Raw genomic sequence first — 288358 nt, 5'->3', positions numbered from 1 at the left:
GGCAGCTATTTAGAATGGTAAAATGATTTTCTTTCTTTCCCTAATGTATCATACTTGTCACCTGTGCACATTCTTTCTCCTACACTGGAAGCCTTTTTTTAACATATGCTTTTCAAGGTCTTCTATAGCCTTTCTTTTCTATACGTGTCTATCTTGTTCTCTAGGACACTGTAAATGCTCTGTAAAACCTTCTTTCTTCCTCATCAGTACTTTAAAGGAGTGAGGTGCTGGGGCAGAGCTGTTTGCAAGAGCTGTTTTGAACCTGAGTCAGTCTTGAGATCTGTTCGTGAAAGTCTTGGTGTGTGTCCTTGTTATGGAATGTAGGAGATAAAAGTTGCTGCATAATGGCTTGGCATACAAGTTCATGGTCCTTCCTTTTCCTGCCTGACAGGGGCACTATGCCACACTTTCATAGTTGGATATTTTTGGGGGTTTTTTTGCTTTTTTTTCCTTGTCCAAAACAAAAAGCATTTTAAACCAAAAAGCATTTCAAATCAATAATCAGGATTTAACTTGGAGAGACATGGATTTGATGGATGGACCACTCACTGGATAAGAAACTGGCTGGACAACCTCACACAAAGAGTTGTGGCCAATGGCCCATTGTCCGTGTAGAGACCAGTGATGAGTGGGGTCCCTCAGGGTCAGTACTGGGGCTGATTCGGTTCAACAGCTTTGTTGGTGCCATGGACAGCAGGGTCACTGATGACACCGAGCTCTGTGGTGCAGTCACATGTTGGAGGGAAGAGGTGGATCCAGAGGGACTGGGACATGCTGGAGAGGTGGGAACCTCATGAAATTCAATAAGGCCAAGTGCAAAATCCTCCGCCTGCCATGAGGCAATTCCAGACACATCAAAAGATTGTGTGGATGAGTGATTAGGAGCAGCACTGAGGAGAAGGACTTGGGGGTGTTGGTTGATGAAAATCCAACATGAGCCAGCAGTGAGCGCTCATAGCCCAGAAAGCCAAACAAATCCTGGGCTGCATCCAAAGCCCCATGGCCAGCAGGTCAAAGGAGGTGATTCTACCCCTCTATCCACTCTCGTGAGACCCCACCTGCAGTGCTGCATCCAGCTCTGGGATCCCAGAACAGGAAGGACAGGGGACTGTTGGAGCCAGTCCAAAGGAGGCCATGAAGTTGATAAGAGCACTGGAGTACCTACCCTAGTAAGACAGACTGAGAGAATTGAGTCTGTTCAGTCTGGAAAAGAGAAGGTTGTGTGGAAAGCTCATAGTAACATTCTCGTATCTGAAGGGGCCTTACAAGGAAGCGGGAGAGGGACTTTCATCAGGAACTCTAGTGACATTAGTATCCAACACTATACAAATGGAAAAAGAGGAAATCTAGATTAAATATTAGGAAGAAATTCTTTATTGTGAGGGTGGTGAGGCACTGGAACAGGTTGTCCAGGGAAGTTGTGGATGCCTGTCATGGGTTAGCAAGCATAGTCCCGGAAGTGATGTTCTTGCAAAGGGGTGCTTACAGCTTCCTCTATGACCTAACCAAACCTATCGGATAGCCGGTTTGAATATGGACAATTCTTTAAGCCACTTAAAATTGTGACTGCCTCTGTGATACACACTTAAGAGTAGACAACCCCCCCCCACAGGTCTGTCTCATTTCCGTGCTGGGCCAGGTGGCTGCGGGCCCCGTGTGGGGGCCAGCGGGCCTGGCCCAGGCCCTGCTCGGGCCGGGCTGGGCTGGGCCACGGCCATCCTGGAGCTGATGGGCCCTGTTCCACCTGTGTACTCCCCCCCCTCCCCCCCCACTATGTGCAGATGGGTGGCCCCCCCTCTCCAGTGCAGCCAAGATTCAGCCGAAAGCTGCCCACCTCTGTCCAGGAAAAGCTATGTGACCAACAGCGATAAGTGAAATTCCAGCTGCAAGGCCTAGGTGAGATTAACCCTTTTAGTGCTGTGAAGAGCTGAAAACCTGAGGGAAGAGAAAGAGGAGATGCTTAAAGCTGAAATTCTGTTGTAAAGCTATGATATATCAGAGTACCCATTGTAATTTCATGAAGGCATGGGGGGTGGAGCGTTCAGCTTATGAGCAAAAGCACCTGTGCTGAGATAGGCAGATGCTGACGCAGCTGTAATTTCATGAGAAGTTTGAACAGGGAGAGATGGAAGCGATGAGGACTTTTGCTCCAAATGGAACAGGAGAAAACCTCAGTTCCTAGAGATGCTCCCAGAGATAGTCCTAAAGATGAAGATGAGGAAGACCCTTTGCTCCCAGGGAAGGAGAAGGGCCTCTGTTCTTAGAGATGAAATGCTCCCAGAGATGGGTGAAGAGAACTTTTATTTCTGAACGGCTCAACCTTAAAATTGTACCCCAGTAATATCAAGAGTGGACCCTCAAAAGCAGTTGTGGGAAAAGCTGCAAGTTGGGGGAAGGGACTTACATGCGAGCAGAGAACCAACCCAGGCGGCTGTCTTGTTGTGATTATGTTTTCAAAGCACGGACAAGAGAGACTCCTCTTCCTAAATGGACTGAACAAGGTTGTTATGGAAGTGATAAACAGACTGAACATCTCAAGAGTTGTCTTTTTACATTGTCAGTGGGAGAAGGGAGAAAGGTGGTGGGGAGAGGAGAAGAGTTCTGAAGGTGTGGTATGATTTGTTTTTTCTTCTTTTAGGTCTGTTAATAAACTTCTTTATGTTCTTTCAAGTTTGGTGCCTGCTTTGCGTTTCTCCTAATTCTTATCTCACAGAAGGTAAAGAGTAATGAGTATTTTGGACCAAACCACTACAATGCCCCATCTGTGGAAGTGTTCAAAGACAGGTTGGATGGGGCCCTGAGCAACCTGGTCTAGTAGAAGGTGTCTCTGCCCATGTCAAGTGGGTTGGGCCTAGATTATATTTAAGGTCTATCCCCTTACCATTCTGTGATTCTATAATTCTATGATGCATATTTTCTTTCTGAATGTGGCCTTTTATTTTATTTTCTTTGTTAGCTCCCATGACTGGAAAAATATACTGCTTTTTAACTCAGGCTCTTAAATGTCTGCTTTTGCCTGACAGTAGTATCTTTCTTCTTTTATTTGCACTGGTTTTTGAATGTGAGGATTTTACTGTGCTGATCCAGTGCAGTTACCCCTGATTTGCATATGAGAAACAGACAAATGAGTTTATTTCTTCAAGCCTCTAAAAAGAAAAAAACTTTCCTGCTCCGTTCATGTTTCAGTTGCAAACTCAAACGAATTACCTTATAGATATGATAGATACGATATGTCTAAGCATGTGAGAAATACTGTTATGGCAAAAGATGTTCCCTTGAGCAGAATTTAGCTTTTGTTATTTCATATGCATATTAGACAGATTCTTTGTATTTTTAGTCAAAATGAAAACCTATATTATAAAGCCAAATAAACTGACTCCCTAAATCCTTTCAGAACTGCTGCTGATTTCCTGCTATTCAACTTCATATTGAAAATTGTGATCATATTTTGGAGGTAGCAGTGTGAGATTTTCTCATTTTCCTCTGGAGCAAGGATCATAGCTAAATTTGAGTAGGTATTTCTTAGGATATATACCCCTATCCCAGCATTAAACTACTGTAGGAATGATTTAAATCATCTTTCAAAAATGAATCAAGTTCCTTCCCCACCTAAACTTTTTTATCTCAGATGTTTTAAAAGCATAATTAAACCTTTTAGACGATAGCAGAGTCCTTTTATGTTCTTGTATCTTCTCTTCAGTATAGATGCTTACCAGCATCTTACAGCCCAGTCCAAGAAATCTGTTTTATACAGTTATTTGCACATATGAACCCAAACAGTAGTGTTCAAAAGAAGAAAACATCTCATAAATGTCTCTGCATTTACAAGATTAAGTCTTTTTTGCCCCATATTTATCAGAAATACCAGAAGGGGAGAGTATACTATCATTTGATCCTTTGTGTCGAAATACTATTATTGTCCTCTAGAGCACATGTTTTATGAGGAGCAGCTGAGGGAGCTGGTGGGGCTCACCCTGGAGAAAAGGAGGCTCAGGGAAAACTTATTGCTCTCTACAACTCCCTGACAGGGGGGTGTAGCCAGGTGGAGTTCTGGCTCTTTTTCCAGGTAACAAGCAATGGGGATAGAGGAAATGGCATCAAATTGTGCCAGGAGATGTTTAGATTGGAAATTAGGAAACATTTTTTTTCACTGAAATGGTGAAAGCAAATGGTCAAGCATTGGAATAGCCTGTCCAGTGAAACCGTAGAATCCCCATCCCTGGAAATGTGCAAAAGATATTTGGATGTGGCACTTGGGATTATGGTTTTGTGGTGAATATGGTGGTGCTGGCTTAATGGTTGGACGCAATGGTTGGACGCAAAAAGCTCTCTCAGAGAGCTTTTCCAACCTTCATGGAGTACTAATACAAGTTCTTATATCGAAAATAATGGCAAATTCAATCCTTTTCAAGAACTAGAGAAATTTCCGACTTCAGAATTCTCAGTGCTCATGTCTTGGCTTATTTCACTTGACATTTTAAGGTTTTAAAATTCAAAATGAAACTGAAGCTTCTCTCAGCTGTAGAAAATGAGCATTAAAATTTGTCCTTCTCAGATATGATGGCTTCACACTGGTCTAATTGAAAGTTCCATATATCACTAAAACCATGTTTAACAGTGCCATTATAAATATAAAGCTTTTCTTATGTCTGTGGAAAAATGCCTTGTGCATGAAAGGTTATTCAATGAAAATTCCTTTACTCTCTTCAGAGGTACTTAGAAATGTGGTGCCATAAATTATTCAGAATTTTATGAGGTCATTATCGAAGTCTGTAGTAATGAGAGAAATGAACAAGCACCTCAATTTTGATATTTTGTTCCATTGAAGAATGTTAGGAAATCTTCATATTTCATAAGAATCTATGAATGGAAATTACTATTTTAAGTAAGTGAATTTTTTTTCCCTCCCTAATATTTTTCCTCATTCCTCTTTGCAAATTTCTCAGAGCTTCATGTTTATAAGAGGGTTAAGAGTTGTTCATTAGCTATATACTTTACAAGAGTTTTTACTGTTTCAGCTGGGCAGATTTATGTGTAAGTATTTCGCATGTGTAAAAACCTGAAATGGAGCATGAAAAACTGGGATTTATAATGGCATATATAAAGGAAAAGCAATATATGTTGAAGTGAGAGAAGAAATAGTGTATGGTTTCTGATGTTTAAAGATCAAGTACCATTTTTATTCATGATCTGACTGATCATGAGCCAGCAGTGCCCATATGGCCAAGAAGACCAATGGCATCCTAGCCTGTGTCAGGAATAGTGTGGCCAGCAGGACCACGGAAGTCATTCTTCCCCTGTACTTGGCACTGGTTAGGCCACACCCTGAGTACTGTGTTCAGTTCTGGGCCCCTCAATTTAGGAAGGATGTTGAGATGCTGAAGCGTGTCCAGAGAAGGGCAACAAGCATGGTGAAGGATCTGGAACACAAGCCCTATGAAGAACGGCTGAGGGAGTTGGGGTTGTTTAGCCTGGAAAAAAGGATGCTCAGGAGAGACCTTATCACCCTCTACAACTCCCTGAAAGGTGATTGTAGCCAGGTGGGGGTCGGTCTCTTCTCCCAGGCAACCACTGACAGAACGAGAGGACACAGTCTTAAGCTGCACCAGGGGAAGTTTAGGTTAGAAATCAGGAAAAAATTCTTCACTGAAAGAGTGATAGGGCACTGGAATGGGCTGCCCAGGGAGGTGGTGGAGTCACCATCCCTGGAGGTGTTTAAAAAAAGGCTGGACGTGGCACTCACTGCCATGGTTTAGTTGATGAGGAGGTGTTAGGTCATAGGTTGGTCTTTTTCAACCTAGTTCATTCTGTGATTATGTGAAATAAGTGAGGTACTTGCACAGTAAGATAAGATATGCTTGTTTAAAAATGGCGCACCTGGAATAGGTGGTATTGTAAGAAGTAATGGTCAGGTTAAGTGACAAGATGTTCCAGAACAGCCACTTTGATTATCCAATTGCTACCACTGATCCACAAAAGGAAGAGGATAAGAAACCTCTTTTTAAAAAAAAAATTATGTCAAAACTTTGGCTAGTTTTTCTTAATATAATTGTTCACACTTGCCTAATCTTATTTCCAGTTGGAAAAGAACAAGTAAAATGTTAATTCTTTCACCCTCCTCTTGTCTATGACAATTTTGCCTGATTATTCTTACATTGTCAACTATTATTTAAAACCTAACCATAATACTTTATTTATTAATCATCTTACAAAAAGCCCTGATAAATCTAGGTTGCTTGAGTCATCTGCCTATATCTCCCCAGGTTCTCACAATTTTTTAAAAACTTGTGCTATTGAATATCTGTGTTATTTTACACAATATGTTGAAACTTACTAAATTAGTTAAGAAATATAAAGAAAATACATCCTCAGAGTTGAGCTATGGTCAATATTTAACTAAATGAAGAATGTAATGTCAGAACATCAGTAAGCTATTTATAAATGTTGACCAATCATTAAATCATCCAAGTCCTTCTAAATATAACTGAATTTCATAATGCCAAAAGAGGCTTCTAAAATGCTGTCTGTTTCATTATAAATTTTAGCTCAATAATGTTCCTGAATTTAATTAATTTAATAACTTGTGTCCTGTTGCATTTTAACAATGAAATGTATGAACTTCAGCCCTGAGGGGAATTATCGAATTTACTTTCAACATGTCTATTCTTGTGCAATGGTTAAAGACCTCCCTTCTTCATTCCTCCCATAGAATTAATAAAATGCATGTTTTAGTCTGCAGTCCAAACAGTCAGCTTTTAGTGACCTCTGTCTATCAAAAAATTACAAGCAATTAGTTTATGTCCCCTCTCAGGATTTTTAAACATGGAGCACAGCAATGATGCTTTAGTTAGCAGTAGTTTTCTGGAACAGTTGTTATAGTTTAGTCGCAGTGTGTTTTCCTTCTGGATATTCCTGAGGGTGATCTTGTCTCTCTATTACCCTATTCTTGTCTGTCAGTATTTCCAAGAATCCAAGAATGTGAGAAAGCTGCAACACCCACCAAGGCGGTAAGAGCAAAATGTGGATATTTAAAGAAAAGGGTAAGTGAAATTCAAAAGGTATCAATAGGACTGTTGCTGTAGGGTGGAGGTAATCAATTCTGCAAATTGGTTCTTGCCACGTGGTGACTGAACTTGCAGGCAAAATATTATTTAAAATGGGTGAGTTCAAATAAAGAACTGGGAATTGTGATATTTTGGAACTGAGAGTAGATAAAGGATCAAGGAAGTGCAAAAAATAATACAGTGTAGAAAACTTTTTTGCTGGTGTGTCAGTTTATATTCTATCTTGAAAGAAATTTGAAAAAAAATCAAGAGACCAAAGTATTTTGTCAGTGAGGAGAGGCTTGAAGTATCTGAGCAGTTGTTTACCAGTCTACACTTTAAAACTGAGATTATGACCAATCCTTGTAGAAGTTCTTTGCACTTTCAACATAGTTTCTAGTTCAGCATGGCTTCTTGTTTAGTATACAATTTATACAATGGAGAAGTGGTTTTTATGAAAAATGGTGATCCCCTACTTTACTGTTCAGTACAAATGGGCCCATAATAAGCAGTGTAGGATATCTTTATAATGATATACATCTGCATTTAGATGTGTGATTTCTGCCTGCTACAAAACATATATCCCAATAACAGCACTTGATTATTATGGTGTTTACACTACTCGGGTGGCTTTGGGGAAAAATATTACTAACTAAAAGCAGTAGCACATGTGTTCAAATTAAAAAATAGTCTAATAGTAATATAAAATACTACATAGTGATCAGCGCAGCAATAGACAGTCCTAGCTGAAAACAAAATATTGTACCTTGCTTTTCCATTGATATATTTTGCATATACACGAAGCAGTAAAAGTTTGGGGTCCATACCTGTAAGAACAAAGATTGTGCATTTTATTTTATTTTATTTTATTTTATTTTGTTTTATTTTATTTGCCAGAATCATATAAATGGATGTATTTTTAAATTTATGCAGCTGAGGAGATTGTCCCTCCCATTTGAATAGTTCAATCTCAGCATTTATTTTGAGTGTGCCTAATGACATGTATTGTACTGCATGACTCTGTATGCATTTAGCATGGATTCAGATATGACATATGATTTGCAATGAGGAAATCTAAAAAATACTCTTTTACATATTTATATATTTTTGCAAGGAAAAAAGATTTGCAAATAATTAATATATGGTCTTTTATTACTTCTGCATTCCCAGTCCCATCTTTCTGACAATTTCCTATTGAGAGTATTCCTGCTAATGTTGCTACCCTGAGCTTCCGTCCTTTCTGCTGCTCTTTCACATTATAGCAGTTTTTGGTAGCAGAGTGTCTTGGGGTGACCTGCCTTCTCTCAGAGGATATATTTATAAATTTGGCCAAACCAGCCCATAGAGTTTATTTCCATATGTACATTTGGATAACGGAGTCAAGTGTACAACTCGATGATACAATTGTTTAGTATACTCCATCACTGTGAGATACTCTACTGAAAAAATAAAAATCTGTATTTTCCTGTGTAATGGAAAAATATATTTCCACTCATTTTAAAATATCCATTTTTAGTCTATTAGCATTTTGTTATTATTTATGGCTTTCTATGCTTTCTCTCCTTCTGACACTGTACCTGATTCAGGAAACCTCATGGATACACTCGACTTCTCTGTATACTTGTGACTGAAGACAATGGGGTCAGTTACATTCTTAATCTAAATTTGTTTCTACTTACAGATAGAAAGCATTTGTGTAGGTTCACTTAATGCCTAACATCCTTGAGTAAATCCAATTATTACTCTACCTAAAACAGGGACAAATCCCAGAGTAACAGCTATTAAGAATTGAATTATGTTTGAAGTTTTCAAGAAAAAAATATTCTTTGCCTCTCCTTCTATGTCTTCCAGCCAACAACATACACACACGGTTACTTTTTGCCTAATTGCATACAAATAGAATTATAATAATGCAAAGCTGTGTGTTAGTGAAGGCTATGTACAAGTTATTCCCAGAGCTATGTGAAAAATATCATGAAACAGACAATGCGTTACTCTGGAGAAATTAGATAACTCCATGAAAAAGAAAGTTTTTTTTTTTTAAATCTATCATCTGATAACTGTTAGTCTCTTCACTTTATTAACTGCACTTTTTTCTTTAATTGAATTTGCTGAATAGCTCTCCAACAAAAACAAAAACCAGATATAAAATAAATTTCTGAGGGTTTTTTGTCTTTGAGAAAAAAAATTAGTCTAAATTTTGCCCTCACCAAATATGATTGAGATCATGCTTTTAGTTATGCCAAAGATTGAAAGAGACCTAATAAAGATATAACAGTGGTAGGTGTTGTAATTAAACACTATATAACAGACTTTTGCACCTACAGCTGTCAGTGCTGACATTCTTGCTTTTGACTTCTGTGACTTTTCACTGCTGGGCAACATTTTCCCTTTCATGTGCTTTCCCAGAGGTACCAACACCCAACAGAATCTCTTAAGGAAAAAAGACTGATCAGAACATCTTGCTCTACCTGACGACATGAAGTGAACATTTGCAGGGCCCTGTTGACAAGGAAAATCTGTAGGAGAATTAGTTTTAATTACAAAGACAGGTGAAGTTCCTGTGTTATGTTCACCAGTCTAGCTGATGGCATGCTCCCACTGGGATAGATGGATCCTGGCTAGTGTATGGGACTGCTGCTTGTTTCAAAACCTGCCAGGATGAAACAGAGAAGTACCAAGGAGGGAAATGAAAGAAGTCAAGCTTGAGTTTTCACACAGAAAAATTTTAAAAGTTTTTGTGAATGGATAAAATATTGGAAAGGGTGACTTTTAGATCAGGTGTTAATCATCTGACAGGAACAATGATTTACAGTTAAATTATGGATATGTGTGTGTCTGCAAGACTTTGAGGATCAGAAAAGAGCAAAAACATACCTGTCAAATTAAATTGATAATTCAGTGATTTGCAGTACAGGTCACATTTCCTTGTTAAAAGAAAAGTAAGATGAACAATCCTGATAATGCCAGCTGATGGTGCTGTTATTTCTCTAGAGCTTTCCCAAAGACTTCTTTGTACATAAACCTTGCAGCATCTCTCGTCTATGTGTTTTATTTTAGTTCCAAAATTTTGTCCATGCCCTGTCATTTTACATCAGTGACACCCCATCCATAAGCAGTTAGTATTTAATAACAGCAGATAAGTAGATAATTGACATCAACAAAAATCAGACACAAGCATATACTTATGTAATAAGTTAGTAGTGCCTTCCACATATCTGCCTTTTCCTTATACGGGGATCAAAGATTGTAGCACTGAATATAATTTTTGAGGTCCTACCTCTGTGATTTCGTGCCATATAGGAATAACCCATGTTGTTTTTCTCATTACATTTTCCTTAACTAGGAATTCTCATGAATAAAGGATGAATTCTGATATGAGGGAGAAATTTGTTCCTGAGCTATCAGTTGAGACCAGGGCCAATTTTCTTACATTATTGTTGTTCTCCTGTAAATTCAATTAATTACTTTTTTGGACCAGTTACATCAGGCTTGTGAATTGCATAAAGTTATATAAAAATCAGTCAAAATATTGATGGGCATAGAGGATCAGTTTTGGCCTGGAATGCTAAAATTTCTTTCCATAAAAAAATACTCAAATAAAATTGTGAGAAATAAGATACAGGTTAAACACCAAAATACTTTCAGTGAATAATCTCATCTTTTCTTATTTTAAAGCCAATAAAAGTAGTGACAAAGCCAAAGCAGTTGCTATGTATTTTATTCTCATAGTTTTTTTCCGTCAATCAGTTTGGAGGGAGAAAATGTTAATGCTTTTGTTGCCCTCACTCTGACCCCAGTCCAAGGTGGACTATGTAATTAACTAACTCACAAACTTGAGATTGAAGTCTTCAAAATTTTCACTGTATGATCAATACAATTTAAAAAAAAATCTGTTCTATGACTTTGGTCAAATGTTCTAATCAATAGAAAAAACATCGTCTTGTTCTTCATTTTTTCCTTCTAATTAGGTTTTTCCTTCTCTGAAATTACTATCTGGAGGAAATTGATACTCACCTCAACATTCTCGTGTTCTCACCTTCTCTCATATCATCTATCTCCTCACTTTCCTAATCAAGCAATCTTTAGCTGGGTCTCAGCTGCTATTGAAGCATGTGAAGATATATCATAATCAGGAGTTGAATTTTTAATGTTTATACAACTGGAAATGTGAAGTTATAAGGGTGATTTTGATTAATTTCTGTGCTCTGAGTGCCCTGGGTGCTTGTGAGAAAAATGGATTTCTGCATTTTTCCTGTTTGTATTTTCATTCTGGTGTATTTTTTATGTTCTTAATGATCTTATAGAAAGTGATTTTTTTTTCTCATGCATGTGTTAAAGCATGCAGAGGTATTTGGCTTCAATAAACACACAAAAAGCACATATTTAGAGAATGAGAACTCACGTCCAGAATGTTTTGAATTGTTTGTCAACACCTAAGGCTGAACTTGGATTATGATAAGGAGTAAATGTAAATGCAGTAGTTTTGTGATGACTCAGTGAATGAACACTCTCATTCTGGATAAAGAGTGATTTATGCCTCTTCCATGATAATCCATCTAAATGCATGGTAGGCAAGTTCTAATACAAATCATTCAATCACTGTGAACAAGTCAATAACATGATGACCAGTAATATAATCAACCCAGTAAAGAATTAATTGAGTACTGGTATTACTCTGAACAACAAAAAAGTGATACCAAGGGCAAAACTACTTTGACAAAATAAACACATATTCAAACCACATCTTTCTGACTAAATATGTTGAGCTGACTAGACAAATAATCTAGGTTATAAAAGATCTTAAATCTATTTTGACGTGATTAAAAGTACCTGTTTGCTTCTTAACTTGGGCAATTATTTTTTGTCTAGGCTTTTCCTCACAGAATAGAAATGATTATGTCTGAGTTTAGGAAAAAATTCCTTACTTTGCAATGGAAGATTTTTCCCAGAAAAGTTGTGGCTGCCCCATCCCTGGACGTTTAAACAATTAAAGATCATGTAAAAAAGAAATCAGTCTACTATACTCAGGAGAGCTTTCATTGACCATGGTAGCTACATAGGTCTGTTGCTTGGATAGATCATGCATCTGATATCTCCTAGGGATAAAACAAAGTTATACTGGAGAAGATGAAGTCCCATAATTGGGTCTGTGACTCCCTGCTAGAGCTCTTAATACAAAGTCTTTGAAGAATTACTCACTTGTAATTTGGTAGGCTAACACAAAGAATTGTGAGCCATTTTGCATCAAGAATACCTAGTTTTTCCAGACTAATTTTCTTACCTTTTAAAAAATTATTATTTTTTACACTTGAGAGTCAGTGCATCTGGTAACTCACTTAGGTAAAGGACAATTATTAATCACCTTTATTTCAGTTATGATGTATGAAGTATTTCACACTTGTGAGATTTCAAAAGTATTTGAAGCTTATAACTCCCTCCTGCTAATTTGAAGTCTATTACAAATAGCTTCCTTGTGGAAACAGCCACCTGTGTTCATTTAGCAGCTAATGGTCAGTCCAAGATTCATTAGTCTTCTGCTGAATTTTTGTTTGCTTTCTTCAAGAAAGGAGTCACTATTAGATGTTTTTCAATTACTGTGCCCTTCAACTCAATAAGGTTGGTTTGTTATGAATCTCCTTTTACAAGTTAATCATGTGCTTAATAGGAGAACATCAGCCATTTCTCATTGTGCCGAAATTGAGAGAAGACAAGAAATTAATGATAAATACAGAGTTCAAAAGTGCTCTATTTAGAGGAATATAAGATAAAGATACGAGGGTGAAGGGTTTCATAATGACACAGCATATGATCCTTTACCCTCCTTCTAATAGATATATGTTCTCCTGTCCTTCAGTTTTAGTCTCAGACTCTTTGAAGTCAATACGACTTTTTCGCAAAGCTACAGTGGTGTGAAAATTTCACCTATATGGTTTACATTTCTCTGCATTGTGGGAACAAGTGATACAGACATTCAGAGTTCCAGGAAAAACTGGTGTTTACCACAGAATAGATTGGAATAGCAAGGGCTCTGATATAGTTGTATATCATGGTTTGTGCAATAGCAGGATCTCCTCTATTATTGCTCTTCCCTTGTCCAGGCTTGGTTGTTTGGATTTTTTTTATGACAGTTGAAAGATTTTCCTTTAAAGTCATAGGCAAAGCAGCCCAGATGTAATCTGATGTAATGGATAAGTAAAAATTAGGATTCATGTCTTACAATATTAGAATTCCATACTTTGTTAAAAGACTTGAAGATCACGAGGCTTTAGATTTTCAGATTTCAATGTGAAGTAGTTATCCAACCAGGATTTTTAAGATTAGACCGTAAGGAAATATTTCTTTAAACAAAAGACTTTAATCATGGTCATAACAAGAAGACATTGTAGAGTGTACTTAATATCATCATCTTCTTTGTATATGGGTAATTTTATCATATTCTGTCCCCAGGAAAATTCCTTAGTGTCAAAAGTCTATAGTGTAGTATCTGAGTTTTTTCTGCAGTCTGGGAAATGCAAACTGGGTATTCTCATCAGCTGTTCTTGCTCTATTTTGCTCCTTTTTCACAATTATTCTATTTTAGGCAAGTGTTGAAAAAGTAGCAATCAGATTCTTCAAGCATTTTTCCTGTGCTATATTAAAAAAAAAAAAAGTTAAGAAAATAAAGTTGATGGAGAGTAAAAAACGTTTTTAATAATGGGAAAATGTGGTGTTTAAAAATGGAAATCTATCACTTTGAATCAACGGAGAGACTTTTTTTAATTATAGGAACTGTGGCTGATAGTTACTCTTTTTATAACCCCAGTAAAGGTATTCAAATTGTGATTATGTATTTATTTCTAGAAATAATTTCTCGTGCCAATTCATGTGATTTCCTGAACTGATCTTTGTTTACTCCATAAGTATAATGTGCAAAATGTAATATTTAAATAAATAAATAGGCTCTTTCTCAATTAAGTGCATCCTGAAGATCCACATGGAGGAGTTCCATAGAAATAGTAAGGAATGGTTAGCATTTCATTTGGCTGACTAATTTTGTAAGACAACTTTATCTGTCAGCAAACCTAATCTAGACCAAATACTAGTTGTGACAAATTTTCAAAGAAAAGGCTCTGAAATACAAGATGTTGTCCTACTGTAGTGAAATTCACAATGTGATTCTCGCCCATTTGCAAATCAAACTGAAGTTAACAAGATACAAATTTAGGATATCCAGACATTTCATTCCCATTCATATGAGAATAAATTCATGTTCTTCTCAGATGGTCAGAATATGGATTGACTTTTTCTGTAATCACCAAAGAATTTGAAGGAGAGACATTCACCTAGATAAACTTTTACACCCATCTTTTGGGAAGGTGAAAAAAATTTATGCATAGAAGGAATATGTAAGTGCAGAACCATATAATGCAAATTGTCCTTTGTATGAAGTTCCTTAGAAGCTTCATATAAAGCTGCAAGCTTTAAACAGCATAAGCTAAGGCAAACTCCAGCTTGTCTTTTACCATGCCTAGAAATAATACTTGAGTTTTCTTCAGAGAAAGCTAAAAATTCAGACCATGTATTTGACATAAAATTAGTTATGAATGCTCCCAAGCTTCCCAGAGATGAGATTATTCACATTAATTTCCAAGCAGTCATGCATCCAGCTGTCAAAAGGCAAGAAAAGGGGCTCTACCTCAAATCACTGTCCTCAGCTGACTGCCTAACAGAGCAGGAAACATACCAGGTATATGAGTGTAGTCCAAAGCAGGTTTTCTGCAGCTGGTGAAGGGTGGTGAATGGTGGGCAGAGGACTAGATATTGCCTACTCAGAAACAGAGGTTCCACTATGCCTTTTTTTTTTTTTCTTCACTATTTTGTGTTGTGTATATGGTATTTATGCTATAGCTTTGTATTTAGTTACTCCAGGTAATGAGTTTTTGTCTAGGTCAAACCTACAGTATGCCATTAAATCTATATTCATTGTGTTCCTTGCAACTTAAAAATCAATGGAATTTGAAAATATGTCTCTTTAATAATATGTATTTAATAAACATGGTCCACTAACCATAATAAAGTTCAGCTTAAATGTTCCATGCCTCCTTTTGTGGCTAATATTAAAATATTACAGGTTCAGCTGTAAGCAAAATGCTGAAGCATTAACCACAAAAATACTATGTTCTGTTTTAAAAAAAGAATTATTTTCTTAGCTGCTAAATATTATAAAATGATGTGGATTTTCTTGTGAATTTCTACTGAGAAAACACATGTTGTGATGAATGAAGATGAGCCTGAAAGGGAAATGAGTTACCTCAGGAAATGAGATTGGACCAAGTCTCTAAGTTTAAAAAAAAAGTAAAACTCACCCATACATCATAAGATGCGCATTTAAGTGGGTAAAAATGCAAGAGTCTGTATTTTTGCTATAACTAGGATGTATATGTTTTCTTAAAAAATTTTAATGCTCCTTTTAACTGAGTAAACTGTATACAGGTACTTCTTTTATGTGTCCTAGGAGCTTATAAATTTGCTGTTCATATTCTTGAAATTACGCATATATATCACTTCCTCCAGGATGACAAGCTAACCTGTTATAGTGAAGGTTAGTAGAAGGAAGAATTTATGATCAAAAATATTCTTTGAATATTTACACTATAATAATATGCAGTTTTAAATTAAAAATTAAACTGCGTTTGTAAAAGACACAGGAAGTGAAAGGCAATGGCTTTTCACCTATTTCTATCTACATTTGCTTGAAATCACATTCTTAATATTAGTTTAGGCACCAGTCTAACAAAATGTGGACTCTAATGAGTATAAAGTTGCTCCAGTAATGTTCAAAATTTCTGGGTATCATGTTCAAAAAAACTAGACTGTTCTTAAATTGATTTTTTTCTGAAAATCATGCTCTGTTATTATGAGAAGCTTTCTGTCCTTTGCAAAACAGGTAAAATATCATGGTACATATTTATCTTATCCTTGGGGGAAATAGTAGGATGAAAATCTAAGTGGCTGATCAGCACAACCAGACAGACTCCAGTCTCACAGTCCTTCTATGCTGCACAATTCTCTCAATGCAGCTTCCTTATCAACTGGTCTTTTTTTGAAAGGGAACCAAATTTTTTCATTAAACTATGTGCTTTCTGTCCCGATTGTCACTTCAGTAAGTTAATAAGGTCAGTTTGACAGGACAAGAAAGTGCAAGTAGATGTCAGGTATGTAAAAAAAATAGGATATGTGCTGGTTGTTTAAGAAAGTTGAGAGTTAGGCTTAACTTACCTTGGAGTCTTAGTACCTATTTACTTTAAGGCAAGTAGTTCTGTTTCTGTCAATTATTTACTGAAACTTGAAAGTTTTCAGACACTGCTCTACTTCTGACATTTTTTTCCTTTTTCCTCCTTCAATTGCATCTTGATGTTGGTGGCCACTCAATATTAACATCAGCTGAAGAGGGCACATACTAAGGTTAAAGCTACACACAGTCTAAACTCCTGCTGAGGTATTTTCAGAATTGTTCATTCACCCAGAGTTATGATCAGTACAATCAGCAAAAAACTGCGATTTTTGCTCCATTACACACTGGGACAACTTGAAGTCATGCAATTATTTTTTTGGTGTTTTTTTAGGAATTGCTTACTAACCAAGTCATACTAAAGCTGGGTGATTTATTTGAACTCCTTATCACTAATGCCATGTTGGTTAATGTAGTAGGTGCTGATATTTGATTGAAATACAGATTTTCAAGGACCTGGGAAATAACAATTACTGGCATGCAGGAGCAAATCTAAAATCCGTGAAAATTAGAGATTTTTGTTTATCAAGAGAACGTATAAGTACATAAAAAGAACAACCTGATTTAACAGCATAACTCTCACTTGGGTCATAAACTGTTAGTATAGTAACTGCTTTAAATTGCTTTAGTTTCCCTTGAACTTGAGTAAAATGTGTATGAACTGCTCCATTATTACTGAAGACTATGAAAATGAACAATTTCACTTCTAGTTTTCAGAAGTACCATTTTCTAAGGCATTGCTGTGTACAAAAGTACTCGCTAGACACTGAGAGCAGTCCTACTGTTAGAACCAGTGGAATACTTTTACATGATATGCATTGTTTACTAGTTAATGATTTAAGAGAGATGGCTGGAGATTTTTGGCATGTGAGAGAGTTGATAACAAGAAAAGGTAACAACATTTCAGGTAGATAATAACCCAGGGAGCCCACAGATCAAATGCTAATTAACTAATATTTTTGACATGGTAACTTAGGAGTAATGTCAAAGGTCATCTGGCCTATTTCTAACTAAAGAGATTATCTGTTGGGGAAGATGAAACAGGAAAGCCTTATAAATATGATTGCCTGACAAAAGATTTTGGGAATATGAAAACTACAGGCAACATCGAAATGAAAGCCATTTTTGAAATACCAAATCTTAGTTACTGAACAACTGGAAAACAATGGTATGGCCAACTGAAGGTAATCCCCTCTTGATTGAACAATACCCTCTGCTTGCAGGCAGGTCCAAGGGTCAGAGCAGACCCTACTAGCTCAGCAGAAGGGGTCCAAAGAGTAGTTTCTAGAAGTTAAGATGTAACACTCTATGGTAATAGAAGAACTCTTATAGGCTGTATGTAAATGCTATAGGATTTGTATCTTGTATTAGATTGGTTAGTGACAATTAGAATATTCAGTACAGAAGATGATTTATTGTATTGTAACCAGGACTTCAGACACTCTTACTACACTCTCTCTCACTTCTTCATTCTCATTCCTCTCTCGCTCTCTCTCTCTCTCTTTACTTACCTGCTTACTCTCTTGCTCTCCTGGGCCTGCTCCGAGCTGAGTCTGGCAGCTCTAAGCAGAGCCCTTGTACCCACACCCTTTGCAATAAACCGCGTGTTCCAAGATCTGACTTCAGAGATCTCCGTCTCCGTCCGTCCCGACCGTCCGAACCCACCCAAAGCTCCTACAATTATCAATATATTGAATGCTTGGAAAAGCTGCCCTCCACTAATTATTAGAGAGAAATGGTGCATTTTCACAGAATCCCAGAATGGGTCAGGTTGGAAGGGACCACAGTGGATCATCTGGTCCCCTCTCCTTGCTCAAGCAGGGTCATCCCAGAGCACAGGATTGTGTCCAGGTGGTTATAGAATATTTCTAGTGAGCGAGACTCCACATTCTCTGGGTGATCTGTTCCAATGCTCTGTCACTGCTCAGGAAGGAAATTCTTCATGTTCAGGTGGAACTTCCTGTGCATCAGTTACTGTCTGTTGCCTCTTGTCCTGTTGCTGGGCACCACTGAGCAGGGCCTGGTCCATTCTTTTACCATTTGCTTCTTATTTTTTCACAGTGAAGCTGCTTGTATCCCACTATCCATGGAAACAGGACTTGAATTGGTTTCACTGATCCATGATGGGTAGTCCTTAGAGTAATTGGAAATTACTGTTCATGGTTGCTGCTATTGCTAGTAGATTGTATTGGAGCTCAGAAGCTTGACTGGATGTTTTCCCACTATAACTCTCCCATATGGAAAAGCCATGTGGTTTTGCTAGACCTGTATCAAGTGGTCTTTCTGAAATCCTTGGGACTACAGGTCCTTCATTAGTTTAAGTAGATGGTGCTGCTTTGTTTTGCTGTTTTAATATGTTATGGACCATACAAACTGTACTGCATTGCTTGTATTATATGGTGGGCTTCAGACACAAGAACGAAGAATTATGTAATGTCACATTGCCAAAACCTCTGGAATACAAACATCTTTATCAAGGAAACATTATTCCTGTAAAGTATATCTAGGTCATTTCTTACACTGTGTTGCAGACAGCAATAGTTGATTTATAGGCCCAGTCAGAAAATTCTGTCATACCAGCCCCATGAGACACATGGCCAGCAACATTTGATTTCTGCTGAGATGTTCAAGTAAGAAAGATATGTGACACAGCTGTGAACTCTTTTATTTTTATCCAGTTGACTTATTTCTACATGTGTGATGTGTTGATGGGAGGTGAATGCTCAGTAAATTAAAGTAGGAAAGGATTATGAGTTGCTCATGGACTTCTATTCACCACCTGATCTAAGAGATGTCAAGAGATCCAGAAGCTTCAGCCCTAAGATACTTATTCTCTATAACTATTTATACAGGCCCTAAATTCTAACTGGTTGAAAATTACATTTTGTTCTCAGGTTTTCTAAGAATCCTAAATTATAAATGTTCTGTGATCTCTCTGGAAGATCTCTCTGGAATATTCTCAGACTGATGTATTGCAGGGAATTTAATGTCTGAACTTCAGACTGGCAGTTATCCAGAAAGGATTGTAATGATCTTCACACACTTATGAACTTTATCCAGAAACTTATGTTGCCAAAATATTTATGTCAGCATGAGCAAATACATGTTCATCATTGTTGTACATTTTCATCTAAAAATGTTCCTTTCACAGTGCAAAATCATGAAAAGATACTAAGGAAAGTCCAGTAAAAAACACATTCAGAGGCATTAATATACTACAAATAATAATGTTTCATCAATGGTGATTGCCCCATAGAAAAAACTATATTAAACTTAATGGTCTGAATCCTCAGAGCATAACATGTCTGAGCTCCAGTCAAGTTAATGCATACAGAGAGCTTTATATGAGATGAAGATCCATCCCTGACTTTTACGTAGTTCAACAAAATCACTCTATTTTGGTTCTTAAATTTCCCTTCAGTGAAGGAGCATAATGGGGCTCCATTTACCACAAAGCATTGCTTTTCAAGTCAAATGTTATGATTTCACTGAAAATCAAAATACTAAAATAATTGATTTTCTAGAATCAAGACTTTTCTTTTGTTTCCTTTTCCCTTTGTTTTAGAAACCTCCTTATAGGTGGCTCTTTTGTCTTAGGATAAACAGTCACAGGGCATTAAGAGTAGATGAAGGGAAGCCTCAAAAGACAAGGCTTCATTGCTCTGTTCTGAGATACGGGTTGTATGTCAAAGTAAGACTCTCATCAGTTTGTAAGGGAGTGGATTACAATCTCAGGAAAATAGATTCAGTTTCTCTCTGTCCAGACATATAAAAGTAAACTGAACTAAGCATTTGAAATTGTGCAACTGCTGTTTATTAGCAGAAAAACTGAATAAAAGATGCAGATTTATTTTACCTTACCTTTGATTCTCATACTATGTTTTATAGTAATTTTGTTGCAATAGTGCATATTATTTTAATACTGTTGGAAATTCTGGCCCACTGAATTAGCTCCTAATACATTTATAATAAATGAAGAAGTGGCAGGAGTCTTCTTTGCCTTCCTGAATATAAACTGCCAGTCTCTTTTGTTTTATTTTAAGTTTTTTAATGCCCAAATCATCAGTATGTTGAGTTGTAGCCACAAAGTTCTGCTCTTTATGGCTTGATTAAAATTGAATTTTGTTTAGCAGCTGTGTTCTGTAGTACCTTTTCTGCTTCATTGTTTTAAAGCACAGGGCATGCTTTCTTGTTTTACAGTACGAAGAAACATTTTTCTATTAAATTTCTTCACTTAATGGGTTTGGATTTTATTGTTTCTGGTTTGTTCATGTTGACCTTTCCTACATTTAACTGATTTTAGAACTGAACTTTTAAAGAGCTCAAGGCTTCCTGTGCTAGATAATTGTATTGAAAATTGATCACAGGCTTTGTGGTAGAAGAACTGCAACTTACTGGAGTAAGAAACCAGCAGTGATGGGTTGACTTCTGGATCCATCTGTTGCTCTGTCTTCCCTCTAAGAGTAATATATAGTTGTTTTTTGAGCAAACAGGAACTTGACCATTGCTCTGGGGTCCAGCCCTGGGTGAGGTGTTGCTGAGCTTCTCCCCTCTTCACTTCTGTCCTCACTTTGAGCTCAAAAGATTTTTGTTATTATGCAGAGTATGTCTTCTCTTTATCTTAACCAATTAAAACTAATTTCTTTGAAATTTGGGTTACTGCAGGTGTTTGGAAGAAATGTATGGCAAAGACATTTATTTCCTTTTCTTGGTACATTTTTTATTACTATTTTTAGGGGAAGAAGGGAATTGTATTTTGCAGGAAGTCATGACCTATTCCTGCAAGAACTTCCATTTGAATTTTGAGATAATGCAATAGTGGTAGTATCTAAAAATAGAACAGAAGAACAGAACAAAATAGAGGCAGAAGAAGTGAGGGTGAGAGGGATAGTAATTTATTAGTCCATTTCAGCCTATTTGCAACACATCTTAGGATACTGAAAATGAATTTTGAATGAGCCGAAAGAAGGGGTCGTTACTGTACCCTGCAACACTTGAAACTAGGTTAGGAATTTCCACAACCACTGGCTGTTGGATCGGTTAAAACACACAGAAAAAATTGTCATTGTATTAAAATATTGAAACAAAGTGATCTAGTGAATATAGTGAATTTGTAAAAACTGCATTAAAACATATACTTACCAGATAACTGCTTCCCACAAGAATCATAAAAAGCACAGGATAATTTTCACCCTCCTAAGATTTAGAGCACAATGTAAGGTATTTTGTTAAATATGTTAAGTGGTTTGTTTAACTAGAAAAGCTATTGTGGGAATTATGTAATTCAGATTCACAGGGAGTATTCCTTTGATAAGAGCTCTTGTTTGATTATCTGCATGATTTATAGATACATTTTGATGAACATAGATTGTGTCTCTCCATCTTCATACTGTTTCTGAGTATTCAGTAGTTGTAAATGCTTCTGAGATTTTTTTTTGTAGTACACACTTTACAGGAGACATAAAACCCGTGTGATAACATAAAAACCCATGTTTCTTTGCAAGTGCCTGATCCTTGTCCTTGGGACTGCTGAATGTTGTTAACCTGTTTTTGCTAAATCATACTTGATGAAATAGCAGAGAACAAAAAAGAGAACAAAAACAGGGAAGAAGGAACCAACAAACTGTTTTACCAAAATTATTTTGGGCATTCTCTGTTGAACTAAAGATTCTGTAGAAAATACTGTCTTGCTAGACAGGACAATCTGTATTATGTTAATTCTTTACACAGGTCTTATTTATGTGAAATTCACAGAAATATGAAGGAAAATACCTAAAAGCCTAAAATCAGAGTAAATGTTCTTTGAGACAAGTATGCAGGTATTCAGCTTGGTCTATAGTGGGCCTTTATCCCTCTCATAAAAAATTTCATTTTATTTAGACACTAAGAGCAGAGCAGATGCTTCGACTTCTTTTCTTCAGGAAAATAAGTGAAATTACTTGGACTTCATGAAAAAATGCAAGTACATGGAATAAGAAATACCCATTGAAATTATTAAGGTTGGTGAAATTACAAGAATCAGCATCTAATAGCAGAATAATTTAGATGAATTTAACAATTAGGAATCTCTCTGGTTCTCCGACTCTGAGACACACATTAACTCTATAAATACATGAAGGATTCATGCATTGCAGAGCCATAAGATAATGAAATATAAGTTTCTTTCAACAGTAGTTTGCCCTTAAAAATAATTTTAAAAATAAGGAACATTTTTGATGTATAGCTTTGTAGGTGGTACATAGAAAATAAATCCACATTAGAATAACACCAATATATTGTAAATTAAATAACTTATTACTCAGGAAATGCTGGAATCAAAGTAGAGGTTGTCTTCATTTTTCTCCATTTTGCTTTCTAATCCCATTCTAATTTTGTCATTTTCCCTGTTGTCTGTAGCACAAGGCTTATGCAGAATTCAAAATGCTGCCCTAATGAGCATGGCTTTGTAGCATTTGGCTCAACAACCTCTACCTCCACAGAGGCCAAACTGATTTTCCTCATGGATTTTTCTTTGGGACTTAGCATATTCACAGAAGAATGGTTCATAAACAGTAATGTCAGTGTTCTGACACCACTATGATAAAGGCTTTTTTTAATCTTTTCTGAACAGATGGGAACTGATAGGCAGAGACGTTATTGTCTAAAGAACTATTGCTTTTATGCGCTGTAACTTGAAACATTTGAGATTTTTCCTGTCTGTCTAGAACATTGGATAGGATTCACATATTTCCACTTGGTTCACACTGACTTAATGTGCAGCCATCAGTCTACAGCAACTCTGCAACTTAGGCTGCAGATGTCCTAAGACAAACACTCAGCAAATAAGGAACATATAATCAGATTGAGCTTCACCAGCAGTGCTCAGTATGTGTTTGCTGCTTCCTCCCATGAATGTACTTGGAGACCTTGTTTCATTCCATGTTTCATCCCTAGACCTGATCCATTCTGTATGATCAGGTTATTTTCATGGGACTCGGTGAAAAACTTTCCCCAAATATATTTTACTAAGATTTTACTAGGTTTCTGTTCCATCAGACTTTTATTGCAAACAAAACAGTTTTTTTGAACCTCACACGAGAGTGCTGTGAAGAGAGGAAAAGATTGTGATGCTTATCACAGCGTCTCCAAACCAATCTCTAACACATTAAAAGAAGTAGAAGACATTGTTAACACCTTAGAAAATATTACACAGTTACATTGTTCATTGAACACCCTATTTAGTGATCCTTTGAGAAATACACTGGGCATTCTTAGGTGATGGTGACTAAGCTCTGTGCTCTTCGCTGTGAAAAGCAAGTTGAGCTCCCAGGTGCCTCAGTTCCCAACCATTTCTTGTCTGGAAGCCAAGACGAAATTTCCAATGAAACAGTCATTGATCCTTGTCATCCACTAACATATCTCTGGGAAATCAAAACTGTCAACTCCAGCTGTTCATGGATGCACAATGCAGTCAAAGCCCCAAGAAGTTTCTCCCTGAGTGCACAGCATATGCCTACAAATTCTTGCTGTTTGTTTGAAACAAGGGACAATAGCACAGAACTGCAAATTTGTAGCAAAGATAACAGTGGATTCAAGAGAGATGAACATCCATTTGAAAACAAGAAGAAAAAGGTCTAGGAGTCTGGACATTTTAAGCCAGTTTCTCCTTTCAGGTTCATCAGTATGAAACCATACTGGAGTTAATACAAACTTCACTGGAGTTAATACAAAAGTACAGTTCTCTCCAATTATTATGAACATAGGAATCACAGATGATAGGTGTAGTAAATACCTCAAGATGTCATGATGAACATTACCCACACGAAATTGAGATCTGTTGCATCAAATCGGGGGCACCTTTTTGCTTTTATAGTTTTTTTTTTAAAGTTGCAAGGCTTGAAATTGAATATATTTCCTTGGCATTGATTTCCAGTTGTTCTGTGCCTTGTTGACCCCAATCTCAATTTCCCTGCCTCCATTTCAGCTGCCTATTCACCATTCTTCCCACAAATGACAAGACAAAGGGTTTATTCTCCTCTTCTTTTTAACTAAACATTGACATTTGCAGATCAGTGTCTCCTGCCTCAATGTTTTTGATGTGCTGTCATCAGTCAGATTTTCCAGACCTCTGCTATTTCTCAGTACTCATCTTTGGGCTCTCTACAGTTGATCCATATCTTCCTAAAAAGCAACATCTAAACCCAGACTTCTTCAAGAAACAGCAGATAAAAAGAGGTTTACCAAACCAGGGAAAGCTCAGGAGGAGCTGAGGGAGATGCCAGGACCCTGAGGCTCATGAGACAGTGTCTGACAAGACCTGGATGGTCACGGAAATGTGGTGGAATGACTTGCACAACTGGAGTGCTGCACTGGATGGTTATAAACCCTTCAGAAGGGATAAAGGTATTTGCCAACCTAAATCAATCTGTGGTTCTATAGTTCTACGATTCTATATATATTTCAAGTATTCTGAATTGCATTCCCCACTTTTCAGGCTGGAGCTCCAACTGAAACAATTTGAATTATTATCCTGAGCTCCTATGTAGATGCATTACTGTATCTTGGTGTAGTTTGTAAATTTAATAAACTTACTCTCTACTTTTCATTCAGAAATGAAAATCTGAATCTTACCAGAAACTGAATAGATGATTGTGAAATCCTATTCTTCTCCTTAACCCTCTATTTTCTAATAATTTTAAAATGAAAATAAGCGTATTTCTAAATAGTTCCAATAAGCAATTTACAATTAATTGATCAAAGTAGTATTTGACAGAAAATTTGCTTTTTCCGTATTATGTAGCTGCCTACAAATATTTTTGTATTGCGTCAAATTTCTATTGCAAATGTATCTCATCAGGTGTCTCTGCCCATAGGAGGGTGGTTGGAACCAGGTGATCTCAAAGGTCCCTTCCAACCCAAACCATTCTATGATTCTATAAATAGGCTTTCTGGATTTGAATCATAAAGCCCAACAAGGTCCCTATTGACAAATACATTTTCATATTTTACACATATTTTTGCATATTTAAAGTAACACTTTGCCTTCATGTATTACTTTCACTACTGCGTCAGCCACCACATAAAACAATATAATCATGTCTCTGCAGATGAGTGTACTAGTTTGAAAACAAACTAGTGGGAGACACCAAGTCAGAATAACAATTTAATAGGAAAACAAAAATAAAGGCAGAAAACACTGGTTCAAACTGACAGAGTCAAGATACAACCTGAGTCCCTGTTAATCAGGGTGGTGGTAGCAGTCTGATAGAATGGTGGCTGCAGTCCTCTGAAGTGGTGATCCTGTAGAAAAAGGGTCTGCTCTTCCTCAGGTCCAGTGGCAGCTGTGTAGCTCCTGTCCTCTGGAAATCCAGTGGAAAAGGGTTGTGTCTGGTGTTCAGAATCTCAGATTATATCCAGGATGGAATGCTTGGTTCCTCCCTCTGGGTGGGGCATCTCACAATGGGGTAATGAGTCATGAGGCCAAGTGTTGATTAGGCTCATTAACAGAAGATAGTCCGGAAGGAGTTATCTCTGAGTCATGTGGCAGGACAATGATGGGCCATTAACAGCAAGATAGTCTGGGGGGAGGAGGCAAGGAAACACTGCCCCACCTGATTTCAACAGCTCATGAGGATGGTAATAGAATACACTGCAACCCAGGACAATGAGAAAGCTGAGGAACCAAGAGATTTGTCTCAGTTCATAGGTGAAACAAGGATATTGCCTCTGTTTCCTGTAATGAAGTTTCAACCAGTATCTGTGCATAACTAACATAGTAAGAATTTCTGGGTATGCTTTTCCACAGTATTGTAATTTCTATTGACAAAAAAGATTTAAAGTTTAATTAACTTACCATTCAAAATTTTCTTATACTTTCTTTAGAATTAAAAAAAAAAAAAAAAGCAAAACAAAACACTTCCCAAAGACTCCTTCTACTTTTTTTTTCCCTTTATTTTGGCGATAAAATATTGTTAGCAAGCAGTTTTAAGTGTCTTCAGGAACCCCAAATATCTTGGCTAGTTTATGGTGCTTCTCTGATTTGTATAATATGGACATATAGTTTTTTATTTTACATGTTCATCTCTAACTATACCATATGGTCATTAAAGCAAGCCATACATGATTAGGACCCTGTTATCTCCATCTTCTCTTTTTGCTTTAGCTGTAGATATAGATTTATGCTCTACTTTTGTACATTCTGTATGAATATTTTGATGAGCCATGTAACTGTAGTTGTGTCAGTATTGCATTTTCCTTATGGGTTTATGCTCTGAAAAATTTGCATGCTAAGTATACCAGCGAGGCTATTGGGACTGAAAAAATAAAGTGAAGAAAATACTCAGTAGCATGATATGTTGCACTGGCTGGACTGAATATAGTTTCTTTGTCTGGCATATAGTAGCACTGGCTGAAACAAAGGAGTTCTCCTATTATCCTAAATAGAAAGCAAGTCAGAATGGAAAGAGTATTTTTTTCCTCTCTCAAAAGGGGAAGCACAGCTTGCTTCTTACTTCCTTGTGTAACATCTGTTTCCCTGGAGGCCTGTGTTTATTGAAACATGATGCTAACATAGTACTTCTGTCCTCTGGGACTATGCATGAAACCAAAACACTACTCTTCAACCCTGCCCTTGTGACCAGCACACTGACACTTTTGTCTTTGGTTTTGCTTATATCAGTCACAATTCTCTGGGTGCCATCACAGTCTTTTTTACCCTTGAAAACTAGACTGAAGAATGTTTCTTTCACATGTGTTCTGCAGTTGTAACTGCGAGGTGAGGAGAGAATACAGCTTTTGTTCAAAATGCAACTATCAAGCTGAAACAACAACTGAATGGATGATCGCAGTTTCTCAACTAACAGATTTCTCTTGGCTTTATCTGATATATTTGTACTGAAGATTTTCTAGTTACTGAGATAACACATCGTAGACACATCAATGGTTTGGCTGAAGGAGAAAGGAATTATATAATACGACTTACAAGCTGGGCATGTTTAATAGAACAAATGAACTGGTCTTTCTGTTGAAATTGCATGGATGACATATAAACTCTGTATCCTGCTCTACTTCTCAGATTAAAGACAAATTTGATGAATTGGTTTGTGCTGGAACTGAGGAAAATCTTACATCACCTAAATTAAAAAGCGTTTAGAAATAAATTTCTGATTATTACATAAATATTAACAAGATTTAATTTGTCTTTTCTTCCGCCAACCCAGGAGCAGGAGAAGGAAAAAAAAGCTTTTTGTAAAGTTGAATGTCCTTTTGAAGCCCTAGATAAAGAGATCTGACTCCAGAACTGCAAAAATCTTAAGGACTAAAATTTACTACTGTGTTACATATAATCCAGGAGCTTTAAAGTAGCAATTTTAATGCTGGAAATTACACCTCAGAAGCTTATGGTGTAGCCACCTAATCTCTACCTGCACTCCAAGGCATTTAATTTAGGTCAGTTTTTTCTCAATTAATTTATTTTTATAAGCAGAAAGAGAAGAGGAATACTCTGACTGAAAAGACAGAGGAGGACCTGTCTTGGGTTCTGGAAGATACTTTGAAAACTTAATTGATTTACTTTAAAATAATACCACTGGGGTTTTTACTCTGTCCCTTATATGCTCCTAAATTCTCTGCTCCCTATACAGAGCAAATGAATACAGAACAGGATTCATTTTCTTTGTTTAGCTACTGGAGTAAGTTCCAAGAGATTTTGACACCACCTACCGCTCCCTTTGAAGGCAGTTAAGAAAGCAGGTGCTGACCATTTCTCAAATCTTGGTGCTTTAGAATACAAAGTAAGCCCAAATTGACTAGCATTATTAGAGGACAAAAATAGGACATATTGTGGTTTTCTGTACTTCTTACATCCTTTGTTGCTGACAATACTTCTGGTGTCCTGTACATGGAGGGAGGATTTGAGTTTGTATATGAAAAGAATTTAAAGTACACTAACTGCTCTTTTTCCTGTGCAAACTGCATATTAGCTTTCTTTGGCATGTTTTTCCTTACTTCTTTTTGCTGGTCCCTGGAGCAGGAATGTTTGGATTGCTAGCCAGCCCTCTGGGCAAAGCTCACTGCTTTCCAAACAGGAATCTGCCTTAGCACACACCAACTTTTTCCAGTTCCTGCTTTCACATGAATAATAACTACTAGGCATTTGTGACTCTTTTCTGTTCCTCTGAAGCCTACTCAGTGCCAAGGTCCTTGATGTGCTGTTGCTGGAATAAGCCCAAGCTGCAGTGTATTGCAGTGCTCTCCAGCTGGTGTCTGATAAGCCTGGCCCAACATCACTGCAGCCTAAGCTGCCTGCTGCCTAAGCTGTTTTCTGCCACCATGGAATATTAAGCGTATCTGCTGTCCAGCATAAATGGCTATACAGGAGTCGAGATCTTGTCAAGAAGTTGGGCAGATGTGGTATTTTATGCTTTGTGTAATGTTTTAATGGAACCCATATGACTTCTCTCAGGGTTCTTTTTATCCGCTGTCCTGCTTGGTGGCTTACAGGTTTATATTATTCTGTAAACTGTAATTATCATGCTTTCATCTGCATGTCCCTGAAACTTTTTAAGACTCCTTCTGCTGTCCGTAAAGTGAAGAAAGAGAACATATTTATTCAACTGCCAACAGCATTTCATTTATTGGTGACGAGTCTTTATTAGAAGGCTGAAATATTTTGTGAATAAAGGCCTGATCTGAAACTCTGAAAAATATTTTGCATTACCTAGGTCAGCCACAGACTTGCTCTGTGACCCAGGGCTTCACATTTACTTTTTGGTGTCTCTGAAGAATTGAAACAGTGCTTCCTTTCCTCAAGTTGGTGTTAAGAGGATATACAACTATATTTATGTGGATTGAGAAAGCATGACAAAAGGGAAGAGATGGAAGAAGAGAAAGGAAGAAAGGACATCTATTCATGGCCCCACAGGATGCTGGTATGGTGTGTTTCCTTATATGCAGAAGTAATTTTTAAACAAATCTTTCTTGTTCTTCACAGGGTACAGTTGTATCCTTTCTACGAAGTAGAGGACAAAGATTTAATAAGACTCTTCCTTTCTTCCCAATAGTGGTTGAAATATTTTCAGAATTACCTGCATTTTTTGTGCCGATTAAATATTTAATCCCACACTCATTCAAGTAATTTAAAAAATGCTTGCAAGTGAGACTAACGGTTCTTTAAAAACATCAGCTATATATAGCAAAGTACATATCACTAGTCTTGATTAGGTTTTTTTTCCTATAAGTGAGGTAATCATGCCTTGGCTTTTTACTTATACCATACAAAAGTTGAGTTTGACTGTCAGAGTGTTTGTTCTTCTACAGCAAATTACCTTCAAGTGTATGTATATGTCTGAGGAGGAGCTCCAAATTAGAATGATTAATGACAAATCCCCATGTATGCTTCTAGCCTGCAGATTTCAGATTTGCTGTCTCAGGGATATGGGGTGCCTTCTTGTGTAACATGTGCCGGAACATTCACAGGATTTCTTCCAGGAACATGTCCTGGTACCAGCAGCTGGTGAAAAGACTGAACAAAAAGTCAAGATTTAGCTCTGCAAATGTCCTCCAAATTTTGTAAATCTTATTCCAATGAGAAATGTTGGTGAATAAAATAAATCTAGCCATAAATATTCTAAAAAATTTTTATCTATTCTGAGTGTGGCAGGACATCCCCTCTACCACAGAAGAGCTTATCTGCTCTGTCCATCAGCTGGTGGATAGCTCCAGACATTCTCCCCCCGACATGAATTGATGAGATAACCCAGGCCAGCTTATTTGACTAGTAAGTTGTCACTGGCTAGTTAGTTATTTTTCTCTCTCGTGCCAGGGGTAGAATTCCCAATAAACAACTGGGTGTGAGAACAGATGTGCGGAGATAAACTGGAATTCCTGACTGAGAGACACTACTTTACAAACTATAAGAGCTACACAAACTTTTGCAGAGGCAGAGACCTCCTAGACACACCCTGGAAATGTGTAGGACTTCTCCCAGGGAGTTTGGATACTTTCCCTGGGAATTGAGTGAACTCCATTATCAATTTGGTGGTAAGTTACATTGAATCCTAATCTACACTATTTCTTTGCTAGCTGTAATATAGGTACCTTTATCGTGCACTGTATTTTATCTACTAGTAGTTCTTTTTAGTTTATCCTGTGTAGTAAGTAGTCTGTTTAAAGTCTTATGTCTGTTAATTTTATGTCTATTCAATAAATAATTCACTTTGTAATCGACATAATTGGCCATTATTAAGAACTTGTGAGCAAGAGCTATCTCGGGTGCAAGCCACCTCAGAGCTACTGCCAGAAATCTGAGTCAAAGGCAGGACCTGTCCAAGGGGAGCCTCTCATTTGTAACACTGACAAAATGTATTTTTCATACATTCCCCTAAGTATCTACAGTCAGATCAGACTGGTTCATCTTTGTGTAAGTTCTGTACAGTCCTTCATGGAATAAGAATGCACATTTGTGCAAGAGCTGTAATATCGCATTTGCTCTCTGTATCTCTCCAGCTGCAAGAATTGCAAGCCTACACCTTCTGGCAAAGCTCCAACCCAGTACTGAGCTATATGCTATTCCCAGTGTATCCCCAAGCATTTGCGGTGCATACAATGCAGAAAAGGACATCTGGGGCACTCAAGGAAGTTCCAGAACATGAATACAGATAGGAATCTTCTCCTGTGTAATGGTGATGTACTTCCAAAATGTTAAAAGTCACAGCCTTTTCAATGTGATTGCTTCTAGAAAGCATTTTCTTTCACAAAGGAAATAGAATAAAAGTTATTGTATTGCCTGCCCTATTAACTGGAGGTTCCACAAATCAGAAGACTCATTAAGGAAAAAAGCAACTTCATCCTGCTGCTGTTTGTCTCTTGCACATTCAAGTGAATAGTTGCTCCTAAAATCAATATCAATTACCCATGTTAAACATTTTTGCTTCTACTGTAAGCATCTTAGCTGTGATTTTTGCAGTAAAAGTGAGGGTCTTCTATGGATAGGGTAATTTGCATCAGAGCAGAAGACTGTTTGGGGTTTATTATTTGAATAACTGTGTTTGGGCACTGGAACTTTGCACAGTGGTGGTAGTGATGGTTGAAAAGTGGATCTTGTCTTTCGCTTGAAGGATTTTAGACGCTTATTGGTATCCCTACTGTAAAAGCCTAACAATAAGAGAAAAGCTTCAAAAATGCTTCAACATTATGACTGCTCAACACCTGAAAGGCTTTGAAAGTGCTTCGCCATTATGTCTGCTTATCATAATCACTTTTGAACACCTGCAAACTATGTGTGGTATGGGCCATGAGTAGCCCGCCTTGAGGCCCATAAAAAGGAAGGCAAAACTGGTGCAAAATATGGAGGGGAAAGTGAAGGGCAGAATCCCTGACCTCTGCCTTCCACCCTGCCGCCACCACCACTGCCTACTGCGACACACTCTGAGACCTCTGGGAGCTGACACCGCCTGCCTGGGGAGAAGCCCCTGAACCTGCACCCCTGCACCAAAACTCCAAGTGAGTTGTGGAACCCTGTCACAAATGAAATAAATGGCTTTCGCATCAACAAAGAATAATTAATTAAGTTTATGTTAATTCTGTTTGTGAAGTTTGAGGCAAACCTCTTTCATTTTCTGTTCCCCTTTTCAAGTTTCATACCCCCACTCCAAGTTCTACTTCAAACTTTAAATTTCATTTAAATTTTATAATAATGTTCAGGATAAGAGTTACCTACTGGTTAAATGTGTTTGTTAATGTTAAGACTTTAAAATGGTGTTTTAAAACTGTATCTCTTTTAATAAATCCTTAAAAATCAAGTCAGGAGAAGCTCTGGAAGTGCTTGCCCTAGAGCTAAATTTAACCACCTACCGTTAGGACTGCAGGTAACTCCACGGCAACCATGAATTTCAAAGAGCAGCCTTCCTGCCAAAGACCCAGATGATGTCACCAAAGGAGGGGGAGCCCAGAAATCGAAACCCTGACAACTGGCAAGCTATTGGATGGAGAATACAACCAATGAAGTGTCCTAATACTTCACTCCTAGACCCGAGCCAACTCGAGAGACTTTTATTAGGACCCTACCCATCATTCCAGACCTTGAGGGCAGGGCAATGGGAGGAATTGGGAAGGGCCAAGGGAGTATAAAACTCCATGCACAAGAAGAGAAAGGGGTGCTCCTGCACAGGACAGCCTGGCAGCACCCTGCGCAGAAAGTTTTTATCTTGAGTAAATAGCCGGATTGGCTTTAAGGGTCTCCAGTCATTGCTACCCGGGGCAACTGAATTGGAATACAGAAATTTGGCCTATTGGTGAAATAAATAATATTATAAAAATTCTAAATTGAGTGTGGCCTCATTCCTGACAAACCCCTACCCTGCTCCTGCGTCCCGTGGCGAGAGCACCGTGAGTGGACCAAGGCTCAGCTGCAGGGACCGGGCACCGTGCCTGCATCATGGAGGAAGGGCCACTGCATTCCAACTAAACTACTCCAGACATTGGAGGAGGCAGATAAAACACTTCAAACAGCAGAAAAAACCCCTAAAAACTGCTCCATTCCCCCCACCCCGTCTCAGCAGCAACAAAGGTAGCACAGTGTGGTGGTGACCTATCCTATTCTTTTTAAAGTAACCGTGGCTTTTTCTAACTTATCTCTACTTTTCTCTTTCTTTCTCTTTGCCTCTCTTACCATTAAATAAAAATACATCAATTTTTTGGCATCAACATTTAATCTCGTTTGGTTTTAATCTTGTTTGGAACCTTCAAAGTTCTTTCCATTTTATACACAGAGACTTAGCTTTCTTTGCTCTTTTGAGTTTAAACTGGATCATAACACCTGTTAGGTTACATCTGCCCATTTATTTCTGTTTATTGACTTTAAATTACAAGATTTTAAATTTAAAATCTCATCAAACATATATATTTATACTGTATGCACTATCTTCATGGATTAAAAGCGCAGGATGCAGCCACCTGCTCATTTATACCTGGGAATGAGCAAGTGCTGCACTGGAGTTATGGTCACTAATGCTTTCTGTGTTCAGGGGACACTCTCAGGGTCAGAGAGTGACAGGATCCAGGATGCAGCTCAGGAAGGTACTCCACAAAAGTAACATGTCCATCCTACTAACTGATATGCCAAATTGCTACTGGTTTACAAGCTTTGGGGAATTGACTGTCCACTTTTTCTGGAATGCTTGTATAACAAATAAAAGCCCTTTGATGTTAGTTTTGCTTTACTGAACAACTCTATGTATCTCCTTAGAAATAACCTTGGACTTGAGGGCTGAGGTCTTGGACCTAAGTGCTAACTCACGATTATCCCTTCTGTGAAATGAATAGTGCTTCCCTTGGCACACTTGATGTGTGATTATAGGCAGACTCAAATTCTAGGGCCAGTTCTGTTCAGTGTATTTATCAATTGTTACAAATAAAGTATGTAATTCGTGCTATTATGTATAAAACTGGAATGTAATCAGACCCTACAGAGGCCAAGTTTCAAAATCCCTTCACCAGCCTGGCTGAGAGGAAAGATTTCACAACACTAAAAGAAGTTGTCTCACAATAAGTGAGGATTCCACCTAGGTGGGGTTGGATCTTATCACCAGGACATTTGTACCATGACGACTTGATCACCACACTCTGATATCTACATCACATCTGATAAGGAATCGGACATTCCGAGAACTAAAAATAACTGTTCCAAGAACCAGAGATGGCCCATCCATCAGCAGAAATAGCCCACTCATCACCCAGGATGGACAATTCATCAGACCCTGGAAAGGCTTTGTGCAGCCCAACTCCGGGACAAGAAAACTTCATGAATATGAGAAGAATAGAGTTAATTCGGACTCTACCCAAAAACTGTATAAGAAGGGACCAGCCGAAGCAGCAGATGTGAACTTGGGAGGTCTGGTGCGATAGAGATCAGATCTATACGTGTTCATCCAGCTCCGACCCCGGGCTTGGGGCTGCTTTTCTCGATCGTGGCTTTTGACACCTGTATTTTGGTCGCATAATAAATGTCATTTCTTTATAAATTTTGATTGGGCAATTTTGTTTATAATATCAATTATCTCAATGCTGGAGTTGAATTCACCATTAGCAGGTTTGCTGTTGATACCAACCTGGGAGGTGCTCTTGGGTCTCCTGGGAGACCAGAGGCCTTGCAGAGGGGTCTAGATAGATTTGAGCATTCAGCAAACATTAATGGGATGAGTTCAACAAGACAAAATGCCAAATTCTGGATCTGGGAAGTAGATGCAGATCATCATAGAGTACATCCTAGAGTACTGCCAGGTGCAATTACAAACTGTGGAGGAGTGGCTGGAGGGAAGCCCTGCAGAAAGGGATCTGGGAATGCTGGTTGGCAGCAGGCTCAGTCTGAGCCAGCCATGTGTGTCCAGGCAGCCCAGAGGGCAAACTTCATTCTGGGGGCATCAAACACCGCATCACCAGCTGTCAAAGGATGTAATTATCCTGCTGTATTCAGCCTTGGTGTAGCCTCACCTTGAGTTCATGTGCAGTTCTGGGCCCTGCAATATAAGAGGGATGTGAAATTCCTTAAATGCATCCAGAGGAGGGCAACAAACCTGGTGAAAGAGCTGGAAGGAGCTGCATCCCATGAAGAACATCTGAGGACTCTGGGCATGTCCAGTTTGGCGAGAAAGAGGTTGAGGGGTGACCTCATTGCTCTCTACAGGTTCCTGAGGAGGGAAGTGAAGAAGGAAAGTGCTGAGTTCTTTGCCCTGAGATCCAGTGATGGGATGTGATAATGATGGTGGTTCAAAGATGCTCCAGGGAAGGTTCAGACAGGACATCAGGAAGCATTTCTTTACTGAGAAAGTGGTCAAATACTGAAGCAGATTTCCTGGAGAGGTGGTCAATGCCCCAGGACTGTTAGTGTTTAAAAGAGGCATTTATACAATGCCTTTAATAACATGTTTTAACTTTAGGTCAGCCCTGAGGTGATCAGGCAGTTGGGCTGGGTGACTGCTGTAGGGTTCTTTCAAGTGAAATTATTCTATTCTATTCTATTCTATTCTATTCTAATTCTCTTTCTGGTCACAGAATGCATAGGTTAATGACCATCCCAACAGTCAGTTCTGACAGTTTGCCTTCAATAGGAAGAAAAGAGACTTCAATCATATGGATGTGAGCTGTGCTATGCCTTATGGAGCCTTATGACTTCAGATGCAGGGAAATGTCCCTTGGCCATTCTAACAAGGACTATAGATACAGCCTTGAGGTTGAAATGAAAGAAAGAAAATAAAAGAAAAATCATGGCTCTGCATGTCAACCAGGTTAGCAGCTAATAAATTGAAAGCAGGCAAAATTAAATTATAAGGATCCAGAGAGAAAATAATAGATATGAAGAGCACATAAAGATCTCCAACTAGAAAAAATAGTAAACATGAAGTATAGATTGAAATAATATTAAATTGACCTGCCATGTAACAAGTGTAAAAATGAATTGCAGCAGTTGTTGGTCCCATGTGTTTGGTACTTCAAATGAGTATTGGTTTACTGTCTAAGTATTAATCAATTAACTAGTGATAGCAGATAAGATTCAGTAATACACAAAGTAGGAAAACAAAGTTTTATCTCCTGAACATTTAATAAAGGGTACATTATATGCCCTCATAAAAATAGGGTGAAAAGTAAAAAATGGTAAAAAATTATAGAGACAGAATTTTTGGTGGGAAGCAGATAAAATTATTTTACTTAGATAATCACAAACCTACATTTTTTTATGTCAACATTGTCTTCCTTTATAAATTTTACTAAACTTCAAAATGAAGTGTTTGCCCATAAGAATTTGATTTACATGTTGAATTTCAGCTGAAACTTTCCTTCCAATAAATTCACACTCAATAAAACAAAATATCTCTCATAATTTTATAGACAAATATTCATTTTAATAATGTCATTTTTTAAAGAGAAATTGTTTGGCCTAAAACTTCCTGGCCAACTCAGATAAAACTCCTTGATTCAGTGGTACTGAACACTCAGTTTTAGCCAGTCAAGACCAAATTAAGTCTCTTAACAAGAGGCTTGACCAGAATACCACATATTCTTAGTGTTGGCTAGACTTAGACTTTCTAAAAGGTCACACTTTTCCCATGATATCTAAATGATATCTGCTTTAAATCTTGGTCAGTCTCAGAGGTAACTTGCAATCTTGCAGACATTTTGAAATTTATAAGGATTCATTCCTTTTTTTCTTTTTTGTTAGTCAAAACTATAGTAGAGTCTAATTATATTTAGGAAGAGCTGAGATTTTAGGTCATTGAAATGAAATGGACTTAGCCAGGTTGTTTCTTTGCATTGAGCTCTTGACAGAAACAAATTGACTTTGAACATAAGTATATCTTTTCCACTCTATTTTTAAGCCAACCCTATGGACCTTAAGTGAGAATCTTGCCTTTATTCTCTCTTGTTTTGGCAACAGAAAACATACAAGCAAAAGGAGTAAGCCCAGTTGAAACTGTTTGCTAGGGCACCTACAGCCAGACAGCTCATCACAAGACCTTTAAAATTCAAGTAGCCATATTTATGTGTACTTAATATTTATACAAGTAATCCTGTATTGCGTAACAGAGAAAATGGTCAGAAAACTTTTGCATGGTACATATTCTAAATTTACTGTAGCTTGAACCCACTCCGCTTCTAGTTTTGTTAGTGAATTGGAGGAAGAATTGTGTATATAACTGTCTAGAGCTATTTTAGAATTTGATATTTGAGATGGATTCAGTCTTTACAAATAAAATACCACAGAGAAATTGGAATGAAGCTCGGCACACCTATGCATATCTATTTACTTGGAGTAAACAGCACATTCTTGTGCCTCAAAACCCCTTGATAACCTTGTTTATTGCTCTGCTTGGTCATTTGATGAAAATAAACACTTCTGCAATTGCTCCTTGCTGAGATAGCTAGTAGCTGTTATAATTGAAGCTGTGGGCAGGAGGAATGGATGAAGCATTTGGTCCCTTATCTCTCATAAGCGTCTGGAAATCAAAGATTCTTACTATATTTAAAGGGCCTCACAGACTGTCCCTGGGCATTTGGATCAAAATAAATATATGCATTGAAGGAGAATTTTTTCTATTAAAAGTTATATCTCCATGATAGAAAACCTGTAACTGGGGTACGTTGATATAACCTCAAGTTTCCACATTTTTCTCTACTCTCAGTCTGTCTGTGAAGTATTTGCACTGCAGATGTAGATCTTCTGGATATATTGTGCTATATGTACAGTGCTTCTTTGTTGAGGACTTTCAGAAGTGTCTCTGTGCAATTTTGGAATTTACTAACAGCAAGCAATGATGGAGAGTAAAGCAACATCTACACTTATGACCTGTTCTCTATATTTCCTACATGGTGGTCTTGGGGAAATATAATTAAGGTCTGCTTTTAGTCTAGAAAAAGGGGTGGAACTTCTCTGGCTCTTCTGGAAGGACTCTGAAGAGTGGTGCCAGCAGGTGAAGGGAGATGAACCTGTCCCTCTGCCCAGCCCTGGTGAGGCACATCTGGAGTGCTGTGTCCAGTTTTGGGCTCCTCAGGACAAGAGACATGGAGCTCCTGGAGTGGCTCCAGTGGAGTTACAGAAATGATGAAGGGTGTGGAGCATGTCTCATGTAAGGAAAGGCTGAGGGAGCTGGGATTGTTCAAGCACTGAGAGGGGACCTCATCAAGAAGAAAAAGGAAACAACCAGCCAACCAAATAAATATCAGTAAGTAATATGCTAAAACATAGGTGTACTTTCCCACTGAATTTGGCTGGAAAAAGCGATATGCTTCCAATAATGGAAAAGATTAAAAGTCCCTTTCTTTTGTAGCTTTCTCTTGTTTTTCTTTGTTTCCTGACTAGAATCTAGTTGGACTTCCTCAAAGCATACTCAAATTGTGAATTTTATTTCAAATGTGTTTTCAGAAGCTATGAAATAGTGTATCTACAATAATTATTTTGTATTACAGGGAGAGGAAGGTAATTTCTGGAAGCAGCTCCTGTTCAATATTTAAACTACTGTGACTGTTGAACTACTCTGTCATTTGAACCTGTGGTATTTGAAATAGGAACCCAGAGCAGTGTTAACATACCTACCACCAAGAATTCCCTGTTCACTCCTAAGAAATTCAGTACAAGGTTTGAAATTAAGTTTCATTTGAAATGTTCTTTGTGCCTTTTTACCTCAGTAAAGGACGTACTGGTTCATAAACTATTTCTCTGTAAAATGTTGTTAGGTATCTGTAGTGAATTTAGCAATACCTATTATCCTCACTCAAGCATAAAACCTGAAAAATGTAAGAGTCTTGGGGTTTAGGATTTTTCCTTTTTTTCTTTCTCTTAGGGAATTTTCTCTCATTTTGTTGCTAAGAAACAGTAACGACTGGTACTTGAGAGAGACAAAAGAAGTAACCACAGAGAAGGGGGAGGAATGCAGCTGGCTTTACTATCATAGCTGAGGGATGGGCAAAGATATTGTGAATTTGGGCTGGAGGAAGGGGTTGGGCGCAGCTCCTCTCTCTCTCTTGCTCTCTTTGCATATGGAGGAGGAAAAGGTTGTGGGAAGAATTCACCACCACTGCGGGGTTCTGTCTCCTGCCGCTTTCTTCTACTGTGAGTGGAGCTCTGCTCGTAAGAGCGGCCATTGCACTGGGACCTTATTAACACCCTACCTCACCATCTGCTCAGGTGCCTCAGGGGAAACCCTGGGATTCCCAAGCCCCTTCCCCCTCCAAGGCAGCCTCTCCCTGCCGTGTTTGGGAGCTGGGCTGCCACTGCCCAACTCCTGCTGTTTCTTTGCCAGGTTTTTTGCTACACTGTAGCCCTGCATCCACTGCCTAGCAGGACGCCCTGTTGGTCCAGCTACAGCTGCTGAGTTTCTGATACATATCGTCTACCACTCTGGGATTTTTGCTCATCCCTGCTGTTCCAGCTTGCTGCTTCCAAGGTCCCTGCTACAGCTCCTTTTGCTGTCCAGAGGGGGCACTGGGATCAGCTGCCCTGCGGGTTTGTAAAGGAAGCCCCTTTTCCATCCCTTCCACCGGCTGTGCCGCCATTACCCACGTGCAGAGAAACGGCCGAGCTCGCGCCACAGCGCCCCCTGCAGGCGCGGGGAACCATCGCACCCGCCCTGCCTGGCCGGGAGCCACCAGCGCCCCTGCCGGCTGTGAGTGGAACTGCACCCAAGGGGAAAGGGCCCGACAGACGAGAGAGGCTGGCACTGGGTTCCTGGTTCCGTTTGTTGTTGCTGCCGTTGTTGTTGTTTGTTTGCCTTGTTATACATACACATACTAGTAAAGAACTGTTGTTCCTTTTCCCGTATCTTTGGCTGAAAGCCCCTTAATAGCAAAGTTATAATAATTTGGAGGGAAGGAGGTCATGTTCTCCATTCCAAGGGAGGTTCCTGCCTTCCTTGGCAGACACCTGCCTTTCAAACCAACACAGATTTAAGAGTAGTATTTTTAGCAAGGTTTTTAAAATTCATGTAGCTATTATTATCTGCTGTTCCAAAGGGTTGAAATGCCTGCAAAGAGTTGCAATATATAGATTTTTATTTTTCATTAATATTCGTTGTGTAGGTGTTGAAAATTTCATGTGTAAAGGTTTTCGAAGTGTTTGAGAACAAATTTTTTTTAGATCCTACTAGGAAATTTTCCCTACAGTGTAAGGGAGGAAAAAAAAAATCCTATTAAAAAAGTACAACTGAGGATATTGTAAACTATCACAAATAACCTTCAGAAGTGCTTACAACACTTTAGAATGAGGCAAAGCTTCACCAGGTAAAGATGAGAGCAGGAAAGTTTGAAATGAGATTTCAATTTGTTCTCTAAGTGGCTGCACTCTAAATTCCTGATAAAACTGTTAGTTATGTTTGCTGAGTTTTTCTTCTCCAGTCTCTTGTGCTGTTCAGTGAGGCAAATGTTCCCTACATATTTTATAAGAATAGCTCAAAACCTCCTCTACCCATTTTAATGTTGAAATTACAGCTAATCTACATATAGATTAAAAGATAACAGACAATGATACATCCAAAATGGTCAAATTTTGCTTTTGTCTTGATTCAGTCAAGTTTTGGGTTCCTGCTTGTACTGCATCCCAAGGGTGTCATTCTCCAACTTAATTTCTGCCTTTTTTTCATGCTCTAATTTTCAATACTAGAGTATAGAAAAATGTAAACATGGTATTAGTTTTTGGCAACAGAAAATAATTACTGGATGTATCATTAGTCGTGTAGAAAAGTAGTAGAAAATGATAGATGGTGGTACTACAAAAATAAGGCTTTTGGTTTGCTGTTTTTGTAGTCTGGGGTTGGCGTTGGGTTGCTGTTATTGTTGTTGTTTGGTTGGGTTTTTTGTTAATTTGTTTGTTTGTTTCCCCACAGAAATGACTGAAATATGGGATTGAGATAGTTAAGAAAACTTTCAAATGGCTGGTTTATCTTCTGGTTGCAGTCTAACTATGACTATGAAATATAGTTAAAAAAGACTGATTCATGAATCAGACAAGAGCATTTGTGCCACTCCCAGTCTTCCATAGAGATAAATAAACTAAACTAAAAATAAACTAAAATAAGCTATTCTCTACCTTTTCTGCAATGAGGAAGGCTTTGACTATGTGATCTCCTTAATCCCATAAGAAATGCACCACTCTCTTGGGACATGTCATGTTTTGCTCAGGTTCAACACAATTATTTCCATGGTCCTTCTGCAGCTGTTAAGATTTGATACTCAATCATCCAACACGTGTCAGGAGTCAAATTTGATATCTTGGAAGTGACTTAAAAAGCAAACTTACAGATAGTGCAAAATATCTAGGTCTAGTCACCAACAGGACAATTTAAAAGTCCTGAGAGAATAGATTTCTCATTTATGGATTTTGCTTTTTTAGAAAAAAATCCTTATGAACCGTATGCCTATATATTTTAAATATATATATTTAAGTGAGCTGAAAGACCATTTCATATCTCTGGTGCACAAAAGAAAAGCCTGGCATGGAAATAGCAGTCTGCATTCTTTATCCAGAGAAATAAAAAATATGGGAGGAAGGCACTGAAATATGCTTGTCTGAAGTACTGTGGTGCCTCATAGACATTGCAAAACACTTGCCACAGGGCTGTGCTCTCCTTTTGAAGCTGAATTTCTCTGTCATGAGGTAGGGACAACACACCCGCAACACACACGTGGTTATAGATGAAATGGTTTTTGTTATACGAAAGTCATGGAAAGGAGCTTAAATATCATCCAGTTCCAACTCCCCTGCCATGGGCAGGGACACCTTCCACTAGATCAGGTTGCTTTAATGCCCCATTCAGTTCAGTGTCTCCCCACCCTGAGAGTAAAGAATTTCTTTTTAATATCCAGTCTTAACTTACCCTCTTTCAGTTTAATATCATTACCTCCTGTCCTATCATTACATGCTGCTGGAAAAAGTTCCTCTCCAGTTCTCGTAGCCCCTGTGAGGCTTCTAGAAGGTCTCCCCAGAGCCTTCTCCACGCTGAACAGCCTCAATTCTCAGGCTGTCTTCCTAGGAGAGGTCTCCAGCCCTCTGGTTGTCTTTCTAGCCCTGCTCTAGTCTTTCTCCAGCAGATCCATGTCCTTATGTTGGGTTCCTCAGACCTGGACTCAGTACTCCAGATGGGTATCATGACAACAGACCAGAGGGGCAGAATCACATTCCTCAGCATGCTGGTCACACTGCTTTTGATGCAGCCCAGTATTATGGTTGACTTTCAGGGCTGTAAGCACACATTGCTGGGTCATGTTGAGTTTTTCTTTCACCAACACCCCCAAGTTCTTTCCCTTAGGGCTGCTTGGGTAGAACAAAAAAATACAAGGCCTCATGTGAGAGACAGACAATTAAAGAAGTCTATTCTAAAACCAATAATTCCTAAATAATAACATGATCTATTATCATGTCATATAATAGATAACATAATACAATAAATAGTAAACAATAAAATAAGATTCCTAAATGATACTTTATTTAATTTATCATAATGTGATCTATCTGTAACTTTGCAGCCAGATCTCACCTACTCCCAAACAGAGCCCAAACTCTTCCCGAGGTCCACACACATATTGTATAACTAATATTTTACTTCACTGCAGAAAAGCCAGGATCAGCTATTTGAAAGAACAGAACCTGTAAAATCAACTATGGGAGTATAGCTGAATATTTGCTAGGTGTTCATGTCTGACTTGGGCATTTTGGGTCTAGACCTGGACGGGAGCACAGCCTGGGCCATTAGCTGCAGACTGCAACAAGCAGAAAGTAGGGGGGGGCACCCAAGATGTGACTCCAGCCCCAGAGGAAACAGGGCTGATGCTCCTCTGTTTGTGTCTTACAAGTACAGATCATCTCAGTGTCACAGTGAGAGATCCTCTAAGGAGCATCAGTGTTGAGTTAAGACATGCAGCAACACCTGCAGTTTTCATAAGTGTTCCAGTCAGGGGCCTGGCATAGGTTTGTCTCAAACTCTGTAAAACAAAGCAAGATTATTTAGAATTACTTGCAATTATTAGAACATACAATTTATTTTCTACTATGTAAAACACAGGTTGTTAACATTTCATCTAAACACAATCTACGTTAATATTTCTTGCCCCGTCTCTAGTCTCAGGCACACATCAGCATTTTAGTAAAAAAGTCCAAGGGCCAGGTGTATTGCTTTGCCATAGAGTGTGGGTTTTCTTGCACCTCCAATAAAATTTCTATTTTTTTGTGGGTCATAGTGTGTCCTGAGTTGCAGTATATTCTATTACCATCCTCATGAGCTGTTGAAATCAGGTGGAGCAGTGTTTCCTTGCCTCTTTCCCCCAGACTATCTTGCTGTTAATGGCCCATCATTGTCCTGTTGCATGACTCAGAGATAACTCCCTCCAGACTATCTTCTGTTAATGAGCCTAATCAACACTCCGCCTCATGACTCATTATCCCATTGTGAGATGCTTCACCCAGAGGGAGGAACCAAGCATTCCATCCTGGATATAATCTGAGATTCTGAACACCAGACAACCTTTCCACTGGATTTCCAGAGGACAGGAGCTACACAGCCACCACTGGACCTTCTGAGGAAGAGCAGACCCTTTTTCTACCGGATCATGAGGAATGCAGCCACCATTCTATCAGACTGCTACCACCACCCTGCCTAACAGGGACTCAGGTTGTATCTTGACTCTGTCAGTTTGAACCAGTGTTTTCTTTTAGTTTTTCCTTTTCTTTAACTTCCCCGTTAAATTGTTATTCTGACTTGGTGCCTCCCACTGGTTTGTTTTCAAACTAGTACATAGTGCAACAAAATAATGCTAGTAAAAGGGAGGGCTCCCCCCTTTATTTATTTTTTTTTTAATTGTCTTGGCATGGATGCTGCACAGCAGCTCATGCAAAACTCTTTAGGAGGAGAAGGAGACTACCCGAGCCCTGGGAAGAGTTGTATCTCACCAATGATAAAATTACACTAAAATTTGAATGTTCCTTTTTTTAAGCTCTATTTTGCCCTTGATATTCTAATTTGGAATGCATAAGCAATCACATGTGTACTCTTTTTAGCTTGATTTTGTGGATTTCCTGCCAACGTCTTAGGTTAAGAGCAGTTCATGAAGCAGTGAATGAGAAATACAGGTCTAGTAGCAAACAGAATGCAATTAAGATTGATTGATTGACCCTTTTCAATGCTTCTTAAATGCTATGTGGCCATGCTCCAGTGTCTCCATCTCCCTGTACATCTATTTCCTAATAGAAGAAACAGACCCTAATTTTGTCCTCTTTCCTTCTTGTTTATACAGTTAGTAAGCTGCTTATGGCTCACACTGTGATTCTCTGATGCTGAACAGAATTCACTTCTGATCCCATTAGGACACCTGGCTACCACTCTAACACACACAGTAGCGTGTGTCACTTGCAAGATGAAGTGCGTCGTTTTCCAGTCTAGCCTGGTAGTAGGTGGCATAACAAAGAAAAATGGCCATACTCTCCAGGAAATGGTTTCTAGCACTAGCATAGAAGATGACAAGTAATCCAGACAGGCATTAGTATGGGCAGTCTGTAAGTGATGGACAGGAGTGAAGTTTCAGTAGTGCCGTAACAATTTTATGAAAGCCATTACGATGCATCATGGTGTTGATCTGCATTGAAAAACTCAGCAAGATTCTCTAAAAGAATGGCATTGCTATATTTTTATTCACATTGCTGACAAATAGTTCTACTATACTTCCTGAATTTATCCTTTGTCTTTTTACTAGTGATTATGGATAGGGAATGATGATTTTTGTGCATCTTCAACAATGATTTTGGGGGTTTAATGCCAATAGATATTGTGAAATCACAGTCCTTTGAAACTGCCCCTGTTCTCTTCAATGTTATAAGGATTTTGTCCTGTGCTAAGAATGCAAGTGGGAAATCTCTTGGTAATTCAGACTGGTTAGTCGTTCAGGTGTAGATCCACATAAAATATAAAGTAGAATGAATTGGATTTGATTACATCTGGTAGGTAGAAACTCAAAGCCTCTCTTTTGCTGTTGACTCTCATTCCAGCATTTTGAAAAATTACAGTTCACTTCATGTCCAATATATTTTTTGGTCATTATGTTTCTTGAGGGAGGACAGGGAGGAAGTTAATGGCTTCAGGCCAAATCCATGCAACTGAAAGCTGCACTCTCACAGGTATTCACACTTTGCCTGAACTGCTTAGACTGGAGCATAGTGAAGTTCAACAATGTCCAACAAAACCTCAAAGTTAAAGAAAAATTGTTGTTTCTTTGACCAATGTAACAGATCAAAGCTCAGCTATTTACAATGATACCTGAGAGATAAATATATGTTCAGGTGGTTAAATCTGGCTTGCAAATGAATAGGTATTTAACATGAAATTCAATGCAGCATCTTGAACCTAGCATTAGGAGAACAAAAAAAATATTTGGAGCTACTTAAAATTAAAATTGCATATCATCATTTAATTTCCTAATTTAAGGAAAAAAGTGAGAATTTGCTCATGCAGAGGATGAGGACAGCATTTGCTAAGGCTTATATCCTCATGGTTGTGGTATTCGAGAGAGAAAACACAGTAAATAAATTAGGTTTTTTATTATAGGATCTGTGTTCTATGGAGTTTAGGTGAGTTGAGTGAAAATTCTACCTTCTAATGTTTATAACAACATTTATGTACTTGTTTGATTGTTTTCCTCCCTTCAGCTTGCCCCACCCAAACTCAGGAAATATCCTTTGGCTGTTGAGACATGCACATTTAGACATAGTGAGAAAGATATTTCAGAATACCTCATTAGCCAGGGGTAGCATATTGCTGTACTGCCTTGGAAGAAAATCAGTAAAAGACACAGCAGTGTAAGTCACAGTACATTTACTTAGTGTCTATTAACTCCAGAGAGAGCATTACTTCTAGTAGCAAATAATTTCTTCCTCCATGTTTATTCATTTCTAGTATCTGACATGATACAAGGAAAGTAATTTTTTGCATATTTCTCAGTGTCATTTCTTTATTTCCCTCCAGTGCAAAGGGAAGAACAGGGGTGAATCCAAAGAGATTTCTCTACATATCTTCTGTCCTATATTATGCCTTGCAGATAACCAAACCAGCAAGGAATTAAAAGCCTTCTATATTTCTTTACTCCCCAGTGTCCCTGGAAGACAAGAGACAATCTTGCCTTTAAAAGATAATACTGTATGCATTTTCTAAGTCACCTAGAGGATTCCAAAGCAGGCATGTACTGGAGATTAATGCAGAATTAAAAGCTCTAGAATGTCTCAAGTTCTTTACGCTAAGAAGTCAAAGTTTAAATCAAGCCCTAAGGATCTTGTTTCTAGTTGTGGCTATAGAATTTTTAAAGGAAGAGTTATACTGAAAAACCAGTAGATGATTCCTTTCAGTACTTAAAGCTTGGTTTACTGCACTTTTAACACAGTACCTGTCATGTATTTTCATTTTACAGTACAAGAGCTGCAACATAACTGAATATCAGTAAATCCCAGGGGGTTTGTGAGCATACATTACTTTTACAATATTGTATTTTTAATCTATGATATTTTTCTTTTTCTCTAATTCTTTTCTCACAGAGGACTGTATACTGCTACTCATAATAAATAATTGTGCAGTGCTTAAAAATAAGAGTGTAGGCATTCAGCTAATTATTACATCTTGAATACTTTAGAACTCATTAGTTGTAAACAGTCCTGTGGAGCAAAGTTAAAAGAAGTATTTTATTGACTGATGTCCAGGTGACAGCACTGGAGAACTATTTCTATGCATAAAGAAAATATAAGATGATGTCTCAGTTTAAGAGTAATACATTATTCTTTTTATTGTCACAGGAAAAACAGTTCTTCCCTTCTCACCCATTGCATCAAATTTTTTATGCATTCAAATGATTTTGAAAGTCTTGAGCTAGCTTTTCTTCCTGCTGCTATTATACAGGTTACTGTCTCTAGCTAACACCTTTCTTTATTGGTAAACGGTGAAAAAGAATCATAAAATCTAGCAGGAGTATGGCACTATGTGATCTCCTCGCTGAGTTTAAGCACTTTGCAATGAGGCTGTTTAAAACTTTGAGTGGGAGCACAATATCTTTGTTGCACCAAATAATGATCTGGGCTTGAACAGACAGACCATGAACAGAACTGTTTGCTTCCCTTCCATAAATTTGGCAGGTTCTTTGTAGGGGATTAGCTGGAAGTCAGAAACACAATGTCTTGGGGTGACTTTACACACACTTTACATGATTTTGCAGATACAAGCACTACAACTCCCTGACAGTTACAAATAACAAATAAAAACTTTCTACCTCAGGATATTAACCTTAGTTTTTGCACATGAAATGAGAAGTGATCTATGACTCTGCATTCCTAAAATTTGATCTCAGCAGTACTCTGGGAGGGAAAGCATCACACAAATATATCTTCCATGGGAAACATTAAACTTTTTTCTCCCCTTTAAGGCCAAACTCCTTATTTCAAGAATGCTCCCTTGTTCTTCTAACACTCTTTCCGAAGGAGTAATCTTGGGCTAAAATCATGATTCATTATATAAGCCTCTTTCCTTTGGACAGTCAGAATAACCACATGCACAATGATCTTGATGGCATGTCTTTTCTTTAATAAAGTCATTATAATTTTATTGTAAGTTAACTTCAAATAACACAATCAAACAAAGTAAAGATTTGTTTAACTGGGACAGCAGATGCAAAGGTTGAAGTAATAACTCTGTTGTCAGGTCAAATGTTGTGGTGGTGATACCTGGAGTAGAAGACGGATGGACGTACTTGTGTGTCCTATCCACGCTGACCTGTGTTAAATTTGTTTCTGTTCTCATTTACAAGATTTGTTTCAGTTTGTCTAGGATGAATGCTAATAATGTGTTTAACTCTTTAGTCTGATGCTGGCTGCAGAGTGAATAGAGAAATAGATACATACCTCTCTGAGGAAAAAAAAGAAAGACCTGTGTAGACCACTATTTCATCATTCTGCTACATTATGGGAGCAACAGTTCAAACTACTGCATGTTTCTCACACTTTATACCAGTGACTTGTAATGTAAAGAGAAAGTACATTGTGTTTTTCTAGTGAGGAGAAAATATTCACCTAGAAAGGATATTCAGAATTAGCAATGCAAGAAAAAAAAGACCTCCAAGCAAAGATTTTTGGAGGATCTGCAAGTATTTCTCTCATTATGCCAACCTGGTTACTTGTCAAGGTTACAATGCCGCTTTCTAGTGTAGGTAGAAGCCTTGTCTTTCTCTGGTTTCATTTTCTGGCAATTCTATCGAGTAATCTAGTGATCCCAACACTGGAGACAGAGAACTAGATCACAAGAACTATTGACATAATCCAGTAGGGCATACATATCTGTACACTTCCTATGGATTCATGCCTTTGAAGCAATAAATTTCCATCATTTTTTATGCATCTAGATATGCATACTTGAAGTTTGTGTGATACAAATTCTTTGAAAATTTTAAGTAGAGTATCTTATGGGCACAGTATTTTGAGACATATAAGTGCATTCTTTAAGTCCTCACAATAACAAGGTCAAATGAAAGGATTCTCTCAGGTTTTTGTCCTGTCAAAACCAGTTTTTGCTACATTTTATCAAGAATTTCTACCAGAATCTCTGAACCCATTTTTTTTGTTATCTGCTGAGCCTTTATTTCATGTTTGGATGGTCTTTTCTTATATGATACTAGCATACCTTCTTCAGTAGATATCCAGCCTCACTGCTGTTAAGGTGATCTTGTACGCTTCTAATCATCATGCAACAACACTGCACTTCCTTTTCAAGTTCAGGTTGCTTTGATCCTTTTACAGGGACTGGTCTTTGGTACATTATGCTTGTGACTTAGAACTCTGTCCTGAAAATCAACCTGAGAACATGGGATACTAGAATGGGCTTCAACTCTTCAGCTAGTACTTCTTTCTCTATCTGATACAAAAATAGTAGCATTTACACTGAAAGTATCTCCTTCGCAAAGAAATTATCTTTGCAGGTAAATTTGTGCTCCAAATTTTAGTAGGGCTTACAGCCATTGGAAAGTGAGTTGGCTTTTGGATGTGGGGTTTTTTTTTGGTTTGTTGGGGGATTTTTTTATTTTTTTTCCTGTTTGTTTGTTTTTGTGGGTTTTATTTTCTGGGGGGCGGGGGGGATTGTTTAATGGAGTTTTTTTTTGGTTGGTTGGTTGGTTGGTTTTTTTCTTTCTATTTTTTAAAAATTTTATTTTGTTAATCACCTAACATCCTTAATATCTAAATCCTTGTATTGTACAAAACAATTTTTTGTTACCTTGTACCCTGTGGAAGAATTAATAGTCATTAAAACACTTAAACAAGGGCTTTTTTCAATGACTTTGACTTCCTTCAAAACACAGATTCTTTTTAGGCTCAGTAATTCATACACTCAGTATTCAAGACACTCTCTTTTTTTTCCCTAACCTTTTTTTCCCTTTGCTTCTCTCTTGAGTTAAACCTGTGGATGAAGGTCTCACAGGTTTCTTTGTCACCTCCTGAGTCTAATTAGGGGAGTGAATGTATTTCTTTTCATCTGCCAGTTTCAACAGCCGCTGTTTCCAAAATTTCTTCCAGAGGCCATGTATAACCCTTTCCTTTACTGAAGTGAAAATCAAAGAATGTTATGCAAATAGATGACCTGGTCTCTTATTATGTGAACAACCCATAATATCAATACTTATTGATATCTATTCAAAATTTTTGTATTGGACAATGTGACTATGGGATGTTACAATGCAGAGAGGTTCAACTTTTTACCTAAAAACCTTATAAAATGCTTACCCTGATGCCTTTGTGGGAAATGATAAATGCCATCAAATAGGATGACATAGAAAAAAATGCAACTGATTTTCTATTAAAAACACATACCTCATTTCTCTTTTGTATATCTCTAACCCTTTATATGGTTTTAATTATTTAATTATGCCAGGTGATGCAGTATTCTGTAGTCCACAGATGCTGTGACCTATATTTCTATATTTATGCTGGTTGACTGAGGGCAAGTGACCCATTTAAGATATAGAAAACAAATGGGGAAAAAAATCCTTTAAGAAAATCTTTCCATTGAAGTATTTTGTAGCACCTTTACTTCATGATTAATGTCAAGTTCAGAAGTGATTACATTAACATACCCTAAAAGAAACTCATATCTCTATATTATATGCATAAATGGCTTCTAGCACAGATCTTCAGGTAAAGCAATTTAGACATCATTTAGTTCACTTATTCAAACTGAAGGGAGAATTTGAAAATATTTTCCTGAAACTTTTCCTGTTACCACACCAGTTTCTAGATTTGTCTCTACCTTTGGTGGCCTGCCCATTGTAGGTTAATTAGTTTTGTGTAAAAATGATGAGAAAAGAGGTTTTTACTTTACATCTGTCCAGTAGCTTGGACTTAAAGTCTCACAGAAAGATATTTGTGCTGCTGTGTGACCCCATGAGGGCAAAACCTCTTATAGAAGCTCTGATTTCAGCTTTAGGGACAAACCCGGCAAAGGTTTTAAGTATTGTAACCTATTCCATCATCAAATTACATTTTAATAAACAGCATTTTCTGTGTTGGAATGCTTTTCAGCTAATTATCTGAAAGGGCTTTACAATATGAATTTGGGTCTCAGTTCTTGTGATCTCAAGAAACCTTTGGTGGTTGTGACAATGTTGGGTTTATGGTTGGATGAGATGATCTTAAGGGTCTTTTCCAACCTAAATGATTATAAGATTCTAAGAAATATTTTGTCTTGTTGGAAAATGGTTTCCTAAATTAACTGAAAAATAAAGAATTTCCTACTTTTTAAAATTTAAAAAAAATTTTAAACTGAAAAATGAAAATCTCCAAACTTCTAAAAAGGTGATTATGAAACATAAAAACAATAAAGAAAAAAAGTGTTGCTTTGAAGATTTGAAATACAGATAGTGCAGATTTCCCTCTTCTCCTTTTGGAGGCATTGAGGGCAAATAGCAACCTTCCCAAGTTTAATTTTCAAAGAGATTTCACAGCACTAAAATGCTTCTATAAGAAATGTATTATAGAGCATGAAAAGCTCATGATCAGCAGTAGCTGGGTTTCCCGAATAGACTAATTTTTTCCATAACATAATACCTCTTGCTGACCAAAGACTGCAAAGTGATTAAGTGACTTACATATATACGTGAAGCTGAACACTGTTTGATCAGTTAACAGAAGTTAACTTTTTCTGCTTCTGATTTTTTTTTTTGTGATCCATTACAATAAAAAAGTTTTCTGATATATGTGAAGTCGAGTTCAATGTGTGGCATTGCCATGTCTGTGAAAGGGTAGTCTTTTGCAGACACACACAGCAAGTGCACACACAGCTAAGTGAGAGACCATCATTTCTAAATACATGCTTGTATAAGAATCTAAAAGAAAACAGCATGATAGACAGGCCTAATCACTCAAAGCAAAAATCCTCTGTACTGCAATGAGTTGGGATTTCACAAGGTACCAGTGTAAGAGAATTTCCTGTAATAAATTGGGTGCCTGGTTACCATGTTGCAGTCATCTTTTCTTTCATGAAGCAAAGGAGCAACTCGCTGAGAGGCTGCACAGAAACAGATGTGCTCCTAGGAGAACCTACGCGCTTCTCTATTTCTTGCCATGAACTGTTGAAATGTCCAAGTGCCACAAGGAGTGTTCTTACAATGTTTGATGTAGGCAGCAGCTCAAGACCTGAAGTACTACAGCCACAGTCCTGCAAAACCTGAGTGCAGTAGTGCTAGCCTAGTTCTTCACTGTCCTCACAGCCTAGTTCTCCAGAGACGCTCACCCTGATCCAGCTCATTTTGCATTTCCACCAAAGCTACTGCCATGCAGGCTACCTCAGGAACAGCCCTGAACTGTCTCAGTGAGCTTTTCAAAAGGGGCTTAAGGTACTTTGATTCCCTGAGGAGGAACAAAGGAGAACTCTTCTCAGGAGGTTGAAAAACAAACCTTTACTTGCAAATTTTAGAGCATTAATGTTTAATAAGATACTTGGCAAATTTTAAAGCAACATTCGGTTAAAATAAGGCATTTCACAAAGCATTGACTGAAGAAACTCTAAGTCATCCAATTTTAAGACACCCAGATTTCAAGAAGAGGAACTTAGGAGGAGGGAGAGAAGGAGAGAAAGAAAAGGACAGCGGAACATTAGTATTCGCAACTTGAATTGTAGTGCAATACCAACTACTGTACAATCAAAAACATTGAGCTGTGACCCCGTGTCTGTTTGTGCAACTGCTTTTATCTGCTCTGGTCTCCTGGGGCTCTCCCACCCAGGTGGGGCTTTGGGTGTACCAGTGGCTTGACCTGTTCTGGGCTGAATTAGAGGCTCCAGGGATTGGAGGTTGGAGCAGTGACCATCCCACTTTCTCAGAAGTTACCTCTCTTCCCCCCTGCTTTAGTTGTTTAAAGCCAGCAATCATTTTCTCCAGTCTCTCACACCTTGCATATCTGTGCCACACTTCTAAGCCTTTCTGGTTTCATTTGAACAGAGATGGTGGTAACAGAGTTTTGTGTAAGAAATGAAATTGCTATTCACATGCTGAAAACATTTTACTTAAGCTTAAAATTATTTGTATCTATGGTGCTAATGGTAAATAATTCATATATAAGTTTAGGGCAAGACTCTGACTGTAGTTTTGGTCAGAGAGACCAGCTGAGTATCTCTGCACATGAAGAGTCAGCACATCCTTGGGTACATCATAACTATTTTCTTCTGCATTTTCTGCTGTTTTGTGGCTGAGGTGCAGATATTGCAGCAGTCTGGATGAAAAAAGTTGAAGAGATACTGCTATGCCCATCATGCAATTTAATTCTTTACACTTTTAGGAGGATAGATGTACTGTCTCCAGACCCTTCCACACACAGAACAGTGAAGGATGATGATAAACAGGAACTGTGCTTGAGAATGAAAGCATTATTCAGGAGGCAGAAATAGCTTCACATAGGCAGAAAAATAGTAAGTCTCCAAACACTAAAGGAAACATTTATCGTAAGTGGCTTCTATTGATCCCCTTTTGATGCCCAAAAGTCCACAAGCTCACAGAGCTGAAATAATTATGTACTTTACTGCAAGTGATTCCTTCTTCATGTGCCTTAAATGGCAGTTTGCATTCCGGCACTGTTTGAATGCTTCTAACAGCCATCCCTCTGCACAGTGCCTGGGCATTGCAGATGCCTCTGCCCTCTGCCTGGGTAGTTTCAGCCTTTTTTTAGCTTCCTTGATATTTAGGATCCTAGACACACTGAACTGCAGAGGAAAGCAAGGAACAATGCAGTGAGTTCACAGTTAAAATTAGCTGGAGTAGTCACAATTCATTTATATATTTTACATTTTTCTGGGTCTTCAGCTTCTTGGACCTACTGAAAGGTGATGCAACTAGATATATACTGGAGAATCCCACAACACCAAGGGAAGTAAGTATGCCAGAACTCCTCAGTCTGATCTTTGACAGAGAAGGACAGCTGATACATAATTTAAAGTCTGCGAAAGGGTAGAGATTAAAGATCTAGTTGAGAGAAAATGAATTTCTGTTTTTGGTGTGGAACTGGGCTCAGATGTTAGATCTACCTTTGCCTTGCAAGAAAGATACGAAGAAGAGATGAAGAGAGAGATGAAGAAGAGATATGGCTCTTCACCTATGGCTCTTCACCTACCTAACTAATATTCCTTCCTGCAGTTAGTATCCAAATCTCGGTAACTCTCTCAGCTGAGGTCACTGTGATAAAGATGTAAAAATGTGCAGAGTAAGAACAGGATTCCATTGTGAATTAGAATCCAGTATGCAAAGAAAGACCTTGCTTTACTCTTCTTGGCATAATGGAGTAGGAGCAATGTGTCTGTGCCACAGATCTTCCCTTATGACTTACTCCATTGGACACTAAAAGTGATAGAACACTGTTGTTTCAAAATAGAATCATACTTACCAGTGACTACCAATGTGACCCTGAGCAAGAACAAGCATTTCCATTACATGTTCAGCCCCCAAAAGATTTCCAGCCTCCCTCAATTATTAAAAATAAACCAAGACTCTGCTGTGTCTGAAAAGACTTTTCTAGAAACTGGAAAGTGTGGTTGGGTACAGAACCTTTGGTAAACTGAGGAGTGGCATTGTGTGATGAAAATGTTTATCCGAAGAACAGAACACCACACATAGATATGAACTAAAGCTAGATAGGCTTTCTTACTTTTTTTTCAAATGTGAAAAAAGCAGTGCTTTTGAAGACAGTAGAGTGAAATACAACTTTACCCCTGCTGACAATGTGCCCTTATGTGAACAGACTCTATTTAGCACACCATGGGTGTGTGTAAATTGAAGAACCCAGGAGCACTTTGCTGTTCTCAGAATGGATCTGCACACTTGCTGTTTCTGGCTTCAGGATCAAACTTGTATGTGTACACGCACTGTTTCCTTCAGGAGAAAGGCAGGGTGCATGGGCCAGGCGAAAAGATTAATTTCTTCCATGTTTATAGGGGTGTCTCATCTAGATAGTAAGAGTTCAGGATGCTGCATAGCAGGGACACCTTGTTATCACTGGTATGACCTCGACCTGCACTTTCTTTGGACCTTAGAAGTTACTGAAAAATTATTTTTCTACAAATAAATCTACAATCTAAAATGACAGTGAAGCACTCCTGACATGACCCTGCCAAAATTCCCCAATCCCAACTTTATTTTTTGCCAAGATTGGTTTATTAAGGGAATATGAAATGTTAACTGGTTGAGGTCCTGAGACAGCTTTCATAATAGGTATGTATCTTCAAGTTAAAACTCTGTATTCTTGATTAAAGATGTTCTAGCCAACATGTGGTTGAGTGGCTACACATCATCATCATCTAGAAAGTCAGCAAGGCAATTGTGCTTGAAGTGCTCTCACAGTAGGGGAAACAGCAAGGGTATTTTGGAATGACTGTCACAAGCACACCCTTCAGCAATAGAGAGAGCTCATGCTTTGCTGTTCCAGGTCACTCCTCCCCAGGAGTCACAACAGATGTTTTGTTACTCATTAGCTTAATAGAACTTTGACAGGACAATTGTTCTTTGCATTGCCTTCTCTAGCTTTGAAAGTAAACCAGTTTTAGAAAAGGGAGCCTGAAATCTTGCAACAAGGCAAAACAGCTGCCACATTGATGAACAAACAACAAACCAAGTCAAATGTGTTCTATATTCTTACTGATATCAATATGACTACTGAGAAAACACGTGTATGACAGCCATGGTACTAAATTTTGCTAATTCATTCAGCAGACATGCTTTATTCTTTGTTGGTGGGGGGAATCTAGGTCTTGCAGCAAGACAAAAAGGCTGATGGAAGACAGGTGTATTGACAAAAGGACTCTCTGTATTCAGCCATTTAAAAATGTTTTCACATTTTGGAGGACAGAATCTTCAAACAGCTTCAGTGTTTATGGATAATTTACAGAGAAATGAAGCTTAGATCATCAAACCAGAGAACAGAACTAATACTGAGAGTCTTCAAAGAAGTCATACAGTATAATAAGGAAAATAAAAGCTTCAGATCCCTTCAAATATGAAGCAGGCACTAACGGTCACAGAAACTCACTTCCCAACTGCGTACACAAAATAGGTTTAAATATGAGCCAACAGTCCACTAAGACATACGGGTAAATTAAAAATATTTATTAATAGTTAAAGCACAATTAGAAATACATTATAAAATCAATTATAAGTAATACAATTCAGTATTTGGGCCAAAAAAGAATTTCTAATGATTTTTACTTTTCTACTTATTCCAAATAATGCAGACATATCTCACTGCAGTGAGTACAGGAAATGTTTTAACTTTCTAGGCATTAGTTTAGCGTTCCAATCAGTGCAACTAATGACAGATTTTGCTATGACTCTAACTGGGAAAAATTTTTTTTGAGAAAAATTACTTTTGCTGTTGTCATATGTTCCAGTTAGTTTGTTTAAAAGCATTTCAGGGTCAAGCAGAAAAAGAAAGCTCTTTTCTGAAACTTAATAAGCTTCTACCATAACAGAGAATTGGATTTTTTCCCTTACGATCATCACTGACAATGCTCAATACATTTTAGTTGCAAGGGGACTAAATAGTATCTCTACAAAGCTTTTCCTCTATACATGTGCTCAAAAGCAAATAAAATGATGGACTGGTAAGCAGAAACAGTTGAAGCTGGTTTTACAGTCCTTGTTTTGCTGAAGCAGTGTGGAGGGGGCTGAGCAAACAATAACAGCATAGTTTATGCCTGGAATCCTCTTCAAAGTACAAAGAATTATTAGAGCATCTAATCTAAACACCTGCATGGGAAAAGCCCTAGAATTTCATAGAGTTATTTATTAAGCCCAGAATTTATTAAGGGGAATAGGATAGACCCTCATTAAGGGCTCATTCACATTAGTAGATATATGTATAATGAATCCAGTGTACCATGTATCAAATTATTTTGAGGAAGAAGTTTGGAAACTCTTTCCCCACCAGCATGCATGCTGCTGAGAGCTGCTTCGCATTCAGGGGGAGTTGCTGTTGATGCACTCTGTAGATTTGGTAATTCTATTTTGTCATCTGACTGCCTGCAATCCACAAGATATTGTGGTTTCTGAAGAAACTCTTATCAACATTATGGAAACTAATTCACATAATTTTACTTCATTGCTTACATATAGATGGTGTATTTTCTACTAGACCAATGAAGTTGTAAGAGTAGGAGTAAAATATTTAACCAATATTGGGCAATAAAATGAAAAAAGATAACTTTGTAGATGTTTTGTAGATGGTTTCAATGCATCTTTTCATTTTCATGTTTGTTGCCTAGAAACCATAAGGTCAAGTACATTATTACTGTTTATATAAATGAATCTGCTAGGACTAATTCTTGAACATCTTCATGCTTGTCATTCTAGAAGTATCCTGAAAGTCATTAAATGGTTCATATAATGTGATATGACATCTGTGTGACACAGACCAGCTATAATACCTATTGTCTCACAGACTGGTCAGGGGTGGTTACCCTGTGCTGGGCCTGACTGGGATGGAGTTAAATCTGTAGTAACTGTAAGGTATTTGATACCATACGACCTTGTGATTGACAATAAAAGCTGTAGTAGAGAACAGAGAGCATAGGTTTGAACATGGTTGGCTGATCTAACACTAACTAAGTAGAGATTTGCCTGTGGGGAGCAATTTGATTTAAATTAAACAAGCTTTACTTGTTTTTTGGCTTTTGCTGTTTGGTTTTGTATAGAAGCGTGGGGTGTTAGGGCCATTGGGAGATCGCTGCTGTGTTCCCCAAAACCGTCTCGGGCGCGAGACCGCTCGGGTGCATCAGTTCACGCTAGCAAACTTCTCCTTTCAGCCCCGCGCAGATGTTAAACGCTGGTGACACACACACTCAAGCCAGATAGCTCAATATTACCAGAGATAAGGAGCCGAGGAGGACCCTCTGCATGGCACGTTCCACAGATGAGGTTTATTTCATCCTCCACAGAGGTGACCAAAAGCGAGAGAGCAAGGCATGTTCGTGCTCACGTTTACATAGGGTCACAGAACCAGTGATCTGAGGGCATGGGGGCGGTACAAAGGCGGGACCAGGGAAGGGAACCATTGAGCAGAGGGAAGGGGCAGAGTCGGGGATCAGGTCAGGTAGGCAGCCCCACAGGCTGCTGGGAGAGGTAGTTTTCTTCAACCAGGGTCTGGGGGGTGTGTAAGGTTATATTTCATCCGCAGGGAATTGTGGGAGAGGCTTTTCCTTTACTCACACAAAGGTGAGAGTGGTATCTCAAATATCTGAGTTTTTCTACCAGCAGGCCTTTGCTATTTCAGGGCTCTCTGGCCCACCAGCTGGCTCAGCTTTTGGCTCAGTGACTCCAACAGTTTTGGTTTTTTATTCCACCCCTCTCTTTTCATGTAATGAAATTTTTTAATTTTAATTTTTTTAATGCCTTTTTCTCGATCCATGAGTTTTCTTGCGTTTACACTTCCTGTTTTCTCCACCCATCTTGCTGGGGATGGGAGTAGAAGAGCAGTTGTGTGCACAGCTGCTGCCTGGGATAAAATCGCCACATATGTATAACATGAAAAAGATTGCTGGCAGGGTGTGTGTGTGTGTGCAAGAGAAAGGAAGAAAATACGAAATCTTGTCTTTCTGATGTAAAACTCAGAAAGATTTCTAGTTCTGGAGGTAGTGAAATCTAAAAAACATGGCAAAAAAAGCACATTCCGTCCTTTTTTCTGCAAGAAAAATATATATTCAGTGCATTGCTGATCCCTTTGATCCCTAAGTCTCTTGAAGGTCTCTTCTTTACTATGGATTTTTTTCCATGGTATGGAAATGGTATTATTAGAATTCCCTTGAAATTTGGCAAAGTTATACAAGTGTATCCCTAAAATAGCCAAAATATGAATGTGTTCACCTTATGGTATCTTCCTTTCTTCTACTTCATTCAAATTCATATTATTAAAAGATGCTATATTTTCTTTTTTTTTTTTTTTTTGGCTCCTGATGAGATGCACAATCCCATATATATTCTGATAAAAACCATATTATATAGCCTTAATCTGAAATCTTTGCTATAAGATATTACACAAAATGCTGTGCATTTGTGCATAGTAGACACAATGCTTTCATTGTCAAAGAGAAATAATTCTTGGGACATTTAAAATACCCAAAAGTAAAACAGATCTAAATTCCTGGAAAACTGATTATTCCATGCTTACTTCCCTTGAGTTGTTTCCTAACCCTGGTGTTAAAATGCTGCTCAATATGGCAAAGGTATTGGAGCATCTGACCATATGATCATGATTTTGCAAAATTTTAATCATAGCACTTGTTCTATTTCAAAATACAGCAAACTCTGAATTGTAGGTTACGGGGGTTCTGGGGTCCAGTCGGGACGGCCGGACGTAGACGGTGACGGATGGAGACGAGAGATCTCTATAGGCAGGTCTTGGGACACAGTCGGTTTATTGTAAAGGGCGTGGGTATTGGGGCACTGCTCAGAGCTGGTAGACTCAGCTCTGAGCAGGCCCAAGAGAGCAAGAGAGTGAACGGGTGAGAGAGAGAGAGAGAGAGAGTAGGAGCATGAGTGGAAGTGGAAGAGAGAGAATGAGAATGTGAATGAGTAGAAGAGAGAGAGTGAGAATGTCTGAAGTCCTGGTTACAATACAATAAATCATCTTCTGCACTGAATATCCTAATTGTCACTAACCAATCTAATACAAGATACAAATCCTATAGCATTTACATACAGCCTATAAGAGTTCTTCTATTACCATAGAGTGTTACATCTTAACTTCTAAAAACTACTCTTTGGACCCCTTCTGCTGAGCTAGTAGGGTCTGCTCTGACCCTTGGACCTGTTTGCAAGCAGAGGGTATTGTTCCATCAAGAGGGGATTACTTCAGTCGGCCATACCATTGTTTTCTAGTTGTTCAGTAACTAAGATCTGGTATTTCAAAAGTGGCTTTCATTTCGATGTTGCCTGTAGTTTTCATATTCCCAAAATCTTTTGTCAGGCAATCATATTTCCAAGGCTTTCCTGTTTCATCTTCCCCAACATCTCCCCCTTTTCGACGGACAATTAAGATATTAGACATAGTCTTACTTGTTATTTTTTGCACACACTGAAGTATACAAGGTACTGCTACTAAAACTGTAATTATTACTACTAGAATAATCAAGCCTATTTTACAGAGTTCCCTTAGCCAGGGTGCAAAGCTCCAACCATCAAACAAACTGTCTAGCCAAGACGAGTTATCTGTTGTAATTTGGTTAGCTAGGTCCCTTAGGTTTTGTCTTTGGTTGATTTACAGGTAAAGCTTCATTATAAAAACAAAAACAAAAGGTTAAAAGCAACATGCATCTACACAAATAATGCTAAAACTCCATTCTTTTCTCGAGCTGTTTCTGGCAGACAATCTTCTCTCAGTGGTTCTGCCGAGTTCACATTTCAGTGCCGGCTTCTCGGCTTCTACTCGCGGGGTCACTGCCTGAAGTGGAACAGACAGTGGGCTTTGATGTGTGGTACAGCTTCACGTTCTTTGCTGGAATCCACTTGGTTCCTTCACCTGTGGAGAGACATGCAAATCCCTTTCCCCACATTATAAGATCATAAGGTCTTTCTATTTTTCCTGATGCTAAATTCTTAATTAAAACTGGAGGGTGCTTTTTCAGTTTTGCTTTTTTGTTGTTTAGGAAATGTCTATAGATGGGGGGATCAGGCTCTTCTGCAGAGCTATTCAAAAAATTATAAACATACAAAGCCTTATTCAACCTTCTTTGAGGTGTAGCCTGGGCTTTTCCCCTTTTCTGTTGATTTAAAATGCGTTTTAAAGTTTGATGTGTTCCTTTTAGGGTACTTTTTGGCAGTTGTTTAAGATACGGTGAGCAAATGCCACTGTATCTTACAGCACTTTTTAGTTCTTTAATTTGGAGAGTGGAGATGGGAGCCCACATTTTAGGACTGTCAGGCTGTTGGCTAGCTATCACAGGCTTAGTTAATAGACTAAGACTTTCATCTTTATAGATTTGGGGTCTTATTTCATGGCAATCTGTTAATTTAGAATAATCTGAGCACTTTGGAGGATTTTTTGATTCAGAAGGTAGTGCTGACAAACTTTCAGAACTCGTTTTCTCTTTCTGGGTTGCAAGATCCCCACCGCTTGCCGGCGGGACTCTGGGGCTTATTGCAAACAAATCTGGCTGCTTTTCAGAGTTTACTTGTGTTAGATTTAAAGCATCAGCTCCGGCAGAGGGGCTCTCCGTCTCCCCTGCCACTGGAGCTGCATTATTGCTCTCGGTACCCCCCCTGCTCGCGTCTTCTGAGGCAAGGCTGCGCTGCGCGGAGGGATACGGCTGTACGGTGTCGGGGGACCCCGGCAGGGGCGCCTGCGGCGCGGGGATGGGACCCGGCAGGGGCAGCGATGGAACGGCAGAGTTCGGGAGTGGTGCAGCCGATCTCGGTGGCGGCGGGCGAGGAGGCGGGGTGGAGCTGCGCGGCGGAGTCGCGGGAGGATGCGCGGCTGGTCCCGGGAGCGGTGCTGAGGTTGGAGAAGTCTGAGCGGACTGATACCACTGGTCCGGGAGTTGCAGCAATGGCGCATGCGCGTGTTGCGTCATCAGGTCCGCGCGGTAGGCTGTAAGGGCAGCAGTCCGTGTGGCGGGCGGTTCGGGCAAAGCGAAAGATGGCAGGACTGCAGAACCAGGGGCTGGGGCTGCGGTCGCGGGAGGCAGGAGGGCTGGTGGCTGGACCGCGGCGTGCTGCTGCTGGAAGCTTGTAGGCTGGGCTGGGGTGGGTGGTGGTGCCGCGGGAGATGGGGCTGCAGTGCCGGGAGACGTAGCTGGAGCAGGGGCAGGTACGGAGGAGACTGCAGACCTCCGTGCAGGCAGCGCGGCACCGGCATCAAGTGGCTCGCGGAGCTGGGGCGCTCCCAGCGCAAGCGATGGTGTGCGGGGATCGGGGAACAGCACAGAAACGGCAGGAGGAGCGGAAGTAGACACAGGCGGCTGCTGTGCCGCCACGGGGCCGGGGGACCGCTCGGGGCGTGCTGTGCGCGCTTGAACGGAAAGGTGGGGGGGTAGGGTTCCTGCGGTAACGTGCACAGGGGGTGCCGGAGACAGCAGGACAGCCGTGGCCGGCGCTCTGGGCACCAGTGTTTCGGGAGCGGCAGGGGACTGTGAAGACGCAGCAGCGGCGGACGCGGATGGAACAATGGCTATCATCGGCGCCGTGTGGGGGGGGGGGAACTGGGGGGCTGGAAGAAGGGTCGCCGCTTGGCTTTGGGGGGGGCCGGCTATAATGGCAGCCATGGCCATAACCGGCGCGGCTGGGGGAGGGGTAACACCCGTAGGTAGCAGGGGGGTAGGCGCTGGCCCCGCCGGGGTACCGCCGGGGGGCGGGGACATCATGATGTCAGCAGCGGGGGGTGGGGTAGCAATGACGGCAGCAGCGGGGGGTGGAGCCGCGGTGACGGAACCGGGGGGGGGCACGGAGGGGCAGGGGCAAGGGGCGGGGCCGCGGAGACGCTGGCACTGAGGGCGGGGGGCCGCGGGGGATGGGGCAGCGGGGAGGAACGGGATGGCGGGAGGGGCGGGAGGGGCCGTAGGGTCCGGTGGGGTGGCTGGAGCCGGGGTAACGGGCGCGGGGGCCGCGAGCGCGGGGGGGCGGGGCGGCGCGCGTCAGCCGGACCGCGGGTATCGGAGCCACGGGGTCCGGCGGAGAGGCGGGGGCCATGCTCCGCTGCGGGCTCGCGACGGCAAGGGGCGGACTCGCAGCCGGAACCGGGCTCGGCGGGGTGACTGCTGCAGGCGGCACCACCGCGGCAAACAGCTCTACCAGCGCTCTGCAAGCTGGGAGCAGCTGTGCAGCTGCCATATCCCGGTAGGAGATATTATTAAAGAGCTTAACTCCAACTGTGTCCCAAAAGTCTCTTGTAAAGACGGCTGAACGGTCAGCATTTGGGAAATTAAGTCGGGTCCATTCTAAAAGATTTTTTAGCTCGTGTTTAGGCAACTGACTTGGACCAGAGCTTATAAGTAAATGCTTAAGTTGCTTATAGAGATCTCTGTCATGGGCAGAGTAGGTTTGTCCCATTTTTTAGACCAGTATGATACTCACTTAGGTGATGTCGCAGGAGCAGCGTCCTTACTCAGATGTCTGTCGTGGGGGGCTGGCCAGGCACTCCACTCAGCACTCAGGACGCCGCTTTTCGGTCCTTTCCCAGAGCTCCGATTTCAGTCGTCGCTTGGCAACGGCTTTCCGTGCTCAGGACCTCACGGGTGGGTCCGCACTGAGCTCCAGTGCGGGCGGTGCTCAGCACTACTCGCCTGTGCTCGGGGCGTGCGGCAGATTTCCCTCCGCAGAGCTCCGGTCAGTACTGCTTAGCAGCGTGTCCGTGCTCGAGGGGTGATACGGCAGACCTCCTCAAAGAGCTCCAGGGGGCCGCTGCGCAGCAGTGGCGGCCCGTGCTCGAGGGCTGCCAGGCAATTGCCTCCAAGAGCTCCAGGTAAACCCCGTGCTCGAAGGCTGCCTCAGCAGAATTACAGAGCTCCAGCTATTACGATGCGCAGCATCGGTATGCCGTGCTCACGACAAGTTCTAGGTGGCTATAACTGGTCTTTTAGTTACCGTCCATGGAGAAAAGTCCTACAGATGGAGAAGGCTGAACCGGGCGTTCAATCACGTTGTGCGCCAGGCTGCAGGTGCTGGGTGTGGGTTCGGCAATCACGGTGGGCGCCAGACTGTAGGTTAAGGGGGTTCTGAGGTTCTGGTCGGGACGGCCGGACGTAGACGGTGACGGATGGAGACGAGAGATCTCTATAGGCAGGTCTTGGGACACAGTCGGTTTATTGTAAAGGGCGTGGGTATTGGGGCACTGCTCAGAGCTGGTAGACTCAGCTCTGAGCAGGCCCAAGAGAGCAAGAGAGTGAACGGGTGAGAGAGAGAGAGAGAGAGAGTGAGAATGTCTGAAGTCCTGGTTACAATACAATAAATCATCTTCTGCACTGAATATTCTAATTGTCACTAACCAATCTAATACAAGATACAAATCCTATAGCATTTACATACAGCCTATAAGAGTTCTTCTATTACCATAGAGTGTTACATCTTAACTTCTAAAAACTACTCTTTGGACCCCTTCTGCTGAGCTAGTAGGGTCTGCTCTGACCCTTGGACCTGTTTGCAAGCAGAGGGTATTGTTCCATCAAGAGGGGATTACTTCAGTCGGCCATACCATTGTTTTCTAGTTGTTCAGTAACTAAGATCTGGTATTTCAAAAGTGGCTTTCATTTCGATGTTGCCTGTAGTTTTCATATTCCCAAAATCTTTTGTCAGGCAATCATATTTCCAAGGCTTTCCTGTTTCATCTTCCCCAACACTGAATATAATGATTTCTCACTTGATCTAAATTTGAATTATATTGTGCCCTAGGATACTATTAATTTGAAATACAGCTTCCTTCCTCTCTCCTCAAATCCTCTTATTGTACAGCTTGTTGAAGACGATCCCAACAAGCAGCAAATCTCACTTTTTCCTGGATCCCCCAAGGCAAATTCGTGTCTGTGGAGTCCTTGAGGAGGGTCAGTGTTTGGCAGTCCATGGTGTTCTATGTTGTCCTGCTTTAGGGGGAATAGCTGCTCTCCAGATGCTGGCAGGATCTCAGCAAGGGATGCAGCCTTGTGCCAGGGCGAGGTACAGCCAGGCAGCTGTTCCTGCTGGGATCCTCCAAGCAGGGAAGAACAGGCTGCCTTCTGCAAATACAGACAGCCACTGACAGGCTCAAGGTCAAAAGACACTGGGAGGCCCTGCTTTTCCCAGCTGGAATATCACTCTTGACATAGCACCTCTTTCCTATTATCAGATGCGAAATCAGGCTTTTCACGTGCCTCTTTTCCCCATCCGTGGGATGTACTGCAGCTGTTGTAGCTCCACATGCACTTCTTTTCCTCATTCCCTCATCTCACCACACACCTTTCACTGCGCAATGAATAAATGAGATTAATAGCAAATTAATTAGTTGTAAATGTTAGTGCTCGATTCCAAAAAGGCATAATTTTCAGCTCAGTTACTAAATCTTCTTTCATAAACAACTATGTTACATAATGAGATTATTAAGTTTATGTTCTGCTAGGTATCATATTTTATGGCATATGCACACACAAAATATAGATTTGGCTGCCATAAACCATGGAAATGCTTTTATTTTTATTAATCTTATGTGCATCTACATATTTGTTTTCTGGGATATGTGATATACCTCTGAACTGAAATTCAATGATGGCTCTCCAAAACAGATTTTAAAATTTGACTGAATATTGTGATATTTTGCTTTCCTTAAGAACAGAAAAATCAAAATATATACCTGGCAATATGTTGGTGTATCAGTACTACTTATATCAATCTTTGCTTGAAGAATATGAAGATTCATGTGAGAAAAACGGTATAAGAAATAGTATGCAGTAGTCAAACTGTCTTGTTTAATTGCACATCTATTAGCATATTTTATAAACATCAAGACAAGGCTACAGATCTGCCAAAATGCAAGGTACAGCTTAAAGCTGTGGACTTATTGAAGTGTATTTTGAGACCCCCTCCAAGTCACGTAGATAAAAGCATTATGCTCTCCAATAGTACTTCACAATGCATCTCTTCTTTGAGTGTGGTTTGAAATCATTAAGGACAATTAAGCAACATAACCACTCACAGCAATGTGATGTCAAATACATCCTTGACAAGACAGAAAATGTAGTGATGCTCGATATGTCAGGAAGATGAAAGTAAAACACAACACAGATTTGCATAAATTAAAATAAAAAGGTCATCCACTACAATCACAATTTGTAATGCAAACATGCCTACCTCTAGAGAAAAACAATACCAATGCCCTAACCATTAGAACTTTACTGCTTTTTTCTTCCAGATTACTCGACTCATAGTCACAAAATTATCCTATTTATAGTATGGACATGTATTCCACTGATCCCAATGGGATACTCTCATGAGCATGACAAATCACACCATTGTACTTATTCATTACAATTCTTAATTAACCAGGTTTTCATAATTTATCATTAATTAATGAAATTAATGAGAGTAAAACATTAAATGGCAATTAAAAATTGTATGTTATGATGGCCAAAATTCATAAAACGAAGGATATGAAACTGAAGTAGCAACAAATTAAACTGATAAATCAGATTAATATTACCTCACAGTGAAACATTTTATCTATATTAATTTCTGTTTCTCTGGAAGGTGATTTTATTATTGGCACAGAATATTAACTCTTCATAAAGATGTTATCAATCGGCTGATCACAATTCATTCTGATCAAAATATGATGCATTATATGGCACAATCGCAGGTATTTCTAAACAAAGAAATTTTGACAGATTCATTACTGAAACAGAAAGTCAAAGTTTCCATCTGGGTCATAATAATTCATAGAAAAACATTTTTTTTCAAATAGGGAAGTAAAAATGAAACCTTGCCCTGCAAAAGACAATGACATTGTTTGAATTCAGGTTTCCATGTATGCTTTAAAAGCAACATGACAAGAATGCCAGAAAACAGCATTGTGTTTTTCTCTTATATTTAATATATTTTTAAATGTTTCCCACCCCTGATGTTTTTTCCTCAGTTTTAATGTGAATCCCACCTACTTCCTCACATATAAAGGAGGCAAGGATCTGCCAATTCTATTTTCTTTTCCTTAGTTTTTAGTAATCATCTCTCATCTGGATAAACAAAGCGCTCCTAAGTGTTTAGGAGCAAAATCAGACCAGTCATTTAGTATTAGGAAACTAAAGCAAGACATTAAATACAAAATGAGCCACAAGAATGTCTCTTTCCTGGCTTGTCCACAAAGCTGGCTATGCCTTCCCTTACAAACATTACATTATTAAGGTTTTGCATGGTACATATGTTGAAGAGAAAGATATTACTTGGCTTATGCTTATATGTCATGCAGGGCTCACCTGGATGTTCCACTTACTACTAAGGAGAACATCTGTGGGTGTCTTGGGGTGACTTTATGATGTGTATCCACTATCGCTGCTCTATGCCCAGAAGTTAATTTTGTGCCTTTCTGTGCCTTTAAACTGAGCCTGAGAGGGGGGAGAGGAAGAAAAACCGAGCGAACTTTTCAAAACAGTTGTTCAAGGACACAGATACACACTCCTCTGCATTCTGCTCCTGCTGCAGTAGCAAGAGCGGAGGAAGCGCCCTTCTTGCTTTTCAGCCAACTTTTGGCTCCTTTTCTCCGGAGAGTTGAACTTTGTTTTCCTGGGACTTCGGTTTTTCCCTTCTTCTCTTCTGGACTGTTTCAACATCAGAACACACCAGGAGAATTTCTCACTGAGGCCCCTGAGGTGGGCCTACATTGACCCAGCTCCGAGGAGGAGGAGAGAGACCACACCTACAGAAGGACTCTGAAATTTTCCCAGGTTTCTCTCCACAGCGAGAGGTTTTATTATTTAGCATTATTATCCTTTTCCTATGTGTTTGTTAAATAAATAGTTTTTTATCTCTTTCACTTTCCTCTGAGGAAAATTTCTTTTTTTCCTGAACCTGGTGGGGGAGGGGTGGTTGTAACCTGCGTTCTATCAGAGGATATTTTCCTCCAAATTTGTCCAAACCAGCACAGTTGGGGAAAAAATTTGGGAAACCCTGCCTCAGAAGAAATTGCTCAAGGTAAATACAATGCAATTCAGCAAAGGAAATATGCAAAATGTTATGCTTGACTTAGTGAAGTTGAAGGATGGAGTGACTGTTTTCAGCTGTTCTGCTGAAAAATGTCACTCAAACACTGTGGCTATAACCGTGGTAAATGCTCAAATGTGCTACTGTGTTGCTTTGAGTTAGTGTAGAATTGATGAGTTTAGCTGAGAAAAATAAGAGCCGGGCCCCTCACTTGTCTTGCGCCTGGCTCAAGCAAGTCCTCACAACTGAGTAATGTCTGGAGTGGAGACCTCATGGCCTGGCAGTGTTTCATTGAGGCACAGAACAGCACCTGTGCCTCTGTCCCAGACAATAGCCCACTCCCCTCACTGTGAGAAATACCTTGCTATACATCTGGTTCCTTAAGGAGATAAGGATGTGCACAGACCCTCTGATGAAGGTCAGAGGGTCTTTATGCTGCCTCAGTAAGTGAAGGAGTGTTTATTCTACCTCTTTTGTCAGCTACAAGTTCTGACCAAAGTTAACTGAGACTCTCATTAAGCCCTATTTACAGAGTAACTTTATCACCCTTTGAAATACAAATAAACATCAGATGTGATACAATTACAACCAAAGTCCCAAATCCTACCTACAACATATGATTGCTCTATCCCGCTGGGAAGGGACAAAATTTATAGTATAAAAGAGAGGGTTTGAGGGCAGAAACAGTCAGAGGAGAAAGAAAAAAATGAGAGGGAAAAAAAGAGAGGGGAAAACCACTTCTGCCTGCTCAGGATCAGTTGATGAACTGTGTCCTCTCCTGAAGGGTTGCCTTAAGGTGAGCTTTGTGCCTCCAACGGTGTTGGAGCACAGCTGGGAATATTAATTTTTATGTCTGTCTATCTATCTATTTATCTTTATCTATCTATCTTGCTAATAGATCTGTTTCTACACTTTCTGTCAAGACACATATTAACACTCTGTAGTTACATTTATCACCATCAATCCAGAACCTGGTTTCCTGCTGCTTCAATAAACCGTACTCTTTGTGTATCTGGTTTGTGTAAGTCCTTATGGAACATGACCAGACCTGTAGTACTGAACTGGTAAATTACACTATTTGTAAACTTGTGATGGTGAAAGTTCTTATTGGACTTGACCAGATTTCTAGTATTGAATTGGCAATAATCAGAAATTATGTCCAGCTGGACCTGCCCATCTGGTCTCTGAGGACCAGCTGGAATGCCAAGGGGTTTATTTTCTGCTAAATTTCCATACCTTTAACATAATGTTGAGCCACTGTGGGTGTCTATGAAAGCATTAGGATGCACAGTTTTCCTTGGTGATATCTTAGCAGCTGTACCATGTCCAGTTTTGTACACCTTCCTATCAGAAATACAAGGAACAGTGTGGGAGATGGAATTAGTAAACTACCTTTGAGAAAAAGTGGTAACTCTGTTTACTAAAGTGAAGATCACTAAAGACTTGGATATTGTACATAAAAGAACAGCAGAGTAATCTGTTAGCTGGGTTTCCTGGAATGGGAGAACTCAGGAATGCACTGCACAGCAGAAGATACTCACATTTCTACTAAAAAGTACTAAAATAGATTCTTACAAGGGTTATCAGCTTTACAGGATTACTTAAGAACAGTTACACAAACAGCTTTTAGACATGTATTAGGTATAATTTGCCTTGCCTGGGGGTAGGTGCAGGGAGGGATTAGATCAGGTCTTGCCATTGCTACTGGCTCTACTTTTAATGATCTCTGAGAAGAAAAGCCCAGAGCCAAATGAATTAATGAAGAACCTCAATGTATGCCAGATGCTTGAGTCTCTTTTCTTTCTGCACTCTGTAAGTTTAAGTACACCTGGATATTTTGGAAATGAAATCCTCAAAGACCTTTAGGGATGCCTGGAGAGAAATAGTAGAAGGACCCATTAATGTAGCTGTATTTAGGAGATACAGTAGCTGTGCAAGAAAGAAATAAAGAAAGACCACCCGTAGGAAGCTCAGTTATCAGTGAAATGGAAACTGCCAGTGCTTTAAGTGCTCCTCTGCAAGATGAGACTCAGGCTTTCCTGGAGATAAACAACTGAAAATATCAATGTAGCTCATGTACAGGAAAGTCTATTGGCCTCCAGTATGGACATGGTCATTCATTAGTAAAATGAAGCTAAACGAGGTTTAGTTAATTTTTGCAACAGAAGAGAAAAGCATATTAACTTCTAACCTCAGCTGTTTCGTCACAGCTTTCCTGAGCCTTTCGGCTTAAGCTTGTCTTGCAGACAAAACCAACTGAGAACAGAAAGATTGCTGGTGGTAGTGTGCCTGAGACAGCAAGGAAAGCTTGCTCTGAGGCATCTCCATTTGCTGGTTTCCATAGAGGATTATTTGTCAAGACAGGGGAAGAAGATTTTGGTCACATTTCTTTTATTGACATTAGTAGATTCAGGATTAATTACATTAACATATAAGCAAAACAGACTGTGCTAAACTCCCCAAAATCAGTTGAAAAAGAATTGCTTTTCTTTTTTGTTTTGGTTTTATTTTTTGTTTTGTTTTGTTTCCCCCATACATAATGTAGTAGTAATCCAGAAATGGAAAGAGAAAAATAAAAGTAAAGATTGAGGTAATCCATCTGTTAATATGATTCATGCTAAAAAAAAGAGAAAAGCCTAACAGAGAAAAGAGGAAAATGAGAATTCCATTCTCTCATTATTAAAGCCTAACAGAGAAAAGAAGAAAATGAGAATTCCATTCTCTCATTATTTGTTATATTTTTTTCCCTCCCATGAAGTCCATTAAATTTTACTGCATTAATTTTGTTCAGAATAGTCATCAATATCAGCTTTCCTCTTTCAGTAAGGCATAAAAGCTACCCCAAAATGTATTAAAGGCCACTGAATTTAGGATTCTGCTTTAAATTAACTTCTAATGAAGCCTAGTATTTTTCAGTGATAACAGAGAGAATATGGGGATCTTAACCCAAAAATTAACCTTTGTGAATAACCCATGTGAATCATTCCAGTAGTCACGTTTAACTAAATATTAATGATACTTCTCTCCTTTTAAAACACTAGTGGGAAATAAATAGCTAATGGTTCGGGCACCTATATTTTGAATTTCCAGTACCACATTTCAAGGTATTTATTATATTTCATAACACATATGGACTGGGTATGCAATCTCAGCTGGTTTTTGCTGCAGTTGATTATCACTGTGCTTTATAATTCAGTATGGATAAAGGTTTTTTATGTTGTCACTGCAGAATTTGTTTATTTTTTAATATTTTACACAAAAAGGTCTGATTTATTTAAAGCAAATTGCAATACAAACATTTATAGACAGAATAAATTATTTGTGCTGCAGGGCACATAGTGCTTGAGAAGCTGAGCTTGTTAGTGGTGACCAGAGATCCCTACGGCTGGGAATACGATCCTGCAGATTTCTTTCTCTATTTTGTACCTACGAGTGAGAGGTGGGAATTACCATTGTACACCAAACAGGTGCTCTGCCATGTCTCCATTTTATGAATAGATCTACTACAATAAAACTCAGTTACATTGAGTAATTCCTACAGCACAGACCTGAAAGAGAAATATGTTAACTGTAATTCTTGAGAATTTGAATGAATTTCAATGGTTTCAAAATACAAAAGGTTGCTGCTTTTTGTTTTTTATTTCTTTGAATTTTTTTTCTTCTTTTTTCCATTCTCAATGCTTTAGTGCACTAGGGTTGATGTTTGGGGTTTTCAAAATCTTCATTGTCTTTTCTTGGTTTTAAACCTCATGCAAAACATATAATTTGAAAGACCTCATTGTTAAATTCCTGCAGAATTCTGACACATCACATCTCTTTAGGGTCTTTCTCTCTTTCTCCTGGTATGTATTTAGTGACAAGAATTACAACACAGAAGGTGGAAATAAGAAAAGTAATCTTCAAATATTCACAGATGTTTCAGAATAGAGGTTCAAGAATTTAGAAAATTAAAATCCAAATGAAAATCAAAAGAAAAACCCTCTTTTTTTTTACATGATTTCTTTTTGGAAAATAAAATTTTTACTTCCTGGAAAAAAAAGAAGGTTTTTGTGAAAATTAATTTTTGCACAACACACCAAGACATTTTTAGCCACCCATAAAGCTCCAAAGGCTCAATAGCAATGTATCTGGCTGCAAACACAAGAAACATTCTACTCCAGATGCCATTTTCTACAACACATATTTATAGATTTCCAGAATGAGTAAATGTATTCATGCTGAGAGCTTAAGCAAACTGTGCTGAAAATTATCTAGCAAAATGCAAAGACACAGAACAGGGGTCTCTGATTCCTAGCTTTCTTTTTGCAAATCACTGAGGAAAAGGCCACACACAGTTCAAAGACCCCTTGTCCACCATGGTCTCCATTCAAGAGTCAGATTTGCCACCTTTTTCCTCGACCACTCTTGTCTCCATTATTTCAGGGAAAGGGAGTTGTGCCAGTCCTGCCTGCCCTGGGCTTGGTATCAGCTGAGATGTCCCAGCAGCCACAGGATGGGTCAGAACAATGTGAAATGCATCTTTGTCCATCGATCCCCTTGTGTACAAAGGATAGAATTTCCAATAGTCTCTCTGGCATATGAAAAGCTCCAGTAGACAGGGTCCCCTCCAAGCATTCCTGCATCAGGAAGTTCCTTATCAGGCTTTGAAGACACTCCTCCATGGCCATGGCTTCTGATGCCTGCTTTCCAGTGAGGTCTTGGTGTTTTGTTTGTTTTTCTGTCATTCTTGGTTGCTTCTGCATAGGATGACTGATTGTGTAGTTGCTTTCATTGCATTGATAGAGAACAAAATCTGTGTTTGTATTTCTGCGGAGATTCACATGCACAAATAAAAATTAAAAACCAGTGAAAAAACAATGAAATAACAAGAACTTGAATAAGGAAAAAGCAATCACTCTCTAGGGAAAACATCTACCTACACAATGAGATCAGCTTTTCAAAGAGAAAGAATGGATTTATTTTTCTGTTAATCATAAATTAAAGTTAATTATAATCTAAAATACAAATTTTAGATTAGGTGTTACACAAAAATTCTTTACTGTGAGGGTGGTGAGGCCCTAGCCCAGGTTTCCTAGAGAAGCAGTGGCTGCCCCATCCATGGAAGTGTTCAAGGCCAGGTTGGATGGATATATGAGCAACCTGGTCTGGTGGAAGGTGTCTCTGCCCATGGAAGGGGGTGGAATGAGGGGATCTTTAAGGTCCCTTCTAACCCAGGCCATTCTATGATTCTACAATAAACAATTGAGAACAAGTATTCTGCAGGTTCTTTGCTGATAAATTTATAGATAAAGAAAAAATGTGCATGCAATCAACTCCTATTTCTCCACATTGCTGTGATAAATATGGATGTGGGCAGATTTGATTCACATTTTTGCAATGCTGGAGAAATATTGGCATATATACTAATGCTTATTTCAATGGTAAGTATGGAAACATAAGGCAGAAATTATATTTTTTTATTATTTATTTTAATGACAAAAAGACAGAAAAAATGCAAAATTATTTTTAAAATCATTGCATCAAAATTGACATAGTTGCTTTTCATATAAATTGAAACATTATTTGCATCACTGTCTTTGTCAAAGCTTGTATCTCTCTGTGCAGTCATTGACTATTGGTAAGCATGTTATTATTTTGAGAATTAATGTTTTGTCCAGAATATTGTCAGAAACTGAAATGGTTCATGCCTTAAACACTGTTATGAAGGAGTTTTGCCCATTATAGCAAAAACTGTATAAAGAAGCTACAACCACAGAAGCCCCTAGATAAGATAAAGGTGACACTATTGTTCAATCATCTCAGGTCTAGGGAGAAACAAACAAGGCTGAGGGAAAGGAATGCATCCAAAAGAAAGCCAAACACAGCAAAGAATCTTCTCTGGCTGGGTTTGGGGTGGGGGAGACCACAGCCCAGACAGGCCAGGTTTGCACAGACTCCCCCTTAACTGAGGGGGGAGGAGGAGGTTTCAAATGTGTGGCTTAACCTCTGGTCAGAGGCAGTGAACACCCATCCTCCCCTTACACAAACTGGTCCAGGTGTGGAATCCCCAGCCCTGGGGAGGCCACATCCATGGGACATTCACATGGGAGGCAGCTGAGGGGGTGTCATAATCTATCAAAGACCCCCTGAAGTGCTCCCGAAACTTATTCCTGAAGCCTTGCACCACAGCATTGCATGTGATGCAAAGTGAAGCAACAGACTCAGGGTCTGCTGCAAGAGATTGTGTCAAACTGCCCCCCACACCCCCCACCCTAGGGGAGGTACCTGGGTATTCCCACCAGGCCTGAGCATATATTAATCCATTGGATTCCATGCTTTTTGGGGGGGGACCTTCACCACCAAGAAGACCAGCTGGAGAGGATCATCGGCCTGCCGGTGGGATCCATGGAGTGGTAATATTTTCTTTATTCTGTCTCTGTCACTCTCTTTCTGTCCCCCCACTTCTTTTCTATTTCTTTCTCTTCCTTTGTCTCTCCTTTTCTCTGTCTCACTCTCATATTTACTATCAAACCCATACCATTGACTTTGGCATATGGTCTCAGTTGCACCTTAATTCGGGCAGAGGCATTTCTAATAACTTTAAAAACCAGACCGTAACAAGTATTTTGACCAACAGCGCTAAAATTATTCATTTTCCATTAAAATATGTCATTAGAAAATATGGATACAACCAAGGTTCTGAACATTTTATAAGTGATTAAAATCAAATAAATTCTTAAAATATTGTCTGGGTAGTAGCTTAAAACATTCTTCCAAGGTAAGAAGAAATCTAAAATATGCTACCAAGAAAGAATAAATATGGATGTTTGATACAAAAGGGGCCTCACCTAAATTGCAAATATTGCATATTCTCTTCTGAGCAGAGACATTTATGGTAAGCTTACCTACAACTGACCATAATGGATCTTGGGTGAAAGTTGTTCTTGAGGGCTTTTGTGACATGAATGTTAAGGAAATGATAATGCTATAGCTTTACAGACTCAAAAAGTAGTTTTCCAAGTCAAAATAATGATTATAGGAGTCCTTATTAAGTATGGTGGTTCATTCAAAAAATGTATTAAAAAAGATAGAAAATTAGAATATTCCATTAAGTTATACTGATTTGTATTATGTGCATGTCAAGCCTCTTTCAGACATATGCAAAAGGAATTTTGCACAGAAAGCAAACTATTTTTACCTTGTGTTTTCATTTGCATTTCATTTAATCTTGAATGACTGTAGGTCAGCTTATTCAAATGTTCATGTTTTATTGAACCTGATTGTAGACCACCCAAGACAGCTGAGATGGATTCACATCCAGCCCTCCCTTACCTTGCCACTCCAGGAAACAACTACACAGCTGCATTGCTTCATCTTCCTCTTCTCTGTCCCAGGCTGATTCTCTTCTCCTTTTCTTGGGCACATTAATGATATTTGTTTTGAAGAAAAGTGGAGAGAGGGAAAAAAAGACCATTAAGAGTGCTAGTTAATTAGAAACTCCTCTGTTTGCTATAAGTAAATGAATTCAGATATAGCCATTCTTTTTTTTTCACACTGAAGAGAGCATTGCTATTTGGGGAATAGAGTATAAAAGACCACGTTTGGCTTAAACGTGTATGTAAGATATCAACATTGGCTTTTAACCAGGAATTTTTATAATCCACCTGGAAGGTTAAGCTGCAATACTAATTTAGCTGTGGTCACAGGATTAAAACTGTTGAGATAGATTTGATGTAAGTGTAATTTAGGTATTTTTCCATTCATGGAACATCCTTAAATGCTCACCGTATTGGCCCAAATGTTTGGAGAGTGAATATATGTAAGGTAGATAAAATAAAGGATAGAAGGCCATTTAAGGATTTTTGCGTGCATGCGTTTGACATTTTCTCAGGCTCTTATTTATTGTAAAGACTAAAATATTAAGTTAGAAACACAAAAGGTGCTCCACAACAAAGTAAAGCAAGTGTGACTCATCACTGTTTTCTGCATTGATAAAAGCACTTTTGAATTTAACAAATAATCATGATTTATAAATCATTATATTTTTCTGGATTAACTGTGACTATGTAAAAAAAGATTTTACAGTGACTAATCAGAGTAAAACCAACAAACAAACCAAAATAAACCCCAAATAATTAATGTTTGTAATTTATCCAAGCTAAATTAGTCTGACCAGAGCCCAATTTCTGGCTACATTTTTCATGGTGGGATTTTATTGACTGAATGCAGAGAGGAGGCATAATAGGAGCACAGGAAAGCTGGGATCTGCTGGGTGTGATATTTTTCTTAATAATCAGTAGGATCAAGTTGCAAGAAAAGTCCTGTTCTCTTTCTGCAGTTTCCTAATGGAAAGGACTGTTTGTTGTCACTGTAATGGCAAGGACCAGATCAGAGCCAGTTATACCAGTGAGTCCATTGCAAAATCCTTATCAACCCATCACAGCCACAGCCAACCTAAACTTTTGTAAACACAGAGACATTTTCTGATAATGGCAGAATTGCTTTGCTGTAACTGCCAAAATATAGACAAAAAAATAAACTGTAGGCAAAGATTAATTTCAGCAATAGAAATGCATCCACAGCAAAGTTATAAATTGACAAGTATTTTTGTAATGGAAGAATCTATAATAGATGTCACTTTTTTCACCAAGTTTAATGATAATTCCAAGTAACAAATAGAAACAGATTAACTACCTTAAAATTCTCTTGACAATATCAATAGAAACGTTTTTTACCCCTCAGTTTTTCCAAAATAAGTTTTGTGTTTGTCTTGCATATGCAATATATTTTATCATAGTGTCTACCACTATGTTGGGGCCCTCCTCCCCTGCCATGTGGTCCTGGGAGAGGGGCCCTGGGGGGGGAGACACGGGATTTCCCTAGCCCCTGGTCAGCCTCGTTCCCCATTGGTTGTTTTGTGTTCCCCTGCGTGGGCAAGGACCCTTGGGTCCTGCGATTGCTGCAGTTCCTCGGCAGAGCTCTGGCCATGCGGCTGGAGAAATAAACATCTCTCTGAAACATCTATCAAGAATCGGTCCAATATATTCTTTTCCATGGGCCTCATTGTTTTATAGGTGTGTTGCAGTTTCCCCACTGTAACACCACTATATTTCAGAAAATGGTCACATCTGTTCTTCTAATCACCTGCACGTGCTGCACACTCTCCTTGTCACGTTGCATTTCTTCTTGCTCTGGTATTATAAAGATCAAAACTTAGTCTAGCAACTTACATTTATTACAGTGGCGTAATTCATGAGATCTAAGTTATTCTCTTTTTTAAATATTTGAAAATCTTAAAACTGCAAGAGAAGAGTCTTCATGCAGAAAGTGCAACTGCACCACCTTTTTTTTCCAAAGCCCACCAAGACCAGAGTTGTACCAATGGTAGTTATGAAGGCTCTTGCACTAACCTTAACTTTTTCCTTGCATCTTCATGTCATCTTTCATCTCCTACACAGTTGTATAAATTTGAGAATTGTCCATTTTGTAATCAACACTGTGGGAGCCTGACCTGTACTTAGGGATTGTTGTGCTTTGTTTTACAGAGCACAAATAATGACTGAAATAAAACTGAATGCTAGACATTGCTTAACCAAAAACCTGGGAGGTTATGGAGGAAGAACTTTTTCAAGCAAAACATGGAAATTCTTCTTTCAGATGCTATTATTGACATGTGAGGGAGACACAAGAACTGATCCTTGCTATGTGCTTGTTTTACAGGTAAAAGTGGATTGACAACTTTAATCTTATTGTTATTTGTCCTTGTCATACAAATCCACTTTTGTGCCTTGCACACAATGTAGTGGCCATACACATGCTTAGCTTTATATACAGTCTATATGACAATATTTAATTCCATTTATAGCACAGTTGGATAAGTGGCATTATTTTTGATCACAAAAATACTGAGCCAATTCCTCAGGTATTGTAGGTAAACCCAGTGTTTTCAGCAGAAGAATATTGATATAGAACCTGACATATAGTTTACACTAAATGCTACATTCTTGTGTCATGTAAAAATGCCTAGTTTCACAGCTAAGCAGTGTTTCTTGCTACTATCTAATTTTCAAGGAAGGATATATCAAGCTCATGGCACTTTTGTGAAATACCTGCATTAAACCATATGCTAGAAAAAACCACTCAGATTAATAGTTTATACAAGAGCTGACAGGACTTCTTGCCCTGGCTGGTACTCTCTCAGTGTGAGCTCACTTTCTGGGGAAAACTCCCTGCCAAAATTCTCATAGAACTGGAAGGTGCAATTCAGCCACCCATAAAGTAGTTGTAGAGGGTGTAGCATGGGTCAAGCTTTCTGTGTCAGATCTGTCCCCTTGCTTAGCTAGATGCTCCCTTCAAATCAGATTTCAGGGGGATTAGTGATCTTCCCTTGCACCGAATATTCCTTAGGACAAAATCTGGTCCATGAAATGAATATTGCCAAGCTCAATTATTAGCAATGTTTCCCCCCTAAAGCTGTCCCCTGAATTGCTATTTGGAATTGGAGTTGGTTGCTTTCACATTTCATTTCAAGAAATCCAGATGATACATGTAATCTCTTATTAATGCCCTGGGAAAGTGTATTTCTTGGTTACGGTTTTCCTCATGTCTGTTTTACAGATGACTGAAACATAAATTAACTTCATTTTCTTTGCTGGCACATTTATATAATTCAGGAATAAACCTTCCATCCAAAGAATGGCACCCATAAGGTTTTGTTCTACAAAGAATGCATGAGTTTAAAAATTAACAAATACTGCAGATACGAAGAGTGTGCTCTGCCTCAGTACATTAGTCTGTTATCTTTTACAGAAAAGCCTGAAAACGGAATAAAAACATGCATTCCAAGAGCTCTGTTCCATGGATATTAGCTGTAGAAAGATATGAACTTGTTCACAATAACCTAGGAAGACTGCACAAGTGCAGCCTCAGAGACAACAGATGGCAGCCTTAATCCATGATGTTCCAAGTACTGCAGAAACATCAGCATCTCTTGCCCCTCACCCAACAAGTCACAGCTATCTTTCAGCACTTTGTAGGTCAATTTACAAACATGTCCAAAAGCTTCATTCTGAGGATCTTTTTCTTCTACAAGCCTGGCTTGGTTTACATCCACCCTGCTATCACTATAAATGGATATCAAGGTGAGGACTGACAGCATCAGGAAGTCGATGCTTTTCTTGCATTTAGCTCAGGAGGACACTGCAGGGCTGTGGCAGGGTGAATGTAGAGTATTTGGCACTGTGGACACAGCCTGGTGAGCAAACCCCACACAGACAAGCACACTGCAAACTTTACTGGATAGAATTGCCTTAATGGTTCACAGAAGGAGAGAAGCAATGCACCTTATCATTCTTGTCCTTTGCCTGGAAAGCATTCCTTTTGAGGAGGTCACATAGGAGGGCATGCCTGCCTGCCTTCCCTCAAGCTAAAGAACTTACGTAGACTGACCAAAATGAATTTTGTTATATGCTGTGATGACTTTCTATGTTTTCTCTCTGGAAATGCTGGCTAAGGATAGGTCCTCAAGGCACCCACTGCTGAACAGTGATTTTCTTTTCCTGTTCTTATGGAGAGAAAGGCTAGGGTTTTCTTCACTTCTGAGAAATAAATTCCTGAAGTAAATTTCTTTCTTCCCCTGCACTTTTACAGGGAATAACATGACTATAAATCTTTCACAGGATTGCTAAGGGGCTTAATTAGTTAATAAATCAACTAAATCACTGCTAGCAGAAGCAGCTGTAAGTTAAATCTCCCAGTGGTAGTTTGTTCTTCTTTCTTCTGTGAGTAGAGCTGTGGAGCCACTGGCAGAACTAACGTTCTTGTGCTTTCTGCGTTTGTCCTGCAATGTAGTGTCAGATCATTTTTGTCACATTGAAGCACAACATGCCTCATTATCATAACCAAACTCTGGAGCATGACATAGGTTCACATGATTCTTGTCAAAAATGTCTCACTGTCCTCATATATTGATGTATCTCAGACTAGAGTCTGTGTTGTCAAGAATTGTCATAGTTGCTGGATGGAGAAAATACTTCTAAATTGCTGAGAGGTAATACAGAATTACAACATTCTTGGTTATCATTTACAAGAGTTCCCTTTGAAATACAGCCAAAGGAATTCTGGTGACAGAATTGATGCAGAATAATACTGTATAAGTTACTGTTGGCAAATACAGATATTCTAGGAGGATTGTAAGAGGAAAAAACCAATTATACAAGATGGTTAATAGTAATTGCCCTTGCTAGCCAAACCTAATGAAAGCAGCTTAAAAAAAGGGGAAAGAATAAAAAGTCATTCACTATAATTCGGGATTTGATTTAGTTTTCTTGTGGCACTTCAAATCAGCTTCACTTCTCAGGCAAGATTTCTGGTTTCCTGCATTTTGTTATAACAATTAGTAAATTGCTTTCTGTAGACAAAACTTTAATAGGTCATTCATAAAATGAACAGAAACAAATGTCTGATGAACTGGATTCTTCTGTGGTTTTCCAAATATAGAGTTTGATCTTTGCTGTACAGTCATCTTGTAACCTGTTGTCTAAATATTTTTCTCAATGTTTTCTGCAGAACATGTTATTTTGCTGATTTCTGACTGTGAAAACTAACACTTTTTTCATTCCTTTGTCATGATTTCTGTTTTATAGATACAAGGCAGCTGCCACTTGCATTTATGTGCTTATACATGATGGTTTGCAAGTACCTTAGGTTTCATTAAACTGCACATGGGAAAAGTAACTTATTCCAGAAATACAACTGAGGAGTGAATATTTGATTTCAAGCCTAAGAAAAATCAGTAATTAGCATGTATGTCTCTTACATGCTGATATCCTCTGTGTCATACAGAAAATGCTCTTTGTCACCCTGTTGTCATTTTATTAGCAGTACATTTCTATACACGACAGTTTTTCAGGCAGAATATTAAACAAAAATCGTCTGCATCCATTCTACCGTTGGATGCTGTGACACAAAATGGGAGCAATTTATTTCCATTGAAATACACCTTTAACTTTTACTATACAAACTTTGGTTTCATAAATTATTCCACCTGTAACCAAGTCTTCTGGATAGCGTTACAAAACACATACAAAAAGACAAGAACCAAAAGACCAAACCTAAATAAAGCCCCAGTATAAAGAAAAAGGAAAGAAAGGCAACAAGAACAAACAGACAAGAGACAACAGAGGAAAAATGATCCCCAGACCATAAGAAATTTGTATGCTCAACTGTGTTGTTTCAAGAAGTGCAGAATCTCCCTGCTCCCCCAAAATAATCTGTTTTTATGCCCTTTTGCATATTTTTATTTCCTGGGAAAACAAAGAGAGAACAGGAAGTGGGTAAGGCATACCATTATTTCTGGCAATGACAGGCAATACCAGTATCTTGCAAGAAAACTATGCCGCAAACTGCTATTTCTAATGACTGAACCACTGCATAGTTTTCAATAATGAAAAAAACCAAGTCTAAACCCAACACTACTTTGTGAATAATTTCCTATCAATTAAGAGCTAAATTAATCAACTCTGTGTGCCCTGAATTGTTCACCCAGCTTTGTCAGTTCATCTGCACAATTGTTATTAAGTTCTGAATAATTTCATAAGCATAACTCTAAATTGGAGAGTTTGATTAACTGAAATCCAGTAACATAGCTGCTTGGGATTTTTCAGCAAAACATTTTTGTCATGGAAAATACCAGTTACTGAAATAAAATACCAGTTTTATGCAGAAATATGTCATCTTGATAAAGAATTCATATGAAATTCTTCTCAGGTTCAGGACAAAATTTTTATTCAACGAAAGTAATGAGAGAGAGAGAGAAAAAGAGGGAATAGGGAAAATGGGGCCTGAACATTGTAGAGCAGGGACTTTGCCTATGAATCTTCCACATGTCAAAGCCACCAGTTGATTTACTACTCTGAGTTGACTACTAAATTTTAAACAGAAATTACTATTTTGATTGACTCTGTTGCTTCCATCATTGGAATTTAATGATACACTGCCTGACTATAAACTTTAAATGACCAAAAATAAATACCACAGAATCACAGAATCAGAAAATATGCTGACTTGGAAGGCACCCACAAGGATCCTTGAGGCCAGCTCCTGGCCCTGTACAGAACCATTCCCAAGAATGTCGCCGTGTGCCTGAAAGCATGGTCCAAATGCTTTGGGCCAATTTGGTAGTTAAGAATGCTACCAGATGATAAATTGTCTACACCTGGTGAGCTCACACAATGCTTGTTCTACCAAAACCACTGGCCTATGGAACTGCACAATGCCCATTGTGTAACAAGGAGAACTGGAACTTCACCAGCCCCAGTACTCTGTCAACTTAGCCAGGCCACCGGCAACACTGGGTCCATGACCACCAGGAACCACCAGAGAGACCCCCAGGACAGAATAATGCCTGCATAAAGGGGAGGGGAAATATGCTAATGATTTCGTGGAAGTTATTATCATACGTATGTTTAGTCTGGGACAATCAGTGAATATGTATGCAAAAACCAGTATATAAACAGAAAATTTCCTTTACTCAGTATGCATAGCTTTGGGAGGAGCTATCCCTCCCATGCATCCAGCAGAATAAAGAGTGCCTGCTTCTTAATGCTACATTGGTGTTAATGAGTTTTTTTAATTTACGGAATTTTTGGTAACAGGAAGGCATGGTTAGTATTTATAACAACCAAAACACTTAAACTATCCCTGAATGTGTTGTAAAAATCCTCTTACCAATACCACACTGCTAATCAAAGTAAAAGGAAAAAAGTTCATTTTCACAAATTAAAGACTGAATTGCTCCACTCATAACTAATAAGACATAGATACATTTGTATATTTTTCAGGCATTTTAAAATATATAATATTCTGCTTGTTCAGCACTAACGAGTTGCTATAGCTAAAGAATATCTCCCAAAGTTGTGTGGGTTTTTTAACTACTGGACTTCTGTACACCCAAGTCTCACCAGAAAACACTCTGTATTATGAATTACACCTGCTGAGAAATCTGGAAAAATATATGAGGTGGATGATAGCATGGTCTACTGCACTTTGTTTATGAGAACGTCCTTCTAGCAAGCTCCTGTATGTCAGATTGAAAATGGAAATAACATTTTTGTTCTGTCCTTGAGACATAGATCAAATATTGTCAGAAGAGAGGTTTCTCTATCAAACATTGTTTGATCCCACTGGAGACTGTGCTGCTGAGCTTGTGTATCCTTTGGATCAGAGAAAGTGCCTCACTATGCTTTGTTAAACTGCTCTGTCTATAGGTTTTGGTGTTGCAACCATGGCATTTACTAATAGTAGTGTACAAGGATAAGAAGGAGTTGTTAGTGCACTGTTCCAACAGATTTCATATTCTTTTCCTTTGCTCTTTTTGGGGATTATTCTTTTATTTGTTTATTTTTCTCAAGGACCAAATCTAGTCATTGTATAATTTTCAGGACCTAGTTCTATTTGTAGTTAGTAAAGCACTTTTTTCCCATTGAATGAGGAGAAGACTTGTATTATTGAGAAATTAGCAACCAGAAGAGGGGAGATATTTCCATCCCTTTCAGGAACAGGAACTATATAAATATGACTTGCAGCAACTTAGACAGATACAATTCACAAATTCAAAATGCACATACTTTTATGCTGATTTGACCATAGTCACACAATTTCTATTTGCTTTTTGCCACATCACTAGCATAAACAAGTAAACTTTTAATACCAATTGGTGCTACTGATGTGACCATACAGCGAGTGCAAAACTGTTATTGTCTGTTAAGCAAACTAAACCAGCAGTTTTAGTGATAGACTAAGCTGCTTGAGCTTCAAGACCTCATTTAACATATGGCAGAAGTTTCCTGATGCACCAGCACGGGCTGGGGGCTGACCTGCTGTAGAGCAGCTCTACAGAGAAGGACCTGGAGGTCTTGGTGGACAACAAGCTGTCCCTGAGCCAGCAGTGTCCTTGTGGCCAAGGAGGCCAGTGGGATCCTGGGGTACATTAGGAAGAGCTTGGCCAGCAGGTGAAGGGAGGTGATCCTGCCCCTCTGCTCAGGCCTGGTGAGGCACATCTGGAGTGCTGTGTCTGTGTTCTGAGCTCCTCAAGACAAGAGAGACATGGAGCTCCTGAAGTGGGTCCAGTGGAGGTTACAGAGATGATGAAGGGATGGAGCATCTCTCTTATGAGGAAAGGCTGAGGGAGCTGGGGTTGTTCAGCCTCAAGAAGAGATGACTGAGAGAGGACCTCATCCATGTCTGTCAGTGTCTGCAGGGAGCGGGGCAAAGGATGGACCAGGCTCTGCTCAGTGGTGCCAAGAAATAGAACAAGGGCAAAAACAGATGCACGGGAAGTTCCACCTGAACACGAGGAAGAGCTTCTTTCTTATGCAGTGACCTCGCACTTGAACAGATCACCCAGAAAGCATGTGGAGTCTCCTTCACTAGAGATATTCCAGAACCACCTGTGCATCTTGGTCATCCCAGAACACATGGCAATCCTGTGCCATGTGCTCTGGGATGACCATGCTTGAGCAGGGAGAGTGGACCAGATGATCCACTGTGGTCCCTTCCAACCTGACCCATTCTGGGATCCTATGATTCTGTGCTAAGAAATGTTTTTAGTAAGCATATAATACTGCTGTGTGTATATTTATGGTTTCTTTTCTGATTATTGTAGATGGGTGGTGTTGGTGAGTGGTTGCATACGGACAGTACATAGGCTGTGCCATGTCCTGGGATCCTGATTATCCCAATTGGGGAGCTAGGCAGAGGGTGTGCAACTCTCTCCCAGAACTCTTGCTGAGGTTGCTGATACTTCTGCTGCCAGGTGGGAGCTGGGGAGGAGGTATGCAAAGAAAGAAGGACAGAATTAGAGATCATTGACTGTTTTGCCTCGATCTGAAAATAGGATGCAGCCATTCCATGGGTATGAACCACGACAGCTTGGTGACTTGCTGTCCAGGCACCACTTTTGGGCTGATGCCACTGCAGGATGCATACTACACAGTTATCCCCCTCAAGGATGCTGAATTTTTTCCAGTAGCCTTATGGCTTCCAAAGGTTCTGAATACATGTTACAAGTGGGAAGGAATATGACTGCATTCCACCACTGTAACATGCCTCTGAAATGACCTTTGAAATATTTGCCACTTTCAGGACTGTAGATTCCAAAGAAAGTTTTGAGTCTGGAATTACACCCGTGGTGTAATTACCTGAATCATAGCATAGTCCCTTCAATGACATCTGACCAATTCAAGCTGTCAGATGTTTTAATGAAATAACAAAGCAGTAAGGAAAAAGAATATTTCTTTGTCTTGCAACAGTGACCCAAAAAAAAAAAAAATCTACTTAATTTGTAACTCAGATTGTATTTTTGTCTTGGACCAGAGCTGACAATCAAAATTTGATTCAGCTGTAATGCAGATGTATCAGAAGAGCAGCCCTGAGGAAGGCTGTAGGTTTTCTCTGCCATGCAGGATTTTCTCCAGTGACCACATTTTCTGGCTCTGTAGTGCAGACTGGGAAGCCGGCTGGAGGCTGTTCCTCACTGATGGATGGTGCAACAACACTGGATGATAGCATTGTACTCTGGTAGTAGTGCTTTTCTGTATTAGCCCTTGCAATGTAATATTTCTTTATGTTTTTTCCAGATAAAAAATATATCTTGGGGATTATTTTTCTTCTCAAGGAAGGAGAAGGAATTCACCAGGGTCTCAGTCTACCTGCTTTTTAAAAATTTCTGTTTAGAAGGGACAGTCATGAGAAGAGGATGGTAGGATATTGTCTGCCTTGTTTCTCAGACATGGAACACTTCTCTTTCACTTAAGCAGTTCCTGTTCAGTTTGTTCCTATTTTTATTGCGTAATTGTGTTAATGTGATCTTGTAAATGACTTCTTTTTAAAGAAAAAATATAATTCGACTTGCCAAATTTAATTTTTGATTTAACCTTCTTGTCACATTTTTTGACTAATGGTTCTGGCATTGGACTCAGGAAATTAAATACAGGTTCAAACTGCTTTCAGAAACAAGATAATTTCATTTTTGTTCCTCAGTTATTGGAGTGAAACACTGCTTCCTGCAGCACGGCTCACCAGTGTATTATTTACTTTTTCACTTGTCCTACTTCAAATTTGAAGAAAACTGTGTTAACTAGTGATGATGCAAGGGCCTGCAGATCTGAACTAGTATATTACATACAGCTCTTCTCTGAAAATATTTGCAGTCTTTTTGAAAACAATTGCCTGCTAGAATGCTTGGATTATTTCCTTGAAACTGGGGATTTGCTCAGTCTTTCTAGATATGGCTCCTGAGAACCCTATATAAGCAACATCTTCCCTATATTGGGAAAAATGTTATTTTCTGTGTCTAAATTCAGTAAGAGGTTGTGGATAGAAATTCTTTTGGAGATCTACAGGGAAGCCCATTAGTCCTCTTCATGCTCTACCACCCCGGAAGGTATATCCTTAACCACTTGTGCCATCAGAATGAACTGCCAAGGCATCTGAACTCTTCAAGCCCACTCAAGCCACTACTGAAATAGATAATAGGCAGAAATCTGTCCTTTCCATGTGCCAGACAAGAATGAGTGGCGCAAACAGGCTTATGCACCAGAAGTGCAAGCAGGCACAGAGGGCATTGTGGATAGGCAATGATGAGAAAGGATTTCAGAGACTAGGATTGCCAGGAAAAAATATCAACTGACAGGTGGGAATTGTCAGGGAAGAAAGAAAAGGAGGTCTTCAAATTGACAAGTGGTCTGTAGGAGGAAAGAAAAGCAAATTTTCATCCTAGGCTTTTAGGAGATTCTTGTCTCTCTTGAAAATTTTCTCCCAGATTACCTGCTTTTCCAGCTGTAATAGCCCACACCCTGCTCCAGTGGAAACCTCAGCTTAGTCTTAACTGTCTTGGTCTCTTCCACCACCGAAACTGAGTTTTGCCTACACAGTTCACAAACCTTGAACTGACAGTGAATATGACTTTCAAGAAATTATATCAACAAACCTGGCCTGGTTTTGGTATTGCCATCAGTATACTCAGTTTGTTGAAAACTAATCTTTTAAAGTAATATTTAAGTTAGATCAGCTGATTGTTTAGACTATTACTGAAGTAATCATATCTATATTTGTGCATATTCATATTTGTACAACAGAGAGCTTTCTCTCCCATATTCCCTGTTGTAATGTTTTGTAGGTCATTGGAAAACTTCTCATTGAGTTTCAGCAAACACAGTATCTATGGAGCTTTCATATCAAGTAACAAACTGGATAACATATATTTTATAACTGTAAATATATTTTTTCATATGTATTTGTTGAAATATGGACACATGAATAAGCCAGTCTTCGAAAATAGAATTATTCACTGAAGGAGATGTGTTAGTCTTTCATCTCAAACTGAGTTTTGTGGCACCGGTTGCCCCCACTCTTATTAATAACCATACAACAAAATTGTTTTCAAATCCAACTGAGGCATCTGTTATCTGTTTATTTGAGTCTAAATATCAAAACTATTATTTGAAATTGCTAGTAAAAACTTTATTTTTGCAATATTTTAAACCACAGTAATTGTTGGTACAAATCTGTTCTCACATTATAAGAAAAATTCTATTTTTTTGTGTAGAAGTAGAAAAATAATTTAGAATCACATGAAACTGGATAATATGTCATACCTCCTCCATCAATTATTCAAATAACTTCAGATAATCTGTAGTTACTAAGACAGGATTTCTCATTTGCATGTAAAAAGAGCACATAATCCAGTTAGCAACCAGATTTCTTTCTTAAACACTGAGACACTTAAATCTATTTGATTCTGCACTAGCCCCCTCAGAAATAAATTTACCACCAAATGAAACCAATCATTTTAAAAGTTTAGCCATTGAGATTTTCATGTCCTTTGCCTTAATTTCTTATTTAGTTTATCTTAAGAGTGCTTATCATGCTCACATATAGACTTCTCAACCAGTAAATGTGACAGTAATCCAGCTGTCTTTGAGTAGTGGGTATTGGATGCTAAAATTTAAACACTAGAACATATTTAACCAGTTGTCGTATAACCTTAGTAAATATCGATCTTACTGTGACTTTTGTCTCGGTTTTGAAAGACAGGTGTCTGCTAAGGAAGGCAGAAGTCTCCCTTGGAATGGCAGATGTAACCCCTTTCCCTCCGAGTTATTATAATTTTGAAATCAAGGGCTTTTAGGCAAAGATGTGGGAAAATAGGAATAACAGTTCTTTACTATTATATATATAACCAACCAAACAAACAACAATAACTATGGCAGTAACAGCAAACAATCACAAACCCAGTCCCAGCCTTCTCGGCTGTCAGGCCCTTTCCCCTCGGGTGCAGTTCCGCTCGCAGCCGGCAGGGGCGCTGGCGGCTCCCGGTGAGCAGGGCAGGTGCGATGGTTCCCCCGCGGCTGCAGGGGGCGCTCCGGAGCGAGCTCGGGGAGCACGCGGCACCGGTGCCCTGGGGTCCCGGGGAAGGATGGAACAAAGGCTTCACAAACCACTGGGCAGCTGGCCCTGGTGTCCGGCCGGACTCTCGGGTAACAGCAGGCTGGAACGGCAGGCTGGAACGGCGGGCTGGAGCGGCAGGCTGGAGCGGCAGGGACGAGTACAGATCCCAGAGGACAGACGAGATGTATCCAAACGGGGAACCCCCCGGAGGTTTAGGCAGGCAGGCCGAGTATGGCTACAGCGTAGCGAAAGCTCGAAGCAGCAGCGGGGCAGGGCGGCCACAGCCCAGCCTCCAGCAGGGCACGGAAAACAGCTTTGGGATCCCGGCGTTGTTTCCAGCAGAAAAGAAAAACGCCGAAGAAAAAGAACCAGCAGCTCCTTTCTCTCCAGCTTCTCTCTCCGAACGCCGAGAGCGAACTGACCCCACACCCAGGTGAAACAAAGGAGTAGCCAGGCCCACCCCACCCCCAATGGGCAGCTCTTTTGTCTTTCTTAAGTACAGCCATTTGTCCCCTAGCAACATGCATATGGGAAAAAATTCCTTTAACAGGAAAAAAACTAGGACTAAACTAAAACCCCAACACTTCCTAAATCAAAAATGCATTAATGTCAGTACTATGAAAATAAAACATAATCAAAACATGCAACCTATTGAGATGACTTTCTGTTCTTAAATACGGGTGACTTATTTTTATAGGACTAAGTGGACAGAATTTGACTGAATCTAAATTTGGCACTTTGATTACCATGACCAGTTGTGCAGCAGTCAGCTGCTTTGTGCCACCTACTGGTCTCCGCACTATTCTGTACAGTAATATTACGTAATTGTTTTCTCACAGTGAAACTACTTCTGTGCCTCTAAGATGTTTACTAATTTGGGCAGCCTTTTTTACTTGTTGATCTAGGGTTATGTATATATTGATGCCATTAGATGCCATTCACAAGACTGAAAAGCAGGGAGAAGAAACACTGAGCAAAGAATGCAGCTTTTAGTCAACTGTGTATCTTCTCTGATTGTGAAGAAAGCTTTGTAGCCTTTGTGTCTTGATAAATGCCTCTTGGGGATGATTGCTTTATTGGATATGCTATAAGCTGGTTGGAGGAAAGACCTTTCATTGTAGTTAATTCCTGTGTGTTTGTGCAGTGACAAGAACATGGAAATGGTGGTCCTTATTATGGGTTCAGACATTACCGAAGTCATAGAAACATTTAGCAGCGATTTATTAATATATTTATGAAACTATTTGTTCACAGGTTTGAATATTGAAAACTGTAGGCCACCCATCCTCAGGCAAGCTGTAACATATACTTATTTGCTAAATATAAAGTGATACACTTGTCTACATTTTTGGGGGCTTGAACCTAGAAGCAAGTTTTGCAAAATTTTTTCTGAAAATAAGTAAAATCACCAGTATTTTCTGCTGTGCTGTACTGTCTAGAAGGATGTGGTCAATCTGTTGTTGGTGTTATTATTTTGAGTAATACTCAGTCAATTTTCTATTTTTTTCATAACTGGCTTCAACCTGTTAAAAATATTACTGAGATTGGGATACACTCTACTTAATGACTAATTCCTACCTATTGCAAGTTTTTGTCACTTAAAATTTTGGCTTATATCTGCAGATAGTTAAGGCTCTCCAAATAGAAAAGTTCTGAAATTCTTACATTATCTTGCCTCAAATCCTCTTATCGTAATTTCTGATGCTTTCTGACAGTTACTTTAAGCTGACAATGCACTTTAAGGCAGTTTTTCTGATTATATTTTTTCCACAACAACAGACAGGAAATTTATTTTTAAATGCTGTTCTGTATATAAGAATTTTAAGTAATCAGGAAACTCTGATTTAATTCTCTCCTAATTTCCTGACTGCAGGTAAATGCATCTTCTTGTTAAATGTGGCCTTCTCTCTCTGCCTTGTCCTGTTTGGTTTTCCTTCTTTTGAAATAGGGGAGTACTTCAAAGGAAGTTAGAAAACACAGGCTCTACTTGTTCTTCTTCGACTGTGGGAAGACATTTTCTCACACACCATTTGCTGTCACTCTTCAGAACAGAATCAAGATTAATTGTTGTGCTTTCCCTTTTTGAAGAAGACACTGTGTCCTGTACTGAAAAGACTAAGTGAATGATTTTACTATACATGGATTTATGACTCTTTTCTTTACCCTGCTGTGGATTTCCACAATTTCTGTTAGGACTTTGTAATTTTACTTCCTTCTTAGATGAGAAATTTTGGCTCTTCAGTGTTATTTAACAACATACTCCTCAAAAATTCCATATTAATGTCATAAAAATGAGAGTTTTCAACACCATCCCCTCCCCCAGACATATCAAACTACTCAAACTGCCAGTTTTCCCAAGCAGGCTTTATCCACAGATTTTCTTGGCAAAGCTAACTGGAATTTGTTGAACTGATCCAACCTCAATTCCACTTGTATTGCTAATCATTCTGTTTTATTATGTGCCTGACTCTTAGAGTAACCATCAGTAAATCGTAAACTAGGATTTTAATAACATCTTCAAGACTCCAAGACTCGGAAAACCAGTTTGGAATCTAACCAGTTCAGAAAGTATGTCTATTACAAGAGGAAAGGTTTTTATGTGTGTTTGTTGGGGTTTTTTTAAAAACTCTCTATGAAGGATAACTTCTCATTTCTATTTCTGTTTTCAATATGTTACCCATATAGTCTCAAATGAAATTTTGACACTACACTTAAACACAATAGATGGATTTATCTCTACTCCTAACAAGTTATTTCATTCTTCTCTGCTTTGTTTCCTGATCTGTAAAGTGACTCTTACTACCTCTGTCCTTAGAAGAGTATTGTGAATATAAATTTATGAGCACTAAGAAGTGCTCATGAACAAGAGGATGAAGAATTCACAAATGGAGAGTGTGAAGGATGTGGATGACAGGAAAAACTTCAGAAGTGATGAAATTAGTACTTGATGTACAATAGCATCTTTCTACAGAATGAACAGAACGTACTTTCCAATCTGAAAGATAAACAGAATAGGCAACTGTGCATATACAGTTATGATAATTTTGATCCTTTGTTTCATGTTGAGGGCATATCAGACATTTTTGTCCCACAGGTAAGACAATTTTAAAGTGTTAAGTGCCTGTAACATTAAAGCTTTAATGGGATTTGACTTGATGCGTAACAGGAAGGTTATACAAGCTCAGCCATCCTCTTCTATGATTATTGTTATTAAAAAGAGCACAAAATTTATATTAGAGTATTTTTTAGATTTTCCAGTTACCAGAGCAGAACAAACCATTTTCTGTGGGTTATAAATGAAAACTATTTATTTTCTTCCTTTTATCTAAACTATATTTCACAGCTCATGAGACACAAATAGGGAGATGCTTTTGATAAAATGTTCTTGGGATTTGCTCTGTGTAAAAATAAACAAAGTAAGAAAATAACTTAGGAAAAGAAAAGAAGAAGGGGAGGTTACAAAAATACTTAACCATGTAACAGAGATAAAAATTAACATTTTCTTTTACAATTAGCAAGAATTATATAAAGTGAAGGCTAACTGGCAAAACACCAGTATGTTACATTTAATTCAATGAAAATGAATTATAGATCAGAATCAATGTTTTTTAAAATGCAGTCCTTTTTTCGCTCCTATATTTTTTGGTATATATTTGCTGGTAAAATATTACTTCATTTAAAGATAAATCTGTAATAGATATGAAGCAAGTGGTGAGTATAGACTAGAAAGTGAGAAGATTAGGGTGAAATATATGAGTCTAGAACATTTAAGAAGCTGCCCAGCTCTGCAAGACAGGAGGAGATCAAATGTTCTTAATGAGTAAAACAAAGAAAAGGTGCAAGTAGTGTAAAAAAAGAGAGAATAGTATATGATAGGGAGGTAGAAGTCCTTGAAGGTCCTGACCCACTTCGGTAACCAGAAAAAAGGTAAAAATTCCCAGGCTATATCCCACTATCCAACAGAACCTAAATTATTAGCTAGTTTTTACCACCTTCAATACAACTGCAGCTGCTCTTCAGTGTGCCAAAGGCTTAATTTATATCTGGAGGTCTGTGAATGCCACAGTTTCACTTTCCCCAGTATTTCCTCATGTACTGTTTCTAATGCAGACATGAGGTTCTCATTTTCTAAATACAGATGCCCAACTGGTCCTCACAAAAGCTGATTAACATGATGATTGACCTACGAGGCAAAGTTCAGGTGCTCATTTTTTTACACCAAAGTCAAGACATCGAGTGGAAAAAGAACCTCCCAAGTTAATCGAGCAGAATTTGTAACCCCTCATAGTGCCTGGAGAAGGAATTACAGCAATAAAAGTGCTGGTAAGGGTTATTTTTAATTCATGTGCCAGAGGGCTACGTCTCTGAAACATATCATAGTGGATGTTTTCTTATTCTGTCTGCGTTCAGCTGTGTTTCAATGCAGACAGGATTTTTTTTCAGGTGGTTTGGTGCAAAGAATTTAAACAAATTCAGGGGACTAGGGAGAGGGAGAGCATAGTTGTTAAACACACAGTTTGGAGTCAGGAGAGCTGACTTGTATGCCTAACTCCTAATTTATTTTCTATACATGACTTCCCTTAGCCTCTGCTATCCTTCAATGCAGAAATTAAGAAATGCTTTGAACTCCTTGGCTTGACATATACCTGTGTCATCAACAATCTGTGTCTGAGTTTCTTCATTATTACATGTGCACTTCTAAGCATGAACAAAAATTTAATACTTGTAGAAATTCAGGTGTCCATGGCTGTATTTTGAAAAATGATGATAAACAAATTTTGGGCCCAATTTTTAAGTCTAAGAATAGCCATATAAAAATCTACAGATAATGTTTAGTAAGTGGAATTCTCTGATTTGCATTTTTACAACTGACTGTCATTTGGGTACATGTAGGTTAGTAACAATTATAATTATTCAGAAATGAGCCTTTAAATAAATTCCATTCACCAACAGTACTGGTATTTCAGATACAATTTCAGTGCTCTCCAACAGGAGAATGGTTCATATAGGCAGCTGATTGTTACAAACAAAAAGTACTTTTCCCCAGACTGTAAAAACAAACAGAAGCTAGATTTTTGAGATGGCAGGTTTTTGGGCACTCATGGGCATTAATAATGCTCAAAAGCAGGAGGAAAAAATTCAGTCATCTCAAAGCAAAACACAAAAGAAGCAGTAAAACAGTCGCCTAGAAGCTGTGTAAGACTAGTCCCCTGATTATCTAAATGGGGTAAAAGACAACTAACCCATACTTCTCCGTAGCTTCATTGCAGTTGTCTGTTTTCTAGTATCCAATTAAAGAGAAAACCAAGGTTGTTTCCCATTCTTATTTGCTCTTGATTTTTCTCTAAATCTGTTGCCTGCAAGGCTATGCTGCTAAACCTGCTAATCTTAATTCCTAACAGATTAAAAAAATCATATTTATATTACATGTTAGGTATAGTTACTGAAACAGAGCAGGTTGTACTGGCAATGATGGATGTTCCTTCAGATATATCGTTTACTTTTGGGTCTGCCTGGAGATGGTGAGAAGTCCCTAGGTCTGCATTCAGTTCTGGTTCATCTGTGAAACTCTAGCTCCTCTTTGCAGCTGGGCTGATGTATTGGAATAATTTGGACTCAACATTTCTTGCAAATTAATCCTTTATGGTGCAGTGTAAAGAGACCTACATCTGTGAACTTCATCCTGGGGCAGCTTATTGCATCTCTGTTTTCTTTGATCTTATATACGTGAAGAGAATTTGCCAGTTATGTTTACAAAGTGCTGGAAGTACAGCTTGGGAGACACTCCAATTTATCCATTAAAGTGGTTTTACTCAGTTTAGTTGAAACACCTTTTCCTGTAACATAAATGAACTGATAAATGCACTTTGGAAATAATCTGTACAAGTGATGCAGTGCCAGAGTGTTAGATGTGTCAGTTAAGTGTTTCAGTTCACAATCCCACTTTGGGATTCACTTAGCACCACCCTACTGTACACAAGGCTTGTGGTATCTTTATGACTACTAGTAATAGCACACAAACATAGATTTCTAATTTTGTATTACATTTTAATATTTCTATATTCTGTAATATAAAACATGTTTATAATATACAACTTAAAATAACAACTCTTTAGCTTAGGATTTAACCTGTCTAATATGGTATCAAAAAAATTTTTCCCCTTCATGTTCAATGCCAAATACAGGTAATATTTTTGAATAAAATATATATGTGGCTACAGCATATAGTAGCATCACAAGGGTTATTAAGTGTGAAAAACGAGGTTCACTCTTAGTAAAATTTTAAGGAAAGTTTAATAAAAGGGATAATTAGGAGACAACAGCAAAAAGGGTATTACAGCCAGGTGCTTTGGCAGAGGCACATCTCTACATCCAAAAGATCGCCTTTAAAAGTACATCTCTTATTGCATATTCATCACAATCATGCATGATTCATAAATTCTTTAGAGTTTCTGTGTATTGTCCCATCAGCCTTATCCTCCTCCTTGGCTCCATTCCATCTCTGCTCCCTCCATAAATTCTTCTCCCTGGTTTCAGGTCTTCTTCTTCTCTGATAAGATTCTCCAGGAATGTGAAGGCTTTCTCTGCCTATCTTTTCTAAATTGACTACATAAACAACAGACATTCTATATCATGTATTACATTACAGAACCTAGGTAAAGTTTTTCTAACATTAAGGAACATAAAAAAAAGCTAACATCACAATACATTCATAACAATTCTGTAACATGCGGAAAGCCAACATCACAATACAGTCATAACATTAAGAACCTTGTCTCTCCATTAATAATGATTTCAAATTTAGCAGGATGACTAAGACCTTGCTTAGTCCCTCAAGTCTTCATGGTTCCAGTAAGAGTTAGCCATAAATCTTTTTCCTTTGCAGTGCAGTGTTTTAGGCTTAATCTAGCGAAAAATTCTGTTGCTATCCAGTCTGACAAAAGCCAAAATCCACACTGTTCTCAAGAGGGCAGTTACTTGAGTGACCAAATAGTTTGAAAATGTGTATAACTTCCTAGAGCCAGGTGTATCAATGAATTCCACAAAGGGAAAGTATACGTGAGAAATTTAACAATCATATAACTGTGCTATATTTCTGGGTCAAAGTTACAAAAACATACAAAGGGTACTTGGACAATGCCATTACTTAAAATGAATGGTGAGGCACTGGAACAGGTTTCCAAGAGAAGTTATGCATGGTCCATCCCTGGAAGTGTTCAAAGCAAGGCTGGATGGGGCTCTGAGCAACCTGGTCTAGTGGAAGGTATCCCTGCCCTTGGCAGAGGGGTGGGAACTAGACCTTTAAAGTCCCTTTTAACCCAAACCATTCCATGATTCTATGACATAAAATAGTTAATTAAAAATTCCTCTGTAAGCCAGGGAAAACACCTTTTATAAAAAAAATTCATATTGAAATATTTCCTCTCTGTTGCTCTGATTGTTATAACAGAAATTCAGAAGTTCAGTACTGGATGCTCCAGCATATTGGTTTTCTGATATTTTTCTTGTGGGCAACCTTATGCATCTGGATAGACTTACTAACTCAAATAAATATGATAATTTTAGGTAAAGACTTAGGGAAGAGATGACCAGCTGATGCACATATGCTGGTTTCCTCTTAGTGTCTACTAGGAGATAGGAAGGCAATGCTATAAGAAAAGAAAGAGTTAAATTTCATTGTTTTTAGTAGCTGAGGGATGTAGTATATTGAAAACCAGATTTATTTTTTTTCCTAGTGATACCTGACCATTGACAAAACTTCAGTTGTCTTTTCTGTTTGTTACCTCTGCATGCTTGTACCTATTGCTGTTTTCAAAAATATTCCCATGCTGGTACTACATGGGTGTGAGGAGCCAATTTAATCTTGATTTCTCTCTCACAAGCTCTGGGGCTTTTTGGCTTTGGCTTTTTGAGTCTTGTCTTTTTCGGGCTTTTTTGGCTCTGGGGGCCTTTTGTTTAATGTGTTTTTGCTTTGGCTCCAGCCTGCTGAGGTCTGCTTCTTGCCCTGGCCCTAGCTTGTTTCTTGTCCTTTTTGCCCTGGCTCCAGCCTGCCTTTTGGCTCTTCTGCCGTCACCGGCCCTTGCTTGCCCTCGCTCACTCCTCACTCGCCGTCTCGCTGGGCGCTTGGTGGAACACTGGGTGACCTCTGAGCCTCGGGTGTAGCCTGTGTCCTGCCCTACCCCCTCCCCCATCCCAGCTGCCGCCTGCCCTGCCTCCCTGCGTTCCTGCCTGAGCCACCTGCCTCTCCGATCCAGCCCCTCGCTGTGATCCCCGCCACGACCGTGTCCAAGGATCTGGACCTCCTGCCTGAGCGCCCACTCACTCGCTGCGTGTCCGGCTGCCCATCACCACGGGAGCTGTGCCTGTGGAGCCGCGTCTCTCCGAGAGCTGCTCAGGCTCCCCAGCAGGCAGCGTGCACACCCCACCCACCACCTGGATGTCGACGGCACTCCCGGACTCTCTGGTGGTAACATCTGCTTTGTCTCTCGCTGTCTCCTCTCTCTTTGTCTCTCTCCCCCACCCATCCTTTCCCATTTTCCTTCCTCCTTTTCTGTCTTTTCCAGTCTTCTTTAGTAGGGCAACTCCTTTTTTTTCCTTTTCGTTACCGATAAACGGTTCTCAGATACAATGTTGTCTTGTTTGACTTGATTTCATCCTAGACCATCTTTAAAGAACTCCTCACAGTTCCCCACAGTGGAACACGACAGTGGGGTTTGTTTTCTTGTTATGGTCCTCCCTCCTTGGAGTTTATACAGACAGGAAGAAATTTATGTTGACTAATTATTCACAGGCATCACATTTAAATTGACTCTCATTTTGTGATAATTTATTTAATGTTGCTGATGAGTGTAGTGCCCCACACTCAAAAGACATAAGCAGTAATATGTTTTCTTGAGGTGCAATAATAATTTGGCAGAGTTCAGTAATTTTTATGGAATTTAACTAAGTTTAACAGTTAAATTTACAATGGTTCAATAAGTTTGATGTCAAGGTTCACCTTATTAACTACTGTATGGCAGAAACATACAAGGAAAAACTGAGTTTAGGGTGATTGACACAGAGATTGGAGATGAAAAAGGTAAGGAAAACATTCCCATTGAGTAACGAAGTTCAGAGTGGACCCCCTTTGTTTTCTAAACTTCTTATGGATCCTAGGTTCAGCCCGGTTCTGTCTTAGTTTCAGACAATAGTTTCTGTCTAAAGGAATGATCTATACAAAGTTTATAATTATTAATATTGAGCAGCTACATGAATTAGTAATGTTTCATTAATGTTAATTAGCATGTTATCAATTACGTACTGAAGATCTGTCATGAGTAAAGAATCTCTCCACCCCAGGCAAGGAAGGATTTCATTGTCTCAGGTAAGTGCTCTCAGACCTTGACAGGAGTCTCTGCTCCAGGGGAGAGTTGCTTGGCAAGCAGTCCAGCTTCAGTTCAGGGAGATTTTAAACTGGGACCATCCTGATCAGAACATTTATAGAATAAATTAGTTGGCTGCCAGTCAGTAGTATAGACAAGATAGATGTCTTTGTTTTAGCTCTGGTGTCTTGTTCTGTACTTTGTTTTACTTGGAACTAACTTTTCAAAATATTTTTCTGAGCCACTTCCAGCACCATGTGCATGTGTCAGGAGCTTTTCTGCTCACAGGGTCATGCTAATTTCCCCCCTCTCCCCCTCAAAAATGGAAGAAATAAAATTAATCTTGGAAAAAGCTTTTGTTAGAAAGTTTTAATGTTAAGCTAGAATTTCATATTATTACACAGGACAGAAAACAAAGGGGCATATAAATGAAAATATGCAATGATTAACTCAGAAATGAATGACAAAAATAATGAAATTTGCTAAGATGCTAAAAACTGCCTCAAAAAGAAAGCCCATTTATTTTTGTATGTTATATCAATTTTCTTTGCAGCTATCTGTCTTATCAAACTTAACCTCTCAGATAGTAAAAAGGAATTAATTTCTTCCTGGAATAAAAAGCCCTAATAATTGTCATGTTCTGATTATGTAAGCTGTATTTTGTTATTTGTGTATTTTACTGTTGCTAGCAAGGATATACAAATAAATTGTAAAGTTTCTGGAAATGTAAAGTTTCAGGTATAATCTGTAATGACTTACCATAGTTCCTTACCTCCTAGGTTCCTACCTTCATTAAAATCTGTATTCAATAATAAAAATTATTTTTTAGTCAATTCTTAAAAACCTCCCCAAATTATAGACTGAATCTTGTCAGAGATTTTTTTTTAATAGTAGAAAAAGAAAATACACTATAAAGACACTGCTTCACTTGTTATTTTGTGTCCCTAAGGAAAATAGGCAAAGTTGGGTGGTTCACGTATCTTTCAAATGATCAATTGGTTTCAGATTAACTACAGGATTATCAATAACTTTCTTTTTTTAACAGATATATAGGTTTTCATTTTGCTTCCATTTTGAGTAACAAAGGCAATCAAATCAACCTTTCTATTTTACCTTCAAGAAGGTAAGCAAATATATGTGGTTAGCAAAGAAGGGGTGTGAAATCCTTTACATTGTTGTAATTCTCTTTTCAGTATGCTTTAACACTAGCTATTATCCCCTGTATTGTCACTTACTTGCAGAAGCATAAAAATACTGCATAACGTAATAGCAAGGTTATCTTAAACACACTTAAACAGATGAAATGTGTAATGAAATTGAAGGCAATTTTTTTTTTATGTTATTGCCCTATAACTGAGAAGAAAAACCCCCTAAAATATTATTCAATTATACCTAGGTTTTCAGGATAGGTTTCTACTTTTAATACATTACTTAGTTTTTAAGTGGATAGTGCTGGGCAGAAAATTCATAGAATGTGAACCCTATCAAAGCCAAATCAGTACTATGGCTTTTGTGGAATTACTGATGGCAATGACAGCACCAGAAAAAGTAGAATAAGGAAGTGAAAAGAGTTGTTACCTGTGTTTTTTTCCTGCTTGGTTAATGAGTTACCAACTTTGAATAAAGAAGCATTAGAGCTTTGACCATGACTATTGCACAAAAAAGAAATGGAAAGGTCCACAGCTTTGCTTATGCTTTGTTTCCTTACTGTGAACTGAGAGGAATAAAGATTTCTTAACATTTCCAGGCACAGAAAACATGTAAATCAGCTTCTGTTGAAATGTTAACACTTGATCTCTTGAATTGCACATATAAGCCCATTAGCACTGCAAAACCCATGCTTAGTTCTATATTTTACAGGCATTATTTTAGACACATGTAGCTAACCGAAGGCCCTGCAGAACCTGAAGATCCACTGTTCTCTTTGTATTCCATTTTTTTATAGGTAAGTTGGATAATATATTCAGGTAACAAATAAATATAGGAAAATATATTTTCACTGAAGTCAGCCACCAGAATTAAGGCAAATACATCTTCATTTCATATAAAAATATTTTTTCCTTCACTTGTAGGTCAGATTTGTTATGAAAAAATGAATAGCTTTTAAGAATGGAATCATGCATTTGAGAATATGAGTGTAATTTGAGGTTAGTTATGTTCTATATCTTCCTAATGCAAAAGGCAGAAGACATGAGTTTATTGTTCTTAAGGAAAATGGATGATGAAGAAAGATTTGCTGTTTAGAGAAACTTCCAGTTTAGAGAACAAAATTGTTCCTTGTGAGGCTATACTGTTCAAAAGAAATGAAACCAAATATACAAATATATTCCATTTTTCCATCTTTGAGAACATCTGTGACAGATGTTATTAAATTGTAGCATACATGAAAGTGTATCATTTTATGTAATACATGCTATTTAATTCCAAGGAAGTTACCTCAAAATAATCTTCTATTCATTAATAGTTCATGTCTATCAAAGCTGAATTTGGTAGGTTCCATCCTATGTTGTTGCTTCTATTCTCTGAGTCTGCAAATTCTATTAGAGACACTACAATATGAGGAAAACTTTGTTTACCATCATAACTAATAAATGTTTCTTCCAATTTCTCTTCCTTCACACATTTTTGTCCACAAAGCCCAAGCAGTCCCATGTTTATGAAGAGTGATTTCAGGAAGAATGTGGTCAAAATTTCTGTAATCAGTGTTATAAAGATTTGTGAAGTATATATTTTTTCTGTATAATTTCATCATATGTGGTATTAGTGAAACATGGTGCCAGATTTTTAAAGATCTGATTACTTTACTGTATACATGACACTAAAAATATAAAGCATAAGGAAAAATCAAAAATATAAGAATTAGGCTCAGAGTCATTCTTATGGCATGAATAACTATTGCTTTAATATTTTCAGGTGAAAGACAATTGAATATGTAAATTTAATAATTTTCCATTATTTTGTATGTAACATTAAATTGTTTATATTTACTATTTCACCTATTGCTCATATGTATCATAAAATTGCCCAAAATTTTATATGTAAATTAATGGAAAATTATTAAAATTAATGGAAATAATACATGTATTTCAATACTGTTCTATAAAACAAGATGATTTGCAGAATTTTGAGTGGATTCAAACTTTTATTTTTCTGAGTAATTATTATGAAAGATCCATTACCGATCAGAATACATAGGTATTTACATATCTATGTATACACCTATAAACCCCAATATACTTGGGTTTTCAGGTCCTGTATAAAATTTTCCCCTTGATGGCTCCTCGGTGCCATTTTCCTCTTCTATAATATTTCTACAGGACATTTTGACTGGTTTGGGTGAGAGTCAGTGACCTCTGACAGGTACAGCTGCTCAGACTATTTCATGCTCCACAGGTTGCTGTAGGCAATAAAAGGCCATCATCTCCCATATACTTATATTTCATATATATAAGTATATAAAACACACGTGTATTTATGGTTATTGTATAAATACACACATCTATACATAGAAGTATAGTTTTTCATGCATCAAATACTAGATCCGGACAGCTTTCATCTTCCATATGAACAGAACGTAAACAAAGAAAGGAGACCCTGGTGTGAAATTGAGATGAAAAGTGAGTGTGGCCTTTGAGAAATCAGCCCAAAATATGTATCACCCCATTCTAGTTTTGAAGTTATGTGTACATGCGTTCAGGCATTTTAATCACAGTTGATGGTTTCTATGCCTTTTATGAATCTCTAAGACAAACACTTAGGAATGGAAATTAAGATAAAATATTTCCTTCTGAACAACTTTCCATCCCCAGTATGCCCTTCTCTCTCAGGCTTCTCAAGACTCAGGAAAGCAAGTTACTAAAGAAACAGGAACTGAACTTGCATAACTCCTGTTTTCAATGATAGAGTGTGGCACTACATGACCATTTACCCATGAGAGGAACAGTGTCACTGATTGGATTAGAGTGGGAGAGACTAATGCAGTTATGTCCTTAAGGGTTAGACAAAAAATGCATCTTTCGCCTCTGCAAGTGAGCACCACTAGTAATTCAACAGTATTATATGTGTGAGGCAGCTTGCAGGATCTGTTCTATTTGTCACTGGAATTGGCTGTACAGCATTTGGCAAAGTCTGAGTTTTTTCAGCCCTGGAACATTTTCCCAAAGTCCTCTTCTGTGCTCATATTTTAAAAGTAGTTTGGGGGCATCTAAAAACGAAGGGAAATCATAGCACATTTCTACTCTTTACAACAATACCATTACTTAATAGTTCTGAAAACAACTGCTTATAGTAGCATAGGTCTTCAGTACTCTGAGATTCACAGTTGCATCTTTGAAAAATGTCCCAAGATTAAGGAAAAGATTTTCCAAGACTCCTAAGTGAACAAGCTACCCAAGCTTCAGTTGTTGGCACCAGACCTCAGGGAGGCAACTAATTATTTTTTCTTTACTTGATAATTGATGTGTTTACTGCTCTAAGGATGGGCATTTTTTTCCCCCCAGAATGTTGCTACTTGTTGGGAGAAACCCTTGGTAAATTTAATTTTTGATATTTTTAAACACAGCGATAAAAAGAAAATTTGCCCCTAAGTCCATAATCCCCTGAGAGATTATTATTGTAGCCAATGGTAGCCAACATTACTTTCTGCTTGCAAGTTGCTAGCTAATAAAAGCTGATTTTTTAAATACTATTGGTTTTCGTTTTCAAGGATGTCCTGTTTGAATCTGTATCTCACTTGTTTTGCCAACAATGGTGTTCTGGTTTTCATCTATACAAAGTTCATTGGCTATCACTAGTCACATATGCTAAGCAAAAACCCTGACCAGTTCCATCAATTTTGAAGATCTATTTGTGTATATTCTCAATACATTATTTTCAATTGCAGAGTAATTAATGCATAACAGCAAAAAAAGAGGTTTTCTCAGCACAGTGTATGGGTTGTCTTTAGCAGAGGTACATAGAATTACAAAATAAACTGAGTTGGAAGGGACACATCAGCATCATCCACTTCAGCTCCTGGCCCTGCACTGGACATCCCCAACAGTCCCACCATGCACCTGAGAGCATTGTCCAAATGCTTCTTGAACTCTGTCAGGCTTGGTGTTGTGACCACTTCCTTGGGGAACCTGTTCCAGCATGCAACCACCCACTGGGTGAAGAACCTTTTCCTAATATTCCATCTAAACCTCCCCTGACTCAGCTTCAGGCCATTCCCACAGGTTCTGTCACTGGCCACGAGACTGAAGAGATCAGTGTCTGCCCCTCCTCTTCCCCCTGTGAGGAAGTTGTAACTGCAATGAGGTCTCCCCTCAGTCTCCTCCAGGCTGAACAGACCAAGTGACCTCAGCCGCTCCTCCTAAGTCTTGCCCTCCAGACCCTCCATGATCCTTGTGTTCCTCCGTTAGACGCTCTCTGATACCATAATTTTTGTTTATATTGTGATGCCCAAAACTGCACACAGGACTCAAGGTGAAGATGCATATTACTGTATCCTGCAGCCGTAGGGAGGAGAGGAGAGAAGATCCAACAGGCAGGAATTGTGTAGCAAGATTGATTTATTTAAATAATTTACAAACTCTTTTATAGACTTTTTTCTTCATAGTCTAATTGGACAAAGGATCAATCAACCCCTGGGTTGATTGGCTAAAATCCTAAAACATCCATTGTCAAAATATTTTTCTACTGTACCATAAACAAAGCTCTGCAAGGTCGCAGGTGTTCATAGTTTATAGAACTCTGCTAATATCTTCATGAGAGAGAAAAGTATCTCACGGGCTTAGAAAGAAGAAGGAAAATTTCTTGCTAGCAGCATTTTTGTATCCACAGATGCATTTTTACATTTTCACACAGTTAAGGTGACTCATGAAATTCAGGAGAAACATCACAATATTCTGTGTCGTGCTCTAGTCAGAATGTGCAAATATATGCAGTCTCATTAATTTTGTCTACTATGACATAAATAGCAATTATCTAGTACCAGATGGATCATTTACTCATCTTTGTCCTGACACTAGAGTTTTAGAAAGACAGTTATTACCATTTGCTTAGGCTGTGCCTGTACTGGTAAAACACTCTTTTGGGACTGTTCTCTGAGACTGCAGCCAAGTGGTATGGATTGGTCAGTGCCCATACTGCTAGATTCCTTAATCCTCAAAAACAGCCTGACCACAGAGCCTGTCGTGCTCAGCCCGTGCTACCTCCAGTGCTGGGAGTGTGTGGGTGAGCTCAGCACTACTTTTGTACTTACTATCTAGGAAACCTGCATTGTGCCATGTCTGTGATAGAAAGGACTAGATTTCAGCTATTTCAAAGCAATTATTTGACCTATTATTTTTGCAGGAGTTAAAGACACAGCCACAGAAAATGCACCATCCACCCAGAAAATTTTTTTATTTTAGCTTATATTTTCTACTGTTGAATTATTTTTTGAACTCTTTGGTAATATGCACAATTTTATAATAAAAGTGTGAAAACCAAAATCCTGTCCAAGGTCAGCCTGACTTTCCATAACATATATAAAAAATTGGTAAATATACCTTTCAACATTAGGTCCTAGATGTAAATCATGCATTGCTATTATGTGTTGTTTATTGCTTTCATGCATGTCCCAAAAAATTAACTAGCACTGTGCTCACTTAATATCGGGGATGTGTATTTGTATGTACTTCATTGACATAAACCCTTAAAATTACCAAGCAAAGGAGATGAAAAAGAAGCTTGAATGTAATTTCTAATAGATAGATTGTGGTCTAACTGTATAGCAAGTCTACTCCTGCCAAGAAGAGGTGTTAAGGCTGTGGCAGTAAAGCCCTTGAGCAGAGTGTTTGTTTCCCTTGAAAAGGACTCTTGGCAAAAATAGTGATGTTTTGGCAATGGTAAGGTGCTAATAGAAAATTTTCCTATATCTTTCCATTCCAAGGAAGAGTTGTTTTATTCTGTAAAACATGAGCACTTTTTGTTTGAAGGAGCAAACCCTCTAGATTTCAAGAAATCTAATCAGTCTTGATTGCAGTATCACCAAAGCAAAATATTGTATATTTTGTTTCTCATCTAAACAATTTTAAAATTATGTACTCAATGTGGAAAACCCACGTTTCTGACTAGATGCACTGAGGGGTAGGGGAAAGACAGGGCCGTGCTCTAGGTTCTGTGCCATGTGCTCTGGAATGACCTTACTTGAGCAGGGAGGTTGGACCAGATGTGGTCCCTTTCCCTTGACCCATTCTGTGATTCTGTGTGATTCTGTGAAATTGTGCCCCACAAACTTGTGCTCCTGGGAAGAAAACAGAATTAAGATTGCTGAATTTTTTTTCTCTTTTTTCTACAGAAAAAAAGTTATTTTGTAGTATAATTGTGCATGAAACAATAAAACAGATTATTTCTAGCTTTCTAGTACTAGCACCGTGTAGCAAGTTTTAGCTTCCTTTGGACATCATTACACAAATGATCTCTAACACTGTTTCAGGGAAGCAGACTGAAGTCATAGTCATGCCTTAGTCCCTTTTTTGTCAGTTCCTAGTTCTTTACAAATGAGCAACAAGATGACGGGAGCCTTTGAATGTCTCTTGGTGTCTAATTATAGCTTAATGGGCTTTTTCAGTCTTCTCAGATTTGCTTTAAATGTTGTTCTTCTTGGAAATGAAAGCTTTAACAGTTGAAATCTTGCCTCTGCGTCCTTTTTGGAGCAGTTCCCACTTTGCCCGGTCAGCTCTGGACGCAGCAGGCTGCGGGGGCCAGCCTCTGGAATCCGGGAGACCAGAGGTCTGGCTCGTGGGTCCTTCCACAGGACCGCGGCAATAGAGGCAGGTGCTGGAAGAAGGAGGCAGGCTCAATTGTGGATGAAGTCCAGAAGGTTTATTGTGTCTCCGAACAGGGGACCTCGCCCCCCGGGGGTGTCCAGCAATGAGCAACCCTGAACGCGCCTGCCAGGGGTTTTATGGGGGGGTGGCGACAGGGGAGGGATGACAAAGGCATCGAATCAGGGAAGGAGAAGGACGGGTCTGCGGGATGAGGGACACACAAGGGAACCTATCTTGGGAAAGGAAGGGAGGGATCTTCCCCCCAAGACCAATCACTCGACGCCCCTGCCAGAACTTTCTAGAAGCTTGGGAGGGGTGCCGGAGCGATTGGCAGGGGTTTGGGAGCAGACAAATAGAGAAAGCAGGGTTATGAACACGAAACCAGGAGGGTATAAACTGGGATGGTACGGTAACACGAAACCCAAAGGGGAGACCCGGACTGAACCAAACAAGACACACTCCCACAGAATCTGTTCTTCCTTTAAAAGAGATTGGGTAACATGCATGGTTCAAGTGATTAGGAGTAATATTTGTCATACTTCCACTATAAATCACACACTGATTTTTCCATCAAAGGAAAAAGGATGATGAAAAAGTAAAGCTGACTTTGTGTCATTACTTTGCCTAGAAATGACAATGCATCTCCAATAGGAAATTAACAAGAAGCAGAGAATTAATGATTTCAGTTTGGGGTTTTTTATGTATTTTGTATGTATCAGATCTTTCACATAATCAGTTTAAGATGTGCTAATCAGACTTTGTTATTGGAGACTACCCAGTATCTCAAGACTGCTTGTGCACAAGACTGAGAGCAAAACAACCACTTAACTCTTAAGTCTTTCCCTCTTCCATGCACATCTACCCTCCTGTTGCTTTTGGACTCTCTAAGATCTGGCTCAATGTCAAAACAACATTATGAGAGCTGATTATTTCAGCAATAAAATTTAACTTCCTATATAAATTGTACGATGTCTGCACAGAAATCCAATGCTACACTTTCTGCTATAGGGTACTAGCTCTCTTGAAAGGAGGGAGGTTCCTGTCTGCAACAGAAACCTGGGATACCTTCTGTGCCAACCCCACTCTGACATCTCCAAGTGCAGGAGATGCAATCCCTACCAAGTAACAATGTCCCCTGCGAATGTTTGCTTGGCAATGTGCTTTCTGATCACTCCCTTTATTCAGGTATACTTTTGAAATCTCATGGAAATAGCAGACCTGGAGAGAGGTCTCCATCCATCCCAATTTTATTCTGCTTACAGGTTTCTCCTGGTTTTGCCTTGTAGAATACCAGTTCTGTCACCTGCATCAAGAGATAGGACAACTGAGCTATAGAGCACCATCTGGTCCAGTGGGTCACTGAATACCAAATTAAAAGAATGCCTCCTGTTGCTTTGTGAATATGTTGGTTCAGCTCTAACATGACACATAATTAGCTGGTTTCTTCTCACTTGCCCAAATCATAATTAAATTTGTCTTGTTGCTGTAGTGGTTAGTGTGAATAAGGATGAATATATATTTTGAATGTAAAAGATTCCTATTAATTTACGAAAGAAATTATACCGAAACGTGAATATTCCTGAGCATGGAATTTTTTTTTCATTTACATGCAAATTTTTTATTAAAATGTCCTTGAAATTTTTATTGACTATGTGACAAGAAAAACTTCTGTTCCTAATATCCTGCTGATACTAGGCTTTAGTACCTCCAACAGCCTAGCTACTCTTATTCAAATGGAAATTTCTGTTCAGTATGTACTGGCATTTAGCTCCCTAGTTACACTTTATTAAAGAACCAAGAAAATGATCTGTTAAATATTCTGAAATTAAGATTGGATTCCCCTCCCTCCCCATTTCCTCCCCAGCCTTGCAATAGCTTCCTTTTTCCTGGACAGGCAATTTCACCAGAGAAAATAGCAAAGTGACCCACTTCTCCCTACTGTTTTTAGAAAGCAGGCGGGCAATGGAGCTGGAGAACTCCTGCAAGCTGAAATAACTCCCTTTGTCTTTCACAACGAATTTATTTTCTTGTTGTTTAATTTGGGTCTGTTTCCCAAGCAAGCCTGTCATGTACTCCAGTAGCCAATTGAGCTGGCACAACTGCCTGGCACTCTGAGACTGTTTGCTCTGAATTGCAGCCTGTATCCTGCTGAGAACAACCAGGAAGAAAAGCGGTAGTGAATCCCAGCTGATTCCCTGCCTTGATTCAGCAATGTTCATTACTCAAAATCAAAGAAAACCTAGTGGGGCATACACTTCACTGAACAGGCCCTCCTGCACTTATACAGAAAGAAGGAGCATTACATCCAAGAGCTTTGCTTATTTTTTAATAATGGTTACCTGGTGGTATATTTGCTACAGAGCCTGAAGGAAATGTTTTCATCTCTAACATGCTGCACTGATGAGTGTAGATGCTTAAATGCAAGCTACGAGATCAGTTGTGCTGTGCAAAGGCTCAGCAGTGGAGAGTGATTGAAAGGAGTGATTAAGAACAAAGCATGTCCAGAGAGTTGGTGTTTTAGCAGCTGTGAAAGAAATGGGAGTCAGGTCTGTCTCAGTCAGCTGAAGATACTAAAAGCAGGAATCACCCTGGTAACGTAAGGGCATGACAAACAACTCAGTATTTGGATTTTTTGGTGAGTCACCACCTTGTTTCAAGTCTCATTGTTATGAATGCAAGTTTAGAATTTTGTCCTTGCTTAGTTATGAACAGAATGGAAAATTTATTGCCAAAGATGGTCACCCTGTAGATACTTTTATTAACTCGTAATACAGATAGCTAAAAGTAGCTAAAGCAATTTCATTTACTTCTTTACCACAACACACTAAATTTCAACATGCCAGGTAACAGATAATCCATAAACATTATTTTTTAAATGCAATAATTATAAGAGACAGTAAAGCTGTTTAAATATCTGTAACAGCATCACTGATTCCTAGATGATTACTGATAACATTAGAATACCCAGTGTATTTTTCTGGGGACCATTCAATAGCTCTTAACTCATCTTAAAGCTTTGCTTGTTTAGTATATAAAATCTTTGTAAGAAACAAAGACCTTACTGGAGAAACGAAAATTGCAGGATTGCACCAACATAATGGTCCATTTCTACATCTTCTAAGGATAGTGTGTGGGCATGTGAAGGAAGAAAGAGGGAGAGAGAGGAGAGAGTTATGTTTATAATTTCCTTAAATGATTTAGAAATCGTATTTCAATTTTTGGTTACTGTACAGACTGCTCTGGCAAAGCTCTCTCAGATTTAATTTGAAGTTTTGTTGGTGTAAAGATTATCTTTACATCTCCTAAATCCCTCTGTTTTCATTTTTTGCATTTATGTCTTACAAAAAATTAATTACATTCAGGCAAACTCCTCTTATTTACCATCTTATATGGACTCATTATTCCTACTATATTAAAATGAATGGCACTAAACTAAACTATTTTATTTGGTTTGTGTGGCCAGGTTTTGGTAGCGGAGACCTCCTTGCAGCCTGTGGAGGAGCCCACACCGGAGAAGGTGGATACCCAAAAGAGGATGTGTCCCTGTGCGAAGCCCATGCTGGAGTAGGCTCCAGGCAGAACTTGTGATACCACAGGGGACCCATGCTGGAAGAGTTCATAAAGCCCATGGGAAGGACCCACTGTGGAGAAGTTTGTTGGGGCCTGTCTCTTGTGGGAGGGACATCGAAGAGTGTAAGACAACCTCCCCCTGAGGAGGAAGGAACAGCAGGGACAACTTGGGATGAATCAACTGCATCCTTCTGCAATGCAGGGCAGGAGGTAGAGAAAATGGGAAGTGAAGTTGAACTTGGAAACAAGGGAGGGGTGGGAGAAAGATATTTTTAAGATTTGGTTTTATTTCTCCTTACCTTACTCTGATTTGTTTTATAATAAATTAATTTCTCCAAGTTGAGTCTGTTTTGCCCATGACAGTTATTGCTGAGTGCTCTCCTTGCCCTTATCTTGACACATGAGCCTTTCATTACATTGTCTCTCTCCTGTCCAGCTGACCAGGGGCGGGATAGAGTGGCTCTGATGACACCTGGCTTGAACCCACCACAACTATATCCAGATATATTGATTTAATCCCTTACTGCATAAAGGCAAATTCTTTTTGCTGTCATCTAGGTAAAACAGTAGTGCTCATGACTGCTCAGTTAAATAAAATAATGAACTTGCTTCTACAGCTTTGAGGCAGAGAAAGCATTATGACGACTTTTCCTAGTGATATAGGAACAGCAGAAACTATTTCTTATTAAAGAGTGGGTTCCTCTTCTCCATTTATGACTTTCAAGATCTTCTCATTACAGATCTATCCTGTTTTGACTGCTGCTCCCTACCAGAGACTCTTTGTTTTCCAGAACAGGCATGTTTACAGATCCATGAGTTACTCTTGGGCCATCAAATTATCATGGCCTCGTGCCCAATTTCATCTTCTTGAACACTATTCTCTCTAAGCACACTGTCACTGCAGATAGGGTAGATAAAAGAAAGAAACTTAAAACAGACAAGACTTATACATGCAGTGTGTCCTGATAAACAATATCAGTCTATACTGTTTGACAGCTGTATTGAATGTGAAACTAATAAGGGAGAGTGATTGACAGATTTTGAGGAAGATGAAAGGAAATTAAACATCATGAAATAAAACAGCTGATGATCTGTTCTTGTCGTGACACTGTAGCATTGTCCTTCAGCAGGGTCCTAACTGTGATAACAGAAATATAAAGTTCTGAAAAAGAACTTGTATGAAAATACTCTTCTGGCTAACTAGAAGTACACAAGTCTGCAACAAATCTTATTAGAAACTGGTTCATTAAAGAAACTAGTAAAACCTACACTAAAGCAATCATGTCTCAATAATTCTACTGGGTCCCACATTTCAGTTATTTCAAATGGGTTTGGCAATGTTGACTTTTCACATGGTAGCAAGAAGACACACAACTTGGAGAGCTCTATAAACAGCTGTGTCTTTTATATCTGTGCATTTGGTCAAAGAAGCAGATTTTCTTTCTGTCCTGGTGGAGATAATGTCTTGCGTAGGTCTTCTAGAACTGTGACACATTACATTGGAGAAATAGCCTCTGTGGTTCTGAAGGGCTCAGTTTAATTGCCAGTATTCTGTTTCTATGAGTTGTGGTTTTATAAAATGTCCTCATATGATTTTGCTTTCTTACATTCAGAATGCAGATGCTAAAAGAGTTTGATGGCTACTTTTGTCTTACAAAATGATGAGAAGAACCATACTGCAATATATACAATGTGTTTATTCTCTGAAGTCCAACTTGCCAAATGTTGGGGTCCCTCCCCCTGCCATGGAGCCCTGGGAGATGGGCCCTGGGGGGGAGACACGGGGTTTCCCTGCCCCTGGTCACCTTTGTTTCCCATTGGTTGGTTTGTGTTCCCCGGGGTGGCCAAGGACCCTCGGGTCCCGTGACTGCGGGGTTCCTGAGCTGAGCCCCGGCCATGTGGCTGGAGAAATAAACATCTCTGAAACATCTACCATGAATCTGTCCATATATACTTCGTTTCCACAGGACTCCTGGTTTGAAATATGCTTGTTGCAGTAATCCCCGCTGCAACAGCCAAATATCAATTTTTTATTTGCCATATTTTTGTCACTAGTTTTCATATGAAATGTGCCGCAATGCCCGCCAGGTGGCTAGCTGAAGGGCCGGGCACCAGGCAATTGCCTTGCCTGCCACAGTAGCATAGGATGGGTGCTGAGGGAGAGTGGGACGCTAAGCGAGGTCCAGGCAAGGCTTGCTTTAGCCACCGATGGAAAAGGCACAAAAGAGACGAAGCAACAAGGGACTCTTCTCGGTGGGACAGGAACAGGTTTATTGGAGCCAGGGAGAGAGGGGCCGAGAAGAGCCAAGAAAACGTCTCTGGCAGGGGATTTTCTACCCCACTGCTCAGGGGAGAGCAATCACAGGACATATAATAACAGAACAGACAAGGCATGTTACATAGGCAGGGATACATACAACTTAACCCAGGGGAGTGAGGTAGGCGGAGAGGGTGAGCACGGGCCAATGACAGAGTGATGTGGAAACCAAGGGAGGGGAGAGCGGTGGCCATTGCAGACATGCAGGGTGTCACGTCTTTCCTGCCTTGGCCAATGAACTTTCTTGCCAGACAGCCTGAGGGTGTCTATGTTGTGGCGGGCAGCTATCTTAGGGTTTCTGGGCCTCATGAGAATTAAACCACGGGACCTTTTGTCCAACGGGGCCCAGGACACCCTGGCAAGAGCCATGGCTCACCGCAACAGAAATGAAACTTTATATAAGTGAGCCTTTTTCTGTTTAATTCAAACTCTGTAAACTCAATGACTTTCTGTAAACTCAAAATCTTTTACAGTCAGTCCTTCTTTTGCAGCTTTAATATCCTTGTGCATCAAATGGAAATACATTTGAGAACACTCATTTACAGTAACAAGGTATGTAAAGTAGCATCAATAGCTCACGACCTATCCATAATTACAATGAGAGATAAGAGATGGAAAAAAGAAATAATTATCCCTTGAAATCTTTAGAAAAGAGCTGTACACTGACTCAGCCTCCATCTGAAATGATTCTTGGATAACAGCTTCATATTTACTTTAGTCTTCTTTTTTGTTATTCTTAGGACACAATTCTATGATGTCCCACTGCTTTTATTACAAAATATAAACATAGACATCACAGTGTGTAATTTAAACATTACTGAAATAACCTTAAGTTTGCATTACTTTTTAGAATCTTTCACAGAAATGGAAAATAATTCAATCTTACTCTTCAGAGCTGTGACCTTAAAAATGAAAATAATTCACTGAAGATGTCTAAACAATTATTAATACTTTGATTGTTATAGTTGACATGATGTTCATGGAAAGACTTGCTAATAAAAACAGTGCTTCTAGTCACTTTACTATCATAGTGCTAATTGTTTAAATTACGATGTCACGATGCAGAACTGATGAATTGTTAGTAAAAAGTACATTAGCTTCTCTCTTTAAGGGAAAGATAAAATTGTGTTTACTACAGGGTAGAAAGGTATTGAAATGTTTTCATGAATTGTGTTCTCCAATGATGAGATAACCTTAAAATGTGTTTCTGTTTCCCATTCACTAATTTGTTTAGTAGATTTTCTGTTCATGGATTACATTCTGAGTGTAGTGTGTAAAGAACAAAGAGCTTTAAGTTTAAGAACTCTTGCCATGAAAATGACATTTACACCTGGTAGATAATTCAGATATTCACTAGTTACTGACTTCTGAACCTGATGTAACCACACAGAAGCCTGGTTTCAGTGATGATTTAGAGGATATTCTGAGTTAAAAACACACAGATCTGTTGGGGTCCCCTCCCCCTGCCATGGAGCTCTGGGAGAGGAGCCCTGGGGCGGGAGGCACGGGGTTTCCCTGCCCCTGGTCAGCCTCATTCCCCATTGGCTAGTTTGTGTTTCCCTGCGTGGGCAAAGGACCCTTGGCCCCGTGACTGCAACAGTTCCTTGGCAGAGCTCCGGCCATGCAGCTGTAGAAATAAACATCTCTGAAACATCTAGCAAGAGTCCGCACATATATATTTCTTTTCCACGGGCCTCCTGGTTTGAAATATAGGCGTGTTACAGTATCCTCGCTGTAGTAAATGGTGGAGAATTGTGAGCAGAACGATCCCCGATCCCTAAGCGACTGATTTGTGTGAGTAAACCCTAGAAACTTTGGATTCCTCTTCTTGGTTTTGTTTTGCTATTCCATATCTAAACTATGGAAGAACCGTGGGAAGACTCTTGGCTTTCAGAGCCGCATATGGACATTTATCTTAAACTTAAAATGATTCTTGAACAACGATTTGTAAATTTTAGCTTAATTCAAGCTCAAAAAGAACTGAAACACTTCCTGGCATGGTTGTTTAAGAACTTTTTCTATGTTTCTTGGAATTTAATTCTTACCAAGGAGTTTTGGAAGGCCGTTTGGACACAGTTAATATTTGAGTCAAAATACATACCGATGGAAGAATATTTTCGTGAATATTATTTAATTTCCGAGACTGTTGAGCAATGTCAGCTGTGTCCTGGTGAAGGGAAGCCAGCCTCAGGGACCGTGCAACCCAGGCCACGTGCACCGAGCGCTCTCTGAGCAGCAGCGAGGCAGTTCCCGTGTGCGGGCAGACCACGCAAGCTGCAGTGTCAGTGGTGGAGCGAGGCGCGGTGGGAGCAGCGGGAGCCGGTGGTGCCCGCCTGGCCCAGCGCAGCGCATGGTGGAGCGAGCCCCGTGAATGCCTGACCAAGAGGGGTGGCGTGCGGGCAGTGGCTGGCGGCAGTGGCGGTGGAGCGGAGCCGTGCCCAGCTGAAGCGCGCGCTGGAGCGGGGCGAGGGGGAGTCGTCGCTCGGGGGCCCGGCCGAGATGCAGCGCCTGGCAGCAGCAGCAAAGCTGCGACCAGAGGAGGTGACGCACGGAGAACTGAGCGGCGCGGCCTGGCCCGGCCCGTGCAGCCCCGAACGCGACCCTGGGAAGAGTGCGCAGGCACGAGCAGCTCCGACAATTCCAACACAGGAGTGACTGAAAGAGAGAGCAAAGATGCAGCGAGACAGAAAACAGCAGCCACTCGGAAAAAGGAAAATACCATTGTAGCTAAGATCTTAGGGATAGTAAAATGGTATAATGTTAAGCAAAATTATGGTTTTATAACAAGGTGTGACAACCAGCAAGACATATTCGTGCATAGAACTGCTATTAAAAAGAATAACCCTGAAAAATGCATCCCAAGCTTGGGAGATGGAGAGGTGGTGGAATTCAAAATTATACAAGGTAGAAAAGGGTTACAAGCATCGCAGGTCACTGGGCCTGATGGTGTTCCTGTAAAAGGCAGTATATATGCAAAAAATCGTAGTCATGTTAGACAATATCTCCATTGTAAACTCCCCCCACAGTCTCCCTTTCCTAATCCCACCTTTCCCTTTTACCCTATGTCCTATTACCCCCAGTGTATTCCCAATCTGTTTTTTCATCCATGGTTTCCCTCACAAAACCATGCTTTTGCCAATTGTTTCCCCAAAAATCCCTTTCCAATGCCGAGTGGGGGATATAGAGGGGAAGAAATTAAACCCTCTTCTGCCTCAGTTTCCCCACAAAGCGTGCTTGGAGAGTCCTGTCTCCCTTCTGTCAGCCCTAAGATGTTCCAGAGAATCTGTTTGGACATTTAAAGGCACAGGAGGGTGGCTTGTTTTGTCTTGAAACTGTTCTTGTTATGTTTATCCAGTTGTTTTCATTCTCCTTTTATTAAAATAAAACGGGTGAGATGTTGGGGTCCCCTCCCCCTGCCATGGAGCCCTGAGAGAGGAGCCCTGGGGGGGAGACACGGGGTTTCCCTGCCTCTGGTCAGCCTCATTCCCCATTGGTTGGTTTGTGTTTCCCTGCGTGGGCAAAGGACCCTTGGTCCAGTGACTGTAACAGTTCCTCGGCAGAGCCCCGGCCATGCGGCTGGAGAAATAAACACCTCTGAAACATCTACCAAGAATCTGTCCATATATATTCCCTTTCCATGGGACTCCTGGTTTGATATATGCATGTTACAGTATCCCTGCTGTAACACAGATCCTCCTGTCCCAATGACGTTTGTATGTGGGAAGAATTGGAATATAAAGGAAACTTGGGGGTTTGCATAGAGGGAGCTTAATATTTCCTTTTAAAGAGTTGAGCAAACTGCCAAGATGCAAAGAAATGATCATATTAGGTTTATATAAGTACTGGCTATTTTGGGAAAGTAAGTACTCAGGCACTGTTTTCCCTTTTACAAGAAAATTTCTCCATGTTTGTAATGTTTTAAATATTAAAGGTGTAATCAATTTAGTTCCAGTTTAAAATTTATTTTAATTTAATAATTTAGGAAAAATATAAGACCAGAAATGTGTTTTCCTAAAGCTTGTTCTATCTTTATAAATCTTCTATTTAATGATGTGATTTTAGTGCAAAGTAAATGTTAAGTAAGTTCATCTTTTCTGAAAGATTGAGATTTTCTTCTTTCTTCTCAGAGAAGAAGACAAAATGAGAAAAAACAAATTTGGTATTTATAAGAAAAAAGTCACAAAAAGACTGTGAGTCTTCCTTGGGCTGAGGGTTCCAAATGACTACAGATCAAATTTTCCTCTCATTGGTTTTAAAGCCTTTCTGAATGTCTCCAAGATAAATTATTTAGTCTGTCTGAGGAATGTAAAGAGAAAGGAACTGTTGGGCATATTTAATGAGGCATTTGCCCCTTTGCACATAGTTGTTTTCAGGTTGCCAGCGAAGTTAAAGGAAAAGCACAAATTTGAACATTTCCCACCCTATCAATTGGGCTTGTAGGTGAGTAATTCCATCTGTACCCAGAACATTTTGAAATATTTGACTGATGTCCATTATGAAAAGTTTATACAACCATTTAGTAGAAGATTTGGTATCTGTGTGGCATAACACCAGTTCAAATGCAGTCAAGTAATCTCAGAAGTATTGGAAAAGTCCTCCAGTATGTCAGTTTTATTGGAACTGAGGTTGGCACATGCTAATGTGTGTGGCAGCATACGCTGCGTGAGTCACTGAACTGGACTCAGTTGGAGGCTGCTGGTCTTTTATTGAGGATTTTGGTTTTTATGTGGGAAGTACTTGAGCTTGGCTCCCAGGATAGAATCATGCACATAAAAAAAAGTACTAAGTTATTTGTTTGGAAAAATGATGCAGACTTTGTAGCTAGGCTATACAAAGTACTAGAGTAAAACAAGAATGTATTTATGAATTCCAATTTAAATTCATACATGAAATTAACAGGGAAGGAAATAAATGCAATAAATGTTCATATGATTCAACTTTCTAGCAACAATTGATCACATAATATTTGTAATCCATAAAGCTTTAAAGTGCTGCACAATGAGAAAATTCACTCTTTTAGCTTTACAGTGGAGAAGAACAGGGAGATTGTCAGTAATTTGCTCTAAATTACACATGCAATTGAACACACAGAGATGAATAGAGCTAAGATGCTCAGAGGAGTAATCCACTGGCCAAGATAGCATTAACACACTTCATTATCTACCTGGAGGCATCAGCTGATAAATCTTTCCAATGACAGGGTAATAAGTGGGAACCCAGATGGTAGTAGTCTTTTTCATTCTTATCACTTCTATTGCTTTTATCCCTTTTATCACTTTAAAGGCTGCTTTCCTCTAGGGTGAGAGTCATCAGAATCCAAAGTCATAACAACCTAAGGAACAAGTTTGGGGGGGGGGGCTGGGGTTGGGCTGAGCAGGGAGATACTACCCTATTACTGCTGGACTGCATTGTGTCTGTGATGGACAAACTTGCCAGTATTTCATGGTTCCCAGCTGCTGGGGATTTTCGTTTGGTTTGGCTTGGTCTGGGTTTGTTTGGTTTTTTTTGGTTTTTTTTTCGGGGGGGGGGTATGTCCCCATGTTCATATCAAGGAACTTCTGTTACTTTTCATCTGTCTCCTTTAATTTGCAAGTCTTTGCACACTCTCCCTCAAAGAAAGGTAATAAACTAAACGTTTAACTCTTTGGAGCAGATAGAATATAGAGATAGAAAAAAATATGGGGAAATAGAGGGACAGTTAAAGAATACAAGTAATTCGCTTTAAGTATTATGCTTTCCTAAACATGTTAGCTACTAAGAATATTGCAAAAGGTTTTACAAAACCTGAAATAACACACCTAGCTCCTCAGGCAAAAAGCAATAAGGTATTTGGTACAAGCCAACAAATTACTAATTACTACACCAAGTTACTACTTTATGTTTTTAAACTTTCAAACTTTTTGGTTTTTAAGCTACTCAGCAAAATATAGTTTTAATGTACACTTCTGATTCCGTGATGCAAGATCCTGCCTCCTCATTTGGAACTGCGAATATTTTGAATTTAACTTCTTAGGTGATAGTACATACCACACACAGAAAATATTTTTCTGAAACAAATATGTTTGAAGGGCAATAAGTAATCATCAAGAAAGCATTGAGATTCTTCCATGAGGGTACTAAGGTGCCTAATGGTCTCATGCTATTTAACTTTTAATTTGTTAATTTTTACCTGTCTCAGTTTTGAAAGACAGGTGTCTGCTAAGGAAGGCAGAAGCCTCCCTTGAAGTGGCAGATATAACCCCTTTTTCCCTCTAAGTTATTATATTTTGAAATCAAGGGCCTTTAGGCGAAGATGTGGGAAATAGGAATAACAGTTCTTTACTATATATATATATATATATATGTATATAACCAGTCAAACAAAACAACAATAACTATGGCAGTAACAGCAAACACAAACCCAGTCCCAGCCTTCTCGGCTGTCAGGCCCTTTCCCCTTGGGTGCAGTTCCGCTCGCAGCCAGCAGGGGCGCTGGTGACTCCCGGTGAGCAGGGCAGGTGCGATGGTTCCCCCGCGGCTGCAGGGGGCGCTCCGGAGCGAGCTCGGGAAACCCGCGGCACCAGTGCCCTGGGATCCCGGGAAGGGATGGAACAAAGGCTTCACAAACCGCTGGGCAGCTGATCCCGGGCTCTCGGGAACAGCAGGCTGGAACGGCAGGCTAGAGCAGCAGGCTGGAGCGGCAGGCTGGAGTGGCAGGGAGGAACGCAAATCCCGGGTGGCAGGCGAGATGTATCCAGATGGGAAAACCCCCCGGAGGCCCAGGCAGGCAGGGCAAGCAGGGCTACAGCGTAGCGAAAGCTTGAAGCAGCAGCGGGGCAGGGCAGCCACAGCCCAGCCTCCAGCAGGGCAGGGAAAGCGGCTTTTTGGGGGTCCCGGCGTTGCTTCTAGCAGAAAGAAAGAACGGCCAAAAAGAAAGAAGCAGCAGCTCCTTTCTCTGCAGCTTCTCTCTCCGGACGCTCAGAGCAAACTGACCCCACACCCAGGTGTAGACAAAGGAGTAGCCAGGCCCGCCCCACTCCCCTTTTTGTCTTTCTTAAGTACAGCTATTTGTCCCCTAGCAACATGCATATGGGAGAAAATTCCTTTAACAGGAAAAAACTAAGACTAAACTAAAACCCCAACATTACCGAATTAAGATAACTTGTAACCTCTCCTGCTACTGTATATATATTTCTTCTGGTAAAAGACAGATAGTGATTATTGACAGAGTTTATTGAATAGAACAAAAGTAGGAACTTCTGCCTGTGTTAAAACAGAAATGGTTAGCACTTTAAAAAATGTAATGATCAAAAAAACCCCACATTGATGGTGCTATTTAGAATGCAGAGCACTAAATGTTCCTGCTCAGTTTATTCCTTTTCTAATAAAGGAAATCTACTTAACAAAGAGATTTCAACTACAAAAAGTGAAGATACCAAAAACCAAAAAATCTTCACTTGATTTTTCTAGCTTCCCTTAAAAGGATAAACCTGCACTTTAAATTATGCATCTTATAAGAAATGTTAACAGACTAAATTACTAGAAATAGCCATTCGATAAACAGCAATACAGTCATTTAAATCAAAAATGTAATGTTTTCTCTCTCAAAGCTGGTGGGAGTTAAAAAATGGCTACCTCTCTCAGTGCTTGCTAATAACATAAAAAATTGCAAAAATTAGGATTAGTTTGTGAACCACGTTTTTTCTTTTAATGGGTTAGCTCGTGAAGCATGAAGTAAAAGGAATGAGATCCACTCACCAAATGGTTAAGTTGCAGTAATAGGTCTGCGATCTGTGTCTAAACTCACAGGATCAGCAATGCTCACACCCTTGCCAGTGGTAACTAATGCATTACTTTTGAGAATGCATTACGAAGTCCAAGACCACACTGGTTTTGTGCAATTTGCTTACTAGGAAACATTGGGAATTACTTTTAGAGAAGCATTTTAATTAAGGAACAACACTGAATGCTTTCGGTTACGTTTTTTTGCTTTGTTTCTGCCCTTTCTCTCTGTTTCTCCTAATTTTCTTCTGCAAGTTGCAAGCCTAATGAGCGCAAAACCAAACCAACCTTGGGTCATGTTTTTCCATCTTATACCAAGCCTGCTAAAGTAATTTTGTAGCTTTGTAATAAACAAAATTTCAGTGCTTTGCAGTTATTGAAAGAGTAAGATTTAGACCATTAAAACAGAACCCTGAGGATTCATCATTTTCTATGGGGTGCATAAGATATCCCTTTGCTAATGCATTAATCATGTCCCTAGCTGCTGGGATGATTAAATTCTTCCCCATTGTCCCTTATTACTCAACTTTTCTGTGGGGAGGTATAGGTTTGTTGCAGCTGGGATTACTGCAACAAGCATATTTCAAACCAGGAGTCCCGTGGAAACGAAGTATATATGGACAGATTTGTGGTAGATGTTTCAGAGATGTTTATTTCTCCAGCCGCATGGCCAGGGCTCAGCTCAGGAACCCTGCAGTCACGGGACCCGAGGGTCCTTGGCCACCCCGGGGAACACAAACCAACCAATGGGAAACAAAGGTGACCAGGGGCAGGGAAACCCCGTGTCTCCCCCCCAGGGCCCCTCTCCCAGGGCTCCATGGCAGGGGGAAGGGACCCCAACATAGGTTCTAGAATTTACACCCTAAATGGAAAGATAAGGTATCTGCTTTTAAGCCACTCTATGTATACTCTGAGATATGTCAGAAATTAAATATGAATGATAAGACTGTGTCACTGAGACAGAAAGATAATTTAATTACCTTTTTAAAAGAGTGGACTCACAGAGTCCAAGGCTTATGGCAAGTACCTGTAGAGCAGAAAACTCAATTTACACACAAACAACAGATATATCTTCTGTATGATAATTGGTGTTTTCCTGAAAAAAACTGAGACCTGGAATTCCTTTTTTTTTTCCCTGACAGACTGAGCATATCCAAAGTTTATTCAAGAGAACTGCAGCAGCCTGGAAAAAAACAGAGACCACTCCATTTCCAGCAATCTAGTGGTAACAGATTATAAAATGATAGGGTCCACTGCTTCTTTAGAGGATTGCAGTCTAGAGTACACCTTTGGAGCCTAAAAACTAGAAGTCTTACAAAATAATGTTAAGCTTCATATTAACTCAGTAGATGATTTGCAAATTTTGTCAGAGCTTTGCCAAGTTACAAGGATCTAATCTAGCATGTGCAATTGCCTAAAATTCTGTTTCATTTTGGGTTTTTTAGTTCCAGAAAAGGAACAGAGATGTGGAGAGGAGACAAATAAAATAAAGAAGTAAAGTTGGACAATACAGATTAGAAGCTAAAAGGAGGCATATTTGAATATTTATAGATCCATCAGTGAAAAAGTATCATTGGGTTTCAGTCCTATCTTTTCTTCAGATTTTCTGAGACATTTTGCAGTGATTTTTGAAGGAGGCACCTAATTGAAAAATGCAGACAAGCTATGTTTGAGGAAAGCTGATAAAAAGGTACAAGGGGAAAGTAACCAGTCAGAGAATGGATGTTAAGGGACAGAAGGTATTGCAGAGAAGATATGACAGATGCTATATATCATGGGCCAAAAGTTGAGAAATGAGAAAACTGAAGAAGGGAAAGTAGATACCGAATTAGCTAATTATTTATGCAAAATAGCAGTGTAGTTAACTGTAAACCAGTGATTTAAAAAAGAATCAATAAAACAATGGATTAAATAAATACCATGTAATTCAAGACAAGGTAAACAAATAGACAATTCAGAGTATATAAATCACAGAATATATTAACTTATTAGTCAAGTAGTAGACACATCAGGTGAATGATCAATAAATTAATCTATTCATTAAACAAAAAGCCAGTTAGAGATCCATGTAATTAAATAAACAGAAAATTTTGAGTTCAAAGAAAAATTCAAGCAGTCAGACAGCTAAAAGCAGGTGAAAAAAAGGGAGAGCTGGAATGCCAAGAGCAGGCCAAACCATGAAGGAGGGGAAGGGCAATGCTGAAGAGGCATGGCAGTGGTGGGAGATATGGACAGGGTGGCTTCTCTGGCAAACACCCAGGTGAGCTCTTTCCTCTTGGAAAGCATTACTGCTGCTGTGGTTGCTGACATTACAGGCCATGTTTAGAAATAAAAAGACATATCCTTATTTTTAGGATAACTGTGGGTGCTTATAGCAATTTGATTCACAGTAATACTATTCACTTGGGGGGCAGTTTGTTTAATAATGCATGGTATTGCCAGAGAATTTGCCATGAAGTGATGAAAAATGACTTCACTACTGCGATATGATGTTCGGTAACATTTAGTCTTAAATGTGGAAGAGATTTCTAGGATTTTCTTCCAACCCTAGTATCTCTGCAAAGTTACATATTCTACTTTGTATTCCAATAAAGTAAGGAGACGTTGATCGGTCGTGTCCTTTTTTGAATACTTGACTTTCATGCACCACTGCTTTTCACATTGTGCATTTAAATTTCTTCAAATGTACACAGAAGTCTAATTCCAATCACTGAAGACATGTACTGATTGACTTTTAATTTAATCACTTTAAATTATGCTATTTGGAATAAACAATTTTTTTCTGAAGAGAAACAAAATTCAAATATATTTGCTTTTACAGTGCTTTGATCCTACTAAGCAACAAAAAGCCTGCTCAATAATCTCTGTAGGGATAGTAGCAGTTTTAAAAGACAAAGTATTCAGAATAGGTCTTTCTCTTTCAGGTTTTGGTTTTGGTTTTTTTTTTTTTTAATGAATTCTTAACATCAAATAAAGATGCAGCTTTAAAAAATCGTGACTATTTCATCTTATAAATTTGACTGTACTGGTAGGTCTTTTAAGAACACTGAAGGGCAAAGTTTGTAGCAGGAATTAAGGAGTTAATGGCAAAGTCCCTCAGTTTTAGACATTCTGCCATGGGGCCTCTGGTACCATATCTTTCTACTCTGTTCCTTCTAAAAAAGGAGCTCTCTAACTTCTGCACAGATAAGGGAGTTTGAGTAACCACTGTGCATTTTTTGGGAGTTTTGTATGTCTAGTCTGTACAAATCTCTTACTGACAGTTTATTTTGTGAAGCAGAACAGCTGAAGGAGGTGAATGCTTTTTTGAAAGAGAGTAACACATAAGGATGCTATGTAATATTCAAAATTAAAATGTACACTTTTACGGTATTATCTAGAAAAATCTATTATTTGGTTTAATGTCTTAAGAAGATTAAAGAGTTATTCAATGCATTCTCGGGAAATACAATGTTTTGGTCTACTGGACAGATGACCATAGGATAGGTAGATAGTTCAACTTTATAGTACAATAAAATGTAGCTGTAGAAGATACCAATAATGGCTTATTTACCTACTGTGACTCCATATGACCATGAGTAATTTCATAATCTGTTTTGTATGCAATAAATGAAATGTTTGTCATTCTCTGTGCGTGTTGGCTTTGACTGGGAAAAGATAATACATTCTTCTGAATAAGCTAAAAAGTACACTTTTTTCCATTTTGCTATTGCTTGTTATTTCTCTTTTTATGAGATTAAAAAATTTCTAACTTTGCTCTCAGAAACAGCTTACTAGGAGAAGACATGGGTTTATAATTGGGAAGTTTCATAGTTAGCACAGTAAACCCTCTAATTACAATAAAATTGAAGAGTAATTTGTTAAACGACTTTACAACTTTAGCTTTAGCAAAAGCACTAATAGTTTTATCTGTATAGCTTCTTTAACTATGGTAGCTGAGGTACTGTTCAGGGCAAGAAGTGGTGACAACTTTGGTCCCACTTCATAAAATACCCCCAAACAAACACTTTGGTGAATAGATTATTCAAAAGACATTTAATTTAAGAGTTAGGAATATCAAAACCTAATCACTAGTCAGTGAAATTGTGCTCTATTTTGGTGTCAGAAAGAGAAGGAAGTTATGAACAACTATGGTAGAAATGCACATTTTGTCCATTATACTCGAAAAGTTCTTAACTAATTTTTTTGACCGATAAGATGCCAGCAGTGCATAAACATATGGGTTTGGGTTTAGTTAAAAACAAACAAATAAAACAATATTGCTTTCTAAATACAATCTCTGCTTCTACCATTCACTCTGATCTTTCTTTCTGCAGCAAAACTTCTGTGAGATTTGCAAATAAGCAGCTGTAGAGTCCTTTCATTTTGCTTTAGATGTAAGAATGAAATGAAATTTAGTTTGCTCACGCTGATTGAAGATTTCCCATTTTATAGTAAGATGCCAGAGGACCATGCTGATTCTCCTACATCTGTCAACAGCTTTTTGAAGTTCATTAACCAGGAGCTTTTGTTGAGCTAACTTTCATCTCTGAAGGGGGGTGAACTGACGCTGGTTTGCACGTCACAGCTTTTTCTTCCATGGATGGCAAAGACATTCAGTCATGCTATCACACTCAAGGACTTCAGCTCCTTGTCTTCTGTGCCTTCTATGAGAGAGGAGAGGGTTTAGGCCGGCTAAAGGCCACTCATCAGCCCACAGGTTGTGAGTCAGTAATGTCTGGAGAGTGCACCAAGAGGACACGTATCTAGTGGATTCCTCAAAATGGAGAGTGTTTGCATTCTGCCTGTCTGTCACGAACATGTGAGAGAGACAGAGCACAGAAAGAGCATGAAAAGACTACTTTTTCAGGGCAGGATAAATGATGCCTTTGAGTTTGTTTGAGCTGTAGCCATCTTGCTTAGAACTGCTAAAGGAAATGTTGAAAGTGACAACTCCCTCCAAATGCTCCTTGATATAATCACCTTGTTCAGTCTTTGTACCATCATGCATTTCCAAGGGCAACATTTGTTTTTGTTCTTGTTTGTGATCTTTATCACCTCAGTTCATCTTATCTTTTATGGCTGTTGTAGAAGTGACTGCTGTCCAACCTTAGCATCTGCATGAGAAAGTGCATACCAAAGAATCATGACCAAGCCATAAATATTTACGTGAGAATGCTTTAACTGGCAATTTGAACATGAATTGCTGTCGGATGTGTGAGGGATGTGTGAGAGTGTTTGTGATAAGAGCAAGAAACATCCTGCTCTACCATTTGTTTGCATGTTGGTTAGTGGTTAGTGTCCTGCCTGGTTGCGTAGTTTTGACCCTAAATTGTAAACAGCAAAACATATAAAAGCTCACACGTGCTTAATAAAGTGATTCTGTTGCACCATAACAGGGTCTGTGTTTTCACTTGCTGCAACTGTTTGTAGATCTTCACTAGAGGTTTCCAGACTTGTCATTGGTTTTATAAAATTCATTTTGTCTCTAGGGACTTTTCAAAGCCAGTTTGAAACATGCTTTTTCTACAGGTGTGACCTTATGATGTGTATCCCATATCGCTGCCTATGCCCAGAAATTAACTTTGTGCCTTTCTAAACTGAGCCTGAGAGGGGTAAGGAAAAAACCGAGCAAAACTTTTTCAAAGCAGTTTGCAGCTTGTTCAAGGTCACACACAGATAGCAATTTGTTTCCCAGCTGCGGCAGGGGAGGGAGGAAGCACCCAGCTTGCTGCTCCCAGGACAGTTTTTTGGCCAGTGGTTCAGCTGCTTTTTCTCCGGAGAGAGACTGAGAGTTGAATTTTTCCTTCCCTGGAATTTCGGATTTTCTCCCTTTTCTACTGGACTGCTTGATTGCTTTAACATCAGAGCACATTGGGAGGACTTTCCACCGGGCACAGAGGACCTGGCCCTGGGCCAAGCCCCAGCTCCGAGGAGACCAAAGGGAGGACTCTAACATTTTCCCAGGTTTTTCCTCCACAGCGAAAGATTTTATTAATTAGCATTATTTTCCTTTCCTGTGTGTTTGTTAAATAAATAGTTTTATCGCCTTCACTTTCCTTCAAGGAAAATTTATTTTTCCCAAACCTGGTGGGGGAGGGGTGGTTCTGTGTTACAATCCGGTTTAGACCCAGGAAAGCAAAGCAAGCTAAGTCTCTGAGCATAAACCGGAAAGAACTTAGAAGGTTCAAAATATTCCCAGAAATGAGATTAAAACGAAACAAGGTTAGATGTTGTTGCCAAAAAATGGATGTATTTTATTTAATAGTAAAAGAGGCAAAGAGAAGGGAAGAGAAAAGAAAGAGAGAAAGAGAGAAAGAAAAAGAAGTGTGTGTGTGGGGTGGGGGAACAGGGAGAGGTGACAGGGGTTAGGTGGAAGCATATCACCCATCTGAGGGTCCCAACAATGTCTCGTTGCTCCCCTCCATCTGGTCTGCTGGTGGTGAGGGTCCCCGTTGCCGCCGTGGCCATGCTGCTACATGCTGCCACACCACATTCCGCCACACGCTGCCACACGTCAAAGAGTGCAGAATCCTGTGGATTAATATACACTTCGGGCCAGGTGGGAACGCCCATGTGCCTCTCTTGCAGGGGCCAGCTTGACACTGTCCCTTGCAACACTGAGGGTCTGTTGCATCATCTCTGGTTCAGGGTCTGGGGACCCTTTTGAGGGGGGCCCCTGTGATGGGCCATGTCACCCCCTCCTGCTGTGGATAAGCTTCCCCCCCGCCCGGTGAGGACCCCTCAGCTGGGCTCTGCACAGTTGGAGGATGGGCAGTCACTGCATCTCTGACCAGAGGCTTTTCCAAGATACCCAAAGCCTCTCCTCCCTCCACCCCTTGGTGTGAGGGTCTGTTCGAGCCTGGCAGCTGATAGCCCTGGGGCTGTGGTCCTCATCTTGGAGGTGTTAAGCCTATGCTCAGTGAATGTCCCCAGCCCTGAGTTGTTACTTTATCTCATCTTCATCAGCGAGCAGTGTCAGGCCTCAGTCAGGGCCCCATTCAGGGTGTGGTAGTCCTCTCTTCAGCTTTTGCAACACAGCTTTAAAAGTCCTTTAAGAAAATGTTTAAGTCATAAAATATAATATTTCAGTCTCTGACATTGTGCCTTCTCTCAGAGGATATATTTCTAAATTTGGCCAAACTGGAACAAGGTGTTTTCTTTTTCTTCAAATATTTTTATTAAAAAAAATTCACTGATTAATCTGGAAATAATTTTATGCTGGAACAAAGCACCTAACTAGACATAGATTCTGTCATGCATTGCTCCCAAATGAACTAGGATAACTAGCTAACCTTGCTGGAAATCTGTCTTTATTGTTTGATATTCACAGAGTTTATAAAATCCTCCCATACACATAGATTCTTTAGGAATTTGTTACATAATTATTTATTTGTAAAATATGGACACATTCCCATACAATTATTTCTTTGTCTCTAGTTTTAATCCTATGTTTAGTGAATGATGATGAATGCCATGAAACACATTTCAGAGAATTCAAAGCTAGAGTTACATTTTTTAAGCTGTAGGTCTGAAAAACATTGAGAAACAAAAACCACCACATAAAATGAATCATCCATGGTTTATATGAACAAGACCTGGCAGATGCAATATGTAAACTACCTTATGAAAATGTATGAGTGTGTTGCAGGTGCATCCTTGGGAATATTATTTGTTTTGGTTTTTTTATTTTAATAACATTCTGCTGAAAGATATAATGGACACTGAAACACTATCTCCTATTTCTTCCATTCCATCAGGTATTGAGGGAATGTAAAGACCAGAGGCAAACTGTTTCACATCCTTCTTTTCTTCCTGTCAAAACTGTTTTCCTCTAAACATCATAAATACAAATTAAATTAATGCAAAGGCTTCATGTGGAAGTCTGATGAAATCTTTGCACATTTGAAAAGTGAGAGAGAAATGCAGAGAGCCTGATTTAATTTATTTTTCATAGATTGTGAGATAAATGCACTGTCATGAAAAAAATTTAAATATTTCCATGGAGGAACAGTTTTCCAAAAATTATATTTACTAGGCAACTCTGTTTCAAATATTGTGCAGTCTGAAGGTGTTGTTCCATTTTGGTTTTGGTTAAGTGCAGGGCAGCTGGATTTTACATTTCTGAGGATCGTTTTGGTTGTTATTTTTTAGGCAGCAAGTATAAGGCAAGTTGATCTTTGTGAATGTAAAACCTCCCATCTTCCATGCACGTACTCATTGTAAACAGTCAGCAACACAAACCTACAAAAAACCTGTGTGATGTAAATTACTGCCATTCAGGAATCTCTTTCTGTTTAACATAAAATACTTAGCTTTGGTGTGTTTTCTATCTATATTATAGTAAAGAAGAAACTTTTCTTCCATGATGCCACAACCAATGAGCAATTGCCTTAAAATAAGGAAAAATCTACATGGTTACTATAATTGGTGTCATCTTACATACTGCAGAGAGAGCTTCGAAAGGTTGTAAGAAAATAATCAATACTCCTCCTGAAAGAACTGCGTTGCAATGTAATTTCAGTTTCTGTTAATTTTTTTGGTTTTTCTTTCTTGCATGCAAAATAAATACATTTTAGAAATAGGAAGAAAATCTGTATTTATGTGAGAAGGCACTCCTGCTTTTGTCATTCCCATTTAAAGGATATTAAAATCCAAGAGGGAGATTTTTGAAGATATAAATGCTTATTACCCTTAGCAGTACTGATATTTCTACTACAGGTAGGACTGTATTACTAGCAATATATAAAGTAGACATTAATTTCCATTCAAAATACAGAGTAATAGAATCACAGAATAATGGAATGGTTTGGGTTTGAGGTGACCTTAATAATCTAATTCCACCCGCTCTGCCATGGACATGGACACATTCTGAGTTTCTCAGAGCCCCATCCAACCTGGCCTTGAACATTTCCAGGACTGAGTTATCCACAACTTCCCTGGGCAACCTGTGCCTGTGCCTCACCACCCTCACAGGGAAGAATTTCTTCCTAATATCCAAACTAAACCTACTCTTTCAGTTTGAAGCCCATCCCCCTTGTTCTGTCACTCCAGGCCCTCATAAATAGCCTCTCTCCATCTTTGCTGTAGGCTCCCTTCAGGTACTGAAAGGCCACAATTAGGTCACCCCAAAGTCTTCTCTTCTCTAGACTAAACAATCCCAGTTCTTCCACCCTTTCCTCATGGCAGAGCTGCTCCATCCCTCTGATCATCTTGGTGGCCTCTTCTGGCCTGGCTCCAACAGGTCCATGTCCTTCCTATGCTGGGACCCCAGAGCTGGATGCAGCACTGCAGGTGGGGTCTCAGCAGAGCAGGGCAGAGGGGCAGAATCCCCTCCCTGCCCTGCTGCCCATGGGGCTTTGGATGCAGCCCAGAATATAGTTGGCTTTCATGAATGATTCGTTATCAAACACAAGAAAAATAAATTTAGGCTGAAATGCTACAGCCATTTGGTTTCAAGAATATCATAATAATGATTGGCATGAACGGAGAGGAGACAAACTAACTTGCCTTGTCTGACAAAAAAAAAGGCTGAATGGAATATCACTGATCTATATGGATGTATCTTTATGGCAAATGTTTGAAGAAAAGAAAACTTGGAGGCACAACAGCAAATGAGAGAAGTTTTCAGCAAATTCAGTTTGGAAAGTAAAGAAAATTTCTAGCAATCAGTGAAGTGAGGACCTGGAACAGCCTAGAGAAACTCAAACAAGGGTCAGCAGCCGAAAACCTACCTGATTTAAGATAGAGCTCCATATATTCTGTAGGTGGCTATGCAAGCCATTTATGTATAATAAGCAGGGTGCTTGATTCAGTGACCAAAACATATTGTCTCATATGGAGGTTATTAGTCATGTAACAGCTGACCTTTATTTTCAAAGACCCCCTAGGAATGCATTATCTAATTCCCCAATCCAGTGGAAAGCAGGGAGGATTTAAGACTGAAATGAAGCAGCAAAACTGGATAGAATTTTAGATGGTTTTTATACAAGGTACCATTTTTAATGTATGGGGTTTTTTGAAGAACAATTTTCCAGTCTGTAGAACATGTACTTTTTTAAGTCACAGAGGTCATTTTCAAAATCTTATTTTAGGATTGTTTGTTAATTTGCATTTCAAATCTGCTGCATATTTTATTGATGTATGACACTTCTACTTCCAAGGGTTTTAAAAAAAACCAAACTAGGTACTACATGATCTTAAAATAAAAAATGGCATTTAATTTTAGAAGGGAAAAGTACGCAGTTTTCAAACTTATTTCCTTTCTTGATATGTAATAATGTTGAGGTAATTTCATCTAAACTTTTTGCACTGTCAGAATTTTATCAAAATGTTATTTCCTAATGACCTTTCACTATCCTGAAGAAAGTTAATCTGACTCACAGAGACAAACTAATGGCAATGAAAATTGCAGATACATTTGATCTGATATGTAGTGTATTATTAATAATAATCCTTCCCCCCTCATTAAAGAACAAAAATGACCATATTACATGTAATTTAAGATTATTTTTCAGGACCAATATTATATTTTTCCTCTTTGATTTAAGCTTGCTTGTTTTATTTTTGACCCATTGAGCAAAAAACAGAAAGAAAAGAAAATTAAGACAAAAAGCAAAAAAGACAATTTTCTTTAAATTATTAGACAAGATATAACTGGTCTCAACTAAGTGTTCACAGCAGGGAGCTTTGTAACTCAAACTTTCAATAGTGAAGAAGCGTTTTAAATATTCGGACTAGTAAGGTAAGGGAATAAGCCAAGACTGCAGAGACTGTTTTAGAATGGTGGTTTATGGTCAATAACCTGAATCCCAGCAGTAATTTAGTGTCTTGAGATATAAGGGACACCCTTGCCTCTTTTTATTTTCCTGTAATCTGAGCACAAACAAAATATACTTAGCAAAAATGTCTTAATATTAAAACTTAAATTTTCTGTTTATCTGTATGTCTGTAAAAAAAAATCTAGATCTCAGTTATTCTTGTTTTGCTTTAAATGAGTTGACAACTAATTTTCTGGGGCAATTCAAATTTTTCTCCTTTCAAAACTGATGGCAGTGATCTGAAGTCTTCATAAATCTCAGAAAGAACAAAGATTTTAGTTTCTGGCAAGTTCCTGCTCAAATCCTGCAGATACTATTCGTGCAGATTTTATAACAGGCATTCTTTATTAGTATGCCTGTTATAAAATTAGTATTTCCACTGTGTGTATGAACCACCATGAACCCTGTGGTAACGTATCAGGCTTAGAGTGCTTGACATCAGTACTCTTTTGTTACCTTCAATAAGTGCCAGCATGACACAAGTCATTCAATTTCTGTTCTAAATTTGTCAACTGACTTTTATTCCTGTAACAACCTGCTCAAAGAAAAACTAGCAAAATTTTCCCCTCCTAAGTTTTCCCATTTGTGTCTTTCTCCACGCTTACTATCTTCAGTATTTTACAGCTCAGGCATTGTCAGTCATGTGAATAATTATGAACTTTTTCTCATGCTCCACAGAAGTAATAGATTCATTCTGAGGCTACTGTAGCTATGACAGTATGACTGTCCTGTGGCCACTTGCATGAGTTTGATCAGCTCTTAGAATTAGTCATAGAAAGGAGACCCTGCTGTATAGAGAGGATAGAAAGCTTTTGATCCTTGAAAATCAACTTGCAGGTCTCTTCTATGGCTTGGAGAGTTGTACTTCTTCAGAGGAATCAAAATGATAGTGCTAATATCCTTAAATTCTTGCTGTGCTCCTTCTACCTTATTTCTAGCTAATTTGTGCTAGGGTAAGGGTTTCTTTTGTTTAGTTTTATTTTCTTTATTAAAGACATAATGCAGGTTTTAAAAAGACTTACTCAAAGTGAATTTTAACAATATATTATGATGCTTTAAACACACAAAAAATGTAAAGTCAATATTTGAAATTTAAATCTTTGCCATCTTCATTGATATGCTCCTAATACTGTGTGCTACTCTTGAGAAACATAAAGCAACAACCTAAGTTATTTTAAAAGTAGCATGTACTTACAGAACACAAAGCATTTACAAATTTGAGTCCCTGATAACTGCAATTAATGACGTTTAAATTAAGTAAATTGGTGCAACAGATTATTTTTGAAAATCAGTTGTTGGTGCCCTAGGGTTGTTCTTCTCCTCTCTCTAATTTTCAAAATCATCTGTTGCTGGAGGTTGATGCAGCTTCATTTTAGGTTTGCTGCTCTTTCCAGCTGCACCTAATGGTTGCATTACACTAATCTGCAGATAAATACTGTGTTATTCCACTTCTTCTGCAGTTTAAGTTACGAAACTGCATCTAACAAACTGAGCCAAGAATATCATCAAAGTTATGGTCTCGGTGTCCTTGGTCTTCGTGTCACTTTAAGGTGTCCATTTTTCTGGAGTGAATCTGATAATTTTCTCACAGAATTTTATTGAAAAGAAAATTTAGCATTAGCTTCATTTCAAACCCTTCCAGACCCCCATGACTCTCCTTTAACAAAGAAACATCATCTCTGGAAATCCTTCATCTGCAAGGAATGTTGTCTCAGCATTTCCTGTGACAACTAAGCAATCTAGAGCTCATTACTTCCTTCTTTGCTCTGTACACTCGTGCAGTGACCATGCTCCATCAAGCACACACAGCTTCTTCATTTTCATTAATATAGCTCTTTATGCACAGTTTGAAGGAATTTCTAAAGCAAATTCTCTCTTCCACAGTAGTTTTTCATCATCCAGTCCTGTTTTCCTTAGCTTTAATTATTAAATATCCACCAGGATTTGTTCTTGGAGGGTAGGGGTTTTAACAGAGCTGTGTCCACTTAATTAAATACAATTAAGCATTACATTTTATGGAGAAATCAGGGATAGAGGACAGTAGGATAAAACATATTTCCTATAAAATGTGGGTTAAGCGTTTTGCCCACAAGTAAAAAGTCTCCACAGTCATGTCTGGTAAAAAAAAAAAAAGGAGAATTATATTGATTTCGACTCCAGTTTCAACTACAGTTACTATTTGAAAAGTACATGACAAGCATGTCCTGGATTCTCAGAAATGTAATTTCATTCTCTTGTATCTGACTATACCTCTCTGAGGCCCTGTCTGTTTAGGCTGTATCTTCTATGATGCAAAACAAAGATTCCTGAAAGTGAGATGTCTAATGGTAGTATTTAGACAAACTAGACTAGACTAGAATTGAATGGAATGGTTTCTGTTAGAATGTACCTTGATCATCTTGAAGAAACAGTGGTCATCTATTCTAGCTGCCAATCTAGCTTCCGTTTCACCTTATACTTATTTAGTAGCAAGTTTGGTGGGGTTTTTTTATGCATGCATCCGTCTATCTATCTATCGATCTATCTATCTATCTATCAGAAATTATTTATTATATGTATATGTGTATATTGTGGAATGGTGTCCGTGTTTGTTTAAACATCTAGGCTTGTACTCAAACATGGTTGACTTTGCATTAAGAATATGGGATGAAAATGTAAAAAGGATGTCAAATACTTGTTTTTCATGCATGGATGAATGAACTACATATGACCGTGGTGGATGGGTGGTGGATATGAACAAACAGCAGTGCTCATAAGTGCTATGAAATAACTCGAGTGAGCAAACCCATATCCAGACTCTTTCAGAAATTTATGAAGCCCTGAGACATCCCCTGCACCCATGCAAGGTTGTGGTTTCCTATACAGAATGAAGAAATCAGGTGGTACCTACCAGAACATCGATTTAGGCTCTGCATGTTTTATCTGCACAATGGTCATAGTATTAAATTCTATTTCATTATCTCAAAATTGGTTAAAGATGTACCTTATGAGTATATTTGTATTATTTGGTAAATTCCTTGCATAAAAATTGATTCTCAAAAAAAATTTGAAGAATTTTTTCCCCTCAACACCCAGATTCAGAAGAAAACACTGTAAACCTGTAAGTCATCAATCTTATTAATACAGACTTTTCTTTGGAGGAATACAAGTGTCTTAATAAATTGCAAATGCATGTAGTTAAGTTAAATAAAATATTTCCAGTGTGCAGTAATTTGGCTGTAAACAGTACCCCATTCTTATAAATCAGCCCTAATATTAATGGCGTTTTCATTAATGTGCTTATAATAAATATGGTAAGGGAGACATAAACACATTAATAATACACGTTGCACTTAATAGCTTTTGCCCTTGGAAATTCTTATCTAGCTCCTACAAAAGTCAATGGAAAAATTGCACTTGAATGCATTTAAAGAAAACTTGAGCCAATGTATGAAAAAGCACATTCAACATAAAAGAGTTAAACTCCTGAACTATTGCTCTTCCTTCTCTTCACTGCTTTTCGTTTCAACATCATGACAGATCTGTTCGTGTTTCAGGGGCTTAATAAAAATAACAGAGTAATACAGTCTGTAATTCACATGTGATACCTAATGAGGAATTCTTTTTAAAAATACATAAATACAAAGTTTTTTCTTTTAGGTATGATTCAGAGATATAGAGCAATAACTGATGGAAAATGCCTCTGTCAAATGATTTGACCAACTAAAAGCAGCTGAATTTGGTGTCTGTCCAGTTTTAAAAAGTTAATAAGATTTATTTTAGCACAAGCTCTGAATTAAATTTTTACTTTTTTATGTATATAAGCTTAAAAATTTCTTTTTGCAGGTATGGTCTCTACAAGAGCACACAACCTGCCCTTCCCCCCCGCCCACCACCTCCCCATAATTTAGCAGTTTTCCTAATGGTGTTACATAGGCTCCAGCATTTATTTCTATAACATTCTGTTTTTTGTAAGAGTGTTAAGAACATTTCTTAATAGGAATGTGTACAATTAGATAGGGTGGATTAAAAGTTCTAGTAGTTAAGAGCTACTTAGGTGTTCAGTAAGTGATGGGTATTTTACAGAAATTGCATGGAAATTGCTGCCATTACCATGTCTTCATCAAGCCCACTAAGGGACATTTTAATCATACCTGGTTTTCTCTTCATAAAGGGTTATTGCAACCAGCAGCAATGTGACAAGGAGAAATTTCAAAAAGAAAATGTGTTTCTTTTGAAAAGAAAATGAGAGTTGGAAACCTGAATAACAGTTAACCCAATTTTTTTCCCTGGAGGAAACCAGAGGAGCAAATAAGAACTCAAGCCCTAACTTTAAACCCTTGTCAACTCTAAAAGAATTTCTTTTTGAACCACACTTATGTTTATCTTGACCTCTGGATGCAGACAGAAAGATACCCTTATTCTCAGTGATAACTGCCTGAAGGAAACAGTATAATATGATTCATTTTGTACCTCAGTGACCTTGAATAAGACAGGACACTATATAAATAAAATGTAAATTTATTCCAGTGTTTGACACCTACTAACTCAAGCAGGAGAATAATATAGAAGAATATCCTTTGCTATCACAAGGCAAGAAATAGAAACAAGTTGAAGAAGTATATCTGAGGAGTTTGAGTGTCAACTATCAAACCATGTCATGGTTTGACACTGGCTAAATTCCAGGTACTCATGAAAGCCGTTTGCTGAGAAAAAAAAATTAATGAAGGGCTCATGAGTTGAGATAAGGACTGGGAGAAAAACACTTTAAGGGCAAAACAAGTTCAAATTTAAAGACATAAAGTGAATTTATTATTAACAGAGTCAGAGGAGGATAATGAGAAGTAAAATAAGCCTTCAAAACACTGCATGCTTCCCCCACCCCACTCCCCCCTAGCCCATGTCTATTTCCCACCAACAGTGCAGGGAGACAGGCCGTGGGGGGTTTTGATCAGTTTGTCACCTGAGATCTTTTTCAGTTCACTCAGGGAGAGGAGTTTTTCTTCTGCTATGCTGTGAATCCCTCCCATGGGCAAAACAGTCTTCCCAAAACTGTTGTGGCGTGGGTCACTTGTCCACAGGGTGCAGTCTTTTAAGGATAGGCTGCTCTAGTTTGGAAGCAAGGGCCCTCTATCTCTAGAAGCAGGGGCCGTCTCTCTCTATTTGGGTCTCCCACTGGATCACACCTTCCTCTGGCATCCACTCGCTCCGGCATAAGCACTTTTCCCACAGGCTGCGAGTGGATCTCTGCATCTCCCGCAGACTTCATGGATTGCAAGGGGACAACCTGCTTCACCATGGTCCTCACCATGGCTTGCAGAGGAATTTTGACTCTGACTCTTGGAGCACCTCCTCCCCCTCCTTCTCCGCTAACCTTGGTGCTGCCATGTTGTTCTCTCTTAGATGTCCTCACTTCCTCCTCTTCTCTATTTAGAAGAAAAACTGTTGCCTGTAGGTACCATTGCCAACAAGTTCCACTAAATCAAAGATTTTTTCAGCATCCTGCAGTGTCAACAGGTTGATTTTGTCTAGGTTCTGCATTGGGGAATTGCTTGCCATGTTACTGCTGCTAGCCATGTGGCCCTGCCACCACTGCGCAAGCACTGGCCGTCACTGCAGTACCAGCACTATTTAACGTCTCTCTTCATGTGGGGTGCCGGGAACAAGAAGCCGCTGCTGCCGCCCCTGCCCTTCTGTCCACAGTGCAGCTGTGTAGCAGTGACCAGGCAGGCAAGGTTCACTGTGGGCCGCAGTGGCTCATCGCCATGGGCCAAGCCAGGATGCCCCAGGAGCGATGGCTCACCACCTGTGGAAAAAAACCTGCGCCTGCGCTGTTTTGATTTTCTTCTTAAATATGTCATCACAGAGGCATTACCAGCTTCTTTAATTGGCTCTGCCGGACATGGTGGAAACTTCCAGCAGCTTCTCACAGAAGCCATCTCTGTGTTACCCTCCCGCTACCAAAAACCAGGCCATGTAAAACCAATACACAACACCAGCAATAGAGCTGGAAGCTGACACATAGATTTCATATAGAACAACAGAAATGTGAACAGCTTATACTGCATATGATTTCAAAGCATGCAAAAGAGATTTTCCCACAGAAAGGAATATATTTGCTTATTTTTTCTGTGTGTAATTGATTTAGTAAAAACAAGCTCTCTCAGAAATTAACTTTGCAGCAAAATTATGCTAAATTTATGTTAGACCATACTAATAAGTCTCTTGCCTAACTAGGAAAACAAAAAATAGAGGCATTTTTTAGAGAAATCATACTCATTTTTAGTAAGAGAGGACAAGGGGCTAAAGCTCCTATGAACATTGGCAAAAGAAACAACATATAAAGAAGCTGTGTGAAGATATGGACTCACTTGCAAAGAATATACATTTAAATTTCTTAACCCATGATCTGAACTGTAGGGAGCAGGATAGCAGGAGGATGAGCCTTGCAAGAAGCCAGGCAAGTGCAGCAGTGACCAAACCTGAGCTGACTTTGGCATCCAATAACTCAAAATAATACACCATCTCTCCTGTCCTGAGCACCTGTCATAAGAGATGGAACCCCAATCATGGGCCAAATGGGCTCTGGACATTCTATGGATATTTTTTGGGGGTGACCCACAGATTGAGGGATTGATATCTGTGTGTGTATCAAAGGGTGAGGAGGGAGAAGGTGTTTAATGAGGGTATATTGGGTAGTGTAAGATGCACTAGTGAGCACAACGTAAATGGTATAGAATAAAGGGTGGAGACAGTACCAAGTTCGTCTGTAATGGAGTTAATTTTCTTCATTGGGGCTGTGTTTTTGGTTTGTGACTAAAACATCAATGGCTGATAACACACTGGTGTTGATTGTTGAACAGTCCCCACGGCAAGTAGGGTGGTGGTGTGAAAGATTTTTAGAGGAGATACAGGCAGGACAACAGACCCAAACTGACCACAAGGATGGTGTGTTTATGGTGTATTTATTTTGAGGAAATATTCACAGTATTGTTGGGTGGAGGTTTTCTGGGGGGGAAGGAGAGGTGTTGGCTGTTCGAAAATGTGAAGTCTCTTTCAGATGTGCTACTTGTTGCAGAAAGAAAATGTTCTTCCATGCTGTTAATCATATTGTTTTAATAAACATTATTTTTCCCTTTGCTTTCTGCAGCTGTTAAACTATGCTGAGAGTAATTTTCCAATGTCTTTACAGGTGATCTAGGGTTATGATAGAAAATTATCAAAGTATCAATTATCACTTTTTATATGAACTGTACAAGGAGACAGGTAAATTTGAATGCTGACATGGAAAACAAACTTCTGCAGGAACAAGCAAGTTTGAACTTAAATTAAGTCAAGTGTCATACATGACATACTGACATTCTTTCAGAAAGAGCTGTTTGACCCTAATATTAACAGACAAGACAAACAATAGCAATCTGCATAATTAAAGGCAGAGGAGAAAATGGAAGGAAGCAGGCGGAGCTATGGTAGAGCTTAGAGAGAAAAATTAAATAATAAATGTGACATTAATATGAGATATTAATGTTAGATCTCTGTTGTTACTATGAATTTACCTACACATTTGTTGGGGTTTTAAGAGATCTAGGGTTTTTTCTGTTAAAGGAATTTTCCCCCATTCTGTTACTAAGACGATAAATCACTGGGTGCTTAAGAGAAGACAAAAAGAGCCTGGCCACATTTTTGTTTCACCTGGGTGTGGGTTCAGTTCGCTCTCAGCGTCCGGAGAGAGAAGCTGCAGAGAAAGGAGCTGCTGGTTCCTTTTTTTGTCTGTTTTTCTTTCTGCGGGAAACAACGCCGGGATCCCAAAGCCGCTTTCCCTGCCCTGCTGGAGGCCAGGCTGCCGCCCTGCCCCGCTGCTGCTTCAAGCTTTCCCTGCGTTGTAGCCATGCTTGCCCTGCTTGCCTGGACTTCCGGGGGGTTCCCCTTTTGGATACATCTCGTCTGCCACCCGGGATTTGCGTTCGTGCCTGCCGTTCCAGCCTGCTGTTCCTGAGAGCCCGGGATCGGCTGCCCAGCGGTTTGTGAAGCCTTTGTTCCATCCCTTCCCGGGATCCCAGGGCACCGGTGCCGCGTGCTCCCCGAGCTCGCTCCGGAGCGCCCCCTGCAGCCGCGGGGGAACCATCGCACCTGCCCTGCTCACCGGGAGCCGCCAGCACCCCTGCTGGCTGCGAGCGGAACTGCACCCGAGGGGAAATAGCCTGACAGCCAAGAAGGCTGGCACTGGGTTTGTGATTGCTGTTACTGCCATAGTTGTTGTTGTTTTGTTTGACTGGTTATATATATATATATATATATATATATAGTAAAGAACTGTTATTCCTATTTCCCACATCTTTGCCTAAAGGCCCTTGATTTCAAAATTATAATAACTCAGAGGGAAAGGGGTTATATCTGCCACTTCAAGGGAGGCTTCTGCCTTCCTTAGCAGACACCTGTCTTTCAAAACCGAGACAACATTTTACCATTCTACTGTTTTCTGTACGACATCATTTTCTATTGAACCGATTTTGGAGGTGAAAATATGAAGATCTTGAGTGATATTGAAATAGCGAGAAAGGACTAAAAGTATTACATTGCAATTTGTGAGTTAATTTTTTAATTTATGTATTCTTTAAGTAGAAATGGGGCAAAAGGCTTTGTTAGGAGAAATAAACATTATGTGAAAGTGTAGGTCAAAATACATCCAATGCAGGAAATATACATTCTCTTGAAAAATTCTTCTATTTGTAAAAATATCCAGCTGTGCAAATAGTCCGATGATCTGTTCAGACATATCATTTATTTTTACCTCCATACGAAGAATTGCTATGCTTATCATCTCTCTATAGAAAAGTTCAGTTAAAAAGGAAAACAATTCTGTTTTCTGAATTTGTGCAAAATGTGGTGATTTTGATTTTTTAATTTAATTTGTAAAGTAGCTTATTCATGTTGATCTATATTTAAATCCTACAAATAGGAAAAATCAAATACACAAAAATCAATCCTAAGGACTGAATTACTTTGCTAAACTGCAACTCCCTCTCTATCGACATATCCATAACAGAGTACATAATTTTAATACAATATAGTCATAATGTGCAAATGGTGTTTATGGAAAATGCAAATGTAAATGTATAACATTAGTGGTTTTGTTGAACAAATATCAGTTAGCTTGTTTTTAATGTTACTGCATAATATTAAAAAATTAAAAACGGGAAATATAACAAGTAAAAGGTGTTCCCAATTTAATTAAGTATTCTTAGGTTTCTAAATCTGCACACATTTCCTTCATGGTGAAAATATTAAAATGAAAATAGTGGTCTAATATAATATGTGCTGGGCAGCAATGAAAAATAAAGGAATAGAAGTGTTTACCAATACTTCCACAGAAGTGTCTGTATTTAATCCCAAATGAATTAATCTCTACAAATTTGTCCAGCCAAATACAAATTTATAATTTCTGAGCCAAATAAATTACTTCAGTTTTTATATCCCTTGAGGATAGGAGTTGCAAACTCTCTAGAAATTTTTGTTGGGAAATTTTTGTTGGGAAATTCCTGCCTGTTAGTTTCATTTGTTTCATTTGAGATTCTGCATATGGAAAAAAAAAATTCTTCATGACCTCCAAGATTTAGGAGAGCAAAACTCTGCTATGCTAATGTTTGCTTGTCTCTGGGAAAAAATATGGGTTTGCATTTTTTTCCTATTCTTTTTCCAACATTAGGATTCTCCTTCTTTTCTTCTGTCAATTTTCTTCTGGTGAGGGATGCTGCTGAGAGCTTACAGGGACCTGCTACAGCAGTGTCCTCCCAGACCCCCGTCTCATTTGCACCTTTGATGGTGAAAGCCTCCAAAGACCATGTCTCCCTGAATTTTGTGGCCTTCCTACCCTTTGCTAAGCCTGCTTTTACTTTCCCCCAGTCCTGTTTAGCCAAGTGATTGTTATTTCCATTCTTTATAATATCTGCCACCAATTTACTGGTATTGGCACCTGAGTTGTTCATAATTCCCTCAATGTATCCTTGGGCTCGTTTTAAATAATGATGTCATTATATGGAAATAAGAGTGGTGTTTTCCTCATTAAACCTGCCCTTTCAGTCCAGAGGGCATCTAAGTTATCTGTTGACATGATGGCTGTGTTATTGCAACATAAAATGGTATACTACAATAAAAATCAAAACATAAAGTATACATGGCCTATAACATGCATAAATGTATGATTGAATATGTATTTTCTCTAATAGCAAGATCTATTCTAATGTTCAGGCTGAATTTGTACTTTGCTACTTCTGTTTCACAGCCACTGTGAAATCTTGGTGGGGGAGTGTTCCTCCCCTTTACTTCTTAGACTTCCAGTTTGTGTGTAAAAGAATTTGACTAGAACTCTATTTTTTAAGCAAGTGTTACCATTTGTTTCCCTCTTGAACCAAAGAAATGCTCATCTGACTCAGGAAGGTGGAATGTGCTCCAACATTGTCTATGTGAGCAAATCCTTTCAGTGTAGCAACAGTCAAACAAAATTCTCCAGTGTATGTAGCCTTCAACAGGTGGGTAACACTAAATGCACTTATACGTGTTTTGAAGCAGAGTATGTATTTTGTTGTACAAGGACAGTAGTAATTTGTTCCCTACTTTAAAATGAAAGCAATAATATTTCCAATCTCACCAAGCTTTTATGTCACAGTAAATGAATGAATGTTTAATGCACTCAGATGCTATAGTAAAATATTCTCACCGTCTGGCCGCAAATAACCTGACTTGGAAAATATAATTTGCTAATTAAGTGAAATGATACTTCCCCTAGGAAATTTGTAGAGCGAATTTTCCTTGATGCCACTGTGTGGCAAAAAGTGCTGATCTCTTGCCCATGGTTTTCTACTTCATTAAAAGAAAGAATCATAAAGTACATGGTCAGACGGAGAACTTTGGGAGGGACTTCTGAATGTAAATATCTCCAGTACTGACAGTCTTAAATCTCTGTAGTGGTTTTAACTGCAATAGAGTTAATTTTCTTCAGAATAGCTTACATGGTGCTGTGTTTTGGATCTGTGACCAAAACTGTTGATAATACAAGGGGTTTTAGCTGTTGCTGAGCACAGCCAATACAGAGTCAAGGGCTTTTCTGCTTTTCACACCTCCCTGAAAGTGAGCAGGCTCAGTGGACACAGCCAGGGAGGGGACACAGCCAAGACAGCTGCCCCAAGTGATCAAAGGGATATTCCATAGCATATGACATCATGCTCAGTATATAAAGTGGGTGGAAGAAGGAGGAAGAGAGGGCGTTTGGAGTGATGGTATTTCTCTTCCCAGTTATGTGTGATGGGGCCCTGCTCTCCAGGGGATGGCTGAACACCTGCCTGCACATGGGAAGAGGTGAATTAATTCCTTATTTTGCTTTGCTTGTGTGCAGGGCTTTTCATTTCCCTATTACATTTTCTTTTTCTCAATCCACTAGTTTTCACACTCCTGCCCTTCTGATTCTCTCCTTGGTCCCACTTCTGCAGGGGTGGTGAGTGAACAAGCATAGGGCTGAGAAGTCTGCAAGGGTTAAACAAAGATGGTCTATTTAAAAGAAAGTGAGGAACTGAAAAACTAATTTGCACTACTTCTTTGACATTACAGTGCTCCTATTGAGTTTATAGGGGTTTTTTTTGCCAGCAGTTATTCTGTTGAAATACTGAGAAAATAATCTATGATATTTGTAAAGACTTATTTTATTTGTCATCCACAACCATGTCTTAGGGGATTCACACAAAATTGCTGTAGGTCAACTTTTTAAGGAAAGCCATTCTTACAATGTTGCTCATGGGAAAGGTAGCAAATATTGGTAGAATCAAATGTCAGAGGTTAGTCCTGAGCCAATTTTTTTTTTTAATCTGTCCTCAGAGATAACGAAAGCCCAGATCTGTTTCAGTGACACATAAACTGAAAGTAAAATTGTGAATAAGGAATTTGAAATGTAATTTAAACTTCTTTAAATCTTATAGTTTACAATAAGGCCTCTCCAGATACTCAGTGTTTTGGATTCTGAAGTCTTCTTTTTAATGCTAGAAGTTTAGATAAAAGATTCCCTTCCAAAGAATAGGCTTATTTCTCTTCATGAACTATATAGCATTGGACACTGTACAAAGTGTAGCTTCTCTATAAATAACAGCAATGAAAGCTAGAGTCCTTTTCTTGCTGAAAAAGAATAATTCACATCCATGATAAAAGCAAGCATGAGTTGTATCATTTGAGTTGTATTCAGCGGACAGAGGAAATTTTTAATTCTATTGTATTAAGCACTGATTGATCTAATTTTGAATTCTGCAGAGTTTTGATGGGCTGTTTTCAAGAATAGTTAACTCTTACTGTGACAAGAAATTGCTCCAAGGATTACCAAAATAAAGAAGAGTGTATACAATAAAAGGAAAATAGGTGGGCATTCTTTAATTAATCCAATATGTTGGAGAGAGTCTTGGTTATTTTTTATATGTCGAATGGAGCATGGTTCAATGGGGCAATGTGATGCACTCTCCAGGGAGGAAGATCAAAGTCATGTTGGCAGGAAAAAAGGTGGATAGAAATTGATAGCAACTAAGTTCTGTTTGGGAACTGGAAGGAAACATCTAGAAAGTAGAGCAGTATGTTTCTCCAGATTCAGTTAAATTAAAAGGTCATGGAGAAGTGGGGATACAAATATGCTACTAGCAAGAATTTCTCTTGCTTCTTTCCAGTCCCGTGAGATAATTTTCTCTCTCATGGAAGATATTTGTAGAGTTCTATAAACTATGAACACCTGCGACCTTGCAAAGCTTTTTTTATAGTATAGTAGAAAACTATTTTGACAATGAATGTTTAAGGATTTTAGCCAATAAATTTATTCTTCTACCTTTAACTTCAGGTAAATAAAAAAAAATTTTCTTGTGAGACAATAATTACTATGGTTTTTAATGTAGAAATATTTTTTAGAGTCTTACTGGCTTTACATGTTATGGTGTAGTGAAAACAATGCAGATATAAATACTATAGAACTTAACAGGTTCTCAGGCTTGGAAGAGCTTTTAACACTTCAGGTACTGTGGGAACGTAAGAATGTTTCACTTGTCAAAAAAAAAATTATTATTTTTGTTTTCAATGTTACTGTTACAGACAGATGTTGTGTCTCTTTTTTAGCGGTTTTCTCTATGCAATCAAGAAATCATTGTATCTAAATATTGGCTGCATGGGTTGAGTTCATGACAAAAATTATCCCACGACAGAGAGGTCACTTACCAATTGCCACCATGGGCAAACAGGACTCAACTTGGGAAAATGAGTTTAGTTTAGTTTATTGCCCCTTAAATGTAGAGTGGGATGATGAGAAACAAAGGCAAAAGCTAAAATTACTTTCCCCCACAACCCTCTTCTCAGGCTGAACTTCATTCCTTCCCACACAACTCCTCTACTTTCTTCCATCCAAATGGAGCAGCAGAATCGGGAATAGGGGGATCCGATCAGTCAACAACAGTTGCTCTTTGCTGCCCTTCCTGCCTACAGTTCTTCCCAGCTCAAATGTGGACCTTCTCCATGAGACAGAGTTTGGGAAAAGACTCCTGGCATAGGCCCTTCATGGGCCACAGTTCCTGCCAGAAAAGCTGTTCCTGCTTGAGATTCTCTCCATGGGCTGCAGTTGCTGTCAGGGGGCTGAAATTACAGTCAGGAGCACGTTCTGCACATGCCTCAGCTTCCTTCAGGAAGTATCCACCTGCTCCTGTGCAGGGTTCCTCAAGGGCTGGAGCACATACATCTGCTGCTCCCCAGGCAGCAGGGAAATTTCTGCTCCTATGCTGGAAGCACCTCTGCCATCTCTTTTTCTACCACGTTGGTGTCCACACAGCTGTTTTCCCACACTTCTTGTCCTCACTGCTGTAAAGTCTTTTGCCTTTTCTTGACTATGTCTTCCCAGATGTGCCACCATTCAAGGCTGACAGGCTCAGCTGTGTCCTGCAGTGGGTTTGCTTAGATGGCTGGCACGGACCAGCCCTTGGACTCTTTTCACAGAAGCTAGTTCTGCCACCTTTTGCTGCCAGCCAGCTCTTTCAAATCTACATCCAACACATAAGTGTATTTATGTTTTTTTTTCCCTAAATAATCTTGATAGTTTATTCTTAAAATAAAAGATGTATTTCTTACTGATGAATTAATATCAAAATAGAGATAAAGCTAAATTACTTCTGTGAGGCAGCTCATACTCGTAAACTATGGGTGCAGGTGTCTGTTAGATATGGCCCCACTACTGATGTTAAGAAAATAACAGTTTGATTTGAACAATGTGGAAATTCTGTTGAGAAAGTAAGTCTGAGCTGAAAATTGGACACAGAATTAAATCTAAATTCTGTCAAACTGTTTATGATTACTACCTGTCTAAGTTCCTCTTTGGATAAATCTATATCAAAAAAGACAACACTGACGGATTTCTTTTTGATGAATTTGCTAATGTGTCTGTGATTTTGAAAAGAATTATATGTTCATTTTAATAGTAAATCTCACCACTAAGAATGATTTGTTTTGAACAAAGTAAAATTTAAACAAACACAATTTATATGACACAATTTCAATAAGATTTAGTATAGATTTCTAAAAGTTAGTGGATTCCAGTTTGAGAAGGCAAACTTTACCTTTTAGAGTATGTGTTTCCTGTTGATAGCACACAGTCAGCTACTGCAGAAGTAGACCCTGCATTGCCACACAAAACCCAGTAATGATCAAAAGACATTGCCACTGTGAAGGTCCTGCCAATGTTGGGATGTATCTTGCAGGCTCACTCTGCCACCTTTCCTTTCATGAGCTCCCAATGTAACCAGATTTTTCAACAACCAAAGAAGTACGGAGAACTGCTTTACATCAGTAGCTCTTCCCCAAGGCCAGCAATGTCACTGAGCCACAGTGGCTGCTTATTTACATGATAACGAGCTCACCTTGGAAGGGCAAGAGTAGCTAATCACAAACATATAATTTGGGTCTTCTGACTCCCCTCCTTACCCCTAGCTATTGGATCCAAGTGTTTCCTTCACATGAACAGAAGAACAGCCTGTTTTTCGAGTCAGGTTCCTTTGTTGAAACAATGCAAAGTGAATTTCAGTCCTAGAAAATCAGTTCGTAGTTAGAGTTCAATAATTCCATGGCATTACTGTATTTGAAATGGCTAAAATTTTTCCACTGCATTCTGACGTTTAGTGGTATATGAGAGTAAAAAGCCCTATTATCTCCCACTGAAGAATAATCTGCTCTCAGAAAATGCGCAAACACTAATTATGGGAAAAAATTGTTAAACAATTCAAATACTTCTAGTTTGCACTGTTGAAAGAGATATATAGTTCATGTACAGAATGTACTTCTACAGTTTCGTTTCTTGAGTACATTCTAAAGCATTTTTGTCCTGTGAGTTCAGCAGAAGAGGTGAATGTTTCATAGATGCAATACGTAGTGTGGGATAGTTAATATTTTGAGACCTTTTTCTTTAAGACTAATGATAGTGCTGCTCATATGCTTCACATATTCTCTTTTTAAACATTAGTTTATGAAATTCAATATTCTAAAATGAATGGTAAAGTTTATAAAATATGATTTATACATTAGACCATGTATTCAGATAGTCTGTGTTGACAGAACTGCCCTGAGCTCTAGGTAGAACAGTGGTTTAAAAGAAGCTAGTTTCTAAAAGACAAAAGTATTCACTCACATGCCTTTTGCCTACAAATCAGCTTTTTTCTGCAATAAAGATATTAACCCATCCAGACCATTTGATTTTTTTAAGAGCTGGATCTCATCGAGATTTCATTTTATAGATAGCACCTTTGCTCCTGTAGTGTATAGATGATAATGTAATGGTTAAAAAATTACAGGCTTAAGAAAGTCCTTGGTAAAACTTGGCATAAAATATCAATGAAAATGACAGTTGTTCACTTTAGCTCCACACAGTCATGACCATATTAAGCTCCTTTGGGCCAGTGATAATTACCTTTGTTTGCGTTCACACATGTATCTAAATGATGTTAATCAGAGGTGTGAACTGAAGTCACCATGTGAATGCACTCCCAGTATTTATCTTTTACATATGTTTGTCTTCAGCTGTCAGGGCCTGGAGGGCACAAGCAGACCTGAACTGACCACTCAGCCCTGCTGCCCTCTCCCAGGCTTTGCCTCAGCTCAGCCTTCAGCACCTGGTCCTTTCAAACGCTTCCTTGTGAGGGTACTTATTCTCATCCCTAGCACTGGCCCTGCTTTCTCTGGGTTTATTCTCCAAATGTCTCTTTGTCCCTGTCCCCTGTGCAACATCTGAGCCCCAACTTCAACCCTCTGGACTTGCTTTTGCAAGTTTTTTACTCACTGATGTAAGTCAGAGGCAAACCACCTGCAGTCCACATTTACCTGGTGGATGTGGTGTGATCAGTGAATTTTGAGCTTGGTATTGATATTAAAAGCCACGCACGTTGACTATTTTAGAACGAAAGATTTTTTAATTGTTTTCCTTCCAGTGTTTCTTATGCATAATTGTCTTTGCATTTTAATGCACTTCTAAGTAGTGCTTTGCCCTTATGCAGAAGCTGTACTTGTGTAAGTTTTTTTTGACCTTGCTTGTTGGTGTAACCCAGCCCCCTGTGGGGCTGGGGCTGCGTAATGCCAATCAATCCCAGCCCCTCCCCTGGATCGAGTTCCCTGAAGAGGCAGAGTCAGAGGGTGGGTCGATGGGCGGCTCAGAAGCCTAAGCTGCACGCCCCCTGGGCGGTGCCTGGGTACAAGCCACCTCCCCCGGTTTGGGAAAATTCTCGGTTACTCGGTTGTTCATTGGTTCTGTTATAACTCCCGCCTCTCGGTTCCCCCCTGCCCAGTGGTTCTTGTTACATTGTATCCTCCCCCTGGCTTGTAACTCATTGGTTGTTTTCCCCTTTCACCGGGGTTTTCAAATTCCCTATAAAACTGAGGACAAGCCTCAGTATCCCATCCCATCACATCCCATCATTCCCATCACATCAGATTCCAGCCTTCCGAGCTTGTTCGGGTTGTGAAACTTCTAACAATAAACTTCTTAGAAGCCAGACCCGAACAGCCTCTCTCTTCCTTTGTCTCTGAGCTAACGTGAGCCGATCCCATCGGTTCCTGCCGTGTTTCCTCTGCCGAGAAGCCAGCTAGCTAGCCCAGCAAGCAGCTTTTTTCCTGATGCCGAAGTTGCTTCAGCGACCCGCAGAAGTAGTGCAGCTGGACTGTCTCTGACCTGGGGCATGCCAGAGCTCGTGCTTCGGGCACCAAACGCTGCGTTAGGTTGGTGCCCCATCTGGGGCTCACGCAAGTGGATGCCCGCGACGTCGTCGCTGTCGGTGGACAGTGAGAAGAAGCAACTTTGGAGCTTGCTGACGACTCTTGGAGCAGTCTGCTCTGTTTTAGGAGCAGTGCCCTGAGAGAAGACTGCTAACTCCCCCTGATTCTGCACTGAACTGACCTTGGAGAGCAGCCATGCCTAGGAGAACTCCACCTGTGCCTTTTACTTTGTGACTGGACGAATTTGTGCTGATTTCTGAAACTTGTGTGAGTATCCCTGGTCCCTTATACTTTGTTTCTTTTTTCGTTTTGTGGGTGGCGGGCGGAAGAAGTGCTGAGAGAGAGATGGGATCAAAACTCTCTCAGCTCCAAAGAGAGGTTTTCCTCCAAGTTGTGAAATCTCTTCAAGTTAGTGGCTTTAAATTTTCAAAAGGTCTGTTAAAACAGTTTGTTCTCTGGCTTTTCTTTTACCTTCCTCAAGTATCTCCCACAAATTTAAAATCTCCTGCCTTCTGGCAGGCTGTGGGGGATAAGATTGCTGATTTAAAGTGAAAGGGAGACTCCTCTGGAGAAAAATTTTTTCCCCTCGTTCTAGCCCTTCAGGACTTGCATAAAATGGATCAGAAAGTAAAAGAAAAGCACAAATCCCCTCACACTTCTTCCCATATCCCTCCTTCCTCCGCTCCTGCTCCTCATCCCACTTCCCTTTCATTGGAAAAACCGAATGGAGTGATATGCCAAGAGGCACAGAGTTGCTACCTTGTCTCTGACTCTTCTCGGTCTTTTCAGCCACCCTGTCGGGGTAGCTCTGGCCAGGCCACCTCAATCTCTTCCCAAACCCCGTATCCCTCACCCTCTTCCCCAGTTGTAAGCCCCAAAAACTGTTCTAAATGCTGTTTGCCATTGTTCCTCCCCCACTCCACATGTCTGAACAATGGCACTGACCGCATGGCACAGTTCACCCCTCCCCCCTCTTCTTCTTCCCACAATCCCTTTCACCCTCCTACCCCCAACCCTTTCCCATCCCTGCCCCCAGGCATGACATCATCGGGTTCCTCCCACACGTCAGGTACTGTCCCCTGCATCGGGAATCCCTGCCCCCTGGTCCTTCAACCCCGCCCCCTGTGGAGGACTTCCTGTCTCCCACGCTCCCTCTTCCGGTTCCCACGGGGCAGAAACTGGAACCAACGCCATCTTGAAATCGGGTCCGGGAGTCCCCTCAGCCCCCTCCTATCCCTTTGCTGCTCCTGTAACATATGATTGAACTGGCAATAATCCCACATGGAAACCCTTTGATTTTGCAGGGCTGAAAGAGCTTTGCAAAGCCCAGAAAGAATTTGGGAGGGAGAGTCAGTATTTTAAGAACCTTCTTAAGATAACTCTCACCAGTACAGTTCTTGTGCCACATGACCTCAAAGCATTTTCTCCTGCTTGCTTTCCCCATCCGAGTTTCAAATGTGGGAAGAAGGTGGGAGAAAGCAACTGGGAGAGGTCCTCCAGATTTTACAGCAGGATCCAAACAATGAGAGGGTTTCTATTGATCACCTTACTGGTGAGGGGTCATTAGCCAAGCCCCAGAACCAGGCTCAAAATACACCTGAGCCGGTCCTGAATGCTGTAAAGCAAGCAGCTGAGCAAGCATTCTTAATGATGCCTCCTAAATTAGCCCCTCAATTGAATTATACTGAGATTCGGCAACTGCAAAATGAGCCATTTATTGATTTTGTGGATAAACTGAGGCTTGTAGTGGAAAGACAAGTGGAAGATCCGAAAATGAGAGAGCATATTATAACGCAAATTGCAAAGACTAATGCCAATGATGCTTGTAAAAGAGTGATTTTGGGTCTTCCATTCGATCCTCCACCAACCTTAAGTCAAATGATTTGTGCTTACACGACATTGGTGCCAATTAACCAGCCAAATTTAAAAATAGGGGAAAACTTAATAGGAACGGCAGCCGCTGCAGATGCAACAGCATCTCAGGACAAAAGAAATGCTAATTGGGTCTGTCACAGGTGTGGCAAACCAGGGCACTTGGCCCGAAACTTCAGAGCTCTGGCTCCAATTAATCAAGGTTCCCGATCTGTCTCCCCAGGGCAAATGCCTGCCGCCGATGGGATGCAGCCAGAAAACTGACAAGACTGTGTGGAGTGGCAGGGCCACGCGGGGGAACAAATCAAGAAACTGCCACCAGGAAAATGGTCACCACGACCTCTGCAACTCAAATGGACTCGGTGACACCCCAGAGAATCGTCGTGAGTTGCAAGAATCTGAGAGACTGTATATTCTGTTAAAAGATGTACATTCACCAGCTGATATTTGTGTTACACCAGAAATTGTTCAAGTGGGGCCACAAGGGTTCGTTACTGTCAATATCCAGTGTGTTAACCCTCCCTATTCTCTTGCTGCTAATCAGGTTGTGGCCCAAGCTATTCTCATGCCCAGTAGTCCGCCACAGGACTACAACCCCTCTGTCTTCTGGGCTGAGGTAGTTGGGAACAACAAACCCATGCTTAGTTGCAAACTGTCTTGCCAAGGCTCGGACATCAGCCTGGCAGGAATGATGGACACGGGAGCAGACGTGACAGGCATTTCTTCCCACAAGTGGCCGTCACACTGGGAGCTGCAGCTGGCAGAAGGTATCGTGACAGGTGTGGCGGGATCTATATCTGCCCAGAGAAGCAAGGCAGTTGTCCCAATTGAGGGTCCAGAGGGACAGATAGCATCAGTCCGTCCTTTTGTAATTGACTCTGGATTTACATTGTGGGGCAGGGATCTCATGTCCCAGTGGGGGGCTTGAGTCGAAATTCCATCTCAACCCCAGAACTTTTAGTAAAGGCCACTGCGGAGCGCCCCTTCCAGAAATTAAATTGGATCTCTGACGAGCACATCTGGATTGATCAGTGGCCTTTGAAAAATGACAAATTAAAGGCACTCACCACACTTGTGGAGGAGCAATTGAAAAAAGGAAATATCGAACCCTCTAATAGCGCTTGGAATTCCCCGGTATTTGTAATCAAAAAGCTGGGGAAAGACCAGTGGTGCCTCCTACAGGACTTGCGGAAAATAAATTCAGTCATTGAGGACATGGGACCCCTGCAGCCCGGAATGCCTTCACCCTCCATGCTCCCCAGGCAGTGGAAGGTAGCAGTCATTGATATTAAAGACTGTTTCTTCCAGATCCCTCTGCACCCAGACGATGCTCCCAGGTTTGCCTTCTCAGTCCCTTCCATCAACCAAAAGGCTCCCATGCAACGCTACCAGTGGCGAGTTTTGCTGCAAGGCATGAAAAACTCACTCACCATCTGCCAGTGGTATGTAGCTCGTATTCTGTCCCCCATCAGAAAGTTAGCAGCAAAGGCAATAGTGCCTTTAGTCCTATATGGACGATCTTTTGCTGTGTGCTCCTAACCAATCCTATTTAGACTGGACATTGGGGAAGGTAATCAAGGCCTTAGAGGCAAATGGATTTGAAATCCAGGCTGAAAAGGTCCAGAAAACCTCTCCATTTAAATACCTTGGACTGAAAATCCATGAACAGACTGTGGTTCCCTAACAAGTCAAAATTAATGATAACCCTAAGACCTTGCAGGAACTCCACCAGCTCTGCGGGTCCATAAATTGGGTGAGGCCACTCCTAGGGCTGACGACAGAAGATCTCACTCCTCTGTTCAACCTCCTGCAAGGGAAAGATGACCTCACATCACCTAGGCATCTAACAGAGGAGGCGAGACAGTCCATCTGTAAGGTACAGGAAGGGCTGTCATCCTGGCAGGCACACCGCTGCACCCCAGGTCTGCCTTTTCAATTTATTGTGTTAGGGGAAATACCATACCTTCATGGGCTGAGACTTCAATGGGACGAGGTGCAGAGTGATCCCCTCTTAATCATCGAGTGGGTTTTCCTCTTGCACCAGCCGTCCAAAAGTATCACAACGCCACAGGAGCTCATGGCTCGGTGATGAAAGCTAGATCCCGCCTCCGCACCCTTGCAGGGTGTGACTTTACATGCATCTACCTACTATTGGCAACTGATTCACTTGATAACCTCCCTCAAAACAATGAGCACCTCCAATACGCCCTAGATAGCTACACAGGCCAAATTTCTATACACCATCCACAACACAAACTGTTTATTTCAGTCTTCAAACTGATTCCAAAACAAATTCAAAGCAGAAAACCGTTAAATGCCTTGACAATCTTTTCAGATGCCTCTGGTCGTTCTCGCAAATCTGTCATCACATGGAAGGATTCTCGCACTCAGAAGTGGGAGTCTGATGTGCAGGTAGTTGAAGGATCCCCACAAGTGGCAGAACTTGCAGCTGTAGTCAGAGCATTTAAGCGGTTCAGTGAACCATTTAATTTGACAACTGATTGTCCTGGGTTGCAGTGTATTCTATTACCATCCCCATCAGCTGTTGAAATCAGGTGGGGCAGTGTTTCCTTGCCTCCTCCCCCCAGACTATCTTGCTGTTAATGGCCCATCGTTGTCCTGCCATATGACTCAGAGATAACCCCCTCTGGACTATCTTCTGTTAATGAGCCTAATCAACACTTGGCCTCATGACTCATTACCCCATTGTGAGATGCTCCACCCAGAGGGAGGAACCAAGCATCCCATCGTGGATATAAGCTGAGGCTGAACACCAGAGACAAGGCCTTTCCACTGGATTTCCAGAGGACAGGAGCTACACAGCCACCACTGGACCTTCTGAGGAAGAGCAGACCCTTTTTTCTACAGGATCACCGCTTCAGAGGACTGCAGCCACCATTCTACCAGACTGCTACCACCACCCTGCCTAACAGGGACTCAGGTTGTATCTTGACTCTGTCAGTTTGAACCAGTGTTTTCTTTTAGTTTTTTTTTCTTTCCTTTTCTTTAACTTCCCCATTAAATTGTTATTCTGACTTGGTGCCTCCCACTGGTTTGTTTTCAAACTAGTACACTGATTCATCCTATGTAGCAGGTGTAGTTTCCAGGGCAGAGAGAGACATACTAAAGGAGGGTGCAAACCCAAAAATTCATAACTTAGTTTTGAAATTGATTCAACTGATCTCCCACTGAAAGCAACCATTCTATGTCATGCATGTGAGATCACACACTGACCTGCCAGGATTTATTGCAGAAGGGAACAGGAGAGCAGATGCCCTAGCTATGCCCATCAAGTTAGCAAATTTGCTTAACAGATTCCAGCAAGCCCAGCTGAGCCATGCAACATTCCATCAGAATGCTCCAGCTCTCATTCGAATGTTCCACCTCACTAGAGACCAGGCAAAAGCCATTGTGGCGACATGCCCCAACTGCCAGAAACATCAGCTTCCATCATTAGGTCAAGGGGTTAACCCCTGAGGCCTAGGCAGTTGTGAGGTATGGCAAACAGATGTCACCCACTTCCCCCAATTTGGCCGCCAGAAATATATTCATGTTTCTGTGGATACCTTTTCTGGTGCAACCTTTGCCTCAGCCCACCGTGGGGAGAGGGCCAAAGATGTCATCAACCACCTAGTACAGGCCTTCACTGTGTTGGGGACACCAAATAAAATAAAAACTGACAATGGCCCTGCGTGCACCTCTGCAGAGTTAAAAACATTCACGAGTGAGTGGGGTGTGGATCACATCACTGGCATCCCTCACTCGCCCACAGGCCAAACCATCATAGAGAGGAAACATTAAACACTAAAAAGACTGCTAGAACAACAAAAAGGCTGCAGTGAGATTGCTGCCCACATCATAAGACTTTCCAAAGCATTGTTCACTTTGAACTTTTTAAACTGTTCCTGTGAGGAACCTGATCCTCCCATCCTGAGATACTTCACAAACTCTGCCAAACATAAACTGACTGAGAGACCTGAAGTCCTAATAAAAGACCCTGATACTTTACAAATACATGGCCTGTACCCCCTAGTCACTCGGAGTAGAGGCTACGGGTGTGTTTCCACCCCAGAAGGTCCAAGATGGATCCCTGGAGGCTATGGGTGTGTTTCCACCCCAGAAGGTCCAAGATGGATCCCTGGGAAGTGGATCAAACCCTTTTTGAGACCACCTGCGGATGCCAAGCAAAGGAAAGAAGCTGCCACAGCCTGGAAAAGAAGAAAAACCAAGCCACCTGGAAAAAAGACTCCTCCTCCAGGCCTGAAAAACAAACCTTCCACCTCTCAGTCTCCTTAAAATGTGTCTCCCTTCCCAAAATGACCCCTCATTTTGTTTTGAAAGAGGGGGAGTCCAAGGGAGCCATTGTTATTTAAGTTGATTGTATTTGTATTAATTTTGCGTTACACTGTTCCTAAAGTTACCTCCCTTGACAGCGTGATGACATCCTACCTGCTGCTGTCCCACCTGCTGCTGCAGCTCCTCCTCTGCACCGGCAGCTCCAGCAGCTGGATTCCTTCCACTATCAAGGACATTGTATGGGGTTTCTTTACGGAGTTGTTAATTTTATTAGCCATTCCCATTGTTAAGTGTTTGGTTTTGAAATCCCTTAAGCCTTCCCCCTCATTTCAAAGTAATAAAGAAGGGGGAGATGTTGCGTAATGCCAATCAATCCCAGCCCCTCCCCTGGATCGAGTTTCCCGAAGAGGCAGAGTCAGAGGGTGGGTCGATGGGCAGCTCAGAAGCCTAAGCTGCACGCCCCCTGAGCAGTGCCCGGGTACAAGCCACCTCCCCCGGTTTGGGAAAATTCTCGGTTACTCGGTTGTTTCATTGGTTCTGTTATAACTCCCGCCTCTCGGTTTCTGCCCCCTCAGTGGTTCTTGTTACACTGTATCCTCCCCCTGGCTTGTAACTCATTGGTTGTTTTCCCCTTTCACCGGGGTTTTCAAATTCCCTATAAAACTGAGGACAAGCCTCAGTATCCCATCCCATCCCATCCCATCCCATCCCATCCCATCCCATCCCATCATTCCCATCACATCAGATTCCAGCCTTCCGAGCTTGTTCGGGTTGTGAAACTTCTAACAATAAACTTCTTAGAAGCCAGACCTGAACAGCCTCTCTCTTCCTTTGTCTCCGAGCTAACGTGAGCCGATCCCATCGGTTCCTGCCGTGTTTCCTCTGCCGAGAAGCCAGCTAGCTAGCCCAGCAAGCAGCTTTTTTCCTGATGCCGAAGTTGCTTCAGCGACCCGCAGAAGCAGCGCAGCTGGACTGTCTCTGACCTGGGACATGCCAGAGCTCGTGCTTCGGGCACCAAACGCTGCATTACTTGCTGGCTTGAGGGTCCTAATTTTGGGAGTACTTAGCTATTTTTCTTTTGTTATCTTTAAAAGCATATATTAAAAAGAAGGAGAAGGGTTGTATTTTTTTGTTACAATTATTGTCTGAAAATTAAATTTATCATGTACACACAAAAAACCACAGAAGACTTTTCCTCAATTTACTGTACTCTCATCTTCTGTGAGGTAAGACTATGATACCTACTTATATATTGATCTGAAGAAAATGGGGTAATACAGTTCTGTTTTGAAATACATATTGCTTTTCATTGTTACCATAGTGTTTTGGCACTATCTTAATTTCACTGAGTCACTCTAGCAGGTTGACTTCAACGACAGGAGAAAACAAGAAACATGAATGGAAGAATAAATTAAAGCTAAATTATGCAATACAGTATCCTCAAAATATTTTTTGAGGTGTCTTGTCTTGAAAGACAGGTGTCTGCCAAGGAAGGTGGGAACCTCCCTTGGAATGGAGAATATGAACCACTTCCCTCTGAATTATAGTTTTGAAATTAAGGGGCTTTTCAGGCAAAGATATGGGAAAAGGAATAACAGTTCTTTATATATAACAATGCAAACAAGCAACAACGGTAACAGCAACAAACAAGAACAGGAAACCCAATAAACAGTCTCTTTCTGCTCTTTTAGCACTTTCCCCTTCAGTGCAGTTCCACTCACAGCCGGCAGGGGCGCTGGTGGCTCCCAGCCAGGCAGGGCGGGTGCGATGCTTCCCCGCGCCTGCAGGGGGCACTGTGCCGCGAGCTTGGCCGTTTCTCTGCACGTGGGTAATGGCGGCACAGCCGGCAGAAGGGATGGAAAAGGGGCTTCCTTTACAAACCTGCAGGGCAGCCGATCCTGGTGCCCTCTCTTGACAGCAAAAGGAGCTGTAGCAGGGACCTTGGAGTAGCAACCTGGGAAGGCAGGGATGAGCGAAATCCCGGTAGACGAGATGTATCAGAAACTCAGCAGCTGTAGCTGGAACTGCGGGGCATCCTGGCAGGCAGGGAGTGTGGGGGCTGCAGTGCAGCAAAAGACCTGATGCAGTGACAGAGGAATGGCGGGGGCTGGGAAGTGACTGCCCGGCTCCTGAACATGGCAGGGAGAGGCTGCCTTGGAGGGGAAAGGGGCTTGGGGATCCTGGGGTTTCCCCTGAGGCACCTGAGCAGATGGTGAAAGTCCTTTTTTTAGTGAGGTTGGGTGTTAATGGGGTCCCAGTTCAGTGGCTGCTCTCATGAGCAAAGGCTCACCCACGGCAGAAGAAGCAGGACTGGGCTGGGCTCTGGTAGTGGCAGCAAATTCCTCCCCACCAGGCAGCAGCTCAACCGATCTCCTCTGAATGTTCAGAGAGCAAGAGCTAGCAGCTGCCCCAGCCCCCTTTTCCCCAGCCCAATTTTCCCCAATGTCTTTGCCCCTTCAAGAGAAACCTTCAGAGAGTAGCCGGCCGCACCCTTCCCAGGGCAACTTCTTTTGTCTCTCTTAAGTACCTGGTCGTTATTTTATCTTAGCAACAAAAATGGAAGAAAATTCTCTAAGAGAAAGAAAACAAAAGGAAAAACCATAACCTCCAACGACTGGAGAACCAGGGCGAAAAATATAAATATATTAATTTCAATTTTTATGAAGTTTAATTGTGCTTGGATAAGGTTCTTAAAATATGGATTTGTTGTTCAAAAGAGGTAGAATGATTTAATGAATGTTGTCTTAAAAATACTACTTTCTGGAAGTATCACTGAAGTTACTGGCTAAAGCAAAACCAGATTATTATATTTTCTATAGTAGAATGTAGTTTCAGAAGAGGTAAACAACTATTTATGGTAGCCATTTTTCAAGACAGAAAATCATGAGATGAGATTACTTTCTAGGTTAGACTTCCAAGTTTTTTCTGGATGTACTCAGGGAAAAAGCAAGAATCATGTATAAGAGTGGTTGCACGGACCTGCAGCTAATACGAATATGTAAATCCAGTGAGGATTTGTAATTCCTTATGAAGTCAAATATTGTTTCATAGTTGAACCCCCAGTACATTTTGAGAACCTATTTGTTTGGAAAAATTTTCAAGACAAATTTTAAATCCACAGTGGCCCTGAAGTGAATCATCCCACTTCTTGTGAAAAATAAGGATTTGAAAAGTCAGGTAAGGTAAGAAAATTACTGTATCAATCAAAAGTGCAAAAGAGTCTTTAAAAAAAAATAGCATCTTTCTTAAGTATTGGATGTGAAATAATGTGAGGAACATATTGTCAGAAGCCATGATACAGTTAAAAAGATCTAATGTTCTTACATATTCATCATATACTATATAAAATAAGTATTAGCATTTCAGATTGTAAAAACTTTTACTCTTATGTGTGTTTCTATTTGCATCAGAATAATATCCTTTTCTATTTCTTAAAGAAGAAATTCACAGTATTTTAGAAGGGCTTTATATGGATGCTTAGGAAAATTTTTAATGAAAATGGTTAAATTTAACCATGTAAATATGCTACTTGATTATAATGAACATAATTAAATGTGGAAATACCAAGTTCTGAAAATCTCTTAGACATCTTTTATCTGTTTTAACAAAACATCCCAAGCTAAACAGAGCCAGAGCTGATGGCTTCTTGTGCTAGATGTTGCACTGGGCTTCAACCAGGGCATCAATGTGCTCATTTCAAAGAAGGAATCTCCATCAGGTTTGCTTTGTTTCTCTTCCAGCCACTGAAGCACTATTTAGAGACAGATTTTTTTTACTATGTTTCCCTCATTACAGAAGGAGCTAACACAGTTGTTAAAAACCAAGACAAAATATTTAAGAAACTGTTTCATAAAGCAAGTGCAATTTGATACAATTGATGTGTTTGTAGGATAAGCTAACAACCCCAGAATACTAAGGAGATCTGAGAAACAAAAGAAACTAAGAATTTGCTGAAAAGCAGTCTGCCCACAAGATCTGTATAATTTATTTATTGATGTTTGGCTTGTGTGAACAGATATAGGCTATAAAAGATGCACAGAGCCGGGTGTTGAACTTGTCCTATTTCCTTTTTCCAGGACCAGGCCGTTTATCAGAACCAGAACTAACTTCTTGAAATTCACTTGTAGTTTGTCTGTATCACACATGAGCAAAGATAACCCTTTGTAAAGTGCGTCGCTATGCTCTGCAAGCATGAGCATATGAATGCATCACCAATAAAAATGTTTGGTCTTCTTTTTCTCACAGAAAAATTTTATTTATAAACTTCTAAGAGCAATTTTTTCATACTAATCTTTTAAAAATTATGATTGTGACTGGCTACTTTAATTGAAAGTTTGTGATTACCCTTGCTGGTGATTAGCTTTTAGAAGTGGTTATCATTACAGGTGAAAACACACACATTTATTTAAAATGAGAAGCATTTAAAAATAGTGTATAAACAAACTCACATACACTAAGTGTCTAAAATTTATAATATTACGATGTAAATGAGGGAAATTAAACCAGAATCATCCTGCTGATAGGGTAGTGGTCAAGAATTTCAATCATTCATATCCTTTTCATGTAAACTTTCTACTAAAACCTTTTGATAATGCACAATGCTGTAAAATACCAAAGGCTCATCTTGCAACTATTTAATGTTATTAAAAATGTTTCACTACAACAAAATCAAGGCATGAAACATGATAGAAAGGAGCAATCACACTGTAGCATATCAGTTTGCATATGCAAACTCAACCCATGCTGGGGTTATTTAAAAGGCTGGGGTACTGTGAATCCATTCATCCCTCAGAAATCACCCACAAAGTTGTAGCTCTTCTTTGGAACCACTTTCATTCTAGCCAGAAATATTTTCCGGTACTGTAGGATTTTTAGACATACCGTGGAAACAAAGAAATCTATGTCTTTTCTGTCTGCTGTCACATACAATACTGTTGTAAAATGACAAAGCATTCCACATTCATATCATAAGGCTTGCCGTATTTTTTTTTTGACATTCAGAGAAGAATTTTATGTCATGAAATATCACGTTGCATTCATCTTGTTATATCCAAGCATTGAAACTTCATCGAAGTCAACTAAATGTTAGATTTTTATGAAGTTAGTTTTGTCATTAGTGTAGCTCTGAACAGATAATCCATTTTAAAAGCCATTTAAACACTGGGGAAAATGGAAAGGTTTTTTGAAATTCGATCTAGCAAATCACATTTTGTATTTCTGCATGGTCCAGCAGAGACACAGACGTTATTTTTCTAAGGCAGTGCAGCTCTTGGCAGATACAAAAGGCCACTTAGTACAAGAGAATCCAACAAAAATTTCTTGTACATTCTAATCACAGTATCCTAAAAACACTGTCCAGCACTGTTACCACTGTACTCCATTGCCTTCAAATTATCTTCTGCAATAATAAGAAAATAGAAATTTTTGAGACTATTAAAAGGTCTTTAAACCTGTACATTCACAAACACTGATGAATTCTGCTCTGGTAGCATGCACTGGATAAAGGTCTACATAGGAAGACAACCATTTAATTTGCACTAATAAAATTTTTTGTGTGCCATTCACACCTTTTTCCACAGTGTTTCCATATATATATATTTTTTTTTTTTTAAGAATTGAATTGATAAACCTATGGTTAGATCAGTTTGTTTACGTGCATATTTTCAGATAGATCAATAAGCAAGAGTTCCTATATTGTGTATTGTTATTGTCTGTTAAATACACTATTATTAATGTGTGAGAGCAAGAGAAGGAGGGACAGGAATGAAGACACTCATGTTTCAGGCACATGGCAATTCTAGCACCTTTAGTGCATACTTCTATCACCAGCAAACATTTACATAAATCTTCCATGAATGTTAAACTGACAGAATGTATCTATAACAGGTAGGTGGAAAAGGAGAACGTCAATGACTGCTGGTGAATAAGAACACATTAATCTTTACCATCAGGCTTTCACTGGGAGACAATGATGACCACCTGCTGGGACATCCAAATCCTTTATAATAGCCTGTCTCCAGCAGACTGGGCGGCATCAGCAGATTCAGTCCCAAAATTTTAGTGAAAGATTTAAAATTTTTTTATAGCAAGTTGAAGAGATGTGTGAGTTCTAGACCCGGTGCAGGGAGCTGGGTGAAGGTTTGGTGACACTGAACTGTGCCATAAATCAAATCCCTCCTGATGGAAGAGAATTTTCTAAAGGTCCTTGCAAGGAGTTTCAAAGATAAACCAAGACTTTTCCTTGAGTTTCGATGCTGCCGGATAGTTGTTTATTAAGTCTTATCAGAGGAACAGAGCCACTAGTGTGACCCAGGTACAGCATAGAGCACAGAAAGTAGGAGTGAAGTCTCTAATTATCAAGATTTACACAGCCTTTTAAAGATAATTTAACCAAGTTATTAAAAATGTATATTATTTTTACTTTCCTACCAATTATTCAGTAACATGGCCAGGAACTGAAGAATTCCTTGTCCAATCATCCCAAATTACTTTTACTGCAGAATATGGAGTAGTAGAAGAAGGAGAAGAAGGTTTAGAGAACAACAACAATCCTCCATTTTGATATTTTTTACTCTTACCTATTTACTACAAAGAGAAGCCCAAAATCTCTAAAGTTTTCACCCTGTGGCAATCTTACATAGTAGTCTATCACCTAATTCACACCACTGTATTTTCTAGTTCTTGTCTGATTGTTGGTAATTTTTTCCAAGGTTGGAGGTTAAAACAGTGTTGTTCAGGGAGGTAAGAACCTTTAAAAACAGGCAGAGAAATATTCTCGGCACTCTGGGTTCCTACAGTTTGGAAATACTGATTTGATAGCATTGTACAAAAGGAAGCGAGGTTGTGCATCTGTGCTGTACACAGACTGGGTGATGGAGTAAGATTTTCATGATGTCATGAAGTCAGTGTCCTGCCTTTTCCAGAGGCAATGCAAGTGGAGGGCAGGGAAGCCAGGCTAGGTTTTGCACAGGAATCCTCTATACAGCATGAGAGCTCTATAGCACTGACATGCTTGTTTTCAGTTCCCTCCAGTATCAGAGATCATTAAAGGGCAGGTGAGCCAGTCAGGTCTCACTGAAGGAGTATAGCTTGCAGATGTCATTCAAGACTGAGGAAGCTGGATGAAGGTCAAAAGTAGAGGTACTTTTCTCTCCCCTTAATCCCACTGTTTTTTATGGCACACCTTTCCCCCATTACATGCATTCAGGCATGTGCTGTAAAACAGTAGAAAGGTGCCCTCCATATGTTGCATATTCTTGATTATTTTTCTGCCTTTCTTCAGAATATGCATAATGCCTTGTGGGTGGAAAAGCATGGATTTGCTCTTCAATTTCCAAGACAAAGGACTGTTGAGATTAGGGATGAGAAAGCAATCAAATATGTATATACTAATTTTGCTGGAGGGGACTGACTGTCATCCTCACTGGTTATTTATTGCCTGCCCTTTGTGCAAGTGGAACAATAGTGTATTCCTGTAGCGGGTTCAGTTTGTAACCGGGTGGAAACACCAATTTAGTGTAGTGATTTGGTCCAAAACACTCATTACTATTTACCTTCTGTGAGATAAGAATTAGGAGAAAGCAAAGCAGGCACAAAACTTGAAAGAATATAAAGAAGTTTATTAACAGACCTAAAAGAAAGGAAAAAAAAAAATCATACCACACCTTCAGAACACTTCTCCTCCCCCCACCTTTCCCACTTCTCTCACTGTAAAAAGACAACCCTTGAGATGTTCACTCTGTTTACCACTTCCATAATAACCTTGTTCAGTTCATTTAGGGAGAGGAGTCTCTCTTGCTCATGCTATGGAGACATCTCCACAAGAAATTCTCTCATGGCTTCATTATCACAAGACAGCCACCCGGGTTGGTTCTCTGCTCGCATGTGAGAGTCCCTTGCCACGACTTACAGCTTTTCCCACAACTGCTTTCAAGGGTCCAATCTTGAGCTACTGGGGTACCATTTTAAGGTTGAGCTGCTCAGAAACAAAGGTTCTCTTCACCTGTCTCTGGGAGCATCTTCATCTCTAAGAATAGAAGCCCTCCTCCTTTCCTGGGAGAAAAGGGTCTTCATCATCTTCATCTCTAAGACTATCTCTGGGAGTATCTCTAGGAACAGAGGTCTTCTCCTTCCGATTGGAGCAAGAGTCCTCATCGCTTCCATCTCTCCCTGTTCAAACTTCTCATCAAATTATAGCTGCCTCAGTATTTGCTTATTCCAGCACAGGTGCTTTTGCTCACAAGTGCAGTTTAAATGCTCCACCCCCCATGCTTTCATGAAATTACAACGGGTACTCTGATATATCATAGTCCATCACCACCATAGCTTTACAACAGAATTTCAGCTTTAAGCATCTCCTCTTTCTCCTCCCTCAGGATTTCAGCTCTTCTTTCTTTACTTAATGTAGCACTTACAGCACTAAAAGGGTTAATCACACCTGGGCCTTGCAGCTGGAATTTCGCTTATCGCTGTTGGTCACATGATCTTTGCTGGACAGCAGGGTGGCTTCAGCTGAATCTTCAGCTGCACTGGAGGGGCGGGGGGCCGGGCTGTGCCATCTGTATGTAGCAGGGCTGTGGGGGAGCTGCGGGTGGAACAGGGCCACACGGCTCCAGGATGGCTGTGTCCCGGCCCGGCCCCAGCTGAGCAGGTCCTGGCCTGGACCCGGCAGGGCTCGGCAGGACCTGCTGGGCCCTGTACGGGCCCAGCCCAGTTACCTGTCCCCCGGCTGGAAGCAAGAGAGAGAGCTTCCCAGGGTTTGTCCATTCTTAAATGTGGACCACAGAGGCGGTCAAAATTCTAAGTGGCTTAAAAATTTGTCAATATTCAAACTAGCCAGTTGATAGGTTCTGTCAGGTCATAGAGGAAGCTGTAACCACCTCTTTGCAAAAGACTCACTTCTGGGGTCATGCTTGCTAACCCATGACAATTCCTCTCTAAGAAAATTCAGAGATGGTTTTTTTTACTTCAGAGAATACAGAATATGAGATAATGTTAACAGTTTGGAGCCTCTCAGGAGTTTCCACAGATTCTCAGGACCACCTAAAACTCCAGTTTCAGTAGAACTGAGCTCAATTTCTAGGAGTTATTTGTATCAAAGAAATTTTTTTAAAAATGCAATGGTTTGAAGATTCATAGAAATCCAGAACATGTCACCAAAATAATGAGTAAGAAATAAAATACCTCTGTGTCTTCTCTTGGGATGTCAATTAATTTGGGAGTACTTGTAGATTAGTTTAATGTGGTAAATCAGCCTTGTTGTTGAATCCTTAATAGGACTGTGCATGCAGTACTTTAGCATAGCTGTTATTTGTATATGTTCATCCATAGATAGGATATACTCTCCTTAAGATATATGATCTACCTAAAATATTCGGTAATAACCATATTCAAAAGTTAAAGTTTCACAGATTATTAACACTAAAAATACTTTTGCTTTCTCTATTTTATTTTCCCTAATATCTAATTTCTGAGCAATAATACATTACATACTTTACATGACACATTTTAGTCATTCAATGCAAACAGTGTCACTAAAGAAAAATAGGAACAGAAAAATATTGAAGCAGAATACAAATTCAAAAAAATTGTGGCAGCTTTCTCATTATTACCTAGCTTCACACAGCTAATTATTTACACAAAAAATATTGTGTTGACCTATTATATAACTACTTTTTATTGGTCCATTAGTGTTCATTAGCAGTGAGCACACACTTACCTAATTTTCTTTTTTAATACTTTAAAGCCAGTAAAATACTAAGGCCTAGATTACTCTTTTATTTGTGTTAGTAACTTCCAAGTTCTCTCACATATAATATATTTGTATGTACTATACAAAAACTATAAAAAAATTATGTGAGTTTTCTTGGTAAAGCAACCCAGTGTAAAAGGGATCTGCTAATGAGATTTGTTGCTCATGGAGCATGAACAATCTGGAAGCATTTGAGAGAAATTCAATATTTTAACATTCATTATATTTCATGGACTGCTTTGTCACAAAAGACTTGTAATCATGTAGCTGCCCAGTTTACACAATATTGATATCCATTATGTCCAAGAAGTGCAGTTAAAAATTATGACAATAAATTATCCATTTATTTTAAGTTAAGCGGACGGTAGTACTTCTTAACATAGTACTTTTGCATAATTTCATTGTAAATATGGGACTTATTGGCATAATGCATTGTGGGTGATAGAAATACAAATTTTTAATTGCAGAAGTGAGAGAAATTCTGGGAGAAAAGTTTGGGAAAGACTGTTATACACAGTGGTATGGATATAACCCCTTGTACAGGAAATATCCATGTTTAAAATGCTATAAATGCAGAGGGATAATGAGAAGAATAATTATTTATATTCCCTGATATACTTCTAGTTCCTGACCCTGCCAGGGACAGGATACAGGGCAGGCCAGACCTTCAGCCTGACCCAGTGTAATTATTTGTGTGTCCTAATTCACCTAGAAAATGTGTTCGTATTTTCCAAAAGACATGTTTAGAACAGTGTAGTTTAAACATTTGTGTACTAGGAAAAGAAAATAAGATCTAGCAATTTGTTTGACCTGATGTTCTCAATGTATTGAAAATAAGAAACAACTCTTAAAATCAGTAATTCTGCAACAACATAGAAGTGACAAATAGGGCGTAATGACACTTCATAGTTCCTTTGCTTTGGCTGTTTTTCAGGTGTGGATATTTGTTTGGCGTTTTGGGGGGGGAGAAAGTATTTTGGGTCTATTTTTTGTTTTGTTTTGTTTGTTCCTATTGTGGGCCATATAAAAGAAGTGAGACTTCCTACAGATGTTTTCAATCTCTAACTTCTTCCTGATTTGCATACAAAGCCTGTTTTTTTTACCAGATCAAAAATGTACTTTCAGAGTGAGACCTGCTTCTTATTTCTCCATATTTCCCACCGAAATACGCATTTGGTTTGTTATACATAGTTTCAGACTGGTGTCTTGTAAGAAAAAATTTCTTTTTCAAAGTGGCAGTCCTGATACCTGGAGTATCATGTTTGCACTCTGAAGCCCTGATGCACTTGTTTTGATCCTCAGAGTGTAAAAGATCTGTCCACAGGGAAATTTAGTTCTAGAATACTGGACAAATGTGCTGGTGTTGGAAGCAGAGGTATGGTATTTTTCATTAGAAACTAGGAATAAGAACAAAAATCTAATAAGCAAATAAGAACAGAAGATCTGATTGGAAAGTCCGCATTATTTTAAGCCTAATTTTAAAAACTGATCTCTGACTTGCAGGCCTCAGGTCTCTCTGGCTGTAACTCCCGGGGCGAAAACTTAAATTTTATATTCGTATTACTTAAATAGCATAATTTAAAATTGTAACTTATGTTGATTTATGTATTTATTAAAAAATCAGCTCCAATTGGCCTGCACATCTTCAAATCTGATATATTCATATTCTGAAACATTACTCACCTAAGATATCAGCTGCAAACATATTATGTCTGGAGTCACTAGCTTGAAGGAGTCTCCTTAATTCCTTTTTTGGCCCTTTATTATCTCACTCTATAGAGAGCAGATAACTGTACTGTGCTTGCCAGCATCATTATCTCCTGGCGTGGGCTCCAATAACTGAACACTAACATGAATGAGGATTTAACTTTTTCCTTCTTACTCTAGTGTAGAAGTCACACAACAGATTAGTCACTTGGGACTTACTAGGTGGATGGATAAATAAGCAAAGAAAAAATACAACTTGCTTCAAAATATTAAATCAGAAGGATTTTCCTTATGAAGTGCAAAGTTAATTCAGTCTTTGACCGCAGTGTTGTGTCTGTATTGTAGTTTGGAATGGACTGTGTGCCAGGAGTTTTTGACTGGCTCCATTCACACTTATTTCCTGCTTAGCTACTACCAGGAAATAATGCTTTGTGGAGGGCTGGGAGCCCTTGGCACGAGAGCTCTCTGCACCCCCTTGGAGGAGAGAGGCCTGAGGGCCAGACAACTTTCCCCCGAGATAAGCAACCTTCCTCTGGGTCATGGTGACAAAGTGAACCACCCCCAGCATGCCTTGTTTCTGTATGGTAATAGCCTGTACCCAGTTGGCTAGTTGGTTTCTACCCCACTCCCGGCCTTTCCCATAAAAAGCCCCGTTTCTGCCCTTCGGCAAGGCGTTCTCGTCCCTGGCTTCCCCTTCACAGGGGTTGCTGGACAATAAAAGCTACCTCTGTGGAATAGCCATATGAGGCTCCTGTCTCTCTGTCCCAGAGTTCGCCTTGGGTGATTTCACAAAGAGCTGAATCACAAGAGCTGGAGTCACTTGTAGCTGAGAAATTGCTACACTTGCTGAAAACACTAGCTTCCCAGGGAGGTCTGCCACCGCCCCTGGAAGAGTTGTTCCTTGCAGGACGCTCTCTTTAGGAAGGTTGTGGCACACCGGGTCCTCTACCCCTGGCTCTCTGGAAGCAATAATACTTGGTTGGTGTAAATTAATCAGGCAGCCTGGAACTAAAGGTTTTTTTATTATTATGATATAGACTTTTGAGTCATAATGTTCTCTTGTCTTCATCATATATCTCACAGAGCAGATATGGCATGATAATTCTGTACTGTGGGGGTCATGAGGCACTGGCATAGGTGGCCCAGAGAAGTTGTGGATGCCCTATCCCTGGAAGTGTTCAAGGCCAGGTTAGATGGGGTTCTGACCAACATGGTCTAGTGGAAGGTGCCCCTGTCTATGGCAGGGGCGTTGGAATTAGAAGATCTTTAAGGTCCCTTCCAACCCAAACCCTTCTATTACTCCATGATTTTATAACTTTTTCTACAAATAAATAGTTGTGTGCAGCCACTAGGTCAAGTCTAAGGAGGATGCCTTAGAAAAAAAAAAGACTGTTTTTAAATAATCCTAATTCAGATCTTAATGGTTATTTTGGTGACTAATAACATCACTAACTCTGAAAGCATTAGGAAAGATCCATGCATCCTCTTCTTCTGGCAATTATCAATGTGAATTGACACAATTTTGAGGTCCAAGTCTATGAGTATTTTCCATGAAATACTGGTCATAAGCACCCTTGCCAATACCTCTCAATCATATTGAAAACCTTTAAAACAGTGAAGCATTAATATTGTGGCAGCGTGCCACTGTGCCACTAAGCTCTTCAGGTCTGAATTTAAAATATGTAAGTGAATAAAAATTCACTGCACACTGTAGCACAAAACAGCCAGAGAGCACTGAAAGAGTCTGTTATGCTCCAGTGAAAAGCACAAGCACATTACATATTGCACTTCGTACCTACACTAAGATAAAAAGCCCTATCTCAGAAACTAACATTATTTCTAGAGCTTGTTAAACCAGTGGTTTAAATGGGCAAAGAAGTCTTTTCAAGTTTCAGATAACTCTTCCAAAGTTCTTTGAGAAGTGTTCTAAGAAAACAGCACTAAATCAGTGTTTAGAAGGCAGTTTTTGCTTTCATCATATCAGAAAAATTTCACATTCTGTTTCATCTTTGGTTCTTGCAATACAATTGAGAAAATAATAAAAGGAGAGAGGAAAGGAGAATAAGTGTCTGTGATCATACTGCAAGATAATTATAGGTCGAAACCTTGCTAAATAATTGTGAACAGGATTGGGAGTTTGGGGAAAGTGTTTTATTGCATACTACTGATTGCCAAAACTATGCAGAAGCAAAGTACTGAAATATCCACCCTCAATATTATTTTGATAAAATAAGAAAATGCAGAAAATCTCATACAGTGTTTGGGGAACAGCTAACACAGAATTACCTGAAACAGTTCCTTTGGATCAAAACTGTAGACAATTCATTTGGGGAAAATTTTTTTTTATGTTTTATCACTATAGCAGAGATCATTTAGGTATGGTATTTTTGTAAAGGGAGTGGGCACTACCAGCTGGATATCAATCTACGAAGTTTCCTTTGCCCTTACAGCGAGGTGATAATGGAGTTTTATTTGACCCTGCCAACCACTCAACCTGTTTGTGCCCTAATACACCTTATAACAAGGACATTTCATATGATTTATTTAAATGACTGCCTATTTAAGAGCATCTTACTGTATGCTATTGTAGCCCATATTTAAGAGATGAAGCCCTGTTTCTGAGGAATCAAACTGAGTAGATAAAATTTGCCTGAGATGTCCTCAATATCATCAAATACCTGCAAATTTTATATTCCATCAGTCTGATTACCCATTTTTAACTAGCAGTATCAGCTAACAGAATTGTTTAAAACTTGTGCTGTTATTTGTACAGTATGAAGGAGTGAGGAGGATGCAATGAATCCATGAAAAGGCAGACCAGCTAAGAATAACTTCCCTTTGAGCCACTTGTGCAACTGCTAGGTTTCACCAGAAGGGAAAGAGAAGAATTTCTTTTGCTGTGAGGCATAAGGTATTTTTCTCTGAAAAATTAATAAACAGGAGAACACTTCAAGCATGTGCTTTGAGCTGTATATTTTGCTAATTACCCCTGCCTTGCTCAGTTAGAATGATCAGCAGAAATGGGTGAATACTTTGTTAGCTTTGAGAGCTCCACTAATGGCTTTTTCTTTTCCTTCTGTTATCAGCACATCCTTTTATTGCAACACCTCCCAGCTGCTTCTTCCTCCCTTTGTATTCTGGTTTCTGACTCTTTTTTCTTCTGTCTAATTTATTTTGCATAAATCAATCTTGCAAAATTTTGTTAATGAGGAAGGTTGAATTCAGTAGAATCGATTAAAAATAAAACCTTTGGAGATTTCTAGTATGATATAATGCTGTTCTTCTGGAGCAAAGACATAAGGCTAGTTAAAGCATGCATTTTTCTCAGGATGGGACACTCTTTATTGACTAAAGTTGAATATTTAGTGTTGATAGCTTTCAAATTAATTCATCAGACAGTTTCATTTAATATTTTTTCATCCTTTGCCCTGAAGTCAGATTGCTTATATTTTTTTTTCTTATGACTAGTAGCAGTGATTACTAATAAGCTTAAATGAGAAAGTTTGTGGAAAACTGAGGTAAACAAATCTTTTTGAATGTACAATGTCTATGTCAATATGTAAAAATATAGTAGGCATTCATTTTACTAGTAGTTCTGATATTTTTCTAGTATTGATCCAATATGAGAAGAAAGGAAATGATATATTTAGTCTTCAGAGTTGCTGCAAAAGTCTTTTTTCCTCCTCTTTGTCTTTTTTTTTTTTTTTGGTAAGTGGTCAATTAAAACCTCCACTCGCTACTTTACAAAGCCATGATTGTCACTGTACCAACACATGCAAATGGTAATTGCCGTTTGTTGGGGTTTCAGTTTAGTCTTAGTTTTTTTTTTCTGTTAAAGGAATTTTCTCCCATATGCATGTTGCTAGGGGACAAATAGCTGTACTTAAGAAAGACAAAAAGGGGAGTGGGGCGGGCCTGGCTACTCCTTTGTCTACACCTGGGTGTGGGGTCAGTTCGCTCTGAGCGTCCAGAGAGAGAAGCTGCAGAGAAAGGAGCTGCTGCTTCTTTCTTTTTGGCCGTTCTTTCTTCCTGCTGGAAACAACGCCGGGACCCCAAAAGCCGCTTTCCCTGCCCTGCTGGAGACCGGGCTGTGGCTGCCCTGCCCCGCTGCTGCTTCGAGCTTTCGCCACGCTGTAGCCCTGCTTGCCCTGCCTGCCTGGGCCTCCGTGGGGTTCTCCCATCTGGATACATCTCGCCTGCCACCCGGGATTTGCGTTCCTCCCTGCCGCTCCAGCCTGCCGTTCTAGCCTGCCGTTCCAGCCTGCCGTTCCAGCCTGCTGTTCCCGAGAGTCCGGGATCAGCTGCCCAGGGGTTTGTGAAGCCTTTGTCCCATCCCTTCCCGGGATCCCAGGGCACCGGTGCCGCGTGCTCCCCGAGCTCGCTCCGGAGTGCCCCCTGCAGCCGTGGGGGAACCATCGCACCTGCCCTGCTCACCGGGAGCCACCAGCGCCCCTGCCGGCTGCGAGCGGAACTGCACCCGAGGGGAAAGGGCCTGACAGCCGAGAAGGCTGGCACTGGGTTTGTGTTTGCTGTTACTGCCAGAGTTGTTGTTGTTTTGTTTGACTGGTTATATATATATATATATATATATATATATATATATATATATATAGAGTAAAGAACTGTTATTCCTATTTCCCACATCTTCGCCTAAAGGCCCTTGATTTCAAAATATAATAACTTAGAGGGAAAAGGGGTTATATCTGCCACTTCAAGGGGGGGGCTTCTGCCTTCCTTAGCAGACACCTGTCTTCCAAAACCGAGACACTGTTTCATTTGCTGGCTGTACATCAATAAAAATTTAGATTGTTACACTGAGGTAGCACACAGCTTTTTAGAAAATGAGCACTTTTGAACCTACAAGAAAATCCAACTCCCCTTCCCCCCCATTTAAAATGTAGGTCGCTTTATTGTAGAATTATTATTGAAAATGATGAATATTTTATTCAAAATTATCAGAAGAAGTGATTTGATTATATTGTCACCAGATACTGTGCAATGCAAAAGTACAACTGGATTCAAAAAGGAAAATTCAAAGCAGATACAAGCTTCTAAAAGCAAGGATCTAAATTCTACTTAATGGATGATTGACAGAACGTTCTTAAGAGCTGGTCTAGAATTTAGCCCTTTCCTAAACATCTGCTAGTGGCAACTGTCAGGGTGCAGCTGGAGAGGCAGGACGATATTTGGGCTGTACCCACATTATTTTCCCAGTGTGGTGCAGTAGAAGTGGATCCACAAACTGAAGCAGCTGATGCTGTGTTACCTAAATGGAACCTGTGAGCATTATTGGGGATTTATGACTGACTCCATTTGGACTACTCCCAAATATGGAATACACTTTGAAATTCAAGGTTCAAAGTGTCTGAAGGAAAGCTCTCCCATAGGACTCTGTTTCCTGATGGTGGGTCTTGTGAAGGCCACCTCCAGAAATGCCAGATGACTATTTACCACCTACCTCATGTGAATGACTTTAGCACTGCCACAGGGACTCATAGGCCTGGTTTCAGTTCGTGCTCCTCTCATTTCTCTTCCCCCTGTGTCTTGTTCCTTCTCATTTCCAAGTGATGTCATGATGCCTGCAGCCTAAACTGCCTCTGAATTGGTCATTGGTATGAACAAATTCAGTGTTAGGGAAAGTGGAGGGCTTAATACTGCAGCTGCAGCAGCTACCATGTGAGGACATGCCAGAAGTCTCTGTCTCTTTTAGACTGTTTATTCTTTCACACCTTTTTTGAACTCTTTGTCATTGCAATTACATATCTACAGGTCAACTGAACGGTTTAGGCCTGATAAAGAAATGTGGACTGATAGTCCAGTGCTGTCTTTGTGATGCTGCACAACCTACAGTGGCTCCAAAATTTTTGGATGCGAAGGGACAAAATAGAGATTGGTATTTATAGCAGATGTCTGAATGTTGTCATGTTTATGTCGAATTTTGGAAATATAAATCCATGTTCAAGAGATTGACCATTGCATGATGTAACACCTTGATTCTCACCAGGAATGGCTTATTAATGTGGTGTGGGGTAAATCCATCAAGGGCAAAGCTGTGGTTAAGGCTACCAAGCCTGTTCTAAAAATTCTCTTCCTTTGAGCAGAGCAAGTGGGAGACACACCAAAAATATCCAGGCTGAGCTAGGCAGGGGTGGCCAGTGGGTGCCCCAATCCTTTCTGGAGCATCCACCTTGCCTCTACAGCTTTGTAAACCATGTAAACCAGTTGTGACAGACAAACCTCAACATACCAAGGAGATATAATTTAGAACATCTTATAGATACATCCTACTGTTTTCCACATCTCTGACCTCAGCCTCACAGAGAGCACTTGAACAGAGAGTGTAACATGTGATATTGGGGTCCTGATCACACTGAGTCATGGGGCAGCACCCTGATAATGAAAAAACCTGGCTTAACAGTACTCAAATATTCAAAAAAGTATCTTGATTCCACAAGAATATTCTAGTAGAGAATAAAGGGACCTCTGCATAGCCTTAACGTTTGGCTTTTTCTTAACATAAGCTTTTGGTACAGTGTCTTCTGCAAATGTTTCTGAAGTACCATGTAATGCTGTGCAGAGATGGATAAACTAAATCTGACAAGAGTGCACTCAGGTTTCAGAGAAGTATTACATTCGCACATCACTCTGCTTGAAATAAGAGTTCTCCTGCATGTTAGGAGTAACTAGTAAACCAGAAAATCAAACTCTTGTCTCTTACATTTTTGATCAGGCAACTTAGATGAAATCAAACTTGTCACCAATATAGTTAAAAATCTTGGATGCTGTAACTCCACAAAAAAGTTGTTTTTTTGCTGTTGCTTTCTTACAAATGTAACCACTATCTTCTAAAAAATTATTTTTTTAAGTTGTCTATAAACAAAAACTTAGTAGATTTTTTCTTTTTCATATATTCCTTTTATTTGTCATGAAATTACTCATGACAAAAAGAGATATTCCGATGCCCACTTGGACTTCGAAATGAAGCATTCTGGGTTTTTGCTTCATTAAAAAAGTTATTTTTTTTAAGAACAGATGAAAGACCTGATTTTTCAAAACAAATATTTCTTTAGTGAAGTCTAATTAAAAAAAAAAGAATGACCTAGAGAATTTAGCGATACACTGTTCAAATACCATCTTCCAGTCCTCCCAATATAAAGGCAGTGAAAGATATGCTTTGTTCCCACAGAGGTGGAAGTACTCTTTAACTATTTTATCTTTGAACAAGTATATTCATCTCAGCTGGCATCTAAAGTAGTTTTAGCATCCTCTCAAGATTTGAGGTATTATATCCTGTGCAATTGAAATAAATGTCAAAATATTCATTGACTTTCATAGAAATAAAGCTTGTTTCACATCTTTATTAATCCCTCTGAGATTTTAGCTTTCTTCTCCCATGTCCAACATATTCCCAGGAAGATTTTCCTTCTATTTAAAGGAATTATGATTAGAAATGCAAGTAAATACAAAATTATTTCATTTTGGATATATAGAGGGAAATTGATTGCTCTTCAGAGTGTCAAAACAAGACTTCTGCACTATGTTAACATAGAGTTTAATCAGTGTGTGGGTGATACAGACATCCTGAGCTGTAACTGCATGGAGAAGACTTGAATTCTTATGGAATTAGTGTTTCAATATTAAATCTCTTTTAAACAGAGAAACATCAAGAAAACAGAGAAACAGCTTTAGAAACAATTTATATAGGTAATAAGATGGATTTGACTGATCTCCTTTGAAAGTATGATAAAAAAATTAAAATAATATATTTAACTTTATCTCCACTTTACTTCCCTGAGTTGTTCTAATAACAGAAATCTTATCCAAATTCCTGACAATTGATTAGTGTGAAATAAAGCACCTTTTCAAAACCCTGTAATATTTTTTATTTTGTACATACATATATACGTATATAAACATATATATATATATATGTATACATGTGCATACATATATATATATATATATAAAAATACAAAGTCTTAGTGTATTTTTCTGTAGAAGCAAACTTTACACTTTACTCTTGCTTTCTGTAAGCATAACAGTTCATCTCCATCAGACCAACCTGAACTGGATTTAATAAAAGAACAGACGGATGATGAAGTACATGGATGCGTAGGGGGGAAAGACCCAGGCAAGGGCCCAGTGTGAGCTTTCACCATATTAGACATAAAATGATCGAAGTGTAAGAAAAGCTCAGACAGAAATGAAGCTCTGGAAAGCCCTGAGAGCCTCTTAGTTATCAAAATAATCAACCACAAGATATAAAAATGCAGGAAGAATTAACTCTGATGGGTCTTTTTGTTTTTTCGTTAGCAACAACATGATGAAGAAGAGGACACGACAGTTTAGTATTTGAGCAGGGATCACCAGTATGTTTTAGCAGAGCTGCATTTGAGAGAGACAGTGAGGCGAAGAAAATGAAATTGAAACCGGAAGCTCACTGTCTCTTGTGGGGCTAAGTATATAAAATATTCTTTTATGTTGACTTTGGTCATAACACCTTTAGCTGAAACAGTCATGGCTGGAGATTCTTCTGTTCTATTTTCCTTTTTTATCCTTTTTATTGTCCTATCAGTATTAATAAATCCTTAGAGATAAGGTTTCAAAGCTTAAAAAAGACCTCCAAACAGTTGATTATTATATAAACCTTGATTAGACCTGTGAGAATGCAAGTGTTACTAGCAAAGTTACTAAGCAAGTTTATTTTGTATTGATGTAATTTCCTATTGACATAATTTTCTATTCAGAAAAATTTACACTATATTCCATTCTTTCCATACCATGAAATGTGTTGATTTTGGCCTGACACAGCTATTAACGCTTGACACTGCAATGCTATACTATGCTAGGCCTGAAGTTATTCAAACTGAGGCTCTCTAATGTCAATATCTATAGAGGTTTGTAGATCCTCATAATTGTTCTATAGATTCTCTGCAAGTGTGTCTTTCTTGACATGAAAGTCCAGAAAAGGCCTTACCAGTTTTGGGTATGACTAAGACTCATGATGGATTTACATATCAGGGTGGGTACGTAGCTCTGAAACACTTTCTGTGTTTGCTCATTTTGTAATCAAATTGGAGTCTTCAAGCCTTACTATATAAATTTTATTTAATTAATTGGTCTTTTCATGTATTCAGATAATTTATTTTCCAATTTACTGAGGTAATTTTTAACTCCAGTCTTGCCTTCTAACATAAAATAATTCCCACTTTGTTATGTTTTGAAAATATATAAAATAGCTGTACAATCATCCAGATAATTAAGAAGGGAAAAGTGAAGTGGTAATGCATCTAAGACAAATCACATCAGAACTGTATTAGGTAACATCCTCCTTTTTTTATAGTGAACTAACCATAACTGTTCTCTGAATGTACTTTACCAATGACTTTAGCACCTACTTGTTAGTAAATCACCTACAGTGATCTAACCAGATACATTTTTAATTAATCTGTGCTATTTTCTTTTATGCTTCATCGGTGCTATTTTCTTTTATGCTCAAAATCAAAAATCTATTCTTGTTACAAGAATATTTCAGGGAATTTAAACTATTCCCCAAAATGTGATTCCTCTCTTTTCAGCTAAATAAAAGCTACCATTATGTGCTCCTGATTGTTTTAATATCTTTCTGTGTTGACAAGCCGTCTTAAGATTTAGTCTTAATCTAAGATTTCATCAGCCGCTTTTGTGACAAGGTCCAGATGTATGTGTGACATATTTCTCTTGTCTGCACACTATGTAACCTTTCCTTTTCTCACTTGATGGTGTCAGTGACGGTAACTATGTTAGCTCTATGTCAGTAGATGGCCTTTTTAGTGAAGACTGATTTATAAGGAATCAGTACTTCAGCTTTTTGGGGGGTTATCTGTTATTTTCCGTTGGAGTGATTGATGTCTGAATCTTTTCCTTGGTATTTCTCATACTTTCAGCGCCTTTGATAGTGTTTAGTTGTTCTTCATACTTCGTTGCTGTGTACCATTGTGAGCCTCGCATTTTATCATTTTACCTCTAAGCTCATATTGCTGTAAGTTTTTGTTTGGCTTTTGATTATTTAGTCAAAAGTGGTGATTAATTAATTTTGATAATTTGCTCTGTAGACTTTTTCTAATAAAACTTAAAACAGTTAAAAATCTTTCATTATCATCAAGTCCTTTTCTCTGTATGAGTCACATACTTAGGAACAGCGTCATCTGCCCAAAATTTCCTGCGATACAGTAGATCACAGATCACCACAATAATAGCAAGTACATTTTTTTTTCTCAGTCATAACCCAGAAAAAGCATTGATAGTTGGACTAAGTGGAGCTATTATCTACAAGATAGCTTTTCCTACACAGCACTAGCATAATTTCAAAATAACTTGTATGTTTCTGTGTAAGTATTCCAGTTACTATCATTCAGTCAGTTCTTTGTTATAAAATCTAATTTATAGTATTGGACTCCTAGTACTTCAAGGTTGCTCTGCAATACTTCTAGGTCTCCATTTTATTTTCATATAATAAACATTAGTAGATCAACTTTCAAATATTCGGAGGTGTTCCTTCTTCTTTTTCATCGCTCTTTAAATTTTGACTTTGTGTTGCTACTTTTTCCAAACCTTTGATGAGGATATTGTAGTTTTACTCTATCTGAGGACCTTTGTTATTTTAAATGATTAACTTAAAGGCCAACTGTTATTTTAAAGGTCAACTTTAACACATCAAACTTTAACACATCATCCAATATGGCCATATATTTATTTGTTTGATGATGTTTCTACACTGTCAGTGAGTAAGGCAGGTACAATGATGAGCCTCTTTTCTGCTTCTACAAAGAATTCATTATGACTATTAGGCCAGAGTCCTCACATGTAGGAATAACTGCTTAGTTAGCAGCCATCTTTGTATATTTGTTTACAAATACGAGTAAACTCTACAGAAGAAATAAGGAGAGAATGCAAGACTGAAAAACACTTTCAATGTTAATTCATTACCTATGCAAAAATTATGAGTGATTTTAGACTCTGGTACAAAGAAAATTTTCAGCTGTGTGAGAGTAGATAATACAGTATTTTTTTGTTCCCCGTGAAAAAAATGAAAGAAAAAACTGTTGAAATGTAAACTACAGCTCTTTAAAACATTAACAGTTCAGGAGTTCAAATAGAAAACGTTGAAAAAGAATGCTTTGATGTCCTGAAGTGCTTAAATTTTAGTAGTTTTTCTATATAAATTGAATCCTATCCAAATTGATATTTTGCGATTGATTTTGAAATTAAAATATTATTCTTCTGCTGGAAAATCTATATGTAAATACTTCTATATATCCTGTATTCTCCTTAAAGGAGTATTAATATCTAAAAGTATCAGGAAAATTTATTACAGTAATTAGCTATTAAGTTTGGATCTAATGGCTGAAACTCAAGGAAGCTGAAAAATAAAGATAAGAAAAACTTCAGTCTGAAGAACCTGAGTGCTTTGCCTTGACAGGCCTTGTTGGGTAGGGATCTGTTGGACAGAACCTGCTTGCTTGCAAGTGTGGTTATCCATTTATTGCCTTGGAAGGGAGACAAGAAAGGACATATGGACATTGTCAATGTAGAGAGAAGAGACTGGGCCTGTGAGGCAGCATTTTGTCTGTGTGGCACTGAACAACCCTGCTGCAGCTCTGGTGTCCTGAGCACGAAATGCCAAGATTGGAGCATTTGTGTCATCAGAGCTTCAGGCAGGAAAAGGAGTAGAGAGAGCCCTCCACAGTTCTCCCTGGGTCTCTGAGAGTGCTAGAAGCCTTGGATTAGCCCTATAGACTGGTGATGCCGGGATGATATTCACAGAATTTCAGAGTGGGTCAGGTTGGAATGGACAACAGTGAGTCATCTGTCCAACCTGCTCAAATAGGATCATCCCAGAGCATCTGGCACAGGACTGTGTCCAGAGGGTTCTGAAATCTCTCTAGCAAGGGAGACTCCACAACGTCTCTGGGTAATCTATTCCACTACTTGGTCACTGCTCAGGAAAGACGTTCTTCTTCATGTTCAGGTGGAACTTCCCGTGCATCCGTTTCTGCCCATTGCCTCTTGTCCTATTGCTGGGCACCATTGAGCAGAGCCGGGTCCATCTTGGATGGATGTTCTACATCTCTTTTAAACCCTGTTATTTTTTTCAGTGAAATATCTAACATACAGATATTCAAAAATCATGGCCAATATGCAGAAGCTCATAAACTGGGCAATTAAAATATGGAATCTATTTTTTTAGCCAAATATGCAGGTAGGACATGAAGCCTCAGGGCTTTTGTACAGTGTGAAAAAGAAAGGAAAGTGCTGGACCTAAAAAAAGAGGTTTTGGTTTCTCATAAAGAAGATGACAGGCACACTTGTTATATAACAAGTGTGGCTGCCCATGAAAGAACTTATACAGTTGGATAGGTCCAGACTTTGCTCTTGAACTAATCTTAAATGGGCACCCCCAGCCTGCCTCCTTCCCCCCCTGCCCCCCCCCCCCCCCCAAATAATGGCTCCCATTTTTGCACGAAAACAGACTCAGACTTTAGGATGGGAAAGATATTTTTGGTTCCAGCAAGCAGAGGAAACTACATTTTTAAGGGGAAGGGAGGAGAAAGAAGCCGTCAGTGGCTCTAAGAGAGGTAGTGTGATCTCACAAGCCATGAAGAACCACCTTGTGAAGGTGGAGAGAGCAGGATTATAGCCATAAGCCCAACTAGAGAAGACAGCCTCATCATAAAGATAACATCTATAGAATTTTCTCCCACATTCCATATAAGTGCTAAGAGCTAAGTAGTAGTCACTGAGCTGCTCAATGCACCACTCCTTAGCATGTGTAGCATCAGCGTAGACTTTTTAGAGGGTGACTTCTGTTTGATATTGCTATTGGACAATATTTGTCAACAGTATAAAAAGCCATCACACTGCTCAAATCAGCACAGATCCACTGAAATAGGCCAGTCAGCCTTCCCGCAGAAGGCAAACTGGAAATTTGTGCCACAACAATGTTAAATGGGTCTTCATGGCTGGGGGCAGATCATATGAACAACTGCTTCCTGAGACAAAAAGGCAGGATGGTTTCAGGGAATTACAGATGCTATGCCCTAATGCAAAGCTATCTGGTCAGTCTGATTGATTCAGCAAACCTGAGACTGAAATCAGGTGCACCCATGCCATCCAATGTAAAATCAGACAATATGGATCTTCATGTATCCGTACCCAACATTCCACATCAAACGCTATATTTTACTTTTTCTTTTTAAAACTGCCGTTACTTTCTGTGCTGAACTGTTATGCTGGAAGACATCTTAACTGAGAAATCCTATTCAGTAGACCATTTAAGTCATTGTTTGTTTCAAATATTTGCCCACAAAATTTAGGGGAAAAAATAAGTATACCTGCAGTACTATTTATGCTTTATTTGATGCTTATTCAACTGAGTCACAGACATCTTTTTTCTCAATATTCTTCCCTCTTTTTTCTTCATGCATTTTCCTGTTCCTCCTTGCTCTTACTACTTTCCTCTTTCCACTCATTTGAAATTTATGTTACGTTTCTGCCTTTTCTATGATTGTTTTTTTATTTACATCCACACATTTTTGTTTCCTCCATATTATTTTATAATGTTATACTGTGAAGGTAATTTCTTGAATTTGTATGAAAAATCTATTCAAAGAAAGAAAGATAAAATGGAAGAAGCCGTCAAGCACCTTCCAGGCACTGGCATGATGAGATTATAAAGAACCTTCTTTCCTCAGTTTTGTATTTTTTGTGAAATGGTTTGTTTGATGTTATTTACCCCCTCACCCCTCCATGACAGGGTAAATGGAAAAGTGTAAATTCATTACTGGCAAACATAGGAGTTGTTGAGACACAATATAAAGTTTCCTGTACTATAATACTCTGTTAAAAAAGCATTTGGTATATGATCAGTATTCTTGTATGTACTGGGGAGAGGGGTCTGAAGTGCAGGAGGGGAGTTGAGCCTAGGGAAGGAGAAGAGATGTGTTTTCCCTAAATGTGTAAATGTTTGCTTCTTTCGTTGTTGTTTTTGTTTCCCCATACCCAAAAGAATCATTTTCTATTGATATTACATGGCAAGTTAATATTCCCAAGTCAAGTCTGGTTTGCCTGTGACAGTAACCATTAAGAGATCTTCCTGCCTATATCTCAACACGAGTTTTCTCATTCTCATTTTTCCTCATGTTCTTCCTCATCCTAAGGAGGAGGGACTGGGCAGTGAGCAACTGTGTGGGACCATGGCTGCCAGCTGGGACTAACCCATCATATCATGCAATGAATGTTTTAACATTCCCAGAAATGTCACACAAAATGATGACATAACTGATTATTGAGCACCTGCATTTTCAGGTCTTATGCCGTGAAGAGTGGTTTTTTCTTTTTGATTTCTTAATGCGTTTCTTAATCACACATAAGCACTATTATCTAGAAAATTTAAATTGGTTCTGCATTTCTCAGCTAGTGCTCCTGTAGTTATGTTGTGTACATTTTTGAAAAGATGCTGTCCAGTTTCACAGGAACAGTTAGAAGAAATAAAGAAGGATCTTATACTGATGAAATATTCATTGCCACTCAATACCTTTGCTTTGGTTGTCTGTATCGCATTAGCAACTACATGAGAGAAGATTTAAGATGCACTTTTGTGCAATAAGTAATTACAAATGATTAAAGCAGATGAGAGCATAATTCATAAGGCTCACACAGAGCTGGGAGAAACAATTGACAACTTCTTATGAGATATTCTTTTTTCATGATGGTTATTAAGGTTTTACTACCTTCTAAAGCTTCTGTCTCATAGTTGATAATAAACAGTGGTGAACTTCTGAATCCAAATCCTCTGGGCTTGAAGACCTTCCATTATTGAAAGATGGTACTAAAGGTCAAAACTGGCAATTTTCAAGCATTTTATAAAATTATGTGTCCAACCTTTCCTTGACATGAACTGGGAATTGTGGCTGAGAGCATATTTTACCAAATGACAATGAAATATACAGCCCTAGATTTCTTCAGCAGCTTTGAAATTCCAGGTCATAAAGGGACATTGGTCTTTTGTGGAGCACTGATACTAAGTATTGCATGTGATCAACAGTCATTGCATTTTCATAGGAACCACAGAGAAGTTCTTACTATTCCCCTTTTCTATAACAGATTTACAAATAGCTTTCAAATATTTCTTAAACTTGGACTTAAGAATATATGGGTGTTGCTGCACAGGTTAAGGCCAGGGGTCGCCTTCAAGTGGAAGCACAGCTAAGACACGAGTTTAAGAAGATTTCAACAGGCCTTTGTCTTCCCATACTCCCTTATATTTACTTGGTCTTTCACACAAGGGAGTAAGTGATGACTATTGTATTCAGATACAGGAAGATGTGATCCCTATATGGTGACAAAAAGTGGATTGATCCAAGAAACCGACTACATTAACTGCCATAAGTTTTTCCCCTGCATCTATGATATTCCTTAAGACTTTCTTACAACAATAACTTGCTTAAAAAAAACAATGAATGTTTTCCATGGTCAACGATCACAAGGAAAAACAAATATCTTTTTCTTCCTGTGAAGTTTGTCTAGATTAGGAGTAAGAATAAAATAAACCTCCAATTGTTTGTCAGATCTTTCTTCAGCTTCAGAGGAGGAATTAGAAATGTAAAATATCTCATTAAAATAGAAATGTCAAGCCTAAGATGAGTTCTGAAGGACAGCAAAAGGTAAAGATCCCTCTTAAATGCCATGGCTCTGCTAGTTCATTAAGTTGGGACTAGAACTGTTAACTAAGTTGTCAACTGGCACTGAGAAGGAATTACACTGATACAGCACTTTGATATACTCAGGGCTGCAAAGATTTAAATGCCATCTTTTTGTACTTAATGAGAATTAGATATTGAACAAAATGTCTCAAAATGTCAGTAGAACATGTGCTGTTGAGAATTTTTTCAGGAGGCAAGTAGAGGGACCAATTAATTGTTCTTATACTATAAAAAGGACCTCTTTAGATGGTTTTTAAGGAGATATAACAAGAAAATGTGAAAAAAACATTGAGGAATCTTCATTTGGATGATCCAAATTACAGGATTCTTCTGTGAGTTAGGAACCCATTCTCTGTTATTTAATTCATCTTAATCAGTCTTTCTGTGTTTTAGTTCCTTATGTATACATAATGGCAACAATAACAGAACTAATTACATAAGCTGTTTCTGGGCTATGAGGTTTTTGATTTAAACAGATTTTTTCCCATTATTAATTTCAATGATGAACTAAATATTTTTATAAAAGAAAATTGCTAGATAAAAACTGTTTTGAGATAATTGAAATTTTATATTTTATTATATTCCACCTGGTTTGTTTTTATTTGATCATTTTGTAAAAAGAATTAGTAACAGCCCATTGATCTATTAAGTATTAAAGTAATAAACTCCCTAATATTTCAAACCCATTTTTCCTTGCAAATTAAATCAAATCAAACCCCATACAATTTTAACACAAACAAAAAATATGTTGAAAAATATTTGCTACATATTTCCTTAGTTTGTCTTTGAGGGTATTATGGAAGACAATGTCAAAAGCCTTATTAAAGTCAAGATTGACAACATGCACTTCCTTGTCAGCTGAGCTACTTGTTTCATTGTAGAAGATTATCAGGTTGGTTAGGATGATTTTGTCTTCATAAATCTATACTGACTATACCTAGGCACCTTCTTTTCCTTCCTACATTTGAGAATGGTTTCCAGGATTATTTCCTCGAGGGAGCAATGTGAGCCTAACTGGCCTGTAGTTCTCTGGATCTTCCATCTTGACATTCTTGAAGGTAGAGCTGACCCTTTCTTTTTTTCATTTGCCAAGATCTTTCAAATGTGATTGACAGCAGCCTTACAGTGTTACCTCCAGCTCCCACAACACTTGTTGGTATACATCAGTTTGATGATCTCAGTGAAGTGAAGAAATGTGCTCTGATAGGAGAAACAAAATATTGACTTTTTCTGTTTTGTAAAATTGAATAGAGGCATGTAAGATAACGATACAGACTGTCATTACTAACATCTTTTAAAACTGATGTTATACTGAGAGAGACCTGTTAGATCTCAGGAACTATATATTCAGACTGACTAGGTGTTCCTTACTTCAATCCTCCACTGAGAGCAAGTGTTCCTCACTGAAGACTTTTCTGGGGGTGTTAGGTACCTAAGATTTCTTGTACCTAAGATTTCTGAATTTCTTTACTTACTAGTAAAGACTGAGACAAATAAAGTATTGAATATGGTTTCTGTGTCTTTTGTCACCAGTTCCTCTGCCCCATTCAGCAGTGGGGCCACAGGTTTCCAAGTCTTTGTTTTGCTACTGATAAACCTGTAGAAACACTTCTTGTTGACCTGCATATTTCCCTTATTACATTTGACTTCAGGTGGCCAGACAGTATCCTTGTTTATTCAAACAGGCTTTCTACTTGTGTTGGTTTAACAAAACCTGGTTTGCGGGGGGCAGGAGAAAAGCTGCTCGAAACTTCTATGTCCGGCACAGAGCCAATTGCTGAAGGCTCTGACGATGGGCAAGTTACTAGCCCAATTAGACAAGTAGGTAATGCCTCTGTGATTACATGTTTAAGAAAGGAAAAACCGCGAGAAGTTATTTTTCTTTCTCCCGAGGGGTAGCGAGGCTGCCACTGGGGTCCATCCCAGCAGCGAGCCCCATCCTGGTGGCACGGGGCCCATCCCCGGGGACCATCCCGGCAGGTGCCAGCAAGGACCAGCTGGCAGCGAGAGACATAGCAAGCAACTCCCCGATGCAGAGCCCAACCTCTCAACTGCAACTTAACAGACACCAACTTTCTTCCAAGTCAGAGAAAAAGGAAAAGTGAGGACATGTGAGGAAAAACAATGTGGCAGCACCAAGGTCAGTGAAAAAAGGAGAGGGAAGAGGTGATCCAAGCGCTGGAGCTGAGATTCTCCTGAAAGCCATAGTGAGGACTATAATACAACAAACTGTTTCCCTATAATTCATGAGGTGCATGGGGGGTGCAGAGATCCACGCACAGCCCATGAAGAAGAGTACTCACGCTGGAGCGCATGGATGCTGAAAAGCTGTAATCTAGTGAGGAACTTGGATAGAGAGAGAGATGACACTTGCTTTTAGAGATCAAAGAAGAAAGCCTTCCCTTCCAAATTAGAACACCTCATCCATAAAAGACTAAACCTCATGAACTAAAATGACCCGTGCTAGGCAGTTGTGGGAAGACTGCTTCGCCCATGGGAGGGATTTCACACTGCAGCAGGTCTGGGCAGGCTGTTGCTTGTGAAAGTTAAACCACACTCGAAAATTTCACAAAGAACTATCTCCCATGGGAAGGATCCCATGGCACAGCAGAAGAAACTCTTTTCCTTAAACACACTGAAGAAAGATTTTTAAGAAGTGAAATACTGACCAAAACCCCATGTACTGTTGGTGGAAAGAGGGAGGGGCTGGGGAAGAAAGGTGTTCTGAAAGTTTTCTTTGGTTCTTATTATCCTTTTTGCTTTTAATTCTGTCAATAATAAATCTTCTTTATGCTCTTTAAGTTTTGAACCTGTTTTGTCTTAAAGTTTTCCTTTTTCCTCAATAATTCATATTTTAACTTACAAAAATGAAGTTTTCAGTTTCCCCTCCTCTGCTTAGCTATAGCAGAGGAAAATGAGTGAATAGTTTTTTTTGTGGGTGCCTGATGCTTAACCAGCATCGAACTGTGACACTACTACCTTAGGCTTGCTCTACATGGCGTTGGACCATCCTTGGGTGTGGAGGAGGTTATCCTATATCCCTGTTCTCTACTGATGCCTTAGGTTTTAACTTTTATATTTTCAAATCCTGTACTGCCTAGTGTGTAACTCTGAATTTTTGTGTGGCCTGTTAGTTACTGTTCTCTCATGCTGGTTAGATATAACAAATCTCTCTAGGTTTGCTCTTCAAGGACACCAGGGCCCAAAATGTGTAAACTAAAAGCCTCTGAAGAGGGGGGCAAACTTGGGGTGATTACATCATTAACTAAGGCTATAATTGGAGAATTAACCCTGATATGCAAATGGCCCAAATTTATAAAAGTGTGAAGAACCCGTGACCCAGGGTCCATCTTGGGTGTAGCCTTTTGACTGCCCAGGATGTACCTTTGAAGGCCTTTCAAATGAATACCTACTTTTATTCTCTTATTCTTATCTAGCCTCTGTTTTTAGGTGGCCACCTCATGGCATCGCTACAGAATCATATTCTATGGGGTCTTTCCAAATGTGTCTCTGAACAAGCCAAAAACCATCTCCTCAAATCTGCAGAAATAATGCTTTTTGGTTTTCTTTAACTCCTGAATACTACCATCCCATGGTCACTGAACTCAAGGCTTCCAACCCTAACCCTCAATCCTAGCCACTTCTTTCTTGTTTCTAATTATAAACTCTGGCAGTTCATTGTTACAGTGGGGAAACTGCAACACGCGTATCAGACAACGAGGCCCGTGGAAAAGAAGTATATATGGACCTATTCTTGACAGATGTTTCAGAGAGATGCTTATTTCCCCAGCCACATGGCTGGCGCTCTGCCAAGGAACTGCGGCAATCATGGGACCCGAGGGTCCTTGCCCACGCAGGGGAACACAAAACAACCAATGGGGAACGAGGCTGACCAGGAGCTAGGGAAACTCCGTGTCTCCCCCACAGGGCCCCTCTCCCAGGACCACATGGCTGGGGGAGGGCCCCAACATTTCACCTGTTTATTTTTAACAAAAAGATATTTCAAACTTAACCTTGAAAACAACTGGATAAACATGAGATAACAAGGACAGTTTCAAAACAAAACAAGACACCCTCCTGAGTCTTTAAATGTCCAAACAGATTCTCTGGAACATCTTAAGGCTGACAGAAGGGAGACAGGACTCTCTGGGCATGCTTTGTGGGGAAACTGAGGCAGGAGAGGGTTTCTTCTATTTGTACCTGTTGGAACGTTAAACAAAAAGAGTTAATTTCTTCCCTCCTCCTTTCCATCCCCCCCTTGGCATCGGAGAGGAGTTGTAGGGAAAGGGAATTGTCTAGGGAAGCCATGGGGTGAAAAACGGATTAGGAACAAACTGGGGATGGGGTAAACTTAGGAAAGGGTTCATATTGGGTATAGGGTAAAAAGGGGAAAGTAGGTTGTGGGTAAGGAAGTTGCTGGGATGGATATTGTTTATAATTTTGTGCATAACGGCTGCCTTTGACTGGAATACCTCCAGGCCCAGCAACATTTGCTGCTTGTAAACCCTTCTTTCCTTGCACTATATCAAATTGTACAACTTCCCCATCTCCTACACTTTGCAGGTAATTTTTAGGGTTATTCCTTTTAATGGCAGTTCTGTGGATGAATATGTCTTGTTGGTTGTCACATCTTGTTATAAAACCATAATTTTGTTTAATATTATACCATTTTACTATTCCTAAAGCCTTAGCTACGATGATCTTTTCCTTTTCCCGTGGCTGCTGTTTTCTGTCTTGCTGCGTTTTTGCTTTCTTTCTTGCGTTCACTCGCTCTTGTGTTGGACTTGCCAGGGCTGCTAGGGCCGTGGGGGCTGCTCGTGCCTGTACGCTCTTCCCGGGGTTGCATTTGGGGCCGCACGGACCAGGCCAGGCCGCACTGCTCAGCTCCCTGCGCGCCACTGACTCTGCTCTCAGCTGCACTGCTGCTGCCTGGGGCTGTGTCCACGTCACGGCTGGGCCCCCAAGCAACAACCCCCCTGCGCCCTGCTCCAGCCCGCATCTCGGCTAGGCACAGCTCCGCTCTGCCGCCACCACCACAGCCGCTGCCCGTGCGCCACCCCTCTCGGTCGGATGTTCATGGGGCTCGCTCCATCACGTGGTGCGCGGGGCCGGGCGGGCACCGCCAGGTTCCCGCCGCGCCTCGCTCTGCTGCCAACACTTCAGCTTGCGCCGCTCTGCCCGCATGTGGGAACTGCCTCGCTGCTGCTCGGAGAGCGATCGGTCCACACGGTCTGGGTCGCACAGACTCTGAGGCAGGCTTCCCTTCGCCAAGACACAGCTGACATTGCTCAACAGTCTCGGTAATTAAATAATATTCATGAAAATATTCTTCCATCGGCATATATTTTGACTCAGAAATTAACTGTGTCCAAATGGTCTTCCAAAAGTCTTTGGTAAGAATTAAATCTCAAGAAACATAAAAAAAGTTCTTAAACAATCATGAAAGGAAATATTTCAGTTCCTTTTGAGCTTGAATTAAGCTAAAATTTACAAATCATTGTTCAAGAATCTTTTCAAGTTTAAGATAAATGTCCATATGTGGCTCGGAGAGCCAAGAGTGTTCCCACAGTTCCTCCATAATTTAGAGATGGAACAGCAAAACAAAACAAGAAGAGAAATCCAGAGTTTACTCACAAATCAGTCACTGTCCTTAGGGATCGGGGATCGTTCTGCTTGCATTACCCACCATTTGTTACAGTGGGGAAACTGCAACATGCGTATCAGACAACGAGGCCCATGGAAAAGAAATATATATGGACCGATTCTTGATAGATGTTTCAGAGAGATGCTTATTTCTCCAGCCACATGGCTGGAGCTCTGCCAAGGAACTGCGGCAATCATGGGACCTGAGGGTCCTTGCCCACGCAGGGGAACACAAAACAACCAATGGGGAATGAGGCTGAGCAGGGGCTAGGGAAACCCCGTGTCTCCCCCCAGGGCCCCTCTCCCAGGACCACATGGCAGGGGGAGGGCCCCAACAGTTCATCTCTCCTCAAGTGTTTCTTTATGACCTGTGCCTGTCCAGAAGCTGTCATCAATACACTCCTGAAACCTCATTGTTTGCTTGCGTCCTGCTGAGTTCCCCCACCACAAGATATCAAGGTGGTTCAAGTCCTCCATAAGGACAAGAGCCTGCAAATGCAAGACTCCCTCCAGTTATCTGTAGAAGGTCTTATCTGCATCTTCTTCCTGTTTAAGCTGTCAGTAGCACACCACTCTTGTGTACGTTGTCTTGTTCTCTAATCGTGACCTCCCCAATCTCAACTATCTCATCACTCCCAGGGTGCATTCCCACTGCTCTCTCACTCACCTAAAGGATGACTTCCTGTAAATCCTAAAATGCCTATACACACCCACTGGCATCAGTCAAATCGTGGTAGCTGCCTGTGATGACAATGAGACAGTATATATGTGATATACAAAGTCACACAAACATTCTGGTGAACAATGAATTGTCTTTACAGGGTAGAACAAGACATCTCCATGCAATCTCTCATGAAGAGATACAAGAAGACAATATTAGGAGTGTTATTAAATGTTTTTAATACAAAATGTCATCTTGTGTACAGGGCAGTAGAAAGAACCCATTTCGAAACTCACAAATGGGGAACATTCAGTGGAGTATGTGCAGCATTTGTGGAGTATGTGCAGCATTTGTTTTGGGGTGTTTTCCAACATGATGATTCTGAATGTGCATACTTCATGTCTGCTTCTGAAAATGGGAGTAGAGTCAGGCCCAGCACCCGTGGAAAAATTCTGTGAAATAAGCTGAAACCAGATCTAGCGGCTTGTGCAATAAGTTACTGTGAGATTCAACTTACGCACAGCACATACAATCATCATAATTTCACACTTCCTCTTGGTTAAACAGATTCTAATGCTGAAGCACTTTTTATCCTGGTCTTCTTTATTAATCAATTCTGTTTCACTCTCCCCTGTCACAAGGGGTGTAAGTTATTTTCTCAACACTTGTTTACAGTGGTGAATAATTACATCTATTTAATAAAAAGTGAGTATTTTCTCTTAGTTCACCTCTCTGTACTGCTACGTCTTACTTTTCTAGCTGATTTCTGCTATTACTGGTAAGTGCAGAGACTAATGTGTAAGTAGTACATAATCATATTGGGCTATTATTATGGATGAATAATGCATAAGTCTAAAAACAATATTTTGCTATCATCTCTGAGTAATTAAAAGTGAATAGCTATTGTGGTTGCCAAAATATGTATCTATAGTTTGTTTTTTTTAAACTGTGCTTGTTTTCAACTCTAATTGTTGAAACTGTTTTTTATTGTTTTTCATTAACATATATTTGAATATACCAATATTAGACACAGAGATAAGAACTATGAAGGATTTTATTTCATCAAAACAATAGAAATTAACAGTACCTTTCAACATTTTAAAATCAGACAAATAATTGAATGCCTATCCCACCAGCTTCAAACAATGATTAAACCTGTTTTGCAAATTCTGTCTAGTAACAGCAGAAAAAATTATAACATATCTCATATCTTCATTTTTCTCCACTTCATGCATTTCACTACTGTAAATACACTAACTGATATAGTAGTGGAAATCAGAAGAGATTTTAAGATATTTTACTGCTGTAATTAATGGAACTTTGCTGTCTGGTGGCCCAGAACAACCTGAAACTCTCCCATACAGTAAAATTATTTAATCTTTTCTTTTTTTTCTCTTTTCCAAAACTCTGAGTGACTACTGAATCACCACTTATCTCTTTTCACCCTCAAAATATTATTATGAATGAAAAGAAGACACAATATGTAAAGCCAAACATTTATTGTTAGTATAGCTGAAATCTTAACGGTTTAGTCAGAGAAATATGAGCAGTCCAGATTTACATCATACTTCCAGTGCTCTGAGCCCTCATCTCTGTAACTTCAGTCTTAACTCTGTAACTTCAGGGGATGAAATTACAGTAGTTTTATTATAGAGATGCTTCTGGCTGTATTAAGGTGCAAATGAGAGCATATCCTGAAGTCAGTAGTACAGATTTTATTTAATGGTAAATTTGACGGGGGGAGACAGAGAGAGAGAGAGAGAGGGAAAGAAATAGGAAAAAGAGAAGGGTGTGGGGGAGTGAGAGAGGGTGACAGAGAGTTTGTGGTGTCAGTCCTGTGAAACACAGAGTTCAATGGGTTAATGTACATTCAGGTTTACATGGGAATGCCCAGGTACCTCCCCTGGGTGCGCAGGAGGATGCTTTATACTGTCTCTCACAACACTGTGGATCATGTGCAAGGCCCCAGAAATGAGTCTGAGGGCACTTTGTGGGTCTTTGATGGTTTGTGACTCCTAAGAAATGACAGCTGCCTCTCATGTCAGTGGAGTTGTAGCCTGTGGTGGTGGGTGTTCACCCCCTCTGTCTCATGTGGAACAGAAGCTTTGACAACACACACTCAAAAACTCTTCCTCCCCCTTGGTTGAGGGGACAGTGTGCAAACCTGGCCTTAGCAAATGAGTCTGTGAGATATGGCCTCCCCCAGCCTCGTTTACTTCTCCTTAGAGCTGAGATAATTAGACAATAGCACCACCTTTGTCTTATCTCAATTTCCCATCAGGTGGTTTAACTCACAGTCTTAATTCCCAAAATCCAGGAGGAATATTTGGGAGTAGGGTGGGCTTTGGTGGTCACAGGTTCTTTATGCAGTTTTTCATAGTGGGCAAAATTCTTTGGTAATCTTAACAGAGTTTAAGGCAATTAGGATTTTTAAGTGTTTTCCAGATGACAGAGACAGATGGGGTCTATGCTGAGTTGTCAGCATTTGGAGTCCTCTCCCAAGACCTTCACCATGAGGAATATGATTTTAATGTTGGTAGTTTCTTCTTCTTTGCCCCTTATTCCTCCCTTTTGTCTTTCCTTCATACACCTTTCATTCATCTGGAATTATTTTTGTATGTTTTCTCACACACTTGTACACTTTATTTTTAGTCCAGTGGTCTGCAACTCCATATTAAATTCCGAGTTTTGCATGTTAGATTCTACATTTTTGTCCTCCTTCTTTTGTCTACAAACAGGTTTCTCCAGCTGCACATCTGAATTTTTTTAACTAAGCATGGCTGAATTTATATAGCGAGGGGAAGAGAGAGGACCAGGTACTCACCTCTTCTGATGTCATACCTGTATTCTTCTACATGTATCCTGTGTCCCCACTTCTCCAGGTCTCTGTACTATTAGGTTACAGGACTGCACAAAAGGTCACTCTACTTTTTTACAATTATAATCACTGAGACAGAAAACTTACAGTCTGACACCATTCAGAAAATATTTCTAATTCCCTTAATTCCCATTGACTATTCTCCAATAGCATCTCTGATTTTAACCCAAATCTATGCCCTTAAGCTGTGAAACTTTAATTGTTTAAAATTTCCTATAAAATTGTTTATTGCTCTAAAATGATTTTGCCATAATGAATCTCTGTTATTTTGAGAAAAATTTTACTTAAATATTTCATTGTGTGTCTTTGAAGTATGATTCATAATGTTAAAGTGCATGGAGCTAGAATGCAAGATGCATTCTACATGCAAGAAATTCATAAGAGTAGCCAAAAATACTGAGAAGAACCCTATAAGCAAAATATTTACTGCAGAAATTCATATTAGTGGATACTATTGCCAGAAATCCATTTCATTATTATTCATCTACAATATTTGTCAACAGTGAGTCGAAAATTACCAAGTTTCTGATTTTGCTTTTCACTATCTCTTTTACAAAACCTTCCATGCAAGTTACAGTTGGGAAGTACTATACTTACTGCCTTTTAGAATACAACATACAATAATATCTGAAACCAAAGAAAAATAGTGAATGATTTTGTTTAAATAAAACAAAAGGAATTAACTTGGCAGTAGTTACAGACATAGTCTGATTACTCATATACTATTTAGAAAGCTTCTATTAAAGACAAGAATTTCTATTCTAGGAGCATTAAAAAGATCACCTTAGCTAGCCTTGATCTGACAATAATATTTAGAAAGACGAAAATTCTTAACTGATTAAATGAATATCAACTCTGAAAAATTCTTATACTTTAAAAGTTGTTTTGCTTTAAGCAAGGACAGGAAGTCATTATATCAGTTATAACAAAACTAAATTTTTTAAGCAGTTCATTAAGAAGCCATCACAGCCTTTTGGTATTTTTGAAATATTTCTCTTTATTTTAATGAGCTTGAAACACTATTTCATTGAGGAGAGAACATTTCCATTAGATACATGACATTAGAAGTTCTCTATTTTCATTAAATTATGCTTGGCTTGGTTTACCACTGCAGTTTTTGTTTGTTTGCCTGGATTGAAAGAACTTTGACTGTGGTGCCAAAAACTAGAATAAGTTTGCTTATTTGTGGTTTAAAGGCATATATGCATAGGATTAAAGTTGTTCTCATGTGAAGAAATCCATTAACACTCAGAAGTGTGGTAATTAAGAAGGTGAAAAACATGGAACAATTGCAGTAACTAGAAGGGAAGGTTGTGACCTTCTGGCTTTAGGAAGCAATCATTTAGCTCTTTTGCTTTGCACCTTAAAAGCAGTTCTAGGTGGCTAACACATGTTGACTCGCCTAGTTGCTGCAAAAATCTCCTGGATCAATAGTCACTCAAGAATCAATGTTTTCACTGGAGATAAAGGGGTTTGTGGGGCTTGCTTCAAGTGATTTTCATGAGGGAGATTGGTGCAATCAGAAACTTAAACTCATGCTACAGTTCTTGAGCTGTGAAACAGGGGACATGAAAACCTAACGAGAAGTTACTTTCAAGGAATCTATGGAAAGGATAAATTTACAACAGTACTCTAGGAAAAAAACACTATTTAGGTAATGATTAGCCACTTTTGGCTCATCTAGTGGGCTAAAATAAACTAGGGAATATTAGTAATTAGTAGGGATACGTTGGTGGGTTTTGGCAACATTTTAAAGCATAGAAATATGTAGTGCTTTTTAATGTTGAGAAGGACAACCCCTATAATTACCATGAATATTCCCATGAATAAGCAGGACTCCACCCTGATTAAAACTAAGGACGTGGAGAGACTGTTACGAAGTCTCTGTGTATGTTCACAGGGATGGGCCCTGCCTGGTAGATTCAGCAATAGGCTTGGGCCCCAGATAAGTAGATGAACTTCTAAGGTGCATTGCACAATGCATTCTTTCTTCTTCACCTGAACAGCTCCCTACATCTCCTAAATCTTCATGTGTGATAGATTTATTTAGCTCATAAAGCTCATGAACTTATCATGATTCATAATTCATTGTAGAAATAAAGTTGCCACTGACATTTAACACTTCAAAGTGTTTTCGCTTAAAGGTCATCTTTACAAGTAAGTACTCTTTTACTTAAGGGAAGCCTTTTAACAAAACAGGTTGGGGGTTTTTTCAGTTTGATAATTCTCATCATAATAGTTCAAACTCCAAAGAATTCTTAAAAGGAGAAGCAGCCTAGGTAGATCAAGTGAGAAATGCTTGATATAATTATTACCGGCATCTAAAATCTTCTCTGGAAGTTTCTGAAAGGTTATGAATGCAAAGCATGAAGATTTCTGATCTCCAGGAGTATGATTTTACAATGCCAGATAAAAAAGTTTATAAGATATCTCAGTTTACAAGATTTGTGCCTCTCAGAACATACAGGACTTTGAAATACATTTTCATAGTCTCTTTCTTCCACAAATTCTAGAGGGACATACAACATGATATTAAGCAGGTTGAATACTATTTTTTTCCACAGTGAGGAAAAAAATCCTGTTAAAATTTAAGCAGAAATGTGGATTTCTCTCAAGTAAGGTGAAAAAATTATTCTTTCAAGGCTGAAGAATGCAACATTAAACCCAAATTCTTGACTAGGCACTGGAAGGAATTGAGTCATGTTCCCAAGAAATACGTTCTTGAGAGATCTTCTCAGAACAAACAGCACAGTTCAAAAAGAACAGGAAGATCACTCCTTAGTGTTTTCCTTACTGTTACCTGTGCAAAACTCAGCAGTAGTGTGTGCCTGCATTCCATGACTGCAGTTCTCTGCCTTTACAGTTCATGAGTGCTGTTGTGAGAGGAAATGAAGAGATAGTGAAATGGGGAAAATTAGTCAGTGACTACCAAAAACCTGGAAACTACTGAGGTAACTAGAATACTGTGTGTCCAGGGTTAGTGGGTGTACTGATGACTGCAATAAGAATTATTTAGAGGGTAAAAAACTCCATCTAACTTTGCATCCAACACAGGTAAGATTAATCCAGAAAAACAAAACAAATATTAAAAAAGCAAAAAGTAAAAAAAGAGCAACCCCAAAAAGTAGTCTAATTTGGCTCTGTTTTGAAACCCAAACTGTTGCACACACGTAAAACCTTACTGAATGAAGGCCTTGTTGCCTTTGTAAAATCATGGCTCAGGCTTGTTACTTTGGCTAAGTAGAAAAAAGGACTGTGGGAAAGATACACATCTGAATTAGGAGTAGAGAAACATGCTGCATGATCATTGCGTGTTCACATCGTGGTGTATGGTGGTTGGTTGAATTATGTTTGTTATGCTTTAAAACTATGTAAACAGATAACTGGATAACTGCTTAAAAAGGCTGGGTTTTTGCAATAAAGCGGCTGTCCTTTGCACCTGCCTGGGGAATCTGCTTCGCTCTTTATGGCAACACAAAACCATTATATAATTGTGCTGATTTAGCAAAAACCTGGTGTGTGGAGGCAGAGAAAAAAAAGAAAGAGCTGTTTGAGGCTTCTATGTCCAGCCACAATGGCTGGAGCCTCTGGCGATGGGCAGGTTGCTAGGCCAATCGGACGGGCTGGAAACGCCTCTGTGATGATGTATTTAAGAAAGGAGAAACCGCTTCCCTCCGAGGGGGGTTTTGTGTCCCTTCCCGGAGGGGGCTGCTGGGTTCTCCTGGCGCAGCGGCCGGGGTCAGGCCGCCGAGAGGAGCCACCCCAGAGCCGCGAGCAGTTGTGCAGCCAGAACCCTCCCGAAGCCGTGGCCCGCGCGGTGCCGGTGGGCCCCCTGAGGCTGGCGCGGCTCGCGCGGAGCAGAGCAAAACCACCACGCAGCAGGCAACAAGAGACATGGTGAGTATTTCCTCGATTTGGAGCTTGGATGAGATGAACTGCAACTTACAGACACCAACTCTCTCCGAAGTCAGAGAGAAAGAAAAGTAAGGTCACCTGAAGAAGAAACATGGTGGCACCGCGGTCGGTGGGGGAAGAGAGAGGGAGGAGGCGCTCCAAACGCTGGAGCTGAGGTTCTCCTGCAAGCCTTGGTGAGGACTATAATACAACAAACAGTTTCCCTATAATTCATGAGGTGCATGGCAGGGGGGTGCAGAGATGCAAGTGCAGCCCATGAAGAGGAGTGCTCACACTGGAGTGCATAGATGCTGAGAGGCTTTTCAAGATTGAAGAAGAGAGCCTTTGCTTCCCAGCTGGCACAGCTCATCCTTAAAAGGCTAAACCCCATGAACTGTTACGGCCCATGCTGGCAGTTGTGGGAAGACTGCATGACCCGTGGGAGGGATTTCGCGTTGCAGCGGGTTTGGGCGGGCTGTTGCTTGTGAAGGTTGAAACCAAGCTAGAAAAGTTCGCAGAGAACTATCTTCCATGGGAAGCATCCCATGGCACAGCAGAAGAAACTCTTTTCCTTAAAGATAAAGAAAGACTCTTAGAAGTGAAATACTGACCAAAACCCCATGTTTGTTTCCTTGCGCGGTTGGTAGAAAGAGGGGGAGGGACTGGAGAAGAAAGGTGTTCTGAAAGTTTTCTTTGGTTCTCATTACCCTTTTTGCTTTTGATTCTGTCAATAATAAATCTTCTTTATGCTTTTTAAGTTTTGAGCCTGTTTTGCCAATAAAGTTTTCCTTTTTCCTCAATAATCCATATTTCAACTTACAAAAATGAAGTTTTCAGTTTCCCCTCCTCTGCTTAGCTATAGCAGAGGAAAATAAGTGAATGATTTTTTGTGGGTGCCTGGTGTTTAACCAGTGTCAAACCGCGACAATAATGAAACCCACAACACAGCAGTATAATAACAATAAGAACTTGCAATTTTGTTATGAGATATTTTGTAGGTGGGTCAGGTACTACCCAAAAATGTGGTGGAAATTGCTCTCACTCAAAAACATGATGGAGGTTGCTTGTAAATGAAAACCAAATTAGTTAAATAATTTGATCTGAAAAGAAATTCTTTAGGACTTAATGTTTTTCTAAAGTGACATCGAGAATTTTTTTACCCATTGTTTTTGCTGGTCACACTCAAAATTTTAAAGTCCTAATTGAAACCCCTTTTCTTTCCTTTTGAAATCATATGGATCAAGCTTTTCTTTCCCCCACCTAGGAGGCTATCAAAACACCCATGAACTGGTGGCTTGTCTTCTTATTCTTCATGGATATTTATTCTTCTTGCAGAGACAAAACCAAGAAAACCTTTTGATGTGGGGATGCTGAATTCAGTCCACTACTTTGGGGTTTGATTAATAATTTATATAATTTTGTAGAGCATCAAAAGGATTGATGGGTAGTGTTGCACTTAAGTGTGACCTTAATCATGGCCATTATTCCTTGCAGGAGTTCACATCTCCCAGGAAATGAAATAACTCCCAAGATGGAAGTACTCTCTTCAAATTTTTACTTTAAAGCTTTTGGATAAAAGGAAAGAGCTGAACTAGCTTTTCCTACTGAGCTAATTTTTCATTTCCGGTTACCTTCACACAGATATACATACAAACCCCAAAGGACATTCTGGTTGACTTGAAAGTAGAGATATTATCTTTCCATTTTCTTTGAAAGTTTGTAGAAATTTGTTGGCTTCATCTGAGCTGAATTTTTGTCATTGTACAAATAAGGGGGAAAAATGCAATAATTTCATGATATTACTCCTAGTTCCTGAAAGTTAATATATCAGTGTCCTTCATGAATTAGATTTTCAACAGTGAGAGCCAACACTTACTGATATCATAATTTTGATCATTTTCTCAATGTGTTTTTCAATGACAGTTCCTCAAGCTTGTCTTTCCTGTGCCTTATAAAGCACTGCAAGCCACTGTTACCTTTTCATCTATCTGTTTACAGCAGAGAGTATAGTGTTGCAGTATACTAGCAACAAAAGTGCCGAAAATGGTGGAAAATGCATTTTTTAGATGATACAAGAGATATATGGACAAATCTGCTTTAACTAGAATTATCTGACTGATAAATGTAAGTTAAGACCTAGATGCCCTTTACTTTCTTTTCAATTTAACGCAGAGAAGGGCTTCAAACCTTGTGAGGTATCAAATCAGTCTATAAGATGAAATTCTTACGTTTGGGTTTATTTGATAAATAAATCTCAAACAATCTTAGCTATCTAGAAAGATAGCTAAGCCTTAGCTGGAGTCCTGTGCCAAGGTAAACAACCCTGACCTTCAGTGGCTGTGCACAAAGTTTCAGTAGTGAAATAAGTAGCATTCAGTTCTGAAAAATGGGCGTCTTGGACTTTTCCTCGGTATTGTAACTATTGCTCTACTCCCTAAAACACAAGGTACTGATTTCTTGGACATATTTCTACAAGCTTTTTTAAAAAAGAAATAACATTCTGATCAAGCAACAAAGCAACAAGTGGGACAAGGGTAAGGTATAATTCTCATTCTTTTTTCCCTGTTGAGTTCTTTGGATTGCTAGCAAAACAAGCAAGCAATACATTTCACTGTCAATCACTTGAAAAAGAAATCACCTACATCTTTTCAAGATCTTTCAGTATGTATGCCCAGCTGCTTTTCTTTATTATGTATTTGTTCAAAATATGCTGAACTATTTGAAACAGCTTTGGTAGGAGCACAGAGGGCATAAAAGCAGCATCTTGATGAATTTTTATTTTGCACTGTTTGCTATTCATGTAGAACAATAGAAAAATAGTGTGGAAAGTTTTGAAATTCAAGGATGATAAAAAAACTTTCAAAAAAAAGACTTTTTCAGGTCCTCTTGATTTATGAGCCTGGGTTTGTGCCAAGAACAGTAACTAACTGAGATGTTTCAAACACTTAATCGCCCATCTTTCTAGTATTGCTGTAGCACCACAAGGCAGAATAGCCTTTTATACCAGTAAGGACTTACAGTAAGACAGTGGACGACCTACTTGACTCTGCAGGGACTTTAACCTCTGAAACAGTATAACCAGATACCAGATGCCAAAACACAGAGCTTACATGAAGCTTACGAAGATCAGGTAGTACTGCTTTCAGTGTTGTCTATCTTATGTGTTGTCTATCTTCTAGTCCCAGGAAAAAACTGCTGAGTTTCACTTATATTTTCACTTTGTAGATTTTGTTTTTATAATATATCAACTTAAAAGAACTAATAAAAATAATTGTGCATAGACTACTTTAAAATATAAAAAAACCCCCACAACAACATACTGGAGGGATTGGTTATCCATTTACCATTTTTGGTCCTCTGGAACAAAATATTTGATTCTGAAAATTAGTCTACTTGTACTCTTAACACTTTTTAGTCCACATCAATTTGAATTAATGCAAAACACAACAAGTTGAAGAAGTGACTTTAAGAATTCTGAAATCTGTTTCAATTCTTTTCAATTAATAAAATTAAAAAGTTTTAAAAACATATTTTAATTTAATGCTTTTAATTATTTATATTTATCTTGAAAGCAAAATCCATTCTAGGCTCTTAGAAACAAGAACAGCATATGCTATTTCCTAATTGGTAGAAAAGGTCTAATCCAAATTCTTGAACCAGAAATCAAAGTATCTTAGAAAACCTGAATAGGAAAACTCAAGATACAGTTTAAAAGAAAGTTTTTTATCCTGTGTCAGGGCAGCCTTTTTGCATTATGAAATATTGAAACAATCTTGTGAAACATTTGAGATAATACATCAACATTCTTATTCCCATTAATCTTCATAGTTTTCCAAAAATACTGTTAGTTTTGTCACAGCAGTGCTAAAGGTTTAAAGCATCCTACATGTTTCTACAGACATTCTTAGAAGCACAGCTGCTGTTTTAACACTGTCTCAATCAATTTCTATGACAGTGCCTTACATTTATCTTTCATTTTATATACTTGAAAGCTGGGGAAAATATACAACTTGATTTTAAGAAAGGTAGATTATTCCAAAGAAACATGTTACCTAAAAAAATGCAACAAATTTTCTCTAGAAAAGGACATAGAGTAGCTCAAATTTACCCAAGCTTAACTTCCCATAAGACCTCATGTGAAATTATTAAAGCAAAATGGAGGATAATATGATACAGTTTTAGAAGGGTGGGATGGATAAGGCAGGTTTATAAACTGACTAAAATGGTTTCACTGCAAGACAGAGAAGAATAATTGTACTGAAAGATGAATAAGATGGAGAGCTTTATAAGTGGAGTACCACAGACTGCTCCTTAACTGTATTTAATATTTTCATTAATATTTTGGCACACAAGCTGAAAAAAGAATTTAGCAAATGACAAAAATGTATTAAAGTAATTCAGCAAGAAGGGAATAAAATTCATAAAGTAGCAGTCATAGAGACCAATGGCACAAATTTTTCATGTATGGTGCTGTGGTTTCTTCTGAAAGTGATAGGAAGAAAGAGATATTGTTGCATGGCACAGATCGTGGGATTAATTTGTACCTTTTCTAGTAAACTGATGACAAGCAAGACTGATTATACTGATTGTTAGATGGTGCCAGTGCAGACACATTGGTTCTGTCTTTCCATATAATACTATATAAATGTTCCAGATCACTCAGAGCCAGTTTGGGCATTGTTATGTCTTTCTTGCACACAAAATAATTTCAGCTGAGGAGGATGCGATTGCAGTTTACATATGGGATTGCAGTTCATCTAGCACGTAAGAAGAAAATCACATTATTGGCATGAGAAGAAATGGACCAATTTTGCTGTTAAAAAAATAGAGCTGAAATTGGAAGACGAAAGATTTTTTTTTTAATAGGCATGTCTAGGACAAGAAATTGAATAGAAATTTGAAGACTGATCCTGACATTTATGATCAGATGATGAGCTCAATGAAATAATAGAAAATTTCTAGTCCTCTATTTTTCTATGTCATTGGATCTGTAATTTCCATGAGACAATATGACATCATTTGAATCAGATTACATTAAATACTGTAGAAACTTAAAATAACTGAGGGATGAGAACTTTATTGTTTTATAGGTTGAGCCTCCTGAGTACAAACAGAAGGTGAAGAGTAATTTCTGTGATGTGCTAGCTATTCCCACCTACAAAACTGCAGGAATATTGCTTTTAAGTTACTGACCAGATTTCAGTTTTGTTAGAGTTTTGCATTTTGCTCTGTGGAAAGATTTATTTTTCCATTACTTTTAAATGGAATATTTTTATAATCTTATGATAAAAATATGATATAAAATTAATAAACACTAACAAAGTAATAGAAATTTTCCACTAAAAATTTTTAAAAATTAGGAGAAAGAAATCTATCATGGGTGGATTTGGAAAAGAAAAATCAAACTTATTTCTTTGGAAAACTAATTACTCAAGAGAAAAAAAAAATCACATTAAGTGAACAGGACTCTGGAATTATAAGACTGGAAATGACTAGAAGACACACTAAATCACTTTAAACAGACCAACATATTCTGTATTTTCTTAGATGTGCAAATTGTAAAATAAATTAGGATTTCCTTGCTTTGTGGAAAGGAGAAAAGGTCAACATCATGTTACTTTTAGTTTATTACATTGAAAAAAGAAAAGGAGTATAAGTTACAGTCATCTAGAGAGAAATTATGGCGGTGAGGTCATAAAACTTCACCACACCAAGGAAACAATCCACTTACAGTGCAAAAAAAAAAAAAATAAAAAAAATAGAGCATATGTCTGGAAATTACATTACATTACACCTTCAAATAGCAAATCTGGACCTGTTCGAGCAGTCTGAGTAACTTGTGCAGCCAAAGCTGAAAGATAACCTCTATTGTTGTATCCTGTTTTAATAACAACATTCTTTTTTAGTCTTTTGACCCTTTTGAATTGATGAACTTTCATTTAATTTAGAAGGGCTCACTGGAACTCAGATTTTTCTCAGCTAGTGCCAAAGTGTCTTCCCAAAGCTTTTAACAACTGTATTCTTTTCACCTATGGCTCATTCTGAAGATATTGTGTGTCCCAGAAAACAAAGTTCAACTCTCTGTCTCCCTCTGGAGAAAAGGAGCCAAAAGCTGGCTGAAAAGCAAGAAGAGTTTATTCACTTCTTACTATTTACACAACGTAAGTGTAAGGATGTATTTAATGTCCTCTTTAAAATTACTCACTTAAGCTGGGTTTTCATTTCATTCCGGAGATAAGGTTGCCGCAATGACTCTGAAAATGGAAGCATCGCATTATTAATTTAGGAATCAAGGTGAAAGTGCTGGTGACTGTAGCAATAAACATAAGATATGATGTCTCTCTTAAAAGGAAACAAGACAAGAAGGGGAACAAAAGGATTCTCCAATCATTTACTGGATCTATTTATAGTAGGAACCAATTATTTTCTCTTACTTTCTCTTAATATAGAAGATACTGATATGTGGGAAAAAAAATTTGTCCAGTCACAGTACTTTTCCAGTCTGAATCCAAAATCAATTTGTTGTTACACTCCTTCAGTTCAGTGAAGGTACAGACATTTTAATTTCCGTTTTACAGACAGTGAAGGTGTTGGTTGCCTGTATTGTGTGTAGGTGTCAAGTTTTTGGCAGTGAGATTGTTGCCAGGGAGGCCTGGTTTGGATCAGCAAGGGATGCTGATCACATTTAGGACACACTAGGTTCCAACTGTCTCTGACTGACCCACCATGGGGAACAGCCATGATGGACATGCCCTGGGGACAGCTGGGATGAGGGAGGGCAGCATGGTGTGTTGGTTTTGCATAGATTGGTTTTTGGTAGCAGGGACCCACGGGGGTGGCTTCTATGAGAAACTGCTAAAAGCTTCCACCATGTCTGGCAGAGCCAATCCCTGATGGCTCTGAAGATGGACATACCACTGGCCAGGCTGGGCCAATTAGAGATGGTGGTAACACCTCTGTGATAACATATTTAAGAAGAAAATCAAAACAAAGTGGGGCACCCAGTTTTAATTCCAGCCAGAGAAGAGGAGGAGGTGAGAACATGTGAGGGAAACAACATGGAGACACCAAGGTCAGTGAAGAAGGAGGGGGATGAGGCGCTCCAGGCACCAGAGCTGAGATTCCTCTGCAGGCTGTGATGAAGACCATGGTGAAGCAGTTGTCCCCCTACAGCCCATGGGGATCCATGGGGGAATGCAGAGATCCATCCACAGCCCGTGGGGGAGGTGCCCACGCCGGAGTGGGTGGATTCCTGGAGGAGGCTGTGATCCAGTGAAAGACCCAGTGAGAGAGGTGGCCCCTGCTTCCAGGCTGGAGCAGCCTGTCCTTGGGGCACTGCGCCCTGTGGAAGAGAGACCCATGCCACAGCAGTTTTGGGAGGACTGTTTGCCTATGGGAGGAATTCATGTTGCAGCAGTTTTGGGAGGACTGCTGCTCGTGAGATTGGACCCACGGTGGGGAAGCTCACAGAGAAGTGTCTCCTGTGGGAAGGGACCCCATGGCATAGCAAGGGAAGGACTTCTCTCCCTGAGTAGTGGAAGAAAACCTTGGGTGATGAACTGACCAAAACCCCCACGCCCTGTCTCTCTGCGCTGTCAGTGGGAAAGAGGGAGGGGCTGGCGGAAGAAAAGGTGTTTTTAAGGCCTTATTTTGCTTTTCATTATTCTCCTCTGATTTTGTTAGTAATAAACTCACTTTGTATCTCTTAAATTGAGCCTGTTTTGCCCTTGGACTGTTTTCTCCTGGTCCTTATTTCAACTCATGAACTGTTCATTAAATTTTTCTCTTCTCTGCCCAGCTGTAGCAGGGGGGTGAATGAACAGCCTTCATGGGTGCCTGGCGTTTGGCCAGTGTCAAACCATGACACATGGTGAGGGGAACAGTGTTGGAGACAGCCCTGAGATCATTGAGGTGATTGGACATTGGACTGCGCTGCCCAGGGAGGTGGTTGAGTGTTTAAGGAAAGACTGGTCGTGGCACTCAGTGCCATGGTCTGGTTGACAAGGTGGTGATTGGCCACAGGTTGGACTCGGTGATCTCAGAGGTCTTGCCAGACTAACTGATTCTGTGATTCTGTGAGGGAACAAGGAGGAGTAGGCAAGGACATGCTCCAGGTGTCCCAGCAGGGATTCCTGTGCAACCTGTGCAGGAGATCAGGGTGGAACACGTATTTCCTTGTATCCCATGGAGAGATTGCAGCAGAGCAGATTTCAGCACCTATGAAGAACCTCATGCTGAAGCTGGAGCACAAGCAGGAGAACCTGTGGACCATTGACAGTCCATGTTGTAGCAGGCTTATCTTAAAGGACTGCAGCCCATGATAAGGAACTTCACTGGACCAGAGGAAAGGGGTTCAAAGGAAAGAACAGAGGAAAAGAACAGTACAGACTGACTGCCTATTCGCCATCCCACCTGCACCACTCAGAGGAGGTAGGAGAGGGAGTGAAGTTGAGCCTGGGAAGAGGGTGACGAGGGGAAGGTGGTGTTTTTGTTAATTTTCTTCTTTCCATTCAGGTATATCTTAATTGGCAATAAATTAAGATACTTTTAGAGCTGGGTCTGTTTTGCCCATGACAGGAACTGGTGTATGATCTGCTTGTATTTGTGTCAGTCCATGAGCTTAATTTTATTTTCTCCTCCTGTCCTACTCCCCGAGGAGTGGGAAGAAGCGAGCAGGCATATAGCATATCTTTCACTACCCTTCTTCAACTGCAGCCAGAAATCACGGCAATAGTTTTTATGTTCCTTTGTACTTAAAAATCAAATCGATTTTCCAAAATAGCCGTTGTATCACACACCACGGGTTTGCATGTCATCTTATGTGTGAGGATTGTTAGCATGCAGAATGGTCTTTCCAGTTATCATCTGAAGCTATTGCAGGTTTTCCAGCCTTTCAGTATTTGCATATTTTTTATCCAAGTACTTTTTTGTGCAAAACCTATAAGTACTTCCTGAATGTCTTGGTTTGAAAGACAGGTGTCTGCCAAGGAAGGCAGGAGTCTCCCTTGAAATGGAAGGAAAAAGAAAATTTTGCATCTCCCTTCCCTCTGAATTATTATAATTTTGAAATTAAGGGGCTTTCAGGCAAAGATATGAGGAACAGGAATAACAGTTCTTTACTATTTTATAGATATATGTATAACCAGTCAAACAAACAACAATAACTATGGCAGTAACAGCAAACAATCACAAACCCAGTGCCAGCCTCTCTCGGCTGTTGGGCCCTTTCCCCTCAGGTGCAGTTCCGCTTGCAGACGGCGAGGGCACTGGTGGCTCCCGGTGAGCAGGGCAGGTGCGATGGTTCCCCCGTGGCTGCAGGGGGCACTCTGGAGAGCGCTCAGGGAGCACGCAGCACTGGTGGCCTGGGATCCCGGGGAGGGATGGGACAAAGGCTTCACAAACCGCCTAGGCAGCCGATCCCGGTGTCCAGCCGGACCCTCGGGAACAGCAGGCTGGAACAGCACGGACAAGCACAAATCCTGGGCGGCAGATGAGATGTATCAAAACTCCAGAGCTTCGGTGGAAAACCCCTGGAGGTCTGAGAAGGCGGGGCATACGGGGCTACAACGTAGCGAAGGCTCAAAGCAATGGTGGGGGCAGGGCGGCCGCAGGCTGGCTCCCAGCGGGGCAGGGAAAGGCAGGCTCGGGAATCCCGGGATCTCTCTGGTAGAAGGAAGGCGGCCAAAGAAGCAGCCTCTCTCTCCATCCAAACTGTGGGAACTGGCTGCCCACAAGCCCAGGTGAAAGAGAGCAGCCAGATGCACACCATTCCTGTGGCCAGGTCTTTAGTTTTTCTTAAGCACCCAGTAATTTGTCCCCCTGGCAACATGTATGGCGAAAATTCCTTTAAGAGAAAAAGAAAACAGGAGGAGAACTAAAACCCCAACACTGAAGCAGAGAACAGGATCCACAACATCCTTATACTTAGTTTTGTATAATGTTCAGGATTGTATCTTTTATGGTCCTTTCTTTAGAGATCAGTAAATCTTCAGACTAAAACAGGAGGTGAGAGACACCAGTGTCTGTCATCACCAGTAGATTAAGCAGGACAGAAACTCCAGGCTTCTCATGCTGTGGAGGAATTCACTCCTCACTGAAGTTAGTACTATTTGTAAAATCAGTACAAGACCTTCAGCCTGTTATCAGCAATGTTATTACTATATTTACTGAGTTACATGACTATAGTAGTCAGTGGAATGTTTAATATTAGGATTCCAGCTCCACTTGAGTGTACATCAAACTTGTAAACTCTGATAAAATGATAATAATTTTGGTCATTTGCAGAAGTGAAATTTTGGGTTCTTGGAGCAGTAATTGGCTAACTTTTCAATACCTATGCATTTATTGGAGTCAGGGATTTTAAGAACTACTTTCTCTTACTGAGTTGTTGCTAAATTTATCTTGACCATCACTTTAGCTGGTAAATTTTAGTGCCCCCCAATAAATGTACTTATGTGTGTCTATCCATGTATTGATGCATATTATCTGTGTACTCAAATGTCAGCAAATACCTGCAGAAGACTGATAGCATTTTTCCAGGACAAAGTCACTTTCTTTCCATTTATCCATCTGCTGTAACCAAGAAGTTGCACGTTATAAACTAAAATTTCAGTTTGGTCCTGGTAAGATTGAGAGTAGTTCAAAAGTCTCTGGCATGCTAATTTCTGCAGGCTGATGTGTAAAACATGCAGTTAACTAAGCCTGTCATTAAGATTGGCTTTTATTGTTAAATAAGTAGTTTATAATGTGTTAGCTAAGGTGCCTTGCACTTTACCACAAACTTGAAAGGCAGGATATAATAGCAATTCTAATGATACTCTTTACAAATCATGATTAATCTAAATTGAGGTAGCCTCTGGAGTGAGCTCTCTTCCACTTATGTCAGGATTAGAATATAAGAGTATGTACAAAAATACATGAACTAGTTTATATGCTGTGAACTCCCACTTAATTTGGTCTTTTGGTAACTTGTTTACTCATATGCACTACTGCTTGCCATATATTATATCCTTCCACACATTAATAAAAATTCCATCAGAATGAACCATTATTTGGAAAACATTTATTCAGTTGTATTTTTCTGCCAGCTTTGTTAATATTATTGAAGCACTAAAAGTTTGTATAGAATGTGGACTCCAGGATTTTTATTAGGGAACATTCAGATATCAGCCTTTTACTTTGTAATGAGGTCTTATTAGACAATGCTATTCACAGATGCATAGAATCATAGAATGGGCAGGAACATCTTTCACCAGATCAGGCTGCTCAGAGCTCCTTCCAACCTGACCTTGAACACTTTCAGGGTAGAGGCACCCACAACTCTGATCAACTTCTTCCAGTGTCTCATCATGTCATGTCATCTCACTGTCAAAAATGTCTTCCCAATGTCCAATCTAAATCTACCCTTTTTCAATTTAAAACTATTGCCACTTTTTTGTTACTACCGGCCCTGTTTAATAGTCCCCAGGTTTCTTATAAGCCCTTTTTAAGTACTGGAAGGTCACAACAAGGTCTCTCCAGAGCTTTCTCTTCTCCCAGCTAAACGACCCCAACTCTCTCAACCTGTCTTCACAGGAGTGCTCCTGCCCTCTGATTGTCTTTGTGGCCTTGTCTGGATGTAGACAAACAGGTCCATGTCTGTCTTCCATTAGGTATCCCAGAGCTGGATTCAACACTTCAGGTGGGCTCTCACAAGAGCAAATAGAGGGGGGGAATCATCTCCCTTGACCTGCTGACAACACCTCTTTTTATGCAGCCCAGGATGTGGTTTGCTTTCTGGACTTCAAATGCAAATTACTAGCTCATGTCCAATTTTCTGTCTACCAATATCCACAAGTCCTTCTCCCATGGGCTGCTCTCAGCCCATTCATCCTTCAGTCTTTGTGGGCGTGGGGGATTGCCTTAACCCAGATGTAGGACATAATGCTTGCCTTATTGAATTTCATGAGGTTTGCATGAGCCCACTGCTCAAATATGTCAAGGTGCCGTGAGGTGGCATCCCTTCCCTCCAGCAAACCAGCTGCAAAACTCAGCTTGGTGTCATCTGCAGACTGGCTGAGGATGTACTCAATCCCACTGGTGAAGATATGAAGTGCTATTGGTCCCAGTATGGACCCTTAAAGGACACCACTCCTTACTGGTTTCCACTTAGACTATCAATCTTTAGAGGCAGCTAGCCAGAGAATTCCTTACATATTAAAGAGTTTTCCCTTCAAATCCATATCTTTTCAATTTAGATACAAGAATATTGTGTGGGACCATGTCAAAGGCCTTGCAGAAATCTATGTAGATCACACCTGACCCTCTTCCCTTGTCCATTGATGCAGTTGCTCCATTGTGGAAGACCACTAGATTAGTCAGGCACAGATTCCTCTTGGTGAAGCCATGTTTCCTGTCTCTAGCCACCTCTCTCTCTCTCATGTGTTTGGACATATTTTCCATGAGGACATGCTTCGTGATCTTAGCAGGCAGACAGCTGAGGCTGACTGAACGAAGCTGATCAAATATACATAAAATGTAATGAGTAGACAGTATGGAATATGGTAGCCGACATTGCAACAAGATTTATTAATTTTTTTGCAAGCTATGTGAAGAATTAGGCTATTTGTGTGATTTTATGTTTGATTTGGATATACATCCTTCTTTCCTGCCCTTTTGATGCAAAAACTGATTTTTAAGCACAATCCTATAATTCAAATGGGATGTGTATAAAATATGTCAGGAACAGATCATGGAACATGTGATATGAAACATGCAACTAATCTGAACTTCACTAAGGATTCTTTAGAGAACCACTGAAACCACTGTTTACTGTATCTGAAAAATTGGTTTACACGTAAGAGTTCTCCAATTTATTCATGGGCAATAGTTTCACTGTCAGTAAAATTAGATTAAGAATAAAAATGCCTTTATAGTCTAATTATATAACTGAATGTTATTGCTCATACTATAGATAAGCAATCACAAAGCACATGCAAGAGAAATTAAGAATTAAGTATTTTTCAGGTGAATAGATTGCAAAGTTGCTACTGCTTGCTATCAAGAGTACAGAGAATAAATTCAACTTTATATTATCACAATAAAAGGAAGAATCAAAGAAAATGTACCTTCAAGGAACTTGTCTCTTGGCAGTAGTTCCATGTTAATGAGTTTATTAGCTTAGGTGCCTTTAGTATTTTGGAGTTGTACCACAGTCTTAACAAACTCACAGCAGTAAGTGCCTAGAGATTTTATCAAGTGGAAAGAGATTTTCAACAGTTATAATCTTAATGACTGTAGTCATTTTGTGGGAGTGAAGAAAAGGGTGAAAAATATGAATAGAAATTGTTAATTGTATGGTTACTTGATAAATTATATAGGAAAAAAGCTTAGTTACAAAAAAGGAGGAAATACTTGGCATCTAATAAAAATGTTCTCTTTGAAATCCTTCACTTTGTTGTATTAGAGTGTGGGATATGCACAAAGTCTGATAATTTTAAATAAATGTGACAGATAAATACACTCAATTGACTGTTTACTAAACCAACTTAAGAGTAGAAACAATTGTAAAATATAGGGCTACTGGCTGCAGTTGGATAATAGAAAATAAATCAATTTCATTCTAACACTTGTGGCAAAGAAATTAACTCAATTATTCTAATTTAATTTGTCAGTGCTGTCATTCATTGAGACAGACAAACTCAGTAGAAACATCAAGAGTTGGAGAACATATTAGATAAAAGACTGAATCAAAGAGCTGTTCCAGATAAATGTATTTGTCAGCGGTGATACAATTCATATGTGTGCTCAGCTTCTTCAGGTTCTAGAAACTTCAAGATGGATGGCGTCATGTGCATTTGGTAAGCACAGATGGCCTGGCATAACTAGCATTAATTTCATTACATAAAAAGAGCATTGCCTGCAAAATTAATCCAAACAATTCCATGTCTGGGAATACTGGGACTTCACAGAACTGGTAGTCTAGGGGAAGATGTTTTCACAGCTATGCCTGCAAGTTCATGCTAATGAGATGTTGGATTTCCACCAGGGCAAGGAACAGTCAGTGCTTTTGAGATGAGAAAAACAGATATCCCATAAATAAGAAACCCCAAACAAAACAATAAAGAAACAAACTGATGACCAAGTGACAAATACCCTGCAACCTGGAATCACAAAAAGTGGCAGGTGTGAAGCAATACAATCTGCATGGCAAAATTGGGTTAATCACATGCTGTTAGAAGACTTTTGGAAGGTTAATGAATTGTCATTCTTCATCAGTGAAAGGAGTATTCCATGGAAATTCTACAGTTTGAGGATTTGGGTGAGGTAAAGATCAGAGGCACTGATTTTTAATAGACAAAAATGGGCATGTATAACCACTGTGTCCTTAGGCAGTTAGCATTTGAAATGGCAACTTTAAAATGAGGTGATTGTGAGGTGAATTAAATTTGTTCCAGAGAGGAAAATTTTCTGCAGGAAATTTTCTGCTGCTTGTTCAAAAAAAAAAAAAAAAAAATTCAAATTTTGTTAACATCAAGAGGACGCTGACAATAAGAACCCTTTTTGTTCCCAAAGCAGCATTACCTAGGTCTACAGTTTGTTCTTCAATGGGGCTGAGTTGGTTAGGTCTGTGAGAGGTGCCACCTGCTTGCAAACAAAACAGTGGGGTAATTCAGCAATTTCTGCAGGGGAAGCTTTTGCTGTTTATTCAGTTGATGGCTCAAGAATGGATTATGGGGACTGAGTAACATCTATATAGGGCTAAATCATATGTTTGCAAATCAGCAACTGATTGTCTTAATGAGGCAAGAAGTAGTTAAAGGATGGTATAGTCTCTTCAACTGTTTTGACTGTGTTCTTGAAAGTTTACCAGGGTATGTAAGCTGATTCTGTATTGATTCACCAAAATATGAATATTGATCTAATATCAATATCCAACTGAGACAGACAAAAACTCTCTAACAGTTTAGAGTTAGAAAGTGTATGCTTTATTTGGCACCAGGCACTGTGTGGGATAGCTCCCTAAGATGCAGGGCCCCGATCCAAGCAAACACAAAGCTTTTTATTTAAAAAAAATTATGACTATCCAAAATACAAATGCATATTCATAACATTAACACCTCCCATTCTGCGCTTCGTATGGAAATGAGCTTAAATGTCATTAAGCATGCGTAGTGTGTGTTCTGAATTGAATCGGTGGTCTTGAATTGGGTCAGTGGTCTTAAAAAGATGAAGTATGCTCATCTTCCTCATTTTGACCTTTTTGCCTTTCTGAGCTTTAACAATCCTAATTACTTTAGTGACCTCTAAGTTTCTTCTTGTCTGACTTTTGAATGGGTTCCCACAAAGGGAGGAAATTGTTAATTGTCCTTGTTCCCTACACCAACTTATCAATGTTTCTACTCCTCATTCTAAGCACAGCTAAGCCAACATGCAAATGACAGATCATCAGTTATTTGGCAATCAGTTACTAACATCTTAAAACCCATTTCAGGTCCAGCTCTCCTAACTATGTTAATCTCCAATTAACTCTGGCTGGGTCCAAGTTCTTTCCTATTCCAACTAAACACAGCCAGCCTATAACTAAAATCTTTATGTTTCTTCTAAATCTATGTTTCAGTATCATGAAAATAGTTACCCAAATTGTTGGAGTCACTGACAGGAATTATGCTTGTATAATAGAATTTCTGAAATGACTTTAAATTACTTTGTCAAAAGACGTAAGAAGGATGATTCAAAGTCAGCCTCAGGTAGGGGAAACAGAGAGAAAATAGTAATGTGGGGAGGATATAACCTGAAATGAAAATTCCTGTTGAACAATTTGGAGGCTCAGAGGACTTGCTATAAGAATCTGAAATTTTGAGTTCTTGATGGAGTCGAATTGCAAATTTTTTTTATTGTGCTGTTAAAAAGGAAAAAAAACCCCAAACCACAACCAAACCCAACCTTCCTACATGTTCTGATTTTTGGAGGAACATAGTGGAAATTGAAGGTGTGTTTGAAAGAGACTTGTTATATTTTTAGTTTTAAACTTGATCGATTGATCTACATTACAGGCATTTCTTTTGTTGTATGTGGTAATTCAAAAATCCCGTATTGTTCCAGAGAGGGGATATTGGAGTGCACAAGTGGATTTTGTGTGTTTGTGCGTGTGGTGAATTCTGTACTGTCTTTGAACATGTAGTTTTTCTGTTTATTGTTTCCTAATTTTAAAGTTTCTGTGGGAGTTCAGGTCATTTTTAAAAATATTCGTAACATTTACATAGCTTTAGTAAAAAGACACAGATATGTCTGAAGAAAAAGGTTTTTTGCTATTTCTTGTATGATCATAATGGTGTCTCTACACACAGTTTTCCATAGATGAGTAACATTTTACTGAACTTTGGTTTTAGGTATTATAGTAAAATAGTTACCTCTTGTAAGTTGACTTGGTGAGCAAAAAGTCTTACTCATGTGTATGGACCCTGACCACGAAGAGATTGTTCCAGTATGACAAGCATAGCCAGTTATTTCAATTCTTATGCATAGAACAATCATAAATAATTTCTGTACTGGTGAAAATATTAGTTATATCAGTTAGTTTAGGCAATATCTAATCAAAAGCTGATGAAAGATGAAAATCAATTACTCAGGATTTGAGGGATATGAGCACTGTACAGTGTGAACTTCTTTTAACATGTGTTTTATCTCACATTGTTGCATGTTTTATGTGTTTTGCTGGAAGATTTACGGTGTCACCATCAACCTGCACAGCAGCCAGAGGTTCTAGTTTGATTTCTAGGCCTGTGCTAACTCATTCCAGAAAGCAACAAGTCACTCTGGCACCTCTTTCAGTGGTATCAAAGGGTACTACTGAGGTGAAAATGTTTCCCAATTATTTACATGTTCAATTCAAGTATCGACACAATAGGAAAGGAGTTGTTGTTTACATCTCTTTTTCTGCTGTATTTAGCCTTCTGGTGCTGCTTTTGGCACAGGATTTTCAGTTAGACAGAGATGCATAAAGAAATATTCCAACTCCTTTCACACTGGTAGTTACTCTTACAGATTGGAAAAAAAATCTAAGAAAAGATGGAGAATTCCTCTAAAAAAATATAGCAGGACAGCTGAAATAGTATTTGCAAAATGATGCAGAAGTGGGTGGAGAATTGTTTTGTCTCTTCTCCCTACTTTGTCTAGTTCCACACGCATTGTTGTACTTGAAACATTTATCACAGCAAAGCATCATCATATACAGTCCATGTCAGCTCCATCTCTCTTGAAGTTCTTCTTCAACACTTTAATTTTGAATTCCTTCAAGTCTATACTACTAGAACTCATCCCTTAATCATAATGACAACAAACAATAAAACAAACTCAGATTAAGCAGAGCTCATCTGAAAAATTATATAATAAGTTTGCTACAATCACAAAAATGTTGACCGTGAAAATAAAATTTGCTCAGTGCTGACATTTAATGTGTTTCTACAGACACCATTATTTTAGTGTAATGGTAAATAATGGAAAGAGTTTTTTGGTTTGGAAAAAAATTACAGTTGCTTATACATCTCCAAATCTTTCTGACGAGCTTGGTAATTAGTGGTTTCCAGGAATAAAATCTTGGGCTGGCTTTTAATAGCCCACTGAGAATAGTTATATGCATCTCTGTTTGTATTGTGGTCATAAAATAACAGCAAGAAAAAAGAGCATGCATCATTTAAATAGTCATTAGAGATAGCTATTCTCAATATGCAAATATTCTCAATATGCAATAGGGCAGCAGCTTTCATAAGGTTGACATTGGCATAAGCAATCTGAGACCAACTTCTCACTGAAATGTTAACAGCTTCTCAAGGGAAAAAAAAGAGCATGTGGTTTTGTAGATCTTGCTCAATGTTCCCAGAGACTGAGCACATGGCTGATGAATTTAAATAGACAGGAGCATAAACCACAATATTTTTGCTTCCTCCACTCTCATGAAACATGCAATTTTACTGTTATATCTAAAGGTACTTGTGGCTGTATTTATGGGAAGACTAATCAATGTTATCTAGGTGTGTTTTGAATGACAGTGAAGATTCTGCATATTTACTTCTCCCAGTAAACCAGAATTTCATTAATTCCTCTAGCTGTCAACTGCTTTATCCCTGTAAGTAGTAACTTATATGCAATAGCTAGCTGGGACAATGGCTCAAATGCCTGAAAGTACTAGCAAAGGGGAAAAACAAGAAATCAAACAATGAAGAGAATGTTCTGGTTTAAGCACTCTAAATGGCTAACTTTTTCATATCTCAAGTACGTTTCATCCAGGAAACTTCTGCTGGTACTGAAATATGATTTCGTCGCTAAACAGTCTTCAATCAGCTAAAGTTATGTTGGTCAATTCAAAATGCCTATACATTGTCTGAGCTTTGAAAATGTATGCTCAAGTAAATATTTTCTAAAAGTCTGATGAAAACTCTTTGAAGAGACTATGACATGTTGGAAAAAATTAGTAGCGCAGATACTTTTACTTCAGGTTTTTACTGGCTTTCCTTGGATTACTTAGAAATTATCTAGTTTTAAAATGGTTTATATGCTTATTTTTGAATAGGTAGACTTCATGAGGTTCTGAACTTCCTTTTGACTTCCTAAAAGCTTGCTTAAAACCCTTCTAGTATTTCAAACTTCATAGCATTAATGTCTGTAGCAGTAGCAAAGATAAAATCTGTACAATGTAATTGAAGGATTTGGTCTAAGTTACATGTATCTGGAGTCCAATCTTCAATATACTCTTGTCAGAGACTGAAATATTATAATTTATGACTTAAACATTTTCTTGAAAGACTTTAGAAACTGTATTACAAAAGCTGCAAAGAAGACTACCACATGCTAAGTGGGGCCCTGAGTGAGGCCTTACACTGCTCTATGATAAGATAAAGTAACAACTCAGGGCTGGGGACATTCACAAAGCACAGGCTTAACGCCTCCAAGGTGGAGACCACAGCCCCAGGGCTATCAGCTGCCAGGCTCGAACAGACCCTCACACCAAAGGGTGGAGGGAGGAGAAGCTTTGGGTATCTTGGAAAAGCTTCTGGTCAGAGGCGCAGTGACTGCCCATCCTCCACTGTGCAGAGGAGCCCAGCTCAGGGGTCCTCACCGGGGTGGGGGGGGGAAGCTTATCCACAGCAGAAGGGGGTGACATGGCCCATCAAAGGGGCCCCCCTCAAAGGAGTCCCCAGACCCTGCACCAGAGATGATGCAACAGACCCTCAGTGTTGCAAGGAACAGTGTCAAGCTAGCCCCTGCAAGGGGAGACACATGGGCGTTCCCACCTGGCCCAAAGCATATATTAATCCACAAGATTCTGTACTCTGGCGTGTGGCAGCGTGGTGTGTGGTGACGTGTGGTGGTGTGTGGCGGCATGTGGTGGCCACAGCCATGACGGGGGACCCTCACCACCAGCAGACCAGATGGAGGGGAGCATCGAGACATTGTTGGGACCCTCAGATGGGTGATGTGCTTCCACCTAACCCTGTCACCTCTCCCTGTCCCCCCACCCCCCACGCACACTTCTTTTTTCTCTTCCCTTATCTTTGCCTCTTTTACTATTAAATAAAATACATCCATTTTTTGGCATCAACATCTAACCTTGTTTGGTTTTAATCTCGTTTCTGGGAATATTTTGAACCTTCTAAGTTCCTTCTGGTTTATGCACAGAGACTTAGCTTTCTTTGCTTTTCTGGGTTTAAACCGGATCGTAACAACTCTTTTGACAGATATTTCAGAGTTTGAAGGCAACTTTAAATTCTACAATGAAGGCAGAGCTTGATTAACTCTGATGGGTTGAAAGCTGCTGAAAAAGAGAGAACAGCCATTGTGCTAAAAGTAATCTCGATCAACCCAACAGCCCTTTGAATCCAAGTGTTCTACAACTAAAGAAAAGAAAATATCGATTTACATTAGAATGCTGTTTTGCCAAGAAACATGGACAAAATATATGCAGAGTTCTTCTTTCTACTATTGTGAAGGGAAGACAGTGAGTTTAAAAAAAAAGTCATTGTAGAGCAAAAAAGTGCCAGGCTTAGGGGAAGATAAAAAAGGCAAGGTGAGAGCAAACAAGGGGTCAGAAAAAAATCAGATACACAAGAAAAACCTACTGGTCTCTGCCAATCCCTCATTTTGTTATTGCTGGAACGGCTTTTTTGGCTTCACTTTACAGTTTCTCTTCCAAACTTGGAAGGTTTAAGGAAAAAGAAAAACTTGAAATGCCTTTAATGGTGTGAGTGAAGGAGCTGTCAAGGAAGTTCCTCTCAAGTCAGACACAAGTGCTGAAATGCTGTTCTTGGCTTTGATTTTTGGACCAGTGCATTCCTGAAAGTCTTTCTGTCAATGCTCTTTTATGGAAGATGAGTTTGACAACAAAAGTATCTAGGAATATCATACCTTTGTAGTAGGAATGTTCTATTGGTTTGGCACATGTACTATCAAAGGCACTTTGTACTATCAAAGACTGATGGAGAATATTTATTTATTTATTTCCACTGGATTTATTTAATGTTTTTACTAGATAATGTAATAAGAGCATAGTAACACATACAGTAAATGAGATGATTGTAGATGAAACATTAGTTTTCCTTCAATGAAACAAAAATACTTTCCTTTGAAGTTAAACCCCACTTTTGAAAGTCTTTTAAACACTCAAGTATTTAAAATAGAAAAGGTTTGACACTGGGATTTCAACTTGGTTTGTGGGACTGGTAAAGGAACAAAACACCATGTAAAATATATAGCTGCCTAACAGTATTTAAAAGCTGTTGTCACGGGTTAGCAAAGCATAGTCTTGGAAGTGATGTTCTTGCAAAGGGGTGCTTACAGCTTCCTCTGTGACCTAACAGAACCTATCAGCTGGCTAGTTTGAATATGGACAAGTTTTTTAGCCACTTAAATTCTGACTGCCTCTGTGATCCACACTTAAGAATAGACAAACCCTGAGCAGAGCCCTCTCTTGTCTCCGGTGCTGGGACAGGTGGCTGCGGGCCCTGTGCTGGGGTTGGTGGGCCCGGCCCAGGCCCTGCTCAGGCCAGGCTGGGCCACAGCCATCTGGGAGCCGCTGGGCCCTGTTCCACCCGCGCTGCGAACCCCCCCCCCGCCCCCGGCTCCCCCTCTCCAGTTCGGCCAAGATTGAGCTGAAGCTGCCCTGCTGTCTGGCAAAAGATCATGTGACCAACAGCGATAAGCCACATTCCAGCTGCAAGGCCTGGGTGAGATTAACCCTTTTAGTGCTGTGAAGAGCTGAAAACCTGAGGGAGAAGCAACAGGAGATGCTTAAAGCTGAAGTTCTGTTGTAAAGCTATGATATATCAGAGTATCCCGTTGTAATTTCATGAAGGCATGGGGGGTGGAGCATTCAACTTGTGAGCAAAAGCACCTGCGCTGAGATAGGCAGATGCTGACACAGCTGTAATTTCATGAGAAGTTTGAACAGGGAGAGATGGAAGCAATGAGGACTTTTGCTCCAAATGGAACAGGAGAAAACCTCAGTTCCTAGAGATGCTGCCAGAGATAGTCCTAGAGATGAAGATGAGGAGGACCCTTTGCTCCCAGGGAAGGAGAAGGGCCTCTGTTCTTAGAGATGAAATGCTCCCAGAGATGGGTCAAGAGAACTTTTGTTTCTGAACAGCTCAACCTTAAAATTGTACCCCAAAAAACTTCAAGAGTGGACCCTCGAAAGCAGTTGTGGGAAAAGCTGCAAGTCGGGGGTAGGAACTCACATGCGAGCAGAGAACCAACCCGGGCAGCTGTCTCGTTGTGATAATGTTTTCATAGCATGGACAAGGGAGACTCCTCTTCCTAAATGAACTGAACAGGGCTATTACGGAAGTGGTAAACAGACTGAACATCTCAAGGGCTGTCGTTTTACATTGTCAGTGGGAGAAGGGAGGAAGGTGGGGGGAGGAGAAGAGTTCTGAAGGTGTGGTATGATTTTTTTTTCTTTTTCCCTCTTTTAGGTCTGTTAATAAATTTCTTTATATTCTTTCAAGTTTTGTGCCTGCTTTGCGTTTCTCCTAATTCTTATCTCACAGAAGGTAAAGAGTAATGAGTATTTTGGACCAAACCACTACACTAAATTGGTGTTTCTGCCCGGTTACAAACCGAACCCCCTACAGCTGTTTTGTAGTAGAAAAAACATTGTGTTTTCCTAGGAGCATTTGTTTAGGAAATCGATAAAACCACCATGTTTATTTCACAACTCGGTTGTAAGCATCAAAAACAAAACTGCAGTGAATCACCTCAAAAAGCAGCTCAAGGGACTGTGTTTGCATGTACAGGTTTGCTTTTTTACAGGTAAAGCGTGATTCTGCATATGAAGGATAAACTACCTCAGTTTATATAAGATTTCTGACACTGTTTTTCATAGAGCAGTTCCTTTAGTTTCATTGGATACTTTTTTTTTTCCCCAAAAGAAGTCTTTTAGCGAAAACTTTAATTTCAAACTACTCTTAGTCTAGTTGTGTGGTGAGTATAGCGTAATCTGTAACCCAGGTGACACAGTGCCTCCAAGCTGGCCACGACAGGATGCTTCTGCCATTTGTCCACTCTTGAGCTTTCCCCATTTTCAACACAGACAGCAGTTGGGATCCCCTAGTCACTAAGAGTTACAAGTGACAAATAAGTAACAAATAAACTGAAAAAGTCCCAAATTATACTATTGTTTTATGTAATACAGAGTTTAGCTACTTCAGAGAAGAAAATGACAGGAGAAATGTAGATAGAAAATGCATTTATTTATAGACCAAGAAGAAAATAAAAGTTTTTAAAAGATCTACAAGTTTGTATTGAGAGATTGAAAGATTAGCAAGATGGCCTGCAATTTTTGAATGGCTTTTTTCTGTGTCAATTTGGGGGAGAAGTATGGACAATTTTCCTCTCTTAAGCTGCCATATAAATGGTTGCTACTTTTACCAGCATACTTCTAAACTGCATGTGGGTGTTCTTATGAGGATTTAAACACAGGAACAGAAATTTTGAACAATTCTTCTCTCTTCCCCTGCAGTTACTTAAATATTATGAAGCCAGAGAGTTGGATTAGAAAATATCTAATTACTCTACTTTAACTTTTGATTTTAATCTGTACAGATTTTCAACCATTTTTTTTAATTGGGGATGAGATGATAATTTTGAATATTGTCATAATGTTCATAAAACATTATGTTCATAAAACATTATTAATACAATGTTCAAATTGTGTGTCCTTAATACTGTAGAGTAGATATGTGAATAACTTTATAAATTGTATTTACATAAATTGCTGTTATGATTCTGTGTTGAGGTCACGGAGCCAGCAGCTATGATGGCTGAGGGGCCAGGGAGCCCCAAAACAGCAAAGGCCTCTTGGTGGACCAATTCCCTTGTTTAAAAACACCCCTCAAGTTACAGTGAGAAAGGAAAAGCCTCTCCCTTCAGGCTTTGTGGTGCTATGCAGATTTGGTCTGTCTGATCGGCTTGTTACCCTACATGCCCCCAGAGCTTCCCCACTGTCTCCCTTCCCCTAGTCCCACCTTTGTGCTGTCCCCGTGCCCTCAGATCATTGGTCTCTGATGCTTCCTCCTCTCCCGTACAAAACCCTGGACACTGTGTGGTCCGACTCTCTTTCATTTGTGGTCTCCTTCGCGGCAGGGTGCAGTAAACGTTCGTCCGTGGAATGCCATACGGGAGACCCCTCCTGACTCCTTGTCTCTGGTAACACGTGAGCTATTCAGCTTGAGTGTGCGTGTGAGTCTGCGCCTACAGCCGCGCGAGTGAAGGAGTAAGCTCGCTAGAGTGCTATACTGCACCCCCAGAGCGATCCCTGGCCAGGGACGTTTCAGGGAAACGCAACTAACCCTTCATGGAACCCACACGCCCCGCGTTAGTTCTGGCCCCGTCCCTGCTGCCTCCTGGGCAGCTTGTTCCCCTTCCATTCTCCCAGCACTTCCTGCTGATGTTTGAGTGTAAACTCATATTTTTTAAAAATTATTTAGATGAATTAAGCTTATAATATGCTTATATAATCTTTATTGATTAAGTAAAATTTGCTATCTTCTGTGGTGTTACGACTTTTCTGGTCAGCGAACTATGAGGTTCTGCAGTCTCGGTTATGGTACTTAACATGCATATGCTATCAATCCTTTTGACTTCGTAGTATTTGAATTGGATAAGATGTTACTAATTTTCTTGATATTTTGCATGTACTTTATGACTACACAATTGTTTTCTATAGGTTAGATAAAATTTATATTAACAAGTACATGATCTCCTTCATAGGGTCTGACTTAACTTGCTTTTCTTTTATATAAACTTCATGCAATGAGTATTCTAAAGCACAATATTATCTTGAATGGAGCTAACCATTAAAACTTATATTAAATACAATGTATGAAAATGACTCCTGAAGGGATTTTTTGATCATTCTGTGTTGGGATATGAGGGACCTGGTACAGGCTAAAGGGATTGTTATAAAAAAAAGAAACAACTCTTGAATTTCCTCAAAAAAAAAGGTAATTTATTGAATTAGAGGAAATTCAGAAATTATTACAGAAGGGAAAATATTTAAAATAAAAATGAAAACCCCGGGCATGGAGATAAAAGGCCTTTGGAGCCGTACTGGCTACAAGCCCTAGGGCAGCAATCCAACAGCACTGTGTTGGCTTTAGCTATTCTAAAGCCAGGAATATTTATTAGGCTCTCTAAGGTCAGACTGTGGGATCCCTCCTGTGGCTAATCCAAGCAGAAAGGACACTCCCTCTGGAGGAGTTCGATTTTTTTATAGGCTTTGTTCCCTCCCAGATCTGCCCACAGTCCAGCCCACAGTCCAACCCACGAGGTTTTATTTGATTGGGTACATTGGTTCACGAGGTAATACTCTGTATCCAGTGGCTCCAGGGTTCAGTCCTTGGGGTGATGTCACTGGTTACAGTGGCAGGAAAAGTCCCTCATTTATATTCATGGTTGCCACGGTGTGGGGTCGCAGTCCCTCAGAGGGGGTTTAAAAATAGTCTGTTTGTGAGGTGTTAATACCAGGACTTAACTGCTGCAGCTTCTGGAAGGGAGACACTTACAAAAAGATTATTAACTTTTAAATGAAACATTAGAATATTAACTAGTTTAATAACAAGTGGTTTATGTAAACATGATAATTGTATCTATCACTGATAACCTTTGATATAATTATTTTAACTATTACTTGAGGGGTGTAAACAATCATTACTGTTAAAGCCATCACTGGGACAGGTAACCTATTTTTAACACGGAACATTAGAATTTAACACTAACCAACCACCTTTTAGTAACTAAAATAACTGTGCTTAATTATTTTAATTACTTTATCATGTAAATCCTAAACAACCAACCATGCAAAAGCCAATCAAGTCCACTTTATGCATGACAGGGATGCTGATGGCAATAGCTGCATTTCAGTTAGGCAGAGGTATTGACAATATGAACGTAATTTCATGAGAGACAGGTAGTATTCTTTATTTCTATTCATTGAAATCTGTCTGAGGAAGAAGCCTGACACTGCAGCTACTAAATACAATCAGTGACATTTAGGCCATGAAAGTTTGTAGTCTGTTTGAAGGCTATGTTTAGAAATAACATGAATATCAGTGCCTAATCTATGCATTGAACAAGGAAGGAATGTGGCACTTCAGGGGCATGAAAAAAAAGAAGTTACAGAAGTGTCTATTACTCACATTATTTAATGTAAGTTCATCATTTGTCATCCTTAAAAAAATAGAGGGGCTACTGAACTTGTCCTATGCCATGAGAATTGGATATGCAAGACCTTGTGTAAGAGTAATTTTTATGTTATAATCATTAAATATGAAATCATTAATTATCTAGGCAGTTTCTGTCATGTTTATATGTGTTTTTATACCATCTCAACAAGTACTAGGATGTATTCATAAGGGAAACCACATTATTTTTGTGGGATGTCTTATTTTTGTTTGTTTACTGTAGGTCCTGGAGGTCATAACTTTCTTAGATTTTTGCATCCTATACACCATGTGGATGTGGAACATCCAGTTTAGCTTTGCTTCCAAAGACCATTAGTCTAAACAGATGCATTGTTTAAGGGTAGGAACAGAAAACAACAGGGATGTGCTCACTTTTGAGCTTTTTCAAGATTTCTTTACAGTTCTGCTTTCCATGAACTGCTGAAGTCTGTGTGACAGCCTACAGTACACAGAGACCACTGTGGAAGAACTTCCCAGGAACCAGGTATTCCTAAGATCATTTTTCCACCTCTATAATTTTGTCAGTTTTTACCTTTGCAAACTCAGTTCAACTATAGCAATCTGAATTAGAAACTGAGTTGACAGTAGGTTATAAAAGGACGTTTAATTAAAATCCTGCTTCTTCATCATCTCAGATTTGGATACACCGATGCAGTTTTCTGTTTTCTCAAAGGGACCTAAGGGCTTGCCTACTCTCTTTTTTAACTGAGAGAAATCTCAAATATTTCAGGTCTAGGCATCATTCCTGACATTCATAACTAAGACCTTACCTAGCACAAAGACCACTTGTGGAAACCAGTGATATTGCTGCAAAAACACCTGTGCTCTCCTTGCAGCGTCTCTGACCTTAATTAAAATTAAACATTACTGAAAAATACAGGCCTACTTTTCTCTAGATTCTTAGAGTTGAACCTGGCCTTTGAGCCAAAACTGTCCTTTTCAATGCTTCCTGCTGTATCCTTTCTTAAACAACTTTCTACTTTGGCAAATAATATCCTAGTAAAAGTTTTTTTGCTTTCCTCTAATTCCATAGAAAACCACCTGCATTTCATATGCTACATTGGTCTGTACTGGAACTGAACCATAGATTCCTAAAGCAAATATTAAATAATTTTTGGCCCCTGTTACTTCCCAGTATTCTCCAGGACTTCTTGAAGAATTCTCTTGTAGAGAAAGAACTTGCCTTATAAGTCTTGTAGCCTCCTCTTTTACAAGCTTCAACTTTTCTCACTTATAATCTAGAATATTTATAAAACTTCATTTTACTGAGTTAGTTATGGAGATATGAGTAGGGGGACAAGTACTATTTATATAGTTGTTTTTTACAGTTTATAAACATGAGCTAATACGGCTTGCTTTGCATGGGCAGTCTTTCAAGTTTTTGTTGTACTTGATTTGCCATCTGTACTTGTTCACAATCCAGTGCGTTCTGCCTCTAGTTAGGCCATGGATAACAGAGAGAGACTTGGAAAATGTGAGGGGAGAAAATGAATGGTGGGTGGATTATGATGCTCAGCTTAAAATTCCCAAGAATTATTTTTAAAGTAATTTGGGATTATCATGAACATGGACTAAAAATCTGTACTTGTTTGTTACCTCAGAAATGCACTTACCCTCATTCTATATTCCTGTCCTAAAATTAGACATCAAACAGGCTAAATTCCACACCTCTTTGAAACTTTGATAGTTGAAGTGGCACTCCATTGTGTAAACCAGTTTAAAATTTGGCCTTACGTTTGTGCCATATGTTTTCAGAAGTTATGGTGGCTTAAAATCATGAAAAACCAAAGCTCTACTTATTTTGATAGCATTTGTCTGTGTGAATCTGACGGCTTTTGCTTGTTTTTTTTAAAGATTGGTAATTCTTGAAGTATAAACATATTTTCCCTCTCTATGTGTGTGTATATACACACACATATCTATAACATGCATAACTTTATATATGTATATGTATACACCAACTACAAACACCCAGAACGAAGATATTGGCAGCAAGCAATCATGTCATTTGAGCAACCAAATATTCAAAGTACCCCTTTCAAAACTGACTAATGACTGATGAATGGTTAAAAAGGCTCTATGTTGTCATGAAGTCTTCAGTTCCTAGTTTCATTCTCCTTTGTTTCAGAAACAGAGCTTGTATACATTTGCTGTTAAGCCTCATGTGGATCTATGCAAACTCTGACCTATGAATCTTCCTGCTCTTGAGAACAGTATTTTATAGTTCAGGTGGATCGTAGTTTCATTAATTTACTAAACCACTTCCTCATAAAGGAATTTTTTTCTTCCATGTGGAGGTGTGGTATCTTTTAGAAAAGTTTACTGTGACAGTGAAAACAGTATGACATTCATAGCAATGAATGAAAATAGAAATTAGATTAAGTAAAAATAAAATAAATGTTTAACCTATGGAGCTTTTTAAAAATTTTTTTGCATCCCTGCATATTCAGTGTTTGTCTCTTTGATTTAAAGAAAGAAAAAAGGTTTTTCCATGTCTGACTGATCTGAGCTGTTAATGGTTACTTAGAGGATGTGAGTAGAGGCAAAGTGTGTAGCACTAATTTAAACAGAACATAATTTTGAATATTACGATTTATTTTGGTGCTGCTTTCTGCAAACAGTATTTGCTCAGCCATCTTTTGCTCCACAAGATTTCCTACTGAAAGACTAATTGCATTCTTATAACCAACTCATTTACTCATTTCTTGATTTGCATTCCATGGAGATACTAAATGACCTGTCTTTCTATTTTTAATGGAGCCAGTACACTTTGCTACCTGGAATAAATAAAATCAGAGCCTTGTAGTACTGACACTGATAAACTATGCTATTTTTAAAATCTGATTCTTCACTGTAAATTAAACTACCACTATTTCTGCAATCTTTTATTTACTAAAGTTTTATACTAGCAGTGTCTGAGCAGTTGAACTGTTAATGATCACTAAATGTATGGTAATGAATTTACTCAGAAGGCAAAGAGACATCCACTTTTCTGAGCTTTTACAGATCTTCCATTAGATTAACCGAAGTCTTTAGGAACTGGCTTTTCTTGATCCTTACATGTTGCTCCTACTAAGTATTTCCTGTGAAATATATATGTTAATTTGCATTCGTGTAAGTGTGAAATAGATTCTGAGGTTTCAATTCCATTTGTTTTCAAACCTTATTAAGAGCTGCAGTACTTAGTGAAGGCTATGAATATTTAAAATCTTGTACTTTCTACTTTGAGCTCAAGAAGGTTTGGAAATATTAAAAAGCAAAGTGTGTATTTTGATCATATTTTTCTAGGTGTTGGTGACATACAGAAATTTTTCTACCTTGTGAAGAAAATTATGTTGACCTTTTTATACAGCACATATAAATTTTCCTGGTTTTAACTTGAATATATGATTTAAAAATAGAAAGTTTTAAAAATATAAGCTGGTTGTTTCTTCACTTAGAATGAATGCTTTCCTTTTCCATTGTAGTATATTTCTTGGACTTTTCTTCCTCTTTTACCTGGTCAGTCCATAGACTGCTTTATACCAAACCTTGTCTCTTTGCTACTTGAAGTTTTACACTGGTTATAGCCTGTTGATCATCATTAGTTTTTCTGGCATTTACTTCCGAATGCTTTGGATACCTAATTCAGATAAATATGTGTGTAAAGTGCTTTAAAAGATCATACGATGATGTTCCAGGTAGAAATTAATTCTTGCACTTATTCCATGCAGGCCTTTAAAAGTTCCAAAAGATGGCAGAAGTTATCAGCTAAATGTCTGAACAGGAAACAAGAAAAGTTTGAAATATTGTAGAAGACACTAAGCAGGCCAATTATAGAGTAATAGTTCACTTTGGTAACTATTTAACTTACTTAGAGTTAAAAATGAAATATAATTAAATATTGAAATTAATTATGTGGGAGTCATTCTGTTGCTGAAGTCATTCCATCACCAAAATTATCTTTATAGCTAGTCACCAATGTAGGAAAGCAAAGAGGATAGGAAAGGAAAACAGGAAACAATTCATGGTTTAAAAGACATATTTCGGACATTCTTCCAAACAAGATGTCTTAAGCAAAGTATTTATATGATCCCGTCAAAGATAAGCAGTCATGCATAATCCTCTTATTACAAGTAGTTTAGTGCCCACCCTTTCAGCTGCTTTCATGTTGTATAACGCTGTGTCTATGTAGATTCCTAAAAATCATGTTGTGTTAGATTAATGTGATGCATTAATGTTAAACGTTACATTAAGTTTGCATTAATGCATTAAGGTTAAAAGGCTGGAGCCAGTTTGTTCCCAGTAACTGAAGACTTCAGCACATCAGGTTGATGTTTGTCTGCAAAACTCTTAAACATTTTGGAAAGAATGTTTTAGAGAAATTAAATACCACACTAAGGAGAGTTAAGTCAGCAATAGTCTGTGCTTAAGGACATAAATTTAGATCACTGAGGATCAAAAAACCCCACATAATTTTAAAAAGAAATTCACTTGGATGTGTGAAAGCACTCTATGAATTGCTCCTGGACAACCTTTAATCACACAACAATTCACTGGTACATGTCAACAATAGAATTAATTCAGAACAAACTAAGAGGAAAAACAGAGCTGACACAGTTAAAGTAACTGCAGCCTTAAGAGAATCATTTAATAGAAATATGTAAGCTGTTAAAATTAAAATTCCACACTTAAACACAATTTTTAGACTTGAAATTTGCAATTTGAATCCCAAATTTTAAATTTTTATCTCTCAATATTGAGATATGTAAAAGAATATCTAATAGCTAGGAAAATAGGGAATAAAATATGTTTTCTATCTCTTTTTATACAGTGAAATGGTGTTTGACTTGGAATTAAAATGGAAGTCTCTGGAATGCATGACCTCACTAAGATGCTGGGGGATAGAATGTATTGAACTGTTAGACAGTTAAAGAACCCAGCAGGCAACCAAAACAGTCATGGCCTCAAATAAACTTCAGGCAGGGATAACTTGACACAAGGGAAACCAAACTAGATTTTTGCCCACAAGAAACTGTTAAAGTGTTCATGCCATAAAGAAATAGAATTGGGGGAAGGATTCAGATTTCTATATGGCAGAGGGGGAGAAGTGTTTCATATAAAGGAAATAAGGGGGAGATGAAAAAAATTTAGAGTATTAGAGAAAAAAATTTGCACAAAAAACAAGGTAGATGGGGACTCACAGTCACATTATTGTATGAAATGGCAGTACTTGATTGAATGACACACTAATTCAAAGACATGCTTTAGGTTTTCTGTCTGTTTGAAGTAACTTAAAATTATCTGTTAAATATTGTTGAAAGAGGTAATGTACTGTGGCATGTAGCTTTAATTCTGGTGGAAATTCTAGGTCTTGTGAATGTAATAAAATTTCAGATAGCAAACACATCTATATCTATATGTGGCATATATATTTGGCAGGAATATACAACAGAATAAGGAACTCTAGTTTGCAAACCAGATGAAGAATATTGGCAAAGCTGCTTCATTTCTGGGTTGAAATGCAACCAATGGCTCAGATAGAAAGGGGCTCTAGAAAATTTTTTTCCTCTCTACTGAGGTATTCTTCCTTCAAAAATACAAAGTTATGCATGAGCATATATGTTCCAAGAGCATCTCCTATTGACCATGGATAGAAGTCAAAATGCAAATTTCAATCAATTCGCAATGGGCATGAACAGGACAATGGCCTTCCTCTCTGTCTGGATAACTAGCAGGAGCGCTGGGCAGCAAGTCCCTGTTTAGCACAGCTCTGGCTGTCAACTCACCTTTTTTGCTGGAATGAGGACTTTGGTGAGGTGTAGTCAGCAATCACCCACCCTTGCTGATTGAAAAGATCTCTTTGAGCCGCCACGGACAACAGAATCATGGGTGTATGTTCTGCTGAGCCCTCAGTTCCTGCAATGGGGTAAGGAAAGATTACAGCATATTTTTCCAAAAGCTTAGGGTTTTGGAAATGCTGAAGTTTGTATACCTCGATCCTCAAAATCTTTACACCCTAATGACATCAAAACAGGAGTCAAAACTGCTGAATAGGAAATTAATCCTGTCAGTTTTGTCATTGAACATGACAAATTGAACTGGTTTACTACTGATAGCCTCAGTTCTTACCCCCTTGATAAGACCTGGCTGAAGGAATGAAAGATTAGACTAGATTTGTCAGAGGAAGCAGACACATGCTTCCCTCTTTAAAAGAAATCAAAATGCTTTACAAATAATGAGTATTTTATTCAGAATGTAACTCTGAGGGAAGCAAAAATGTTCTGATAACGTTGAACAATTTTTTAATGCTTTTTAAATGAAACTGACATTTTAAAATGGGTTCATTTCATGTTACTGCAAAACATTTAAAACTACACTGAAAAGTCTGAAAAGATATATTAGAGATGTACCCAACTTTTAAATGGATGGGGGAAGAAATTGAGGTAGTTCTTATTCTGTGTGTAATTTACTAAAGATTTTTTTGAAACTAAGTATGATATATGAGAAGGAAAAAACAGCAGCTTTTATAATCTGAAATTTATGTTCCTTAAAAATTTGATAAGAAAGTTAAGCTGATTTCTCGTAGTCTCTATTTTTTTGTGAATGTTAGTTAAAAAACCTAAAAATCATTATATATGTATATGACAAAATAACTTTCCCTTTATTAGTAAAAATTAAATTAATTTGTTAGCTTGTAGTGGGTTGAACCTGAGTTGATGGACAGTCTTTTAGACTAGTGACGCTTCTCACAATTTACATTTTAAACTGCACGGAAAGGCGGGAATTGCCTTTGGTCCGAGCTCGCCTGCCGGAAGGTGGGGGGGCTCTGAGCCTCTGGGACCCACCGGGCTGGGCTGGGGCCCCTACCCCCTTCCCCTTTCCCAACACCACAGCCACGGACCCTGGGTCTCTGGGCGGGGAACTGTCCCAGAGCCGCAGGCAGCTAAAACCAGCCATGGACTGCCACACAGCTAAACCCATCCGGCGCGGCTTCCTGGGACCGGCTGGTCCTTATCCTCTCCTCTCCTCACGGAGCCGGCAGAGCCTATGGGAGCTGGTATAGCCTCCTGTCTGCAGCCAGCACCCTTCGCGCTGAATTGAAGAAGACACCATGCAGCCAGCAGCACAAAGGGAGCGAGGCTTTCTCCACCATAAAGCCTGAACAAGAACACTCTTCAACATGGCGGCTTCAGAGTCAGAGAGAAAGTGAGTCACGTGAGACAAAGCTGAACATGGCGACGAGACAGAAAAGGGCGGTGCCGCGTTTCTCGCACGTAGCTTGAAAAAGCTTCTTGCATGCCGTGGTAAGAAACTGTAATATCACAAACTGTTTGTCTCCTTAATCCATTTGAAGTATATGGGGGGATGGAGAACTCACGTGTGGCCCGTGAAAATTGTGAAGAGTGCCTATGCCAGGCTACATAGAAGTATTGAGAGGCTTTTTAGAGACTTGTGGCGAAGAAAGCCTTTGTGTTCAGGCCAAAATAACTCATCCTTAAAAAGACTAATAACCCCATGTGATAGCCTATGTTTGGCAGTGTGAAGGTGAAACATAGATTTAGAAGAAACATAAAGGTTTTAGTTCTAGGCTAGCTGTGTTGAAATTAGTTAGAATAAGAAGGAATTCAGGCCCAGCTAGAGTTAATTAAAATAGTTAGGAGAGCTGGACCTGAAATGGGTTTTAAGATGTTAGTAACTGATTGCCAAATAACTGATGATCTGTCATTTGTATGTTTGCTTAGCTGTGCTTGGAATGAGGAATAGAAGCATTGATAAGTTGGTGTAGGGAACAAGGACAATTAACAATTTCCTCCCTTTGTGGAGGAAATTCAAAAGTCAGACAAGAAGAAACTTAGAGGTCACTAAAGTAATTAGGATTGTTAAAGCTCAGAAAGGCAAAAAGGTCAAAATGAGGAAGATGAGCATACTTCATCTTTTTAAGACCACTGACCCAATTCAAGACCACCGATTCAATTCAGAACACACACTACGCATGCTTAATGACATTTAAGCTCATTTCCATACGAAGCGCAGAATGGGAGGTGTTAATGTTATGAATATGCATTTGTATTTTGGATAGTCATAATTTTTTTTAAATAAAAAGCTTTGTGTTTGCTTGGATCGGGGCCCTGCATCTTAGGGAGCTATCCCACGCAGTGCCTGGTGCCAAATAAAGCATACACTTTCTAACTCTAAACTGTTAGAGAGTTTTTATCTGTCTCAGTTGGATATTGATATTAGATCAATATTCATATTTTGGTGAATCAAAGGAACTGTGAGATTTTCATGGAAGAGACTAGTTTTACACCACAGCAGATTGTTTCTTTCTGGGCGGGTCTGCTGTTGGTGGCAGTTTGGGAGCCATGTGCAGCTGAAGAAAACCCTTTTTTCCTTAAGCACATGAAAGAGACTTATCAAGAACTGCAACACTGACTAAAATCCCATGTTCTGTTACCCTTTGTGTGAGTTGGGTAAAAGGAGGGAAGTGCTGGAAAGGGGGAAAGGGTTTGTTTTAATTTCTTGTTATTTCTCTTTACTTTTAATTCTATTAGTAATAAAACTCTTTCTTTGTACTGCAACTGTTTAAGGTTTGTGCCTGCTTTGCTTTCTCCTAATTCTTATCTCACAGAAGGAAAATAAGTAAGTAATAGATATTTTGAACCAAACCACTACACTTAATTGGTGTTTCTGCCCAGTTTACAAACTACATAGCTGTAATTTTTATGCTGTTGCTTCTATTGTTGTATAACTTCTTCTATGGTGTTTCTAATTTGTGTTTCATTTATTTCACTTAAACTGAAACATTCTGAGGACAGATCCCTAAACAGTACTGTTTGGGTGAGTTTTGAGTGCAGAGGCTTTACTTACTTGCAAATTAGCACATTGTCTCCTGTGTTTCCTTTCCATGTATAAAAGCTGGTATTAGCATACTAATTTTTAAAGTATTTTTCATAGTACTTCATATTGACTGTTTTACACATAGCCTGATGAGCTTTAGGACGTGAAGGTCTACAAATTAGGCCCATGTTTTCTGTTGGGGAGGAGGGGAGATGAAGGAATAAGAAATGGCCTGGTTTCATCTCTGTGAAACTTCAAGCTGATCGCAAAACTGAGATTAATATTTCCCTAGCGCAGGGCTGTTCAGAAAACCTCTTTAAATCATGTAGCTGCTTAGTAACTTAATTTTAAACATCTACTTAAAATCTTTCAAAAAGAATCCAAGGCTAGTCACTATTTCCTATTAATTCTGTTGATCCTTTACACATTAAATTAATATACTATTACTGTAAAACTTTCCCTTTTGAGGGAGGAAAAAGTAGTTGCATGTTTTCCAATGCAGATCTTTTTTTTAAAAAGGAAAAATTTATTAAACAAAAATTAAATTACTTTATGGGGAGCCTATACAATACTGAAAATTACATAAGTTGTGGCAGTGATATGTAAATATTATTCCTAGAGTTACACGTAGGACAATGACTTTTCTTTCCTACTAGTGTCTGATACAGGTATAAAAATCAAACGTTGTTTTCTGGCAATTTTTCATAGTCAAGGAAGTAATTCTGACCTATCTTTTCTGAGTACCTCCATTGTCTGATATGTGTATGGTAAAACTTTTAATAACTATTTAAGATTTATTTTTCAGAAAGAGAGCAGAACAATCCAAAAAAATTTATAATGCATATACAAAAATGTCATGAAAAATTATTTCAAGAGAAGATAAGAAAAAAAAATAAGATGGAGAAAAATGATTGTGTGTAGACAATAATATAGTAATTCTTATATTTTTGCAAATTTTTGGAATTAATACCTGCAGTTACATATAAAACCATTGTAATGCAAATGGCAAAGGAGTATAACAAAAAACCAAGAACTTCTCACATATAAACAGCTTGTCTAGTGAACAATTTCAAGATAGGTAAGCCAATTTAATTCTACCCTTTGACTTTCAGCAATAATCATTGAGAAGTTACATATAATACAGCTTTCAGATTTTTATTATCCAGTGTTTCTTCTGACTTCTTGTTTCAGAAATACAGAATTCTTGGTGAAAATTGCACAAAGCAATTAGAAATGGATTCTTGTGTTGCAAAACATGAGCAAAAAAAGCATGACTGTTTGGTGGCTATTCACTGTATGTCTATGTCACTGCTTTGATATTCTAGCTTAGTCTTGTTACATAGTGTAACTTATATAGGAATTGATTTCATGAGAATAAAAATCTATACACCACCAAAATCATCAGCACCTATGGACGGGGGAGTTTATGCCCACTGCAAAAAATGATAACATGCATTTGAAGATGGCTGGGGTTACATTCCAAGGCAAAAATATTAGAAGATCTGCCACCTTGGACATATTCAAAAGCTGCCGAGACATGGTCCTGGGTAACTGGTTGTAGGTGGAAGGAAACCTTATTGGGGTCTCTTGCATTTTTGTCTGTTACATACATTTGAAAAACAGGACAGAAATTATGGAAAATTTTGGGGGTTTTGTCTTCTATATTTGTCATCCAGTTGTGTTGTTCATTCTTTGAAAGCCTTTGTCTTCAGCCTCTCTCCACCTCCCTTGATCTTGGAGTGGAAATGATTAGCTGGGTGAAGGAAAATCAACATGGAGCGCTTTTTTGTACTGCAGTTTTAAGGAAACCAATTTCAGTATGCTCATGGAAGGACGCTAAAGTTTCTCCAGAGGATTACATTTGCTAATTTTGTTTTTATTGCTCTGTATTCCTTTCTTACTTTGTCTGTTTCTCTTGAAGGTCTGATCCATAGAACTCTTACATATCCTGTCAGAATCAGTTTATTGCATTTCAGATGTACATTCAGCTCAAAACTACAATGCACATGCCTTTACAGTAAAGACAGAAATAAACATTTAAAGCTGCTATTGCAATCAGTTAAGTAAAGACAGCTGTGTGGTGAAAAATTAAAATAATTTTTCAGTCTTACCAAACATATGAAGACATGATTGTTTCCTGGTATACTCAGTGCCCATATATTTAATTCCTTTAAAAACTGAAAATAGAACATTTAAACACCTGAATATACTTAAAACAAAAATCTTTGGGCCTTTTAGAATTTTAATGATGCACTGAGGACCTAAATAAATAACTAAGTAAATAACTTCAACAGAAAAATATGTCAAGCCTTTGGGGTTTGATTTACGTAAGAATTTACCATTTGGTTCCTGCAGTGAAGCTGCAGTATGAGCATGATTTCCCATGAGTGGTGGTGTTTTCCTTTGAGAACTTGCTTTGAATGAGGGGATAACTCTAGTTCTTTTTCCACATCAGGCAAGTGCACTTCTGTGACAGATGCTTCTCATGCTTTTTCCTCAGCTTTAGGACTTCTTTTAGGACTTCTCACCAAAGCCAAAAGAGAAGTCAAGCAGCTCGGGGTCTTAAGGTTACTCTTCTATCGTCTGGGATGACTGTTCCTTGCAGCTGTGCTTGAGTCAAAGGCACAACCAAACCAGATTATCCCTGTGAGCCAAAATGATCCCTGAAAATAAAACTGAATTACAGGTCAGGTTCCTTCTGAATGTCTGAGTGTCCATACCTGCAGACCTCTGCCTGTGATGAGAAGCAAAGAGAGAAAAAAGCAGACATCATTAGTGTGGGTGATGAGGTAATTCAAGGTTGATTTCAGCTTAAACATTAAGTGTGATTGTGATGATGATATGATGCCCATCACTATATTGGGGATTTCATTCTGCATGTGATAGACTGTGAAAATTAATATTTTATTAGTGCAAAAATGTGTGTTTGATGGGAGGTTTTCTCCTGCTAATGAAAGAAAAGAAGGGCATATGTTACCACATCTAAAAGCAGACTATAAAAATTTCTTGGCATCTTACATTTGAGTAACAATGTCATAAATTATTCACTTCCATAGTAAATGAATGCAATTACTCAATATTTCCTAATTTTCTGCAGAAAAAAAAAATCAAGTACTTGTTTCTCTAATACTAAGTACTACATCAGTCATTTAAAGGTTTGCTATTTGAAGTATGATATATTCCAGTTTTTTTCCTGTTATTCATACTCATATCTTTAACATCTAGACTTACAGAAAAGGTTTTGTGCATTATAAACTAAATAAAAATGGGTCATTTTTCCTCACTTTTTATATGAATCTTCTGTAATTTTTGAAACAAGTGAACATGGCTTCTCAACCATAATTATTTTTCTCTTTAATGCTCAAACAGTAGCTCAAATAATTTGTATAGATTAGTTTATCATCACTTTCAATTTACATTGAGAGTGGTTGATGTGTATGGTTTTTTTAGATGAGTACTTGCTTTTATCTTCAACAAAAGCCCATAAGACTCTACAGCAACTGAGTAGAACCACTCAATGTGGAATAAATTATGTAATAAAAGACTAGCTGAGACATGATCTTCCTGTCTTTAAACGGATGCTTTGCTTATTAAATGTGTATTAAGATGACCTGATCTATTCAAATATCTTCAACTATAGAGATTTCTGGGAAAACAAATCTTGTGAAGATGCTCGCTTTTGGTGTGGCATCACATCCTTTGAAAGTATTGGCAGTGTTGTGGGGATTACCTCTCAGAGCACATGCAGGGCAGTGATGGTTCTTTCTGCACACCTTGTCAGTTTTAGTCTTTGGGATACTAATAGAAGTGTCAAATGGCATATTGACAGTTTCAATCTGGTATTTATTATGTGTACCTATCTCTACAAATCCAGGTGTGGACCCTGTGGGAAAGATTAACTCAATGGCATCAGTATAGGTACCTGTAAATACCCTGGGTTAATCTCTTCTTAGCTTCTAGGCAGAGCCTGTGATTTCTACATAACTAACCTTTTCCATGGTTCGCCTTCTCACTCTTTACAATTCATTAGAGTAAATTTTATCCTTTACACCTTTTCCAGTGTGACTGAATTTTTTATTATTATGTAGACCATGAACTGATATCAAAAATATGCATGAGATAAACAGAAAAATAAATGATCTTTTTCTCTAAGAGCCTTTCTATCAAAACACAATGGCATATCAATTTTATCACGGTGAAACTGAAATTTCTGCTTTTAGAGAATTTTTAGGTAAATTATGCTTGAAGAGTATAATTGTACATTGCTCTGTAAATGTCAATAAATTACTGAAAGTACCATAAGTCCCATTATGTCTTTTTATTATTTTGGAATTTAAAACATTTCTGGGAACTTTGGAGGAGTGATTGTGTACTTGGAAAAAATACAGCAGTTGCTGAAAGTGTCAAGAAATGTGTCCACCTACTCTGTATTGTTTACTTTTAATTTGACAGAAATTACATTACATGATAAAGTATGATACAAAATTGTAAGCAATATATAATGTCTTATGTTAAAATGATGGTCTAGAGATACACTGATTAGAGAGACATCAATTATTTATTTTATACTGTTTTTTGAATCTTTGAAATATGACCTCAAAGCCTAGACATGGAATAGGTTAGTGGTAAGATTCGCAAAGCATTTTGTGCTTGTTAGGCTTCTTTAGATAAAATAAGTTTATTTTTAAAGTCTTTAATCAGAATTCTTGTAATTCCTTTACTGTCATGACTGATGTACTAATTTCTGGAAACCTAGAATAAAAACTTTCTCTTCTGACTCATAAACAAGAGTCAATCATTTTATCTTTGAGAAAGACTTAGTTTTGATTGATTAAACTTTTTTAAAAGCCAAGCAAACTCAAGCAGACTTAAATTACATCATGTTTAATGGGCTAGGCAAGCTCAGGATGCTTTGGATTGTTAACTGTATTTCATAGCGTAAACTTGCTTTTGTCTGTTACTGCCTCTTACTTTTATTCCCATCCAACAATAGCAGCAGAGAAGGAAAGGACTTTTTTTTTCTAGTAACACTTAAAATCTTGCAGTAATGTTAAATCATGTAAATATACAATTAGAAAATAACTCTTGTAAGACAGTCTTCCAAGAGATGAATTGAACAAAGATTCAAAATAGAATAAAGTCAAGTTGCATTTTGAGCTATGATATTGTCAAGGAAAGTCACATGCTAATTAGGTTTTTGTATTGTCAGGAGATACAAGGGACTGTCTGTTCTCAAGTTTTGTATGTTTTAATGTTATTTTGGGTAAAAAAGAACTATCTTATCCAAGATACTGAAAATATTCAGCAATTTAATTTAAGACTGTACAAGGTTGCTATAGCCTTGTAAAAATTAAAATATATTAAAATATATTATATCTGGACTTTATTGTTGCTTTATGGGCAAAAAATATTAGCATTTTTGAAAGTATGTAACTAAAAAGCATTTCTTTGGAAGTTTCTTCCTTCTCTGCAGAAAGAAAATTTCAGCTTAACTGTCTTGCAGGTATAAAGCCTTTTTTCCCAGGTTAAAATCCAAATTTTCTTGTTTCTGTATGAGTAAAGGTAGAAATTTTAGTTCAGCAAGTAAATGTTATGCTTGGCTAAACATTCAGGTCATTATCTCAAGAGAATCCTGAGTGAGTTTCCAAACCAAAAAAACCAACCAAACCAAACAACCCCTGCCCCCGCCAAAAAACATAAGAAATTCCCCCTATATAAGCAAGGGAAACAAAAATTGTATGAGTTCAACACTTGTTAAAGAAATTGTATCTCTTCCTTGGCCTGAAAAAAGTGCCAACTAGTCTGTTTCCATATTGTGCCATTTTCGTGGAGATATTACAATAGATTAAAATCAATGTTATAGCTAGAAAGGCTCAGAAGCTGATGTATATCATAAAATTTTACATGCACTTCTGAAAAGAAAATTAATAATGTTGGACACATCTACTGTAATTTAAGACTGAAAGATAAATATAATAACTTCAGAATAGATTTTTTGTTGTCATACTTTGGAAGCTGAAAACTTTGGTTAAAAGCAAAGTATTGAAAGTAGTGGTAATAAACATTGTGAACTTTCACAGTTTGGGATTTTCTGTGCAATATTTAGTGCATACTAACTTTTCTATTTCAATTAAAATGTAGCTAATTATTCATGAAGATAAAATACTGCAGTTGTCTAAACTAAATAGAAGAGTATCTTTTACTTAAATTGCTGCTGTTTCAGGACATGTCTTTCTCCTTTAGATTGTGAAAACTCTTTTATCATTGGTTTATATATTTAGCAAGTGGTCCCTTACTGTAGCAGAAAAAGTTTAGTAGACCTTTTACACAGAGCATATTTCCTCATAGTAGAATTCTTCTGAGTGTGGGTCATTGTCATAAATTGTTTTCTCTGTTCACTTGCTGATATTTTCATTGATATGTCAACTTCTTCAGTGGCTGTTCTTTTCCTAGCTTGCTGCTTTGTGACAGAAGGGCAAACGGACAGCACTTTGGCTTTGGTATCTGCTAAACAAAACAGCTGAATCTCCAAATGACTGCTAAGGCTCTAAATATTACAATATAATTGTCTAGGGTAAGCCCACTCTCAAAATACCCATTTTTCAGCAGCAGCAATAAAATTAAATCTGTATTTCTCAGCTAATTGCCATGTCATGTGAAGCCTGGTAGAAAGCTCGTGCTACCAGAGCAAAAAGAGAGCAGAGGAGACTGAACTTGTTGCTCTGTTCTTTAGGTCGATGGTAGAGACATCATACCAGGGATCTCTAGAGAACTTAACCCGTTACTGTCAATTCTCTGTCTGTTCCTTCCCAATGTACAATTCTGTGATAAGTAACAAAAAAAGTTTTACAATATGAGGAACTTGCTTTTATATCAATACAGGTTAAAAAAACTATTTGTCTAGGAAAAGATTTGTGAAGGCTTTTAGTTTGTTTCATAACACAGTGTTTTTAATTATTAATTAAAAATTATTGCATCAATTACATGAGCCTGACTATATTAGTTTTCACAGTTTGTTTCTTGAGTATGACTTACCTTTGAAATACCAGGAAAGTATTCTTGAATACCCAGAACAAGAATAAAATGTCACCAATTAAAATACAATTTCCAATCCCCTTAAATAGCCATGAGGCTAATTTTTGCATACATCACTGTGTTGGACTTCATCTTTGTTTGCCATGTAATCCAAGTATCCTAACAATGAGTTTTGTTCTATTTTCACAGGAATGTATTAGCCAATGGAGAGATAAAATATGTATCAAGTCTCCCTTTATAAAAACATTTTATTTAATTAGAACACTTCATTGATTGGGAACCTCTTTACAGATCATAGGGTAGCTATGTTTAAAATTCTTATTATTCAGATCTTCACACAGTGTGGCTCTTTCAGTTTGAACTTTCATTAGATCCTGTGTTTGTGTCAAAGTACCTGTACAATGACTGAATGGGGGTCAGGGAGAAGTTGTATAACCTTAACTCGCTAAAGTGAAGTGTTAAATTACTATTTTGTTTTATACTATCATCATTTTCCCATTTCTTATTGTCAGAAGCCAGAACTGACTCCTCACAGGAAGCATTCAGTCCCAGTAAAAATAGTGTTTAATGTTCAGTGTAGTAGTTAATAAATATGCACATTACTTTTAGTTTTGTATTATTCTTTGAAAACTCCACTACATTTTAAAAATTCCAAGGCAGCTATCTTTACAGTGAATCAATAATTCTTTCTCTGCTGGGAAAAATAAATGCACTGTGAGTGGTCTTATCAGTGTTAATTGTGATCAATATCTTTATTCATGTGGGTTTTGCTGGTGGAAATGAATTTAAATTTGCGAATATAAACCCTTCCTTCAGCATGCTTGTGAAATGCCGGTTGATTCTGGAGAGGGAAACACATGGGTATACATATCAGTATAATTGACCTATGTAGATATGCATCTCCAGCACTAAGTAGTATGGTGTTATTTGTGCCAATATTTGATGCGTGAATATTCTCTCAATGCAGCATTGAGGAATGAGCAGTAGATTTAGCTAGATATGTTTACATTTTTGAAAGATGTATGTGGAATTTAGAGCATTATAATTAATTCCCAAATTGTTTTTCAAGCTCTGAATCTTCATTACGTGCTATAGTAAGGCCACTTTATAAATTATGAACACCAGAAACTGTAAAGGCTGGAGAAAATGCTAGGTGAGCTGTTAAGATCTGCCTTTGTAAGCCGATGGTTACAAGTCTACCTCTTTCACATTACCTTGGTTTCAACAGGTACTGGTTGTAACTCAGCTTATCGCTTCAGAAACGTCCAGTAAAATAATCCTTGCTAAAATATGCTCCAGCTAAAATTTTGTATTCACATAGGGAGTATAGAAAGCTGTTTTGCAATACACATATATGAAATCATGGAAGACTTTCAATGTCCTTGTAGTCCTAATAAGTTACAAATCTGTTTATTAATTGTAAATGGCTAATTTCTAGAAAAGTCCAAGTATTCCTCAGCTTTCACTTGAAATCTAATTGTTTGTGTTGAAGGTATGTGTGGAGGGAATCATTACTGATAGTTGTAAAATCTGCAAGTTTTTGATGACCACTTTTTGGTCCATTTTGTCCACCAACAAGAAACAAGCTACTGGGTATTTAATCATAGATTAAATTTTATAGCTTGACTACAGTGCTGTGTCATGGAACTGCTTTTTGATTTCTTATTAGAATTGTAGAATCATTCAGGTTGAAAAATATCCCTTAGATCAAGTTCAACCACTAACCCACCCCTGCCAAGGCCACCACTAAACCATGTCCCCAAGTGCCATATCTACACATCTTTTAAATGCCTCCAGAAATGGTGACTCCATCACTGCCATAAGAAATCTGTTCCAGGGCTTGACAACCCTTCCAGCAAAGACATTTTTCCTAATATCAAATCTAAATCTCCCCTGGCACAACTTGACACCACTTCCTCTTTTTTTATCACTTGCTAGATGGAAGAAGAGACCGACTCTCAACTGGCTACATCCTCTCTTCAGGGAGTCATAGAGAGCATTAAGGTCCTCCCTGAGTGTCCTTATCTCCAAGCTGAACACTTCCAGCTTCCTCAGTGTAGGAGGGAGTCTTTCTTCTCCTACCTTCTTCTTCTATAAATACACTGTAATCCAGACCAAAAAATCCAGTCAACGCCTTGCTAAATGCCTTGTTCTAATTGGATCTTTTAAATTTTGACAAGTGAAAGTTTGCAGACTGCCTTATTATATCTGGGTGTTCTAAAGTGTGCAAGTAAAAGTTGTTTGTTATTGAACCTCCTGGGAATTTTGTTGTTTCTGCCATGCACCACCCACAGTAAATCCTCTAAAAATCCGCTGAGTGGGCTGGGGCATTACACTCAGATGCTCCTCATCAGACTGGTACTCCAGACCCTTCCCCAGCTGTGCTGCCCTTCACTGGACACACTCCAGCACATCAATGTCTTGCTTGGAGTGAGGGACCAAACTCTTAGTAGAACTAAGATTTTCTTTTTCCTTTGAATCCTTTGCAGAACTAACAGTAATTGTGTGTCTTGTTTGCCTCCAGGGAATGCCTCTACTTTTACCAGAGAGAGTGCATATAGCAAGCAAAGACTGTGATGAGTTAGACATTTTTCTTTTCATATATGCATGTTCACTTGTGTGATCATTATAAATTTCCGATAAGGAAAAAAGTTCTCTAAAGAAATATATAAAGGTATATTTTGTATGTGCATCTAGTTACTTGGTCTGATTTGCTTTGTAAAAACTTCCATTATTTTCAACCATCAAGGAGCTTGTTTTGATAGGTGTTTTGATAGGATGATTCTCTGCAATTTCAGAATATGCTTACAGCTTTGAATTAATTTTACCTGAAGAGCCAAAATTTTTGGTTACCTTATTCTAAGTACTCTCAAAAATCTGCTTTTATTGCTCAAAGAAATAAACCAACCTGTACTGGAAATTCTGTCCATACATCTGAAATAGAAGTTCTTGTCGTCCCTTCTAACATTTTTTCCCTTTTTTGGCTTATTATAATTTATGTTATCTTTCACATCATAACAATACAATAATATATATTTTATAGCAAATTCTCATCAAAAATCTCATTTTTAATACATTAAATTCTTTCTCATGTTTTTTTCCAACATGAATGATGCTGGTTATTTCTTTCATTTTGGAAATTTTTCATTTTTTTGAATTCATGCTGAAACTGTATTGGCTTTATCTCTGCACAATATGTTTTTAAAAACCCCATGTGTTACAGTCTGCATGTGTTCAGGCTTATGATAAATAGCCTATCACCAGTCATACTGGCAACACCTCTGCCCATAGGGGTTTTTTTTCTAATCACTTACATAAATTCTGAAGAAGATAGTTAGCTTCAGAGCTCATCGTGTGCCTCATCAGTTATCAGAATCATTAATTAAATGTCTTTTGGGGCTTATGTGTGAAAGATTTTAGTGTCAAAGTTTCTGTTTAGAAAATAAATCCCAGCCTTTGGGCATGAAATCAAGACTTACTTGATGATGACAAAGTATCAGCAGAAATTAATTTAGTTTGCACAGTTGTCAAGACAAATTCAGGAAATAGTTAACAATATCTTCATATCCAGTGGTTATTTCAGGGGTTTGGGTGGCTGGGGAGTTTGGATGAGGGAAGAACTGGAGGGACTTTTTTGTTGTGCTTTGCTTTGGGTGACTTTGGGGTTTAGGGTTTGTGGATGTGTTTGGTTTTACTTGGACAATTATGAATCAATAGAGTTGCAGTGAGATGCTTCTACATCTCTTAAGCAAGTTCTCACTGTCTGACAGCATTTCTTACAGATGAACTTTGCATTATGGCACAGTGATCAACAAGTAGAGACTGTTGATGAGTAACAAACTTTACACTCTTTTTTATTCAAGTCTTAGCATAGATATGATAACATATAGTTTATTTGTTTATACTTTGTTTTGTTTTCTTTATTGAACTATGCATTCAAATGTTCACTAATCCACCAGATCTTCCATTAACAGTGAAATCCCCAAGTTAATGAACTAGTTCTCCTCTGACAAAATAGTTCTTTCTCACCCTGTCTTTGTAATCAAACCTAGGTATTGAGAAAATGGAGGAGAGGTAGTGTGGTGGGTTGACCTTGACGGATGCCAGTTGGCCACCAAGACACTCTATCTCTCTTCTCTTCATCAGGACATGGGGTGAAGAAAATAAGATGGAAAAAAACCCATTTGTGTGTCAAGAAAAGGGAAGTTTAATAAAGCAAAAGGAAAGACTGCACATGAAAGCAAAGGAAAACAAAGGACTTATTCTCTGCTTCTCATCAACAGGCAATGTCTGGCCTCTTCCTGGGAAGCAGGGCTTCAGTATGTGTAGTGATTGCCCTGGAAGACAAATGTCATAGTAACAAATGCCACCACTCCTCTTTTCATTTAGATTTTATACCTGAGCAAATGTTGCATAGTGTGAGAAATTCCTTTGGTCAGTTTTGGGTCAGCTGTCCTGGTTGTCTTCCCTCCAAAGATTTTTCCCACTCTCAGTTTAAGGGGTGAGTGGCACTATGTTGGAGAGACATAGAAACCTAAAGAATAACTTGGATGAAAATGTTACTTTTGTTTAGATCTCATATTGCTCCATTACAGTGCAATTACACTGGATTTATGGAATACAATTGTAATACCTTGATTGTTTTAATGACCACTGAAGAAATTTCAGCCCCAGGAGAGGAAATGGTTACCTGGAAGTTCACAGCCTCAAACCTTGTGACTCTCTTATGTTATTGTGGCAGAAAATACTAAACACTAATATTAATTTCAGGTTCTAAACATTTCTTCCTGAACAGGAACATCAGAAGTATCCACATCTCTAGAAATAGTGTTGAAACAAAATTTTTATACAGAGAAAATACTTATGACCATGAAGATTGTCCTGAATATGCAAGCAGAAGAGATGCATTATTAAAACTAAATGTGGCAGTCTAGTAGACCCCGCCTGATTTTTAATGCAATTCTTTAAAGCTTCTCTTATTCATGCTAAATAAAAACCTTCCAGTGTCAACCAATCTGTCTGGTACAGAATGCATATTTTTGTATATAAATACTTTTGCCTAGTATTCTGAATGTGAGGTGGCTTGAATTGATAGCAATTACTGCAATGATTTTACTTCTTGAATATGCCAGATCCAGTATTTTTGCTTAGGTTTTGAGGCTGACAGCTTGAGGCAAGGTGAAAACTGACTTGTGTTTTTGTTGCTGCCCTTCAGGGGATCATATGCAAATGATAAATTGCCTGCAACCAGGTCTGTAACTCGCCAATGATGCTGGTGTGAAAGTAGTGAATGATGAGGAAAAACAGGTGCTGGAGAAGAAGCTGGCCAGTGGTGGACAACTCCTAATTAACAAAGTTACCAGGGCTTCTGAATATTCAAATCAACCCTAACCCCCTCAAAGTAACAAAGCCTAAAATATGTTCGAAAAAATCTCTTTCTGATGGCAGAAGTTTGCTGGAATATGGCATTATAAAGAAGTGACTCCAATATCCAGCAAGAAGTGTATGAGAAGTGTTGTGCTATGTTTTTTGGGGAATAAAAAAAGAGGTTAAAATAAGTATGATTTTAACCTGTTTGAAAGAAGTCGATGTCAATATTTCGGTGCAAAGAGAACCCGTTCATATGGATTTAAACTGTGTTTTTTGGAGGAGGCGTTTGTGGATTGAAACTGATATTTAATTGTGGTAAGGTGCACGTTTCCTGAAACAACCTTGAAGTTTTTATTTGTTTGGTGTATCCTCAGAATCTAATATAAAACTACAAATTTTTGTTGAGAGATTCAGACACCCAAGAGGTTTTGACCATAAATAAAACCCCCAAAACTCTAACAGAACATGAAGTCATGTGAGAATAAGGATTCATTTTGTGTTTTCCAGTAACTGGAATCTTTGGGGTTGGGGAAGTAAGTGGGAGTTAAATACCTGGGTTTTTTCTAGATGTTTTGGTTTTAAAGGTACTTCCTTAAAATCTTAAAAAGTTGTGGGATTATTGAAGATTAAAAAGGGATCTTTAGCTGTATTTTCTTTAGGCATGAAAGATACAGATTCAGATGCTTGCAATGGATTGAGAAAAGACAGGAAAGGATTCTACTAATCTCAGGTAACTTCCTAAAGCTCACAGGGCCTGGGGGTGGGAAGACACCATGCCATTTCCTCTGGCATCCTTTTTAGGCAAGTTACATAGGAGGTACCAAGTTTCTTTAAAGAAAACAAATATTAACATAGTCGTTCCTTTTGGAGAAGTGTGGGAACTGGGGTGAGGGGAAAGTGTATATTTTAAATGTTTTCTTTCTCTCGGTTTAGTTATAATTCACCGTTTTGACACAATGCGTTAGATAGTCTGTTCCAACCACAGCTGCAAAATAAGCTACTTCAAGAAAAATATTGTCCAACTATATTGAGTTCAAATTTTAAAAATTAAATTTTAAACCCCCAAACATAATCCCCGCACACAGGAATTGTCCTCCCTATTAAATACAATCACCACATAATCTGTTATTGCAGCTGTCATGGACTGACCCCATTTCTCATGCCCCTTCAGGGCTTGGAGTAGAGGAGGTAAAGGAGTCAGGAATGAACAAGTAAAATTGAGTCTGGGAAGAGGAAGAGTGAAGAATGTTCTTTCTCACCAGCCAACTTTATTTTTAATTTGCAACAAATTAAATTTCCCTAGGTCAAACCTGTTTTTCTTGTAATGGTTAATTGTTAAATGATTGCCCTGTCTATCTCAACCCACAGGCTTTTGCATCTTATTTTCTCCCTCCGTTTGAGGAGGGGGAATGAGAGGGTGGCTGGGTGGGAGCCAGCTGGCCAATGTCAGCCCACCATAGTTTGGGTGGTGATTTCTCTGAAGTTTCCTAGCAGGGAAAAAACAATTAAGTACAATTATAAATAGATTATGTAACTATGACATGAGAATCACCTTCAACCTCATCAAATACAGAGGCTTTTGGCCAAGAACTGCAACCCGTGCTGCCCAGTAATTATTACAATTTAAGTGTAGGCAAATTCTGGCATTCTAGGATCCTGACTGGAAGAAAATAAAAAAAGCAAGGATGTTATTAAAAATACTGTTAATATTAAACACTGTAGTGTTTAACTGAAGACTAGAAAAACATGTTTTCATTGGAAAAATATCACTGTGTTATTATGTCAATAAAAAACCTTTTAACAAAATCTCCATGTAAAATTTGAAGGTACAGAGTAAAAAAATACAGAAAAAACCCTTTGTGTTTTCAAATGTTAACCTACTTGTATCTGAATGCTCACAAAAATATGGCTTTGTGGGCAGTAATAACTTTATTTCTCTGTGGAAATAAGCATTTCCTATTTTGGACTTGCATAAGACTAAAGTGAAAGTACTTTTGGTTAAACTTTTACTTTTGTAATGCAAGGTATTCAAGAAGGAATTGAAATAACTTTTTGAAAAACAATTTTATAGCACTTAGTTACAACAAATCTGCTTTTGTTCTGATGAATTCTGCAGGCAAGTTATGTTTCAAAACTTATTGGTATAGGAAATTAATTCCCAGGTGTGATCTGTCTTTATAAGAATGTAACTCATCTCCTCCTCCCTCTGCTTCCCTTCTCACTCACAAAGCTCGGACCTAAGTCTCTTGTCAGCTTTTCCAATAGATGTTTAATTAAAGAGATGCTATTACTGTTCCACAGTTATTAGAAGTATTCTGATAAACGAAGAGAATACATAGAATAAACTGTGTGATTAGAAACTGACTTTTTTTGAACCTAGTGCTTTCATCCTGAATGTCACTCTGTAAAATTGCTGCAGTCATACAGAACAGTCTTGTGAAGGTAGTATGAAAAACTCCACATGTTAGTGATGGGAGAGGAAGAAAACTCAAAAAACCCCGAAGTTACCCCAAAATTGCAGAGTTCAAAAAATGCTATGCAAGGAAGTCAAAAGGTTAAGTTCAGCAACTTCACATGGACTTCGTTTGATTGCCACTGTGACCTGGAACATCAGTATAGTATCTATAAGGACTTAGATATTGCTATCTCTGTTAGCATTGGATGCTTTGAAAAGTCCTGACAAAAGGTGATAGCTGTAGTGCCCTAGAAATAAGTAGCTTTTCAAAGAAAGCATGCTATGCATTTATCTGTTAAAAAACACTTGGGAAGAATTTCACATTTCTTGTGAAACTGCAAAAGTGTTGAAAGAAACCCGCTCAAATAACAGTCATTAAAAAAGACAGAGGAAAGACTTGTCTCTTGCTTTTTGAGACCTCAGTTTACTAAATCAGATTTTTAAAAAATATGTTGTCTCTTTTCTTAAGTTATGATTTTCTGTCTGCAAAATATGAGGGATGTTTGTTGGAGGAGGGAGTTCTTGTGAAATTCAAAAGAATCATACAACAGGTCTGCTGGCTTTGAAAGAGCTTTTGCAACATTCCAGAGTTTACATCTGATTGCAGCTACTTTGGAGCTGTGGAACAGTTTTTTGAGGAAAGAACTGACAACCTGATTACATACTCTACTTCAACAGTATTATGGGCCCTCAGTCTATTTTTTCCTTTCATTTTTTTTTTAAGAGTACAAGTGACATATAAAATCAAAAGCCTGTGAATACATCTCTATCAAGAAACTGCTTCAAAGTCCTGTAGTTTCATCATTTCTGCTAGGGGAAAGTTGTCCATGCTTTTCTAGCTGCACAAGAACTTTAGGTTTACCTTTTATTTCTTTAGGCCTATTTTGCGTATGTCCTTAAGGCTTTTGTATAAGGCTTTGAAATGTGACATTAAAGCATCTGGGAAGTTAAAAAATGTGTAGATCATTTCAATATTTGGAGGGTTTTGTTTGTTTGAAGACCTCAAGATCCTTTAATGCTAATTGGAAATATTCAGGACGATTATTGTAAATATTCAGAAAGTCTATTGTTTTTCGATAGTCCTGTAGAGCAGTTGAGCGCTGCTCAGGTTTAGGTTTTGATTAGTGTATCTGCACTCTCATGAAAGCTAATCATATAAATATCTGATGAAAGGTGTTTACCTACAGTAGGTGGTGGGAACTGACCTGTGGAGAATATAGCTTCTCATCAGAATGAATATTATTCTTTTTTTCTAAATGGGAGCTCAGGGCTGGGAGCTTCATTTCCTGATGTTTTTAGAGGATCTTAGAGCTACCTCTAAGCCTGTTGGCACAGGTGCTATATGTTTCCTTGTCCTTAGGTCAATGGTGAAAATAAGCAGCAGAGTCTGAAATCAAGACTGTCCTGTTAGACTGTCCTGATTGCTACAGATGCTGCAAGACCCAGGTTTTGGAGCACAGGCTGCATGTGTCTTGTACTCTTAGAGATCACAGCTAGTGCATAAGGAACAACAACATCAGTAAAAGCAATGGGGCATTGCTCTTGAAAGACCATGATTATTATCTGGTGGAGAGGAATAGTCAGCAGGAGGCCAGTGATGAAAAGGCTGACAGTCGTGTTATGACAAAGTCTTGTGAGGGTGGTAAGAGACGTGCTGACTGTGCTGGGAAGGCTGTGGCCATTCACAGGGAATGGAGCTACCACACGCTTACAAACAAGGTCATTAATTATTACAGCTAAGAAACTTTCTTGAGGGTTGCAACATTAGGCAAATGAGTTTCATATTCAAAAGTCGTGACTGCCCTTGAGGTGGAGCAGGCAGGATAGTGCTGATTAAAGGGTTTATGTATTATATGAATTATACGCATTAATCATCATATAAAATGTAAAAAGTATATATTATATAGTGTTATGTTAATAGATAAAGTTATGTATCTATGTGTAAAAGAGAAAAATACGTATTTATACATATTTTTATAATCCTTCATACAGATCTCTGTGTGTGTGTGTGTGTGTGTGTGTGTCTGTATATAAAGTGTATATATAGAGGACAAAAAAATTGGGGCCAGGCAGAGAAAGTTGGGGTTCTTCAGTCTGCAGAAGAGAAGGCTATGTGGAGACCTCACAGCAACCTTCCAGTATCTGGAGTTACAGGGAAGCCAGAGACAGGTTCTTTATCAGGAAATGAAGGTTAGATATATGGAAGAAATTCTTTACTGTGAGGGTGCTGAGGCACTGTAATGGGTTGCCCAGAGAAGTTGTGGTTGCCCCATCTGTTATGATCAGGTTATTAAAATTTTTAGAGCAATGCCTCTGCCCAAGCTAAGGTACAAATGAGACCATATGCCAAAGTCAATAGTATGGATTTTACTTAATAATAAATGAGAGAGAAAGAGAAAAATAAATAGAAAAGAGGTGGGGGAAGAGAAAATATCACCCCTCCATGGATCCCAATGGCATCCCATTGATCCTCTCCATGTGGTCTTCTGGACCCTTCTTTGAGGGTCCCCCAAAAAACACAGAGTCCCATGGATTAATATACATTTGGGTCAGGTGCCTCCCCTGGAGGGAGGGCAAGATTGACACTGTGTCTTGTAACAGACTCTGAATCTGTTTGTTGCATTACTTCGCATCACATGCAGTGCTCTGGTGCAAGGCCTCAGAAAGAAGTCTATGGGGAGCTTCAGAGGTCTTTGATGGATTATGACACCTCTTCAACTGCTTCTCATGTGAATGTCCTGTGGATGTGGCCTTCCTGGGGCGGGAGGGGGGGGGGGGTTTCACAGCTGAGCCAGTTTGTATAAGGGAGGATGGGTGTTCACTGTCTCTGACCAGAGGTTACATCACACATGCAAAACTCTCCTCCCCCAGCATTGGTTGTGGCGGAGTTTGTGGAAACCTGCCCTCAGCAGATGAGCCTGTGGGCTATGGCCTACCCCCACCCCAAACCCAGCCAGGGATGATTTTTAGGATAGCTGCTGGGTTTGGCTTTCTAGTGAATGTATTCTTCTCCCTTAGCCTTGTTTACGTCTCCCTAGACCTGAGATGCTTGAACAGTAGTGTCACATTTATCTTATCTCAAGTTCCCTTAGGCAGCTTAACTCACAGTCCAAAGTTCCAATCAGGCATCTTCAGGGAGGGGTGGGCTTCTGTGGTTACAGCTTCTTTATGCAGTTTTGCCATAATGGGCAAAACTCCTTCATAACAATGTTTAAGGCATGAACCATAACATTTCAGTCTCTGACAGCATCCGTGGAAGTGTTCAAGGCCAGGTTGGACAGGGCTTGGTCTAGTGGAAGGTGTCCCTGCCCAAGGCAGGGGAATGGAATGAGATGAGCTTTAAGGTCCCTTCCACCCAAATAATTCTGTGATTCACTGTATGATTCTATTTTCATATTTGAATATTTCTTGGTCCAAAGGAAGGGGCAGTAAATTCCAAGACTGCCTGTGAGAACATGTGGGTATGTCAGTGTCAAGAAATTTGTGTCAGTCAGTCACAACACAGCATGAAAACTTGAAAGGAATGGCTCTTTCAAAAGGAGGGTCCTCTGTGCTTGTAATGACAGGCACCTTCCCTTTCTGATGTGCTTCTAGGGACACTGGGACCAGCAGCATTTCCTGCTGTCCAGCACAGGGCTGCCTGAAAGCACAAGACTATGATGGCATCAAGAAAGCTGTGAGCCAAAGGAGCAGAATGATGATTAATACACTGACACCATTTGGACGTAAAATGGTGGACCCTTCCATAAAAGGACAGACAAAAAACTCGTAGAGGAAGGGTTGTCTTGGCCTGATGTACTTCTGAGTAAACTGGAGGGGGTAAATGGTCTTGTCAGCCAAACCATGCCAGATCATGTCACTGGAACTAAGGGTGTCTCCTCTAGGACAAATGGCCCTTGAAGCTGCTAGGAGGGGCTGTGATTTTTGCCAGAAGCTGAGGAGTGCAACATGCATCATCATCATCATCATCATCATCTTGCACTTGGTGAACTGGCTTCTGTTCAAACAAGATGTTTGTTTTCTATATTAACTGATATATCCTGTAGTTTTGTAGCTGCCTGTTAAGGAATTCTTAGTGGATGGGGAGGTAACGTGGTCATGACAGATATGTGCTATCTTTTGTTTGAACTTCAAAGCTAACAGTTCAGTAATCTTAATGCATTGCTGAGTGAATGTCAACAAAGATATTTGCTGGTTACAGCATGTTTTGTGAACACTATGGACATGAGGTGGATTAACTTCAATTGATCAGTACAAGGACCTTTGCCACCTTGAACTTCGATTTTAACCATACAGGCTGCTGTCACTTAGGCCTTTCAGTAACTGCTGCCCTACAGCAGGAATAATGTGAAAGAGAGGAAAAAAATCCAAGATGAACTTACATATTTCCTTTACTAAGAATGCTTTGACACTTACCTTGTTTACCATAGAGAGAACAAATAAGGGATACTTCCATGTTTTTGAAAATAGAAAGTGGGTGTATGATGCTTAAAGAGCAGAAAGGTAAAGATGCTTAAAGAGAAGAATTACAAAGACTGAAGAACACCAAAGGAATAAGTTAAAAGTGCTCTCCTATAAACAGCATTTTGATATATGAAGACAGTGATGTGTAATGGGTATTTTGAAATTTTGTATGATTTTTTTGTATCTTTTCTTCCTTTGTAAAAAGCCAATGTGTATTTAGTGCTCCAAGGAGTAACATACAGAAGAGTGTGACTAACAATTTATCCACTGTTAAATAACTGGTGGGCTGATGCAGTAAGATACACATCTTCACCATCTGTTTTCCTGCTGCAGTTAGGTTTAGATTCTTGAGGATTAGGACCAAGATCTTGTCAAAATGATATATACTTCTGGATTTGGTGATATCACAGAAAAGCATAGCTTTTTAATAGTATCATGGAGATAGATTTTGCATAGGAAAAATGGGGCTGAGGTATTATTTGAGTTTAACTCTGCCAGATTTTTGCTTCTCAAATGTAAAATATAATCTGTGTTGTAGTTTGGATCTACTTAAACTAAAGTTTACACCACTGGGAGAAAAACTGGTATGTGTGTTCAAATAAGGATGACAAATTTAAGTACTTGAAATAAAAAGTTTTATCCAAGCTGCAGTAAAGTAGCCTTTGCCTCTCTTTCTTTTAACATTAAAGACATCAAGTATGATATTGAATCTCTAATATGTGTAACAGTACTCTTCTACCATCATTGTATCATGTAAAATAAAAATTATGGATATTATGAACACTTTAAAGCTTATTATGTGTACTGTGCAAAACATCTTTGGAGACTTACAAAAGCCAAGTGGTGAACTAGTGCTCTAATGAGAAATATGCCGTCATGTCACTATACCAGTGTTGCAAATCTGTGTGCATGTCAAGACCTTTATGGAAATGAAAGAAGAGAGTACAGGATACAGTCTCTTACTTTTCACTAGGTCATTTACACATGGATACTTCTCTATAACATGAAATTTTTCTGTCAGTCTGTTAATTCTGAGGGTCTTAAATATACTCTGTTACTCCTAGGAATTAATGAAAAAGGTTAATTTTCTTTTTAATAAATTTGTATTTCCAATTTGGCAGCTGGTTTCATAGGATTACCTATTTTTATAAGCAACTTTTACATAAGATTATTATACAGTTTGTGAGGTTTTTTTGGTTGGGTTTGGGTTGGTTTTTCCTACTGATTTTAATATTTAGCTCTGCATTTTGTCCTCTGAAGACATCAGTATCTCAGGTGCTGTTAACAGCCAGTCAGCCCTGAGCATTTATTCTATTTAACAAAGTGTTCACAATCTATTATCAGAAAATTTTGATGGTTTCATATATGCTGAAAAAAATCCCTCTACCAATGTACTGACCATCAGATAAATTCAAATAGGTACTAATAGGAAACTTCAATCACAGGGTCCTGGAATGGGTCAAGTTGGAAGGGACCACAGTGGGTCATCTGGTCCAACTCCCCTGCTCAAACAGGGTCATCCCAGAGCATGTGGCACAGGATTGTGTCCAGACAGTTCAGTATCTCCAGTGAGATTCCACACCCTCTCTGAGTGATCTGTTCCAGTGCCCGATCACTGCACAGGAAAGAAGTTCTTCCTCATGTTCAGGAGGAACTTCCTGTGCATCTGTTTTTGCCCCTTCCCTCTTGTCCTAGTGCTGGGCACCACTGAGCAGAGCCTGGTGTGCTCTGACCCCTCCCTGCAGACACTGACAGACGTTGATGAGGTCCCCTCTCAGTCATCTCTTCTTGAGGCTGAACAGGCTCAGCTCCCTCAGCCTTTCCTCATAAGAGAGATGCTCCATCCCTTCATCATCTCTGTAACCTCCACTGGAGCCACTCCAGGAGCTCTTGTCCTGTGGAGCCCAAAGCTGAACACAGCACCCCACCTCCTTCCACCTGCTGGCAATCCTCTTCCCAGTGCACCCCAGGATCCCATTGGCTTTCTTGGCCACAGGGGCACTGCTGGCTCAGGAACAGCTTGTTGTCCACCAGGACCCCCAGGTCATTCACAGAGTTTCTTAATGTTATGCTGCTTAATATTAATTTTTAATGTGATTTTTGTCAGAACATGTAATAGTGACAGAAACTAAATGCAGGAAAAAAAAATGGGGAGTTGAAGTTTGTCTATGAGAAGAGAAATCATAGACAAACCTTACAATCAACTGTGTAAGAGGATGTATTTGTAACATGTATCCACAGCAAAACCCAACTTATTTTAGGACATTAGTATTGAGACTCTTACCTTTCTCTGTGTAGGTATTGCTTCTCTTAATATATGGGCTTATGCTTCTACAGTCCTTCATAAACTGTAGGGAAATCAGGCTTTCGGATGTAGGCTTGTGTTTCCTGTTACTAGTCTAAAGAGCTCCATGAAGTTTGTGATGGGGGCTTTTTATGTTTTGAGACAAGAAAATCTCTCCAAAACTAGATAACTAGCAAAATAATTTTGAAGAGTGTTAACAGATGTAGCTGGCTTCAACCCCCTTATTCCTTCCTGGAGATTGGAAACACCCAGTGTCATGGCAAATGAGCAAGTTTCTGGGAATCATGTTGGTATTGTGGTTGAATTATATACTGGAATTGCTGTATTTTATTCTGTGTAACTTACACTTGTGTTTTCATTTTTATTTTTAATATCTGCTAAATCAGAAATCTCATAGAATACCAAATACCTTCAAATTAGTGAATTTATTTTAAATGTTACACCCTCCCTGCATAGAATATGTCAAAGAACCTGGTCAAAGGGGAATTGGACCCTGATGTGGCATAATGAAGGAATGAGAAGACAGAGTTTTATCTAAATTTTTCTACCATGTTAAAGATACTTGAATAACTTTATCTAGTTTGCTTAACCATTCTTATATGTTTGTGCATGTTGCCTCTTTGATTTTCTGAAAGATGAAGCAAGGGTGAGGGTCCTGTAAAAGAGAGGAAGAAAGTCTCCAGTACAAGGTTGCAGCAGGAACACATATTTTTTCTTAATTTCTAGTTACTATCTTTTAAAATACTTTGATCGGGTCTTAAATTTTTGTTCTTTCCTGAAATAAGACAACCACTTGAAGTTTTATTGATAAAAGAGTGATAATTTATTGCTGTTGGCTTTTACTAAAGGAAACCCACATGCATTCTTTAATAATGTTATCAAAGGGATGACTGACAAAGTACTGTTTTACAAGGCCTGTCTCATCTTCCCACCTATGAAAACATTCATACGAATGAAGTGACATCCTTGCCTTTTCAGGTCTAATATTTTGAAATTTATTAGATGATTTACATTCAGGTTTTGCAGCTCAAGTCCACTTTTAAAAGGAAGAATGATAATCAATATTTGACAGTTCTGATGTTTTCTCTGTATGTACTCTTATAAATAACATTCAGCACTATGATGCTGAGCAAAATGGTTTTGGAGGTTCCTATTGTGTCAGCGTCTAAATTTGTCTGATACTCTTATGTCAAGAGCGATTTTAAAAGCAACTGCCCACACATGTATGCATTTTCAAGCCTATTGAAAGTGACAATTTTTGCATCTGCACACACAAACACACACATATATATGTATGGAAATATATATATTTTTCATCTATATGATTATATATTTCTGAGTGTTCTTATAGAGCTCCATCTTATGATTTCTAGATTTCTTCCATCTCACTTAAAAGAAAGTAAAAGTGATATGGCTAAGGGATTCTGTTAGTACTAGAGAATTTCCAGATCTAAATGCCTTGCAAAATATTTCACATTAACTCTACAATATTCTCCTTATAGGAAGAGTCATGGGAAGTGATCAGAGATGGTGGGAAGAAGTTGTACAGTTTTAGATGTTAAACGTTGTTCCTATACAACTGGAATTATTCTCCATCTAGTTTAGTCTGAACAAAGTTCTTCTTCACAGGTCTGCCTGTAAAAAGAACTGGACTTGCTATTTTATAGCATAGTTGTTCAGTTTGAAGTTTATATAGTCTCCACAAAATAGGCAATAGTAGTAAAAACAACCAAATAATATTCCCTGCCATTTCTTGTTAGAAAATTAAGCAGCCGTAATTCTGAACATGAAGTGGGAATAATGTGACCATTTTGCAGATGTTTCATGACCCAAATCACATTATTTGAGTCAGTTCTCCTTCTCTGCCATGAGCTGATGGCAATGGATGGCTTCATAAAACTTTCAGTGACAGGTACAAAAAGGTGATTTGGGGCAGGAAAAATATTTTCCATCACCCTAACGATGTCAAAAGCAAGACATGACTAGAAGAGAAGTTGAGGATAATGGGTAACTATTTTACTGGTCCATAGAATCTTGGTTTCTATGGCATTTGAAGGATGCTATGAACTACAGGGGTTGAATGATCTTATGGAACTTTCCATGGCTATTAAATCAGAGCAGTCATGGGGAGATGGGGGGAAGGGAATTACTTCAGTGCTGCTGATGGAAATTTTTTATAGGCATCTTGCTGTTTCCCATGGTGGGGGAAGATGGAATAAACTAATGACAGGCAAAGGGTCAAATACTTACAGGGTATAGGCATCCAACTGCTCAGATGCTAGTCTGAAGTTTACCCATGACTTTTTGGAATCTTTCTGGGATTGCAAAATTGTTTTATTACCATAAAGAGTAGCTTTTTTTTTTTTTAGGTTTTTATTTGAAGATGTACTCATTATTTACTTATCAGGAAGTACAGTACTTATAGTGTTATTATAATGCTTTCAGTTCAAATTCCAGTCTGAGTTCAAAAATATAAAATTTAGTATGGATAAACAAATATTTTTTTACCATGAATATTCTTTTTTGGTGACTTTTTTCTTTAGGGTTCTGCTCATATGCTATACAATAATAGCACTTCTAATAGCTCAAACTGTGCTCCCTGATCTTAGAACATCTGGAATCACTGAAGTTTAAACAGAGAGTTTTTTCCCTTTCACTTGCATACTGATCCTGCATGAGTTGAATTACCTGACATAAAATAGAGACAAGCTGAGAGTATTGCACCAGAATCAATTTCTAACTTGAATAATTGAACAGGTGGTGGTATATCCTTGCTTAATGGCCTGATCTTCAAAATATTTTGTATATGCATAAATCTACTGTAATAAATAAAGTCCATGCAGTCAATGTATGAAATCTGAGTTTCACAGAGAAAAAAAAGTAAACTCTAATTAAAGATCAGAATTTCATCCAAAAGGATTTTTGCCAGACCTTAGTGTACTTATATTTAACAAAATTACAGCATAGAAATATAAAATCTGTTGTAGTGCTTCTACATGGAGGTGATCTTGTTGTTTCTTTGTTGAAAAATATGTTTTAATACTCTTCCTGTAAGGAAGAGTATAGAACTTACATAGAGCTTTGAAGTCCAAAACTAAAATAAAACTTAGAAAACATATCCCAGTCTTAACTTGCAAGATGCCTGCAGTGAGAAAGGAGGATTACTTGAGAAAGTTTAGCAGAATAGCATTTATTCCTTCAGTTACTGTTTGAGAGTGGATAAAATCACAAAACTAGCCATGCAAACAAGTAAAAACTGTATTTAATTTTTGTTCCTTTGGGGAAGAACTTCCACCAGTAACAAATAATTTGTTTGGCTGAAAAACAAATCTTGTCTTTATTAAGTGATTACATATTGCTGTCATGATGATGGGGAAGCTGAAAGAAGCTCTCTGTGGATAAATGTGAAACTCCAGAGGAAAGAAATAAAGAAACTTGCCATTTTAAACAATTAGAGCTGTGTAAAAACAACACTTAGAATCTGTTATCTAGTGGCAATAATGGAATAGTAGGTATTCATTTAAGAAACCCTAAAAGGATTAAAAAACTGTAATAGATGTCAACCCCCAAAGTATCCAACACAGTGAAGATAATAATTTTTCTGTCCTGAAAAAAATGACACTTTGGATCTCATAGAGGTTTGATTACTATGAGATTTTCTACTTCTGGCTGTCAAAGTTTGCTCATATTTGTCACCAGGTGAATGCCAGCAACGTTTTTTACACTATTAATGAAAATTTGAGGTTTAGGTTAGATATTAGAAAAAGGTTCTTTACCCAGAGGGTGGGTGGGCACTGGAACAGGCTCCCCAGGGCGGTGGTCACAGCACCAGCCTGATGGAATTCAACAAATTTTTGGACAATGCTCTCAGGCACAGTGGGGGATCCTTGGGGATGGTGCTGTGCAGGGCCAGGAGTCAGACTCGATGATCCTTGAGGGTCCCTTCCAACTCAGTATATTCTGGGATTCTGTAATTTTGCTACATTTAAAAGAGAGAACTTAACTGGCTTAAGATCAGATATATTAGAAATTTAGAGCACTAATTCCATGTATGACAAAAGTCTTAATGTGCTTAATTTCCTCTACAACAAAGAACAGCTCCATGTATATGCTGGGGCCAACTGACTGAAAAGTGGCTTTGCAGAAAAGGAGCTGAAATTCCTGGTGAAAAAGAGCCATAATGTGCAGAGAGAGCCAGTGGTGTCCTGGGCTGCACAAAGAGTTGTGCTGCCAGCAGGGCAGGGAGGGAATCCTTCCCCTCTGCACAGCCCTGGTGAGGCCACACCTGAAGTGTTGTGCCCAGTTCTGAACTCTCCAGTACAAGGGAGACATGGATATACTGGAAAGAGTCCAATGAAGGGCTATGGAGATGATTAAGGGACTCAAGCATCTCTCCTATGAGGAAAGGCTGAGAGACCTGGATCTTCTTAGCTTAGAGAAGGGAATGCTGGGTGGGGATCTCTTGTCAATATGTATAAATATCTGAAGGGACAGTGCAAAGAGGACAGAGACATGCTCTTTTCAGTGGTGCCTACTGACAGGACAAGAGGCAATGGGCACAAATGGAAGCAGGAAAACACTTTTTTTGCTGTGAGAGTGACTGAGAACTGACACAGGTTGCCCAGATAGGTTGTGGAGTCTCAATCATTGGAGTTATCCAAAAGATGTCTGAATGTTTTCGTGGTAACCTTCAAGCACTGGGTGGCCTTGCTTGACCAGGGTGCTTGACCACACAGTTGCCTGGCATCCCTTTCAACCTTAACCATTCTATGTGTATTCTATGTCCAACTAGAGAGAAAATGTGACATAACTTAAGATTTTATGCTGAGCCATCTAATAGGCTTTAATAGGTGGGTAATAAAGTGGTGAATATTATGGAACATAGCTATTCATAAAATTTAGTTCAGTTTTCCTGTACCTGTAGGGTTATTTTCACAGTGGCATTTGGAAAAGAGAATAGTCAAAGCAGAGAAATTAATAAAAATTCAAATAAAATACTCAAATGTGGAAAAAAGTTTATTACATCATATGAAATAAGGTAACCATCTATTGAAATGTACTTATCCATCACAAAAATCAAAGTGGCCCCTGAAAATAAAATGAAATATTTGAACCTTAGGAAAGCTAAATTCAAACTCTTACAGCCATGTAAGGAACAAATTCTGACAGAATCAAGGACAACAGGATAGTCCTACAGATTCTCAGAAAAATAGTAGCTTGCCTTCATACTTAGTGTTTGTATGTCAAAGTATTTCTCTGTGTTATTTTGTTGATCAATTTTAATTCCTTGCCTCTCTCCTTTTCACAAAACTTGATTCACCCAAGTAAGGAGTCAGGGCATCAGACTAGCACAAAGCAAAACTGAGCTGGTGGATGTTGTGGTAGTATGTAGATGCTGCCTATTTGAGTACTATTTTCATATGACTGTCCCTAGAAAGTAAAAAAACTCTATTCCCAAGAAGACATTCAGAAGAGTATGAGAAACATATTCTTTATCATTAAATAGACCTCCAACTTCCTCTGCATTAAAAAACCTCCACCTTTTATTTTTAATAAACAGTGTCAGGGTCCAACCCATTTAATTTGTGAATTTATGGCATCTGTTCACAAAGAATATACATGAAACTTTTGTTACAGTTTAAAACTGAGATTGCCACAAATGGATTTTGTAATCCTGGAATATGCTAATTTTTATCCTTTTTGTTATTTTGTTTTTCAGTAAGTAATTTTTCATTTAGCAGGGCCATTCGGTTTATTCAGATAAGCTCATCTTTGGTTTTGTTACAAACGGTGTGGAACTACTGGTTGTCTTGGGCAAAACCAGATATGTCAGAGAAGACTGCAGCATTGAACAAATTGGCATCATTTCAGTACCCTGATAAAAAATATCAAAATAGAAAATCTGTTGTTAATGAACACACTGATATAGTTTTACATATAATTTTATTGGCTGCTCTGTTTCACAGTGTTGCTTCATACTTGCAATTAGGCAGTCAGATTATGAAGATATGTTGGGAATGATTCGTGTGCTTTCCACTTGAAGCAAGCCTAACCTGAGGGACTTCTCTGCAATCATTGACTTTCATCCTGTGCTATATGGTGTTGAGCATACTAATTTTATCTGTGGATATATAAGAAAAGTGACTTGCCTATATATAAAAATTGGCAGCCTGTCACCACCAATATATTTCTGTCATGTCGGCCAACAGCTTTCCTTGCATACCCTTGCAGAGATGCAGTGTGTGCATGCAAAGGAATAATTGGGTCCTCTCTATCAGCAGCACATGGTTGTTGTAGTAGGATCCCCAATTTATTTTCTAGCTCTTGCATGATTACCAGTGGTAGACTTCATGCGAGTGTGATGAAAATGCAGTTGTTAACTGTATTGATCCTCTTTAAAACACAAGGAATCTAAATTGATCTTCAGGTTCCACTTTTATTTTTCAAGGTTGATGGCTGAGCCAGGAGGAATAGCAAATCTCTTGGTTTGTTAGATCAGAACACAAAAGGGGAGTAGACAGGTAACATATTGCTTTCTATGATTTTATTTTTTATTTGCTTAATAGTATGGTCATTGGGAGATTGAATGTTTGTAAATTATTTTGCAGATGGGTTTAACTTTGCCTGTGGTTTGAATCTCATGGCATAATAAAACCTGATAATCCTTTGGGTCTGTCCTTAGCAATTGTGAAACTCTGTATAGTCTCTTAGACCTATTTGCTTTTTGTATTAGCTGTTTAGTTTTATGAATTACATCAGGAGCAGATTACAGCAGGTCCTACTGTGCTAAACACCACACAAACACAAAACAAGGGACAATGCCCTCCTCAAGTCCACAGTATAAATAGATTAAAATATTAACAGGAAAACACAGATGTGAAGCATCTTGTTCTTGTTACCCATCAGGCCAATAGCAAAGTCAGAATTGAACTGGTCCCTGTGTCCCAATCTAGTACCCTGTCGATCACACTGTGGTGCCTCTCGAAGTTAATGTGAATTAGTATTTCCAACATATGTATACAAATTTCTTTCAAACCTAGTCTAAAAGGCATCTTGGTGAGAATAAAGCCCCCTTGACAAGGGAACTGGAGGACACAGTCATACCAAAGGCATGTGTCGCTTTTTTCTTTTTAGCATCGTTCATCATCTTTGACAAGAAAATGCTTTGAATACAGTAGAAAGCTTTTCAGCCAACCCTTTGCAGCATAAGAAGAGGAAAGAGGCTCTATTTATTCTCTGCGTATTTACTTATGAAATTTTAGTCCAGAAAATTTTTGCTGCTTGAGGTCACCAAGAAAAGTCTACTTCCAGATGGGAGCCTCAAGGATACTGTGATCTGCTCCTGTGGTCCAGTATCCTATGAGGAACTGTGCAAGTTATCTGAGGAGAAAAGACCTAATCATCAAAGACAGAGACAGACTTATGAAGTTATAAAGTTTTCCCATAGAAAATACTTAGAAAGTATTTAATGAGCATTGACTTTAGCTGTGACTGTTCAGCTAACATTTCACATTAAAGCTCTTGGTCAGGAACATTTCAAATTAAAATTTAGGCCTCACTCTAGCAAGCCTCAGCATAGGCAATACTCTAATCTCATAGAGCACTGGACATATATTCTTTTAAGGTACTTGAGTAACAAACAAAGCAGATCCCAAATCCTACATTTTGTCTCTGTAAGCCTGTTTGGTTTTTTTCACTCTGTGGAACTATTGCAAAAACACATTTTAAGCAAGCAAATGTTGCAAAACCCATCTCCTATTTATTGATGATATGTATTGTAAGACATCATATTCAGATTGTCTCTGCTTCTAAAAGCCATAAAATTAATTGTAATCTATGAAGTATAGCTTAAGAAAATTGCAACAACTTACTTAAAACAGTGTAATCAGAAACATCGTTTCCTCCTACTTTTCCATCTCAATGAGAGGTTGAAGTTTAGATTCTTAAGTTGAAAATTTTAGCTATTGATTATGAGTGATAATTGCTTTTATCTTATGGAAAAAATTCAGCGATTTTGCATATGTATTTGCAGTGCATGCACTGGTTACTTTTTGCAATTATTAACTTTTTGATCACCTTTCCTTGAGGGTAAGGGTTGTATACCACAGTCTCAGGAAACTGTGAAGAAAACAAGAATAATTACTTTTGACTGAACAAAAAATCAAGGAACACATATGTTGCATTCTCTTTAGCTATGCTATTAGTAAAAAATTCATTTTGAAAGTCGCAGTGGGGGAAGAGAGGGTAGTGAAGTAAGCTAGCAAAATCAAGGAAATGCTCTGAAATAAAAACAATTTCTTTAAGAAGATTTGGTATTATATGTCCAATACTGTATAACTAGTCTGAATGGGATATGCAAGTTATTTAATGATGAATACTTTGATCACGTTTGATGTAGTCTATACAGAGGCTTTCCTTTACCTGATTTTTTTTCTGAGAAAATATTGATAATCAATAACTTTGAAGAGTTGTGTTGGAGGTTAGGCTTTATCCTTTTTTTTTTTTTTTTCTTTCTCTCAGGGAATTTTGTCCCAATTATTGCCTAAGAGATGGCAAAGACCAATATGTAAAAGAGGTTGCTGGGGGAGGAGGAGGGGGAAGGGTGCAGCTGGCTACTCTCTAAGCTGGTGGGCTTTCTCTTGGAAAGGGCAGAGATACTGCGAGATTTTGGCCAGCGGGTGAGGAGCTGGGCTTAACTCCTTGCTCTCTCTTGCTCTCGGATCAAAGGGGAGATGGCCAGTCTGCAGTTGATGTGGGAAGAATTTGCTGCCACCATGGAATTCCATCTTTTACAGCTTCTGCCTTGAATGAGGCTTTGCTCGCAAGAGCAGCTGTTGAACTGGGACTTTATTGAACACCAGATTTCACTGGAAAGGACTCTCACCATCTACTCGGATACCTCAAGGGAAAACCCAGGACCCCAATCCCCTAGTCCTGTCCTGAGGGAGCGTGTCCTGGCTGTTTGCGGGAGCCTGGCTGCTGCTGTCCAGCCCCACTGTTTTTCTGACGCTGCATCAGGTTTTTCGCTACACTTTAACCCAGCACCCTGTGCCTGCCTAGACATCCCACAGCTCCTGCGGCGTTTCTGCTATATTTTGTTTGTCACACCGGGTGTGTCCACCTCTGCCTTTCCAGCCACTGCTCCAAGGTTCCAGCTACAGCCCATTTCGCCCTCCAGAGGGACACCAGGATCAGCTGCCCCCGTGGGTTTGTACGGGAAGTCCCTTTTCCATCTCTACTGCCGGCTGAGTCGCCATTACCACATGGAGAGAGGCGGCCGAGCTTGCTGGCTGTGAGCGTAACTGCACCAAAGGAGAAAGGGCCCGACAGCCGAGAGAGGCTGTGCTTGGGTCTCTGGTTTTGTTTGTTGTTGCTGCCATTGTTATTTGTTTGTCTTGTTATATAGATGTACATATATGTATATACTAGTGAAGGACTGGTATTCCTTTTCCTGTATCTTTGCCTGAAAGCCCCATAATTTCAAAATTATAATAATTTGGAGGGAAGGAAGTCACATTTGCCATTCCAAGGGAGATTTCCCACCTTCCTCAGCAGACACCAGTCTTTCAAACTATGACAAGTTATAAGTGGAAAATTAAATAGAAGAAACCTCTGCCGTTTAAGCAACGGAAACATACACTGATCAAATCAAGATAAATTGACATTTTAAACTTACTAAAATCTATGTACGACCTTCAGACCAAGAACTATTTTAATAGATTTTTTAACATGTTATTGACCAAGAAATGCCTTGCTGTTTGTATTCTAGTTATTCTCCATGGTTAGGAGCCTTCCTGAGCAAAATGCTGTATGCATTTGCCATAATGTAGTTCTGGATTAGAAATTCTAATGGAGGAAAGAAATATGCAGCCCTGTGGCAACCTAGAAGACAATGATGTAGTTGAAGATCATCCATAATTGTAAAAGATTATCAGTTTCAATATCTTCAAGTTATTAAGAAAACTTACATAAATATTTCAATTAATTTTGCAAGTCAATATTTATTAAGCACCAAAAGGATGATCGTTGTGATGTAATAATTTAATGAGACCTATTAAAAATAGTGACTTTACATTTGTGTGCTGCCATTATGCTGAATACTGTGTTTTGCAAAGGCTTGTAATTGATGAGAAAGGACTGCAATTGCAAACTTTTCCTTGTTACATTGTCTGCCTAACTGCCTACCGTCCAGTTTGCCTATTTGTCAGAAGTGGGCCTCTCTGTTGCCTTAGTCTGACATTTAAGAGGAGGCAAACAACAAAAACTTCAATCACACCTCAAGTCTTATCACACTGAAGAGCACCTTTACTGAAAGTTGTAGCAGGCATTTTATTAAATCTGACAAGGGCATGATTTCTTGTTCTGATTTTTTTTTTTTTTTTTTTTTTTTTTTGTTGCCTAACTCTCATGCCCTTTTTTTACCCTGTTGGCCTTTGCTACAATGGGTAGGATTTGGTCAAATAATGGAAGTTGGACACATACTTGTTTGCTTGGTTTTTAACCTGGAAGCATAATTCAGGTGGTTTGGTTTTGTTTTGGGTGTTGTTTCTTTTAAAATCCCCAATGACAGTGTTATAGCTCTCTAACCTCTCAAATATCTAAATAATTTTTCATCTTGGAGTCTAAGGCTTTATGAATTTACTTGCAGCTGTCTTGTCTCACTGTTTCAATATTAGTTTTCCCTGTTTCTCTGACCATATACTTATTTCTTCTGGTTGTTTCAAATCCATTTCTTCTATTACTTATTATTAGCAAGTATTAAAATTCCACATTATTCATACAGGTTTGTCTAAAAATTTTTGCATTGTCAAAATATGTATATTTGTCCTTTCTCTGATATGACTTCTCAGTCTTTATTATTTTGTTTTTCTCCCCTATTTCTACTGGGTCCAAATATATTCCTTAAGGAGTATGTTTAAAAGAATAGCTTTTCATAAAATTACCATTCTAGAATTTTTTAAAACTTAAAATACTGACATGCACTATGTGAAAGATGGCACTTGTTCCCCAGGAATATTGATTGGAATACTCTTGGTTTTCTACTTCAGAAACCTTGAAACATTAAATGCAATTATTTTCAGCATTATTTTCCAAAGCCTTATGATGCTCTGTAACACTATAATCCTATGATGCAGTGGGAGTGAAGGAATGTTTAGATCCAGCATTGAATGCCAGTGTGAAACTACAAGAGGTAAAATACAGTCCCACTACCTGCTGAGAACAGCAAGGGAAAGACCAGAAAAATAAGACACCCTTTGTCCTATATTTATTCTCTGTAGAGTTCTCTGAGAGTCTGTAATCTACAATTTGCAGAGGGATTGAAGGCAGTCAAAGATAGAGCTTTTTACTGTTATATGGAAACAAAAATATAGCAGGAAAATTCTGTCACTTTTTTCATATACTTTGGGTAGGCTGAAATTACTTTCCTAAAAACTTCTGGAAGTAAACATGAGACTAAAAGTCAAACACATTTGAAATGGATTTTCTCTGGGTTCATATTAGACCAGTTTGAAACTATGTACTTAAATGGACATTCAGTTAATATAATTTGCTTATCATTGTTTAAAAAGGAGTTAAAATTCTTAATTACCATTAGTGAAAAGATGCTCTAATGTGGGGGCTTTATTTTGAAATTTTAATTATGGTGCCTTTATATAATTCTAAAATATTTTTGGGCATGAACTTGGTGTTTGTCACAATGTTTTATTTGAATTTAAAAAATTTGATCTTGAAGTTGGCAATATTTGTGCACATCTGCAGAAATGTCCATTCGATGGAAAATAACTCTTTTGGAGGCAATGAGATGCTTTGTTAGAATATCTTAAACCAAAGGGGTATGTCTCAAAGGTTTTACTAAGTAAAGTTAAATTCAAAGTCTTTGAAGTCTTTTGATGGCATCATCTTTTGATGATGCCATCAAAAATATCTTAATTCAATAATGTGGCAAAATTGCTTTAGAGGAAAACATTATATGTCAAAATACATTAAAATGGTTTGGATTTTAGTTTATAAATGCTTGTGAAATCTCACTTTCATTTCCTTATTGACTTGTCTTTTGCATGTTTTTTAAGAGGTAACTTATGTACAGAATTTTATGTGTAAAGCTATTATGTAAATTTCTTTTCTTTGGAAAAAGCAGTGAAGATGTTTTTGTTCTGTGAGTTGATCACTTCGATGATAACTATGTTAGTAAATGACCTAATAGGCCCGCAGAGTAGGTTTTCTGTTTTGATGTCAGAAGCACACTTTAGACAGTGAATATTCCAGGCAGGCTGGGTGAAGGGTACTGTTTTAAAAATTAAATATTGCTTTTTATTGAAAAGTTAATATTGCTCCATTTTCAAATGTTGGTAAAGCTATTAATTTTGCAAAATATATTAAGTACTCTTCTTCTGCTGTGAAGAAACAAAATATTAGAAAGGTCGATAAATTGATAAAGGTGCCAAAATAACATGACAATAATAATCAGAGACCACAGCACATAAATCTCTAAACAAAGAAAAATTAGAACTTGGATTTGTGAAATTTCTGTCATAAGTAGATCTATTCACACAAGAAAGTAACTGTAGAATTTGATGTGCTTGTTTATGAAACAAAACTGTTGAAATAGATCTCCAATTTTTTACGGGTTCTGAAATGTCTCTTTGAACTGGGGAAAAGAGAAATTTTACTGATTGAGTAGAAAGAACAAAAAAAAGGTAGAAAATTTTCAAACATGTTATTTGAACATAGCACGCAGTCTTATTTCTATAAAAAATAGCATTTTTAATCTGTTCTAATCCAGTCCGGTTTTCCAAATTAAAGTGAGTCTCTGTGGCAATTCATCCTGGTTTGACAGAAGAGGGCAGTGTTTCTCTACCATTTTACATGGGAAATATGCATATTATTTTAAAAATCAGTCTCTAGAGAGTATTTTGAGCCAATGAATTTAAATGTAATAAATGCCCTCTGAATATGCTACTTAGTAAAAATAACAGGCAATGAAAAATCCAACATTATGGTTACTTAATTGTTGTCAGAATTGTACTGACCTAAGCAACAGCATGTAACCTTTAACATACTACATAGATGATTGACTTTTGTGTTCAAAGATGAAATCTATGAAACAACATCTTAGGTTGAAAATGGTAAAATGATTAAAAATTGAGACTAATACTACTGCTTTTCAGAATGTATTAAGGATATTAGCATTAAAAAAAATAGCTTTCCAGTAACTCACATGAATCAGTAGGGATAATCTTACATGTCAGGAGATGTCCATGGTTCTGTAGTGTCACTTCTTATAGAGCAGGAAAACTAAAAAAATACGATCTCAGTTTATTAATGGAATAAGAAAATTAAGTAAGTCTTTTACTTTAAAAACTCTGCCTAAGTGCTGGCTGGTTTCAAACTAATTACTTGTTTTGTTGGCCTTCTAGGATAATGATATTTGCCAAGTCTGGGCCTACCTTATTGACATATTTTGAGTGGTTTTATTTATTTCTGCCCAAAATAATATTACAGGGACAGGTTTCTCCCTTTCCTCCTTCTTCCTGTCAAAACCTTTCCTAAAGCTCTTTCTTCCCTATATTAACACTGTTCTTGTCTCTGAGCACTTTAATTCAACAGAGGATCAATGAACCTGATAGCTACTCTTTGGGGTGTACTGAATTTCTCCATATCCAAGAAAATGAGGTCTGTTCATATGGACATAGGGAACCAAATTTCTCCAATGTGTAATGAAAGTGATTATGTAAACAAGTATTGAAATTTGGTCTGTTCAAGGGTGGAAGCAATATCTTCTCTGATTTCCACACAGAATTACAATATTGCTGCCAGCCTCATTAGCCTCTTGTCCAAAGTAAATCTTAATTCTAAAAGAGTCCTAGGAACAAAATGGCTGTGCAGAGAACAAAGTGAAAGTTTAATTAAACAACTTATTAATGAAAACAATGGAAAGGAGTTGAGGAAGAAAAAGGCATTTAGAAGTTATTTCTCTTTTCTTGCTTGTGTTTTATAAGTCTGTTTCCTTTTCTTCTCTGCCTAGTTCTCAAAAAAAATTTATTAAATTCAGCGGTTCGGGAAAGTAGTTCTGCAATCCAGACACTTTCCTGGAAAAGCAGTAGCATAGAAAGTGGTGGTATAAGAGTCTGCTCCAACTGCATGAAAAAATCCTGCTGTAGTATTCAGCTTTTGCTTACTCTGTTGCTCACAGAAATACAAGGTGTAAGCTGCAGCAGGAGACAATCTATCAAGCCTGTACATGTGAGCTACCAGAAAAGTCCTTACGTTTTGTGGAACATGAATTTTATGTAACAATAACTTGAATGCCTTGGGAAGCAATGACCTGAAGTGAGAAACTCCACATCCTACTGCCAATTGCCCAAGCAAGCCTTTCCTAAAGCCTGGTGGGGTTTTTGGGGCTGTGGCAGCAGCAGTGAAGAGAGAGATTGGCCTCTGTGTTCTTAAAATGGTCCAATATCTTCTACTGCTGTTACCTTTTAGATGTTCATAGGTGTGAAATGACTCTTCATAGCAAGACTGCACAGCAAAACTCTTTTCCCTTAAGCCTATGTATCCTAATACAAAATTTCTGTGAGATATAGGTTGCTTGAATTTTTCTGATTAATACTTATCCTGCAAATGTCAGCATTCTTACTTAAAGAGATGCTTGTCGAAGTTATAGAAGGAGATAATACGCAAACTGATAAAATGAAGCATTTTTAAATATAATTAATCATATTTGGAATAAAATTCTAAAACACTGATATTTGATATGGCACCAGGCCAAAAGATACACAAGATCAAGTATGAAATGAGATACACTCTTCCTGCAGGTTATCACTTCTGAATACTTTGGGGAATAAAAGTGTTCTTTTGGGGAATAAAAGTGTTCTTTTTCTTAGTTATAAGGCCTTTGGTTTAATAGCAGTTTACTTCATTGATTGTACATCCATTGTGCTTGTTTGGTTTTTACCGTTTCTCTTTATATTACTTGGCTTCTTTGGATTCATACAGCTTAATTCATGTGCAGATAAAATGGGAAAGTACTGTTTTACCAATCTTCTGCATTTGTTATCTTAAAATGAAGCTACAAAGTTGTTACTTTCTTTTGTAGTTGTTATTTTCTTTCTCCATAAGTTCCTTGATAAAAATTCTTGGCTTTTTGGGACTGATATCCCAGGTGATTTTAGCTTTGCTTCTATATATGAAAATAATCTAACTTGAAGAATTTTTATGTTCACAAATAAAACTGTAAAGTAATCTGTCCAAATAATCTATGGTAAATAGAATGAAATGAGGCTAAAATTTGGAACAAAGTTGAATATTGAGTAATTAAAAATGCTATTTATTATTTAACACATTGCAAATTTGTCTTTCCTAAGATAAATTCAGAGTTTAAACACTGGTTGAATGGCAAAATTGTAAGGATAGGCCTATCATGTTTGCTAACTCTAGAGTATAGAAAGCTTGGAATTCTACCTTTTCCATTCATTTGCTACACACATAAATAATAAGCAATAATCATTAAATGAACATGGAAGAAAATGCTGTAGAGATACTTTGTAGTGAATATTGAGGCAAAAATACTGTATGGATACAGGTATGCATATGGAGCTAAATAAACCCTATTTTAATAGACAGCAACTGAAAAGATACATTGCTTTTGTGTTCTGTTGTGCAGTTGCTGTATGTTTACCTGATACTCATAATCCTGAAAACTTTACCTCTGAAATCCATGATGAAAGGCAAAGAAAATTGCGTTTTCAGATTTTTTTTTTTGCTGGAGGTGTGAACAGGGATAAACTTAATGTTATCACTTAATTGCATTACTCAAAAATTGCACTTCTACAAAAATCACAAAGCAATTTGAAAGTACTTGTTTAAGTAACCAGCAGACACCCCTTGGAAAGCAGAAAATGTAGTTTAATCACAAACAGTAAAGTTAAATTGTTATTCAAAGCACAACAGAAATTTTAATGCTTCTTTGCTGGGGGAAATATTAGAAATCTGCCCAGTACTGAGATAAATATTTTAATTTAATTTTTTTTTTTTTTTTTTTTTGCCAATGACATAAAGTGTGCTTATATATCACAGTACTGACTTCTGCTTTTCATAAGTATATGAGAAAAATCTTGAACTGGCTGCAGTTTCAACAACAAATTATATCATCTCACTCCTGTGAGAAGCTGGAAATGGGTGTTTTAATGAGCCAGGGATTGCCTTCAATTGCCATTTTTTACTGCCCTCCTGATGCATCTTTTTGAAGGCAATCTCTGGCAGGATGCTATATCCATGAGCACATAATTAGACTGGTTTTCAATAAGATTTCAGGGTGACCTGTGTACCCTAATTTCAAGACAAAGAGGAACCAGTTGCTTTCCAAGGAAGTGTTTGTGGGTGGGTGTTAGTTTTTAACAGAAAAGATAAATCTATTATGGACTAATATACTAGTTTGTGTTTCTTGAAACCTTTTTGAAATATAATATTTTTATTTTCAAATGATTGAAACTGATAATGGAGAAATTAAAAAAAAATTATATGCAAAACAGGTAATGCCTTTTCTTTGACGACAACATTTTGTGAAGATTTCTAAACAAGCTTCAAAACTAGGGCACTGTGTGCTTTCAACTTTATCCCTTTAACTTCTATTTTCTCTGCCTCCTAAATTCATGACTTTTTAAGAAACTTACTTAAAAAGAAAGTATGTGCAAAATTACTGTTTCCTGTCTTATAGTTAAATTGAAGATGTTACATGGTATTTAAATCCTTGCTGTAACTGAAACCAAGTTGTGCTTATGATAATAAATTGAATTACATTATCCAAAAATTTTAGCTGGAAGGTCAGGCATTTTCTTCTTCCTTTTAAAGTTTATATGATTTTTATTAAATTCTTTGCATTTTGTAATGCAGATACATTTATAGCTGTATTGTTTTTGCTCTCTATGATTTAAAGGAAGTAATTAGTACAGTGACAAGTAGCACTTGAAATAAATTATTTAATCTGGCCAGGATATTAATTTTTGAAATAGTAATACAATAGCTCCTTGAATGACTGAAGATTTCCTAATGTTCTTAGAGTTATGGAGTTGATTTTAATGTGGGGGAAATTTTGGTGTGGGGGAAGTATTTCATTCTGTTGTCAAGATTTTAGGTAATCACTTAAAATAAATGTGAAGCAGATATGGGTATTTTCTGCTGCATCTGACAACAGCAATTTATAGAAATCTGACTGATAGAGATCAGTATGAATATGCCATTTGCAAAACATTTTTTTCCTCTTTGACCTTTGTCCAAGACTATTAGGGATTCCTCTCAACCTTCCAAAGGCTAGATCTGGAATACATTTTCTGACAGATGCAGAATGAGAACAATGAGGAAAAAAACCCCTTAAAGATAATGTCTTTTATTCTTTCAAATTACTATTTTTTTTGATTCTTGTAATTATTTTCCAAACTAAGTATTGTTTATCCATTCTTGTTGTATAAAATTAATTGTTATTTAGGTGAAGTCCACCACGAACAGTAAGGAAGTCTGCAGGAAATGATAATCCCAAATGTATATATGTAAAACTAATTTGAAAAATATGGATACAGTCATAATTATTTTAGCTCATGGATCCCTTTAACTGAATCAATTAAATGTTAAGGTGACCTGCTGTGTGTTCCAAAATGAAATCTGGATCCATGTGGGTCAGTTCTGCTCCATTACAAACCAGGCTGATGCTTTATAAAAGTAATCACTGTACTATATTTTTCCACTTCTAAAAAATGTGCACAAGCTATGGAGGACTCATTGGTTAAAAATTTCAAGCAGCCATCATGATGTTGACTTTTATACATACTGTGTTGAAGAGTATGTAGATGAGCAAACTGTAATGTAAAGAGCTGGAATTTATGACTGGTGTTGTTAGCTGTATATTCTATTATCCTGTCCTTGATGAAAAAATTCTCTTTGATTTCATCCATGTTGTGTGTCAGCCTGTGAACAACACGAAACAGGCTTATTTTAATTTCAGCTATTTATATCTGGATTTATTTATTAGCAATATTTCAGGGTAGTTAACAACTAAAATGAAAAGTATGTTGTGCATTTTTGTCAAGATCATCTTGATACTTTACACTAACCAGCTGTATCTGAAGGAGATCTCTAACTCTGTTCTGTTGCTGTCAGTTATGATTTGATACTGTCCACTAAAGAGACTGTAAATCAGCTTTTTGGGTTTTGTGAAATAGGGTGTAATAACTATCTGTAAGGGTTTGTTGCACTGTTTTGGTGGTAGAAAAGAATGAACATGATTTTCAGACCTAAAATATTAGAAAAATATCAAAGCATCCATGTTGATAATTTGAAATAGAATACTAGAACTCACATCTTTTTGCTTTGGGCACTAGATATTGATATTTCATATCAGAAAAACCCCAAAACCAAAACAACCAAAAGTTAAATCTACAAATAAGTTGCACCTGCACATTCTTTTAGTCCAGTTTTTGTTGCTGAGGAAAGGTTAATATCCTTCCTTCTGTCTCTGGGTTATTAAATCCTTAAACTGCTATTGTGAAACTGCTGCTTGAAGTAAAATCTCCACTGGGGCACTGCTAAAGCAAACTCTGTCCATATTTACTGACAATTTTTTGTCTGTGTTTGTGCTGCCATTATCTGGAATTCTTTCTTGTGCTATGGTGGGTTTTCTTTTTGCTATATGATTTACAAACTCCAGCACCAGGAATTTCTATACCATGTGAAACTCCATATTTTCCTTGGAATTCTGCTTTGTTCATAATTGCTTCCATCTCTCTCTCTCTCTTAAATTTCTTTGATATCTTACAGAGCTATAGATACACAGATATATTGATAAAGAAGATGATCTAGTCCTGTTTCTTATCATAGAATCATTTAGTTTGGAAAAGACCCTTAAGACCTTCAAGGGTAACCATTCCCCCAGCAGTGCCAAGGCTACCACTAAATCATGTCCCCAAGTGCCACATCTACACATCTTTTAAATACCTCCAGGAATGATGACTATACCATTCTCTGGGCAGCCTGCTCCAGGGCTTGACAGTCCTTTCAGTGAAAAATTTGGTCCTAATATACAATCTAAATCTCCTCGGGTGCAACTTGAGGCCATTTTTGCCTGACCTGTCCCTTGCCGCTTGGGAGAAGAGCCCAACCCCCACCTGGCTACACCCTCCAGTCAGGAAGTTTTAGAAAGTGACTAGACTGCCTCTGAACCTCCTTTTCTCCAGGCTGAACATGCTCAGCTCCCTCAGCTGCTCCTCATCAGACTTGTGCTCCAAACCCTTCCCCAGCTCTGTTGCCCTTCTCTGGGCTTGCTCCAGCCCCTCAATGTCTTTCTTGTAGTGTTATTTATAACAAAGTCACAGAATAACTCAGTCTCCACAATAGCTATTGCTCAATGACCATTAATGAAATCTATAGCACTTTGTAACTCCCAATAGGCATTTCGGACATCTTAAATTGTATTTAAATATTTTTTTTTTTCAAATGTTGATAGCTTTGCTACAAAAGAAAGAAAATATCAGCTTTATGGAAGTATTCTATGTGAAATGTCAGTGTTCTAACTGCTTCACTCAATTTTTCACCTTATCATGGGGACTTTCCTGTCCTTCTCTGATCCTCACCAGAAATTCAGACCCATAATGCTGTTTAATGATTTCAACTTCTTTTTTGTTAATAAAATAAAATAAAATAAAATATTAAATAATAGAAGTGGTTTGTAAGTACTCCTCACTTTAATTAGCACTCTTCTCATCTATTTGACACACAGTTAGTATGTTTATATGTTCCTTTCCTTCCTTGCCAGTCTGTCCAATGCTGATTGTTACTTTTCTTGTAAGAGCAACAGTGAGTTTCAAATAATTATAAGATTATTAATTGCTATTAGCAGAAAATTTGCATAAAGATTTTTGTTTGTTGAAATGCTGAAGAAATATTTTTCTCTTGAAATGCAGGGGATTCATAATGAACAACCTCTATAAGCTTTCCCTAATCTAAAAATTGTAGTGGCTTTTGCAAAGGACCTTCTGGTCTTTTCTTAAGCATTAGATAAGTTAATGTTTTATACACATTTTCATCTCTCAGGGTTTTCATTGAGCCAAATATTATTGAAACAATATTTACAGAATGTTCTTAAACACATTATCAGAGAGAAAAGAATTGCACAAATATATTCATAGAGTAACAACATGTATAAAGTATTTTCATCAGAGATAATATATAAGACAATTTAGTACCTGAGATTCTGTTTACTATATCCCATAATTGTGAACTTTTTGGTCAGCAACAGCAAAAAACCTTTGACAATATATTGTTATGATTGTTTTTCTCTCTCTCTCATATGTCTTCTCTTCATAAAAGTATTATTTATTTTTCTGGAAAAGACAGATAAAAGCAAACAACAACCTTTATTCTATTGGAAATGCTGTTAAATAGCAAATGGAGAACTCATTGTGTACAGATCTTACTCAAAGTTATTGAGGCTGATGGATACCTGTCTTTTGGTTTCAGTATATTCTGGTTTAACTATTTATTTTATTAAAGGGAATATGCATAAATGGAATTTGACTTTGGCAATCAGCAAAAGAATTGAAGTTACAGAATCACAGAATCAAAGAATCACAGAATCACCAAGTTGGAAGAGACGTTCAAGATCACCAAGTCCAACCCATGCCCTAACATCACCTCAACTAAACCGTGGCACTGAATGCAACATCCAATCTTTTTTTAAACACATCCAGGGATGGTGACTCCACCACCTTCCTGGGCAGACGATTCCAGAATTTTATCACTCTTTCAGTAAAAAACTTTTTCCTAACATCCAACCTGAATTTCCCTTGGCACTGCTTAAGACTGTGTCCTCTTGTTCTGTCAGTTGTTGCCTGGAACACAAGACCAACATCCACCTGACTACAACCACCTTTAAGGTAGTTGTAGAGAGTGATAAGGTCACCTCTGAGTTGCTGCAGCAGGGATTTCTGCAACATGTATAGACAGCGAGGCTTGTGGAAAGAAATAGGGACTGATTCTTGATAGACGTTTCAGAGATCTTCTCCGGCCACATGGCTGGGGGACTGCCAAAGACTGAGCAATCACGGGACAACCAGGGTCCTCTCCCGTCAGGGGAATACAAAACAACCAGTGGGGAACAGGATTAGGGCACGTGACCAGGGAGCAGGGAGACCCCGTAGGCCATGCCTCTATTCCAGGGTCCCCTCACTCCAGACCACACGCCAGGGTTTCCAGGCTAAACACCCCCAGCTCCCTCAGCTGTTCCTCATAGGGCTTGTGTTCCAAGCCCTTCACCAGCCTTGTTGCCCTCCTTTGTACACGTTTGAGAATCTCAGTGTCGTTCCTAAACTGAAGGGCCCAGAACTGGACACAGTACTCGAGGTGCAGCCTCACCTGTGCTGAGTACAGGGGAAGAATGACTTCCCTGGTCCTGCTGGCCACACTATTCCTGATACAGGCCAGGATGCCTTTGGCCTTCTTGGCCACCAGGGCACACTGCTGGCTCATGGTCAGGTGGCTGTCGACTAGTACCCTTGGGTCCCTTTCCGCCTGGGCACTGTCCAGCCACACTGTCCCCAGCCTATAACGTTGCAGCGGATTATTGTGGCCAAAATGCAGTACCCGGTGTTGGAGTAGCTCAGTCTACTCTTGCGCTGAGACCAGCAAATGTCAGTCAAACCAGGGCCATCCACTGAGTGGATTTCCCTGCCCAGGACAGTGGGTTGGAAGGCGGACCAGAGGAGATCACTGAGGTCTAGGTCACCTCCCCCTGCGTGGCTCCTAATCCCAAGTTACCTCCCCCTGTTCCAGAAAGTTCTCCCTCTCTTAATTGGTTCCCTGTTGTTATTCCTGCCTCCCTGTTTTCCCCATTACCTCTGGAAAATTGTATCCTCCCCTATGCTTGTACCCCATTGGTTGCTTCCCTTTTCCCCACCTTGCTCCGCCCCCCCATAAAAGGTTGTGTACTGTTCTCCTCGGGGCTTTTTATGGTCCCTGGACCCTCTGGCAAATAAACCTGCTGGAACACACACCAGAAGCCCCTCTGGCAAATAAACCTGCTGGAACACACACCAGAAGCCCCTCTCACCTTCTTTGCTTCCGGGCTGACGCAGGCCTAATCCAGTGGCCACCCGATGTGCCTCCTCCGAAGAGGAGCCAGCGTATGCGTCCATCTCGCACCCATCCCACTGAGTCGTCCAGCAAGGACGTTGTGGAGGCTAACGCTGCGTCCCCTCTGCCCGAGGGCACGCCGAGGCTTGTGATAACAAGCCTCCAATTGCGTTAACCCGGCACTTGGACTAGTTAGACTTCATCTTATTGGACTCTGCCCATCTATCCAACCGTTCCAAGTCTCTCTGCAGAGCCCTCCTACCTTCCATCAGATCGACACACGTTCCTATCTTAGTGTAATCTGCAAATTTACTAATAGTAGACTCAATACCCTCATCCATGTCATCAATACAAATATTAAACAAAACTGGCCCCAGCACAGATCCCTGAGGAACACCACCAGTGTCTGGCTGCCAACTGGATGCAGCACTGTTCACCAGCACTTTCTGGGCCTGGCCATCCAGCCAGTTCTTAACCCAGCGAAGAGTGCACCGGTCCAAGCTGTGGGCTGCCAGTTTTTCCAGGAGTATGCTGTGGGAGACAGTGTCAAAGGCCTTGCTGAAGTCCAAATAGACAACATCCACAGCCTTTCCTGCATCCACCAGGCAGGTCACCTGGTCATAAAAGGAGATCATGTTGGTCAAACACGACCTACCCCTCCTAAACCCATGCTGGCTGGGTGTGATCCGCCAGCCATCCTGCAGGTGCTGTGTGATGGCACTCAAAATAACCTGTTCTGTTACCTTACTGGGTACCGAGGTTAGACTGACTGGCCTATAACTTCCAGGACCCTCCTTCCTGCCCTTCTTGTGAATGGGTGTCGCATTGGCCAGCTTCCAGTCATCTGGAACCTCACCAGTGAGCCAGAACTGTTGGTAAACAATGGAGAGTAGCTTTGCAAGCTCATCTGCCAGCTCCTTCATCACCCTGGGATGGATCCCATCTGGTCCCATAGATTTATGAACATCCAAACGGCTCAGCAGTTCTCTGACTGCTTCCACCTGGATAACAGAGGGACTCCTGTTCCCTGACACCATGTACCAGCCCAGCAGGACAGTTGTCCTGAGGACAAACCGTCTTTCCGATAAAGGCTGAGGCAAAGAAGGCGTTAAACACCTCTGCCTTCTCCCCATCTGTGGTCACTAAATTCCCTCCCGCATCCAGTAGAGAACAGAGGTTGTTCTTATCCTTCCTTTTGCCATTAATGTGTTTTTAAAAGCATTTTTTGTTATCCTTCACATTAGTTGCCAAATTAAGCTCTAACTGAGATTTGGCCTCTTTAATTTTTTTTCCTACATGCCCTAACAACCCCCTTAAGTATTTCCTGAGATATCTGACCCTCCTTCCAAAGATGATACATCCTCTTTTTCTTCCTTAGTTCCTTCATAAGCTCCTTGCCCATCCAGGCTGGACATTTGCCTTGTCGACTCATCTTTCAGCACACAGGGACAGTCTGTTCCTGTGCCCTCAAGATCTATGTTTTGAAGCACGCCCATCCTGCCTGGACTCCTTTGTTTTTAAGGGCTGCTTCCCGAGGAACTCCAAATAGGTCTCCTGAATAGGCCAAAGTCTGCCCTCCAGAAGTCTAGTGTGGAAGTTTTATTGATGTCCCTCCTTATTTCACCAAATATTGAAAACTCTATAATTTCATGATCACTATGCCCCAGATGGCCTTCAATCACCACATCTCCCACCAGCCCATCTCTATTTGCAAACAGCAGGTCTAGCGTAGTCCCTCCCCTGGTGGGTTCACTCACCAGTGACAAGAAGTTGTCCTCCACACACTCTAAGAACCTCCTGGACTGCCTCTTCTCTGCTGTGCTAAGTTCCCAGAAGATATCTGGCAGGTTAAAGTCACCTACAAGAGCAAGAGCTAGTGATCCTGAAACATCCTCCAGCTGTTTGTAGAATAAGTTATCCACCTCTTCTTCCTGGTTGGATGGTCGATAACAGACTCCCAGCAGGATGTCAGCCTTGTTGGTCTTCCCCCTGATTCTTACCCATAGGCATTCAACTTCATTGTCATTAGTTTCAATTTCCATGGCATGAAAAGCCTCCCTAATATAAAGGGCCACACCTCCACCTCTTCCCCCTCTGCTGTCTCTTCTGAAGAGCTTGTAGCCATCCACTGCAGCGCTCCAGTTACGTGAGTCATCCCACCACATTTCCGTGGCGGCGACTACATCGTAGCTTTGCTGCTGTAGCACGGCTTCCAGCTCTTCTGGTTTGTTACCCATGCTGCGTGCATTAGTGTACATGCACTTCAGCTGGGCTGCTGATTTCACCCCTGACTCTGGCTTACCACCCTTGGGCTTGTTTCTGGAGGGCCCAGTTGCATCCTCTTCCCCCTTCAAACCTGGTTTAAAGTCCTCTCAATGAGTTCCGCCAGTTGATGTGCTAAAATCTTTTTGCCCTTAACAGATAGATGGAGCCTGTCTGGCTCCAGCAGGCCAGGTGCCGTGAAAATTGCCCCATGATCAAAGAACCCAAAATTCTACCAATGACACCAACCCTTGAGCCACTTGTTGATAATGTGGGCTCGCCTGTTCCTTTCATCATTTGTCCCTGCCACTGAAGGAACTGAGCAAAACACCATCTGTGCTCTTGCCCTATCAGCCACTCGACCCAGTGCCTCTAAGTCCCTTTTAACTGCCCTGGTGCTCTTCTTTTCAATCTCGTCACTGCCACCCTGGTCTATCAACAATGGGTAATAATCAGAGGGCTGAATCAGCCCAGGGAGTTTCTCGGTAATATCCTGTACCCGGGCCCCAGGGAGGCAACAGACCTTCCTGTGGGATGGGTCTGGTCGACCCACAGGGTCCTCTATTCCCCTCAGAAGAGAGTCACCCACCAGAAATACTCTTCTTTTCTTTATATTGCTGGAGGTAGTGATCCGTCCGACAGACGAAGTATAATTGGGAGGCTCACTGGGCAGATTATTTTCTTCTATGTCATCTGGCTGGCCCTCTGGATCCAGGGCCTCATACCTATTCTGAAGTGGCACCTGGGTAGGTGATGGGGGTCAGGAGGAATTTTTATTACCTCCCCAAGTAGGAACCCATTTCCACTCCCCTTCATCCACAAGGTGTCCTCCTATTGCCTGACGGTAGGAGGCATGGGAGTCCTCTGACTCCTGGTGGGCTTCTCTCAAGGCTGAAACTCATGGAAGGCTGAAACTCCACCAGTCTATTTCCCTTTCACTTTCTCTAATGTTCCTTAGTCTTCCTACTTCCTCCTTAAGCTCGGCCACTAGAGAAAGGAGATCGTTCACCTGTTCACACCTCAGGCAGGCATCTTTTACAACATCCCGTGGTACTACTGACAGTCTCAAACACTCCTCACAGGATGGGGTCTGGACAGACGTGTCCTTCTTGGAGGGTTCTGTTTGGCTAGGTGCACTTTTACTAGCTGTAGCTTTTGATCGTGTAAAGACCATTGCTGAAAAAACCCAACCAACCAAATCTCAACACAAAAACAAACTAAAAACCCCACTAGCAGGAGGATGCTGCAACTCTACCTGCTTGCCCTGCCTGTGCAAACTGCCACGCAAACTGCAGTGCCACGCCCTCAGAGACATGCCACGCCCCTGTTTGCCTGCTCTGGGTCGCTACGCTCCCTAGAGCCCTTTTTTAATCACACTGCCACTGGCCAGAGGAAACCCCGCCCTATGACTGCATGAGAGCGAAGCACCCACCTGCTCAGCCCTCTTTCAAGTTGAGTGACAAGAGATGCTTTTGGTGAAGCTGAGTTTTGTTGCGAGATTGTTTGTTTTGTTTTTTCTTTTCCCCAGGAATGATCTGTATGCTGTGCTGGAATTTAAAACATGTTTCACCTAATTCCCTACTAGGGTAGGAATCCTACAGATTAAAAGGAAACTAGATTAATATTAATTTCCAGGTCTCTTTTTTTTTTCTTTCCCCAAAGTGTTAAAACTTCCTGTTCCAGAAACACATCTACTATGGTTGGTTCTTGACCAAAATCAACATCTATTTTTTTTTCCACTGATTATCACTTGGAACTGGGTCTTCATGATAGTTGTTCAAGGCAACAGTATCTATGTTGTCTATCAACAGTATCTAGAACAGAAGAGTCATCAAATTGAGCTGTTGAGATTCCTTTGTTTTTGTACCCATGGCATAGTACACTGTATCCTGCTATCCCAAAAAAATTTGAAATCCCCAACAAGAATCCTCCAGTCATACCAACTGAACAAATCTAAGATACTTTCAGTTCTTGAGTGTTGTATGTCAGAGCACCATTATCTTCAAATGAGGAAGATAATAAAAATTATACATACAATTTGTGATGCTCAATTCAAAGTTGACCCATTCTTTCAATCTAAGCATTATTCTTTATACTCTCAGAAATTAAATATTCTAAATACATCCAAATATAATGGTGATTTGTTCAGAAGTCAGGTTGTTCTCTGAAAGCCTATTTTCATATTTTCTTTGGACAAAAATACTAGGATAGTCTAATATAAAATAATATAATATAATATAATATAATATAATATAATATAATATAATATAATATGACTATTAGTCATAATTATAGCAGCCATTACCAGCCTTTCAATGCAGAGGAATCAATAGTTTAGTACAAAGTGTGAATACTGCTGTTAAGGTTTGGCAGGATAGCTGATAAGAACTTAATAGCTCTTAGTGGAATTTTCTGAGTCATTGAAACTCTTCCTGGGGTGCCTCTGCGTCCTTTTTGGAGCAGTTCCCACTTTGCCCGGTCAGCTCTGGACGCAGCAGGCTGTGGGGGCCAGCCTCTGGAATCCGGGAGACCAGAGGTCTGGCTCGTGGGTCCTTCCACAGGACCGCAGCAATAGAGGCAGGTGCTGGAAGAAGGAGGCAGGCTCAATTGTGGATGAAATCCAGAAGGTTTATTGTGTCTCCGAACAGGGGACCTCGCCCCCCGGGGGTGTCCAGCAATGAGCAACTCTGAACGCGCCTGCCAGGGGTTTTATGGGGGGGTGGCGACGGGGAAGGGATGACAATGGCATTGAATCAGGGAAGGAGAAGGACGGGTCTGCGGGATGAGGGACACACAAGGGAACCTATCTTGGGAAAGGAAGGGAGGGATCCTCCCCCCAAGACCAATCACTCGACGCCCCTGCCAGAACTTTCTAGAAGCTTGGGAGGGGTGCCAGGGCGATTGGCAGGGGTCTGGGAGGAGACAAATAGAGAAAGCAGGGTTATGAACACGAAACCAGGAGGGTATAAACTGGGATGGTACAGTAACACGAAACCCAAAGGGGAGACCCGGACTGAACCAAACAAGACACACTCCCACACTGGGGAAGAAGCAATTTTAGCTAATTTCCTATCTCAAAATTGGTGAAAGTAGTTTCTAAGTTATCTTTAACCAAATGAAAGAGTTCTTTTTAAAAAAACTAGCTAAAAAAAGTAATAATTTATGAAACTGAATTGAAAAATAAGAAAGATCTGAAGTGCTCTGCCTAAAAATATCAGTATATTTTGTGTCTTGATTTCTTTCACAGCTTCTTCTGAAGGTTTTTTCTGTTTGATTTTGTAACTGAAAGAATACAGTGCATTGAATAATTATATATAACCGTGTACTGGTAGAAAAACTGAAATGTGTTTTTTCAGACTTATTTGACAAAAAAATTTCTCAATGGCTGGAGTTTTTGTGCTGTCATCAAAGTTTCAGTATCTCTCAAAAATTATGTTTTCTTTCTTAACCACAGCAAAAAGCTTTTTTAAAATTTTTGCCTTTATTCCACTTTGATTTCTGACAAATCCTGGTTTTCTTAGCTTCCCGAATATGAATATCTCTTTCTTGCAAGGACTGCTTTTCTCACTCTTTGAATTCATCTTTTTGTTTTACTTTTAGGTTTACTACTTGTTGTTTGTTTTTTTTTTTAATATATTACTACTACATTTCGGTTCCATTGCCAGTATTTGCTTAGCTCATGTGCTTTTCAGTTTTATTTCTTCTTTTGTATCTTAAACAACTGGCCTGCCTATTTTCACAGGAATATTTTACCACTTAAGTATCTGTCCATACTTTTTCCTATTAAATAATAAGTGCAAAAGGTAAAAAACCCCATCCTCAGCCTTTTTACTAAAGTAAAAAGTAATGAAGAAGATCAATTTTTCTTTAGTTTTATCATATACAATATATAAAGTCATCTCTTTGAGCTGTATGCACAGACGTTGTCCTTTTAAAAAGACTGTCCCTTTAAAAGATACTGTCCTTTAAAAAAGCCTTTTAAGACAAGGATTTATAATCTGAGTCTCTTTGGAGTTTTTTTTGCTGCATCTTCACTAATTTCCTATATTTACTGAATGTGGCCCTTGTACCAGAGGGGGAAGTTTTCTGTGTCTGGGAAGTGTCTACCAAATGGTGGTATAAGTAATAATATAATTTTATATTTAGACAGCTGTTAATATAGTAAGGATCTGTTAGAGTCTTATAGATACTTAAAATTAAATAATAGCACTCAAAAGTTATAAGTATTTCTTGTACCAAGGGAAGAGGAATCTTGTGAAAATCACTATAAGATACAGAAAGTTATTTCCTATTCCTGTAGAAATGCTTTGTGAATATTATTCCTTTTAAGCAAATCATGTGTAATACAGGTCACTCATGAAGAATACACTGGCCTTGTGAGGAAAAATCCCTCTTAGAAACTCTTATACTTAATTTTTTGATTATTTACTTTCAAAGAACAAAATGGTTGAGTTTGGATTAAGTAAACCTATCTGGTTTCTTCTGGAGTGAAAACAAAAGTAACTTCTCTTCAGCAATGAATCTGTAGGCTACTTGAAACACTGCTTATTTGGTGATAGTCAATGAAATACTGTAACTGTATTATTGGTAATATGAATGTTTAACTTTTTTCCCATATGGTTTTGGTGATGAGTAACATGTTTTAAGTTATATAATAGAGCAAGAACTATGGTATCTAGGAAGAAAAAATGGAGACTACACAACAGTAAGGTGTAGAGAATACTTCTCAATGCTAAACATGATTAAAAATTACAGTTATTACACATGTGCATAGGACCAGTGTGCAGCAGTGTATTAGAAGTAGGAATACACAGTAATGAATAGCATCTACTCAATATTATTGCAAGATGAAAAAAACAAACAAAAAAAATACAAAGGAGCTACTCCATGAATTAATGGACACACTGTGAGCAACACAGTAGCAGCAATTGCTTGCTTGTTCTGTGAACTGCTGTCTATGATGGGAGGCTTATCTGAAGGTTTAACCAATTTGAAAGCAAAGAAAGTGCCTCTGGGGAAAGGAAGATGAACCATAAATTAAACCTGAGAGGACGCAGTCCTGGCTGCTCTGGCCAATGCAGAAACAGAAGGGCTGGCCATGAGAGAACTGCTAGAACTGCAGAATGCAAAGGGAAATAATTTTAGCTTTTTGAATATTACTTTGCCGTGTTCTGTTAGATGATTTTTAGTTATTTTCATTTCTTTCTTACAAAGATACACATTTTTTTGCTTGATAGCAGGATCTTTGCAAAAATAGGTCAAGATCCTGCATGCTGACTGTAGGTGTAGCCAATATAGAAAAAAACGGAGAAAAAGATCATATGGCATAAGCAAAGAGAATAATAACAAAAAATTTATAGACTCCTGGTTTTACTGCTTCTGTTCCTAAAACTTGAATCTCTAATTGTTGGAGATTTTTTCACCCCAGGTAAGACAGTGGTAATTGTAACTGCATGTATTTATGTGTATACCTGTATGTATAAACTCAGATTTGTAAACTTTCAGCCAGGCTTGACAAGGCATAAACAGTGATCGATATTTTACTTGCAAGTATATGCAAATTGATCTTAAACTGAGAGAGAAGATAAATGGGCCAGGTCTTCTACTGATGCAAATCAAACAGCCCATTGACTGCAAAGGTGTTATACCAAGTTAAATCATGAGAGAATTGGGACCACTTAAGTTTCCAAAGTGCATCTGAAAAATTGTTGTATTTTAAATATTGGTGAAACCCCTCTGCAATTATTTTGGTTTCAAGGGAAAAAGCCAGAATCAGTTTGGGTTTATAGTAGTATTGCAGCCTATTTTATAAGCAATACAGACAACACATCCTGGGCATCTACTTCACTTGTACTGAAGTCACTTGACTACCAGCTTTTTACAGGCACACTGCACTCTTCCTCTCCCCTCTGCCTGCAGAACCACAGAATATTCTGAGTTGAAAGGGACCCACAAGGATCTTGAGTTCAGCTCTGGAGTGAATGTCCCACACAACAGGCAATGCCATGGAAAAGAAAAAAGAACATTTCCTGCCACAGACAAATGATGAAATAGTGCTGCAGATGAAACTATACTGGTTTCAGTCTTAATCAGTCTTAAACTGTGCGTCACATGCTTGAGAAGAGGACACTCAACTGAGGAAATAGAGAACCCCATGAGAAAAACTTAAAGGCACAACTGGTGAGCTTGGGTTTTTTAATATATCATCCTAATTATAATATGAGAGAATTTTTGGTTAGCTGAGAACTTGCAAAAATTGAGAAATTGTGTGAAATCTTTTTTCATGGAGAAGAAAAATGGCAATAAAATTTTTGTGGCAAACTTTGTTTGCCTTTTATTTAAACAAATTTCCACAAGAGAAAAAATCTTGTTGCATTTTCATATTTGAATATAAAGTAACTCATCATTTGATATATTATGAACAAATATTTAAATATGGGGTACTTTTAATTTTAAATATTTAAATGAGTTACAAGGCGTGTGCTGGCTACTCAAGAGATTAAAAAAATGGAAGCAAGAAGTCATACCTAAGCATTTCTCATCAACTCTATATTATCTTTAATTACATCAGTCCTATACTCTATAAATTTTCCCATTTCACCTCTCAGTAGTTACCAAAAATGAACCTTTGAGTTCTTTTGAGCAATTAAGACATACTCTGCATATCTTAATTTCAGTTTTACAGCAAAACAATTGGTTAAACACATTTTTATTTCTTATTCCTCTTCTAACCCTGCTGGATACTAGTGTGACTTGGAAATGAAATTTTAAAAAATGTTATAAAGGAAAAGATGGAAGAATGTGCTGCTTATGGATGGGATATAGTTAATTTTCTTTATAGCAGCTCCTAGGGGGCTGTGTTTTAAACCACAACAAATAAATTGCATATTCTTTCCCCAATTCAAATTATACAAAACAATTAATTTGTTTCAAAATTTGTAGAAGAACCCATCATTTTTATTCCATTCCAATATGCATTCTCCATATTCTCCTATCTGCTACAAAATCCAGCTTTTTCATTGTCCATTGTTCTCTACCTGAAACATGTCTCTATAACCACATCTTCTCCCAGTAATACACTCTCACTGGTTGTTACTTTCCACTCTTTTTCTATAACTCTTTGTAGGATGAGGCTTGGAGGTGCAGCAAGTAGAGGACCGCTGCAGAACACATTGCGGTCATGGCTGACAGCTATGTGAAATTGTACTAATAAAACCATTCATTAGGTTATGAATGCAATTCACTGCTGAAAATTCACCTCACTTTTTAATGATTCCCAGAAGAGAATATGATTCAATAAGGTAACTCCATAGTGGGCACCACCTGGAGGCCGTAGGATGCTCCTGTCAAAGTCTCCTCCACCGACTGGAGGTGGAACAGAGGGGGGAGGATCCTGTCCCAGCCTCAGTTCCTGAGGGTGTGCACTCCAGAAATGGCCAACTCTGCCTGTTTCTCCAGCTCTTTACGCTTTCTTTGCCACTCCAGTTTGACTAGACTCAGCTCTTCCTGTGTACCAGCTGCTTGTCTGAATGCAGTACCTCCTTATGACACTTTCTGATTATGCCTCTGTTACTTCCTCCATTTCATAATGTTTCTGATCTTGATGACCTCAGCTTACTCAATACTGCTTCTTTCTCTTTTAATACTTCAGTGCAACTTCCCTCCCCTGCCCCCTCTTCTTGCCCCAGACTTTTTAACCATCCAGTTTTAGTCCATTCTCTTTTGTCTTGCAGCTCTACCAGTCCCTTCATTCATCTGTGGCCCCTTGTGCTGTCTCACTGTCTCCTGCTTTCCAGGCCTATATTTTTCAGCATATTTTGGCACTCTTACACATATTCTTCATCTCTGCCTACTTTCTGCACAGCAACTTTTTTCCCTTCTTAAATCCATTAATCCCAAGCTGTTACCACTATTGTTGATGGGCTTGGCCTTCGCCAGTGGTGGGTCCATTCTGAAGTTGGCTGGCATTGGCTCTGTTGGGCACAGGGGAAGCTTCGGGCAGCTTCTCACTGAAGCCACCCCTGTAGCCCTCCTGCTGCTACCAGAACCTGGCATGCAAACCCAATACAACCATTGATCACGAAGAGTTGTTCCTCTCAGTTTCAGCTGATGTACAGCCAGTGTAGACACGTTGTTTGAAACATTGATGGTGAACTCTTACCCTGCCTCCCTCTACAAATATAGATTATTTACTTACTTATTTTAGAAGAAATAAACATTTAGAGTAAAGGAATTTCAACCTCATGTGAATGTTTATCATATATTACTCTTAATAGTCTAAGTCGGTGCCATTGTTAGCAACTGAAAATAGGTTATTCTGATAAATGTTGATGGGAAATTGTGTTAAGAAGCACATGTTTCTATTATGTTCTTTTTAGCCTCTTGGCTTTAGTGTGATTACAGGACAGTAACAGGGACCAAAACAGAGACAACTTTGGGGGCTATGAGTGCAGAGTTCTGAGGGCAATGGCCCATTGGAACATAGCAAATGGTATAATCAGTGTTTATAATGATTGTATAATGCTTAATAAATAAATTCCTTCATTCTGACTGATAATAGCCTTCAGCTAGAGGACGTTTGCATTCTGAATACTTACAGAGAAATTGGTTTATTTGCTGCAACAATTCTACACCTATATAATGAAGAATATACATTTTCTTGCAGACTACACAAAATTATTTTATAATACGGAAGACTTTTACAAATGAGTATCTAAGAATAGTACACTTGGCAATAGTACACTTGGCTTACAGCCAGCATTCTTACTAATGTATTTTGTTTGAATACAAATTGTGTTGATTACCTTCTGTCAGAATGAAGAGTCCATAGAAATACACCTGATCCTGCTTATAAAAAACCTTGCTGAAGTGAAACTTATAGAAGAATGGAGGGTCTGAGAATGATTTATGGATTGACCAAAATAGTATGAATAGCTAAATTAAGTTTTCTGTGCATTTTATAGAACAGTTTTGGGGTTTTTTTCTTTTTAAGTTGTGTTTACCTGGTATTAGTGTTCTTTGAATTTCAGCTGTTCTATTTTAGTTTACCTTACAGAAAATGTTTTTCCAAACATATTGGGTTAACTGATGGACATGGTGAATATAGTCCAGATTTGAAGATTTTAGATTTTTTTCCTACTTACTTACAATCTCGTACAAAATTTGAGATAGCTTACTTGCTTCATAGATGGAAAACACATTAATACACACTTGAAAAACACCTTGATACCTCAAGATTAGAATACTGTCCTTCCAGGATTAGAAACTATTTTAGTATACACGAAACACAAAACAATGATGATGATGATGATGATGATGATGATGATAAGGATCCATTTTTCTTCCAGGTCTACAGCAACTGTTTTTTGGTTGTCCCTTTCTAAAATGTCTTATCACAAATAGAGTAGAACTCATTTTACTGCAGTATTCATGGATGGTGTACAGCTCTGTTTATGGGTGTTTAATATGCCATAAGGAATTTTCTGAGGTCAGTGAAACAGACAGAGATTATCAAACTCTACTGAGATGGATTTTGTTGACCCAGGAATGCTTCAGCTGAACTTTGTTCTCAGTATGCCTAAAATTTGTTAAGATGTGCACCTGAGACTGAACTGTGGGAGACAATTAGGCCCATGGAAGAGATGGAAAACAACACTTTTCGCAGTAGGATTTGATAAGTAGAGAGATCAGGAGAAGGAATTACAAACCTGAGTTTTCTTCAAGGCAGACCTAGACAAGATAGTGGTGGTTTCACCCAGCTGTCATGTTTCAACTAACTGCTCAAAATCACTTTGATGTGGGCAAACAACAACACAGTGTTTACTCTGTTGTCATGGGTTAGCATAGCTATGGAAGTGATTCTCTTGCAAAGAGGTGCTTACAGCTTCCTCTATGACCTAACAGAACCTATCAACTGGCTAGTTTGAATATTGACAACTTTTTAAGCCACTTAAAGAGCTTGACACACCTCTGTGGTCCACATTTAAGAACGAGCAGAGCCTGGGAAAGCTCCCTTGCCTTCTGGCTTTCAGACAGGTAGGAGGGAGGGACCTGCAGGCAGCCCAGCGGGGCTGGGCCGGGCCTTGCTTGGCCCGGCCAGGTCGGCCATGGCGTGGCCCTGTTCCATCCGTGGCCCCCCCCCCACAGCCCTGCTCTGTGCAGGTGGCCCCTGGTGCGGCCAGGGATCGTCTGAGACCGCTGCCCCGCTGCCTGGCAAAGATCATGTGACCAACAGCAATAAGTGAACTCCAGCTGCAAGGCCCTGGTGAGATTAACCCTTTTAGTGCTGTAAGTTTCCTCCAGAACAGATGAAGCCTGCAGATATTAATTCTCTTCTGAGTCTGAGGAAGAGGGAAGGTGAAGAAAACACCATAGAGACACCAAAGTCAGTAAAGAAGGAAGAGCTGAAACCCTGAGGAAGGAGAAAGAGGAGATGCTTAGAAGCTGAAGTTTTGTTGTAAAGCTTTGGTGGTGATGGACTATGATAAATCAGAGTACTTGTTGTAATTTCCTGAAAGCATGGGGGGGTGGAGTGTTCAAATTGCACTTGTGAGCAAAAGTCTGTGCTGAAACAAGCAAAAGACTGTAATTGTGAGCAAAAGTACCTGTGCTGAAATAAGCAAAGGCTGAAGCAGCTGTAATTTGATGAGAAGTTTTGAACAGGGAGAGATGAAAGTGATGAGGACTCTTGCTCCAAATCAGAAGGAGAAGACCTCTGTTCCTAGAGATGAAGATGCTCCCAGAGATAATCCTAGAGATGAAGGTGCTCCCAGAAAAAGGTGAAGAGAACCTTTGTTTCTGAACAGCTCATCCTTAAAATGGTACCCCAATAGCTCAAGATTGGACCCTCGAAAGCAGTTGTGGGGAAAGCTGTAAGTCGGGGGAAGGGACTCTCACATGCAAGCAGAGAGTCAACCCGGGCAGCTGTTTCGCTGTGATACTGAAGCCATGAGAGAACTTCTTGTGGAGATGTCTCCATAGCATGAGCAAGAGAGACTCCTCTCCGAACTGAAAAAGGTTATTATGGAAGTGGTAAACTGACTGAAAATCTCAAGGGTTGTCTTTTTTACATTGTCAGTGGGAGAAGGGAGAAAGGTGGGGGGAGGAGAAGTGTTCTGAAGGTTTGGTCTGATTTTTTTTCCTTCCTTTTAGGTCTGTTAATAAACTTCTTTATATTCTTTCAAGTTTCGTACCTGCTTTGCTTTCTTCTAATTCTTATCTCACAGAAGATAAATAAGTAAGTAATGAGTATTTTGGACCTAACTACTACACTCTAATTGGTGTTTCTGCCCCGTTTACGAACTGAACCCGCTACATCTGTCATTTTTGAAATTTACTTATATATTTTTTAAAATGTCTTATCTTATTAATTTGGACATTTTCTTTCAAATGGGAAGAGTTATTTCTCCTCTTACTAGCTGCTACTTTGTGTATTCTAAGAGAATTAAGAAACTTTTAACTGCATCAGTGGGAATTATTTTGATGTTCTCCAGAGTGCCTTGTATAAAACAGTCATTCCAATCTTTTTATGTATATTTTTATTAACTTTCAGTGAATCCTGTAAGCTGTGATTTGCTCACAATGTCAGAAAAAGAGATAAAAAAAAGAAACACTCTATAATGTGTATTTAATGGTCATGTAATATATGAATTTCCTTCTTAATGAACACAATTGGAATGGGCTTCCCAGAAATCTTCCAAGAAATCTTGAAAACAATAAGGTACCACAGGTCACTTTTCATCATAGAAAAGGCTTTGTATAGCATAACTGTCAAAGTTTAAACCTATGGTCAACAAAATAGTTCCAAAAATTTATGGAAAATAGAATTGCATTCTAGTAAAATGATTGGTTTACGAATTTATTTTTGAATGTTTCCCATCCCACTTCTATGTACTCAAATTCCAGTGAGAAATGACACTTATAAATAGAAAACTAACAAGTAGTAGATTTTTTCACTTCTTGATAAACTTTTCATGACATATTAAAGTAAACTCTGGAAACTGCAACAGTTTTATCAAGCTTTTATCCAAGAATGTAATGATTTTCGGGTACATTTCCTTCAGAAATATATTGTTCAATCATACCTTAACTAATATCAACAAATATTACTCAGTTTGTAATGCACAAATCTCCCTCAACATAAACAGTACAGATTAATGGAGTATGCAACTCATCTCTCTTGTAAGTATTCCATATATAAAATTAGAGGAAAATAGTTTATCTGTATAAAATGAATAATTTTAGTCTTAATCATTATAGAATAGAGGATCATTAAAAAAATGTAATTTTTCTGTCAGTAACTAATTCTTTGTTTAAAATTATGGCATATGTGATTAAATTCCAATTTACAACAGTTTCAGTTAGACTAATGAAAACTAATTGAGAGTATTTCCAGCCACATTAGGGATATCAGTTCAGTAATGTGTCTGCTGTATATTTTAAATCTCCCTTTACATTCCAAGATTTTTTTTTAAGGTTTCATGCTAAAAACCTGATATAAATTATGAGACAATCAAACAGAGTAAATAACTGAATGACCAGATAAAATGCTAATGCAGTTTAGAAATTCATTATGCATCTTGTGAATGTCCCTGCAGTAAATATTTCAATAAATGTCCCTTATTGTTGTGTAGGCTTGGCATTAAGTAATAATGACCGTGATATTTATAGCATGAAAGAAATGGACCATAGGAAAACAAAATAAGATTCATGTTCCTTGCAACTGAAATGCAAAATTACTATTATATGACCCTAACTGATTATCTTCTACTTTGAATTGATCAGTTGTCTGGATGTAACAAGCCTGAAGGGCTTTAATGTTTTTGATTCTCTGGTACACTAAATTACCTTTTTTTATTGAGAATTTGTAACAATATTTTTTTTCTAATGGAAACATGATCTATTTTGCATTATAAATTGCTAGTAATTAAATACCAGATAATTTAATTGTTCTTAATTTAATTCTAAAAATAGAAAAAAATTTGAAGTGCTTGAAAAATTCTAAACATATTCAAGAATAATAAATTCATCCCTAAATAGTCAAAACATTGGCTTATGGAAACACTCAAAGGAGATAAGGAAAACTAACAAGCCTGTTAGTTTAACAAGTACCTCTCACTTGTCTGGTGTTACAGTGAAGTGCTATTAAAGTTATTTACTTTCCTTACATTTGAAATTCTTATAAGATCTTGTTAAGAAAATATTTAAAAGATAACCAATTTCCACTGAAAATCCCCTTTGAATGATCTGAAAGTTTTCATCAAAAATGGTGGGACTTGTCCATGACAAAAAATTTTACAATTTTTTTAAAAAATACTGAATGCCAGGATATATGTAAGGAAACAGTTGGGTTTTTTTCCTTGTTCAACTTGGTACAAAATACTTGAAATTTATTTTAGCTGTTGATGAGTTTACTCATCCTGATTAATGAAAAGAACTCTGAGTTTACCCACTGACTTTCTAGAAGAATAGAGAAATGTGTTGAAGTTTTTGAAGGTATTAACTCTTCAAGTGCACTGTTTTTTATCTGTCTGAGGCTGTTTCTGTGTGAAACTTCATGTCATCTTACTTGCTGCTTTGCCCTTACTAGTAGTACATAGAATCAACGAGTCCAATTTTTCGAGGACTTCTTACATTACTAATAGATCGTCATGTGAGTAGCTGTATGATCTCCTAAGAATTTAATGTTACATTAATTTAAGGGCAAAAAACATTTGGAGCAAATGTCACTAAGTTAAATGGTTTAACTAAAGGTTTTCAGGAAAGTGGCACTTACTTCCCACTTTCTTTGACAATGTGACTTTTCATTTTGAGAGAGAGCTAGGCAATTTTTTGTGTGAGGCCAGTGGGAAACTAATACACCACACGAGAGAGAATTAAATTCAGCTTAAGGGTTAAGAGCAATTATTATCTGTGAGAAGTCTGCAGCTTAGGAGAACAAATAGGCTGTTGTCTCTCAGTTAAAATACCATTGAAATTGTATATAGGTATTTTCACCTAATGCTTAAAGGGACAAGAGTTCCCATATTAGACCTATTTCCATTTCAATCACTGAAACAGGATGCATGACTTCACTTGGATTAGAAAACTAATGGGAAAAAGTCAAAGGTTCAGCCTTTGATTTTATGGAGGTTACTCAAGGAGACCCCTTTTATATTTAAAGCCAGAAAGTATTTTTTGGATATATTAGTGCAGCTCATATATAAAAAAGGGATTTACATGTCATAAATGTGCATAGATATGAAACAAAACTCACACAGAAACAGTAGCATTACACACAAATAGATAACAGTAATTTATGAGTAGGAAAACACTGAGATCTTACTTGCTTTAAAGAAGTATCTATTAAACTCCTAAAGTTAGTTCACAAGTGGGCAAACCCACCACTGGCCAAAACTGAGCCCATCACCAGCACAGGTAGCACCTCTGCAATAATGTATTTAAGAAAGGGTAAAAAACATCATGCAGCAATTGTGAGAGTGGAGTGAGATTTTGTGAAACAACTATATAGACAACAAGGACAATGCAGAAGGAAGGGAGAGGGTGATCCAGGCACTGGAGTAGATTCCCCTGCAGCCTGTGGAGAAGACCATGGTGATGCAGGTTGACACCCTGCAGCCTGTGGAGGACAGAAGTGGAGCAGGTATCCACCTGAAGCCCATGGAGGACTCCACACCAGAGCATGGACACGCCCTAAAGGAAGCTGCTGCCTATGAGAAACCTGTGCTGGAGCAGGCTTCTGGTGGGAGGTGTGCCCTGTGGAGAAGAGCCCATGCAGGAACAGGCTTTCTGGCAGGAACAGTGGCCTGTGGAGAAACATTTCAGAAGCACTCCACTCCTGAAGGACTTGCCCCGTGGAAAGGATGCATGCTGAAACAGTTCATGAAGTATTGTCTCCCATGTAAAGGACCCCACACTGGAGCAGGGTAGGACCGTGGGGAAGAAGGAGCAGCAGAGGTGACATTTTATGAACTGAATACAACCTCCCTCTCCACCAGCACTACTTATGGGGAGGAGGTAAGAGTTATGATTGCAGTTATGAGTTGAGCCTGGCAAGAAGGAGGTATGGAGAAAAAGTTTTAGTTTGTTTTTATTTCCCACTATCATACTCTGTTATTATTT

The sequence above is a fragment of the Corvus hawaiiensis genome, chromosome 2, assembly GCF_020740725.1.
Source record: "Corvus hawaiiensis isolate bCorHaw1 chromosome 2, bCorHaw1.pri.cur, whole genome shotgun sequence".
NCBI classification, from domain to species: Eukaryota; Metazoa; Chordata; class Aves; order Passeriformes; family Corvidae; genus Corvus; species Corvus hawaiiensis.
The sequence above is the reverse complement of the archived record's forward strand: the minus strand, read 5'-3'. Positions refer to the sequence as shown.